General features: G+C 30.2%; 4 protein-coding genes and 1 non-coding gene across 9 annotated transcripts; 4 read left to right on the forward strand and 1 right to left on the reverse strand.

The window, feature by feature from the left end:
• Positions 1-6,743: 6,743 nt before the first annotated feature.
• On the forward strand, positions 6,744-19,491 carry LOC143193133 (polyamine-transporting ATPase 13A3). Its single transcript, XM_076399112.1, has 18 exons — positions 6,744-7,554; positions 7,756-8,176; positions 9,244-9,461; positions 9,559-9,731; positions 9,817-9,963; positions 10,543-10,747; positions 10,803-11,016; positions 11,605-11,775; positions 11,830-11,957; positions 12,013-12,213; positions 12,299-12,487; positions 12,554-12,680; positions 12,936-13,171; positions 13,225-13,366; positions 16,266-16,403; positions 16,458-16,646; positions 16,709-16,786; positions 16,906-19,491. Exons 2-18 carry the CDS (start codon positions 8,101-8,103, stop codon positions 18,246-18,248), a joined length of 3,975 nt encoding a protein of 1,324 aa, XP_076255227.1. The 5' UTR covers positions 6,744-7,554; positions 7,756-8,100; the 3' UTR covers positions 18,249-19,491.
• On the reverse strand, positions 19,392-23,664 carry Mer (ezrin/radixin/moesin family protein merlin). Its single transcript, XM_076399113.1, has 12 exons — positions 23,464-23,664; positions 23,173-23,302; positions 22,908-23,116; positions 22,620-22,847; positions 22,360-22,569; positions 22,124-22,251; positions 21,964-22,072; positions 21,751-21,897; positions 21,335-21,535; positions 21,109-21,281; positions 19,585-19,791; positions 19,392-19,532 (listed from the first exon to the last, which is right to left on the reverse strand). Exons 1-12 carry the CDS (start codon positions 23,560-23,562, stop codon positions 19,523-19,525), a joined length of 1,851 nt encoding a protein of 616 aa, XP_076255228.1. The 5' UTR covers positions 23,563-23,664; the 3' UTR covers positions 19,392-19,522.
• A 203-nt stretch (positions 23,665-23,867) lies between these two features.
• Positions 23,868-23,941, forward strand: TRNAT-AGU (transfer RNA threonine (anticodon AGU)). The gene has a single exon. It is a non-coding gene; the product is annotated as a tRNA-Thr (tRNA).
• A 765-nt stretch (positions 23,942-24,706) lies between these two features.
• On the forward strand, positions 24,707-27,779 carry ifc (delta4-sphingolipid-FADS-like protein ifc). 4 transcript variants are annotated; one of them, XM_076399114.1, is made up of 6 exons: positions 24,708-24,913; positions 25,627-25,803; positions 25,857-25,996; positions 26,146-26,359; positions 26,630-26,841; positions 27,269-27,779. In XM_076399114.1, the coding sequence occupies exons 1-6, from the start codon at positions 24,832-24,834 to the stop codon at positions 27,407-27,409; spliced, it is 966 nt and encodes a 321-aa protein (XP_076255229.1). In that variant the 5' UTR covers positions 24,708-24,831; the 3' UTR covers positions 27,410-27,779. The 4 variants fall into 4 exon arrangements, with proteins under 4 accessions (XP_076255232.1, XP_076255229.1, XP_076255231.1 ...); XM_076399116.1 differs by having other exon boundaries at positions 24,794-24,934; XM_076399115.1 differs by having other exon boundaries at positions 24,906-25,152.
• A 12,318-nt stretch (positions 27,780-40,097) lies between these two features.
• LOC143193136 (uncharacterized) lies at positions 40,098-193,113 on the forward strand. 2 transcript variants are annotated; one of them, XM_076399118.1, is made up of 15 exons: positions 40,098-40,443; positions 98,072-98,113; positions 133,454-133,749; positions 136,881-137,080; positions 141,662-141,853; positions 141,916-142,061; positions 143,035-143,208; positions 182,705-182,858; positions 182,939-183,349; positions 184,584-184,811; positions 184,871-185,024; positions 188,236-188,441; positions 190,525-190,641; positions 192,119-192,343; positions 192,401-193,113. In XM_076399118.1, exons 3-15 carry the CDS (start codon positions 133,585-133,587, stop codon positions 192,660-192,662), a joined length of 2,634 nt encoding a protein of 877 aa, XP_076255233.1. In that variant the 5' UTR covers positions 40,098-40,443; positions 98,072-98,113; positions 133,454-133,584; the 3' UTR covers positions 192,663-193,113. The 2 variants fall into 2 exon arrangements, with proteins under 2 accessions (XP_076255233.1, XP_076255235.1); XM_076399120.1 differs by having other exon boundaries at positions 40,138-40,443; positions 184,874-185,024.
• Positions 193,114-288,358: the final 95,245 nt, after the last annotated feature.

Here is a 288,358-nt window from a genome sequence, read left to right on the forward strand (position 1 = left end):
AGGGAAAAAATACAGTTGACGCAAAAGCTTGGCTTGATGCCAATTTTCCGGACACTGCCCCAGGAAAATCAACCATCAAGGATTGATATGCTAAGTTTGGACTTGGTGAAATGGGCACCGAAGACGGCGAACGCAGTGGACGCTCAAAAGAGGTTGTTACCGACAAAAACATTTAAAAAATCTACAAAATGATTTTAAATGACCGTAAATTGAAATTGAATGAAATAGCAAACACTCTAAACATATTAACTGAACGTGTACATCATATCATTCACGAATATTTGGGTATGAGAAAGCTCTGTGCAAATTGGGTGCCGCGCGAGCTCATTTTTGATCAAAAACAACAACGAGTTGATGATTCGGAGCAGTGTTAGAAGATGATCAAACGTAATGAACCCGAATTTTTGCGTCGATATGTGACAATGGATGAAACATGGCTCCATCATTTCACTCTGAAGTCAAATCGACAGTCATCCGAGTGGACTGCACACGATGAACCCGTTCCAAAGCGTGGGAAAACGCAACAGTCCGACAGTCAAACAGTAAACAGTTATTGGACCGTTTGAAGGACGAAATCGCCAAAAAATGGCCGTATTTGAAGAAAAAGAAAGTGCTGCTTCACAAAGACAATGCACCGTTAAACAAGTCAGTGAAAACGATGGCAAAAATTCATGAATTGGGCTTCGAAGTGCTTCCTCTTCCACCGTATTCTCCAGATCTAGCCCCCAGCGACTAATTCCTGTTCTCAGATCTCAAAAGAATGCTCGGTGGGAAGAAATTTTTGTCGAATGAAAAGGCGATCGCCGAAACTGAGGTCTATTTTGAAGCAAGGACACATCGTACTAGAGAAATGGTATCGAAAAGTTAGTATATCGAAATGTTAGTGTATATAGTAAATGTTAGTGTAAAGTTAGAGTGTATCGCCCTTGAAGGGAATTATGTTGAATAAAAAAAACTAATTTTGGCAAAAAAATGTGTTTTCCTATGGTAGGCCGGGGACTTTTCAATTGACCTGTTATCTAAAGGGAGTGAGGATCGCTAGATGGCCAGGAAGATGCAAGCAAACCTCTAATATATTACCACCCTTTAAAATAATTGGCAGATTATTATTTATTTCATTATTTATTCATATTATCTGTCAATACTAATTTAAGTCAATACTAATAAGACTAATTTATCTAGAAAGCTACTACAACGAAATACCTAACTTTCAAATGACGCGAAAAAGTGATTTGCTTTTATAAAATTGTATTCTATCAATTCAATAATTTTGGAATTGATTAATAAAAATTGAAAAAAAAACATTGGCGTCCAATAATTGTAAATTTTATCACTAAATACATTTTATTTGTATTTATTTTTATTTTTCATATGCTTCTAAAGACCAACATTTTTAATATTATGGAATATCATTTTTAGATACTTCTAGAACGTTACTGAAAAGTTGTTCTTTTCAAAGATGATAGCTTTGATGAAAAAATTATTTAAAAAAACTTTCTAATATGTTATATTTAAACATCATCAAAGTGTATGACGTCAACAAGTCATGATGTTACCGCATCGCAAATATTATCACAATTGTTTTAAAGAATTTTGCAGATATTTAGCGACGTGATCAACTGTACCAACTCAAGTCGAATTTTAGAGGCTGATTCGGTTACATATTCCAACACATCATCTCCTTTTAATTAAAAATAAGTAAAGTGAGAAAGAAAGAGTTTAAAACGAATTTTTTATTTTTACAAACTGCAATTGGTAATATATTTGACGTCATCCACGATGATTATTAGCAGTTTTAATGGACAGGCTATATATATGTTATATCACGCAACTGTTACGGCCTTTGTCACGGACTGTATTTGAGAAATCGTGGAAACGTGCAAAAGCCATATATTTTAAGACTGAACGGTGTAATGAGTAAGATAGGTTTGGTATATTTTTTAATACATAAAAATCCTCAATGTCGTTTTGTATCGCCGTTCAACAAGTCGCCTTTTTTTCCATAAAATAAAATCGAATAATATTTATCTGCATATTCTTCTTCCGCTTTATATGGATCATCATCGAGTAGTGCCTTCAAATTCTCGTCTAAAATTAATTTCTAATCCAGATACAATAATTTTCTCTACAAATTGTGTATATACAAATTATGTATATATATATATATATATATATATATATATATATATATATATATATATATATATATATATATATATTTAAGACTGTTTACTAAATGTACATTACATTATTTCGAATAGGCTGTGTTATGTAACTACACCCTTTGTTACGGACTGTATTTGAGGAATCGTGGCCATGTGCAAAGGCCATATAGAATGAGATGGGTTTGATTTGTTTTTTAATACATAAAAACCGTCAGTGTCATTTTGTATTGCCATTCAGCAAGCCGCCTCTTTTTTTATAAAATAAAATCGTATAATATTTAAAAGTTAATTTTAAATTATTTCTTTAAATTTTTAATAATTTTATAGGGTTTTAACAACGGCGGCTATTAATTTTTTTATAACATCTTTATTAGATACGCTTAGTACAATCTTAATTTTACACATTAATACACTTTATATAAGTTCGTATGATTTTGTTCGCTTCAATCTCCTGACATCCTGTGCGCTGTCCAGCAGTTGTATTGCTTCCACGTTAGTATGATTTAGTAATATTCTTTCGTATTTCAAGGCGAAATCTTGGATAACTTCGCAAATCCACTTGATTTCCAGGTCATCGTGCAGTTCTTTGTTAGTTATTTTACGTTACGGTTACGTAGCGATAAGCATTGGTAATCAATCGAAGAACCTTGTTTTGACAGCGTAGTATGGCTAGTTGATTTGAATTTTTAGTGCAACCCCATATTTGCTCCCCATAGGTCCAAATTGGCTTTATAATTGTATTATAGATCAACCTCTTTGATTTTAGATCGAGTTGAGAGTATCTTCCGACTAACCAGTATAGTTGTTTTATTTTGCTTTTTGTCTAACGTGATATTTCCAATTTAATCTACCGTCAAGATGGATTCCAAGGTATTTAGCTGATTCTGTTTGAGGAATCGGGCATCTATTGAGTGATATAATTAAGTCTTTATTATTTCGTCGCAATGCAAAATTAACGTGGACAGATTTGGAGCTGTTGAATTTTCCAATCTTTCGTCCATTTGTAGATTTTGTTGACTGCCACTTGTACTTTTTCTATTGCCCTAGGCAGATATATATCTTTTGCCATAATAATTGTATCGTCAGCAAAAGTTCCAAGTATCTTTCTTTTGTTGTTGGAATGTCAGCAGTGTAGAGCAGATATAGGAGAGGTCCTAAGACGCTACCTTGTGGAACTCCAGCCGAAATAGTTTTAAATGTCGAGAACACCAATTCATGCGATACTCTAAATTTTCTTCCGAAAAGATATGACTCCAAATTGACAATAGTTACGCGGTAACAATTTCTCATCTTACAGATTAATCCCAAATGCCAAACCCGATCAAAAGCTTGTGAGACATCCAGGAATATTGCAGGGCAGTATTTCTTTACCTCAAAAGCTTTTTCAATAGCCGCAGTTACTCTGTGCACTTGATCGTTTGTTTAATGGTGATTTCGAAAACCAAACTGGAAATCTGGTATTATTACAAAATTTTTAATACGTTTAAATATTAGTTTCTCAAACAGCTTTGATATTGCAGGTAGTAGCGAAATAGGCCTGTAAGATTCGACTTGTTCTGCAGGTTTGTCAGGTTTTTTGAGCATAATTATTTGTGCCACCTTAGAGCATTCCGGAACATGCTTCAGCCTTAAATAGGCATTAAATATATATGACAACATGATGATTACTTTTCGTGGCAGTTCTTTCAATAATCTATACCAGATGCCTTTTAGGATTGAGGTTATCAATTTCAGTAGCAACTTCCAATAGATAAATTAGATCTATATCTACATCGGGTTGATAAACAGGAGATGTATCCAGGGTATATTCTATACCATTAGGTTGAAATTAGCTAAGTATTGTGCGAACAATTCAGCTTTTTCATCGTTGCGAGGCCGACTATTAACGAAAGTATGCTTTATTTGAAGGGCCCATGTATACCATTATAGTATTTTTTTGTAATTGATGCAAAATATATTCACTCAGAGAGTTTGGAAACTACACAAGAAAATTAGTCAATTCAAATCAATCAAATCGTTCATACAGAGTTCATCGTTGTACATCACCTGCCATCACCTTCAAATGACCTCATCACCTCACCAACCACCGTTATCGAAAAAGTATGGAGCAATCACGCAACCAATTCGAAACGCACCGGTACCAAATAATAACATTCTGTGGATGCACTGCCCCCTGGAAAAACCTCTTGGGGATTGTCCGTTTCAGATACGGCAATTATGCTTGTAAATGTAATCGTTTACACAAAAAAGCACTTCGTCCATAAAGATATGTTTTCAATCAAATTTAGGACCCTTTTCCAAATACTCCCATTATTAACTTTGAGCTTCTCCAAGGCCCACACCAAACATTTGATAATCGGCATTGAAGACTCAATTCAATACACTAACGAACACTTATTTTGATAATAACGTTTTATCATTTGGACGTACCGCTCAATCGTGTAACTTAATATGATAATTTGACATCACTGGCTAATTAATAAACAATTAAATGAACAGCGCTAAAACATGGCCATCACAGACTGGCAACGTCGACTCATTTCAATTCAAAACCCTAAATTTATTTCCTTATTCATTTCATATTTTATGTAGATTTTAATTTTGTTAGTATTAACAAGACTTCACCTATTAAATAATAATTCACATTTATTAAATTTCATTTTTATATATTATATTATTTAAAAAATTGGACAGATCAATTTTCAGCGAAATGATTGAATCTGTGAATATAATAATTTGATAATAATTAAATGAAATGAAATAAAATAATAAAATAACATTTTTTCTTTGGTGTATTATTGTATATTATAGTATTACTGTTTATTGCTATTAAACATAAAAACATTTTTCAAAATTTGAAACACGTCGTTTATAATTATAAAAAATGTATATAAACATGAATATAATAATTAGAAACGACCAATAAACATAACCGACGCCAGCTTATATAAATCATTTGTAAGCAGAATTTGTTTTAACTTGCAATATGCAGTAACATTGTATTTTGTGTTTTAACATCATTGGCAGATTACAACGTTTAAACGTTGTTTCTCTCAGGTGTGTCGCTTTAGTATCATCCTTACACATTTTCATATTTTGCCTTGAATGGGTTTAACAATTTGCATTTCGAAAATGATACGTCCTTTATCACTATTAATAATTACTAGATACAAACAATAAGCAAATTAACAATAAAAATAATCGATGCGCGTATATCAGAGTTTATATAAATAATGTATATCAGACTAACGGAAAATAACCTTGACTAATACTAATAAGTTAGTTGAACATTTCAACTTGCAACATGCAATAAGTTGTATTTTGTTAAAATACATTATTGGTCCTTCAAATAAACACGCCACTGAGTGAAATTAGGCCATTCAAAGTGATACAGCTTATGATAAAACAAAAATTATTAGAGAATTTTATAGCATGCTAAAAAGCGAAATTCTTATATATATTACTCATTTAACACTTTGCTTCCTGTTCACATTTCAAAGGATGAAATATACTTACATTGTGAAATTATCCTCAAATTTAGGTCGATAATACAATCGATAACGTTTGACGCGAACGCACGACAAAATGAAATTCACTCCCAAATTCAGAAATAGTTATGGGGCAAAATTCATAATTTTCTTTTTCTACGCGATTGTATTTATCAGGAACGATCGTAACCTAGCGGGCTGAATACTCAGAGGCAGCGACGACAACGAAAGGTCAAGTCGCGAGAAACAACTGAGAATCGGAAACCGCTCGCCAAGGTAACTTCATCTCGTAAAAGAAACACCTGTTGGAAAGGTGCGAGTTCTGTGAAACGGCGGGAAGATTTAAAAGCGGTATATCTAAAAGACCTAAAAACGACTCGTATTTGCATTATGTATTAAATCACACCTATCTAACTTCTTTATATATATATATATATATATATATTTAATTTAGAAAAAAAATATGACAAGTTTACATAAAAAATGTTACGTTCTTAATTTTGAAAATATGAATTTAATCTTATTTAATTAAATGCATATTAAGCTATAAGCTTATAGAGGTTTTTATTAAAATGTTACAATACAAGATATAGTGATTAGTAGTTCCAGAAAACTTGTGAAAAGTAAAATATGTTTACAAAAGAAATAAATAAGAAACTGGGTTTATTTACTAAACAGTTCGAGCATCACGGTGTGACGTTAATTCTGATGACTTGACTTGTAAAATATATGTCATTCCTCTTCAAATATATACGTAATATTTTAAATGAATGTAACACACATTTCTTCGACAGAGATTATAAAAAAAGTTATAATAATAAAGCTCTACAGAATTTTTTGATGTTATATTTGCTACATTACCACTTTCTGAAACATTAATTGATTGTACTAGTTATGCAACAAGCATTACACTGTTGAAATTATATTAAATAAGATATTATTTTATTAAAAATAAGTCATAAAAATTCAATTATCATTTTAGTATTTTTAATATACTTTTTTTTAAATATTCAGTATTATAATTATTTGTTGGTATTTCTGCGCATACTCCTATTCTTAGCATTCTCTTTAAATGATGATTCTTTCGTTCAGATGTCTCTAATCCATTCAAATTTTGCATGTCGGTTTTGCACATTCTACTCGTGTAAGGCTTGTGTGTGATAAATCTTTATTTTATCGATTGTCGTTATAGTGGTTCTAATCATCGTCAAAGTATTCACTATTGTGTTATAATTTTTTATATGGTTAATACAATTTAAATCTCAAACAGTGGTGGATTACATGTACAGAGATATTCCATTTCCAGGAATTTAGTGTCCAAACATTTTTTTGTGCTTTGAGATATAAGAGAAACATAAACATGAAGATTTATAAACTGTTAATATTACATCAATTTATTAGAAGCCCTAAGACTGTATATGAATTTAATATTTCATTATAAATAGCCCCCTTTTAAAAAGTGAGGTTATAAATAAAAGACTTATAGAGAACAGGTGACGTGATTTCGTTCAGTAAGAATTAATCAGAAAGTGTTTTTAGTGATTCAAAAATTACAATAGTATACCGTATTATATAACTAATTAATAGACATTATAAGGAGATCCTAAAAATTGTCTTTAATATTATTTAATTCAATTAATGTATCTGTGTAAGGGTTTTTCTATTATGTATTCTAGCGATTTTAATAAATATATTAAGGTTGTTTGTGGAAAATATTTGGATAGAATTTGCGAGATATCCGCAAATAAGATGCACCAAATTGAATGTTCCTTTTTTTCAACTGAAGCTGCATACAGAGCGAAGAACGATCCTGGAGATTGACAGAGGCTATTCAAGCCATCCTATTATGGTTATTTGACATTTATTTGATGTCTTCTATGCATTTCATGATTCTGTTAATGGTAAGTGTTAATTTTGTAGTAGCTAAAGTTACCCAAAATTTATTTGAGCCATTTATTGAGTCCAAGCTGGTCATGGATATTATTTTTGCAGTACATACTAATCAGAACTCATAAATTAAGAGTAATTAATAACCATTTGAGTAACTTTATAAGCATGATTACTTTACAGTTTTTTAGGATATTAATTTTTCATTTTTTTAGGTTCCAGATAAGGTAATATTGTCATTCCCATCAGTGTTTTTATGTTCAAAAGGAAGATAAATTAATATAGTAGATGATGTGGATCCGAGTTCGGAGGAAAGAGTAAAACAGGTGCCAAATTTTTGACACCACCATTTCATTGGACTGAAACCCTTTTGAATGGATCACATGGGAGGGGGGACATTCAACTATCATGTGTGTATAAGTTGAATAAATGTTGTTTAATGGACAATTAATAAAACTTATCACACATTGGGACGATATAGTAGATGGGAGAGGGAAATAAATTCATCAGTAGAATTTTGTGTTAAGCAGTGTGAATTAGTGAGTGTATAGTTACTGAAAATGAGTTGGTTTGATTTAAATAAACAGGAGAAGGATAACCCAAAAACAGTGGAACAATTTGAAAATTTACTTGAAGGTAATATTTATTTACTTTAATACATCAGTTAAATTATAAATGTTGTATAAATAAACCATTAAAATTTCTGCAGAATTATTGAAAGGTTACTAATAGCAATAATGTCATCCCTACTTTTAATATTGTAGAAATAGAAAATGAATATATTTTATATATTTATTTATATTTCTTATAATAATTTCAGTTATTCAATATACTTTAAATTTTCCTTTTATTTTTTTGTTGTTTGTATTTTAGTTATTTGTCTAGTTATTCTCAATATAAATTCAATCATCAAAAACTAAACAAAATTATTTAATGATAGCAATTTTACTACATACTTTTATTTAAATTTTTTTATATTCTATCTAGATGTCTATTGTATATAAAATTTGTATTTATTAATTAACTATCTAAAAATAAGGGAACTTAATGGTAGTGCTTGTAAATTTTCTTTCATGGATACTGAAGTATGGATAAAGTAATAATCAGATTTTTATGCAGGCATTTATAAATTGTTTTGAAATAATGTGATCAATAACACAAAACATCAGTTATTGCCATAAAATTGAATAATGTTAAGCAAAGTTATTATGATTTATAGTATATATTTTCTATATATTTGAATTTAACATGTATAATTGTTTCACATAACAAACTAACTAAAAGGAAACAAAGTTATAAATTAGTTTATGTAATTAAGTTTAAAACAATCCAATTAATAAATATAATATGTAATATTAATTTGAATATATTATACAAATAAATTAATTAAAATTAATTACATTTTATGTTCCTTGCATCATTTTCTAGCATTTTATGTACTAAATTGAAATACAATAATCCTATATATTTTGTTACTTTGTGTTATCTTTTACAACCTTTAACTATTTATTTTGATAAGAGATTTTAGGAACCAAGAGGTTTGTAAAAAATACGTTAATATATGATTATTTTAGTCTCAAGTAACTTTCTTATCATTATTAGATATATGAATAATCAACTTGATTGAAGTAATAATCAATTGATTTTACTACAACTGTAATTTTTACAGTATGTTTTAAATATTTTTATTTTATTAATTTAAGGTTCACATTCTAATATGAAAAAAATGGAGAAAGAGAAACTAGAAGAGATGGAAGTATCTTACTATAAAGCTAGTCGTGCCAAGAAGGCCCTTACTTACCTCGGATTTATTCTAACTTGTGGTATCTTGCGTTTAATATACCATTTTAGACCTTGTTGGTATTTATATTCAACAAGTGTTTTATGCAATAAAAAGGAAGCTGAAACAATTCTTATAGAGGTGAGATTGATCATAGAAATATGTTTTAATTAATCTTTATATACTAAGAATATTTTTGATATAGTTTATTTAAAAATTATATAATCTAAAATTTTAGGATATGTTAGATGAAAATAATAAGAAAAATTATATTAAAGAACTGAAAACTCTTACACCTGAAATTATAAGAAACATGAAAGAAGAATACAGATCTTTAGGCAATAAAGAAGTAGATAATTTAGTTTCGTTATCTGCACATTTCGAAAAAGGAAAATTTATACATTCAAACAAGTAAGATATTAAACTTTTAATGTAATAAAATAAAATATAATTAATATAATGTAATAAAATTTAATGATAAGTTAATAATTTTTAGATTGTTAATGTTTAAAGTTAAGAAGATGACATACGTCTATGATACAGATCTAAATAAATTTATTAAATTAGCCGGTTTGGACCACAGTGTATCTTGTGCATTTTTCCACAAATGCACTCCTTTAACATTACAAGAAAATGCTGCCAGGTAAGCTTTTGTTTTTGTTAGACTAGAATTATGCCTCGCATAAAATGGTATTAATACATTTTTTAAATACCTAATTTTAAATTGTATTAGATATTGTATTTAGTTCAGGAACTAGTCGTGCATTACAGGAATGAATTAAGTAAATTTATAGTATATTTTAATTTTTATATAAGTATGGTGAAATATGGCGGATTTTAAGCAGAATAGATATTTTATGGTGAATTTAACTTCCCTATTTTTTTTTAAATATGTTTCATGAAGATTTGTGTCAAATATTACTTGAATTATTTAATTCATTTATAGCTGACTTGGGAAAAATTGTTACCCTTATGAATTGAAATGGAGGAACATAGAGTTGATGTGTGATATGGTTCACCAGCAAAAAGATATTTTTCTATTTTATCATGATAAAAAATTAATCAAAATTTGATGGACGCTTTAATCCTCATTGCAAGAAAAACAACTAATCATAAACGATTTATGTAAACATTCATGTGATGTAACCAATCGTGATAATAACTAATCATAATATTCAAGTTATATTCTTAACAACATCTAAAAAGTATCTTTTGATTTCAGAAGGGCGGTTTATGGCCGAAACGAACTAGCGTTAAGAGTAACTCCATATTTCAAGTTACTCTGCCTTGAGGTTCTTACACTGTTAAATATATTCCAGTTTTTAAGCTTTCTGTTGTGGTTTTTTGATGATTATTATGTGTATGCCAGTGTCATTTTAATAATGACTGCAATTGGAATTGTTTTATCTGTTCGCCAAACAAGAGATGTAAGAATTTAGACTATAATTTTTAAATTATTACCGACAGTTTTTTTTTCTTTAGAATGAAAGAAAATTAAAGAATATCATTGGTGCTGGTCATAAAGATAATTGCACAGTTCGCCGATTAGTTGGTAGTACAAGCAAATCTATTGAAGTTCCAGCTGATACTCTAGTTCCTGGAGATATTATAGAAATTCCAGTGAACGGTTGTACTATGCATTGTGATGCCGTTTTAATAATAGGCGACTGCGTTTTAGATGAATCAGTATTAACAGGTGTGGATTCATATATTACTATACTTATTAATACTTTGAAAATAATACGATGGGTTTTTCAATAAGGGCAGGCCAATGTTGAAATGGAATGACATGGACTATGTGTAAGGAATTAACAAAATTATTTTTTATTTCAAAGGATCATCTATGACAATATGCCTGCAGTGCAACGTTATTTAAATGTTCCCCGCGGCTTCTCATAATAACAGGGATCCACCTGGCTTAATTTTCAATGACTCATGCGATATAAATCTATATGAATTTAAGTCATGGTCTATATGTTGACTTTAAGGACATCGGCCGATTGAGGGTTAGTTGCATAGACCTTAGGTAGTCTTGGATTAACTCTGCTTAAACAAGCTTAGTGTGATCAAATCGCGATATTATTGTAGCTAAGTCATTATGTTACCTCTGTAAGTAATATATTTATAATACATAACCACTGTATGACATGTAACACCATCCTGCTGGAATAAACTATAGATTAATCAGATGCTTCCAAAACAACATCGACCTGTTTTTCTTCAAAAACCTATAATAAAATGGATTTCATAATGGATATAAATAAAAACTGTTCAATTTTTTAAGGTGAAAGCACACCAGTTGCCAAAACAGCTTTACCTAGAGATTCTGAAGAGATGTATGATCCAAAAATCCACTCTAAGTATACTATATTTAGCGGGACTAAGGTTATACAGACTCGTCATAAAGAAACTGTGTTGGCTGTGGTAACTCGTACTGGATTTTCAACAGCAAAAGGTATATAAAATATATTCTTCACATTGTTTATAAATTGACATTCTATTTTTCTAGGCAATTTAGTAAGAAGTATTCTTTATCCAATTCAGCAAGATTTTACTTTTGAAAGAGAGTCTTATAAATTTCTCATCTTCTTATCTATATTGGCAGTCATAGGATTTTCATATACAGTAGTAGATAAGGTTCGTTAATATTCAATTAAAATATGTTGAAACTAATCTCCTTAATGTATTTTAGATTATAAAGGGAGTTTCAGCTCGAAAACTTATATTCCAAGCACTTGATTTGATTACAATTGTGGTACCCCCAGCACTTCCAGCAGCTAAAACATTAGAGAGTTATAATGCTCAATCTAGACTAAAAAAGAAAGAGATTTTTTGTATTTCTCCAAGGAGTATTATTGTTGCTGGAGGTGTTGATTGTGTTTGTTTTGATAAGGTTGGTAATAAAAATATTAATGTATAATATCCATTAAATCATTTTTAAATTATGTATTTAAAATTACTATTATCTTATATTGTAGACTGGAACATTAACCGAAGATGGTCTAAATTTGTATTGTGTAATACCTGTTATAAATTCAACTTTCAGTGCACCTTGTGAGGTCAATAGTTCATTACCAATTTCATTTTTCTATGGATTAGTTTCATGTCATTCTTTAATGACATTGGAAGAAGGAGGGGAACCTGTTGGGGATGTTTTGGATCTTAAAGTATGTCCAATTATTTTTATTACCAAATGAATCATTAATGTTTATACAATTGTCAAATGATTTTAGATGTTTCAATCAACTAAATGGATTCTGGAAAACAATCACACATATGATAAAGATAAACTTACATTAACTTACCTAAAACCTCCAAACTATGATAATGGAGATGGAAAAAATGAAAATGTTCAAATAGGTATGTTTTTTAGTATTTGTGTAATTTTATAGATTTTTAAATATCTAGACTTATACATTTCATTTAATTGCATATATTTCATTCAATTCTTTCAGATTTTGAAGTAGAAGATTGCAGATAATCTAATATTATACCCAAAACCTATTTATACATATAATAGAGTCAACTGTCTCTTAATTTATGTCATGTAGTACCTTTATGTAATATAGGAGTAATTTTATAATTCACTTAATTAAAACTACGACTTTGTTTTAGCTACATTAAAAGAATTTGCATTCTCGAGTTCTTCGCAACGTATGGGTGTTATAATAAAAACATCTTCACACGATCACTTTCAATACTACTGCAAGGGATCTCCGGAAATAATTTTAGAGTTAGCTAAAAAAGAGACAGTACCATCAGACTATCATAATGTTCTTAAAAAATATGCTGATGATGGTTATAGAGTTATTGGTTTAGCTCATAAAGATTTGGATTTTGATTATAAAAAAGTTAGTTATGATTTATTCATTATGAGCTTTTTATCAGTTTGTATATATTTTAGGTTCCGACCGTAAAACAGGAAGATCTTGAAAATGATTTAACATTTTTAGGATTATTGATATTTGAAAATAAATTGAAGTTAGAAACAAGAGATTGTATTAAAGATCTCAATGAAGCGAATATTCGAACAGTAATGGTTACTGGTAAGTGGTTGAAATGTTCGATTTGAATCAATTTAGAATACATATTTATCAATTTTGTATCTATATTGGATATTTTGAAATGTGCGTTTTATAATGGGCCCAGAATACAGTTTCTATAATTAATTTTGTATTCCTTGAATCTTTTTATTATGGCAAAATATATAAGGTCTATAAGTATTTTAGCAAGAAGTTTTTATAATTGTTACATAGCTGGTGTTTGTTTTTTATAGAAATCATCATGATTTGCTTTTTCTACGTTTCACAACATATAATATATTTAAGTTGGAATCATATACGACGTTTTTTCCGCCCTGGATTATCTACCGACAAGAGTCTAGTTCTTCAAAGGCTTGACACACGACATTGCCAGTTCTTGTAAATAGTATATATATTTTAAGAATACAAATAGAATAAGTTATCATTAACTCAAAAATTAACCTAAAACATCAATTGAAATTTGGGCACACATTTTTGGTACAATGTTCTTCTATAATTTCTTTTATCTTCGTTTATCTTCTATAATATAATTGTAATATGAAGAACCTTCTATAAACATATTTAACCTATATAATTTTGAAAGGAAAAAAAGAGAAAACAAAGTAATATGTAAGACGACAAAAACAATTTACTTATCAAATATATAAACATTACAATAACAAACCAAAGTTATACTTTTATAAAAATATGTGATAAACTCTTCCACGCCACTCATGAGATCCAAGCGCACTTTTGTATGTGGTCTCTCCCTTAGATTTAATACACAAACATTCATATATCTACAATTTGAATCAATAATTTGTCTATACACTTATGCACATCCCAAACTTTACATGTAAACTGAACGCATTGTCCGATCTCTGATTATCTTCGATTACATTATGCAACAAACAAAATTCAATCCTAATTCCTGTCAAAATTTCTATTTTCTTTTTGTAGTATCGATTGTATGCCTTGTACCTATGGAATTCAACCTATTTGATTATTGAGTATCTTTACCGGTCAATAAATCAAACTTTTCCAAATAACCTCTGCCTAAGTTATCCTATTTCATCTAACGCACACACACTTCTTGATACACTTATAATTCGTGATCAAATACACTCCAATTTACGTTTTAACCAAAATAGAAACCCGCAATCTTACGAACGAGTATTTAGTTACTTTTTCGATATTAGCTCTCCACTCCTCAAACCCTTCAAATGAGCCAAATTTGTATCTGTTCTTATCCAAAATGTTGGAATTACTCTCTATGATAAATGTGCTGTGATTTTGATGAGGTATGCTCTTATAAGGGCATCGAGTGACATTTACCCAAACTTTTATTTTCGCAAGATCAATTATTCCCAAAATATAATTAATTTGGGGTGGGATTGAATCCAATTTGCAAAATTAAACTGAAACTTGAATAAATACGTACTTGGAATTTTCCCATATGTCTCTAAACATTAGGACTGATACAACATCTTTTTGGGCGATATTCACAAATCAGTGATTACTGTATATCCATTACTACTTAAAATTTATAATGATATCATACTATGATAAACAATCAAGCTACTAGAACTCTTACCAGTGCCAGGGTAAACAGAAAAATGGTTGCCGTAGTTCATTGGGTTCTATCTGTATGTCGCTTGTAAATGGCAACGTCGTAAAATCAGGCGGAAACTGCCGAAAGAAATAGCCAGTATCTATTTACCATAGAGTAATATACTATCTACTACGAAATATTCTATATACTCAGAAAACTACGGCATTGTGCTTACTTACCAGTCGAGGTGTTTCCTGTCGATGTAGTCAAGGACGCTAGCCACAGGAAATATAGCTGCCGTCGTCAGCAGAAGAAAGCGATTATTTTTCATTCAGTCAACCAAAAATACAAATACCGCCAACAATGGCACCGACTGTAAAAATCCGCGTCGGAAAAATATGTTGTGTGTCTCCAGTCTCAAATTGTTACAAAAATCTGTATATTATTGATGTAAGAAGAGATCTGGGTTACATGTAAATTATTCAACTATAAAGGCTGACTCTGAGCTGAAATCTCTAAAACTGAAATAGCATGCATTAAAATAATAAGAATATAAGGAATGAATTAATTTTCCAACTCAATTAAATTAATAGTGTTATTGTCAGCTGCATGACGTAAAGTTTTGGATAGTTCACAACATTGTAATTGACACGTCGATTTTCAATTAACGGTTTGAGTGAACTCAAACATTATGCATAATTAATCACTTCACCTGCTTTCAAGTATCTATGTATTGTACTTTTGAAGGCTTAAATGTTAGACTGAAGAATTCTTAGCCATTTGCAGTAAAAATGGTTTGTTAACTCAGTCAATCATGATTTTTATAATTAATTTGAAGATTAGAAGTTCTTAAGTCAAACCAACTGGTTATTTTCAGTTTCTGTTCCTATCATTCCCAATTTTTGATAATTGATGTGAGATATTTAGCTAATCCATCGTTTTGCAACCAAACAGGCGTATTTACAAATAATTTCAGATTAAATTGAATGTCAATCCAGAAATTATTAGTAGAGTTCTTCCATCTGAGTAATAATTATTTGTCTGCCTAGCCGTTCATTTTCTGTTATTTCTACTCACTAATTTCATTCTATATTTTTATTATGCAATTCATGTTCATGTCTTAAAACTATAGTCTTAACTTACTATGTCTTAAGTCTATAGTTAACATATCACAGACATCTATATAATAAGTATATAAAAATAAGTACATATTCGAATATGACTTTAAAGATGTCAACATTTCAAATCGACTTTCAGATATTTAATTTTCTGTGTAATCGTACATGTACATATTTTTATATGCTGAATTAAACTCAATTATATATAGATAATATTCATCAGCATAACTATTATAAAGCTGTTTTATTGTAGGAGATAATATCCATACTGCTATTTCTGTTGGTAGAAAATGTGAAATGATTCAACATGGACAACATATCATTACAGTACATCATAATGCAGCAAAACCCACAGAGATTTCATATACAGTTACAGATAAATTATTGAATGGTAATAGAGTCTAGATTCTGTAAATTTTGTTGTCTGTACTAAAAATAATTTTAGATTTTTCCATATCATCAAATTCAGTTAGCAGTCTTGAAACTCTTGAAAGTCAAATTGAAAGTGCTTCATTTAATTGTTTTAAAAGAAGTGTCAATTCCCATAGAAATTATCGATTTGCTCTCACAGGAAGAACATGGGATGTTTTAAAGGAATATCACCCTGAGTTGCTAGAAAGAATTTGTTGTCGAGGTACCTCTTTCTAATAACATTGACTTTATTAACTAATTGAACTTAAATATTATCTATTGAAGGTACTATATTTGCAAGAATGTCTCCCGAACAAAAACAAGAGTTAGTTCATGAATTACAGAAATTAGGATATTGCGTAGGTAAGTGAAGGAATTTTCTTTATATTTGAATTCCCTTGTTTACAAATTAACAATTTAATTGTAGAATATATAGAGTAAAAATATTTTTTATATAAATAATAGATTATATTTTATTTTAGCTATGTGTGGAGATGGGGCAAATGATTGCGGAGCTCTTAAAGCCGCACACACTGGTATCTCTCTGTCAGATAATGAATCAAGCATAGCCTCTCCATTTACATCCAAGACTCCGAATATTCATTGTGTCTTGGATGTTATTCGGGAGGGTAGAGCATCATTAGTAACCAATGCTGGTATTTTTAAATATATAGGGGGATACTCATTATGTCAGTTTATTTCAGTTCTTATTTTATATTCGATAAATAGCAATTTAACCGATTGGGAATTTTTATACATTGATTTAATAATTATCACACCGTTAGCATGTTTTTTTGGAAGAACTGAAGCCTATGCCGGAAAACTTAGCAAGAAAACTCCTTTAGATACTTTAATAAATGCTAGGCATATACTCTCCTTGGTTCTACAAATCCTAATTATTATGATTGTTCAGATATCAGCCTTTTACCATCTGAAAACCGAGTCCTGGTATGTACCCTTTAAAGGAAAAGATGATGACGAGATTGCATGCCTGGAAAATTACACGATATTTTCAGTATCAATTTTTCAATATATAATATTGAGTCTTGTCTTCTCAAAAGGCCATCCCTATCGTAAACGTATATATACCAATAAGTTATTTACGGCTTGTGCAATTTTGTTAATACCATTTTCAGTATATCTAGTTATTTATCCTGCGGAAATTATACAAGAGTACTTTGAATTAATTGTTCCTAACGATATGACTTTCCGGGCATATCTTTTGGTATATGCTCTAATTAATTTAATATCAAGCGTTTTGATCGAAAAGTATATTAATGTAATTATTATGTATAGTAAAAAATTGCTAAGACTAATATTGGACAAAATATATAACCATAAAAAATGTGTTAAAAGAGAAGAATTTAAGAAAAAATATATGGAAATTAATCACGAATTATTAAATGACATGCATTGGCCAGAAGTAACGCATGAAAGTGAGAGCACAGTTACTTCATCTTCACGTGTAAAACCTACAGTTGTGATAGTCGCTGAGAATAAAAAACTAGAAAATAATGCTTTGTTAAATAAATTATTTGATAATAGCGATGGAATCGGTTCTAGTACGAATTCTCCTTTTGCCACGCCGGATCATAATTTTGTTACTCCTGACCATAAAACAGCATTGGGTTCTTTTGGAAACCACGAAACAGGTTATTTTTCTGAAGAAAATTTAGATTTTTCCAGTCTTCCAAGTCCCTCCAAAAGTGAGCAAACATTCAAATCCTTTAACCACAGTACTTATGATATGGCCAGTTCCCAATCAAACATATCTGACATTCCGTTAGATGATTTACCAAATAATAATGAACATATCCCATACTAGTGGTAGTCAGATTAAATTTTATACTTAACACAACCTAACATTTAAATTATATTGAAAATATAGGGTTTAGAAATGAATGCTACTGATATTAATAGTACGAATTGTTTTAATTTATCTATTTATTTTATAAAATAGCTAGGTCTTTACTAAGGGTAGGCGTCGTTAGGTTATTTATATGTGGTACTTAATATTACTTAGATATAATGTGTTCTGTTAGTTTTAAAAATATAAGTCATAACACAAAAATCACTCATTATTCTTAGTTTTAACATTTTAATTAATTAACAATTTAGAAAATTTTATTTATTACTGTATTGTTTTTTATATTGATAGTACATTGTATTTATCATTGCCAACGTTATTAACCTAAGAAATCCTCATTTTAAAATAGTATAAAATATATTTATATTTCATTTTAATATAGCCCATAATTTGTAATTATCTGATAATGATTCAGACAATAGAATAATAAAGTATTGAATATGTAATTAATTTTAGCAAAAGTATTTTACGAATAGTAATTTAATATTAATAATCATTACTAATTATTTATTTATATATTACTTAATATCTTATGTACTTACTAAAATTTAAACTTTTTTGTAATTGATAATTACTTTATTTTCCATTATTATATAGTATGTATGTGGTATGTTTTCTAAGTAAATTCAGTGTTGTAAAGAATTAGCTGAAGTACATAATTTTATGAATTAAAATATTTTTATTGTGTAACAAAAATATGATGTTATGAACGAAGGTTTATTTTCACGGGTTTTTAACATTGTTAATAAAATGTAGGTCTTTATTGATGAACTATATATATTTACTTAAAACAATAAAAATATACATTTATTCAAATATGCAAATTTACTATAGAGTAAATAAAATATTGTTTAATAAAGTTAACTTTGAATAGTGTAATATTAAACTAGTGGTTTCATTTCAAACATTCCATATTGTTGAAATAATTATAATTTTATGGTAAAAATCAACAACTTATATTTTTAAATTGAGTAAGAATTACTCATGCAAGCACATTCTCAATATAGGCACTATTTTAAGGTCACTTTATTCTGAATAGATCTAAAGCAAAGCTTTAAATGTTACTAGAACACCCAACATTGGGAACATGTAAATTTAGTGTATAAAAATACTATGTACAAGATAACTATTTGTAATCAGGAATGCAATGATCAGATAAAATATATAGAGAGCAAACAAATAAAAATATTACTATGTACAATATTGTTTTCATATATTATAGAAATTAATTGTCATCGCAACCTGAAAAATAATTACAATAGTCGGTCAAGAATTATAAAACACTTATATTTACAATTCTTCGAAAAAGGCAACTCTACTCTTAGTACTTCCGCTTTTGCTCTTTTTCAGTGTAGAATATTTATTTTCGCCTAATTTTACTTGCTCGTCATGCAACTGGTCGTAATCAGAAGATTTATCAGTAACCTTCAAAACTGCTATTTCAGAGCGAAGCTCTTTCAATTGATTTTGAAGGTGCTTTGACTTTTCAAGGTATTCCACTCTAAAAGAAAAAAGAGGAATAAGACAACAATATATGAACAGTAAAAGCATTAAATAAACATAAACCGTAGGGTGTTCAATTGCGCAATCCGATTAACAGGCAACAATTTACTTATCAAGAAAAGACCGGTTAATGTTGGATTGACAATTGCTCCGCAGTCACTCAAATTATTCCCTGAGAATTCCCTTAACCACAGACTATTTAAGTGTTAGGAATATTATTCGTGCTTTGGAAAACATTCCTAATCAAGGGATTCCTGGCACGTGTATCCCGGTTAAAACTGTAAGGTCACTAAAGGCATATTGACGGCAGTCAAGCCTATTATAATTAGGAATATTATACCCGCTTTAAAAGGCACCTATTGGACCCATTACATAAGAGTTCAGGATATAAGGCTACCAAAAGCAGACCGAAGTTGCTGTTGTGTAAAATTTGGGCAGAAGCTTGCACTTTTGGGTATACGACCTCCAAAGGCAGACAGCAGTAATTAGTAGCTCAAATGCTGAATTAGAATTTGGTATGAACTGAATATGGCCCAAGACATTCAAAATGAGGTTATATTGTTACTTTGTAGATCTTTGAATTTTTTTCAATTTCAAATGCGTTATTTAGTGTAGAAGTGAAAATGTAATACTGTAATCTAGACTTTCACGTAAATGATTTACAAGAATGTTTGCAAAACTATATAAAATTTTCTTGAAAAATATACTATATTTTTCAGTAATATATTAATAATTTACCATGTTTGTTAAAATATATTTAAAAACTTTATACCAACTTCAACATCTCAAGCCAGTCATTGGATTTTAAATATTCTTCATAAAGTTTTGTCGCTGCTAATGATAGATCACAGTTTTAGGATAATGTCGACCGACATGACCAAACTACTCTATAATCTGCTTTATATAACCTCTTTAAACAGTTCAGTTCCTCAAGTATACATTAATTTATGCATCTTAAATCGAATAATCTGATTTGTAGTATAATATCAGAGAGAAATACGCAGTTATTACGTGTGTTGTGGAAATATTTCTATAGCAAGATCGGCTGGACAATGAGCAATATAGTTATAATTTCAGGAGATATTTAATCTGATCCAGCCTGATTGATGACTGAATTCAAATGTGTTATGTTAGAAAAGAAGCAAAAGTTCTCATCATAATAACAATATGTTACTCCTATGGACCATAAGACGCCTGTCAAATATTTATACTCAACATTTTCTGTATATATATATATATATCACACATGACAAAATTAAATTGATTATTTACTAAATAAGTAGAAGTAAATAATTATAACAACACTAATACTTACCTCTCCTTTTCTATTTCTAATGAAAGTTGTTCTGCATCTGCATTAGCTATTAAATCATATGAGTTAATATTTAGGTTAAAATCTGGAGATGCAGATGATTCAGTTTCTAATAACGGTAGTTCGGAATGCACATTATTTGAAGAATATGGTACAGAATATAGTGTTGTTACTGACTAAAAAGACAGTGATTTAAAAAGTGTTGTTTAATGTAAATACAAATAATTACTGAAATGGGTGAAGCAGCGGTAGACCCAGGCCATGTATCGCCTAAAAAATCTAACAATTTTTCTTTTGCCTGTTTCTCAGCCGCCCGCGCTTTTAGTAATTCATCTTTCAATTTGCTTGCTTCTGCGGCTCTTCTTTCAGATTCTTCCACTAATCTTGCGGTAAGCATTTCAGCTTCTCTAGTTTTTCTCTCTAAAGTCACCTAAATTATAAAAAAAATATAAACATCTCCACTATTATCACAATATTATTATGAAATTAGGGTGTGATAACTGTAAATAGTATTTTGCTCATCATATGATGTAATAATATAAAATAAATGTGACAGTATATTGCAGTATACTCTTCATTAAATTCCAGATTGTGTTAAATCTATTTGTCATTGCAGCTGAGATAAAATTTTGCTTTAATTTGTACCTTTTCTTCATCTTTTCGCATTGCAGTCAACCTCAATCTTGTTATCTCCTGTTCAGCTTCTGCTGCTTTTTGACTCAATAATCTAGCTTCCTCTTCGGCAACTCTACTTTTTTCGGCCAATAAATCAGCACTTTCTTCTGATCTTCTCTAGTAACAAAAAGAACAATCCCGTATTAATTAAGCATGAATAAAAGTGTAGTATATATGAATTACCAATGCCTCATTAGCAAGTCTTACTTCTTCTTGATATTGCAATAGCCTTTGTTCCATATTAGCTCTATCTCTTTCTGCCTCTTCCCTTAATTGTTTTTCACGTGCTAATCTAATTTTAGCAAAATTAATTTATTTTATTAATACTATTATCAATTCCTACCTATTTCTTTGAACCTGTCTTCTTTGTTTTTCTTCCTTAGCTGCTGCTTTCATTTGTTGCAATTCCATAGAATCTGGTTTTCTCCTTCTCATAAATAAATCATGATTACCCATGCATAAATCTAATATCTAAAAATGTAAATAAAAGCTTATAGTAATATACCTTATAACAGATACTTTGAGTGATAATCAAATGTATTAGAATATTAACACTTGCAATATCTTCATTTATCTTACCAGTTTATTCATTCTCAGTTTTTGGCTGATAAAGACAAAATTGGGTGAATTTTTATCTACAGCCTTAATAATAAACTTTTTATCATCAAAACTAATATGCCTAATCTCACTCCATGTAAATGTTGTTTTAGGTTGTAATTTGTTTTCTTTTTCATAGATATTAAGTCCTAAAGCTGTTACACCTAACCATAAATCAGTCTCTTTTTTGTTCTAAAATGCACATGTTAGTGTACTTTATTATTTTAATTAATATTATTTACCTGAATAGGAAAATAATTTACACCATACATATCTAAATCTTGTGCAATTTTGAGGTATTCCATCTCAGCTTCATCTCTTGACATACCTCTATGATCTGCATACCACACCCTAATTCTTTCTTCCCACATTTCCAATGTCATTTGATACTGATCAATCACACGTTGTGGTAACAAATCTTCACTAGCCAACATACCAGGTTTATATATATCTTCGTCAAAATCACCAAACTACAATTATATTGCATAATATTAATTAGACTTGCTCAAAACATTGTGTGTATAACTAACCTTGGCTTGAACAGCATAACTTGCTAATAAAACTGATGCTTCTGGTGGACAATAAATGTCCATGGATAAAATAGCTTGCTTAACTTGTAAGAAAAATAAATGTTGAGTTACTTCCTGAACTAGTTCTTCTGCAACTTCCTCTGGATAAAACTTGGCAAGGAACATAAATGAAGCTGTTTGATGATTCTTTTGTATACTTTGATCTTGGACTGAATAACCAATATAAATATGATAGTATAAATAATGAACTAACATACAATTTTACCTTTTTTATCCAATTTCAACCATGATATAAATCCTTTAGAATCTTCATACTGTAAACCAAAATACCATGTTTCTCTTAAACCAATAGTTCGACAGACAAGTTCAAATAAATCTCTTCCTGTTGCTCTCCACTAAAACATTTTAAAAGAAAACACTTCAAAAATAAGGCCCTGTAATATATAACAATATTTTACTATATTAAAGCTTAAGCCTAGTTTTCCTATTCAATTATAAGATATTTGACTAATAAATACTGCAAATCTAGAATTTAGTATAACAAATATTTTCAAACCTCCAAATTGAACTCCAATTCGGCATCTAAAGTACAAACTTTGACTGGAAACGATTTTGCGTTTTTCTTTCTACGAAAAGGCGTCATCCTGTCGATCATACTTAACTTGAACCCTAATTTTTTAATTATTGAATTACATTTTGATACAAATCATGAACTGTTACAAAATTACTCATGTTGATATGTCATCAGCAGCTTTCAATAATGTCACAAGTTGACATTACAAATAAACATATATGCATATGTATAGAAGATATATAGTATAAAATTGTAATCTTAAAATAAAATTTTAATTTACATTTGTATTGTGTTATATATAGCAAAGTATATTTTACTTTTTATTTTATTATAAAGTTTAAAGAATATGTATATTAATAAGCCATTTACTGAACAAACTCAGCGAAGGCGCCGTGGCTTAGTTGGTTAAAGCGCCTGTCTAGTAAACAGGAGATCGTGAGTTCGAATCTCGCCGGGGCCTCAAGAACCTTTTTTTTAAATATTACATTAGTTATCATTACATTAGTTTTAATATGAATAATAGGTTTTTTTAAGGTAGCTCAAAAGTAATATTAGGATTACTTATAAATTCAGGATATTAACAAGAATAAGCATGACTGGCTTGGTGCCGCAGTGCTAAAGGTGAAGGACGGTCCATCTACTGTTGCGATAGCCGCGGGTTTGAATCCTGTTGAGGCATGCTCGTAAATTGATGTCTCTGATTTTTTTATATTTGTGAATGTCCTAGGCAAGAGTGTAAATCCAACAAGGAAAATGATTCCAGTCACGCCAATAACCAGGCTGGGTAAGACCGGATGTCTTCTGGGATGATTTCTAAGTTCATCACTCGCCAGTCGGTAGGCTTATTGCTGAGAACCGTGGTTCGGAACCTACCATAAACTGTATATATATATATATATATATATATATATATATATATATATATATATATATATATATATATATATATATATATATATATATATTATTATTATATATTATTTTTAACATTGATAATATTATTGATATTGGGTTGCATATATGTATATTGTAACGTCAATAAATACCCTATAGTATGGCCTATAGTATATATAGTAATATATATATATATATATATATATATATATATATATATATATATATATATATATATATATATATATATATATATATATATATATATATATTACTATATATAGATATAGGAAAGTTTTCTATTACATATTTAAATTTTATATCGAAGTGGCAACGTTGTTAGATGTCACTAAGTGGTCACTAACTTATTAAATAATGACGTAGACTTTTAAACCGGGAGTATTTTGTCTGATAATATATTAGTATTGTGGTGAATTTAGTGCTGGAGTAGGTACCATGGGGCAACATGTCTCGAGAACTGATTTTGAGTGGTCATATACAGAAGAACCTCATGCAAGCCGAAGGAAGATAATATTAGGTTAGGTCAAAAAAGATAAAGGTGGTTGTTTCTGCTGTTATTTTTTGTACGTTTAAAAATAATCGTAATTTGGATATAAGAAAGTCTTTAACGGTACTTTCAGTTTTGCACGTAGCATTTAAAATATATAGTACTAAATTTTGTGACTCATTTTGAGGTGTCTTGTTTACATAATGACAAAATATGAATTTTATATATAATTAAGTCATATCGTAAATTAATACCCTAAAATTTGGCATGTAAGTAATTAATCCTACTAATTTAATTAATATTTTATATTAATTTAGCATTACATTATTTTAATATTGCTGTTTGATCAAAATATTAACTACTACATACTAGCAGTAAGATTATGTTGCTTTCTGATATTAACTATACACCTGTGTAAATATCATATGTTTTTACCTGTTTTATAAAATATTTTTGAGGATTTTAAGGAATTTTAAGTAACACTATACCACAACTTTACCTTTACTGCTGCCAATACTTCAGAGTTTTCAGTCAAATATCTAATCCTTAAATTCATTTAGATAAGATTATTTGTTAATTCATCATTATAATCAAATAATTTTTCAGGTTTATTGATAAAGCATATATTTATATACATATTTAATACACATAATAATTTTTAAAATTATAATTTTATATATTTTTTTGTAATTACAATTATATATAATTTTTGCAATTTTAATTATACATATTTTTGTTTTTAGAGAAATATCCTCAAATTAAAAAGCTGTTTGGATATGATCCGAATTTCAAATGGGTTGTAACAGCTATGGTACTTACCCAGTTTGTATTAATGTTTATTTTAAGAGATAAGTCATGGCCAGTTCTGCTTCTAGTTGCTTATTGTTTAGGTGGTGTTATAAATCATTCATTAATGTTAGGTAATTCTTTAAATATATTATTTTAGCAATTACTGTAATAAGATTTATTTCAGCTATTCATGAAATATCTCATAATTTAGCTTTTGGGCATGCCAGACCAATGCATAATAGGCTATTTGGGTTTTTTGCTAATTTACCAATTGGTATTCCAATATCCATAAGTTTTAAGAAGTACCACTTAGAACATCATCGGGTAAGATAGTTTAAAATCATAATAGTAGTAGTAATATCTTTAAGAAAAAATAACTAATAAGAAAATAATTTTGTAACAATTTCAATATATTCTGAATATACATATATTTGCTAGTATAACATCATATCATTTTTTGTCTGCAATTTTAGTATCAAGGAGATGAGTTAAAGGATACAGACCTACCAACATACTTAGAAGCCAAATTGTTTTGTACAACATTTGGAAAATTTATATGGGTTCTTTTGCAGCCTTTTTTCTATTCATTCAGACCACTTATAACATACCCAAAGCCACCAACATCATGGGAACTTGTGAATGCTGTAATTCAAGTCATATTTGATGTATTTGTTGTTTATTTTTTTGGTAGGTATTAAATATTATCATAAAAATATATTCTGGTTCTTTTGTTAGTTATATATATTTTAAATTATGCCCCAAGTTGACACCATATTTTTGTGAAACTAATTTTGAATATCTAATACAAATTTGTATACTTAAAAAATCTGTAATTTGATGTTATTAAAATATTAATTATTTAATTTTTAAAACCTTTTCTAATTTTGAAGTATTTCATTGCATGAGAGCATATAATTAAAAGCTGATAGACAATTAAATATATTATATTTTTATTAGGTGGAAGGATCTTGGGGTACCTATTATTTGGTAGTGTGATGGCTATGGGATTGCATCCAGTAGCGGGTCATTTTATTTCTGAACATTATATGTTCAAAAAAGGATATGAAACATACAGTTACTATGGTCCTTTAAATTTCATTACATTTAATGTAGGATACCACAATGAACATCATGATTTTCCTGCTGTCCCAGGCTCTAAATTACCAGAGGTAAATAATTATTTTATTACAAATTATAAATAAATAATATACTGGAATATAGTTCCAGAAATTTCTGTTCCATTAGTATTTTATGTAGTAAATATTATAATTATGTGGAGACCATAAAGATTATGGAACAATAAAATTTTAATGTCTTATCTACTTTTTGTTACGTTTCATCATGAAGTGTAACATGAAGTATTGTACTGTGGTTAAAGCTATTATTTTTACAATAGTCACAAAAAAGAAAACGGTGGCCTTTGTAATAATTTTTTGATATGTTAGGTATGATGTTTTTCACAGTTATTATAAACTTCAAATCTAGTTATTTATTTTTGTTTAATATGTAGTTGCACATCCTGTATAATTAATAGACATTTAAAATTAATAACTAATTACACATTGCTAAATATATTAAATTAATATATATTTTTAGGTAAAGAAAATAGCTCCTGAATTCTATGATGATTTGCCTCAACATCAAAGTTGGACTCAAGTATTATATGATTTTATAATGGATCCAGATGTTGGGCCTTATGCTAGAATTAAAAGAAAGAAACGCGGTTTGAGTTCATAATATTTCTGTAACGATTTTTATGAACAAAATTATACTGTAATGTTAAGTTGGTTTTTATCAATAAGTAGATAAAGGTGCTTGTGCAGCTGTTTAGTGAATACCAATATATGTATCGTTATCGACCGCATAAATAGCACATGGAGTGACATATTTTTATATATTTTACAAGATACGATATATTTGCATTAAACAGTATTGATGAGTTACCAAAGTGTATAGCTTGAAATAAATATATGAAAACAAATGCATTTGTCCATAAACTATTTATTTAATTTATGAAATATGATTTAAAGTATAAATTTAGTATCTCTATTATATGCTTACATGATTTTGTTGATTTCAAGAGCAGAAAAAAAATATGTTTCATGTAGTGATTTGTTTTTCTTTAAATTGATTCCTATCCCGTTACTAGATTCTTTATATTTTAATTAAGTTATATTTACCTAGTATATTTAAATCTCCTTTATTAACAACTTGAATATATTTGGATTACTTCTTGGTGCCGACTCAACTGCTGTTCTTAACGTTTAGACTATGGACTGGCGAGTGACATCGGAAAACATCTGCTCTTACCCAGTCTGGTAACTGGCTTAACCGTTATGGTTTTGCCTCGTCATCATCATCACTCCATAGCTAGCACTTGGAGGGAGTGTTTACTTCACCAATATCCGCTAACCATTGGTGCTGTGGGATTCTGAATATACATACTTCATTAATACCCGCCATAGTTGGCAACTGGCCGCAGCTCTGGCTTCAGACAATGTTAGTCTGCTATTTTTCAGATCACTGTCTATGATTTTGGCCCATGTCTTCTTCAGGACTGTTTACTGTATGTTTAGTAAAACAATTAAAAAAATGGATTTCGCCATGATTTTCACTTTTCATTCAACAGACATGTAAAAACCACTGTAATCTGCGTCTCTGATTTTGTTTTTCAATTGTTCAGGTTCCAACCATCGTAGGGTGAAGACGTATTTTCAATACGCTTGAAGCTCTAGAAAGATATCTTTGTTTAAAAAAACCAGTATTTTATTACGGTTATTTAATTGAGTGTTAAAAACGCATAACAGATGCGGCTATCCGTCACTCAGTGGATCTAAAGTGTAGTGAATACGTGACCAGAAAGAAAGTCTGCATCTCATTTTTATTAGTGCTTTAAAATTATTTTTCCTTACTTTACTACAGTTCTCTTAAAATTCATTTATAGTATTTTTGGACAAAAACTAGTGTAAAAACAATACGTGAATGAAAAATGAAGTGTGTGAAATAAACAATGTATTTTTTATTTTATTTTTTTATCTTTTGGAAGTAAATAAAATAAAATATTAACAATCTAAAAATGGCAAACCAATCACCTGCACACTATGGTACAAGATTAGAACAATCAGCAATAATGCAAACCCCACAAACATAATGTCATTAACAAAAAACGATTGAGAAGCCCAGAAGAAATCGCGATTGAGAAGTCCAGAAAAAATTGGTTACAGAAACCAATAGAGATAAAAACAGCTTTAGCGACCTATCGGAAGAAATTGAGGAGGATATACAACCAAGCCCTGAAAAAGTTGTTCCCAAACCACCACCAATAACAGTTTATAAGGTAGGAATAATAAAACACATGCATGACCTATTGAAAACCATCACTACAAACTACACAATTAAAACTGAGCTATAAAACAATAAAAATCCAATTGTTCGAAGCGAAGCTTCTTTAAAGTTCTAGTGAAATAATTAGACGAAAGAAACACCCAGTACCATTCATTCAGGCCAAAATCCGAGAGAACATTTAAATTCTTGTTAAAAGGATTACATCAGGGGACGGATTTTAACACCATCAAGGTAGCCCTAGCTGAATAATTGTTCACAATATACGACATCGTATGACAAAGAAACCTCTGCCTATGTTCTATATTGATTTAAAACCTAATTTAAACCACCAAATTAGAAAATAATATTATTAAATTCGAACAACCACATACAAAAAGAATAATACCATAATGCACGAGGTGTCAAGCGCACGGGCACACAAAAACTTACTGTCGCAAATCATTTAGATGCGTAAAATGTGCACGAGGACATAAATCGGGAGATTGTACTCGTAAAGTTTGCGATGATAAAGTGAAATGTGCTAACTGTAACGGAAATCATCCAGCGAATTACAAGGGTTGTGCAGTTCACAAACAACTACAGCAAAAACTATATTGTGCATTAAGAGAAAAAAGGCATCAACAGCAATAAAAACAACCCACACCTACCAGACCAAGTCAACCAGATATAACTTATGCGCAAATGGTTGAAAATGGTTCAACACAAAATCGAGAAACCACATAACAACCTAGTGGAACTAGCAGCAACATCTTTAGATTAGAAAACATGATGGCCAAACTAATGGATCAAATGAATACGATGCTTGGTCTACTCACAGCCGTCGTCAGCAAACTTGTCTAATGCCTGAAAACATTAACTACAAAATCGCCGTCTGGAATGCCAATGGGCTACAACAACACACCAGGGCACTAAACATGTTCGTTACTGAACAAAATATTGATGTTATGAGGGTTTCCGAAACCCATTTTACGGACAAACATTATTTGAAAATTCCCAAATATAAACTTTATCATACAAATCACCTTGATGATAAAGAACATGGTGGTACAGCCATAATCATTCGAAATGATATAAAGCATTTCGAAAAAGAAAAATTCCGCAAAGACTATCTGCAAGCAACCAGTATAGAGGAAGTCCATGGACCATTAACAATGTCTGCGATTTATTGCCCACCTAAACATAACAACAAGGCAGAACACTTTCAAGAGTTCTTCAGTACGCTAGGTAATATATTTATTGCCGGAGAAAATTACAATGCAAAACATTTAATGTGGGGTTCAAGAATAATAACCTCAAAATGTAGAGAACTGCTAAAAGCAATAAAGACGGACAATTTACAACATATATCTACTGGTGAACCAACATATTGACCTTCAGACAGAAATAAAAAACCAGATGCTATAGATTTCTGTATTACAAAGAATATTGATAGAAAAAAGTGTCATGCAGAATCATGTTTCGACCTGTCTTCTGATCATTCACCAATAATAGTAACACTTTCTGCAAAAATTAGCAGCAAAAAACATTACAAAAAATGGAGGCAGCATATTACGCGACTCCTAACACTGAAACATTTCCAAGAAAAAATGCACATAATTGGCAACAGCAAAGGACTGAAGAGAATAAAACAAAATTTAATAGAGCAATAAGAGAGCTGAAAGAACTCATCCAAAATGAACAAAACCAAGGCATTCGAGAATATCTAGAGAATTTGACACCAACTGAGGCTACAGACTATTTGTTGTGGAAAGCAACAAATAATCTTAAGAGACCCCAGCAGCATAACCCACCTATTAAAACAAACGAAAATATTTGGGCTAGAAGAAGACAAGGCCGACATTTTCTCAAAACACTTAAAAATGTTTTTAAACCTTTCCAGTCTCAGCTACATAAAGATGACGAAAATAAAATTACTAGGTTTCTAGATTTGCCATTTCAAATGTACTTACCGTACGAGAAATTAAAGGCCAAAAAAGTTAAACAAACAATAATGAGAGAGATTAATATTAAAAAAGCTCCTGCTTATGACTTAATTACTGGTAAAATTTTAAAAGAACTATCAGAAAAGGGTATAAAACTATTAACATTTATGTTTAATGCAATGCCACGAATTAATCACTTCCCTAGCATCTGGAAAGTAGCTAAAATATTAATGATTCTCAAACCAGGAAGAATACCAGAAGATGTGACCTCCTACCAGCCTATAAATTTATTACCGATAATCTCGAAAGTTTTCGAGAAACTATACATAAAGAAGTTAAACTATATAATAGAAAAAACAAAAATTATTCCAGAACATCAGTTTGGGTTTCGTAATAAGCATGGACTATAGAACAAGTGCATAGACTTGTAAAAAAAATAAACATTAACCTAAATGCCAAAAGATATTGTTCGGCTGCTTTCCTAGATGTATCAGGCTTTTGATAAGGTATGGCATACGTACTATGTCTACAATGAAGTGATATAGGGCTTTAGAAGCCATAAGGAGTGTGATTTAATGTGTTTGTGTGAAGTACTTCTAAAGAGTGTTAATGAGTCACCCCAATGTGCTTCCTAATCAGTTAAATGTGCGACATGACAGTGAAGTACGTAAACCAAAACTTTGAATGCATCCCGATTTGAGTAAAGAACAGGTATAGACTTTAGAGCAAGTTTTAGAAGATATTTCACAAAGGACATCAGTTAATAACATGTAATATTATACATGCCATATGTTTGGTAGTTAACATAATAATTATTTATTGCCCACTGGGTATATTGTTGAACTTATATAATATTATTGATACGAATATTATTAATATAATTTTAGATGGTTAAATGGATTGATGTCGTGCAAACCATACCTTTTTTACTCCCAATTTTACTAATATATGTTTTTCATGTTATCATATATTTCAATAAAGTCTTTTTATTCAGGGATATAATTTTATAAAAAATATGCTTTATAGATCAGAATCTGTATATTCTAATCTAGAAAGTGTAGACCAGTAATTAAATATATACTAAATATAATATTAAGCGTTTAATAATTGCTCTGGCGCGTGCGCCATACTGTAATTTTAATGAAGAAAATGTTAAAGGGGTTTATTAGTTACTTAATTTTGTTACAGTTTTGCATAAAATATTATATTACAAAGAGTATATATAATTTCTATTGCTGTTTTCTTAAAAATAATTTTGATATGCTTATATGACGCTTTTTTGGTCACATATTATTCGATTTAACTTTTAATGTCGAATATTTGTAATTAAACAGTTTGTAGTTAAACAGTGATAGTCAATCTGTATGTATATTTGTATATATACGGATATAGTAAAAGAATATTATGAGTGATAATATTCTGGTTCTAATATTAAACATCCGATAATATTCATTTCTAATTCTAAGCATTTTTCCAATATTAAAATAATGTGGAGTTTAATATGAATGGGTTATAAATGTTGATATCATTTTTATTTATCTAATGTATTTAAATTGTAGAAACTTACTTCAACACTTTTTCCACTAATTTTTGACACTAAATTTGTTTGTATCGGTGTAATAAATATAATTTTCTATTTGCCAGGAAATCAATAAACAGTTGTTCTTGTTATTCGACCTTGAAAGTGCACGAGCAAAATCCTCCCTTCAGGTGCATTTTAGACCGTCACTGCAACGTCAAAATTGGTATCTAAATAAATTATCCGCGGATCGAGTTAGCCTAGAAAGCGTTTGGTTGGTCTCACGGAAAAAGTGATGATCGCGTGCCGGTATATATAAGTTACAGGCTTGAACTTTTTGTCGTAGGTATATGTTAAGTAATATGCTTACTAATTATGTTGAACTTTACTAATATATCTTTCTTCTTCACTAAATTATAATTAGACTATAGTTATTTTTTCGGTGTGTCGCAGGCCAAAGTATGTCTAAAGTTATTTAGTCCAAACAATGATTAATCCAACCAAGTGAGGTGAGACGGCGACAATGGTAAACCGAGGTCGGGAAATGTCGCCTGTTCTTTTCGGCCTTGATAATTTCTGTGCCCACTTGGTCGATTTCTGCGCTCTTGCCTCACTTTAATGCTTTTATTGATCTTCACAATTCCTTCGTCCTTAGACCGTCATCAGGAAATAAACTTTCTGGAATGTTAATTGCTTGCAGAGTTGCTAAACCCTGTGGTGAATTATGATTATAGAGCTATATCAAGAACTGCTTTCATCCTCGAGGTTTTCCGAAGGCTCCATCTGCTTTTTTATTTTGTTATTAGATTTACTTCTGCCGATAAATTTCCGAAGTGTTTGTACAACGTGCGATATTCACGCTTCGATGCAGGAACCTCTAAATGGCTGGCTACACCATTCCAGTTGGCTTCTCTTTCCACTTTTAGTTTTTGCCTAACGTTTCTATTTAAGTTTCGGTATTTCTCTAGATCGATTAGTTTTGCTTGCTGTTGATTTTCTACCATGAATCAAGGCGATGTTTTTTCTAGGCCTTTTCAACTCAACCTCTTGAAAGTGAGTTCGTAGAAAATACTTATTAACACGGGGAAGTAGTTTGCGTGATATAACTAAGATTTAAGGTATGGCGGTGGTGGTAAAAATTGTCCCTAAAAGGATATTCTATGCCCTAAGTATAAATGCACAAACGTGATACACAATGGCCGTTGGCCCTTTAAAAAACTTTCTAACACATGTTTAAATGTCTTAGTGTCTCCTTCTGAATTCTGAAAATACCTGCAGTCGCGATTTATTGTTTGCGATTTTCTACATTTTGTACATTGGAGGCGCGGTTGTATGAGTAATATAGTTGTCAGATTCATAATCAGGTCATCTAATCGCCCTTTCATTGTCAAGCGTCAAGCGAAACCGGGCGTTTATCCAATCATTCAGATAATCCATCACCGCTGAATCAATGTCACTTGGATTTCGCCATGTTAACAGGTCAATTGAAAAATCCCCGGCCTACCATAGTAAAACATATTTTTTTGGCAAAATTATTTTTTTTTATTCAACATAATTCCCTTCAAGGGTGATACACTGATTATAGCGACTCTCCAACTTTTTGATACCATTCTTATAGTACGATTTGTCCTTTGCTTCCGAATAGGCCTCAGTTTCGGTGATCACCTCTTCATTCGACTAAAATTTCTTCCTAGCGAACATTCTTTTAAGACCTGAGAGCAGGAAATAGTCGCCGGGCTGGAGAATACGGTGGATGATGATGAAGACATTTTTGAAGGAAGCCGTTTTCCGGCGATTTTGTCCTTCAAACGGTCCAATAACGCTATCTAATCCCAAAATACAGATGCCACAACCTTGCCAGCCGACTGTTGCGTTTTTGCACGCTTTGGAGCGGATTTATCGTGTGCAGTCCACTCGAATGACTGTCGATTGAACTTCGGAGTGAAATGATGGAGCCATGTTTCATCCATTGTCACATGTCGACGCAAAAATTCGGGTTAATTACGTTTGATCATCTTCAAATACTGCTCCGAATCATCAACTCGTCGTTGTTTTTGGTCAAAAGTGAGCTCGCGCGACACCCACTTTGCACAGAGCTTTCTCATATTCGTGAATGATATGATGTACACGTTCAGTTGATATCTTTAGAGTGTCTGCTATTTTATTCAATAGCATACTTAGCATACCAATCCTTGATGGTTGATTTTCCTGAGGCAGTGTCCGGAAACTCGGCATCAAGCCAAGTTTTTGCTTAAACTGTATTTTTTTCCCTTCAAAAAACAATATTTTATCAACACGCGAATTTTCTTTTTATCCATTTTTTTCACAATAACAAAAGTTGCTTCACTCAAAATGCTATAATTGAGTAATGATCCGACAGCTGGCAAATTTATACCCGCATCTTTTGAGGGTTAGGGCTAACTAAAACATATGGATTTAATTCTAGTAGCGCCATCTATGTGTCAGGTCGGGGACTTTTCAATTGACCTGTTAGTTGGTGCTTCGAATGGCATTGAATTACAATGCCATTCACCACAAAGTTATTTAATGACAAGTTATTGTGCTAAGAGTGACACTAGTTTTGTTATTTTCAAAACAATGCATCGAAAGCATTTTTGCGTTTTAATTTTACACTGCTTCTTGATAGGAAAAAATGATATTCAAGCGAAACAATGGCTTGATAAGTGCCACTAAGGCTTCGCTTCATCAGAAACAACAATAAAACGTTGGTTTGCTGACTCAACCGCGGTTGTAGAGACACCGATGGTGCAGAACGCAGTGGACGCCCAAATGAAGTCGTAACATCATAAAACATAAAAAAATCTACAAAATTTTTTTGAATCATCAGAAAGTGAAGTTGCGTCAGTTAGCTAACATCGTAAAGAAATCAAAATAAGGTGTTGGTTTCATATTTCAGCATTTGACTATGCAAATGCTCTGTTCAAAGTAGGTGCCACGTTTGCTCACTGTTGATCAAAAACAAGTATGTGTTAATAATTCTAAGCAGTGTTTGTCCATATTCAGACGTTACAAACCGGAATTTTTGCGTCGATATGTGACAATTAATGAAACATCCATCACTTCACTCCGGAATTGAAACGATCGTCATCTGAGTGGACAGCAACTGGTGACAAGTCTATTTTGAGGCAAAAGATAAATACACAAGTGGTATTGATATGTTAGAACGGCGCTGGAATGATTGTGTCTCTTGATGGAAATTATGTTGAATAAAGCTAACTTTGTATAATAAAACACATTTTGTTTGTTGCGACCGGGACTTTTCAGCTCATCTGTTATGTACATTGGAAAAAAGTTATTTCTCATTCTAAAAAGCTTATTTGAGCTGGGTCCACGCTATATGGAGTCTCTGATGAAGGTAAGTGGAAGGGAGGAGTTTTACATAGATCTATTTAAGATAGATGGGCATGGTGGAGGAGACTTTGCAGTTCACTCAAAACTCTAATTGCGGTCTGAAAAGCATTAAAAGGTGTTATGAGAATTTGTAAGTTCTTTCTAAAAATAGGTGGCACAAAGATGGTTATGAATAAATGGGTGATTCCAGGTAGGACAGTATGCAAGCGATATGACGACATACTTTAGGGAAAGGTAGCCATGACGGAATGAGAGGGGTAAGGTGAAGGCTAGGTAGTCTGATAGAAAGGGCAGAGTGGAAAGCTAGGAGTATAGATAGGTAGGTAGATAGTATCAGTATTAAACAGTATTTTACAATTTGTTCCTGTCCAACATCTATTATATCGATGCGATAAGCAAACTAAATTGTTTCAATATCCAGCTTATACACCCGATTTGACTTCCTCCGAATTCAGGATTTGCCTACACTGCATCTGAAATCTTCATGATATATGATATATTTAATTTTCCAAGGTGGGTAACTGTAGAGTGAGAAGTGTACACAGTAACTTTCCCTAATATTTCATAATATTCCCGTAAATAACTGTAGCATTGTTCTTACCTTCGACAACAGATTACGAGTATGATCTATGTTTTCTTGATTTTTTATATTTATTCTATATTTATCATCCAAACGTTACATTTGTTACATTATTTCTTGAAATTATTTTACTTTCACTGAAAAGCCTTTTTATTGTAGTGTTGCATAGAGTATATATAGAGGTTACAGAAGACATCCGGTCTTACTCAGCCTCGTTATTGGCGTAACTGGGATCATTTTCCTTGTCGGATTTTACACTCTTGCCTAGGACAATCACAAATATTAAACAATCACAAACATAAATTTACGACCATGCCCTAGCATAATTCGAACCCGCAGCTATAGCAACAGTAGGAAGATCGTCCTGTTGCCTTTACCACTGCACCAGCAAGCCAGATAATATGTGTATTTATATAGAATTCTATTTGAATAAATCGTTTTGAGAAATTACATTTGGGTTTTATTTCAAATTTAATTGATCAGTAGAATGTGAGGTCAGAGGTCGGTCACGTGATGCGTATGAAATCCTCAACCAATGAAATGCTTTCCTAATAAAATATATTCTTTACAGGTCTCTTTAATGGTAATTTAAATTAACCAATGAAATGCAGCGATATGACGTTCTAAGTGCTTTCCTACTGAGACCACGCAAAACAATTTTGAAATTGAATATATTGTGTTAACACTCCATATATTACTATTATATATTACTATATATATATTACTATAAACTGTTAAATCTTTGTATGTTTAATGTATGTTGAATTTTTATCTTTAACTTCACTTGAAAAGCAACATACTCTTATTTGTATGTTAAAAGTCTTCACTTAGTAGCAAGGATAACTTATAGTTGACAATAAAGAATACTGTAAAAGCTCTGCAAAAAAAGATAAACTTTAGACTAAAAATTTTAAATTGAAAAGTTGAAATATAAAAATATTTTTCTTATTTAGCCTTATTAAGTACTTTTTTCATGTGAAGAGACGAGAAGTGAAATTTTCAAAAGAAATTATTAAAACACTACATAATTCCTTGTTACAGTATGCGATTTAATCTTATTAAAAACATTTTTCAGATTAAACATTACGGTAGTTCGAATCGCACATCGAATTTTAATATTTGAATATTTCACTCGCTGATTTAATTCATGATACGGTTTCGAAAATCATCATCATTTCGTTAACCATCATCATTATCATTAGTTGTTGAATTTAGTGTTATTTCTGTGTATCAGTCGACCTTTGCCAGGAAAGAGAAGCGGGGATGCTCTCTTTTTAAGAAATTTGTATTAATCACAATATTTTCTATAGCATTCTATGATTTTTACTATTTTTCTGCCAACATGGCAATATCTGCATCGATTTTATGGTAATCATATGTCATTATGCCTAATGAGTATGCTGGATGTGGTAGTATTTTCCATTAAAGCTGCAATAGTATACTCTTCACAACTCTTGCAAAATGTGATTGAGCGTTGTCATGCAAGACTATACTATTGCTGGATCTTTGCAACAATACACTGTTCAATTGACGTCAGTGGACATTCGCAATAAAAGTTTTATTCAGTTTTAGCAGCTTGTAATACACATCACCTTTCTGATCGTATTATATGCATAGCAAGACTAAATATTCCGCTTTGATTTGGGGGGTAAACCAAAAGCGACAATATGACGGAGCATAATAATACAACTTTCTAAGAGTTTTTAATAGGCCTCAGTATCAGAGATTATTTTAAATCAAATAACAAGGGTAATGAATGTCACTGCGCGTCTCCCAACTTAAGATCGACACCGCAACATTTCCATGGCTGGATATCGTCACGTATTTAGGTCTCCACTTCGACCGACGGTTCGGTTGGCATTCCCAAATCCTGAAAGCAATCCAGAAAGGTTCGAGGATAGAAAACCTGCTATCTTCTCTGATCAGCCCTACTAGCAGACTTCCCATCTCCATCAAATGCTTATTTTAGGATATCTTAGTTTGGTTCGTACTTCTCTACGGATCTCATGTCTACTTCAAGTTTGCTACAGCCAACCAGTTGAAATGGCCTCAAGTTTTCTAAAATGGGCTCCTCAGGAAAATTTTAAACTCTTCATGGTTTGTCAGAAATAATCATATTCAATCAAGGAGAATCAAGGACTTCATATCTCAATCCTTCCACAAATAACAACTCAGCTGAAGTTCTTCTGAAAACGCGTTTGTTTGCGAGCTGGTCTATATGCTGGGAACTTAGCACAGCGTCATTACTAAGCTCCCCTTTTCCAAGCTGAAACGAACTCATCGGTCGATGCAGTCATAACTTTTGCCCCCATACGACAGCATCCAGTCATGTGGGAACTCAAGTTCGCGAATCTATAGTTAGTTTCACAATCAGTGGTAGTAGCGACCCACAGGGGTCAACTGTGAGGCGATTTTGGTTTAGTGTATTGGTAAGCCTAGAGGCAGTCACACATAACCTGGACCAACTTGTCAGTCGAGGGCAAGTCTCCGCGGTTAGGTATGCGTCATGCGTTCCACCGCCTGATTTTAGACCAGAACAAAAAAAGGTAATGAACATCGAAAGTGCAATTTTTAGCATTTCATGATTAGCATCTGTATACACTGAAAAGCTGAATATTATTACAGTTTATCCAAACAAGTTTTGAACATACGTCACTTTTTACTGAAGCAGTAAACTAGCTAAACTGGAAAAAAGGTAAAGGGAAGGGCAAGGGAACGATAAAAGGAAAATGAAAGGATAGGAAGGCTCCGCAACCATCAGATGAAGAAAAGTTTCTTTGATTGTATTATAGAGTACACTAAAACCTGGAGAAAATGGATGTAATGCCATGGGAAATATGGACTCTGGATTCATGTAGAGTGCACACTTTTGTCATTATTACTTATGCCACAACTGTGATGAGTCCGATTAGGTATTGCGAAAGATCTTATAAATATGTTTGTTTCTAGTTTTGATCAAAGATGAATGTACTGGATCTCTTTTTGTTTTATGCTCTTTTTTAGACTTGATTCCTTTCTAAATACCTATTATTTATTTTCGAAGTAAAAGTTGATTTAAGATTTTAAAAGTACTATTGACGTATGTTACTATTGTGCCCAATTACTGTTATAATCGCTCCTGCCAGATGGGCGATTGTGACAAAAGGATACTTTTTCTATAAATTTAGTTTTTGAGTAAACTACTATACCTTTAGGTAAAAAAAATAGTATTAATACGTAGACAAACATATTCTATAATATTACAGCAATATTTGTCGCTCAAAAGGCATACTGATGATGTTAGAGACATTCAAACCTAAATTGGCCCAACCGTCCTAGTCTACCCTACCTATTGAAAATCTCAAAAAGGGAACCCTATTGTTATTGTTACTGTTTATCCATTTATCTGAAAACTTTAGTGAATACCTATTTGGATACCAATTTGAAAGTCAGCTATAAATCATTCTATAGAGAAAGTATATAAATGAGAAATAAAATCAGTTTGAAAAATATATTTTTTTACGTTAGGTTGTTTATGAGTTTTAATGCGTTATTCATCTAAAATTTATCTTATGTTTATTGTTGCTGAATGAGAACAAATACTATTTGAAAATAAATTAAACATTAACTAGTTTGTCAAGTGGTGGGATGCAAATGAGCAAGCCTATAATTCTTAGCGGGCCGTGACCGTACCTGTTCCACCACGGCATTCTTGATTTTAACAACTTACCTGTCGACGATCGAGAATCAGTTCGGGCCGCACTCGAGCAACGCCGAGTCGCGCAACGCGAAAAACAAAAGTAAACCGCTACGCCGTCCGCCTACCCGATTTTATTAGATGCTTGTATTTTTTTATTAATTGCCTTTTTCTATTTTGTTTGAATTCTATTGAGATTGTGCCGGATCTATCGCGTCGACTACGATACAGACGGATATTGTGACCGTGTGATGATTCTTACTCGAAATACTTTTAACGACACTTAATTGTGTACTGAACCTGAGTTTGATTGGATTATAATAGATCTATTATTGTTTTGGTTCAAAAGTTTAATTGGTGAGTTAACGGTTTATCTGTTCAATTTTAATTCTTAAAACGGTATCAATTAATTTGACGGCAGTACGATAACATGCTTATAAAAATGTGTTACAGGTTAATTTTTTTTCTTGGCTTTACCGAAAGAACCAATCTAGGTGTTCGCTAATTATTTGATTCGTACAAATACATTTGAACTTTATTGAAGTTCGATAAAAGGATATCTGAGATAAAGTAAAAATTGAAAAAAGGGTTAAGCCAATTTTAACTATATATAACTAAGTTACATAGGTCATGTAAAATAATGTTCATACATGTTTAAAAATATAGGTTGCTGTGTTATACGCCTGTTCGAATCACTTATAGGGCATATTACTAAATATCTTTATATAATATATAGATATTTGAGAGAAAATATATTAACTGTCTTTAGACATGTATTAACACTTCTGTTTTAATTACTTCAAGTGATTTTTTAAAGTAGATGGAGTTTTGTTGGAAATGCTAATGTTTCAAAAGAAGCTGTGTATGATCTCAATGTTGTTTTCATTCGATCAGATACTGATATTTTGCTGTCCAGTAACGACGTGATTGTCCTTGATCGTCTCTTTCACAAATTTCTTCGGCGACAAAGTACGATGATGTCACACCTGATCTTTATTGGTTCGTGGGAAGCTGAACAAGAAAATAATTTTGTATTTGCTATAAGAATGCGAGAAATACATATATTTTGATTCTCTTCTTTAAGGACCTTATTTTAAATTTCATCTTATAATTTTAGTTAGTATTACATAAAAATGTAAATAAACTGTGATTTTAGGTCATCAGATTTAAGTTATAGCAGAATTGATTATAGAATAGTTTTGAGTCAAGTTGTAATTTCTCATGCGTTTATCGAAATATTGGATTTATACTATAAGCAAATAATTATACTTAAGTGTCTATGTTAAATTTACTTTAAATACTGTGTTTTAATATAGCAGTATATTTTGGCTATTCCAAATATTAATTTTAATATTAAAGTAATAAATCAGCCAGTTCATTCCCATTTCCTAGAGTTGGTTGCTGTTGGTAATAATACCCATTGATTACCAATTTTTAAGTGTAATTTATATGTGATGAAGTATTGAATAACAGGATAAGTTTCAAGGTAAGAAATCAGAAATTCAAACTGACTGTAATATCATGGGGATCACTAAATATTTTGCTGTTAAATAGTATATACTGATGATGGGATCTATTCATTGATCATGCTTTTTTGAGCAGATATACTGTGTCGACTAATTATTAATATAGAAGTTAATTAGTATAATAAAAGATAAAACTATTGTAGGAGATTTAAACAGTCACATAGAGCATAAACACGCTGAAATAATTCCAAACATTTTGAAATATATTTACATGTCGAAATACATTTACTTTGAAAATTTCTTACTTTATTGTAAGTAATTAGATGTTTTTTAATTTACATATTTACTCTTAATGCTTAGAACTATGGTAAATATATAGATACAATACATGTGTAGATTTTATGGAATTTAACTTTGTTTGCCATTTCTTGATCCATTCAACAAATGTAGCAATTTTTATTCCTTCACATATGCTAATTGGTATAGAGCAAATACAATATTGGTCCTAAAATACCTTGGCTACCTTGTGGTGCACACGTAAAAATATGTTATAATTCTGAGTAACGATTGGAAATGTAGGATTTGATAATGAGACTCATATTCATAGATAATTTATTTATTAATTTGTTGTTATAAACTATTATAATAATTTTTTAATTATATTTACTAACAACTTCATTGAACTAGATTAAATGGCTTTCCTTTGTTTAATCTTCTGACTAAGCCATAATTATCTAGGGACTGGAGAATCTCAACATTGATGTGCTGATGGAATTTCCATCTATGTCTTTGGGTATAGTCATTGACAGTATTATCGACACTAGCTTCACGTCCTTATGCAGATTATCATCACGATTGTACCATAGAGCATCAAGAGTACTTTGCAGTACCTTATTTTCGAATCTTTGCATAATATTTATGTTGCTATGGCTGCTACAACCCCAACGTTGAACACCATAATTCCACCTTTCCAAGACCAATGTCGGTAAAGTAAAAGCTTATTATATCCTGTTGTTTTTGTACTTAAACTTGAGCTCTTTACATTTTTTCTTAACATCTAGCTTCCGCTTGAGTTTAACATCGTCATCTTCTTGTTTAACTATGAAGTATCGTTTAGTTATATATAACTCTTAAATAACATTTTAATGTTCTAAATTTTAAATATTGGTCAGAGAGAAGCATTTTAATCTTATGCTTTAAACCCTTATGCCAAACGTCTATCACTTCACGGTGTTATTTCCTGAAATCTAATCGGTGATCTGGAATAAGATGCCTTTCCTAAATTATTGGTTTTATTCTATTCAATAGAAGTTTTTCAAATAATTTGGATATTGTCTAGGGTATGATGCTGTTTCATGGAGTGACTTTCATGGTTTAAGAATCGTAATTACTTCATCCACCTTCCATAGTTGTCGTACATATTGCAGACTGAGTGAAGCATTTAGTATGATGATGATCTTAATTAGTGCTTTTCTTGAAAGTTCCTTTAATATGTTTCCGGTAATTAGGTCGAAATCAAAAGTTTTATTTGCGTTAATTTTATTTTTCGGTACCATTTCGGTACGATGAGACAGGGTAATGATTTCACGTCATTCACTGTATGGGCTCGAGCTCGAGGTGATCTGACAATCTCGCCATTTCTTTCTCGTTCTTTTGTTTACTGATATTGATTATAAAATTGCTTTAGTGTAATTATGATATCTGAGGTATTTTGCTACGCTGAGTGCTGAATATACTTGATCAACTTCTTCACCTCAAAGAAATATGGCTGAACAAATTTATTTTTTAAATGTTCGGTTACGTCTATAATGCGGTCCTTAATCCTTTTATATTATTTGGAAAATTAAATTCATTCAGATCTCAATCTTTCCTATATCTTCTACACTGATGAATTAAATAGTCATTCTCAAATACATCACAAATTTCACTGTTGAGCTGTTTACCATTTTGAAATTCCTTGAATGCCTTTTAAAAGAGTGACCTTCCACTCATTCACTTGATTTTTAAAGTTTTGTTCAGATTCATATCAAAATTACTCTTAAAAGTTGATAATATTTAAGGAATATTAAAAGGCAAAGCTTGTTTCTTTAAAATGTATAATAGCAGGATTGATAACATTACCAGAAATGTAGTTAAAACCTGAATAATCTGAAACCAACCAATTGTTATTCACTTTTTTGTCAGTCAGCAAATAAATAACAATACGTTTTATTTGAACACTTTTGATTGAAACCTGTTTTTTTCGATAAACATATCAGTATCGTGCTTATTTAATTATTTTATTTTGTTTTTCTATAAATGTATTTATTTGGCTTCAAAATGTTATTATTATGCAGCCTGAGAAAATTATTTCTCTCACTTTTTTTTTCATGATATATCCAAATATGTGTGTTAAGGCATAAAAATAATATTCTACGATAGTACAGTTTTTTATTTATTCATATCCGTTTAGTATGTGAAATGTGTGTAAATAATGGTTGAGAACCTACACATTACAAGATGTGTCATCGAATTTTTATTAGCAAAATAATTAAATTGTATATATATATATATATATATATATATATATATATATATATATATAATTTAATATATAAATATAATATAAATAAATAATATTTCGATAGCAAAACAAATGTTATAATGTCATTACAATTATAAATTTATAATAGCATGCAATTAATAAGGTGGATATAACATTTTGTTGTTATTTGTTTTTAAAATTCTATTTCTCTTTGGTTCTATATTTAAAAAATTAAATTCAAAATAAACATTCCTGGAACCTCGTTACAGCGCCACCTACTGCTACACAAATACACATGCAAAATTTCATCAAAATTAGTACATCGGTTGAGAAGGAATTTACTGACATTTAGTACTGGTACCGAAGAATACAGAGAACGATCTTAGCTGCCAGAAAATCTATACAGTTATTATTGATTTGATAGCTTTCAAACTTAAATTGAGATCTAAAGAATTGAATTTGAAGAATGGTAATATGTTGCAGGTTCTTAAAATATTTTGTTACGTTTTATGTTTATCAATTGATGGAGTAAAAACATATTAATATTAATAAAAATATATCATATTTAAAACATATGTTATTTAATTGGAATTTAATTAGTTTGTGAATGTAAAAATCTTGTCAACCTTGAAATGTATTTGTATAACGTTTTGGCGACATCATTTTCTGTTTAATATCTCTAATTAATTATTCATTCGATATATAGTAATATTACAAAACCCTTTTGAATCTACAGAGTTATGATAAATATATAGAGGAAAAATATTTGTTTACTAAAATACAATAAGTAAAATATTTTAAATGCAAATTTGAAATGTTTGCTTATTTAATATTAGTATGTTCTAGTTAGTATTTTGGAAACAAAACTATATAAGAAATTGTGCTTGTTTAATAAGTGTGTAATGAAAGAAAAATTTACGAAAACGGAAGTGAAAAGCGATTTTAGAGTTTTGTTCAACTTTAATAAATCATCCAATTAATGAATCCCATTATTGTAGTGGTTTTATTAAGGATCTTTTGAGTGGCGAGAAAAGTCAGTAGTCAGAAGGAACGAAATCTGAAACTATTCTGATGGAAAATGCTTTCCCTTATGCAAACTTGGATTTTTTCAGGAATACTTGCATTCGATTAATCACAGAGTTTACAACAATAATTTGATTTTGTTGTTTTACTATTGGTAACTAGTAAAACAACAAACTCTCGCTGTGGAACAGAAAATTTATACCATTCTTTAAGATATTTAACAACTTATTTAGATTTATAATTGATGATTATAATGGTAGACTCATTCTTTCATAACTGTGGCCACCATTTTATATCTCGATAGTCTTATCCATAGTGACGCATAAAATGATTTAATCCTTTAAATTAAAGAAACCTATTGCTTTCTGTAAAAAAAGTTTTGTTCCATTTTTAATGAATCTGACAAACTGATGTGCCTTTATATTTCCGAAATTAAACTTAATAATGACATTTTGGTTATTTTACAATGAAAAGTGGAATATCGAAATTTCAAGTATATGAATTTTTGTTGAATTTTTTGATCTAAATTCTATTATAGACTAATAAAAGGTTATTCGCGAACTTATTGAACCAAATTTTATTGACGAATTAAACGACAACAACTTTCTAGTGCCAAATGTTTTATTTCAAAAAGGTATTTGACATTATTGTGTCACCCATAGTAGATCCAGTAAACTTAATTTACATTATTCCACTTATTTTAATGTCAGAAAACAATATACTTAAAAACTTACAAGAGAATTATGATATACCCGATGGAAAATATGTGCTTAATACTTTTATAATTCATATATCAAAGAATGCTTAATAAAAGAGAATTAAAAATAAATGCGTATTCAATTAAAATGTACGTGCGAGTAAAATTGAAAATGGTTGATTTAACAATAACCTATAAACGAAATAGGTTCATAAATTGAACACAGCCCTGAGGCATATAAGCAATTTTCTCTACGGTCTTATTTTATGATTAATAGGTTTCGATAACTTATTATTTTTTAATTAAACTATTTGATTGAAATCGTGATAACCGCACGTGAAACTATTTTTCTTTTTGGAGAGTCATACATGAAGAATACGTATATAAATTATGGTTAATTATATGGTGAACAATAATTCTATGAATATATACTATTTTATAAGTGTTCAGCACAAAACACTAAATTATGCTTCATTTTTTATGATCTCTTACTTGCCTGATATCTATTAAGGCATTTATGAAAAGACAACTATACAGTATTTGGAACTTGTATGAGCGGATTTACAAATTGATGACATTTGTGCGAGCCAACAACAGGAACAATATTTGAGATTTCCCAGAACGGGCTTCTAAAGTGCTCTAAAATAGAATATATTGTATCCCGTGCTTAAGGACCCTAACTAATCGGTGAATTTAGATGTATAATATATTTCTTTCTCATTTTATTCTATATAAAGAGAGAAATAATACTGTCTGATACGCCGGAACATGTAATCGATGCAACCTAAAAAATTCTTCTGGTTGTCAAATGTTTGCAAAATTCTTCAAAATCTTACTGATAATAATTATAGGTTATAAACAGACAAACATTGTTTTGGCACTTTCCTTGTTTTGCTATATTTTAAAGCGCTGTTTAATCGTCAGATTCAGAAAGTTATTTATTTAACTTTTTAACTACTTAATTTTTTAACTATTTAATTATGATGGTTACTTTTTTTAAATAGAAGGAGATAATGGTTAAAGTTGCGATGTTGTGACATCATAACTTCTGATGACGTGAGTTCATTGTTATTTTGATGGACTGTAATTAATATCTCTAGGATAAATTTGATATATCTTTCAATAAATTCATTCGTCTGAGAATTGGTAACGCAAGACGATCCATGAATCTCCAATGGAAGGAGAACTTTCTTCTCTTTACGCAGAACGCACCGCAGTCTTCACTGTGAAATATCCATACTACCCATGCATACTATCCAATAAAATAGCCAATGCGTGTCATCAAAATTCATGACGTTAGCACTATTGCCTCATTAGCTGAGGATTTTGTTTTACATCGTTTTGTAGCCTTTAATTGTGATCACTAATATCTTTCTCTTTTTAACTAGGATAAAACAAGAAGGAAAAATCGGTTTCGATTTTTTTAAAAAATATTTTAAAGTTTCCTTTTTACCAACTAGTGTTTATCTGGACTGGACCTACAGTTTAACGTGGTCTCCCAACCACGGTTGTCGGCATTAAGTCTAGAAACTGGCCAGTGACCAATTTAGAGACCATCCCAGAAGTCATTCGGCCTTATCCAGCCATTATTCCTTGTCGGATTTTCCACTGTTGCCTATAAATACATTTACAATGACAATCACAAACGAAAACTACATCCATACCCTAGTAGGAATCGACTATCGCAATAGTAGGAGGACCGTCCTATTGCCTTGACTACTGCGCCAACGAAGCCGGCGGTTCCGAGTATAATAAAATCCCTATCATAGGTTCCAAATATTTGGAATTGGTGGTAATTAAAATATGCTTTTATAAACAAATGGACAGATTAATGTTATTCTTTCAAGAACCTGGGATTTTTATAATATTATGATTTTTTGACATGTTGAGGTGTTCATTTGCTTATTTGTTAATTACTTACTTATATTACTTGATTGCTTGAATCATTAAATATTGGAACGTGGGAAATTTTCTTTACATGGGAAACAAAAAGGAAATACAAGATGTAAAGTAAAAAATATTTATATAAGTAAGTATATTTATATAATTTTATGTATTTATCTATACTATAAAGTGAATTTATCTGGCTAATATATAGGTTGTATGGGCATAATTAAAGTATTGATTTTCGTAAAAAATTCATGAAGAAGCAAAGAACAAGTAGGCGTTATCATGACACACAAACTATTTTAAACAATATTTTTTTAAAAACAAATCTGTTTTTTTAGTTGCTTCATATAAATAACATTGAGCTTGTGGGTATTGTTCCTTGTTGGTTATTTTATCTTGTTGCAAGAACTGATAAGAAGGTAAACATGATGAATATGACCATGGTATTTTGCCAAACTTATCAAGTTGACAACCTAGATCTCCACATTATGTTTTATTTTCAACATTATTTACTATTAACATCATTCATTATTATTTATTGAATTTATTCAGCAACAAGCAATTTCTGAGGGTCGAACTTACGACTTTTATTATTTTATTATATTATTTTGCTTTAAAACATTTCATTTCCGTTATAGAGCATAGAAAAAATTGTTAATGAATGAATTTGCTCCTTCATTAAAGATCATTTATTATAAATTGTTTTATTGTTTTTACGTTTTTTCCAAATTGATTTGCTGAAATGATTCATTGAAAAATATCATTTTTATAAACAAATTAAAAAATCGCCCAAGGCATCAGAATACCTGCTACGTTTGACAGAAGTTGCCAATCATTATGCTTGAATGTTTACAGATACATTCTAGACCACACAGCAACAAAAAAACAGCTCCCTTAAATATTAAAATTCCCTTTATTTTTGATCACACTTCGTAAAGTACTTTTTTAAATTAACTAAGGTAATTAACAAGAATTATTTGAATTAAACTTCATAATGTTAATTTTCGCTATTAAGTTATATTAAGAATATCAGAAAAATCCTCTAAAACTGAATACCATGCCTTAATTTTTTAATTACAAATTCTAATTCCTCATGTTTGTGAGGCTGTCTGGCTATCCATATTATAATCGACGATACACAATTCAGATATCGCGTCCGAATAAAAGTATTGAACACCCGGTGAGTTGTTCAAATTTATTTTTTATTGTTTTAGATTCGATTTTATTTGAATTATAAAATTAACAAAGAAACATTTTTTGGTGGGTGTGAATTGGGCGCTGGTTACAAAAGGAACCATCGCATGATTTGAAAGTTAATCCTTGAAAGTATAATTCAAGAGTAGGCTTGGTACAGCGAATACTACTGTTGTAGGTGCGTCTTTGAATGTCAGTACACCCTGCGCAATAGCTACAAACCAAAATGCAAGGCATAAGAATTTATTTTCACGGATGTAACAATTGTATACTAGCCGCAACAAAATATGGAATTTCAAAAAATATTGTTAAATATGTTTTTGTTACTTTATTTTCAGATTATCTGTACCTTATTCATCCAATTCATTAATTGAACTTTTAGAAGTTAAAAAATATTTTTAGCAAACAAATTGAACTGACTTCAAAAAATAAGTAAGGAACTGAATAAAAATAATCAATAAATTTCATAATCATTAGATTAAAAAAAAAACATTTTAAACTAAAATATGTACATAATAATCGTTGTATATGTTGCTATCTCTTAAAAATTAGACAATGATGGCTGGATTTCTCCAAGGGGCAGGACAAAATACTTTTTCATTAGGATAACCTCCGTCTCAAATCGGTCAGAAACATTTAAACACTTAATGGTAGCAGAAGTGGTTGTTCGGTTCGGTAGTTACATGATGCTCCGTATGATTATTACATGATTCCATCAATAACGCGTGAGATATTAGGGCAGGAGTCTATTTCTTATTAAAACTTGCGGATTAAAAACGTGGATTTAGAAATGGGTGTATCCTTGTGTTCTTTCCACATTTATTTCTTGACCGAAAGATGGGAACAATATATCTAATTCTTAATATACATTTTTTTATAACATACCATCTTCTAAGCCAGTTTGATTAGTGCAGTGGTCAAGGCGACAGGACGGTCAAATCGTGCTGGGGCATAGTTGTAAATTTATGTTTGTGATTATTTACTACTGTGACAAAAGTATAAAATTTTACAAGGAAAATGATCTCAGTCATGCAGTAACCAGGTGGGGTACCTTCTGCTAGTTCTATGATGGTTCTAAAAGGATGATCCTTAAAGTTACTTGTAGGCTTAACACCGAGGGCCGTGTTTCGGACTCCATATTAAGCTGTAAGTTCAGTCCAGATAAACCTTAGTTGGAAAAAAGATACTCCAAAATATAAAAATTATTAATTAAAAACATTTTTAAAAATTTATCAATAATATAAAATAAAGGCGTGTTTATAATACTTAAAACCATAATTCCATTTAAATGGAACTAGCTGAATAAAAAGTTATTATAAATATAACGACTCTATAATTTTAAGTGCCAACTACCGGTAACTCTTTCATGTTCTTTGACATATAATCTAATGTTTTGTAGAGTTTCCTTTTTGTGGCAATCTATTCTTTATAAGCATTGTATTTTGAAAAACATCAAGATTTAAATTAGTAGTTAAACTTGAAACGTTGACTGCAACTTTTTATATTAGGCGCACCTCTTTATGAACTGTAATGGCTTGAATTATAAGGTGTTTTAAGGTCAGAACATTTTCTTTAACAGTTTTACTATTCCGTCTAACGTCATGTAATTAGGGCTAATTATTGGTTTAGGTTTTTCTAGATTGAGGATGAAGAGAAAACGAAGCTACGTTGTTGTTATTAATGATGATATAGTCATATATCGGTATATTTGTTAATGATTTTTTAACCTCATTAAGAATCAATTCGGATTAAAGAATGTGGCAAACAATATTTAACCTCCACCCATGAGATATGTTTCGTTATAAACAAATTAATAGCACCACTAACGAGACACATTTCGCATAAATACTTACATGTATTCTGAGAATTTTTTTTATTTCATAAAAATAATTATTAAGAAAAAATGATAAAATATACATATATTAATCAAAATATTTTCCATCGTTCTTTACATCTTTTTCCCATTTTTCTGATAGCATGGTGATGTCGGCAGGGCATGTGCCAGCAAAGCCATACAATGTTGAATTGATTTGAATAAGTGTTCGGCAGAAGTTCCTATTCGAGCTGCAACTTCGTGCTGAATTAAACATCTCGAGTAGCAATTCGTAATATATTACACCTTGTTGATCCCATCTTCATCACTTTCATGCTTGGGATTTTTGTTATCAATCACAATACAACGAAGATCCCTCTTTTTTTAGCTGCCAATCAATGAAACCGAGATGCTGAAGCGGTTTGAAGTGACAATTGATGTGATAATCATCACATAAATAACCCAATTAATGTATTTTTTTGTCTATGATTTAACATTGGTCTAACTACTCTAGATGAAAAAACCTTAAAATATTTTCATATATATTTAAGGTCAATAAGAAAACAATTGTATTAATCCTTTAATACAACGGATTGTAACAAATAGTGTATAAGTTATGCATGGCCTAGAACTATTTTTTTAAAGTAATTTTAAAACTATTTTAATTTAATGAAAAAAGTAGCGACGCAGTACACGCTAAGTATTAACACATTTTTATTTCTTTAGAACCAAAAAATATTTAAATGATTTATCTGGTGTTTCACAGAATAGCACTAGTCGTTTATATTTTCTGTTCGATCATTTATTACAAGGACAGATAAAGGCTTATACGCAATTGCAAAAACGGAAATGTGGACATTAATAGTGATTTCTCTCGACTTTCGATGCTTTAATTTGCTAAAGGTACGACGAGAATGTTAATTAATTTCAAAGAATGGACGTAGAATTAGAATACCAAGACAAAATTATAATAACTTCAAGCTATTTTAATCGCTAACAGTGATACATACTATAATAGCATTATGGGACATAAATATATGTTTTTTATAGTTCTAATCAGTTCTAGGCGGTTTCAAAAAATATTATAAACTGATTAGTTCTTATTTATCCGTGGTAGTTAGTTTATCCGGGGTAGCTAAAATTTCATTTATATGATTTACCAAATGTTTTTCTTATTTATTTTTCATCAACTTTACGTTTACGGGAGGTAACAACACAAATTTTTGCATTCTTTTTCTGCAGTATCTTTTCATGTATTGTTTTCCTAGCGGCAGGTTTAATTGTTATCTATTTTTACCGTGGTTTTACCTCAATTTTGCTTTGTTTTATACCATATTTTTGAATATCATTTTATCATTCATTTTTATTTTCTAAATTGTTTAAATAATTTAAAACTTGAACTGCGATGCTAGTACCATCGTAATTCATAGATTAGGTTTTTTCAAAGCATGAATGTTTATAACTCTAATAATTCCCGAACGTACTTAAATATATCAGAAAATCCTTGAAATACCTGCGGAACAATTGCTAATATAACGTTAACTTGTCTTTTTTTCTTATTATTAAACTGATTCTTTTCAAATTATCTAAATAATTCATATTCAAAATCTCTCCTAAATTCCTCCAATTGTGCTTTTTAGCCTATAATAAACCGAAGAGAATATTTATTAATTTTCTCAAGCTTCACAATATATATAAAACATCAAAATAATTTAAACGAGCGAAAATTGAAAATTAAAAAAGAAATGTGGATAATATTCTACTATAAACTTACAAGAAATATAATGAAGAAAAATATTTAGAAATAAAAAATTCAATTTTATAATGTACATTATTCAGTTGCATTTATTCCGATTTTAAGTGATAAGAGAATGCTTAATTTTTCATATTGGTTAATTTAAATATTTCTTTAAATAATTTAATAATATACTAATAGTGTATAATGATATATCAATAGGAAATACGTTTTCACAAATGAATTTATATATATTTTCATATTAATTTACTATATATTAATTCTCATATTTAATGTCAAAGAATAAGATTATTTTCATTTAAAATTATATTATTGGGTTAATAAAAAATGTTTCATATTTATGATTATATAATAGTTTTCAGATATCTATGATTTATGCATTTTGAAAATGTTCAGCTACGATGATTGAAGAAAGCGATTATCAAAGAATACTCCGAATACTATATGCAATAGGTAGAAAAAGAGAACAATATAGTGCGCATACACAGAACCGAAGGAATTACCGAAAATTTTATTCTATGTAAAAAGGATATTTTTGGGCCCATTTTATTTTAATGCAAACGGAACCCTTATTTCTATAAATACTCTATTTTTCATATCCCACAGTTTGCTAGCTAACTTCGCAAATTTGTGAAAATTAATTTGGAAATGTTTAATTGTGGAGTTCATTTGTCGTATTCATAAAACACAGAGGAATTAGAAGTGTATCTCCCGTGTATCACCTGTGAAAAATGTTAGCGTTCATTTTCCACCAGAGGGCGCGACTAACAATATGAGTAGCGGGAAATTTAAAATATTTTATTATTAATAATAGCAGTAATAAAAATAGTAAAAATAAAAATGCAATATTGTATAAAAAATAATAAGCAATATATTATATAAAAGTTTAAAAATATATTTTATTTAAATATATGTAAAATTTACATTGCAAATATTATTTCAAAGGAGAATTCGTAGAATTTTCTATGTTTAATGAAAATTTGTTTAACACAAAACTTTTATACTTTTTATACTTTTAAATATACAAAGTTTAATAACTATTGAATATGGAACATTTTAGATTATCTTAAATATAACTCGGCCAAATACAGAATACAGTATAATATATATGTTGAAGACTAATAAGACTATAAGCTGTGTTATATTTAGATGTTGCAATAAAAATGTTTCATTTTTGCATTTTGCTATTCTGTTCACTTTTCTCATACACAAATAACAAACAACACCTAACTAGTATACTTCAAATTACGTCTCTTTGAGAATACTCAATACAGTTGATTGTTTTGAAAAATACAGGCATTTGATGATATAAATAAAATATTGGACAGACTGCTTGTTAAGTAAGTTTTGTGTATAGTCTTGGAATTGAATAGAATAGTCGAGAAATCATTTACCAGCAAAGTAAAAAAAGTCCCTGGCTTTGTCAAATTACTTCTATACCATAGATAAAATATAGGCATGTTATATTTTTCAAATCAGTTACATATAATTAACATTATAACAGACTTACAATTTAAAAAACAACTGGAAATCGTATCCCTGTTAAGCAATACTCTTCCACATTTCGGTTTGTAGTGAGCCTGTGTAAAATATACATTACAACCCCTTTTGCTCTCATTTAAGACTCACAAGAGATTCTCACGAGTTTTTCATTATTTATTGCTAAAATCCATTTATGACATAGGGGATCCCTAAGAAAGCTGTGCATTCTGTTTGAATCGGTACTAAATTCTGCGACGCGACACCTGAGATGTCTTGAGATTTAAACAAATCATTTTAACTAAAAAAGAACTATAAAAACACAGTTTACAAAATAAGAATATTTAACACGCAAGTTTATAAGTTTTTTAAGTTTGCTTTGTGGGCCATGTTGAAAAATGCTCCGCGCCAATTCGAAACAGAAGCTTTCAACAAAAGCTTTGTCGAAAAAAATTAAACCAAAATTTTTTGTATATAAATCAAATTGTTTCTGTAGAAATTATATAATTACCAAAAAAGCCCAAAATATCCAATAACTTCTTGATTATTTCCACCAAATATAAACACACGTACTCTGTGCCTTCTTATTTTCTAGAATAGCCTTCTGAAAGCAGAAACTGTCAAATTTCAACTTTGCTACCAAATTTATACCTTGAGCCACCTAGCCGCAAATGAACAAACTAAAACACTGTTTCGCATTCGCCTATTTAAGATACCCTTCTAAATTCTCAATATTTTGTGATCGTATTCATCATATACAACCTAAGTGAAGAGCACTTCCGCTGTGTGAATTGTAAACTGAACTCAAAATTTTTAATTCTCAAATAGACTTAAATGAGATGAAATTCTTCTGATGTAGAATTGTAACTTGAAAAATATAGAAATTTTGAAAATGATATGTGTTTATTTTCATGAATAAAACCTCATTAGTTTGTTTTTAAAACTTTTAAAACTAAAACCTACGACAATTTATATGAACTAGTTACTCATTAATATCCACGTTTACATATCATATAACTTTAATATATGTTAGAGGATTATGCGCTACGGTTTTATGCACATCACGCAACAGTTCACACAATACTCACCTTTTTTCCTCAACTGGCCGCTTCGTGAATAAGCTTTCATTTTTTTTCGCCGAATTCCATCTGAATTATGGCATAGTAATTTCGCGAGCCAACAAATCCGTCCATTATTTATCTCCAAAACTTTCACTTTCGTTTGCTTCATTTTTTTACTGTTCGATCAGGTATTCCTCGTTTCTTGACGGCATTATCATTTGTTCACTGTTGTCCCTTGCCTCATCGGTTGCCGATTCAATGAGCGCGATTGTTTTGTCAAAGGTCACTGTGACATTTTCATAACGAATTACAGATGGTGGGTAGTAGTTGGTCTATTGTTGTGTTTTCTTTTGTGGTATGGTATTGTATTGATAAATAAGTAAAACTATTCAAAGTTAATGTTAAAATTTTTGGCGTTCTATGTAGATTTTTTTAAATTTTGATTCTGATATACATATATTTTTATGATTTTTTGAGTTTATTCAGTGAGTGAGATCATTTTTGGATATAATACCTAGGAATATTAAAAAAACTTTTATAGACATATATTATATGTTTAAAAACAAAGGAGATGTTGAAATAATATTTTGTTAAATTATTTTGATAAATAAAGTATATTTGTAATTAATCAACATTATTACTAGTAACTAAATAAGTTGACTCTACTGCAGTTTTCTCATTATACAGTGCTGATTAATCAGCTGAACTATGGAAGGCATGATATTATTACTCTGTCAATAAAACAGATCTTGGAATAAACGTTACTATACATGGACACCGTGGTTGTGGACATAGAATAGAACAGACATGGATAATCCCTCATATAAAGTTGTAATTAAGTTTGACGCGATAAGTGGGATTATTTATAGAAGGAATCTTTAAAAAGGCCTTTTTATCCCCATCTCTCAATGCCAATGACAAATTTAACAATGCTATTTTCATTTCTACTACAATTTAATATGAAAATATAATGTAAAATTACCCTTTGAAATTCTTGCGACTTTTCTCATCCATCAATATTGGTATCAAATAAGAAATAGACATATACACTGATGAAATATGCAAATAAAATTAAATTCTAAAAATAAAGGTCTATTCAGTGTATATGTAACAATTTTTGTCTACTGGCCTTGTACTGTCTGATTTCTACATGCCTGAAATAGAAAGCACAGATTCTCTGTATCAAAAGATTCTGTAGAAGAACATATGTTATTAGTTCCTCCCATCTCCATCAAATGCTTGTTTTATTAGATATTAATTCGGTCCGTACTCTCCTACGGATGTAATGTCTACTTCAAGTTTGTTACACCCAACCAGGTCAAACGGCTTCAAGTTTTCCAAAATAAGCTACTCGGGAGAATCTGAAACGCTCAATGGTTTGTCAGAAATAATCAAATTCACAGGGAAACTGAGACTCTAGAAACTAAGTACTTCATATCTCAATCCTTCCACAAACAATAATTCAAGTTTTTCTGAAAACGCGCTTGTTCGCGAGTTGGTCGACATGCTGGGAGCTTAGCACCGCGTCACCACTAACCTTTCTTTTTTCGAGGCTGAAACGACCTCATCCGTAGCTGCTGTCATAATTTTTGCCCCCATACGACAGCATCTAGTCGTGTGCTAACCCAAGTTCGCAAATCTATAGTTAGTTGCACTATAGATTTCACTATAGATTTTTCTATTTTTGTTTCGCCAGGTTTTCGTGCCCAATAACGGCTTCCCGGTCAGCGGGTGCCATATCCCCAAATTTAATGCAGTAGTAGTAGCGACCCACAGGGGTCAACTGTGAGGCAGTTTCGTTTTAGTGTATTGGTAAGCCCAGAGGCAGTCCCACATTCCCCGGTCCAACTTGTCACTCCAAGGCAAATCAAGTGGTTTTAGGCCAGAAAAAAAAGAAAATTGTCAGTTTCTAAACCTCCTAATTTACTGAGTTTCAAGAAAAATATTTGTACTAATTATTTTTGAGATTATAATGTGAACTGAACAATTTCCAATATTCCAGATATTTTCGGATATTTCCAGATACCTTCCAGATTTCAATATAGAATTCATAGGGCATTATTTATATTTTAATTAAGTAACCCTTATACCCCATAAAAATCAATATTTCTGATTATGGGTCAAATTGGGAGCATCTTCGAACTAACCTTTGTGGTTCTTTGATTTTTACTCTATTTTGCCGCACACATTACGGTAAATTCAAATTTTATACGTATTTTCATATTTTGACTATATGGTTATATATATCTAATATTAACTACGGTTAAAATAACATGAAAAAGTAGAAATTAACGTTGAACATTACTTTCAAATATATTTACGATTTTTTTTAGTCATAAATACAGCGAAAAGTTATTCACCTAATAATTTTTTTCTTGTTTACAACTACGCATAGCTTAAGCTTTTCGATACATTAGAAAAAAAAACTGTTTCGAGAATTAGTTGGTGAATTGATATCACGAAGCAGACGGGAAGAAGTCGAGCTAGAATAAGTAACGGCATTTCACATCTAAAGTATCTGCGTTACAATTACGAAATTACTCTTTCACGGTTAGTTAAGCTTTTTCGGAGGTATGGTTTTGTTTACAGTTTTAAGAAAACCGAGATGGCTTAAATAATTGCTCTGATTGTAACTGTAGTTGGAGGAATCATTTAGGTTTGCCTTGCATTTTAAAAGCTGACCTTGATATGATGTGATAGATTCGTGAAATAATATTGTTACTATTTTAGTTTATTCCTATTGGTTTATTATATAAGAGTAATGTTGGCCCTGAATTATCTTCAAGATGGCATGGCAATAAATTACATGTTATTATTATTGTGCTTTGTCGCAGCTGGATGGAATATTTCGTCATGAAAGACTTAACGTTATAAATTTTATTATCGATTTAAGAAATTACCAATATTCAGCTAGATTTAATTTCCTATCATCTCTGGCTATTCTTATATTTAAAGAAAATGGTAGGAAAGGCTTCTGAACTCGTATTTCAGAAATGGAACAAATAAATTACAAAATAATTCGAATCGAATGTATTAATAAACAATGATAACATTTATGGAATGGACGAAGATGTGAATAGAATGATACATGATATATTAGAACTAAAACAGAATACATGAAGGTGGTAGAGGTGGTGTTTCCGAAATTTTGTTAAGAATCAAGAATTTTAGCCAATAACCAATAAACAAAAATAGTAGCGCCGGCTTGGTGGCGCAGTGGTAAAGGTGACAGGGTAGTCCACCCACTGTTGCGATAGTCACGGGTTTGAATTCTGCTTGGGCATGGTCGTAAATTTATGTTGCTGATTAACATTTGTGATTTCAGCCAGTAACCAGGCTAGGTAAGACCTTCTCGATGATCTCCAAGTACTGTCCTGATCTTCATAACTATGGAATAGAAGATAAATGATCCAAATATAATCGAAAAGCACCAAAAAGTTTACACGTCTAAAAACTGATTGCGGCGCATTTTTATTTTTACTAAAATATTACTAATTATATGTTTTTTTTTAGTATTTTTATACCCTATATTATTATTATTTAATATTATTGTGATTCTGTATTACTTCTTTCATATTTTTTGCTTAGATTCCACGATTTAGTTGACCAGTTTCATATTGATGGAATATGTTTAGCCAGATTCTGAAAGAAAGTGAATACTTTGGAGTAGAATTCTTACGCACAAGATGTGTTTACCCTTTTATACTTTTTATACTGTTTTTATATTTTTACTTACTATAAAAACTAATAATATAATAAAGTAGAAACTACAGTTTTAGCTACTTTGAGTCTCCTTTTTACTAACGATGGTTTATCTGAACTGGAACTACTGTTTAACGTAGGCTCCGATCCACTGTCCTCGACATTAAGCCTACCGGCTGGCGAGTGACTTGGAGACCATCCCAGAAGACATCCGGTCTTATCCAGCCTGGCTACTGGCATGACTGGGATCATTTTCCTTGTTGGATTTTGTACTCTTGCCTAGGACAATCACAGACATAAATTTACGACCATGCCCAAGCAGGATTCGAATCCAAGACTATAGCAACAGCAGGAGGGCCATCCTGTCGCCTTTACTACTACATCAACCAAACCACCAAATTTGTCACTGTTTGCGTTTAATAAGTTAAACTTCTAAATATTTATAAATGAGATCAGTTATTAAGTAATGAATAATTAACCTATTTTATTCTCAGACCTAGCAACATGTCTTATGCTCTATGAATACATATTCTTTAAAATTATTAAATTACTAGACAAGCATTAACATTATTTTTATAAAAAATTGCATGTTATAAAATAGCCTAAACTCAGCACACAACTGTATGACTTAGTTGCACTGTCTGCGTTATTATAGTGTTAAAAGTTGGTCTTGCGAAACGATTATGCGTCGCACCTGTCTCACTTCAAAGACTCTAACAGGAGGACACCTTTACCGTGAAGACGACCGGCCGTGAATTTCAAAGAATTAACGACTTTCTAGTACACGTGAGAAAGTTAAAAAACCGTTGGTTAGACCATGTAGTTAAAATCAATAGCAGCAGATAAATCACAAAAATAATGATTTGAAGTTGATTAATTACATATTACATAGAAAGCGTTCTTATGATAGATTATCAATAATATCAATGAATGACGAGCTGAACGAATCAATATGAGATGATTAACGATAATTATATCGTTACTGAAAAAAAAACGTACTAATTTTTGTACATAAAATAGTAATAATGCTCAGAAGAATCATGGATATATTCTGATTTATAGGGAATAACATACTATACAGAACAGAGTTCTTATTAGTTAGGGCTTATTCTAGTCTAGAGATATGAATTTTATGTATTTCTTTCAAGTGAAATAAATAAAAACAATGTTTTTACTATCCACTGTTTGAAACAAGACATTTTTAAAGGATTTTTTGAAATTGTAAAAGTATAATTTTGTCATAGTTTTACTTTAACAGGATATAATTATATTTACACATGTTTATTGCGTAGCGTCTATATTTAATTGTTTCCTAAAATCATCACCATTGAATTAGATCAACAAACATATTTTCGTTTTTGTTTTATTTACTAAAATTTCAATAAGATGAAATGAATATTATCAACACGATAAATTTTTATAAAAAATGTTTGTATAAAATAAAAACATAATTGATTATATTTCCAATGGCTTTCAGAAAATATTCTGTACTGTCATTAATGCTTCAGTAAGTATATTGAATAAAAGTAGACTGGCCATTGTTACAAAATCAACAACTTGTGAAGCAACGAAATACTTAACCAATTGTAATGAAATGTTGGACCAAATTTTTTAAAATTATTTATATATTTAAAAAAAAAATTCATATCAGTAAATTTGCTAATGTATTATAATACCAAACTTTCACACTCTGGTCTAATTAGAGTTAGATATTTTAACAATAGGTGTAATGATCTAAATTAAAAATGTTGGATAAGGTTAATTTATTTTAATAAATCTTACACTAGTACAATCTTAATTTACAAATTAATTTATAAGTATTGTTCTGTTGTACTTGTATCAAATCACAAGCATGACCAGTATATTTCCCAAATTAAAAATAAAATTAGACTACTTAAGCTAAAATTAAGAGTAACAAATATGTAACGTGGTGCGATTTGGATCTCTTGATTTCTCGTGTGTTGTTCAGTAGAAGTATTGCTTCCTTGTTGTTGTGCTTTATTGACCTTATTTCAAGCTTTAAGATGAAATCTTGCATAACTCCATAGAGTCATTCGACAGAACAGTTCTTCTTTGGTTATGTAGCGATAAGCACTGGTAATTATACGAGGAATATTGTTTTGGCAGCACTGAATTACTAGTTCGCTTGATGTCTCAGTGCAAATGCATATTTTCGTCCTATAATTAAGAGTTATAAGTCAATATATTTGATCTTATGTAAAATTAGGAGTATATTTCGACTAACCTTTCTGTTTGTTCTTGATTCTGCGTCTGATCTGCTTCGCTTTTTGTCTACAAGAAGAATAAAATAAAATACATAAATAATTTTTATCCGGTTGCCTTGGTTGGTGCAGTAGTCGAGGTGATAGGATGGTCTTTTGTTGAGATAGCCGCGGGTTCGAATCCTGCTGATGTAGGGTCGTAAAAGTATGTATGTGATCGTTTATAATTCTGATTGTCTAAATGATAAGAATGTAATATCCAACAAGGAAAATGATCACGCCAAGTAACCAAGCTAGGTAAGACCGGATGTCTTCTAGGATGCTTTCTAGGATAAGAATGTAATATCCAACAAAGAAAATGATCACGCCAAGTAACCAAGTTAGGTAAGACCGGATGTCTTCTAGGATGATTTCTAAGTCGGTTACTCGCCAGTTTGGAGCTAACTTTAAGTTAATCAACGTAAGTTGGCCCGGTCCACATACATATTTTAGATTAGTGTTGTTAACTGAACTTTGTTGAATACATTTAATTTTCAAAGTTGATATTGGCCGTTGAAATTAATAATTAATGATGAATTTAGGTATTAATTATCTAGGTAAAATGTATTGAAACTTACTAATTTATCCAAAGTTTTTTTTTAATACTACTTATAAGTTTTTAAATTTTTTTTTAATAAACTATCAGAACTTTTGTCATAGCTAGCTAAGAAAGAAGATGGTCTTATAAAATAGTATATGAATTAACGAATATTTAACTAGTAAGAGACATAAACGATTTATTTTAGAAACAAGGACAGTGCAAAGAATGAAAGGTTAAAGATGTGATCGAGAATATACCAAGGTTATAATGTGGCTAGACGGGACACATTACGAAACAGGAAACATTGCTACTGACGAAACATTTCACAAGTTGGAGGCCAAAAAATAGCAAATGTTGTTTTTTTAAACTGCAACCAGCAACTAACATTTTGTCAGATTGTAAGTTAAAATTAAGATAATAAAACACACAGCAAAAATTAACTTTTTATCCAGTTTTTGTTAATTATTACGTCTATTAAAATTTCGAACATATTATTTATAGCTCATTGCTGTACAGTACTATCGACTTATATTAAAGTTTAAGATATACTAACTTGAGTGCTACCTACTATAAACTTGATATACAATATAAAGTTTTCGCAAGTACTATGTTCTACGCAAAACATTTGTTATTAAGCGTCCATCTGAGTATATTTTATTGAGTTAAAGAATAAATAATGGCTATTTATACTTACTAGTGATCGTCATAACGTCGAATTTCGTCGTCGGTCGAATTTATAAAGTTATCATGTTATCTTATAAGAATTACTTAAAAATCTCTCTTTTCAATATAAAATCAGAAATATGAATGATATATAACATTAGTTACAGTAACAAGTGTCTATATTTTAAAATACATGCAAACTATCTCAAGATCTAATACTCAGAGAGCATTACTCTATTTCAGAGCATTAAATATATTTATATATGATTTTTATTTACTTTTATGTTATAATTGTAAATATGGAATATTAAATGATGTAATATATATTGATATATTAATTAAAATAATAACGAACAAAATTAGGCACTTTGCTTTATAAAACCTAGAAATTATGTTAAAATAATATAATTATAATCATAAAATGAACTTAGGTCTATAAAGTAAATTAATAAAATAATTGATAAACTGTTCAAAGCTGTTTAAAATATATACCAATTTACTGTTAGTAATTCATAACTTCTTCTATTTGCCCGGTGTATTCTATCTAGATGAGTTATGTAGTTAGTTTCAATTTATCTACATATTTTCATTACTTCATTTATGTATTAATATAGTTTTTATCTTATATATATATATATATATATATATATATATATATATATATATATATATATATATATATATATATATATATATATATATATATATATATATATATTCATGTAAAATATATACAGAAAAACAATAAATTCAATAAAGAAACTAAGCTAATTTGGTAAAAAGAAATGGAAAGGGGATGGGGTAAGGAAATTTCCTTACCTACATTTTTAAATATCATAAAATTGCATCATTGTTAATTGATTTATTCCACTATTAAATATTTAAAACAGTAGCTGTCCTTTTTTCCTGTAAATAAATTTATTTATTTCGTGCTAACATTTTATATAATATTCTGGAATCTCGCCATTACAGATAGCTCATTTTTTTCAATTTGTTTCCTATCGCTAACTATGGCTAACTTCCTATGGTTAATCTAGTCTTTTCTACTTTGCCTTGTTTCCCATATAAGGAAAAACAACTCACCAACAAATGAGAAAGTAAAATATTCATTTTAACTCATGATACACAAATTAATGAATTTTTTTATGTGCAATATTTAGTTAAGATTTTGTTATGAACTGCATTTACTATGAAACCTGAAATGGATTAAAGATTAATGCCAACACAAAAATCTTAATGAATTTTACTATTACCTCTAATACAATTACATTCTATGTGGCCAAAACCTTATCAATTTCTACCAGTTCTTAAGCAAGAACAATTTGTTAGCATTTATGAGTTCACGAGATATCAAATTAATTGATATTCTTAAAATTAAAAAGTTATTAATTGATGTTTATATTATGAGTCTGAAAATGTTGTTTGCGAAAATCTAAATACCTTGTAAATAGTTCGCAGGAGGATTCTTGTTATACGATAATATATCCTGCGTTAAAACCGACACATTCATTTGTTGTTCCTATATACTTTTCTTAATCGTTGAATAATAGCTACTCTAACTTCTCAATAGTTCCAGCAATCCGGGTATAACCACAAGTAAAACAAAATGTTAAACAACACTGCTTAAAATTAAATAAAATCTTTTAATAATGGTTTAACTTTCTGTGTTAATATTGTTTCAAATACAAAGTGTAAGGATTTGTTCTCCGATTTAAAATTACTCTGCCGGCATTTTGCGGTACAGCGTTGCCAAATTTGTAAAACTACCTTATTAGAATTGGAGCTGGCAGCGGGCGGCGGGTCGGCCAGGTCCAAGGAAAATAAAGCTTAATATATTTGTTTATATTATTATTGGAATTTACTTATTTCTAGGGTATATTAAATAAAAATTTTAGGCCAATTCTTTTCTCCGTATAAACTTTAACCGTGCCAAATTTCAAGTCTCTCGGTGCTCCAGATTTCATCAAAAAGGTAGGCAATATTTTCGCTAAGCCGAGTAATAGGTATAAATAATATATTTTTTATAAAAAAATAATTTAATAAATTTTCAAACGGTTATTCATATCAATATTTTTTAACTTGAATATAAATAGTTAACCACCTATTATTTATAATATTTACAGTTGTAATGGAGTTTTGCTGATATAAAAATATGTCCACATAAGAGCTCTAATTAAACATGAGAGTTAATCTTGGTGAGGATCACTTCATAAATCTTTGCAAGAGACAGAAAAATTAACTGGTAGTACGCTAGTAATATAGTCTAGATCATAATAACATGCTAAAGCAATTTCTTTAGTGCCTTGTACATCCTTAGGCTAGACCAAAACGATGACTTTTTTCTTCTCAAACGGCAATCATTAAGCAAACTACTTCAATGTGCTGGTTGTGAGAGTATTGAACCTGGTCGAGTACAAGAACCCAAGAGGGATATAAATAGAGTTAATGTTCAATACAGGGAGGTTCAGTAAATAACTGTTACTTAAACTATTAGAAGAATAATATTGGCGTTTATGATTTTTATTTTATCTATCTAAAATACCAGTATATCCCAACAACCTAATTATTTGTATTGCGGTTTTAGGTGTAAATTCTTATTAATATACATCTAATGTTGTCATAATATAGCTTATAAAAAGTTGTTTCGTTGTTAATAACAAGATTATTTATTTTGCTGAACATTGAATAATTTATCAGCATTTAGAACTAACTATATATGTATATGATTGATGTTTGGAACTTCATGATTATTACATCATTACATTGATTATCACAACACTCCATGGGTTTTTTCATTTTTTTTAAATAGTCAAATCTTTATAACTAAATTAACTGCATGATTTTTAAAATAAAGTAATGTGTTATATTGAATTTTAAACAAAAATAATAACATAATAATATCAGGTAATATTGTGAATTTAAGAATATTTGAATTTGATTTGAAGTATTTTAATGTATCGATGAAGAAGCGAGAAAATAAATCTATTGGATTCAAAATATTTTGTTACTGCAAGGTCACTCTTTTGTTTTGTCATTGTTGATCTGCTTTTGAAAGGTTATATCTGAAAGAGTAATCTATAATATATTTCAAAATAAAGGAAAATTTCCATGGAAATAGTAATATTAGAGCAAAATATTAACATTTGAGAAAATGTGAATTCTTGAGCTAGAATGAAACAATTTGACAGTTCTTTGGCCAATTTTTTTAAATATTTTTTTTGGGTTTAACAGAGTATTAATTAGTAGGTAGTACTTAGTTCATCTATTTTTTATTCACAAGACTTCTATTTCTTTTTGGAGATTTTTTAAAACTTTCAAAAAAAAATTTCAAACAAAATAATTTGTGTATATATTTAATACATGAGGAAAAAGCTTTTTGAAATCTATATAAATTCATCAGATCATTAGATCAGATCGAAAGATCTTTGATTTTAAAAATCTTATAAATAGTTAATATAAAATATATTATACAGTAAAATTATGAGTAAAGAAGAGAAGCAGTGATGGTTACTATACAAAACTATATACAAAAACTTTATATGACAATTTTAATGAATTATAACAGGAAATTCTTGAATGCCAAAAAAAATGTTGATGGTATTTTAAAGATCAGAAGAGATATGTCTAAAATTTATATAACGTTAATATACCTTCTGTTCTTATGTACTCGTCAGTCAAGTGTAAGTCAGTTGAGGACTTCTGAAAATTAACTGTAAATCTAATATAAGATGTGAATCTCTGTAAAGATAAATTAGTTTTGGCAAAAACTTTCGACATGTCTTTAACCATATCGTTATTGATATTTATTATTATTATATATTTATTATTATTATATATTTATTATTATTAGATTATTATATACTATGTATTATTATATTTACATTTATTCTATGTTAATTTTACTAGAAGGCAGAACTTTAAAAAATAAAAAATAACATAATATAAAAGTTAATATATTTTTAGTTTGATGATACTCACAAAAGTTCGAAGTCGATCTTACAATATATATTATATCTTAAACATTTTCTTAGTTATTTTAGAAGGTTGTTTGGTTATTAATCATTTGATTATAATGTATATATTTTACATTTTTGCCTTTTAATGACAACTACTACTTTTTTAATGACATTCTACTTTCAGTGCACTATAGGAAAGTGAACAAGATATGTGATTTGTTCATTTTGCGGATGCGCATTTCGATAATTTACATGGAGTTTTGCTTAAGCTAATTCTATGGTTATGTATTTACAGAGTTGTAAATTTCTTATATCTGTTTGTGAAAGTTTTATTAAACACAATTTTATTTTAATTTGTAATAGAGGAAATTAAAAAATTAAGAAATTAAATTAAAAATAAAATTATAGCAAAGCTGACACGATAAGTTGAATAAATATATATGAATAGATGCAAATTGAATGAATATCAAAAACTAATATGTAATTAAAACTAAAAATAGAATTATTAGATTAAAGCAAAATTACCAGGACTTAAGCAAAGAAAATATTGTCTATTCAGAACAGCAGTGAACTCACGTTATCTGAATTGATGACGTGAAACGTCGCAATGTTGCCGCATCAACTCTGAGTTTTAGTTCATTTTGGCTTTGATATACAACACAATTCTAAAATAAATAAAATAATTAAAATACAAATACAAAATTATAATATTAAATTAAAAAATACTGTTATTTTCCAGGCAGCAGGAGGGGTTCCAAGCGCGTTTTTTATGTACTAGTATCCTCTGGAGGCCTAATCCACCTAATTAACAATTATATACCCAAATAATATGTTTTACTTTCATTAGAGAGAATTTTTACCTTTTACGCTTAGTTCTTATTTCCTTCGATACACTGTTTCCTTGTAAAATCATTTTGATATCACTGTATTTCTCCTTAGTTGGTTCTGTTACTACATCTGTATACATTTTTCTTGATAAAACTAGATTTAATCACTGTATTCTGCCTAATGCATTTGCCATATCTGTAAAACAGTTATTATTGTTTCACTCCTCAGATATTTTAATCAAAGGCTCATGTATGGTGTAAACAATTACACACATATTTGTGCACATAAAACTTTCATACTCTATAATAAGATTTCCCAAACTTATTGTATATTAATTATATCTCACCTTTAGTTATTTTCACACTCATCACCCAGTCTCAGAAATTTTCTGCATTGAATCACAATCACATATTTAGAAAATATTATTAAAGTGACTAACTAAGCTGTTAATTTCCAATCTATCTAACATTTGTTCACAATTCCATCATTTGTCAATATCTTCTTCAATATGCCTGAAAGATGTTCAAATCAAACCGAAAGTGTTATTAACCATTCCTGTTTGTAGCATGAAGAACAATATATCTACAATGCATTATTCACCAATGTTATGAATAATTAAACTTAATCAATTTTTGTTCCAACCTTTACCTTTTTCTATCAACTTTTGTTGTCTTAATACTATTTTTATTATTACCTTGCCATGAGTGGGTATATTGGTTTCCTTGGTCTCCTCCTCCTGAACTAAGAATGCTTACCTCTTTAAATAATTTTACTGGGCACTGTTTACTCCATTATCTCGTTCCTCTTCGAAGTAACTGATTAGAAATGCAATATGTTATATCTAGCTTCGGCATTTTGAATCAGAGTAATAATAAACAACCGCGGCGATTTAAAATTTATTAAAACTACAAAGCGTTCATATAGCGTTCGCCTGTTTATAGCCACAAAATAACTAATATTGTTTTTGTAACTTAAAAAGAAAAATTTCTGTATTTCGTGGTTCATAACCTAGTCATTATAATTAATATTTTAAAGAATTTTGTAGACGTTTGACTCTTTTGAATAGAAAAAAATGAGCAGAAAAATATTGTCTGAGTCTAAAACGAATTTACAATTTTCAACAGGAACATATTGATGACGTGTGTTCACTGTTGTTTTGAATAGACTATGCCTCAGTAATATGTGATTATACATACTTGAATATACCAATGCAGTTATTTCGATATAAATATATTCTACTTGACATACACTTTATTTTGTTTTTTTCGTTTTCAATACCTCAGTTAAAAGTTTTATTTATATTATTTTTAGTTATTTAGTAAAGAAGAAAGGTATATTAGTAAATTAGAGCAATATAATAAGTAGTTTTGATGATCAAGGTTTGATTTTATTTCGAGTTAAGTTTTTCAATTTTCTGTTCAACTAATTCTCATAATATATTGAGGTACTGTATTCGCATTGTGATTAATTGTTTTTCAAAGAGAAACCTTTAACAAAATCTATTTTTCAACGAAATACGGACGTGTAAACAGTGAAGACGTTAAATATAACCAAACTGGATTAAAATATTATTCCCAACTAGCCACTCATATATGAAATCTTGTTCACTACTGTGTAATCTGCCTTCAGCAGGATTAAGGCTTCTGATAGTTTGTCCAACATTTAATCGGTTTTTGGATTTTCACAGCGGTTTATTAGATTACTAATCGCTAACATATAGTTAATAAATTTAAATTTACAGAGTTATCACAATATTTTATTATGAAAAATTCTAGCTTTTTTTTTAATTCCAAGGTTATCACATATAGTTGTTTTTCTTGGTACAGCTTGGTATTACAATTTAGGATCGTATGTTTATACCAATTTCGGAAATTGAGTTTTTTTAAATTAATATTTATTAATATTTTTAAATTTTTAATTGGGAAACGGTGTTAAAGTCATTAATATTTATTGAATTTAATATGCTAAGTGTATTTTATTTTCTTATTATTAGAGTTTTATGCTTATATTAGCAGTATTTATATAGATGTGTTAAAAGCCACGTGCAGCAATGCGGCAATAAAATGGTTTTACTTGACAATATTTACAACTTCCCTATTTAAATATTCCCACAAGAATAAACAAAGCTGTAAATGTTGTTAGAAAGTTTATGGAGTTTGTTATTACTTTACAATTATATATTATTAACAGAGAATTATGTTTCGTGAGAGAGGTATTTAAGGGAATATTGGAAATAAACATTTTAAGACATTTTAGTATTGAAGTATAAAACAAGAAATAAGTCTTTGCTGTAAGCAATATATTTTAGGAATGTGATTTATTTCTTGAGGTGTATGTATGTAAAAGGATTTTAGTAAGATCGACGTCTGGGATTTTGTAGGGACTAGACCTACCGTCTAAAGTAGCCTCCGGATTACAATCCTAAAGGATATAAGATCTGATTAGTGATGTGGAGAATTACAAACATAAATTATGGTATAGTATATGACCGAATATATCAGGAGAGATATTCCGTTACAGAGTCCAACGTTTTTTAAAGCTATTTTCGTGATATTTCTAGAAGAAATCTGACACTCTGAACAAGTTTCTGATTAGTTATTAATAATAGTAATATTAATTATGCGCAAGTGTGAATAATTGATCAGTGTAGTACAATATTTTGTATTGCTTAAGTTTTCTTCACAACTATATTAGGATTTGGCGCAAGCGATCGATTTAATTTTAAAACAGAGAATGATCCGAGTTTGGTGCATGCGTACCAAATACAACTTTATGTAGTTACATTTTTTGTTATCGTGATTATTAGATTTAATGTCGAATAATAAATAGATTCAGGAGGTAAAATTTCGGAAATAACACATTTTATTTAAAAAAGTATTGAAAAAAAGACGAAATAATAAAAATAATATCTATATGCCTTTCTATTTTTATAAAAACACCATATTTAAATTAATTTTCATATTTGAACAATTAACAAGAACTTCAAGAACCATATAAATACACATACTATAAAAAAGATCATAATCGTTAAGATCAAGCAGAGCCAATAAAGTTAAAACCATATGAAAAAGTCACCACTATATATGAAAGCAGTGAAATTCTCCTAAAAATCTCCAAATATGATCAACTATGTTCGCTACTATTCTTGATACATAAACGCCATTAAACAATTGATTCGAGCTTTCAAATAACATTTTGTTCATTTACTCACCTAAAATGAATGGATTATCGTATTTTTAAGCTGCAAGAAATATCAGTCAATACATCATTATTTTTACAAAACAATAATTTATTTGGCTATACTCTTATATAATATTGCATTGTATTTTCCTTGTCATTAGATCATTAGGGTGTTGTTAATAGTTTTATATTTTGTTTATTTTATCCAGGTCTACTTTTGCTAATAAATTTAATTATTTCATAGTATCACTGTACACTGTTATTAAATCTTAGCAAAATGCTGTCTAATTTATTCTTCTCTGATTCTATAAAATTCTCATTTTTCGATAAAACAAAATTAAAATCATTACTAAAATATATTATGTTTAAAATAAATTAAATAATAAAAATATATGTTTAAAATAAATGTCTATTTATTACAATTTACTACAATTCTTGCTACTATTCTTGATGGACAAACCTCATTAATGACTTGACTACTACCGACACAACAAGAATTTTTTTTTCTCTGTTCTTGTTATCATTAAATTTTGATATATGTTGATACCTATTCGACGTCGTTGAAAATGATGCGCTATAAATTTGACAGATAACATTCCCACTATAAATAAAATTGATGGTGTTTAGATTTTATAAGTTTTAAAAATTTAACCTTACATTCTGAACTTATCCATGCTCTTCCATATTTTAAAACCAATGTATATTAGACCACCAAGAATAACACAACGATTTAATTATTTTTACTACACAATTATTAATATAACACAAAATTTAAATATTCTAGATTTTGTTGTTGTATTGACTTGATCGACTGTACCAATCGACTCGAAAATAATGTACCGTCATTAGAAAAGGAAGGCAATATAGTTTATTCTTTTCATTTCGCATGCTCCAAATCCGGAGATATTTGTATAGTAATGTATCCTCTAGATGTGAATTTTTTCTAATAATAGGTGTTAACAGGTGTCCCTGTTTCCATTTATTTTTTTGATTTTCTTATATTGTAGTTCGAAATATATATTTTTCGTCTCGGTATCTCGAATAATAGCAATATAAATAATAGGGATGGGCAATATTTATGACGATTCAAAACGCTTTGATATATTGTTCCAGGTCTTGATAAAAGAAACCTTTCATCATTTGTTTTGTAGTTTTTTTCATACTAGAAGTGAATCTTGCTGGGACTAATAGTTAATAAAAAGTTTAACGTAAATTAAAAAGTTATGTGCGTTGAAATAACGGTTACGATTAAATTCACCCCTAATACGGGTGGCTGATCACTGATGGTTAATTTTCCAAAGCAAATCCATTTACAGTAACATTTGATTTAATAATCATAATTAAATACACAAAGCATCTAGACCACAGCCGGAAATTGTACTCGAGTCGATTAACTCAAGACAACCGGCTTACAAAACAAAACAACGGAAGTGACTTGAGGAAGCTGACTAAAAGCAGTCCAGGTTTTAAATTCTGCGGGTTATTTTTTATCGTGATTCATATTCAATTTTCATTCTGAATAATTTTGTGTTGTCATAGATTTTATTCTTGTCGAATTATTAGCTGTGTATAATAACAAAGCTCTGAATAACAAATGCTATTTATATGTTTTTTAAAATTATTTATACATTTATAAACATTTTTAGTTTTATAGTTTTATTTACAAACATTCAGTTACATACCGCATTGTACTCATTATAAATATGAATTTTGGCACAATATGATTTTCATCTAAGTTAGGCATGTTAGAACTGGAAAGTCTCCACGAATATTTTTATAGAAAGATAATTAATAAATCGGCCATAAGAGGACCAAAAAGGTTTTTAGTTACTAGACATTATTGATTAACAGGTATATAAAATAATTTTGTTGCCACAATTGTTATAAGCATGTTATATTAGGTGCTTGGACACACTTGATCATTTTATTTACTTTAAAGAACTTTTGCTGCAAAAAATAGGTACAATAAATATTAATAAAAATATTTTCCATCGTTTTATACATATTTCTCCCATCATTTTGCAACACAGTAATTTCATTTTTTTGCACTTTTTAAGCATTTCGAAACCGTGCGCCTGCTAAACCATTTTGCCTTATTCTGAACAAATCGTAATCAGAAAGCTTTGTGTTTGCTGAATACGCTGTGTTAGGTAGAATTTCCTATTTCAGCTGCATTTGCATCTATTATTCACTATTACTGGTGTTTTTTTTGCAATAATAGGTCGTCATTTTGATCACTTCATGTCACAGACAGTTTTAGAAGTTTAACATAGTATACCTAGCATGTGATTGAGCTAAATATTCAGTGCCAGTACAAAGCACCAGGCCGTTCTTTGACATTTAAAAAATTTTAAAAGATGAACCGACTTCAAAAAATAAATAAAGAGCTCACTAAAAAGAAAAAAATTGTCAAACTTAGATTTATAACACACAAAAAACTTTTTAAAATAAAATATATACATAATAATTGTTGTAATAACTAAATAAAAATAAACAAAAACCTTATTTAATCTATCTACTATACATATTCTGTATTCTACTATATACACACAATTTAGCTTAATATCTACCTATAACCTATTTATATAGTATTTACAATATTATTTTAACTACTACCAAATGATCACTCTGAAGTCATTGCCGAGCAACACATTAGATTTGTTTTGTTCGTAATTTAATTTTGTGTATGCCACAACATTATATTATTATTTTTGTATTGTTTGGGTTCGGCACCGACAAACTGAACAAAAGGTTACTGTCCGCGCCGGGAATTGAACCCGGGCCCTCCGTTTGAGAATTTAACGCTCTAACCACTACTCTATAGAAGCAGTTGCCTACAACATTTCTACGACCTCACACATGCTGGGGTTAGAGCTTAAAAAGCAAATTGTTCTGAACGACTTCTGATTTTCCGTGCCTTTGAAATTTGAGGGTTTCCTTCTATTTCCCCCCTTCCTGATAGGGATCAGATCCTGACTTGGTTCCAATGGCACTACCTCGGAAGTGCACTTTTTGGAATAAAAAAGGAATTTTCAAAATCGATGGACATACATTAAAAAAACATACAGCCGAACATAGAACCTCCTCGTTTTTCGAAGTAAGTTAAAAAATCAAAATCATCTTTTTAAATCGTTGAAACCAAAACCGACAATTGGAATACGATCGAGCAACATCACTTTATTTTTCTAAAATTGTTTGGTAGACAATTTCAATGACATTTTTTTCATTAAACAACAAATTGAACAAAAATGCAATTTTCAGCATTCCCTGATTAGGGTTTATATACACTAATTAACTCAATAACACTAAATGGAAAAATACCATTTTGTGTAGATAAACAGTAACATAAATACCAATAAATATCGATGATCCTATGTGACCCTATATTTAAAGTAGTATTGATACAGAAAGTTGTTTTAAATTATGATGGCGTAATTTAAAATAAAGTAATATTCAGCGGCGAAGCCTATTTTATTTTAGAAGGATATATAAACAATAAAACTATAGAAAATATAGAGCCATAAGTAAATCTGAAAACATGCTACACTGTCCAAAGATAACTATTTGGTGCAGTGTTTACGCTCTCTCATAAAAGAGTGTGTGAGAAAGGATGGAATATATATTGCACCAAAATAAAATCAGCTTATTAAGATTTTGATTAATAAAGATTTTGAAATTTGAACTTTCTTATTGAAAACACTATACTATTCATGCCAAATAGTGAATTGATTAGAAACGTGAAAGACATTAGGGAAGCTTTGTTATGAATGTATTATTATAAAGTGGCGTTCTTAATTAGGCTGAAGGTTTGTTACTATAATCTGATATATAAAAGTAGATACTAATTAAAATTTAACTATAAAATGATGAGAAAACAAATAACGGCAGTTACTTTGAATCTGTACAATAAATCATACTAGTTAAATTTAAGTGTTATTAATATTTACACATAGGTTTTATTATGCCCTATACGTATATTTTAATTGTATTTAATTATAATTATTTAGTTATATTATATTTTTATAAGACACTAATTAATATATTTTATTATTATCATAATTATTGTTTTATTTTGTTTATATTTGCAATATTTTTAGGACGTATTAAGAAATAACAATATCGACATTAAATTGTTAGGTCTATCAAATATACAGTAAGTGATAATTCTATTTGAAAGTATAAAAATGTATATTAAAATTAACATTTTATTAATTTGAGTACTTTATAGGTAACGTCAATTATAACAGAAAAAATCTTCATAATATCTCTAATTAATGTTATGTTTTAACTAATTAATATTAATTAAGTCTAGTTTTAACGTATACATGAACATGTACATTGAAAAAATGAGAATAAATACAATACAGCCAATTATTTAAGCTAAACTGTTATAAAATATACAAAATTTAAATTGAAGTTAAATCTAGCGACTCATATTATTTGGTGAGGTTGCAACTGGATTCAATATTGCAAAAATTGCAGCCCTTTTTAACGCAATGTGTACTAATAATTATGTAGAATTTTATTATAATATTATTTGCACAATCACTTTTGTTTTTTTTACATAATTTTATATTCACTGATAAAGTCATCAATTGCAGAACATTTTTTTTTAAATCAAAATATCTTGTTAACATATTAATTAATATTAACGAAATTAGCATTTTAATTAATGAAACCCTCGTTAATTTATTCATATTGAAAACGTTAAATTCATTCCAATAGGTGACCTGTATTCGGAAATTGTAATTTGATTCCCAGGTATATACCGTTTGCGTGTTCTGTTCTTGTTTACTTAACCTGTTACCAATTACCGACACTGTTAATTTGCATAAAGGATTCGCTGAACAACACATTATCGCGCTTATAAAATAAATAATTAAAATACTATTGATTGGCTAATTTGTAAATAAATATTTAGATTTCACTTTGGTTTCGTTCTACGTTAAACTATGTGGATTTCGAGGAAGTAGGTCAGTTACCAGTAAACGATTCTTCGGAAGCGTTGGAAAATGTTATATAGATAAGTTTGTTATCTTAATATGTTCGACGGTTATTATAATAATAATAGTTCTTGTATTCACTTAATGATGGTTTTGTATGCAGCGTCATTTGCTTTTCGTTTGAAATTGGAACAACGATGTTGTATGTTTTTTTCAATAAGTAATTAAAGTTTTCCTCTTTTCTTTTTTCTCAATATTAGGTACTTTATTTTAACTAAATTTGTGTATTGGTTAATATTTCATTTATTTTCCAAACCACTTATATGGTTTTAATTCATAATAGAATACATTGACAGGACAACATTTATTTTAATAACAAAATATGATTTATTTGGAGTGATCTTACTGGCTATACGTCAGCCACGGTTTTCATCATTAAGTCTAATGATTGGCAAGTGATTGATTTAGTAACTATATCAGAAGATGTTCGGTCATATCCATCCTAGTTATAGGAGTGACTAGAGTGATTATCAGAATATATTTTCTGGCAAATATTAAAAACATAAAAAACAATAACAAGAAACGAAAGACTCATTGTTTTTTGGATTTTTGAAATCATATACTAATTAATAAAATATTCTTTTTACTACAATTGCTTTTTTATTTTCAGGTGAGTTGCGAAGTAGTTTTTGAAAACTTGATGAGCCTTTATTAGTAAGTACAATACAAATTATATTCTGCTAGCGAAAAAGTAATTTAATTTTTGTCATGTTGTTAAAGATAATTTATTCATATCCATTTCAAACAGTAATCAATGATAGATGTGCCGATGGTCTTTTATCAGCTTTATGATAAAATAATAATCTCGTTACCGTAAAACTTCTGAGATTTGTGGCCGAGATATTGAACTATTTGAGTTTTGTAAGTTTCTTCTGAAGATAGCTGAACAATATTAAGAGCTTTTTGCAGATAGACCAGATCAAATAGTAACCTGACAGGACAAATATCTGTCTATATGATGGATGCATCAAAACTCAGCCAATATTTCTGATTTCTTGCCGACTTACTAAAGATGTGTATGGTTTACTGTTGTCCTGGTGGAAGACAACGCTTTTTTTGTTGATCAATTTTAACAATCGCATTAGCTATTGGCAGTAGAAATTCAAATCAATGGTTTCACGAAACACTTCTCTGCCCTTTTATCAATAGTGGTGTTGCAACTGTTTGTGTGAGGCTTCTTCGGTCTTTGACTCACGATCGTTTTCCCATATTAGTGTCTTATATCATTCACTTTTTCTCGTCTGTAATTATTCGTTTCAAAAATGGCTCCATTTCGCTTGGTTTCAACCGAGTTTCACAAATAAATACTTTTACAATAAATTTTTAACTGTTAAATTATGTAAGCTCAAGTATGGATTTTTTTAATATTCATTCTTATGTACAATAAATGGTTCTAAAATTGCCGTATTACCGGTGTTTCATTTATTTTTAATATGAAAAAAATAGTAATAGTGATTAAAATTTCTCAATTTTTTGTTGGAGGTTTCAGTGAACAAATTTTGCCAATATTTATATCTGCACATTCTACTACAGCTACTATTTTATCTTATATTTTATCTATTAAGCCTATCTTTCATTTCGTCAAAGGGTGAACAAAAATATTTTCAGTGTGTTACAAAGTTCTGAATTTGTACCCAACAAATCGCATTTGCGGGATGTTTTACATTTTAACTTCAAATTCCTGAAGGATGCGGATAAGTAGCGGTTATCGATGGACATTACTTGTACAATAGAATATATTGTATAGATTTCTTAAAACAAAATTTCAAATTAAAAGAAAACCTTTAAAACTAGGCCTAATATTTAGCAAAATACACTATAAACAGGGCACTTTCATCAGTTATTCTTTCCATAATTTTATTCTACAATCGAACTATTTATTAATTACATTCCGAATTTATTATTACCATATATTGGGCAAGAGTAGTTCGTTGCTATCGTTTCGAATAAGGCTAAATAGTAGAGTGCGTCGCTCTAGTGGTACACGTCGTTATTCAATCCGCGACTTTCCTTCTTTCAATGTCAATGGAACGAGTGAAAAAAGCCGCCGCTAGAAATTCGCCTCGAAGCTGTTAATATGTCTCGTAGTTGGAAACGTGCCGGACGGAGTTATTGTATCGATACGTTGTCCTTCTCAGCTGAAAGCTTTTCAAGTGATCGTTTCACGTGAGCTGTTACAACACGAACAAATACATGTTGTTCTATAAACGTGCATTATCTTTTATTTACACGTATCCTATTTAAATCTCTACATCAATGTCAGTTAACAAATACCATAAAAGAAATTATATATGAACTAAAAAGTTTTCATTATCAACATTTTTATTTAATGTTGGTAATACAATTATCAGTAAAGATTGCTGGAAGTATAAAAACAATAATATGCATTAAAATACACTTTCAGAAAATATACGGTATAATATATAACCAAATGATATAGTTTTCTTCTTAAATAGTCTTCCTGAGTACATTTTGTTTTCGTTATGATTGAAAAATTATATTGGCTAAATAGTGACCGCGATTCGCTATGCAACTTTCGGCTCTTTCTAAGGTATTTTTCATGACATCCTGCAACATCTGAGGCTGAATTTCTTCAATTTAGTGACGAATATTGTTTTTAAGATGTTGAATCGTTTGGGGCTTATTGACATACATTTTTGATTTTAAAAAACACCCGTAAAAAATGTCTGGTGCTGTTAAATCCGGAGATCTGGCTGGCGATGCTAAATCGCCACTTCGCGGAATTAATCTTCGTGGAAAAACGTCATTCAATAATTGAATTGTTGAACGGGCTGTGTCTGCTGTGGCCCCATCTTGCTGAAACCACACGTTTTCTAGTCCTTGCTCTTTCATTTCAGGCGCAATAAAATTTGGAATCATTTCTTGGTACCGTTCAGCAGTACCAGTAACTGCAACACCTTGGTCTTTTTCAAAAAATAGTGACCAATGATGTTTCTAGCATGAATACCATGCCATACAGTTATTTTTAGTAGATGCAATGATGTTTCATGAATTAATTGAGGATTATGTGTTCCCCAAATCCGATTGTTCTGTTTAGTGGTCTGGCTACTGAGAAGAATATGAGCTTCATCGCTCATTATTAATTTAGATGAAAAATATTCAAATTCACTAAACAGCCTTAGGATTGCACTATTGTACTCAACTCGTTGATCAAGATTTCTCGGTAGCAATTTTTGGACTAATTGAATTTTGTACGGGTACATTTTCAAATCAGTTTTAAAAATTCGCTTTAAATTGTGTGCAGAAATGTGTAACTGGGAACCACGTCTCCGAATTGATGTTTCTGGGGACTCTGCAACACTATCGCGAACCAGAGCCACATTTGCAGCGTTACGAGAGGTCCGTTGCCTTCCAGAACGAGGCCCGTTTGCTGTCATACCGTACTGTCGAAAATTCGCATATAATCGATAAATTGTGGTTTTGTGAGGCACCAGACGATTAGGATTCATTTCCGCTGAATGACAATAATGGAATGATTATTTTCAATAAATATTGTCACTATTTCTGCACGTTCTTGTGGCGTATATTTATCCATAATAAAATTTGGATATCTACACAACACAAATCTAAACGTCACATAACCAATTTGACGCGCAATCAAAATGGTAGCGGGACTTTTTCCTCACCTGTTATAATATGGTTTATTTGGACTGATCTTACTATTTATAATTCATAGTGTTTATGCTATCCACCGTTCTTGCAATTGAGCCGACTGCATTATCCTTTATTTACCGTATCCTATTTAAACATCGTCATCAATGTCGGTTAATAAGTATCATGAATGAAATTGTAGATGAACTAAAAAAGAAGTCATTGTTTTCAGATGTTTTAATTTCATGCTGGTAATAAAATTATCAATAAACATTGCTGTAGGTATAAAAACGATAATTCTAAGAATGCATTAAAATATATTTTTAGAAAATATACGCTATCGACTTTTTGATTATAAATTTATTTGTTTCTTTTTACTTAATATGGTTCATTTGGACTATTTATGCGACCTACGGCCCTTCAGATTGAGTTTATTGATTGGAAAGTGATTGAGTTAGAGTCTGTCCAATAAGACATCAATGAGACATACATGAGAGTGACAATATGAACATGTCAGTTAATAAATAGCCTTGAAGAAATTATCGATGAACTAAAAAGGAAGTCATATTTCTAAAACATCTTTATTTAATGCTTGTAACATAATTTTCAGTAAATATTGCTGTACTTATAAAAACAATAAAATTACACGCATTAAAATAACTTTTAGTAAATATACGCTATAATATATATCGTTGGGAGAAATGTACGGTTCAATGATTATCCGTTTCAAGTTTATTTCATGTTCTGCTTAATAATTTTTTATATAACTTGTTACCTTCATTCATTGTTTATACATAATTGTTGTGAATAATAATTTAAATCTGCAGCTATTTATAACATATAATGTTGTAATAATATAAATGTTAGATAATTTTGGTAAACATATATTTTACTTCATAACTATATCGAGTTTATATTAATATTAGTACATTGGCCATATTAACGTGTGTTTCATTGTTGATTTTGTAAGGAGGTTCCTAAATATAGATATGTATATATATACCGTACCAAATATGCTTACTATACTAAACAGCATTGTTTATATATGGATTGTGCAATTGATTTCAAACTAAAATAGTTAAGATATCGTTTGTAAACTATGTGTCTCGTTTATGAATATTTTAGAGCACTAAAATGTGCGGATTATTCGCGAATATTGATTGCAAATGGGCAAAGTGACTACGCCGTCAAAAACATCAGAAATTGATCACAGAGCAAAGAGACTGTCGATTAGCATTCCTGCAGAATAATGTATTCTGTAGTTAAAAAATGATTAGAAACTTATTCTTCATGTATCATTATTTATTATTATTTAGGTTCAGCCAAAAAGTACTTCTTTCTTTGGAGGAGAACGTTGGCTTATCCTATATATTAGAAATATCAATTTTTTCTAACTGCCTTAGATTTTTCCTTCCAAGGCCCTAGTTTTTCTTCATTTGCAAAGGTTAGCTATCTACTTGACATATTGTCCGCTATAGCAGCGATATTTCGAATTCTTTCATAAAATAATTTCTTAAATTAATAATTAAAGTAATCATTATTTCTTGATGACAGTGTTTACCGATATAATATGATTCACCGGATATGATTTAATAACAGAAAGAATATTACAAGAACTATCAGAGAAGGGTGTAAAATTATTAAAATTTATATTTAACGCAATATTGCAAAAGATATTGTTCGATTGCATTCCTGGACCCATTTTAGAATTTTGTTAAAGTTTGGCACACAGCGTTGAAGGTGAAGTTGAAGAAACCAACCTCATCCACATTGTCAGTCAATATAATCTTATCTCACAGCTAAACATTTTTTCACTATAAAATAAGACCGATGAATTTACTGAATTACATCCAATATATTCAGAAGTTCCGCAATGCAGTGCAGTTTGAATTACTGTATCCACTATATATAGCCCATCTACCGACCACAAAAATCCTATATACAGCCATTTTAGCATCTCACAAAGATACAATAATAGCATCAAAGAACATAGATTTGGAGCTTCAAATGCACCTTGATAAAATTCAACTGTAGCTGAAGACATGGCATATTCAAGCAAATGAAACAAAATCTACTCATGTAACATTAATTTTGTGGAAAATAAGATGCCTACCAGTAAAAATTAATAATTGCTAAATTCCTCAAGCTGATGATGCTAAATATCTTGATATGAACCGACACTTAACCTGGAAGAACTACATACTTGCTAAACGAAAACAACTTGGGCTTAAGCTATATCAAATATATTGGCTTGTCGGACGCAAATCCAAGTTATACTATATAGATACTGCTCTACAAATCAATTGGTCATTAGCCTGGGGTACTGCTAGTAAGTCTAATATAGCTATCATTCAATGACTCTAGAACAAAGTATTGCATGCCTATGTCTCTAATGAAGTAATACAAGGGATAGCCTTCTAGAGCTCATAATGACTGTAATTTAAAATTGTTGGGTTTACTATTTTGAAAGAGTTTTAGTGTACCCCAATATTCTCGCTAATCATCTAAATGTGAGACGTGATAGTAAAGTGAGTAGATTAAAACGTTTAACACAATCGTATCGGAATATAGGGCATATATAGGCTATATAATAAAATTTAGAACAATATTAATTAAGTTAATATTTTACACCGGAGATCCGGAATGAAGTGATCTTCTACATGTCATGTATATATTATAAAAATAAGAAGTGCACCGGGCAGATTGCTGCATCATTAAGAGTCATACACTTAAAAAAATATATTTATTATATATAATCTATTAAATTTGTTTACATATAACTTCATAATAAATATATATAATAAACAAAATAAATATAAGCAAATAAAGAAGCAACAAATTAATTATTTTTCAATTTTTATGACTTTTTATTATTGAAACAAAACATATTTAATATTTATAAGTGATATTTAATAGAAACATGAAAAGTACGTCCACAGTCTGGGTATGAACGCCAGCTGTATGGCATTCCGCTAAAGTAGACATCGGAAAAGTGGACTTGTAGGTTATGAGAGATATTATTTTTTAACGATTCGTATTCAAACGAGCCGGACACTTCTGTTGTGTTTGTTAATGAACGAATGTTACTTGAAGGCGTCCATTCTTTTTCCGGTTAGGTTTTCTTTTCTTTCGATTTCTATTGAGACAGTGATATTTATAGATGAGTTCGTGAGTATTAAATGGGATATTCGGCTAATAACGTGGTACAATCGTAATTTTGTTTGGTTTTATATGGGCAAAGATTGAGGTCAGTCATTATAAATGAAGAGTTAATTTTATAGTAAAATAATAGCGGTGTTTGGTTTATTTTGAACAGTTACACATATTGTTGAATCAGTTGAAAATTTAAAACTTTTAATTAACTTTTTTTCGCCGCACTAACTTATAAGACTAACTTACAAATTAAATATTTTAATTAAGTGGTATCATACACTTGTATTTTTTATACATGAAATTTATAACTCATTTTATATTTTATTTATTTTAATCTTTCTTATCGTCCCTTTAGTAGCAAATTTTTCTGATAGGAATTGAGTTCCTACATCCAGTTTTCTCTAACTATGAATGTCAGAAGGTCAGAGACATCACCAGCTTTCAAACTGCTGCAATTCTTCGTGGAATAGATTCGTAAAGTGTCCAATATTAGAAATAATAGTTTCCAATATAATGTCCCATTCTTGTATCAAAACATCTGTTAATTGCTTTACCGATGTTGGGTAAGAACATTTACTTTTTACTTTATGCTCTAAAATGAGTCAGTTATGTTGAGGTCAGACGACTGTTTTGGTCAGAGAAGACTTCTCTGACTTCTTCTTCTCATGTCTTCATGATATTCTGATGTTCTTCAAATCAAGACAGATAAAGTAAATGTATTGGCGCATTATCATCTTGGAATATAGCATTATCATTGGAACATTCATTAATGAGGATGTCGATATATCCAGTTGCAGTAATTTGACCAAATTTGAACAGAATCTTCCCCATGTTTAACTGTAGGAAGAAGAGAGTTCGAATCGTAGTCTTCTTTTAAGGCTCTCTATGCATAAATACTATATGCCGTTTGCAGCAAACAATTTAAGCAATAACTATTCGGACAATACCACATTTCTCCAATCATCAAGTTACCAGATTTTATGATCGTTACAGTACTTCATTCGCAATTTAACTAACGTTGGTTTCCGTTATAAATGGTTTCACAACTTAAGCCCTTCCATGAATGTTAGTTCCGCAGTAATTTTATGTTGTCTGGCCACAATCCTTTTTGTTGTTGTGTTCAATGTTCATAGTTTTCTGCCAGTTAACTTAGGGTTTCGCCTCCATCCATCTTCTCTAATATTTTACCATGTTTAGTGTTACTGTCATTTGTGAAGTTCGAAATAATATCTGAGAGATTACTATTCATTACATATTCACTGATTCCCTGTTTTATATACTGAAATAGAAGCGACAAGATTGGGCATGTGAACTGAGCAGTACATACTCGTAGCATCATTTACACGAAAGCAAGATCTGCTATGTGGAGGTGATCATATTATTTTAGCTATCCTTTGTAGTTACAGTTATATAACTATTGTCAGTTGATAATAGTTTTATTTCAATATGCTTAAATCGTAATTTGCCATAAAAGCTATAAATATGAAATAATTTATTTATACACAGCGTCGTAATAAAATTGATTTTTGAAATCATGTATTAGATTTATTTTATATATCATATTTTCATATATCATATTTTCTTTCTGTTCTGAAAAAAATCACCTGAAGCTATACGAAAAATATTTTATACATTAAAATCGATAGAGACTGTTGTAATTGTAATTTTGAAAAAGCAAGTATTGGTTCTCTAAAGCCTTTTTTTGTTTTATTAAGTATAAAAATAACGAACGCTGTTTTTTTTGTTAGAATGCAATTGAATATATTATTTAACAAAAAAAATATCGCTTCTATTTAGCTCTTGTATATTTAGCAATTTTACTGCGATTGAAGTAGGCAAACTTCTCTTTCCTAATTCCCCTCTATTGTCCAGTGACTTTACAACTACCAATTCAAGCGTTTGATTTTTTTGTTACCGATTTTAAATTAGATTATTTTGACCAGACTTATTTTTGCAAATAATTATTCCGCCGCAGTTACGCAAAATTGCTTAATACTGTGCAGTAATTAATCAACGCTATTTAATCTATTTAAAAAATATCAGTAAAAAATTAATAAAAAAGCGTTTGCGGATTAATCAATTAGCTTAAATAGTACTAGTTGTAAAATATTTTGATTGAAATAGAAAAATGAAATTCCGTATAATAATTTCTATGCGTTTAAATATTTTGATGTAGGAAGCAATAATTATTTAATATATTAAACAAGCTGGCTTGTTTGGCGCAGTGGTAAAAGCGACAGGCCGGTTTCGGTTAGACAAAAGTGCAACATACGACAATCAAAATGATTCCAGCCATGCCAGTAATCAAAATGTGTTCTGGGATGATTGATTTCCAAGTTGGTTACTCGCTAGTTGGGAGGCTTAATGTCGAGAACCGTGGTTCGGGGCCCACGTTAAACAGTAGGTTCAGTTTAGAAACTCTAGTCGGTAAGAGGCTCTAAAATATATCAATAAAAAGTTCAAACACAAAATGCGTTTAAATATATAGGAGCCATAATCTGTTATATAAATAAACACACAAAATGATCCGTTCATATTATAATGAAATAAATATGATATATTAATACTCATATTTGTCAACATTTGGGTGGATAGAAAATATTGAAATTTTAAAAATATTTTGTCTTGAAACTTTCAGAAAGGTTTTTAATTAGCCAAATATGTAAGAGTTTTTAAACAAATACATATTTCATTTATCATTATTAAATATACTGAAACAATTTATAAAAAATTAAAATTATTTTTAATTATATATATTTTAAAAAGATTTTTTGTTACCTTTGGCATTTAATAACTTAAAACGCAGACATACGATATTATGAGACAACTATTAGAATGTCAACTAGTGGTTTTTGGTTTATAGGACTGGGCTATACATATACATACATTTGAAGAAAAAGTATGATATACACATCAATAAACAAGCATATTTCCTAAATAAAAATATAACATTTTGTTAGGCTTAAGATTTGCGCAGCCGAAAATATCTGAATTATTGGCTAGAGTTGTGCTTATGGTCTAAAACTAGAAGATGTTCCGCAATACAGATTGTACCTCCAGCGTGCGAGCTCTGATACTAATGCTTTGCTAATTAGGTCTTATTTAAACAAGTGTTTGTCATGGTATAGATAATGACCGTGGTTTTTCATGATCTGTTGAATAATTATAAAACTGAGGCTAATAACAAGTCAATTGAAAAGTCCCCGGCCTGACACATAGATGGCGCTACTAGAATTAAATCCATATATTTTTTAGTTAGCTCTTACCCTCAAAAGATGCATGTATAAATTTGACAGATGTCGGATTATTAGTTTGTGAATTATAGCATTTTGAGTGAAAGAATTCTTGCTATTGTGAAAAAATGGATGAAAAGGAATTTCGCGTGTTGATAAAATATTGCTTTTTGAAGGAAAAAATACAGTTGAAGCAAAAACTTGGTTTGATGCCGAGTTTCCGGACGCTGCCCCCGAAAAATCGACCATCAAGGATTGGTATTCTAAGTTTAGACGTGGTGAAATGAGCACCGAAGTCGGTGAACGTAGTGGATACTAGAGGTTGTTACCGACGAAAACATTTAAAAAATCCATATAATGATTTTGAATGACCGTAAATTGAAAATGAATGAAATAGCAGACACTATAAAGATATGAATTGAACGTGTATATCATTCATGAATATTTGGGTATGAGAAAGCTCTGTGCATAGTGGGTGCCGCGCGAGTCACTTTTGGCTTTTTTTGAAGATGATCAAGCATAATAAACCCAATTTTTTGCATCGATATGTGACAATGGATGATAAATGGTTCCATTATTTCACTTCGAAGTCAAATCGACAGTCATCCAAATGGACTGCACACAATGAACCCGCTCCAAAGCATGGGACAACGCATCAGTTGGCCTGCAAGGTTATGGCGTCTGTATTTTGGGATGCGCATAGAATAACTTTCATTGACTACCTTGAAAAACGAAGAACCCTCAACAGCGACTATTAAATAGCGTTATTGAACGGTTTGAAGGACGAAATCGCTGAAAAACGGCCGCATTTAAAGAAAAAGTACCTGCTGCTTCACCAAGACAATGCGCCGTGTCACAAGTCAACAAGTCAGTGAAAACGATGGCAAAAATCCATGAATTGGGCATCGAATTGCTTCCTCATCCACCGTACTCTCCAGATCTGGCTCCCAGCGACTATTTCCTCATCTCAAAATAATGCTCGCTGGGAAGATATTTTCGTCGAATGAAGAGGTGATCGCCGAAACTGAGGCCTATTTTGAAGCAAAGGACAAATCGTACTACAAAAAATCACCCTTGAAGGGAATTATGTTGAATAAAAAAAACTAATTTTGCCAAAAAAATGTGCTTTACTATGGTAGGCCGTTGACTTTTCAATTGACCTCTTATACTAGTCTTATAGTTTTTGTCTTATCATTAAATGTCTCTCTCATCATTAAATTCAGTATTGTGACCAGTCAAATATTTTATCCATGTATTTGTTATTCTCCCAGGTTTTTTTTATGTATATTTTCTTACACTAATAGGGGATTATGTACATGCCTGTTACATTTAGCTCTTTTATGTTACATTCTCCTCTTTTCTTATTATGAATATCACACATTCTCCATCATCATGAATAATAATAATATAACCTCTAGAGTTTTATATCCTTATACATTATATAGCAACCAGATATAGAAGATCGCTTCAGAATTTACTTTTATCAAGACACTTGTTTATAATATGATTATATAATATATTAATTATATATGCAAGAATACTCAATACATTATTCTGAATTTGTTGATGTGCTCTCATTTCTACTTCATATACGTTTTTTTTATTTCAACATATAAAGTGAATCCCGGATACGTCGCTTCTTTGATGTAAAGGATAGGAAAGTTTTTACTGAAATATTTTATGTTTATACTAATTAAAAATTGTTCTGTATTTAACTAGAATTACTTAGTGAGATAGACTTTGCATTTATTATCAGTGTTATTGACGGCAGTTATCTAAGTCGGGTTGTTAAGGCAAATATTGAACTTATATTTTAGAAATCTTATATTTTAGTAACTTGGTTATTATTTGTGCTAACATTTTTAGAACTAAATCACCGATTTCATAAATTTGATTATTAAAATATTTGTTATACAATTAAATAAACAGTTAATTCGGATAAATAATATTTTATTGCGTATATTTATTAATTTAATTTTAGAATTCGGCGTTAAATATACATTGTACATATTTTATCTAAAAATGTTTATTTTCTTAGCATATATTTGCTTTTTTATGTCTGTTATATTATTATATTAAAATTTCTAACACTAGTAATTTATTGTTTCAATTGCTAGTTCGAGATAGAAGGATGGAAAATACAAAAGAAAAAGAATAAAAGGAAAAAATAGTCTTCCCATGCATATATAATGTGAGATGAGAAAATTATTATATGAAATCTGATATAGTTAAAAATCGATTACAATATTCAACTGCTATATATTAATAGTTAGTCTTTGAGTTAGCCAATCGATTAGCCAAAAGCCAAATGCCAGTCATGCTACCTATAAGCAGAATATCATTAATTCATCTCATTATTAACGGTATTCGATGACACAAATACTCTGTACAATTACTGTGGTATAATCATCACCGTTTCGTTTTTTTTATATTAAACATTGTTTGTCTATAGCTTGTAGGCTTTAAATATTTTCAAGTTTAAATGTAATTATTTAGATTATTTTGTTTTCAGATTGCTATGGATATATTCAAATGAGAAATGACCTTAAGTTAAATAAATTTTTAGTAATAAAAAATAAGTAGTTATTTAGATAATTGCCGAATAATTAGACTTTTAGATGCCATTAAAATATATAAATTTTATGCTTCATTATGCGAGTTTTACCTAAAACATAATTTTATATATTATTTTAATAATTTTATTACAGCGTGTGTAGTGGGAAAGCTCAAGTATTAAATAAAACAAGTAATTCTAAAAATGTATTTGTAACTCAAAATGTTAAAGTTTTAGGTTTTATTTTTTATGTAAAATATGCTCCAAACCTGTTTCGGCCTATTACCTGCAGATTTGTTTGCGATAATGATATTTCAAATGAACATGGGTTTCGTCACTGAATATAACGTTATTTAGAACACTATTTTTAATTTTTTAAATTGTTTTCTGTATAAATAAGTATCGATTTAGTAATATTTAAAATGGCTGAATGTTTAATGTAGTTTCCTAGTTTTTTACTATTACTCTACATTAACAGTTGCCGCGCAATGCAAATTTAAAGTATAAACATTCCCAGTTCCCTGATTCATATAGTACATTCATTTTCAGACATTTTGGTTTAATAATTTATGAAAAAATAGTTTAAAGTTTTATTATGAATCGAGTTATTTTTCCTACAATGAAATATATAGAAACATAACAACAATTTGTAGCAGCTTTAAATATTATGATCCGTATGTTTCGGTACACCTTAATTTTGCTGAAAAATTGACTTCGAAATAATTTTAATATTAAATTGTGACTGGGGAAAAATAATGGGTCTATGTTTTTTTTACTCTTTGTTATTCTACAATCTGCCCTATAGGCAATATGTATTTCTTATATCTATATTATATTTACATGGCATGCAGAAATTAACTTCATTAAGCGATCTTCTGTATAAAATATTATCTTAATTAATTAGTCTTATTCTAAAGTGTCCAGTAATCAGATCAGGTGGTGTTAAACGTTTTAGTCTACGCACTTCACTATCACGTCGCATATTTAGCTGATTCGCGAGTACATTGCAATGCACTGATACTCTTTCGAAGTACTTCACACAAACGCGTTGAATTACAGTCGTTATAGGCCCTAGAGAAATATCGCGTCATATCACTTTATTTGAAATATAGTACAGTGCATCAACAATGGCACGCAACACTTTATTTTGGAACCGTTTAATGATGGATATATTAGATTTGCTAGCGGTGCCCGATAGTTGGATTCCATATGACCAAATAGGCTTGAGTATAGACTCATACAGCAACACCTTGTTATCTAATGATAACTTGGATTTGCGCCCGATGAGCCAATACATTTGATATAATTTCAGTCGAAGTTGTTTTCTTTTATAGAGTATGTGCTTCTTCCCAGGTTAGGCGTCGATCTAAGTGCATACCAAGATATTTAACTTGCTCTGCTTGGGGGAGTTGACGATGATTGATATTCACTGGTGGACATGTTCTTCTATGCAGGGTAAACATAGGTTACATCGGTGGATTTTATTTCATTGACTTTAATGCGCCATGTCTTCAACCATAATTGTATTTGATCCAGGTGGGTTTGTAGGTTTATTGATGCTGTGACTGGATCTTCATGGGATGCCAAGATTGCTGTGTCGTCTGCGTATGTTGCCACAGTAGATATTTTTGAGGTGGGAAGATTGGCCGTATACAGAAGATACAGTACTGGACCCAGTACACTACCTTGCGGAACTCCTGAATATATGGGATTTAATTCGGTATGTTCATCGCCTTGATTTACAATAAAATATCTATCAGTGAAATACGATTTTAGTAAATGATAGTCCGGATGAGGGAGAAGTTTCTTTAGTTTAACCTGGAAGCCCGTGTGCCATACTATGTCAAAAGCCTGAGATATATCTAGAAAAGCAGCCGAAGAATATCTTTTGGCATTTAAGTCAGTGTTTATTTTGTTTACAAGTATGTGCACTTGTTCTATAGTTCCATGCTTATTGCGAAACCCATGGATCTATATGATTCCTTATTTTGATGAACACAAACTTATATTAAGCGTAAAAAATGAGTCTTATGGTGAATTGCTTCATATATGAAGCTTTCCTTCAGCAGAATTTATGTATTACAAACGATTATTTATTATAAATGAAGTTTTGATATAAATGAAGCGATTTTTGAATGTACGCAGAAAAAACCTTTAAAATTAATTTTTAATATACACATTCCAAACATGTATAATATTATACATAACCATACATATCTCATACAAACAATATATTCGGATATTTGTCTATTTTCGAAAGATTTTATTTCGTTAACGGTTTTTTACTACAACTCCCACAATTTGAATGTACAGTTAACATATTTGCAACCTACACAACAGCATTAGCTCGTAAACAACACACAGCAACGTATTGTTTCTTTACGATTTAATTTCGAAATTAAATTGTTGTATGTAGATTATATGTAATGGTGCTTGTTAAGATACGTCTTATTTGTTTCAATTCCAGAAAGTTCAGTATTTTAAAAACATTAGAGAAAGTTATATCACAAGTACATTATTCTAATGGCATGATACTTAACTACCTCCTTTAAATTTAACAACATAGAAAATATTTCACTTACGGTGAAGTACTAAATATGTTATTATTTATTAGCCATTATAATGCGAATGTATTTATTCTTAATATTTTCCTTTTTCTTTTTTGTGTTTAATAAAGTATAGCCTAAAATTTAAGTAAATAGTATAGTTCCATATACTTCATACAATTTTATGTGCTCTGGTTCATTTCAATCTTTTGATTTTTTGACCGTTGTTCAATAGTTATGCTGCTACCTAGTTGCTGTGATTTAGTAACCTTCTGCCTCATTTATGCTTCATTAGTTACGTAGCGATAAGCATTGTATTAGATAGCCATTAACATATATAAATTTTATGCTTCATTATATGAGTTTTATCCAAAACATAATTTTTTATATTATTTTAATAGTTTAATTTAATACAGCGTGTGTAGTGGGAAAGTTCAAGTATTAAATAAAACAAGTAATTCTAGAAATGTATTTGTAACTCAAAATGTTAAAGTTTTAGGTTTTATTTTTTATGTAAAATGTGCTTCAAACCTGTTTCGGCCTATTACCTGCAGATTTGTTTGCGATAATGATATTTCAAATGAACATGGGTTTCGTCACTGAATATAACGTTATTTAGAACACTATTTTTAATTTTTTAAATTGTTTTCTATATAAATAAGTATCGATTTAGTAATATTTAAAATGGCTGAATGTTTAATGTAGTTTCCTAGTATTTTCCTATTACTCTACATTAACAGTTGCCGCTCAATGCAAATTTAAAGTATAAACATTCCCAGTTCCCTGATTTATATAGTACATTCATTTTCAGACATTTTGGTTTAATAATTTATGAAAAAATAGTTTAAAGTTTTATTATGAATCGAGTTATTTTTCCTACAATTAAATATATAGAAACATAACAACAATTAGCAGCTTTAAATATTATGATCCGTATGTTTCGGTACACCTTAATTTTGCTGAAATATTGATTTCGAAATAATTTTAATATGAAATTGTGACTGGGGAAAAATAATGGGTCTATGTTTTTTTTTACTCTTTGTTATTCCACAATTTGCCCTATAGGCAATAAGTATTTCTTATGTCTATATTATATTTACATGGCATGCAGAAAATAACTTCATTAAGCGATCTTCGGTATAAAATATTATCTTAATTAGTTAGTCTTATTCTAAAGCTTATTCTGAAGTAACTAATTGCATAACTCTTTTATGACTTTATTCGATTACTAATACGTTTGATGACTTAGTGCAACTCCACATTTGCACCCTGCAACTCCAGCTAGTCTTTACTATGTCCTAATAAATCAATACTTGACCATAATCTACTTCACCATCTTTAATGACAATCCCTCATAAAATTTATATATTTAAATTTAAACATTACGAATATAAATATTGTTTATCGGTGTTTCAGCGATTAAGTAGAACAGATTATTTCAATTAATTTGTTTAGGTTTTGCACGAAAGTTAAATATTTTTGATAAACATGTGTTTTGTGATCAAAATATACCAACATAATGTTATTTTTACAATTTATAACGGCATATTTATATATTCATAGAATAATTTGCTTTTTATTTTAACATTTTTTATTATTAAAACTTGTAGAACAGTACAATTTATATACAGTGTATTTGAATGACAGGATTTGTTAATTATCCGATTTAAAACCAGAACTAAATATTCTAAATAACATTAACACACATTTTATCTTACGCCTTTAATACGTGTGAATAATATTGATGTAATTTTAGTACGTAGTGGTTATTTTAATTGGGGTTTATTTTCATTTAGTTTAGATATATGGAATAAGATCATATAAATAGAAACGGTAAAACAGTAAGTTTTGATAAAGTATGAATTGCTCCTTATGTGGAGATGCAGTTAACATTCATTATAACTTGGGATATCAGCTATATACTCCAATGATTCTATAATAAATCTGTTATATACATAAAATTTATTATCCAATATAATCTTGCTGCCATATTTGGTTTTATTTAATTTAATTTAGTATTAAACCGAGGCCGAACAATACAAAAATATATTTATTTTTATTTAATTATCACAACGATTATTATGTATATATTTTATTTTAAACCATTTTTTTGTTAACATTTAAGTATGATTATCTTTTACTTTTTAGTGGGTTCCTTATATATTTTTTGAAGTGGTTTCAATTTTTTTTGTTATAAATATTTTATAAATACATAATAGTCTTTGAAAACTTGATTGAGAGAGAAAGTTTATAGATTGGGAGGAGAGAGCTAGAAGATCTAAAAATTGCATATAATTCTGCATACCCTTTGTTAAGGATATAGATACAATGAAATAATTACTATAAGGTATTATTCAGTATAAAAAATAATACAGTTTGATCGATTTTAAATAATAATTAGACCGACTAAAAAAAAATCGATTACTGTTTATAAAACGTAGCTTATTTATAAGGCTGCTGACACCCATTATGAATAGCGTGGTAAAAGTGTAAATTCATGCATACCACAAAGAATTTTTCCATCTAGTGTGTATTGTGCTCGGCATCATGCCTCTATTAATTATAGTTCATAATGTATAGGAACAAGAATTATGCATGAGAGTTTAGTCGAACCGTAGAATATTGAATTACCGTTAGCCGATATAGGTTTATGTTATTATTTGCGGTATTCGTACTAGATATTTTTTCTGCAATCGCTAATATAATGAACCTAACTATTATATGCAATTTGTATGTAACATATTCACGAGATACCTGCAGTTGATCTATTGTTTATGGAATATCGGTAAGAAAGTACCTGTAACCACTGTTATTAAAAGGCCAATAAATATAACGATTTGTAGTTTTTTTTACATATCTTAAAGTCTCCTTTTACCAACTATGCGTTTATCTGGACTGGGCCCACTCCAGGCGCCGAACCACGGTCCTCGGCATTAAGCGTACCGACTGGCGAGTGACCAACTTAGAAATCATCCCAAAAGACATCCGATCTTACCCAGCCTGGTTACTCGCGGGAGTGGGATCATTTTTTTTTGTCGGATTTTACACTCTTGCCTAGGACAATCACAAACATAAATTTACGATTGTAGCTCAGCAGAATTCGAACCCGCGGCTACCGCAACAGTAGGAGGACTGTCCTGTTGCCTTTACCACCGCGCCACCAAGCCGGCCATTTGTAGTTTTTGTTTGAACGGTTGGCCAAAAGATCACAACAATAATTTTATTATACCTATTAATTATTTATTACAAATTTTATTGTAAAAAATATTGTTTATCATCTCTCGGTTGGATGTACGTGTATATTATTGACTTTTCTTTGATTTGACTTTTATTGATATTTTATCTTTTTGTTGTGATTTTTTGTTATATTTCTTTCCCTTTTTACGAACTAGAATCTACTGTTGATCTACTGACTGGCGAGTAAACCAACTAGAAGGGATTATAACAGAAGGCATCCGGTTTAACACAGCCTGGTTACTGGACAATCTCAGTTATAAATGATCGCAAACATAAGTTTACGCCCATGCAACAGCAGGATTCGACTACCGCTATTTAATCACTGCGCCCACCAAGCCCGGCTTTGGTGTTGTTCTGTTATGTCTACATCACTATCATAACATTACTAGCTGCAATAGTACCACCTTAACGTCAATATGATTTAGTTGACATTATAATCTTGGGAGCAGTATAGTCTAAACCACAGAGCTGTATAAATATTAGGGGTTTACATGTATTCTGATCATTTTTTCCGTTTAAAAAAGGCATTTATTGAGAAAAACTTATACAATATATTTTAATCAAATTTTGTTCATCAAAAATGTTCCATCAATCTGTTCTAGCATTGATATCAAAAGCACCAGTTATATTAAACCAAAAACGATAATATTGTTATAATAGAACAGCAGCATCACAAGTTCTTGATAGGGTTTTATGGGCCTTGGCATCAGATATTTTCAAATAAAACATCAAAAGTAATGAATATCGAAAATATAATTTTGAGTGTTGCATAATTACCGTCTGTATATACCGAATAACACAATCATACTAAATGTAAAACTGTATGTGAAGAAATGTGAGAACCATTGAATTTAACAGTTTAGGGTTATTTAAAAGTTGTTTTCATTGGTACTTTATTATACTTATATTGGTACGCATTTTCAGTAATAGATATCGCTGATAAATATATATACAAGTATCTCATAATATACCAAAGTTATGGTTTTTTATCTATGTTTTGTATATGTTGTTACTATAATTTCACAAACAATTTAACATAATTATCACGGCTGGAGTTCCACAGTGACCACCTGGGGACCACTTCTGTATCTGCTCTATACTGTTGATATCCCAACAATAAAAGAAACAGTACTTGGAACGTTTGTCGACGACACAGTTATCATGGCAAAATATGTCTCTGTCTAAGAGTGTAGATAAAGTACAAGTAGTGGTTAACAAGACCTACAAATGGACTAGAGACTGGAAAATACAGATTAATAGCCCAAGATCTGCCCATGTTAATTTTGCGTTGCGGCGCAATGACAAACACCTAATTATAGCATTTGACCGATGCCAGAAATACCTCGGAATACATCTCGAAGGTAGGTTAAGTTGGAAATATCATATTGGACAAAAAGCAGAACAGATTAGATTCGAAGTTAAGCAACTGTACTGGTTAGTGAGAAGATACTCTCAACTTGACCTAAAATCAAAGAAATTGGTTTTTCTGTCACTCTTAAAGCCAATTTAGGGTGCAAATATGGGGTTGCACTAAAACATCAAACGAACTAATAATCCAACGCACCTAAAACAAGTTCTACGTTTAATTACCAATGTTTATCACTACGTAACCAACAAGAGCGGCACGTTGACTTCGATATTAAGTGTGTATACGAAGTGATCCAAAATTTCGCCTTAAAACATGAAATAAAGTTGCTAAATCACAACAACTTAGAAGCAATACAGCTACTGAACAATACGCAGGAAATCAGAAGATTGAAGCAAACCAAACCACACGAACTTGTTTAGTGTATTAAGTGTATTCTTAACTTTAGCTTAAGTAGTTTAGTTTTATTTTAATTTTGAAAATATATAGTGATGTATTTATCTTGTACTTCCCTTGCTTATGTATTAAGGCAAGTATAAAAGAACAGTAGTAATAAATTAATTTGTAAAATAAGATTGTCTAAGCATATCTATTTTAAATGTACATTTAATTGTAATTCGTAAATATGTGTGTATTTAAAGTGAAATTTTAAAATTTAAATGTAATTAATTTTAAAAAATTGCATAATTTGCTGAAAACATATATAAAAAGAAATTTTATGATTTATTGCTAAATCGGATTAAGAATTAACTTAGTAAGGAACAAAAATGCTAATTTTACATTATTCAGCATATTAGACATATGGTAGAAAGTTCTTTAGATGTGCGAGTAATCTTGAGCTAATTTACCTAGCTTTAGAAATATATGTATATCGAAAGTGAAGCAAAATGGAACCAAACAGTTTTATCGCATAGAATATATTATATAATATAGTGAAGTAAAACCAGTATATAAATTTAAAATGAGATGATGAGACCAATAGCAATTAAAATGATGTAAGATGATGTAGGCTTTGTTGCGTATTAAGACACATTTCTACTCATTAAGTCAATGAACAGGATGGTGGAAGACATCATTTCAAAGCGTATTAGTATTATTCGGCAAAAGAAATATTTAAATTTTAAATTAATATTAAAACATAATTTTGATTATAATAGGAATTAATAAAATAGTTAATAACTAAAAAAATATGACTTTGTCTCATAGTTGTATTGAGGGTTGCATTACGTAATTTAAACTCTCGTATAACTTCAAAATCGAACAATGTTAGCTTTTAACATTAGAATTATTCCTTAATTAAAAGGTTTTTTTATGCATTATACTTTATTTGTTCTTGTTATCTTTGTATGTGTTAAATTGGGTAAATCACTATGTTTCTGATTTGCAGCTAGTAGTCGACTAATATTGGTTTTGCTGGTCGGCATATTATCATATTTTTATACCATAAATGTTGGATGATAGATAATGCGTTGATAATTTTTTCATACAGCATTGTTTATTATACATTAATATAAACGATAGATTGGTTTGAATGCATGGAAAAACAAGGTAATATATTTAATTCCTATTTTTTTGACTCTATAATAATCGAATAATATGACTTTATTTTTAATCAAACCAAATCAAACTAAATCTATGTTGATAATATGAGAGAAGAGAGTTTTCATAAACTAGGTAAAATGAAAGTGTAGGGATTAAAATGAAAACTTATACTAGAAATTTACAAAAATTGTGTTACGGATACTACTGCACAAACGACACTTCCGGTGTAATCCTATCGACTCAATTTTCTTATTGCATATTACAGTTCGCCAGTTTTGTATAGTCGATATATACCTTCCTCTTAAAGAAACGACGAAAGGGATGTACGTGATTGTCATCCCTTCAGGACATCTTATACTTGTAATAAAATTATTTGTGAGTATTGATTGTACCCTCGCCCGCCAGTTTGCCTTTGATGATTTTCTCATTGCACTGTTTTTATCTAAATTTCCATAGCCAAGTATGATTTTCAAGACCAAATGGTCTACGCCGCAGTAACTGAGCTACACCAATTCGCATACAGCGCATTTAGCGGTCGTAAATCCTGAACTGCACGATTCTGTACAAAATGAATGTTATTGAAAGGTTATGTTAGTTCTCAACAGCTTTATTTCGTTCTTGGTATATGTCACACCAATACCCACGGTATGGACATGTTTTTCAGAGTAGAGATATTTCCTAATTCTAATTATTTATGGCTGAGGGACCTTGAACACATTCAATCCATCTTTGGTAACTTTGCAAATTCAACACACCCGTGCCCTAACTACACTAAACTATTTCGAGAGAGAATCTCTAGAAGTCTACCAACAAAAAATAAAAAAACCGTATAATATATGTGAAAATATTGTCATATGGCTCGTTTTTAGTTATATAAAATATTTGTATTTGAAATATATATTGTATTAGACTCAGTATTTGAGAATCTGAAAAATCTATTCGCGTTTTTAATTCATCACTTGAGAATTATGATTGAAACTTTTATTAAAACTGCATTTTAACTAATGGTCATTTGCTACATTTACCTAATATGGTACCATATGATTTATCTGAATTCATATATGAATTTATATCATATATCTGATGAGATGTCGTTTCTTTGCTCCAAATTTAAATAAAATATACTACATACGTATATTTTTGTGTTTTAATATAGTAATAATTATGTAAATTATCTTATTGGTTCAGTAATTATGGAAATTGAATTATGCAAGTAATTAGTAATGGGAGAATAACGCATGCATAAGTAATATATAATAGTAAATAAATATATACATCGTAATTAAGTAGTTTGAGAGTTTTAATTGAAAAATAAAATAATATAATCGCTGAAAGATGATTTCACCTATTAAAAGCTACCTATCATGTAATCATTATTCTTAAATCACTCACTACACTGAATCTTACATCACCATCATTATATAGACTTAAATAGGTTTTTTTTTATTATAACTTTACCGGATATATTAAAAATACATTATCGTTTTTTTTTTGCAAATCACATTTAATGTTGCTTTTCATAATAGTGATGTGATAACTATTTTAAACATTAATAGTTCATTCAATAACTAAGACTTACTAACAATTGTTCATTATAAATCTCTTAATAAATATGATTGTTTGCCATTATAAAAATAAAATTATACATAATTATTTTTTGTACTCAACACATTATTATATGTATTTATTTTTGTTTTGTTTTCAGCTGGATAAACCTGTTTCTTTCTGCCTAGGATTCCATTTAGATGTAAGTATATATGATATTTCACAGGTGTTGACAAAGTTAAATGTGCGATAATCTTGATATCCATAAGAATTTACGATAATGGAGAAGAGTTGTTTGCATGTTGGATACATTACTAAACTATAAAATTTTCACTTCATTAGTTTCTTTATTGATGGTGGATATCCGTATAGGTAGTATTACCTGCATAGCAGCATAATTTATCTAATGACAGGATATAAAAAATACATTAACATCTGGTTGCGTATCATTAAGTCAAATTAATTTCTTTTTTATTTCGATAGGGTTATATTTATTATTATATTTTTATGAGCAAATACAAAATAGAAATAAAATATCATAAAATAAAGTATAATTTTTGTAATAAAGCGCAAAGAGTTGTTATTACACATTTATTTCGCTGTTTAATATAATTCCCTTTAGATACAATTCCAATATTTTTTCTTGTCTTTGAATTAGTTGCTGTTTGATTTATTTGTCATTGAGTGCAGATTTGAGCAGCTTAGTATGCTCAATCGGAAACAATATCTGAGTTAGTTTAAGTAATCGCCAGAAGTTTAATTGGTATAAGATGATTTTTTTTGATTCAAGATATCAAGTATTCCTTTTGAGATCATACGTTTTCACTCGCTCAAATGTTTCATAATGCTCAAATCATATTTCATGTTGTCAGTTTGGTCCAATGAAAGGCGTTAATAATGAACAGTACCAAGAATTTCACGTTGTAGTGGTCGTAACAAATATGTGTATTAATATGTAATTAACATGAAATATGTAATTGAATTAATTAATTTAAACCTAAGTATTTAATTACAATAATTAATGTAACCATACCATTAATTTTACAATAAATATAAATATTTTTACCTAATAAGTCTCTAAGAGACTAAACTAATATTATATATAGAATATAAAAAATTGTAAATAAATGTATGTTTATTTTATACTATGTATATTTTTATGCCGATCACAGAAATGATCATAAATTGTTACCCAAATATCAATAATAGTTTCCTAATAATAGATTTCTTAAAGATATTCACTTACTCCTTTTTATTTTACCACGATCTAAAAAATAATAAAGCTGTAAGATTCATATTTTGGTTTTAACAGATATTTAGCATAGTATAGAGGTCTGGCCTAGTCGGTTATTGTTAGTTATTGAAAAAATCTTATTAGGATCTAATCTCATTCGGTTTTAAGATGAATATGATGAAAGCAAACTTTTCGAATGTGTTTATTGAGACATCAACACGGCGCAACTCTTGATGATTATCTGCAACAGTCCCGACCTTGAACAATGTCAGTGCTTTTTTTCAGGTCGCTTTATTTGATTCGGCCTCAAAGAGATACACGTTAGATTTTTTCTAAATATCGACTTTGAAATTGCAGACGACCAACTGTAACAATGTTTAAGTCTCAGAACTATACAGAAGAATTCGAGAAAGTGTAACAGTTCCATGTCTCAGAGCTATGCATAATTGATAAAATAAGTATCGGAATAGTCCTTGAATTTCCTTTTCTTACACATTACTAATTTCAAGCCTATTAACCTGGTGCCATTGAGATCAACAATATAGCAGCGGATCCATAAATTGTCAGTTATTAGTCTAATTTTCTTTTTTTGCCAATTCAAATTGTTCTGCATGTTCTGCATATGAGTATAGTGGATAAAGTTTAAATTGCGATGATCGACCAAGAAGTTTGTTTGTTCTCATTGGACGTCATGTCTCTTTTTAAACTCTTTTAGCATAATTGTATTCACTATTATGTTGCTGCGGGGAGACGACATTTTCTTGGTGACATATTTCAAATAACTTTGATAAATCTTTTGGCACTTGAAAATAGTTGATTATAGCTTTAAAATGTGCATTTTATTTTCACAAGTTGTTCACATGTCTTTTGGTAATGCTTGTTAGCGGTTAGATCGCCCATCTTACAGACGAGGATGTGAAAGATTCGAATTTTGCTTTCTTTTTATTTACTATTTAATAATATCGTTCTATTAGGTGTTTTAGTCACAATTTTACAGCTTCTATTTTTAGAAGATAAATCAAATGATTTACCTTTAATTATAACCTTTAATTTCCATTTTTTACATAAATTATTCAGTATGTCCCTTTCTGAGTTTATATCTGAGTTTATTTATGTTTCTTTATTTAATAATATGGCAGAATTAGTACATTAATATATTTTACAGTCAAGTGCACAAAATTTAATTTTTTTATTAAGAAATTACAGAAATAATATATTTTATTCAGAATAATACTATATTCTATATTTTCGTACTTTTATTTTCAAATATGAAATCACTCATTTAACCATGCAAATGTTAATTATAAATTATTTAAAATTATTAACCTGATGGCATAAATATACCATTAATTTTAAATATTTGATATTAGTTAAGTGAGCGGTATACCGAAAGGTTACAAACATAAGATGCTTTCTAATATATTCACTTTTGGTAACAGATGGTACATTTTCAAATTTCAAATAAGATTCATTATGACTTATGGTCTTATAGGATCATCGTTTTTTTTCTTTTCCGCCATACTACTCTTGAAATATTTATATTATGTTGCTGTTCAGTGATTTTAGTTTATTTTTTAAATATTTTAAAATAAAAAAGCTTTTAATTGGGATTAGTTATAATTTGTAGTTTTGTATAAACATTATTATTCAATTTTAAACGAACTGTCTTGAAATTGTTGAATTTATTATTTATTATTAAAAATATTTAGTCAAAATTATCAGCATATGTAGTTATATATAATCAATTAAACATTGCATTGATTATCGAAACTGTGCCTGACTTTAAAATAAAAGCTACATAGTCGTACTAAATAGAAGAAGCAAGATATGGTGAATACGACGGGCAGGGTAGGTCTTAAACGTTTTTATATATATTGTCACAAATATGCAATTTATTTTATAGCTAATTGAGGGCTTAACTTCCAAATTCGTATCAGTACGTTTTCAGTTAGTAAAGGCGTTCTTTGTTTGAGGCGACTCTAACACTGTATTATGGTTTTTCTAAGACAGTTATTTCGAATTATACAAGAAAGAAGGAAAACCTTCCGCATATTGCTTTGTTCGTTTATTGAAAAAATATGCCATCGACACACCAGTAAAAAGATACAAACAAATGTAAGTTATACTTTAGTAGAGCTTTGGCTTTAATCTATATATATATATATATATATATATATATATATATATATATATATATATATATATTTATATATATATATATATAGATATATAAATGAATTGTTGTTTGTTAGTCTCGTTAAAACTCGAGAACAGCTGGACCGAGTAAGTCCAGGCAAGGTTTGAAAGGTGAATAAATATGAAAATGCTCGAAATTAAATAAAAACAACAATTTTTTTTTCTTTGATATCGAATATCGAATCCGACAATCTACGTTAGCGAGAACTTTCTTAACTTCGTTGATCCTTTATGATAGTGACATTTAAAATTATGTGCTCTTTTTTCTGTTGATTTTTTGTGATAGTGATAATTTACTGTTAAGTACGCGAGAACTTTTCTCATTTTGATTAATTAAAATTTACTTTACTGCTAAGTGCGCGAGAACTTTTCTGACTTTGATTAATTACAATTTACTATACCGAGGAGAAGACGACCTGACTTAGGTCGTCGCAGTCAATCAAATGTGTGAAGAGCTACCTCACGTGCTAACCGCACTGATGACCAGAGAGAGACATATCAAGTAAATAGTCGTATTTCTATGTCAGAATTGGGTATTTTAGAGAGTGATAATGAATTAGATAGGCTTAGAATGCAACGAGATCTTGCACATCAAACACAATAACAGCGATCATGACATAATGAAATTGGACGATTTCGAAGACAAAGTGCTCATGTGATCCTGGAGCGAGCTGCATTCCACTATGATGCGGCAATAGATTATTGTGCCGACAAATCGGTAACAATCAGGGAAATGACAATCGTCGAAAAATCGTCATCTTTATTTATTTACGCACCACAAAACAAAACAAAAAAATATAGTTTATCAGAAAGCTTTAAATTGATTAACAAACTGTATCATAACTGTGTGTGTCTGTAAATATCTAATTTAAATCTTATAAATGCCAGTATTTCAGGAAAACTTTGTTTTTTAAATATGAAACATCATGTGTAATTAATCGAAAATGATAATAAAAATTCTGCCGGGTCAGCTAGTGTACTTATAAATATTTATGTTATATATTATTCCATTTACTTTAAAACTCTGAAAATTACTAGTCATATGTAGTTTTCATTCTCCAATAATAAATCATTTAACATTGTAATTTTTCACGATGATTTATGGCTGAAACAATTAAAATATCCCGAGACAAAATTCGCAGACATCTTTGGATCTTTACTACCGTCATGTCGTCCCATAATGCATAAAACAACGAACCTAATAGCGGAAAGATAATTGTTAATTAGATGTCTGTTTTTATTTATTTATAATTTTCAGGAAGCACGTACTGATTTGCGTAACGCAAAAATAAACTTGAGAAAGTAAGATATACAACAATGTTTATGCAATATAATCCCTCATTTATGTCCAGCCTCCAGCGAAGAAAGAATCTGCGGTGTACGTTTAAGAATACATAGGTTGAAAATGGATATTATCTATAAAACCAATTTAGTAAATACAAGACATTACGTCATATCCTGTGATTTTACAGTAACTAGAACAAAGAGGTTGATTTTATTTTAATTAACTATTGCCACTTATACTAATAATGCAATAATTCTTTGACACATATTTAATTGTTGAATGGTAATACCTATCCCTACAATGTTTGGTCAAGGTCTTTTACTCTCAATTATAAATAGTTAATAATACCGTTTCTATCTGTCCGTAACTATTTTTATGTTATATATGGTAGATTATTTAAAAAGGGACGCCTTTTATAAATCGAAATAATGTTATTTTATTTGAGACTACATATATATGCAATACTTTTAGTTTATATCTTCAGGATGGGAGTTACTTAATTTATCCTGTATAAGCGAGTGCCTATCACAACTGAACGATCACCTATAAGGGCCCTATTTTATCATGGTCCGCTTAATCATTTAAAAACCGAGAAGATGTTATGCCATACGCTTGGTCTTATGGCCAGTGTGCTTGCTGATGATAGCCTAGTTGCTAATATTAGATTGCTTTAATTGAATCCAATGTTCAGCTAAAGCTGACTGTACCTCATGTCCACATTGTATACATCATTGATCCGTATCATTTCATCATATTATTTGTGTATTTATAAAACTCTCAGTTTCTTATACATCCACTTTATATCCTTACTGGGGACACATAACACCTAACAGCTTAGCGGATCTCTGTTAAGTTTGGAGTTAGAGAGAGCTTAAGATATCTTCCTGCGTGATTTGAATAATATATTATTTTATGTTAGGAGTTCTCTCAAATAAAGAGCTTACCTTCTTCTTATTACGTCCTTGTTACTCCTTAACTAATTCATTATTTTCACCTGAATAATTTAGAATTGGTTGAATTATCTTTTCTTCAGTCTTTTCAGTGGTTTTGTACAAAATATAATCTCGTTAATATTAGTTCAGTTGCTTCAGCGAATTGAACATATCTTTGGATGGCATCATTGATTTGAGCTGCAGAATTACGTTTTAACGTTTGTCACTAACTTTTCGTTTAATAGAAATCAATCTATACCCATGTTTTTTTAGTTTTGTTTGTCTTATCTAATTAGATGTCTATGGCTTTTACTACACGTTTTTCTTAATTAAGGATAATTAATTACCTGATATATTTGATGCATATAGAATGTTAATGAAATTAATTTAATAGTTCTATTGATCAAATGACTACATTATTAGGTCGATATATTTAATAATATGAATAATAATTGTTGTTCGTATTCTATTTGAAAATTCTACAAAATTGTGATGCAGTTATTGTTTCTAATTCAATGATGTCATGTTTTTTATTAATTCAGATCGGTATTTCTAGTGACATTTCCAGTGAACTTTATATTGTTAGTTTATACACTATAATATTATTTTTCCACTTAAAAATTTTAATAATTAGCAGTATTTCCCGGTATTTTTATCACTTAATTTACTTTAATTTTCTTTATTTCATTCCTCATTCATTTTAAGCTTGAATAATAATTCATCTTTAATTCGAATTTTAATATTTCTTTCTTCTTTTGGCTTTCCCTATCAATGCATACCAAAACTCGCATTGCTAATTTGAATGCCATACATTGAAATTGCTTACTCTTAAGACTTAAACTAATAATAAATACGGACTCTGACTATTTACTATATATCTGACTGTTTTGTTTCATCGTAGTCTGGTCTCATAACCGATGTTGTTTGAATGTAGACTGGTGATGATTAGATGATTATATATGCTTTTATTCGTAATACTCCTCCCTTCTTCTCCAGCGGTTTAGCAAGTTAGATAACATTCCCGCTCTGCTTCTGTTTCGATGAATATTTTCAAGGTTAACGGAAACACACCGAAATGTTTCTCGACGGGCAATATATACTTGCTGAATCTTGGTGCTTTGACAACAGTTTTTCTTGAGGTTTAATTGCCTATTATGCCCAATTGGGGGCTTTCCATTTTAGTGAATGGATCATATAACGGGTTCGGTGCAATGACAGGAATTGAATAATATGCATTAAATATAATCGCTGGAATTTCTCTGAAAGTTTGTGCAAATCTTAAATCCTAAGATCATATAAATGTTTCGAATTTATTTTGCTATGTGTAGTATTCTGGCTCATGGAAAATTTCATGCTTGGTTGTTACCTTTCTGTAATTTTGTCAAACTTGATAAAATGAAAAACGTCAACACTACTCAAAGTAACATTGGCTATGGAGGTCTATAATAGAATGTTTTTAAAATTAAGTTTTCATAATGTGTCCGTGACTTTAGTGTTATGACGCCAGCATGTACGGAATATTCAGAGTAACATTAAATACCAGATATAATAATGTCTCTCAATATAATATAACTCTAGTTATTTTATAGTATTAATATATATTTCTAATATTTTAAAATCTCCTTTTTGCCAACGAGAGTTTATATGGACTGGACCTACTGTTTAACGTGGGCTTCGAACCATGGTCCCCGGCATTAAGCCGCCTACCGGCGAGTGATCAACTTAGAAATCACCCCAGAAGAGATCCGGTCTTACCTCGCCTGTTTACTGGCGTCAGTGGCATCATTTTCCTTATCGGATTTTGCACTCTTGCTTTGTTTACAATAAGAAATATTAAACAATCACAAACATAAATTTACGACTATGCTCCAGGGATTCGAACCCGCGACTATCGCAACAGTAGGTGGACCGTCCTGTCGCCTTTACCACTGCGCCAAACAAGCCAGCGTGTTAATATTCTATTACAAATATTATATTCCAAATTTGTTCGTTATTTTTTGTATGGCTGTAAATTTGTACGTATATCAAAAAAATTGTATTCTATAAATACAATTTTAAGTTGTTTTTTTTCGCAAGAACAGGATAGAAATATTTTTTATTAAGATGATTGTAGATCTGTGTGGTAATTGTTTTAGTCGGAGGCGATAAATAAACCCGGATAAAAAATACCGGCACCATGGATTGCTTCTTTAAAGCACGCGTGATGTATTTTGAACATTACAGGCATCATAAAATTGTTTTATCGATATGATATAATAAGAAACATGATTGATGGTTTATAATAACATAGCTGTTTTTTTTTAGTTTAAAACGTTTTATATTTTTCATTAAAATAACTTATTTATCTTACTATTACTTTAATAGAATGGTATTTTTATTGCACATCATTTAATATATTTTTTGCTAACTTGTAGTTACTTTTTAATTGTGATATATTAACTTGATTATTATTTTAATTAATTTTGCAGATATATTGATAAATATTATATTTTCAACAATTTTTCAAACTAAATATTTGAATCAACAACTCAGTCTAATCAAACAATACACTTGGTAGGGGTCATTATATTTTTGAAAAAAACGACCTTGTTTTGATTAAAAGCAGTCTAACGTTCAGTTGTACTTTCTATGCCAGTAATAGCAATATGACTGTGACATTTACAGATATTCTCTGATATAGTGCTAATTGTTATTCGACAATGACTAGCCCCATATAGCGAAGTCAAGGTCTGTTACACCCACAGTTTGGGCATCGAACCATTAAATGCACCAAAAACTATTTCTGTTTCACCTCTAGTAGCCAGGTTATATAAACGGATTATTATTGTCAATGAAACAGGAAGTACGAATCCTATTTTCGTATATTTTTCATTTGTATAAAATTTAATTTATAATAATTATATTCGTTTTTAATTGCACATGACAACTTCTTCTACGTATTTTATGTTTTATGATATCTATCAGTTAAGAAACTAATTTTTATGTTAAGTAAAAATATCTATAAAGATCTATCTATTATAGATAGTACTTTTTTTTATCGATAACTGTTTTTTGCCATTTTTCTGGTAACACTACAATTCCATCAGTAGTTTTCTGAGATATCTGGGCTAAGTCCAGTTATTTTCACAAAACTTTTTTGAACCAGCAATTTTGTAGAAAGGGGAGCAAGTGCTAGTCGGATTGGGCAAGGTCTGGTCTATGCGGTGGATATATCAAAATTTCGGCCGATCCCCGTCAATTTCTTCCTAGCCATTACGGATATTTGTGTTAGTGTTGTCGTGATTTTGCATCACTACGCCTTTCTTATTAATTCATTCTGGCTGTTTTTAAATAATAGTCAACTGCTTCAATCGCATTAGACCTACTAATTGCTTGTCAGGTTCGAGTAGCTCATTATATGTTAACAAACCCACCAAACACTGGGCATTATCTTCAGTGCGCGCTTGCAATTGTTTGTATGGTTTCACTGTTAAGAAATGCATAACTCATGGGTAGTGAGCTTCAAAACTATTTTATATTCGTTGTTTATTTCCGTAGTAATAGTTGCATGGATATTTTTTCGAATTTGATCGACTTTTTCAATGGCCGTTTTTTTCCTGAATTATTTAGTTTCTATGTTAGTTACTGCAGTTATTTTGGTGATAATTTCTTTGGAGACCATGGTTAGACTATAAATAATTGTCTCATATTCACATGGTATTGCGTTAATATATTTTATATGTTTATACATATTTTTACGTTATATCCGAACTCATTAATTTATTTATCATGTTAGGTGATAATTTACTCTTTATAATTGTTTAATGGCGATTTAATTTATTGACATAGAACATGTTTATGAGTGTATGTATATAATATAATGTAATTTTATATAATCAATTTTATATATAAGATGTAGTTCAATTACAAAATAATTCGTTAGTTTTTTTTAATTGGACGTATAAGGTATGTTTTCAAATAATTTATAATAATTTATATTGAGTGATTAGCTGACGCCGTTCTATCAAAATTAGTTGGAATGTAGCAGTCCCATAAACTGAGTTTGTGATATCCGGTTAATTAAATTTATTTTTTTAATTGATCTATATTTGGTACTCTTGTGTATTTTTGTATCGATTCGGTCGGTATCTACAATTCCAAAAACTCAATTCTTCGATTCATTTATGTCAGATCGAGATTCCTGGAACCGACAGCTTGAAGCTGCTTCAAACTAAAAGTGTCGGATTCATTCAAGTAGCTTATACAAATATTAAGTCTGCGTTTATAAAAGTCTGAATACGTAAATAAAATACGATTTTTACAATTTTTCCAAAGTTTCGCTCTTTCGCTTTTTTCCCAGGGACTTTAATTAAATATTTAAAAAATGATTTTCACTGAATGATAATAGAATATTGCAATTATGTTTCATTTAGTAATCTCGTTACTATAGCCGGTTATATATAGTAATAATAAATGATAATTTATTGTGATCTAATATACAGCTATGCGTCAAAAACCATATTTTTTGTTACAATAAATGTTCCATATTTTAACCTTCAGATAGCTTCAAATTTAATTACTTTGCTTGTTGTGTTGGAAATTTTACTAAACGTTTTTTCCCGAAGGCCTTAGTCAACACTGTCCAACCATGACGTACCAATTTTAAATAAATTCGTACAGGACACTTCGAATCAAATGTTTCTATTTAGGTACACATTTATTCATTATAATTAAAACTTGACAAATGATGAAATTATGTTTAAATGTCGAAATTTAACATACTAAATTTTGCACATATTTAATATAACCTTCGAAGGTTTTAATGGGTATATTTACCAGAACGTATACATTGGTATATTGAGTTTCTATAGTAGTAACTGTATATGTTACTTTTTAAACTTATATCACATTTTTATGTATGAATATCATTAATTTATGTTTTGTTGTCCTGTTGATTATTACAAAAGACATCTGGTTCCATGAGGTGACTGTTCCTTGTTGAGCTTTATATTCTTGCCTATAGACCATCACAATTACAAATAAATAAGGGCTTAGAAAAAGGTCAAATCTGACACATGATAAACATTTCATTTGTGCCCGTCATTTTCAGTCATTTAGTACACATTTTGGAGTAATAACTTTGTATATACCATTAGGAAATTTAATATAGTCTGATTTAAGTAAAATAATTGAACGTATTATTTCCTTTAATGAGATTAAGTAATGATGCAAATGGATTGAGTTAATGCTAGATACAATATTTACCATGTATAGATGCACTTTCGTTGTGGAACGAGGATATCAACGAATATTAGAGCAGTAATTAAACGGCTTCAGCAACTTGAGATGAGAGGATGTGATTCAATGAAGATTCGGTTGACATACGCTGCAGAAATTTCAAAATAAGCGGCTAACAATTTTTGTAAACAGGTTTAAACGAGGGTAAGGCGAGAAGTTTACGGACAGATAATGGAAAACTAGTAGTTTTAGTTAAGAAATTTATAACTTCCCTTCACTTCAACACGGTTAAGCGTTTCTTCAACAGAGAGTTTGGAAGGCTGTGAAAATATTGATCTGCAGCTCATTATACTCTAGGTAGAGTATTTTCAATTTCATTTTTTATTTTAAATATTATTTCCATTTAACTCCATTTAAACCATTTTCAATACAATATCGAGAAATACCTTTTAAATCATAAAAACCTGCTCTCTTGTCAGAACAAGTTTCTTCAAGTTGCGTTTGGGGACAGATGGAATATCAGTTTTTTGTGACTTTGTTAACGTTTTACTCTGGCTCGATTTTGATACAAATTTGAATGTTATCAAAAAACTTATTATAGTGACCTGAAAGTGGACATGAAATTGTCCTATATAATATGCGCTGCACAAAACGACGTTTAGAGTTAAAGAGCTGTTATATTATTTTGAATGCTGGCCAAAAATTAGTTACAATAATTTCCCATATCAAAAACTAGTGAGCGTAGTGTATCTGGTGATGGGACCAATTATGGAAATTTTGCTTTTTCATTGGTATGAGATAACTCAGTAGATTCGTCATTATTTTAGTGCCTTACAATACTGATAAACTTTTCATCATTCACTTCATTCGTTCATTCACTCAAGTTCCAGTCACTTTCCAATGCAATCAAACCAAAATGATTATTATTATTTTCTGTGTCTCGCTAGTCAACAGAGCAGTTAGCACGTGAGCTATCTCGTCGCACATTTGATTGACTTCGCCGACCTAAATCAGGTCAAAGTAAATTATCTTCAATGTGAAACATATTATATATTTTTAATCATTATACAATATTTGTACTCCCAAAATAAATTTTCGAAGGCACCAATAATTATTTGACAGCTAAAAATAATGTCGATTCTCTGTGACAGTGAAACTATTACTAATCTTTGTATGGGAAAACATTGTTTTATTTAATTTTCTCCAGTCCAGTCGATCTATTGTTGTAACAAGACTAACAAACAAAAATTAATTTTTATATATATGTAGAGATCTATATATTAGATATTGTATTGAAAATGTTTTAAAATAAAGATGATTTCAAATAAAAATGATGAAACTACTATATTTGGAATTGAAATATTAAAAAAGTTGAAATTTCAATGAATTATCTCTTATATAAATTATATAGTTTGAATAATGCTTATTAATGTTGTTCCTAATTTATATATATATATATATACGATTAAAGGAACATTTTCTATTTAGAGTTAAATAAAATGTTTTGAAACAAGCTTCATTTAAGATTACTAAATCAATTTACTAATATTTTAGTGATGCAAACCTACCTATTGGTATGAATGTAAACTTAACTGGTTAAGACATAAAGATATATTATCAACTAAATCAGTAGAATGAGCTTGCTCATAAAAATGTATTGGGTTCAATAACTGCAAACATATTTTGACTTTGTTACATAATTTGTGAAACAGCGTTTAACATACGTTTCATGAATTCAAAAACACTTAAACCTAGTTTTCTTTAATGCGAATAAGTTGTCGCTTTCCAAATACGCATATTGTTTCGAATAAAAAAACGTACTGCACGAAATAGTAATTTTTATGGTGGTAATTGATTTACAAACGCACTCTTATATCAATAAAAATGTTTATATATATAGCTAAAATATACATTTCTAAATAACTTCATATATTACTGTGAATAAGATTGGAGAAAAAGACATTTTGGGTTTTCCTAATAGATGGAAAGTCACATATCTCTAATAATATTTATTCAATTAACCTATACTACTAGTACGTTTGAAGATTAGCAGTCCATAGAATATTTTAGATATAAAAGTAGTGTCGTTCATGTTTTCAGTCGATTGGGCTTTTTTATTGCGCAATTATGCTTTGAAAGTTATGATTATTGAAGGTATTTTTCTCAGTATAGGCAAAAGGTTTGTGGAATGGTAATGGGAGAATTGGTAACGGTATATAATGCGAAAAATATGTTCCATTCCATCTACAATTAAAATCTTCATATACTATACAGTAATAGGTACCTTGGAATGATCTTGATACAAAACTTCATATTAGAACTAAGCTATAGCATATCAAAAAGAAAATAACAGGAATTAAATTCAAAACTATATATTGGCTATTTGGAAGAAAATCTAAATTATCCGTACATAATGAATTGTAGCTCTAGAAGAAAATACTAAAACTTATATGGACTTATGGAATTCAATTATGGAAATATTCTGCGAAAAATTATATCAACAAGATAACGAAGCAATCATATTTACATTGATGCTTTCAAATCCCACAATGGGTTTGGCAGTGCATTTGTGGTGGACAATCAGGCATCAATTCAAGTTTCCGAAACAGTGCTCTATAAAAACCGTTGAATTCTTTACGATATTCAAAGTCTTATCCAATATTTCAACCGAATGTTCTAAAGAATGACTCAACCAATTTCCAATCACCGATTGACTATCAATCCTCCGGACTCTTTTCCTAAATGGCTATAAAGAAGGTCAAGTGTGGATCACTTCTCACATTGGTATACCAGGAAACGAGCGCTAAATTGGCAGCCCCCTCTCCCCTCACGAATATCTGTATCCACATTGATCGTATCCAAATGATTTTAACGCTAGGAACAAAGTACAGCGTCGTTGGAGGTCAATCACAGTAATATTTATAGAATTAAAATTGAATTCCTTCTTTCTTCGCGTCCCTTCCCTTCATCTTACGTCGTAATTTTGAATCAACTGAGACTGAGTCATATTTCGCATGATCACCTGATGACTTCGAGCCCGCCTGCTCGCCCTTATCACGGTCTACTACATACTCACTCACTACTACGTCTACTCAGTTCAGGGCTATGTATGGATTACACAATTCAGAAACTGCTTAACATGAGAGAATACTGAACAATTTCTTGGATTTCTACGAGAGATCGACTATCTGTACAGAATCTAGCTCATATCAAAATTAGTATGACTGACAAAATCACCTTTTATCGATTAAATGTAAAAACATGTGCATATGCATGCGCAATGTAGATGGAATTTTTTACCATATAATATTAGAAACCTAGAGACTTAGAATTAAATCCATGTGTTTTTTAGTTAGCACTAACCCTTAAAAGATGTGTGTATAAATTTGACAGCTGTTGGATCATTAGTTTGTGAATTATAGCATTTTGAGTGAAGCAACTTTTGTTATTGTAAATAAATGGATAAAAAGGAATTTCGCGTGTTGACAAAATATTGCTTTTTGAAGAGAAAAATACAGTTGAAGCAAAAACTTGACTTGATACCGAGTTACCGGACACTGCATCAGTAAAATTAACCATCAAGGATTGGTATGCTAAATTTAGACGTGGTGAAATTAGCACCAAAGACGGTGAACGAAGTGGACGCCCAAAAGAGCTTGTTACCAACGAAAACATAAAAAAATCCTTAAAATGATTTTGAATGACCATAAATTGAAACTGCATGAAACTGAAATAGCAGACACTCTAAAGATATCAACTGAACGTGTACGTCATATAATTCGCGTATATTTGGAATGAGAACGCTCTGTGGAAAGTGGGTGCCGCGCGATATCACTTTTGACCAAAAACAACGACGAGTTCATGATTCGGAGCAGTGTTTGAAGATGATCAAGCGTAATGAACCCGAGTTTTTGCATCGATATGTGATAATGGATGAAACATGGTTCTATCATTTCACTCCGAAGTCCAATCGACAGTCATTAAAGTGGACTGCACGCGATGAACCCGTTCCAAAGCGGGGTAAAACGCAACAGTCGGCTGGCAAGGTTACGGTGTCTGTATTTTGGGATTCGATGGAATTATTTTCATTGACTATTTTGAACAAGGAAGGACCATCAACATCGATCTACAGCAACCTCTTACATAGTGTTATTGGACTGTTTGAAGAACGAAATCGCCGAAATCCGGCCACATTTGAAGAAATACAAAGTGCTGCTTCACCAAGACAATGCACTATATCACAAAATCTATGAATTGGACTTCGAATTGCTTCCTCATCCACCGTATTCTCCAGATCTGGCCCCCAGCGACTATTTCCTGTTTTCAGATCTCAAAAGAATGCTCGTTGGGAAGAAATTTTCGTCGAATGAAGATGTGATCACCGAAACTGAGACCTATTTTGAACTAAAGGACAAATCGTACTACAAAAATGGTATTGAAAAGTTGGACGGCCGCTATAATCAGTATCACCCTTGAAGGGAATTACGTTGAATGGAAATTTTGCTAAAAAAAGTGTTTTACTATGGTAGACCGAGAACTTTTCAATTGACCTGTTATATCATTACCGTACTAGTTTTAGCAGAAATTCATCAAAGCGGAAACATTTTTTATTAACAAAGTTATGTCGAACTTGATTGTTCTTGACGACTCAAATGTATTTTATGGTATATAGATATGTTAGTAATTTTGTGTAAATATTTATTGGTGAATCAATAATAAAAAAATATTTATTATTCCTTTGTTGAAAATGTATTATCATATTTTTTTAAATTTTATATTTGTAATATATATATTGTATAAAAATAAATTTACTGAAATTCTAGTTATTTTATGGGATTTTCAACTCATAATAAAAAAAGCTAAAGTGCTAATAATTATATACTAGATTTAATATTATTGCTGGCTCTGAATAAGCATCATTGTTTTGTGTCAACGATATTCCCACGCAACGTTAACCAGGTATTACAAAATGAGGTCTCTGAAACCATTTTTGTTTTCCTATTGTGTTGAAAAATTTATTATTTGAATAAATGCAAAGAGATTCTGGCAAAGATCAGCTATATTTTTTGCAAATTAACGGACAATACAATAGAGACTGATCGTCGTGTAAGATAGCGTATAGTTTTGTTACTCGGAATATCGTTAGTAAGTAAAACAGTGTTTACAACCACACGATATTTCTAGCTAACATTCACATATTGAATGTTTCACAAAAAATATGGAGTAATACATTTCCAATGTTTTCTTAACATACCGTACTTTGGCGATATAAATCTGAATTATTCTATCTAGAATATTAATAATATTTCTGAAAATTATGATAGCGTTCTGGTGATAGAAGTTCAATATTCTTTTGTAATTGATTTTTAATCATTTGGAATTCCGGTTAGTTAAATTGGCCTTGACAATTTTTTACACTAACCTTTTAAAATATCAAATTATACTTTTTCTTTAAAAGTTCATTTTGATTTGAATTGATATTACATAGTAGTTTTTAATTATGTTGCGTTATATGAATAAATAATTTGAAAAATCAACAGTTTAACGTATTGCATATATTTTTTAAAATATATAATATTAGGTGCTTGCATGTATTCTGATATTTGTTTTTAATTTAAAAGGATTTTATTAAGAAAAATTGGTACAATATATATTAATAAAAATAATTTACATAATTTGTTGCAATTTTATTCCAATCTTTCTGGCAAAGATTGGTGTCGAAAGAATGATCCAATCACCGCTCTATTTTCATAATTCTTCAGCATTTGGAAATCATGTACCAGTTGAGCCCTTCTCTATCGATCTGAATCGTATATTCATCACATCTCTTCTCGTCGGAAAAGTGCGACCTAGCGTTGTAATGCAAGATGATGTCTTTGTGTCTGTTACTTGCAATAACACGTCATTCAGTGTGTTCATTTGAAATTGGTATACACATCTGTAACAGTTTAATTTGGTTTTATAAGTTTTTAATACACTGTAGCTCCCATCGCATTTGGGTTTGTGATTATCGGGGTAAAGCTTCTACTATAATTATTATGCATAGCCTATAATTATGAAACAGTTTGTAATAGAATTTGAAGGTAATTCATATGGTAGACATCTTTCTTCTTTTTGAATCATTTCCATTGCATATAAATGTCTGGAAACAGTTAATTGATCAACTGATATGCTTTTTAAAGTTATTTCAGTGTTTGACCCCATTGTCTGCGAAATATTTTGGTACTGCAGGCTGTTCTTTCTCATTGACGTGAAAATCATAAATTTTAAATCTTTGAAAGTAAAACCGACAATTCGAATAAGATTGAGGAGCATCACCATAAGCTTATAGAATATTTGATGTGCTTCGGCACCACATTCCTTCAAGTTAAACAAGAGAAGTGAATACCGTCTGCATACATTGACTTACTCAATAATACTAAATAAAAAACTGTTATTTTATTTAGAGAAATGTCAAAACCATCAACATATAGGTTGGGTTGATTAATTATATTTTACTCATTGACATGTTACTTAACATAAATTAGTAACACTTCAAATAAAACACATGAGTTATTTATTTTTCGAAATCTATTTCAGCCTCATCGAAGTAGTTTTAGTTTTCTTTCAGATATCAAAACAGTTATTAAATTAAGCGCCTGAGTTGATAATTGACGCTTTCCTCCGTCTGAATATTTTGTTATGTTCATCATAACACTTTTCAAGGTCCGTGAAGAAGATTCTCCAATATTTTTAAATTTCTTCAGAATTTGAGTTAAATATATTTTTTGGCGCGTATTGAATGGATAAACATAATAGTGTTTAGTTTGTGCCATTCTGATATTAAAACCAATTTTTGTGTTTTTGTTGCAATGCTGTGTTTTAAATGCATTATTCTGGGGGATTAGAATTTTTCTTATCATATGCTTTTTTTTTCATATCTTTCGTTTGATTTTGATCTTTTGCTTCATTACATTGTTAGGTACAGCGCATCCCACGCTAAGCACCAGCATTGGCTCTCCCCTCCAATCTAGTGAATAGTCCTATTCCCTTAAATTTATTATCCTGATTAAATTTTAAAATATGTTCCCCATAGATTGTGGGTATAACAAGGAAAAGCAATAAATACAAACAGAACAATATATATACTTAGTAAGCAATTACTATGAAAAGGATAAATTATTAATTAATATCATAGCGATCGTCAATGTCACATAATTGGTAGATTATTCCTGGTTATTAATATATAGGAGGGTGTGTTTTTGAATCAAATTTACCGGATTAATATCATACTTATTGTTTATATGGTATTTAGTCTTACCTTTCCTTGATGTTATATTTTAGTTGTTGTCAATTTAATGAACCTTTATTTATATAGTAAATCGTATTAAGTGGTATACATTTATTGTTAAAGAGCGTTTTGTCAACCAGGAATTAATGTCAAGTTCTAAGAAAAATATTTTATTTTTCTTATTAAGAACTTAATACTTCCCGTTAAATGGTGAATGCATACAAAAATAGTATCTCTGCAATATAAAATCTCTACACGTATAATTTCCAATGATGATTTCAATGAGGCGATCTTTAAAATAACTTCATGGTGACGACCAATTCAAACTTTCAGTTGTAAATGTTAAGGTTCAGTGTCGAAAAAGAAAAAAAAGTTGATCGTTAATTTATACAAACGAATTTTGTATATAGTTAAAAATATCCGCAAATGCCAGCTGACTCACGTTTAAATTTGATTGGATACAAACAAGGCCAAAAAATACAGTTTCGTTATTTGTGTTGAAAAAATACGTGATTATTGACATTTGCTGTAAATGGAGTATTAATTAAAACACTCTAATAATATATATATATATATATATATATATATATATATATATATATATATATATATATATATATATATATATATATATATATATATATCCATTATATTCACACTTAATTTTGTTAATGTCTAAATAGTAAATTCAAGGATAATACCTCATATAATTAAAAACAGATAATTCTTCTTAATATATCGGCAATATTGTTATAAATATATAAAGTATTTGTTATGTTATGAATGTAAAATTAATAGTTAAATATTTTGTTATATTCAAAATTAATTTTATTACTTTACATTTATTTTATTTATATTATGGTTATCAAATTCCGGTCGCAATTTCCGTAAGAAAACCGTTATATTGTGCCGTACCTTTATATTGCGTTGTGAGAATTTATAGGCTTCTAAATCTTTATTCGCGTCTCCTGGACCCTTTTGTTTGAAGCGGGACTCGACGTTAGTTTAACAGGTCAATTGAAAATTCCCCGGCCTGACACATAGATGGCGCTACTAGAATTAAATCCATATGTTTTTTAGTTAGTCCTAATCTTCAAAAGATGCGTGTATAAATCTTACAGCTAACGGATCATTAGTTTGTGAATTAAGGCATTTTGAGTGAAGCAACTTTTGTTGTTGTGAAAAAAATTGATAAAAGGGAATTTCACGTGTTGATAAAATATTGCTTTTTGAAATGAAAAAATACAGTTGAAGCAAAAACTTGGCTTGATGCCGAGTTTAAGGACACTGTCCCAGGAAAATCAACCATCAAGGATTGGTATGTTAAGTTTAGACGTGGTGAAGTGAACGCCGAAGACGGCGAACGCACTGGACACCCAAAAGAGGTTGTTACCGACGAAAACATTAAAACATCCACAAAATTATTTTGAAGCCGTAAATTAAAATGAATGAAATAGCAGACACTCTAAAGATATCAAGTGAACCTATACATCATATCATTCACGAATATTTGGGTATAAGAAAGCCCTCTGCAAAGTGGGTGCCGCGCGAGCTCACTTTTGACCAAAAACAACGACGAGCTGATGATTCGGAGCAGTGTTTTAAGATGATCAAGCGTAATGAACCCGAGTTTTTGCATCGATATGTGACAATGGATGAACCATGGCTCCAACATTTCACTCCGAAGTCCAATCGACAGGCATCCGAGTGGATTGCACATGATGCACCCGCTCCAAAGCGTGGGAAAACGCAATAGTCGGCTGGCAATGTTATGTGTTATGGCGTCTGTATTTTGGGATGCGCATGGAATATTTTCGTTGGCTACATTGAAAAAGGAAGGACCATCAATAGCGACTATCACATAGCGTTATTGGACCCTTTGAACGACGAAATCGCGGAAAAACGGCCGCATTTGAAGAAAAAGAAAGTGCCGGTTCACCAAAATAATGCACCATGTCAAAAATCCATGAACTGGGCTTCGAGTTGCTTCCTCATTCACCGTAGTCTTCATGTCTGGTCGCAGTTACTATTTCCTATTCTTAGGTCTCAAAAGAATGCTGGCTAGGAATAAATTTTAGTCGAATGAAGGGGTGATCGCCGAAACTGAGGTCTATTTTGAAGCAAAGGACAAATCGTACTACAAAAATGGTATCGAAAAGTTGGAAGGTCGCTATAATCAGTGTATCACCCTTGAAGGGAATTATGTTGAATAAAAAAAAATTTGTTAAAAAAATATGTTTTACTATGGTAGGTCGGGGATTTTTCAATTGATCTGTTATTAAAGGCAGAACCTATTTCGCTAACTTCTTTATTTAATTTTCTATTATTTTGTTTTTTTGCTTGCAAACTAATACTGCGGAAATTACGTGGCACCAAGTCTTGTATTAAATACAAAGCTTTTGAAGGACCGTAGCGTACAAAGTACCATTATAATTAAAATATATCTAAAAATTGGTTTAATTATTAAACCTATACATTGTTTGCGTTTATTCAAATCGCAACCCGTTTCACACTTTCCCGAAAATTAATCGTTAAATCGAAATTTAATATATGAACTTTTCCAAAGAAATCCGTTTTTAATATTTCTAAATCCTCAGTTACTGTTGTAATGTCCTTTTATTAGAGTCAGATTTGTTAGAGCGATTATCTAAATTATACATCATCTCACTTTTGTCAATAATCAGATCATGTTTTCATGTTTTGTTGTTTTATAGGTTTTGAAGATATTCTATATGAGAATATTAACACATCTTTTCTATTTAGCATTCTATTTATGATGTCGAAAAAAGTCGCATCTCAATTTATAATTGATATTCTATTAGTTATATACAACGCTTTGCTATTAGTATAGTACAACAGATACTAGACGTCCTTGGGTGTTTCTTAATTATGGGGACATTCTACATCGCTAAAAGTTGTTGTTAACATTAGTCAACATCTCGAAAAAAAAGCGTTTTGAAACCGTCTGGTAGCTGGGCTATGTTGTATCGTAGCTAGAAGGCGATATATCTGTTGAGTACATTGAGTGTGGCAGAACTTCAAACTAGAGCTGCAACATTGTATCCTTTTCAATTATTAGTTCAAACGGATTATAACTATACGTCTGCTACTAGCTATTGCTGGAATTTTTTGCAACAATGCGTCATTCTATTTCTTCAATTAATATTGTTAGATATCTGCAGTAACAATTTTATTCGGTTTTAGCGGCTTCTACGAGGGTGGTTCAAATATGATCGAGGCAAATACTCTGACACGTTTATTTACTATAGAAAGAAATTACAACAATTTATAGTTTTTCTAGGTATTTCTCCTCATTAGCTACGTATTTTGTCCAACTTTCCGGAAGTTTTTTGATGTCGGTATCGAATAATTCCTTGGGCAATTCGGACAGACATGTGCGTACGAACTCCTCTACCTCGTCGTCGGTGCTGAATTTTTGACCTCCGAAGGCTTCTTTCAGTGGTCCAAACATGTGGTAGTCGCAGGGTGATAAATCCGGACTGTAGGGGGGTGTTCCAGTACTGCCCACCCTAATTCTGATATTGCATCGAGCGTGAGACGTGCAGTATGAGGGCGCGCATTATCCTGGAGAAGAATCGCATTTTGTGCTGAAATGCTCCTCCGTTTCGAGCGATAAGCGGGTTTCACGTGTGTTTTCAGAAGATTAGAGTAGTATTCAGCATTAATGGTACGTTGGGTGCGCGGGAAAGTTCTCCCTCCGCTTCGTATCGCGTCAAATTTTCAAGCGCGTAAATTTTTACTCGAAGTTCAGGAACCCATCGCGCCGTTATTTTGCGATATTGAAGGTGTTCGTGGATGCTAGACTCTACACTACCAATACTGACGCCGAGTTCAGCCGAAATGTCTCGAACATTCATCCTACGGTTCTCCAAAATGAGTTCTACGCGGCGAATGTTGTCTGGTGTGATGCTGGTTCGCGGTCGACGATCATGCGGCTCATTCTCGGCGGTTTCGCGGCCATCTTTGAATGTTTTGGTCCATTTAAACACGGCAGCACTACCGAACTGATTTAGCAAACGCAGAAAAATTAACGCCTTGTCACAGTAAAAAACGACTGACAATACGTTGGGCTACGGCGGTCGGCATTTGAGTTTCACTCATGGTCGAAGCACGCGCGTGAATCATGCGCTCCCGTCGAAAACTATGCTACACTGTTCGTAGGGACCCAGCTATCACATACTCAAGCCAGGACTTTCAAAACATACATACGCGCCATCTACAGCGTTTCTCTCCATCATATTTAAGCCACCCTCGTAGTATACTACGCTTTGCTTATCCCACAATATACACAGCCATACGTCTTCGCCATGAATATTCTGCTTAATATCGATGTGGATGCTTCTCCTGAACTAACATATGATTTTTTGTTTTTTGGAATAATCGTAGTAGACCCACTTTTAATCGCTAGTAGTGTGATAGTTATTTTCCTCCTTTGGAATCTCTTTCGTAACATGAAAACGCCTGAAAATAGATAATTCATCAACTGCTAAGCCATATGAAAGTTTTTTGAGTTTTAGTTTTAGTTCTTTTTTTAAGTCTTGTAATTGATTGTTTCATAGTTTTTTCGTCTATTTTGAATTTAACAGTTGTTTACATTGATACTTGACACTTTCACCAATAGATAGCATTGACTAAGACACATGCAGTCGCTTAATACATTCTCCCTTGTAAATATTACAATTATTAACAATTATTATGATATTTACTCTGCGAAAATATAATATTTTAGCTCTTTAATTCTATACATTAAAAAAATTGTGGAAATTTTCTTTATTGTTTTAATAATATTTGAAATTCATCAGAATGATAAAAATTCTCATAAAATCAGGATGCTTCGAGATGATGTAATTTCGTGGCGAGACCACTGACAACAATGCAGAGAATCTAGGCAGGATATCCCTGACCTATTCGACTCATCGTGTAAAAGGTGTTTCGTCATATGTAGAGGTTAAAGCTGTCTAGATTTAAGATAAATCCTGATGGGGACCGAATGGGAGAAATCTAAGAGTTATTGAATGTATAACATCATCACGTTTTTCTTCGGAATTTTATATTTATAACTCCATCTTGAATTCTATAGATTAAATTTATTTCTTTTTTATGTATGTTTTTAGAAAAGCTACAAATAGAAAATATAGTATTTTAAATAGCATTTTAACGTTTTTTTTCGGTTTCTATAATAGCAAACTATTTAGTATATGGTAACACTTTGACAGACCATTTCTCAACGAATATATCAAATAGTTTTCGCTTAATTTGGACTATATCTTAAAAGAGAAAATATGGTATACATAGATTACGAGGGTTACTATTTTAATTGTAGGGTTATTGTATATATTATAATTTTGTTGTTGAAATTAATTGATTGAAATATTTGTCGTCAAAATCTCAGGAACCAATTTTCATAAGCACTATTTACTTTAAGTAATATATACTTAAGTTTTGAATACATTAATCGCTTCTTCAGGTGATGAAAACCGTTGACTACATAATTTTAAAATGGGGAAATAATAAAGTTATTGGGTGATAATCAGTTCTGTAAGGTGGATGACTCATCAATTCGATATTTCGGCCAGACCAAAAATTTATTTTCAGGGTCGGTTGTTTGACTTTTTTCTGAATTTATCCAAAAACTTATAACAAAATCGTATACAAATATTTTTAATAGCTAAATGATAATGCAAATCAATACGAGATGATACTTGTGATACTAATATACCAGTTTTCAACAGCATTCTTGTGTTTCACTTCATTTATACAATATTGTGGTGATAATCCACGTCGAAAGACTTGAAAAATAGTGGCATGACAATGTTTACGAATTAATTTCATCTTTTGCCTGAGATTTGTAAGCTACTGTAAACAGTACAAATCGATTTCAACAATATGTTCTGAAGAAGATTTTAATGATGATAATGAAAATGACTGATGAAGCCAATAATGTCAAGTTTCTAATAAAAATATTGGACACCTTACATTACTTAGTGCTGTCAAGGCTACAATCTACAAGTCTCATGAATGAGCATCTTTCTGAGTTCGCAAATATAAATTCCATTCCGAGGGTTAAGCATTCCCCCAAAATGATGGAAATTAAATAATTAATTAATTTGTCTGAGTATAGACCAGTTAGTCACATTAATTTGCTTTTCAAAATCGGAAACTCGCAATCCCGTTGAACTGTACTCTATATAAAATGCTAGTTAGATCAGTAGGTAGGCGAAGTTTAGTACAACTTTGATTATCAAGTTAATGACTAACTATTTAACCCTAAAAAAAGAAATAAAAATTAATGAATTAAACAGGTCATGTTTGGTGAATAAGAGTAGATAAGCGTTCTTTTCTGTGAGATGCTGCTTACAATGATGACTGTAACAGTTCTACCATACTTTCACAGCTCATTAAATAATGCTACTGTATTATATTTAGATGGAGCATTTTTGTTTTTAGCATAATTTTTTAGTATTACATTTCCATATTAATGTTATTTTTCTCACATTTAAAATAAAGAAATAAATAAAATATATTTTAATGTTTCTATTAATATTAGATACAAAATATGAAAGTCTTTAAAACACAATATATATTATTTTACTTAAAAAATACTATTTTATTTTATGAAAAAGAAAGAGGTGACTTGTTGAATGGCGATATAAAACGACACTAAGGATTTAAGGCTATCTGAATAAACAGTCTTCCAGTCTAGTCTATAATATCCAGTCTACAAACCATAGCAGTCTCTTGATATAACACCCACCTTCCTTCTAACTACGTGATCGTTATTCTGTTTGGACAATTTATAACTGTAAAATCGCTTGTGACTATCGCCTGTATATTCGTCTGCCAGTTCGCCTTTGGTGATCTTCTGTATTATCTTCTGTGTGGCCTTTGATATAATGTTCGTTATATCGAATGGTTTCCTTAGTTTTCTCAATTCTAATAGTTTAAGGATAAGAAACTGAACTAATACAATTTGCCTTTGGTAGCCGTTCACCTTGAACTGCAAGCTTCTTGTTTGGATTTCCAGTAGGCTAGGTTAGTTTACAGCAACTTTAGTTTGCCTTTGGTAGCCTTATACCCTGGCGTATGACGTTTTTTGCCAGAAATCCACGGACTAGGGGTATTTGTCAAAGCTTGAATGGTTCTTATTTAGAATAGTTATTTAGAATAGTTACTGACGGCTTTATAGCATCTTCAGTTCATCTTTCGTATCCTTACAACTTTAGCTGCGATACTTTTGCCCGAACTCCATTAAACTACGCCAAGGAATACTTCGAGTTTATCTATTTATAAGAAGTTTGATTTCATTTAAACGAATAAATTCAAAATAGAATAGCTTTATGACATCCTCGGAATTCTACCGACTGCGCGGGCTATGAAATTATTTATTTATATGAAACGGTTTAAAATACAAAAACTATTATTTTACTTAAAGAAACTTTTTAGTAGTTGGACCTGTTAACAGTCACGTGATATAACATATTTATATCATATTTTTTGTTAAAATTAGCTGTTATTTAGATATTTCTTTAATTAGATTCAGATTGTCAGTATATTGTGCCAAAAATTAAAATAATATCATTAACATTATATAATAGACTTGAATAATTGTTAATCATTTCAATTTAATTAAAGATCTCTCACAAAATTTTATATAAAATATATCGACTATAACTTATTAGATTAACTATATAACTATAAAGTTAGTTATATATTATTACTACAGTATTAGTAAACACAATGTTTAATATTATAGAACTATAGAAAAGCACTTGTTCGTCATTCAACCGTATCAATCAGGTCATATTTATAATATTTCAATCGGTAATACCATCACCAGATTAACGAGCGCACAGTTTTAAGAATAACAATTCTAAATGTCTTAAAGGTACCTATGTGGAAGCTTATATTGCCAGCAAAATTACGTTTCCAAGCCGAAGGAATTTTAATCGCTGATTGCACAAGCTTTAGCATTACGCTTTAGGTATACGTTTAAAGTTATTAGATGTAAAATGTGATATATCTGTGAAATCTTGGGAAATAAAAAGTACGATATATCTGTAGCAGTTTAAACAAATTTAGGTTAATATATGTAAGTAATTAACCTTTCGATATTCTGAGAATTCTACTGAGTGGCAACTGCAAGAACTAAAAAATAATTATTAAAACCGTTATTCAGTTTAGTTATTTAGTATTTGTGATACTGAATTGGTTTATAATTATAATATAAATTTTTTCTGTTTTTTATATTTTTATGTTTTTTAATTGATAATTTATATAGAATTTTTTATATATGTTAAGTACCTCTTGAGCTATATTTGTTATATTAGTAGCTATTACATATATTTTTTATTTAACAAAGAAAATATATTATAAAAGTTTATTATAAGCAGATATAGAGACTTAAGCGTATGTTGATGTGCCATTTCTTAAAATATATGGATGATGGCATATTTTGTACTAATAAAGTGAAAATATGTAATTAGCAAAATATCCTCCAAAAGAGCTATAAGATTTAATACTGATTTTCAATAAAAAAAAAACTGGAGAAGGTAAGATTGATAATATTTCCCTTGAAATCCTCCTATTTCTTCATTGAGGGAAGTACTCTATTAACGTTATCTTCGCTCCAAAGTTAAAGCAGAATATGATTAAAAAGGTGCACTGAGAGTGTAGAAAGTGTAGACAGGAGAAATTGAGAGGATGCTTAAATAATGTTCAGGTTTTGAGATTTATAAACATCAAAATAATCTCACACAATACCAGGGCTATAAGACTAATCCTATTTGTAAAATTATCGTTTTGGTTTTTTGAATTATTCAATGGACTCAAAAAGCAAAAGGCCTGAAGCAGACCTGAAGAAGCAGGACAGGACAGTTGTTACACACTGTTGCAAAATTATATAAAATTAATTGGGGTACTTCAGTAACAAATGTTTCTGCTTTGAAGGTGCAATCTGTAACGAGTACGAAACATAGGCTGATTTTAGTCAATTAACGAGGCTCCAATCCGAAATATATGAGTGATGTTAAAATATGAGCGATTATTTAAATTTCAAACCTAAAATATAAAGCGCATTGCGAGAACACATTACTCCACAACATCTCCGGATTTGGATGTGCACTCTCCTGCATAGAATAAGCCATAGAAAAGAATAAACTATGTTTTCCTCCTTTTCTAATGGCGGTCCATTCCTTTCGAGTCGATCCGTACGGTCGATCAGATCAAATCAACAAAAAATCTAGAAAATTTATATTTTGTGTTACATTAATAATTCTATAGTAATAATAATTAATTTGTTGTGATATTCTTGGTAGCCTAACATACATTGGTTTTAAAATATGGAAGAACAAGGGTAAGTGCAGAATATGAGATTAAATTTTTAAAAGTTATAAAATCCAAAGAGCATCAATTTTATTTATATTGGGAATTTTAGCTGCAAAATTTATAACATATCATTTTCAGAGACCTGGTATAGATATTAACATATACCAAAATTTAATGATAACAAGAACACGAATCAGGTGTGTCCATCAAGAATAGTAGCAAAAACTGTACTAACTGGTAATATTTAGATATTTATTTTAAGCATAATATATTTTAGTAATAATTTAAATTAATGTTGAGAGCTAAAGTTGAAGAATGGAAATTCAGATAATCAGAGAAGACGAAATTAGACAGCATTTTACTAAGATCTAAGAACAGTGTACAATGATACTTTGAAATAATTAAATTTACTAACAAAAGTAGATCTGGATCAAATAAACAAAATATAAAACTATCAACGACACCCTAATGATGTAATGACAAGGAAAATACAATGAATTATTATGTAAGAGTATAGGTAAATAAATTATTGTTTTGTAAAAATAATGATGTATTGACTGAGATGTCTTTCAGCTTTAGGCTAGTAAATGTTCATTAATGGGGTTTGTGGATCAATAATAGTAGCGATAATACTTGGAGCTTTTTAGAAAAATTTTACTGCTTTCTATATAGTAGTAGCTTTTTCGTTTGGTTTTAGCTATATGGGCTGTGCTTGATCTCAACGATTTTGGTCTTTTTTATGGTAATGTTTATTTATATGGTTCTTAGAGTTCCTGTTAATTGCTCAAATATGTAATATTGTGTAATATTTATATAAATATTGTGTTTTTATAAATACAGAAAGGCCTAAAATAGAACTGATTTTTATTATTTCATTTTGATTCAATAACTTTTTAAATAAAACGTGTTACTTCAAAAAAAATTCAATATTTATTTCCCTCCTTATATATAGTTTCAACATTAAATCAATTATTTATCATATTTGTGTATTTTTATTTATAAAAAATAATGATGATGTTAATATAATATTTTTATAAAGATAGAATAGCTGGACATATATCAAAAAAAATGTGTTATTTACAAAATTTTACTATTTTTATTTATTTTCTGAACCTATTTACTTGCTTAATATATTCGACAATAAATGTAATAATCACGACAAAAAAAAGTAAATAAAGCTGTGTATACGCAAGCGCCAAATCCGGAGATGTTGTGGAGTAATGTGTCCTCACATTATGAGGCATTTAAAATTAAAATTAAAACTGAAAACAAATCTTGCTAGGCAATACTCTATCTAATCTTGCTTCATTATTGGTCTGTTGTGAAGAAATGCTCGTAATAAGACAAAAGTACTTATTATAAATCAAAAACATTTAACAATAATAAGTCAATAGTCATTGTTATATTTGTGTTGCCCCCAGCCGGAAATTCTACCGAGCAGAAAAGAGTGGCGGGATCGGAGGCCTTGGCGGTGATTTTTGTTAACGATTTTTATGACCATGTGAGCAAGCTGTATCAGATAAAACAGATCAGCCGATAACACTTTTGTGAAAGTACCGCGACAAAATGGGTTCATGCTGTCGAAGTTTAGTTAGTTATTGTGACTACTCCCATTTAAGGCGAATATTCTCGAAACGTTCCTCACGATCTGATATTTTAGTAGAAAAGTGTAATGTTTTGATTAGCGTTGGGAACTATCGACTGAAAACAGTCGAAACAGTCGATAGTCAAAAAAATAGCGACTGAAAATAGTAATTACTATTTTCAGTCAAATGCACGGTTCGACTGTTTTTTCCATTCGTGATGTCAGACGAAGATGTACGAATTCTTGTCTATATAAAATGTGAGATAGGGAAAGACGGAGATAAATGCTTGGAGCAGTTAATTTTAAATGTCTTTATATTCCTCAATGATAGTAAAAGCGAGACAGAGATGTATATATATATATTCATTCACGTGATAACCTTAGGAAAGAAAAGGCAAACAAAATTTCTAATTTCGTAATTTCTATTATCATGTAATAAATAAAATAAATTTAAAGGAAGTAGGATTACTTTTATACTGATTGTTCTGTGGATGTGTAAAAGGAATGGAATATTAACACCACAAATGTTTTTTTGTGTTTTAATATATTAATTGCTATTTTTAAATAACAGCATAATAAATATAAATAGTAGAATACAACTTAAATAAAATCTAAAAACTAAAGATTTTCAATAACCAGAACTACTTAATAAAATGTAAACGTATACCTAATCATTAAAAAATTTAATCCATGATGAACCTAAAAATGATCGTAAAATAACTACCACACCCTTTTTAAATAAAAGTTTTATTTACTTTTGAATGGAAATATTTTTAAATTACTGTGTATTATCATGTTCAACTTTTCTCCCGTGAGGCGATTTCTTTGATCTTTAATCATTTGCCCAGATTTTGAATAAACTCGTTCCCAGGGGACATATTTTACGTGTAACTGATATAATTCAGGTAGTTTCATTTTATGGGTTTGCGAAAAAACTAATGTGTTTTCTAAACGCCTAATAAATGGAATTTCCAAATACTGCTAAATCTGTAAAGTTGCTGCAGTACTTGGAGTAATTACTTCTTTCATTCTAGCCATTTTTTTTTATCAAAATATCTCCAGATGTCAATACATTCTTGGTCAGTAGTTTTGTCTTTCGTTTTTGTATCGCCACAGCATTATTTCCAATACCAAATCCTGCTTTTTTAAATCTAGGATCTAAAAATGTGGATTTCCCGCATATCTTATTTATTTCTAAAATTGCCAGTCTTTTATTGACGACATCTAATAGACAATTTTGTTATTTTTTCTCCATCCACTTGTTAAAATCCTGGACTTGATGGAATGTTGTAGTCCTCTTATTAACCGTATAATTGAATATATCGTTGGGATATCTTTCTCCAGATAACTCGGTGGGCATTATTTTAATGGGCTTTAAAAGTTGAAAACATTCTGTTAAGATAGTCCATTCGTTAACAAATAAAAACTGTGGTGCTCTTCTTAATAGCCAACAAAATAAATTGTTGAATATTAAAGTAGAATTTTCCTATCAGAAAATGTATCCATTAGAAATATTTAATATACTTTATTCACCTCTTTACGGTTAATATTTTTAAAATAAAATTAACAACTGCTACCGTAAACAAAATTTCAAATCTTTTAGATCTATGCAATTTCTGAAACCTTTTGAACCTAATTTTGGTTTTGAAGCTTTTAGGAAAAAAGTTTCGACAAACAAGAGGCTTGGACTAAAATCGTGAAAGTTTGTCATACCAGTCCAAAGTATTACCTACTATGCCAGTTAAAAGTATCTTACTATTTATCATTTACAATTTAATTATTTTACCCTCGAAAACTAGCGTTCCAAAATGCTGCTATATTAATTTACAATATATAGTTATTCACAAATAAACTACAAAAAAACATAAAACCACATATATTACATATAAATCTATATAAGCATAAATTCGGTGCATTACTTTCAAGGTCGCGCCTAGAACGGAAGGCCAGAACTTTAAAAATCAGTCGAATGAACTAGTAGAACCGAAAATAGTAACTAAAACGACTGAAACAGTCGATAGTAAATAGTAATAAAATCAGTCGGACCAAAAATAGCGATTAAAAACAGTCGAATGAAAACAGTTACTAGTAAAAACAGTCGAACCAAAAATGGCGACTGAAATAGTCGATAGTAAAAAGATGATGTCAGTTACTGAACAGTCGATAGTCGATTTCAGTCGATTGTTCCCAACACTAGTTTTGATGTATCCACCTAACATATATATTTGATATATTTAAAAGTTATGATTGTTTTTTTTATTATATTATTTATTATTATATTATATTTACTCTCTTCAAGATAATTTATATTTCTAACTATTTTTCAAGTATTTGCTCAAGCAAATTAGTTTAATCATAATCGATTTTTTTGGGAATGTTTGCTTTAGTGTTATGAGTTATTATCGATAGTACTTTGTATTGATTTTGTTCGGCTTCAAATGTGCTGCGTTGTCCTAGTAGCCTCGATTTTGCTGTAAAAGTTATTTCTTTCTCCGGTAAACATTTAAATGTGAAAAATCGTATTTCCTATTTCTTTCTTCATTTCTTAATTCAGTTTTTACGTCCAATAATGGTCATATAATTTTGGCCAGTTTGAACGTTATCGTTATGTTTTTTTAAAACCTTGATTATTTCACGGATTTTGAGTCATTAATCTGTATTTTCCAATCTCTAGTTCGACTGTGTACTTTGTTGACTATTAATTGTAGCTATTCTATAACTGTAGGTAAAGATGTACCTTTTACCAAAATGACCTATATATATTATTTAACCTATCTACTATGTTATACGTATTTTATATTCTACTATATAGATAAAATTTACTTTAATATCTACCTAAACGTATTTATTTATTTACAATATTATACAAGGAAAAAGTGGAGGAAGTATGAGGAAAAATAGTAATAAAGAAAATTTGATTGAAAATAAAGAGAGCTTCAGGCCCTGGGGATCCGCTAACTGGCTTAGGTGATTTACAAATGTATTAACTAAACTCTCGCTGGGAATCGAACCCGCGATATACCTTTAGGAGCTAAATGTTTTAACCATTACACCATAGAAGCAGTTTTCTACAATATTTCTACGAGGTCTTATATATTACAGTTAGTGCTTTAAAAACAAACTGAAAGGCTTTTGCACCGAACGACTCTCGATTTTCGTCACACCAGCTCAGCAATAACATTATACAGAAATATTTGATTATTATAGATAAATAATATATAAAAACTTTGTACGTGTCTTTGAAATTTGAGCGTTTCCCTCGATTTCTCCCATCCCCTTCTCCGATCAGATCCTGTCTAGGTTCCAATGGGATCACCTTGGAAGTGCGCTCTTTCAAATAAAAAAAAATAATTTTTAAAAATCGGCCAACAATCAACTGAACAAATCGGCGAATATACATTTAAAAAATATGTACAGCCGAACATAGAACCTCCTTCTTTTTCGAAGTCGGTTAATAAGAGTAGTTTGAGGTTACTACTCTGTGGAATTATAGTTGAAATAGATTTGGAATTTGAGAATGCCATTTTATATGTCGATTTAAACATTCTTTCTTCGAGAGGATAGTACTCCAGAAATTGCTTATGCATCAGTTTGAAATACTGTACCCTCAAACGCCTGCGGGACTTCTAGAATTCTTCAATAACTGCTGTTACTCTGTGTTACTCTACTTATTTACATAAATATATTATTTTACTGTATTTGATTTATATTAATAATTATTAATAGATATGCGTAATAGTATACATATTCATAGTTATACAATTAAAAATTAAAATGTCATGCTGTTGTGGTTACTGAATCGTGTGGTTGTTTCTTAAAGGCTGAATTATAAATATTCTTCTGCAAAAACGACTTTGTTTTGCAATATGCAACAAAGTTCGTGAATTCTGGTAACCTTTAAAGAAAGTCGTGTTTCTTTGGACCATAAATTCTCGGAAATTATTGCAAATATGTCAACAAAATATCAAGTGTTTTTTTATTCACCTCCTTTTATTGTTCGTTGAAGCAAAAATAATACGCTTTTAATATTTATTGATGACTTATATTTTTATATTTTTATGGAAATTTTTAAAATTGGTTTATGAATCTTTATAGTTGCATATATTATTTTAAATATTGTGCAAACCTTCTTTTGCTTGAATTAAAATTCATTTAAATTTAACTACATTTTTTTGTTGGCATTGTTTTAAGGCTTTTAAATTAATGGGAATATTGAAATAATATTAAATGTAGATTAGTTTACACAATTTTCCATTTACTTCAACCTACATTTTTAATCGTTTCTAGTTATAGCTATTATGATGATTTTGTATTTTTAATATATTTTGAGTTTCATTCATTTTATAGGAATGCGATTAACTACAATATGATTTTGAAAAATTATTTTTGGGGTTTCACAACAGTAAAATGGTTATTATTATGCTTTAATAATCGAGATATATTTTTGTTTTTACTGGTTTAATTAATTTATTTTTGTTAAAATACCTGAAAATTTTTCAAGTAATATCATATTAGGTTACATAGCTTTAAAATATTTTGAATGTTATATGTTTTAAATTTGATTGATTAGTCAATATATACCATTAGATAAAAATGTTATGGTATATTATTTATATTGTATACTATACCATTTCATTATTAATCATTATATTCATATCAATTATTTATTACATTATTATACGCATTATCATAAATATGGAGCATTTCTGTAAATGCATTTCATCGAATATCATATTAAAATACTATTAAAAGAGCATCACTGTTACGACAATATGAGAGGGATTATCAGGCATTTATTTTAATAAATTTTCCGATGTAACATTCTATGCTCATTCTTACATTTAACTGTTCAAATATCCTAAATAATTTCTTGAAAATTTTGGTTTTGATATATTTCTTTTCTAGTATTCTTTGTCGCAACTTTTCCAATTCTCTCTTTTCGAGCTGCTGAATTTTATCTATGGAAGAAACTAATAATTTAAGTTTGTGATTCATATCCATCTCGTTTACTATAGACTTAGGATAGGATTATAGAATAGATTTTTATTTCCTTGCCTTTGCACAATCCCTTTAATGATATTTTTCTAATTTTACCTTAACCTGACAGTCAATAACAATATTTAAAATGAATTTATACGTGTGTTAAAGTTAACAAAATAATATGCACTATATTTATCAGTTTTAAATTATTTATTTTCGTGTTCAAGAGTGATTTTTTAGCCTGATGTTTAAATTTATATTATTTCCATATACATTTCCTTCAGTGAAATATGTTTATTAACGTTGTATCTATCAATGGTAAAATTTACATTATTTCATTTCAACGCAAACATTTCATTGGATAGTATTTTTAAATTTCTAAGGCATTTTGAATTTCTATGTATTTATCAGCATGATTATTAGTTTATTTTTAATAAAACAAGTCACTCCTCAGCTGTTGTTTTCGTTGATGTGAAGAAGATGAAGATTTCGATGAAGTTGATGTTTTCGTTATTACGAAGATTAGCTTATATTAAGAACGGAGAAATACTGTATTTATAAACAGATTTCCATAGTTAGAGGAAGTAAAATTTAAGCTAACTAGATATAACTATTAAGCACAAGAAGAAAGTATTAGACGACAGTTTGTATCTGTAATTTAAGCACGAAAATTCTAGGTTATCAGTTCAGAGTAAATTATCGTAACTAGAATAAGAAAGTAATTATAAAAATGCAAGCGGTCGTGTGGGTTGGACAATGGTCAAGGTTGACGTTAAAAACAGTAATTACAAGAGTAAGAGAAGCGGACCGGAAATCTGTGACAGAAAAATAAATATAATGATATTTGATAATAGACCGATCTAATTGTCCATATTAATTAATGTCCCAATAATCGTATATTAATTAGTTATATTTTTATAGTTTGTTGATTTTAATTGGAGTTATTTTTCATGATTATAAACCTTATCAAATTAGAAATTCAAGACACAAGTAAAACAACTATTATCAGGCCTCTAAGTAAATATAATGTTAATAGACACTATAAATAATTTGCGAACTTGGAAATATCATATTTAAATTTATATGAAAGATCAGGACAGCCAATCATAATCAAATACATTTTATGAAGGTGTCTTTAGCTCAAAGAATAATCCGATACATTCTATTTTGTTATATATTATGGGATAAATTGATATAATCTAAATCACAAATTAAATTCAGTAATTACTAAATAATAAACAGTAATAGACAACTTTTTAAATTAGTATAGGTATTGTAAGTACTATTCTAATACTATTTTGTACTTAGATAATAATGTTATTACAAATATTATTGCTATAACAATTTTTTATAATATATGCGATGAGATTGTTGTTGATGATGATAATACTTCGAAAATATATTAGTTATTTTAGCTGTTTAATTTTAATGTTTGTGATTATAAACTTAATTGTTTTAAAATTCTTAATTAATCAATAAATTTATCCTTTAATTTCAGATCAGTGCAAATAGTGAATAAATTAGGAATGCCCTAAATTAATGCGCCGAGGGCTATGAAAACAAGAATAATAACCAGAGGGACATAAGAAAAAAATGTGAATAAGCTGATACAGTGAATATTCGAGTACAATGGCGTTGAAATTGAGGAAGGATATTAAAAAATCTTCTTACTATGTGTGGTTCTTGGGAGCAAAGGAGTCAAAAGGTCTTAGAGGTTCTGAATATATCATACCCGTGGTGAAGCATTTGGAAGAAAGAGAGAAGGACGTTGAGCCATTTAAAGTTACCCTACAAGTAAGTGTGTTTAATGTATGTTTTTCTAATAAAATTAATACATATTAGACTGTGAGAATAAATAAAAAGAAGAAATGTATTAAGATTTTGTTATTAATGTAGTAGGTTTAGTAATAATGAGCAAAATGTTTCATTAACAAAATAGACGGTGGATCTTGGCTGATATCTTCTATTTAAAAAAAAACATAAAATTTAAACAAAATACTGCTACTGCTAAATATTTTTTATCTGTAATGCAGGGAAATTGCGATGCTGAAGCACCTGGCAATAGTTGATTCGTTCGTCAGATGCTAAGCTATCATACATTTTTTTGAAAGTTTGAGCTAGGTTTTTGTTTCGTTGGTTTCTTGTATTGGTTCCTCCAGTATTTTGAATTCAATTTTGAGCGTTCCATAATTAGTGTACCCTGAATAATCAATAATAACGACGAAAAAATAAAAGGAAATCAGGAATCAAGAAGGTCAAAATCATCGAATTTAATAGTTAGCCTAGGTTTTTTCTACTCATACTTCGCATTTTCACCACCGGTTATCAATGATTCCCACCAACGGTATCTTAATATATCATTTCATTTAAAACAAGTTCTAGTTTGATCATTTCATCTCAATTGCTCAAATCAACGCAGGCGCATTTCAGTAACTCTCTAATAAAGATATGTAAAATCTCTATAGAAACTATTGCCTCTTGGTTTGACGAACATTGTTTCTCACGAAATATTCTTGCCAGAAGAGAAAAAAATTAAAAAGATCTGCTGAATAAATTGCATTGTGAAACATTGTCTATTCTAGTTAATCATTGATCAGTGCTATACCTATTTCGTATACGGTTTTTTAAAATAAAGACTTCATTTAAATATTGATCAATATGATTATAGTAAATTCTTAAACTATTGATACTTAAATATTATTTAGTAATTATTTATTACATAAAAATTTTTGCCTAAAATATCAATATATTCATATATCGAGCAAAAAAATATCGATGAAAGAATATCTATTTCTTTGAAATGTCGATAATTTTTCGGAATCCCTACTTTCATGATGATAAATATATGCTGTTCCGTGAAATCATTGGGAAATATAGTATATCACTCATTTTTAGAGTTATGAAGAAATAGCTGGTATCCAATGTTAATTATAATTTAGTTATAGGTGTTAATAACACCGCAATTTCTTTGCTTTTAATTTTAAACAAATATTTATTTATGATTTTTATCATATAAAATGACACATTTTTTGTACAGGGGACACAACTCAACAAGTGATCTTCTGAAATGTATTTTGTTAATACTTTCGTATATTCCTTCATATGTTTCGTATTTTGCCTCGACAAACTTGATTTCCACAACAGCAATAATTTTCCTATGCCCGTTATAATGTGCTATTACAGTAATTTAAATAAACGCATCCTCCAAACTAGTCAGTTAGAAAATACTTTCAACGCATTGTTTTTATTGTTTTACAACACGTTAAGAAACAACTCTACTTTCTATTTCGTTTAGTCTCTATTTTATCTAAAAATGGCCGTGTTATTATTAGCGCTCATAGTTCTATGATGAGTTTATTGGCTTTTTTGTTCCATTTAATTCAGTGCAGAAAGCTAGTAACTGATCCGTATAATCGGGCCTTTCTCATAATTTTTTTTAGTCAGTTTTTAGTGACGGTTTTTATTCTAATGGTATTTTAATTAAGTTTTAAAGCTTGTTGTGATATCTTTGTAAAATGTTAAATGTTACTGCATTTTTTAAAAACATTGGATTTTTATACATAGGTATAGCCTTTTATAAGTAATTAGAAGACTCGATAACTTGCATCTACATCTATTAGAAATTTTCTCCGACAATAACAATAGCCTCATCGCGTGCTCACTGGAAGGTAGTTTTTCAGGTTTGATGATGATATTATGATCAGATTCTGATCGAATGCTGTCTTGAATATTTTTACTAAATCGTTGTTCTGGCGAAGGAAGGTTTGTTGTTCTTGGATAACAGTTCTCTTCACTGTTGCATTGTGAGCACAACGCCTATAAATTTCCGCATAGTATCTGGTAATAGTAAAAATACTTCTAGTAAGAGATAAATTTGTTCTTGTTTCTACAATTGCCTAGGAATTTTTTAACAGGAATAGTGGGCATGCAACTGTTTTGTACAATATGCGTTGCGCCAAAGAACACCATTTGGAAACAATTATTTTATTACTACATGTTGGCCAAGGGGAATAGAAGAATTAAACGATTGATATTTCCTTAGCAATATCCGATATCTTGGCACCATAATCTATTTCTGGATGGTAGTAGGGTGCTTCTCGTTTTTGGATCATAGAAGCACTGCGTCTATAAAATCGCTCAATTACATAGTGTCGTGTTTGCTGTTGTGTTTCCTATGTACGAACTCATTGCATTCTAAGCCTATTCTCTTCATTTCTCATTCACTCTCGAATGCAATTGTGACATACCTATTCGAATATTATAATTTTTGTCTCTCCCTGATCATCAATGCGGTTAGCACATGAGGTGATCTACCTCGGTTGATTGACCTCGACGACCTAAGTCAGAATGGATAGAGAAGACGACTTCTTGTAATTGTTTATCATAAAAGTAAAGAATGTTCTAGCGCATTAAATTTGTGATTAAATAATAACAAATGTAAAATACGTTTACAAATTTTATTTTACCATAAACAGTCACAACATATTTCAACTCTATTCTTGGCAAATATTTACTAGGACACAATTGGAATACGATTCAATATTAACACATAGTTATATTGTATTTGCCATATATGCCATTGTTTTTCAATTGATTTTCACGTTATTGAATCGATGTATCTATCAAAAATACTTACATGTGTATGAAATATAAATAGTGGTAAAATATTCAACGGCCAATGCCGAGAAAACAAAATTGTTGTTTTTACTATTTTGTTTATTATTATATTACTATTTTAGCTTATCATTATATTAATATTTTCTTTATATTATTCCATTTTTTCAATATACTTACTTACCTAATCGGTCCAACCGATTTTGAGTTTTAGTATTACAAATGAATAGAAATTCATTTTTATATATACATATAAGATTACAACTAATTTATATATTGCTGATCAATTATTAATTATGTTATTGTTGCAGGTGTCCCATAAAGGTTTGAAGATTATTCAAAATGTGGTATCTCAAGGCCCTAAGAATTCAAAACCCAAAAACGAAACCATAAAACATTTCATACCACACAATACCATCACCTACGTTTATCAGCACGAGGACATTATCGCCTGCATCCTGCTATTATTCAATCCCGTGACGAAATGTCCATTACATGTCCACGCCTACAGGTAAGAAAAACATATACTGCATCTCTTTAAGCGATTGTTGTTTCAAATAAGCATGCGATATGACGAAATAAATAATTTACTACTATATGTAATAAGGCATGTTTAATAATTTACTTTGAAATAACAGTATACAGTTATAAATTTATACATTTACGACTTCGACTTGCAAAGGAACAAAATTGGACATCGTCGATAGTGAGCACGCATGAAAATAAAATGATGTATATAATTATTCGTAATAAAGCACTTTTATTAATAGAAATACAATAATTTTAACTTTAAGACTTTATCATTAATCCATAGCCTGCAGCCTGAGAGTGTCTAGTGTTTAATTCTGAACCGATACCTTGCTCTTGCTATTGTTCGCCATAATTTTGGATTCTTATAATATTTCGGTTATTCATATTGTATGAAACTTCACTCCTTCACTACATTCACTTTGTATGAAATTTTTTCATATATTTTTGGGGCTATTCACTATGATTTCCACTCAAAGGGTTTATTTTATCACAGAAGATTCTGAGCAATTTGTTCCCCTTTCATTTAACATACATATCCAAACCATTCTAATCTGCGACCTTATTATTTAACGGTTTACTGACTGTTGTGTATCAAATGAATGAATTCATTTGATACGTAGATTTTTTTACAATGTTTACTATATCATTTTTATTGTATAAAAAAATATTGCTTTCTTCCTGGCTGACAGTACTCGCTTTGATCGCAACATTTTTGTGAGCAGAGTCTGAATGTTGGTTTTTCCACCGGCTCTGAACATTTCTCGGCAACTTCAGCGGTCTTAGAACACTTTAATGATTTTATTGCCCTTCACAATTTGTCTATCGTTGGTACATCATGAAGACACGGAGTTTTTAGAATGTGAATTGTTGGCGGAGTAGTCAAAGATCTGTGGTGGGTTATTGTTGTAGAGCTGCACGATGCAACTCCCTCCGTTGTTCGAAACGCTTATCGTATGACCTTACGAAGCTTCGATCTGCTTTTTGTATATTGTCTTTGATAAATTCATTTTTACCCCTCGATCACGTCTCGATGAAGCAACTTCCAAATCGGTATCCAAACCATTCCAGTAGACTTCTTATTTTAGATTTGGTTTTTACCTAATGTCTCTTTAAACTGTGATATTTCTCGAAATTTATTAGTTTTGCTTGTTTTTATTGATCATCAGTAGACATTCGACATACTTTAGTGGTACAGTCAACAATTGTTTCAAATATTTTCTTATCTGTGCATCAATTTCAGTATCGTTTAAGTATTCTAGTGCCCCAGGTTTCTTTGTCGTTTCGATTTCAAAATCCATCTAATATTTTAGATTCCGCAAGTAGCTCCAACGATGATTGATTGTAGACTTTTAACGACAACAGTTTGTAACAGTTCAAGAAATAATAATAAATCCTTATCAAGGAAATAATACTAAATTAAATATTTAGTGTGTATCATCATTACTAAAATATCCTTTTAACAAGTCAAACTCTTAATAAGGAATATTCTTTGAGTATTATGAGCTGTTTGGCTCTAAATATTTGCTTCAAAAAAGGTTAGCATTGTAGACTAATTACTTAGTTTTTTTTGCATATTTTCACATTTTCATTTCGCAACTGTTCCATTCACCATATTTAGCCTTAGGTAGGTAGTATTTTCTTTTGAATTATAGACGACATCGCGTAAAAAGTCATACATTATAAAATATCTACCGGAGACACCTCAAAATCTTATTATATTTCAATAATTAGGTATCATTTTCATACATCATTCTTTCACCATCATTTTTGTGCAAGTTAAGGTGAAAATATCTCAGTTGACTATGGAACGATTTCCGTTAAAAAATATTAAATTTTTTACATGCACATTCTACCTTTTTCTTAGCTCCAAGATATCTCATGCAGCGCTTTTCCAACATCAGTATTCATTCTCTAAATCTGGAGACTCTAAACATATTCATTTGCGGCACTCTCAGTTTTTCACTGCTTGCTAAGGGCTTGCGAGAACCAAATTGAGGGGAACAAATGTCAATATTAATGACACGTACATCCAGGCAGATAATATAATTTACTGATTGGATCGCTATTTCTATGTCAAACCTTTCCCTCTTATTAAGTTCACTGTATATTAACTTTACTTTTTGTTTTTTTTTTACAATGGGAAAAGACGAGTTTTGAGAAAAAGGTGAAAACGGACATTTTAAAAATAATATTTTAATAATATTTTATACAAACATTTCTATAAACTGTTCTTTTTTAATTTTTCTTCGATTGGGGTTTTCTGTCGTTTATTTTGTTAATATATAATGACTATAATTCTAAATATTTTAAATGGCTGTTGTTTTGTTCAAGGGACTACAGCTTTATTTTGCGTATATTCAATTGTGGGTAAAGCTCATAAATTAGCAGATTATTGAATAGTAAAATCTATTTCAATTTATAAAATCCCTTTTCTATAGTTCAATACCATAAAGAACGAAAACAATTAATAAGTTTCTTTAAAAACAAGTCATTTTAGTCACCTTGCATATCGGTATATATATTTAACGTTCGTATATCAGATATAAATAAAATTCTGTGTTATTTTTTTAAAAATATATTTTAAAGTCTCCTTTTACCAACTATGAGTTTATCTGGACAGGGCCTAAAGTTTAACGTGTGCTCCGAACCACGGTCTGCATTAAGCCTACCGACTGGCGAGTGACCAATACTAGAAATCATCCCAGGAAACATCCTGTTTTACCCAGCCTGGTTACTGGCGTGACTGGGATCATTTTCTTTCGTCGAATTTTACACTTTTGCCTAACATTCACAAATTTTAAACAATCACAAACATAAATTTACGACCATGCCCCAGCAGGATTCGAACCCGCGGCTATCGCAACAGTAGGAGGGCCGTCCCATCGTCTTTACCACTGTGTCACCAAGCCGGTAATACTGTGTTATTGATATCATATTAGAAAACAGGAAGTAGGATATTGTTTTAATAATGTATAACATTGGGACACAATATAATTTCAACTATATAACAAATGGTTAAATTAGGCATGGCGTTAATACATGTTATAAATTATGCAATATTATTATGTTTAAATTGTGTAGATATACATAAGGTAAATTAACTGGAAATTTGAATTTATAGCTATTATATGTAATTTGAACATTGTTGTTAAATTATAGGAAACATGATGATACCCGAGGCTTTTGTGGGATTCATTAAGATTAACGAGGTGAACGCGCAAATAGTTGACCATCGAACAGTTAGATACCAAAGCCGCACACAAGAAACAACGAAGTAGATAATTTAATTTAATCTGATTTCACGGTTGAAAAGTACAGATCTTACAGAAGGAGCTGTTCACTTTAAGGGTCATTTTCAACGGTGTAACATCGTTATGTTCATTGACTAGATAAAAAATTAAAGGGAAAGATAAGTGTCTAGTAATTTATTTTATATTCACGATATTGGTAAATCATAAATTAATGCCAACATAATTTTATTTTTAAAATTGTACTTATTTTCCAAAATGGACTTCTTCACTGGTTCTGAGTAGTGACTCACTGACTCACAGACTGTTGATCGGCTTGAATATTGTAATTGTTTGAAGCGTAATTACATAAAATATTACGGCATATTTGTCTTATTCCCCGAAGAATAATTAAAGTAGAATGTGCTAATGTCAAGTAGTTGAAGTCAAATACATAAGAAATCGCTGTAAAACTTAATGGTACACTACGATTTGGTTTTGTAAATTCTTATATGTTTACATTGGAAACAATTATTTTATTAGCAATGAAACTCAACAACGTCAGATTTCGGATATTCATCCATAGATATGTTTTGAAATTTGGATACAATTTTTTGCTTGGATAAACCATTTGATAAAGTTTATATTTACCTAGATTTAAGCTATCATAAAAATTAATTGTAGGTTAGTCGGAAACGACTAGTAACAATGTAATAATTGAATATTAAAAAAAAACATAAAATAAAGTACTGACGTATAAGCAAATTTTTAAGCTTATTCGAAGATATGGAATTCAGGTATGCGATTGTGGGCAATAAAAAAACAATTTCGGCATAATATGGCGCTTTCAGAAATAAGTACTGATTGGTATTAGAAGAGTTTTCGACATGTTGTTGTTAATTTCCTAGTTAAAATACACTTTAATATTATATATGGTTCTATTTGTAATTTTACTGTTAATGTTTAATATCTAAATATTACTGTTAATAATTTTGCTCCAGAAAATGTTATAATCAAAAAAATGTTAAATAAAAGTTATTATATTACTTATAAGACCAATAATTCGATTTCTTTTATGTACCAGATTTCCAAGCTGACATGTTTTCAACATCAAAAGTTAATTTGTGATAATAATGGAGCTCTTTATCACCATGTCGATGGGTAGTACAATGGACAGTCATAATATTAATACGATATCAATCAATTAAATTCTGAATAGTAATCGTTTTATTTAACAAGGTCGATTTCTGTTCATTAAAAGATTATTACAAATTAATCAAAAACTCTCCCATCTTCATTACATCAGAAATTATAGTGTTTTTTTTTGGTTATAGATGCGATTCGTTAGAAACAGCGTCCCATTTGAAGCAGCAACTTCAGATTCTCATCGAACGACCAGAAAATCAGAAGAAAATGGCTGAAATAGAAAATAGATTGAAGCCTGTTGAAAAATCAAAAAAATTGGAAAGTAGTATTGGTAGCGATACTGGTACTTCGAGAGGGGAATCAGAAAGCAGTGAGGAGAGGTGATATTATTTCTATGCTATTTAGTTAACTTATTTAATATTGGTTTTTAATATCTAATTAGATATGCAATGGAAAATACAAGGATATCTACCCTCTATGATTCCGTGGCAGCTGAATTAAGAGAGAAGTTGGGAAAGAAGAATTCACCAATTCTGTTGCCTCCAAGAGATTACGATACTGTACATAGACAGAAAGGAAATCTCACAGGTATCTATTAGTTTTTACAATTAAATTGAGGTTAGACCATTCAGATAATTTAATTAAATATTACATTTGAATATCAGGCACATTTTAGATATCTTTGATGGTGATTTTTGTTATATAAATGACACGTTCTGTACAAACTTATAATCTATAACTCAATGTAATGACCATTTTATGTTATTCTAATGTGATATTTCTTGAAATCTATATAATAGGATTGGTCATTTTGAATAAGAGGAAAAATATTCCTATTAGATATATCTCCTGAAAACTATGTATTTTAATCCATGTAAAATTTTTTAGAGGCTTTACATATATATAAGAGTTATTGAATAATTAAAAATCAGATGGTATATTATTTGATAGAAAAGTGTATTTAATAACATGCAGCTTGAAATCTCGGCGAAAAAATAAAAAAGAAGTTATTTCTTCTCAATTCAAATTATGGATCCATGATAATACACTTTAAAATGATTTTGGATGACTACAACCTATAAATAGATCAGGAGAATATAATAATATCCGTATATATAGAATATACATTGTTAAATCCATATTGTCATACTAAATCGATAATTGAAACAGAGATGTTCTGAATATGTTAAAAGATGCGAAAATATACTTGTTTCGAAAGGAAAGTGAAAGGATTCGAAAGCATTTTAATGAGATGCTATCGCACACGTCATGTTTATCACCAATTATAACACCGATTCTTTAGAATCATAGCGTATAATTTATATACATAGCATATTTACACTTACGAAGAGGTCGAAGTATGTTTTGCTGTGGAATGCCTAAAAGTTACTCCAATATTATGAATAATAATAGATGATACTTGAGTTTAAAATAAAATTTGTTACTAAAGGACACTTTAAAATAAAAAATATATCTAACATCTATACCTAAATGTAAATGAATATTGTTGCAGTATATAATACATGCAAGTCTCCAACTGTATTTTTATTTTACCTAATAGGCATAGAGCTTCGAAGATGTTTAAATGCTAATATTGTTGGGAATAATGCAAAGAACAAGCGATTAGAGTCATCGGGAGGAAGCTCTGGAATTGGATCTGATCATCCGCCTAGCCCAGAAAGTCCAGAAACACCAGATTCCAGATTCCACACGCTGGAAACCCAAAGTACCAGTGGTAAGTTTCATATTTACAGCTGTTTTTTAATTTAAATTTTGTATATATTAGGTGATGTTTAAGGACACAGACAGGTGTATTAATAATTTGCATAAAACAGGTGTTTTAATACACATGTGTCTGAAGTTTTTTAACCTTATGCAAGCTATATATCTGCTGTTATATTTGTGAACAAAATATTTGTTAATATGAAATTCAATTACGATGTTAAATGTGTTAAAAACACAGTTGTATGTTATTCTACATTAAGTGGCGAATATAGTGGTTGTTAATAAATTACTTGTTTAGCTGTTACTATTTATGTCATACATTTTATGACACAGAAATAAAAAAATTAAACATATTATATTTCCAACTAATGAGCACTACTCTCAAAATATTTAAACTAAGCTTAGTAATAGGACAAAGTACAAAAACAAAATAAAAACTTACATAGGCAATTACAAGGGTATTTGCTAAAATTCATTTATATCTAATATCTGTCTACCATCGGCCTTTCCTCCTACTGATTTGTACGATTCCCATATTTTGCTCTTAGTGCATTGAGTTCAGTCATTCAAATTAACCATTCAATGGAGAAACCAATCTCTAGGACAGCTTCACAATAGCTTTCTCAAAATATTTTACCAGTACCAAAGCATATTGCGACTATATATTGATTTGTAACGATATCAAATGTGTGTGTGTGTATGTGTGTGAGAGAGAGAGAGAGAGAGAGAGAGAGAGAGAGAGAGAGAGAGAGAGAGAGAGAGAGAGAGAGAGAGAGAGAGAGAGAGAGAGAGAGAGAGAGAGAGAGAGTGAAAGAGATGTTGGATCTGCTTAGACAAGGTTATAGAGACAACAACTTAGTTAGTGATCCTAATTGTGTAGTCCACATCTCTTATCAATCTTGTAGGAATTTGATGGAAGATGATTTGCAGAAGACAAGCCGCAAACAATTTATGGGTTAAAATCGAAAAAACTGAATTCAATAGTAGAATTCGAGAGTATCCGAGAGCAGAACGGCTCCTGTGTCGAGACTTGGGAAATAATGTTCATACTTCTACAGAACCAACAGAACTGTATTGATTGAGATAAACATTTTTTAGAAGGCTATGCCGAGTTCATTTAGCAAACGAAATACTTGAAAAGTTTGTTTGTAACTTTGGTAAAAGGAACTCATTGATGATGTTAACAACTGTGGATTTCATCATCAATTCATTTCATTTCATCATTGATCTGAACTGATTTAAATATAGTTTAAAGATATATTGATACTTGGGACTTGTTGAATAAGATTGAAAGTGTGTGAGATTAAAGCTCTTACAATTGTGCATTATATACAATTTAGTATTAAGTCAGGACCGCAGGCTAGATCGGCAAAACCGCTGCCTAAATGATAAAATCTGTAACAACATATAACCGGCATATTGAAGTTGAAAAACGACAAACAACTCAGGTTCAGTATTCCAATAACTAAATGGACAAAAAACTGACTTATAAAACTGTTTACTTAATATTAACTTCTACCTGTCACAGACATAAAAATAAAATGGTAATAAAAATGGTACCTTTATAAAAAATGCAAAATAGTAAGAACTTATTATAACGTTGTTTGCGTAAAATTTAAAATTAAGCGGTTCATTAGCACTCGAGTGATAATTGTTGGCCGTATCTAAAAAGACCATTTGAAGAAAAACACGTTTAATGTTATAACAAACTATTGAGTTCATATAATTTAAACTTTTTCTATAGTGATACAGAGTCATCGATTCTATAGTCACCTTCATTTGATATTGGTGTTTCCGGTATATTTTTTATTTATTCTTTGAAAATTTAAATATATACTCTATTTCATTTATTTTACAGTTTATATAAATAGTCAACGTTTTAGTAGTCAATTGTTTTGTAGTTTTATTTTATTATTTCCGTCTAAAATTTTTACGTTTATATCTTGTAGTTTGTTCGATTTTGTGTAAGCACATCTTTGTCTAAATTGGAAAATAGGGTCAAATTATATTGACTATATCAATAAGTCCATAGAAAGACATATATAGCAAAGACCAAAAGAGAATTGAGATACAATATCACCAACAGCAGCGTATTGATGACAATTTTTGTGGTTACACATTGAGTAACATTTGTTGGACTATTCTTCCCAAAGCGCCGCAAACAGGTTTTCTTATTTTAACTCTTCTGGCCTGTCCAAAATAAATGTAATCTGACCAGCTAGAATGATGGATGGTATGTTCAATAATATATTGATGAATGCCAGTTTGATTTTCAGTTTTAATAAATCACTTAGCACTTGAAGAAAATCTCCATATGTACTTTTTCGTATATCTTAATGAAATTTCACAATACGATATTTAGTATTTTTTTGGATGTAACAGTTACATTTTAGAACATGTGCCTTTTTAGAACGTGTTACCTTATTGATATTTTATAACCGTTAATCTAAGTAGTAAACAATATTAAAATAAAATATGAAAATTAATTATAAAATTACATACTATTTTTATATATGTAATACATTAAATCAAAAATATTATTTTATTTGCGAATTAAGAAGTGATTTTATACTAATAACACTTTCTGATTGCATACCTTACAAGCGAAACCATAACGAAGTATTTTTCTGTTAATATTTTCAACAAATAACAGTGTGTAAAGTGATAGTCACACTTACTTGACATAAATAATATAACAGAAAAGTTTACTAAACTAGCACACCTAGTTTTTCATTGTTAATAAGTATAATCGCAGAAGCTTGAATGGAGCTTGATATCTAATTGTGAAGATTGTTAATATGTTTTTGTTGACTTAAGCAGTTAAAAAGTTATCTTTGCATTTCGCACAGGATTAATGGTTATGTTAAAGTAATATTTCTTCCTAGAATGTAAATAAATTTATTTAATGTATTTAATGTTAATTTAGTGCTTAACTCATAATATTTGTTTACTTTCTTAAATTCTAACTTAAAGTTTTATAGATTTTACATGTTATAGCTGCATTTAATCGTTTGACTAAGTTGCTAAGTTTTATATGCATATCAAATAACGAATATGCATCAATGAAATACTGTTTTAATGTCTTTATGCATGCCCATTATTTTATTAAAAATGTTTTATTTTATAGAGGTATATATATATTTTAAGGCGCTTTAAAAATTTTATAGGCGTCGATTAATTCTTTCAGATATGTATTAATAGTTATTAGGTGCTTGCATATATTCTGATTATTTTTTGTATATGTATGAATCAATATATCATCCATAATTTTTTATTTGTTACCTTATTTCGGGCAACATGCATGTTCGCATTTCTTCAGCATTTTGTGTGTCGGCTAAGCTGTGCTGCATCTATCTGCAGGTAGTCGCTGGTGACTACGCTGGGCCCAGTAGAACTTGCCATTCCAGATGCAACAGTGTAAGTGTTGCAAAGTGTGGGCGGACATTTTCATTCAACACGATTACATTGCTTCTGTTACTCGCTCGTTTGATCTTTATTTGGTTTTAGCAGCTCGTAATATATTACACCTAGATGATCCCAATACATGCACAGCAAAACTTTAAGACCATGAATGTTTCGTTTCAGCTCTTCTGGATGAACCCATGACTGTTTACGTTCTTAGTAAATACAATTTTCATATCAATAGATCCACTTTTATTCAATTAAAGTTGTTGAAACCAAAACCGATTATTGGGTTGTGATGGAGTAACATCAGTATAACGTCTGTAAGTGCTGGATAGGCTTCGGCAGCAGATTTATTCAAATTAAATAATAACATAGTAACAAATTTCGAAAATTCAATTTTAAGTGTTTAATGATTAGTCTCAGTATACGCTAAAAAATTGAATAATGATTTTTGAATAATTGTTATTTTATATAGAGATATTTCAAAACCATCGAATTTAATAATTGGGTTAGATTGTCTAACAGTTGCTTACATATATAGTTATCGCTGATCGAAATACATGAATACATCTAAGACTTATATGATAATTTTAATATAATAATATTAACAAATGCTTTTAATTTTTGTAAAAGTTAATTTTGTACTGTTTTTTCTACTTGTACTTTTGTATTATTGCAAATTCCTTTATTTGTTCTTACTTAAATATTTCTGTACCTTTTTCTCGTTATACTAGAACACTAAATTATTTTAACACTTACTTATAGAATATTGATTAATTAGGATATTCCTTTATTATTAAATATTAAGAATATTATACATACCTACTGGTTTTAGAACGTATTTTGTTTTATTTTGGTTCATAAAGGATTATTTTGTTCGATATCGACATGACAATAGAACCTCACTCATCCTCATGACAAGTGACAGTATCTGAAGGTCTTGGTGCAAGTAATCAGTCGTATAGTATCTGGTCATACCTACAATACTTCGCAGGACCTTGTTCTAGAAAATTTGTATTTTATTTATACTAGATTTCGCAGAACATTTCTATAATTGAATTCCGTATGGACATATAAGTTTCAACACTTGCTGGTATAATAGAAATTTGTTATATATAATATTGATAATTGTGTTTTTTTCCAATTAACCAATACATTTTCCTATATTTTAGTTCCAGCTCTTTCCTTTTTTACATGGTTCTTCCAGCGAAGTCTTGCATCAAGATTCATTCCGAGATAATTAGCGTTGTTGCTATATGGAATGATACTATTGTTTGTTGTTATTGGTGATTGTGCGGTCTTATTATACGTGAACTACACATGCACAGATTTATTTTTGTTTATATTTATTTTCAAGGTTTGGGTACAATTATTTATCTTGACACATTCCTGTCGTAATTTTGGTGTGGCTTCTTCGCTATTGCCTCCGACATTAAGAATCGCCATATCATCAGCTAATGTAGCTATCTTGATATTTTCCATTTGTGGTATATTACATGTGTAGAGTAAGTAAAAAATTGACCCAATTACACTTCCTTGTGGTATACATGCTTTAGCTTCTTTAATTGTAGAGTAGGCTTCTTCTTGATTCACTCTAAACATTCTGGCTGTAATGTGGGATTTTAATAGTTCAATGCGTTCTTTCGGTAATATTTTTATAGTTTATGAAGAAGATTGTATATGCCATATATTTTCGAACATTACATATCAGTATCATATTATATCTAAGAATATAGCTGAAAATAACTTTTACCATCATAGACCTTCCCGATTATATCTAATATTTTATGCACCTGGTCTATTGCTGAACGATTGTTAATAAACTCAAACGTGTATTTAAGTATTACGTATTTTCTCTGTCTCTATAACTTGGAAATGTTAACATAATATTGAGCGAAACTGAAACAACGCCTGAGAAACTTTTTAATATATTTGTCAATATAGTTGTAGTAAAATTTGTTATTCATGTGGATGCTGACATATTTTAACAATTTTTAGATTGTGTATTCATTTTAATAATTTTAATCAAGAAATACACTAGTATTTATTTGGATTACTTTACCCATTATTACAATTGTACGATTTAAGAAGAATCGACTAATTTTCTTCATTAATATGAAATTCTTCATACCGACCGTTATTTCTTTTCTTCTATAGGTATAGTTTCCTGTATTTTGGTGGAATCTATACAATTGTATTTGTCTACCGAACCGAACTAGATACTAACCAGTGTGAAAATTATCTCAAAAAAATTTGGAGTTTGAATAGTTTGTTTTCTGGTGTTATTGCTTAATAGATTTTACATTTTATTCTGTAAACCCGTACCTCATGTGATGTTTTCATAGCAAAGCCAGACTATAGAACTAAATTTACTGGAATTTTTTTGTATGAAATAAATTTTAAATCTTTGCAGTTTATTTTTAGTTCCAATTATCTGGCCATCTTTAACATAAGATAATCTTTAATGTAAACCTTGTTTGAGTTTGAATCTGATAACTAAAATATATTCATACAAGTTTTATGATGAATGTAATTTAATCAATGAAAACACATTATTTGCGAGCGCCTATTTCACGGTTACGGATTATAATAATGCCCGCAGCGTTCCACGTATATAAACCGAAACCAATTATAAGTAACTTTCTTTGATTTTATGCCAACGAGTCAGGCCGGTACGTACGTTCAAAGCGAGCGTCGCTGTAGCTCGGACAATCCTTAATGTCAACGGTCAGCTTCGTAGAAAAATTACGCGTTAACTCGCGTTTTGGCCAACGAGGTGTGCCCCGTTCAGCCTCACAAAAGCGCCTCTAGCGGTGAAACTCGGTATTAGTAGACGTATTAATCGTTCGGACGAGATGTCGGGAATCTGCGTGAACTTGAATCGAACACAAATCGTTTCAGTACGTTCTGCCCGTATTTTTATGACATATCGGGGTCGTTCAACCCGTTTTATGCATTCATTGAACGAATCGAACGTATCGTAGGCCGTTTTCGATTTATGTAGAGCAATAATAATGGTAGAGTTGAGAGAGTAACTTCAATTTTCAATAATATCATAGAATTTGTTATTTTGTATGCACTAAATGCATTATAAATTACCACTGGTTACGTAGCAAGGAATTGTAATTTAATAAATATTCTATATACTTTGTTTTGTTGATTATACTAGGCTATTCTATTGTAAGTGGGACTCTAGATTAAGTTAATTATAACGTATATTATAATGGTTAGGTCCTAATAATATTGAATACATAAATAGCGCCGCAAACTGTAAGTCGTTTAAAAAAGGAAATCTTGAAGATATTATAAATAATATTTTATAATATCTTATATATTTATACTTCCAATACCAGTTTTTATGACATTTGTCATATTTAACAGTGATCGCTTAATACTTAACAGTAATTAAATTGGTTTCACTGTTTTTTATTTAATTTTGTAATTGTAATTGTTTATGAAAATTAAAATTACTACAAAAAGGTTTTATTCTAATAATTTTCTAAATTTAATCAGATAGATTTGGTGTAGGAAAGGTAAATCTACTACAAATTATTTTGCATACTGATGATGTAGCAGTAAAAGAAGTAGATAAACCGCATTAACTGCTTGTTTTACTGCTAAGAACGCTAAAAGTTTGAATGTTTGCGATTGTGATAGACAAGAGTGTACAATCTGTCATTTTGTTTGCACTCCAAGTCCATGATGTAAATGGTGGGGCAAAAGTTCCGCCACCATATTGATTGCACACCATCTTGGTTAAGTGACGTTTAGCTCAGTTTTGCTTTAACCATTGTGTTGTGTAGACGTCCAAATTTTATTATGGATAAATATACGCCACAAGAACGAGCAGAAATAGTGACCATATTTATTGAAAACAATCAGTACGGTACGACAGCAGCCAGGCCCCGTTGTGGAAGACAACGGACGTCTAGTAACGCTGAAAATGTGGCGCAATAATATTGCAGAGTCTCCAGAAACATCAATTCGGAGACGTGGTTCCCAGTTACCCATGTCTGCACGTAGTTTAAGGCGAATTTTGAAAATTGATTTGAAAATGTTTCCGTACAAAATTCAATTGGTCCAAAAATTGCTACCAAGATATTCTGATCAACGAGCTGGGTAGAGTAATGTAATCCTAAGGCTGTCTGGTGAAATTGAGGATTTTTCGCCTGATTTGATAATGGGCGATGAAGCTCATTTTCTTCTCAGTGGCTACGTCAATAAACAGAACAGTCGGTTCTGGGGAACACAGGATCTCAATTAATTCATGAAACATCTTTGCATCCATTAAAAACTGCTGTGTGGTATGGTATTCATGTTGGAAACATCATTGGTCCTTAGTTTTTTGAAAAGGACCAAGGCAGTTACTGTTACAGCTGAGCGGTATCAAGGAATGATTCGAAATTTTCTTGTGCCTGAAATGGAAGAGCAAGGACTAGAGGACATGTAGTTTCAGCAAGATGGCGCCACAGCACACACAGCTCGTTCAATAATTCAATTATTGAATGACGGTTTTCCACGAAGACTAATTTTGCGAAGTGGCGGTTTAGCATAGCCAGCCAGATCTCTGGATTTAACAGCACCAAACTTTTTCTTATGGGATTTTTTAAATCAAAAGTGTATGTGAATAAGCCCCAGACTATTCAACATCTTAAAGACAATATTCGTCACGAAATTGAAGAAATTCAGCCTCAGATATTGCAGGATGTCATAATACCTTAAAAAGAGCCGAAAGTTGCATAGCGAATCGCGGTCACCACGTAGCTGATATAATTTCTCAGTCATAACGAAAAAAAAAATGTAAAGACCGAATATACTTCTTATGAAAACCAAACTACTTATTTTTTCTTTGAGCAAAATTATAGGCAATGAAAGTAGTAGCGGGACTTTTGACCCACATTGTATAAGAGACTCAGAGATTATTTTTATGCTTGTTACTAACTGGCAATATAAATAATTCACAACTTGGTAAAAATAGTAGTTAATACTATAGGATGGTCTTTCTATTGCAATACTGGCGGATTCAAATCCAGTAAAGACATGTATGTTATGTACTTTATATTTGTGAATGTTTGTATTACTGATGGTTCATAATAAGAGTGCAAAATTTAATAATGAAAATCACGATAGTAAGCAGGTTGGATAAGATCAAATGGCTTCTGGGTTGGTCTCTAAGTTCACTGGTCAGTCGGTTGGTTTAATGCCGAGGACTGTGGCTTTGGGGCTCAAGCCGTAGCTTCAATTAGTAAAAAATCCGATTTCTCCGTCAATTATGGACCAAATTGCAAAATTATTTTTTTAATCGAAAGGGTGCACTTCCGAGGTGGAACTAAGTCAGGATATGATGGGAGAAAGGGGGGAATCAAGAGAAACGCTTAAATTTTAAAGGCACGTACAAAGTTTTCACTTATTTTTTTTTATCTAAAATAATCAGATAATGTTATCGTTGAGCTAATGCGGCGGAAAAAACGGAAATTGTTTAGTGCAATAGCTATTGAGTTTGCTTTTTAAGCACTGACCTCGTAGAAATATTGCGGACCACTGCTTTTATGGTGTAATGGATTAAAGCGTTTAGCTTCCAAGCGGAGGTCGCGGGTTCGATTCTCGGCGCGGAAAATAATTTTTTGTTGTTCTAGTTTAGTTAGAACATTTGTAAAATCGCTTAGGTTAGGCTAGTTTTCCTAACAAACTGCAGTAAATCTTTGTATAGGTGTGGTGATTTGTAGTTTATTATTTGTACAACTATCAATAATCAAGAAAATTATTAGTTTCTTATCAATTGTTTTTTGATTTCGATAAAAAGGCATATGTGTTTAATGCCCCAAAGAATATCAAACCGTCAACTGTTGATTTCGTAAATTTGGCTCTTACTATTATTGATTTTATATTGATTATAGATCCTAATCTTTTACATGTGGTTTTCATTATTTCAATATAGTAAACTGTATTCTGAGCGAGGCTCATGTAATATTTACAAGTGTTCACAAGAGCATAAAATGAAAAACTACAAAAACCAGGTTCAACTACAATGAAAAGAAACTTTGGCTGTCCGGTGCGTTGAAAGTATGCGTAGCAGGCAAGAAAACTGAGATTAATTAGTACTCGCAAAATAATTAGATTGGAATGGGCTAATAGACATAAAACTGGGAAAATATCTAAATCGTCAATATCATTTCTGAATTTCCTAGAGCAAAACCAAAGAGGCACAATCGCCAAACCTCTCTTCTATCAAAGTGGTATGTGATGATCATGACAGAAAAGTGAACAATCGATACCCATCAAAAGGCTAATCTAAATGCTTGTGCATACGAAGACAATATTCGGAGCTTACATTAAGAAATAGGCCCATTAAAATAGGTTTTGAAAGTATAGCAGAAAGTATATATAATTATTTGAGTGGGAAGAAAATTTAACGAATGTTTAACAATTAAATCTTTTAACATTTTGATGTTTTGAGCATAAAGTATATCGCATACAGTGAATTACCTTGTGTTTTTAACAATTTCAAATATTTTCGAAAAGTAATATATAAGATAGGACAAAAGTCCCGCTACCATTTTGATTGCGCACCATCTTGATTATGCGACGTTTAGCTCAGTTTCGCATTAGCCAATGTGTTCTGTAGACGTTCAAATTTTATCATGGACAAATATACGCCACAAGAACGAATTAAAATGGTGACAATATCTAATAATAATAATAGTTCCATTATAGTCACTCAGCGGAAATTGCGTCAATGGTAGCGGGATATTTGCCACACGTTATAGTTTAAATTATTGTAGATTTGGAAGAATTAGGGAATTTAGGTATCTTCTTAGGAATTTGGAAGATATTCGACAATTTAATATTCTTTGTTATTCGGCTTCAGTCAAACCTATTTTCAAATACGCTATATTTTAATTACCACACCAATTGCATCTAATCCCTAGTATTCCTAGAAATCAATTTTGTACACTAATTTTGCGTATTAAATTATGCAATATGGAAGGTCTCAAATTTTATAAACAGGCATTTTTTCGGCACCATATGCGTAAATACGGATTATTACAGAAAATTATATATGTTTTAAAGGACATATGCAATCCATCACTGTATTTTATTGTATGTGTCTTTTGAATTAAGTATATATAAATGATATTTAATTAATGTATTACAACGTTATTCTAAAACATATTCCTTGTTTCACACTATTACATATCAATAGGAATAAGTTTATTGACCAGAAACGATATATATTTAAATACAATCTAATTTAATTAATTCGCAAAGCCTGAGAAATTTTATCAGTTAGTGAATCGACCAGTTCAATATAACTTTCATATCCGTGCATTATATTAATAGGAAAATGAAATGGCGCTAATGATGAGAAAATTAATGGTTTGATTGCGGTATATCACTATATTCAGCTTATAAGCTTGTAATGAGATTGGGCAAAAAATTCGAAGGTGTCGAAATTTATTAATGTATTAGAATGAGTCTACTTTCACAAAATGGCCTGTGATGAAACTTGATACCTTGTAGGAAATAATTGATGAAAGAAGATTAACTATATTTCAGATTTCTAGAAAAAATATATTATATAATGTTTGCATTACGTACATGTCTGAGAAGATTATGCATTTAATTAGTTTTTTTAATAACATCTTTTATTATGTACGCTTAGTACAAGCCTAATTATAAATTAATTTATTACTACTTGTCATTTGCACTTGCATCAATTATTCACAAGAAAACGAGTGCGAGGTGAATACGTCACTATATACAGGTTGTTATAGCTAAATCTTGAATAATTTCGTGTATCCATTTAAATTTGAGGTGATCGATCATCGTTGGTTACAGAGCAATAAGCATTGAGATTTAGTTAAAGAACTCTATTTTGGCAGCGCTGAACTACTGGATGCGTTAGTGGAAGTTAGTTAATATGAGGTATGTTTCTACATCCTAAATTTAAATATGCTCAATAAGTCAAGTTGGGTGTACTTTGAATCAGTACAATTTTCATTTAGGATCTCTATAGCTTATCTTCTATACCTTATAGACAGAGTTATATTCTCGTCATTCAAAGTATTGTTTCCTTTGTTGTTGGAATATCGGCATTGCAGAGCAGATATAGGTGTGGTCCGAAGATACAAGAATTCCCTTCACTTTAGGTCGACTACCTTATATCTAGGAAGGTTTTATAACTGGCAATTAAATTTTTACCGTAATAAAATACAAAATATTTTTGACGGAATTTTTAGAGGTCTGTTTTTATAATAAAAAACTCTTGGTTTTATAAAGGTTGGAATTGAACTAATTGTCAGTCATATATTGCCAATTCTCATGAGCACATAGTTACATTTATTATTTGTCAATGGGTAGGCATTACAAATTATCAAGGATTAAAATCCTATAAGATGCAAATCAGTAGTCGATATTTGTAGTTCGAAGGTTAGAGGTCGGTGATTAAAAAAATCCGGAAATTATTCTATGTGACTGAATTTCAAACAAATGGCAAAGAAAAATTATGTTATTGCCTGTCAATTATTATGAGTCAATATATTTATTTTATATATTTTTTAAATATGTATTATATTTAACATATTTATTAATTTAACTAACAATGCTGCGCTATTAGTTATAGCACCAGAGTACAGTCCCTAATTCTTAGTGTTGTCTTAGATGCACTTCAATTACCTCATATGCCACACTTGTATCCAATATTACTGACTAAAACAGTATAAACTATAATTCCTAAATGGTATCGCTATATCAGGAATATGCTAAACATTTTAGATGGCCTTTTTAAAATAAAAGTCAATAACATTCTCCAATTTTGTAATAAATTTCAGAATTGCAATATCTCGCTGATCAGCAAGCTGATGTCACTCATCATTAACATGTTAAATTATTTGAAACTAGGAAATCGCTAAGGTTGATTTATTTCTGTATATATCTGCAATCTGACACAATAATATATATCATAAATAATCAATTATTTTGTTTTTTGTTCTAAATTATGTTTTCACTGTCATATGATTAAGTGAAAATAGTTATTGTAAATAAATAAGTCGTTGAAATAATAAATAATACAAAACTGATTGTTAAACTGTTAGCACAAGAACAAAATCGCTGCTTTATATTGAGGTTAAAATCGTTAAAGATAACCCATGCGTGTATTTATTAAGTTAAAATAATACTTGAATAAGTTCATTACTACTATATTATTCTGTCGTTATTGACACATAAAGTTTTTTATGTATGTGTGAATAATGCTAAAAAGTTTCCCACATGAAATTAACATACTTGGCCTATGCCAACCTTGATGTATTTTAAAATTCAATATTGTTTTTATAATAGCATATCAAATCGACCATTGAAAGGAGTGTTCATTGACGTTTTACAAGATTAAAAATAAAGCATAATAAATTCAGAATTCAATGTTAACGAAAAGCGCTGCAGGTAATGATAGGAGAACAAAGTAAACCAACACATACAAAATCTCCATAAGAGAAAGTTTACGGATATTCCGCTAGATTATCGAAAACATCTTTGTGTTCGTCTTTCTAGCTTTTGACATCTTACCAAATAACTTGTAATTTATTTAGCACTGAAATCTTGTCGATTGTCTCCGAGGCAGAAGGAAGATATAATATTTTTTGTTGAATTGCGTAACTCGATGCCTAACAGCTTTCTTGTTTGTGGTCATTCGCAATGTGACGCTTATAAATCTGCGATGGCGTCGAATTGTTATGACATTTTATGCAAATAATAACATACCTAATTAGTAAGCTAAATTTCAACACGGTTTGTACGACCATCAATGCTTTTTATTAGTGTGAACAACTTTTGAAAGACTTTATTACAGCAAATAGAGTAATCCCTCGTAATCCTATTTCAGGTTTAACGCAGCTAAGAATCGATTAACTCTCTTGTTTTGTTATAATGCCTCAGGTGAATTTATAGTGAAGCCAATACTTACAAATGATTAAATCCACGGCCCTTCAAAAATAAAAATAAAGACTGTCTGCCTGTGTTTTGGGGAGCAGATCCTAATGCTTGGGTTACGATGATGCTATTTACAGACATATTTACTAATTGCTTTGTGTCGAGTGTTAATAAGTATTTGGACTCAACGTCACTACCATTTTAGATATATTTTTGCTTATTTACAATACGCCCGGAGATCCAGAGACCTTAAATTTAACTTCACTTCTGCAATTACTAGATCAGGGTAAAATAGCAGTATTTCAACGATTATCCAAGGCGCACTCTCAGTCGCATCTTACAATGCATGGAAGCAGATCCTTCGTTGAGTGTTATCAAAAATTGGAGACTGTTTAACAATGCTCATTGCATAACCATTATTAAGGATGCAGTGGGCGACTTAAGATCATCAACTATAAATGTATGTTGGAAAAAGTTATGGGCGTAAGTTGTTATCGATATCTTAGCATTGCCGGACAAAGGAGCGGAAGTCACTAACATTTTACAAGTTATGCATCAAATACATGTAGAAGGGTTTAAAGATCTTCAGCCAACATAATTTGAAGAACTTTTAGCCTCTAATGACAATGAACTCACTCACAGAAGAGGAACTCGTTGAAATTTTGGAAAAAATTATAAATAATTAATGAATTAATGAAGATGATACTTTTCAAAAATTGACTGGAAAATCAACTACGTCTTTAAGTTTAGACAAAGTAAATAAGATAATAAAAGATCTTGTTATCTGCTCAACAACTGCAGGAATTATATTGTATTGGGTGTTTTACTTGAATGTAGTTTAATAATGGTATAGAGGGTTTACTACATCCGTATAAAGAAGCGCAGAAAGTCGCCGATAAAATATAAAACAAATATTTTGGTTGTTAAAAAAATAAATAGCCAACACTCGTTTCATTAAAATAATGTGTATTATTACATTTGAATTTTCTAACTGAATATAACTTTGTGACTTGCGTATTATAGGTGTTTTTGGCGATTTTATATTTTTATCAGCATTTTAGTTGCTATAAGTGAATTTTATATTTACGTACATTTGTACATAAATGTTTCTTCACTAACAAATAGACAAATAAATTCTACTCTAAATCTATCAAAATTACATATTTTTCTCCTTTTAATCCGTACATGTATTTAAACCGCGGTTTTACCAACCGCTACTATATTATCGGAACGTAACCCTCGCGGATTACGAGGGATTACTGTATTTCAAAGATCACCGGACGATTACTGTGCCATATGTCATAGTAAAATACATCATCATCCTCAACTAAAATATTATTGACTTTAGTGAGATGTCTGCGTCTAAATCTCCCCGTGTTAATCGACAATTCGATATTCATTCTGAAAATAAAACGAACGAAGCGCCATCTCTTGTCAATAAAATCAACAGTATTAAAATTTATGGAGATGCTGAAGATTCACTAGTAATAATCATCATTTTTGTCCGATAACTTGAGCATGAGTAATCTTTACCCCAAAATTAATATTACCTCTATTCATAATTAATCAAAAACACCTGCATTTTAATTATTCAGGTTATAATTTGTCAACATGCAATTAAAGCAGTTTAAAACAAAGTAATATGATCTTGGCTTCTTAATGGAATATTAGTCTTCGAATACTTCAAAAATGGAAATAATTTCAAAAGTTAAGATAGCAGCAGCTGCATATAAAGAGAAAAAAAAGTTTTAAGTGAAATTTTCTATGCAACAGTAATATAAAAAGTATGTAACATAGCTTTTAATAGCTTTCCTGTGTACTGATATTGCCCAAATATTCTGTTTAAATGTCTTTAAAATCATCGTTTCGTGCAATGTCGTGCTTTGTAGTTTGAATTCAAAAAAAATATTGAAGTAGTATTGATATTTATATCGATTAAAACATTAATATAATTAAACTATTTCATTTTAACGAAAAATGAAGTAGCGACTTATTAAATGGACAATACCGACGATAGTGCTGATTTTTTTAAAAATCTATTTTAAAGTCTTCTTTTACCAACTAGTGGTTTATTTGGACTGGACCTACAGTTTAACGTGGGATCCGAACCATATATATATCCGTACTATAACAAACCGATGGCTATATATAATGTGTATATATATTTTATATAATATGATTTAATGTGACTGTAAACTTACTAGCTTAAAATTTGGTACCTAATTTGGAGTTGCTGATTTAATATAGATCGTTAAATCCCCGTTTCTGAATTTTATTAACACGCATTAATAGTTTGTTGTGCTATAAAACAACTACTGCATACTTTAATATACAGAAATAAAATTAAGTATTAATTATTTGTTAATAATTACAATATTTTATGAGCTATTCTTAAGTATTATTTTTCAAGTAAAACATATAAACCAAATACAAAAACGTTAAATTTTAAAGAAAATCTTGATGCTCATAGCAAGAGAACATCTTAGGATTATTTTAAATTTGATTTGCGGATGAGTCTGAATAATAAAATAAAGACTGAGGATTGAGGCTAACTATTCTTACATTATTCACAACATTTTTTAACCGCCTTGGTTAGTTTTGTTATACTACACTTAATATTATTATGTTCAATATAAAGAAATGACTAATGAATACAGAAATACCTTAAATAGTTAAACCTCAATTTTTTCAGTGGGGCAGATCTTATTTATTGCCATTAAATATCCTAGATTATAATATTAAAATCCATCTTATCTAAAGCTATTGTTTGTTCGACTGTTAAAAAATAATATGTTTCAAAATAGTGGGACATACTGATTTTTGATTTTTTTTATTTTACTTTCAGGATATATTATTATTTAAATCATAAACTACACTGACACAGTCCTAATATAGCTATATCTTTTAAAGCAAAGAAAATATATGGATTTTACCTTCACATTTATATACTTACCAACTGAAACGAAATAATTCTGTTTACGTATATTTTTTATAATCAGTGTTGTTAAATTTATTAAAAACTGTGAAATGTGGCGCTTGAAAGCTGCTATATGCAAATTATAGCCATCGGTTTGTTCGGTAAATTATTTATTATTCAAGTCCAATTATTAAAAGAAATCAATGTAATAAAAAAATCGTAAAAATATACATATTTTCTACCTATCTACATCATTTATAAGTTTGTCATCTGTTAGCTTATTATTGACATGCACGTTTAAATATTGGTATTATTTCCTTCTTTAGCACTGAACAAATTTGTATCATAAACTGTTTCATTCTTAAATGATTTGATGAAATAAAAATTATATAGGTACGGGAACAATAGCCATTAAGTATGTACTCTGGAATGATGGTATAACATAACATCGAATTCTTTGTGTAATAGAGTCCTAATAAAATTAACAATATTTTGTAATGCAGGATTAAGGAATTGAATTAATAACTATATCCGTAACCAATCAGAAGTTTGGTTATACCTTTATGTCATTCAATTTATTTGGCACATGTTGCTTCTAATACTTCTAAATACTACTTAATCCAGTTTATGATTTTATTCCTGGCGAAAAACCAAAAATCTTTATGGATTCTTAGATAATCTCAAAGGAAAAGGATTCCTTTAATCGCGAAATCGATATTATTATAAAATAAAATATTATTTATAAACAAATCAATGCAATATAATCTGATATTGTAATTTATTACAAGAATTAATATTAAATTTATCATTAAATACATATAAATAATTATATAATATATAGAGCTAATTATATAATGTATACACTTATTTATATTAATATATTTAGTTAATTTATTAATACAAAATTAATGTTTTAAGAATTGTATATTCATTGCTAGATCTGAGATTCAGCAAGGAAAATAAATTGTACGCAATTTTTGAAGCACTACATGAGCTGAAAACTTGAAATTACGAGTTACGTTTTGTTTCTATTTTTGTATACAAATATAAGCCAATAGGTGAATGTAGTACAATGTAATATTGTGTCTACCGTTATAACCCTATTGTGGAATATTACATTTATTCAGTATTTCCTACGTTTAACAAATAGTGAATAACAAGACAGAAACTAGAATAATACGTGATTTGTTTTAAAATTTTATATTACCGGTTTTCGTAACACATTTTGCTAAAAAACAACGAATTTCTATGTTGGATATTTTTTTTCTGTAAATCGGGTCCTTTTCTCAATTTTTGTAACCAGTTGGTTCAAAAGATAGCAAACATAATTCGAATTCGATGGTTTAACAGTTTAAGGTATTCTACGGATAACATCTCTTTTATATCCTAAAGTATTTGACTTTAAAATTAAACATTTTGGTTTACTTTTGAAGTCAGACACGCTTCGTAAACAAAGAGCCGAGTTTCAACTCTTATTTTGATTGGGAATTATAGTGATAGACCTAAATCTTATTCAAAATGATAAAATGACGCAAAAAAATAATCTTAGTGCTCTTATTTCAAATATATACAATACATGTAGCTACAATTTATAATATTGTTGTTATATTATAATGTGTTCTATATACACATATAGATACAATACCAAGATTAAAATTATATAATTAAATTTTTTGCAGTCAAAGAAATATACAAAGTCACTTCAGTAGAAACTCATGTCCAAATTATAGATCCAACTTTCTTTTTTGATATTCGGTTAAAGTATGATTTGTTGTTACTATTCTTCATTTCCGGAATTCACATATTCGGCTGTCTCGAAGTCGCCATTTCTACATTATATTTTTTCAGTGTTAAGTTCGGAGACGATTAAGCCCATTTATTTATAGACAGTTCCATTCCCATTACTGCGTGACTGGAATCAAGCACAAGACTTTTGATACCAATCCTTGAGCTAGTTATTTTCAATTTTAAACTAAGATGTTATTGCAATAGTTCTTTGGAAAACTTATTATTATGATTACGATTATTACTTTCTTGGTTCTGATCTGAGACCTGGTAGCTCTCTTAATATCTTTATTAATTTAAAGCCTAGAAGCGATGCTAGTGTAGCGACCTTGAGGCATGTCGAATTTTACAGCGTGGAATAACGGTATACAAAATACCCAGAAATATAGAAATATAATCCCAGATATTGAATACGGGCGAGATGCCAGTAGCGCCAATTAGTATACAATAACGAATATCTGGCAACCCCGAGACGTTTATCCAGCGCTCAGTTCAGACGTGCCACCATTAACTGCTCAAGCTTCGTCTATAGGTAAATCCAGCGGCGATCCTTTTTATCTATTTGTATTTTCTACATTTTATATAACTTTAATAAAATAACGGTGACATCATGTAACTATTACTGTTTAATTTCGTTTTACCTCCATATACCGAGGCATATAATAAAACCCTAAATTAAACTGTATGTTGTAGTCTTTACACTACAGCTTGTTCCAGCAAGCAACGACCCGCGAACAATGGCAGATATATCTTTTTCCAGAAATAGTAGAAACCCCCCAGTGGTCAAGAAAATAGGATGGCCCTTCTACAGCTGATATTTTAATTAATGTGGATGATATTTTTATATTTTGTACTGTATGACCATTTTTATAAGTATTTCATTTAATATTCCTAGTATTCAACCAAATATGCCCAACGGGCAATAAGTATCTGATGCCTGTTTATATATGTTACCTGTTTATATGCTTGTTAATCAGGCCGGATAAAGTAAAGGTTTTAAGAATTTTAGTGACATCGCGCATATTTAGCTATTAACGAGTGCGTTGGGGTGCTCTGATACTTTACACGGCTATTTTGGATTACAATATTTAGAATATCTGATAACCGATTCAGCCATCATGTGGAATAAGAGCTTTGCCGAAAATAACGTACTAGGATGGAATATTGTTGGAGCATATTGTTAATTAATAATACTAAAACTCAAATGTCTGAAAACTCAAAAAACAATATAATTTAAACTGAAATGCAAATCATAGGATTATATTTCTTAAAAATAAATGAACATTTAAATATATTAAATAACACTATAATTGTCCTATTGGGGTTTCTAAAAAATTTATTAGATGCTTTTCGGTACAGTATGGAATTCGGGATATTTATCTGAGATCACATGTTTTCATCAATCTTCAGCTTATGAATGAGTCCAGAAATCGCTGTAATACTGGATCGTTTTGAAGGATATTTAATTTTATCACCATCTGTTTTTAAAAAGAGGACTGAACGGAATCGTTCAATACTATGGACTCATTAAATTATATTAAACAAAAGTTAATTTAAATTAAACTTAATTTCATATCTAATAAGATACATTTCCATAATTTTATACTTTATTTTAAATTTGTCATAAAAACCAGAAAAATATTTGCATTGGGCGGATACCGTATAGCGAAAAATAACTCCTTAGCACAGATTTAGGTGATTTTCTACATTACCGTCTAATAATGGAATTTCTCATTTTATAGCAGTAGAAGTAACAAGGATCGTCTAACTTGACAAGTTATATTTTTGTAAAAAATTTATGTGTGGTATTTAAATATTTATGGTGTGGTGTTCCCATTTTGTAATGGACAATATAATAGAAACGTTTCTATTTTTAGTTTGTCGATGTAGTACGTTGTAAAATAAAACTAATCTGTGTATAAACATTTTTATTTCCATGTAGTAATCTATAACTACCTCCATCCTTTCACTTTTTACATTAATATATAGTTAACATACTGCAGCGTGTCTACAGATACATTAAAAACGCACTTTGAATATATTAATTTATTTACAAATAATTCATAAGATACAATGCAGACATGTTCATATTTTTTATGTATTGAAATACAAACTATATAATATTTATATATTTAATTATGTTTAACTTTATTTAATATAACTTATTTTTTTATATATATTTTAGAGTCTCTTTTTTGTTACCAACTAGGGTTTATCTGGACTAGATCTACTGTTTAATATAGACTCCGAACCACGGTCCTCGACATTGAGCCTACCTACTAGCGAGTGACCAACTTGGAGATGATCCTAGAAGACTAACCTATCCTATCCTGACCTACTCGCGTGATTGCGTTGGTTAATCTTTGTCGGATTTTGAACTCATCATCTTACTTATTATTTTTCCCTTTAAAGTAATTGCCCTTGAATACAGTGCGTTTCTGCCAGCATGTTTTCCGCAACCTAGTAGCCAGAGGTTTAACAGAGGATAATATTAATTTTAATATCAATTTATGTTGATTTATTTACTTATCGTTTTTATATTACAATACTTTATACTTAATAGTTTGAAATAATTTATTGTGTCCTTATTTTTTTGAAATTGAATTACGTAACGCAAGGCAAATTACTAAATGCAATCGTGCCTAATAGTTCAATAAATGCAGCGAAGAGATCTTAATTCGCCCATTCGAACTTTATAATTTGGACCAACCTTAGCAAGTATTTGATACATCATTCTGTAAAAGCGAAAAGGTTTGCATAATATGCTTGTTACTATTTATTACCAAAAAATATGTGATTCCATTTAGATGTAGTTGAAGAGAATATTGAACTTCAATGTAGTGATCTTGTTTTATTTTTTTACTAGTGTATTACATGTCTTTTTATGTCATATATATGCAGTATTACTTTGGGCTATGTATCGAAAAAATCATAAGCTGATACTTTATATGTATGATTGTTATTTAATTACCTAAATTAATTACCTAAGTATCTAATTACATTACAGATTAAATTACCTACATAAATATTTATTTAATTTAAATATCATATATCTTTTATAACTATTTCGCTTATAGTAAAACTATTAAAAGATATTTTCTGCAAAGTTAATGTACGTGGTTTTGATAGAAATATGACGTCGAACTTTCTAACGTATGAGAGGAGTAGTTTCACACCTCAGTAGTTAATTCTGGAATCTTTTGTTGCCTGTTTCACTTTTGATCTTATATACTCAAAAGTGTATATTACATACATTGTTACGAGTAGAAGCATATTTTTTTAAATATCCAGAATTATTTGTGCATATTTGTATAAACGATTTTGATATTACTCATGTTAAAAATAGATGTTACATAACTATGTTAAGATATACTTTATTTTTACATTCTTTATATTCTTTATATAATTAACTTCTGTAACTTCATATTCTTTTATTCTGATATTGAGAGTTACTGTAGCAATAGCATATTGGGCTTCTTTAATTAATTAAAGCTGTTCTCTCAAAATAAACAAACAATGGTCGGTATAAATTGCTTATATAAACTATACCAATACGGAAGGTGTGCTGTCGTGTATACCAATATTTATTATATGATAATTTGTTTCCTGGGTCACTAAACTTAATATTAACTCAGTTACTTAATTCGGTATACTTGATGACCACAAATAAAGTGTTAACGAAATGAAAACATTGTTTAAGTAAAACATTTTCGAAACAAAAAACGGTACATTGCATTTTCGTGTAAAGCTCGTCATATCGAACTGTTCTTTTTGGCTGTTCGCGTTTGTCCTATTTTTATTTTTATTGTTCTTAAAAGGATTATTAGCCATCTCGTACCATTGTTAACTGTAAACAATAATGCAGGAATTAGGATGCGTAAATAAATAATACTATTGTTGTTCCATGTTTGTAATACGGGTCTTTATTTTAATTCGAAATTATTCAGCATTATTGGCTGAGACATTTTAAATTGACAATCGTACGTGGCAGGTTTGATAACTAATTCGTGTCTAGCCGTTTGTCGGAAATAATTCTAAATATCTTTGTACTGCTACCAGATTATGAAAATATTATTCTACATTTTGCAAAATGTTATCATTCATATGATTGTATTTGTTAAATATTATCTCGAAATTAGTTACATATTTTTTTATGTTTTAACATATAGAAAACTGAGAATATTGTATATGAATATTTTTTCGATCCACGTTAGAATATCAAGAAGATCGATACACGTTTGTGTTGTTTGCCTAGAATTTTTCATATATGCGAAATAATTAATGCATTTAGTTTATCTTGAAAGATATCTTCTGAGTCTCCGCTGTATTAGGTGCTTATATGCATTCCCATAATTTTTTCATGTTGAAAAGATTTTTATTGAAAAAAATTGACATAATATATATTAATCAATTTATTTTTTAATTATTTTCAGCTTTTTCAATTTTTTTTCGGTAACATGGCGATAACCTGTAGAAAGAACGATGTTAGTTTGGCAGCGATCGAATCCATATTTGCTATTCCTTGTTATCCATATTTGCTAATCTTTTTTCAGTATATCGAAACCGTGTGCCATACAGTGCATCAGCGATACAGCTATCGATATGAACAAGTAATAATTAGAAGGCATTATGTCTGGTCAGTACATTAGGTGTTGCAGAAACTTCCCTTTTATGTAGTAACTTTGCTTATTTCCCCATGTTTACCTTTGATGTCAATCTGGATAAGTTTCCTGTACTAACCTGTATCTACTTTTCGTAGCCAGTCACAATACATCATAGGAAAAGCTTATTTGTTTTCGTCGCTGAAGAAAAAACTCTGTTCAAAGCTTCCGAAATGATATGCTCTATGAACTCGTGTGGTAGCTTTTTCTCTGCTTTTGGATCTTTTCCATCGTATTTAAATTTCTGAAAAGTTAATATATAATATTAACTGCTAAACTGAAATTTTTTGATGGTTTGTACATAATTTTTCCCCTATAAGCCTTGCAATTCATTAATAACAGTAATTAATGTCGAGAATGTTTCCTAATATATGTGTGATCTCATATATCTATGCAATCAATAATGAATGTATTCCGACTGGCCTAGGTTTCTATTGACAGTTTTAAGATCTTAATGATATATTATTAACAATTTGGGTTTGATATTGATATATTCAAGTAATGTAACATAAAAGATTAATCAAAAATAGCATTATTTTCATTTAGCGCTGAAAAAAATAATGTATACATAGGAGAAGAAATATTTAATAGAAAATAGCTATAAGTTCAAATAGGATAACCAACAGATTTAATCTATTTTTTAGAGTAAAGATTCATCTTTCCATAAAGCTTTATTTAGGGATTCATTGAACGGTTTTGTTACTAATACTTCATATTGAAGGACGTCATTCGAAAATAGAAATCCTGAAATATATTTAGCGGGTTAAATTTATGAACGCTTATAAAGACGATTGTTAATATTATTTACGATAATATTAAAAACGCTGAAGATGTCATTTAACATATGTGCAATCTGTGTATAATTTTATGGACAGTTATATAAATAATTGTAAATCAAATTGACAGCGTATAATTGAAGATATATATGTTAGATACTCAATCTGAAGAGAAATCATAAATTCATTTAAAGATGCCGTGAAATGATGTCATAAAAGCTATTAATAAAAGCCTTGAATTTTAGATTTGAATTATTATATTTGGTAAGAGGTTATAGAAAATGTATTATAAATATTAGTCAGTTAAATATTAGTTATATGATATAGTAGTTATATTAGTTATATTTTACATATTACATAGATTACTTACTTTGGTTTGTTGATATTTAGGCCTTCATTTGCGATATACTCATTAATATGAAAACGAAATAGAATATTTCAACAAATTTAAAGCTCGTAAAAGTTAATGCTAAGAGTATCTACTACATTTGTCATAAATTTATTCTACTAGAGATGACCTTACCAGCGCCTTAAAGAGCATTATTCAGGCCAGGCGAATAATAATTTTAAGTCATTTTTCCTTTGTAAAGTCTCTTGCTATGGATTATATGCTTGTATGTTGCTTCAGGAGAAGTTAATTATCTATATATATATGATATTTTTTATAGAAAATAGTTTTATATATCATTGGAAGATAAAATATTTTAATATTTTTATTAGCTTATTTATTATATCTTTGTAGGATGAATCTGTTATGTCGATATAAATCATATCCTCTGTTGTATAGTTTTCAATAAGAATTAGAAGCGTCCCGAAGAGGCGTATCTCGTGTTTTATTGGACAAGAAAAATTGACATGAACACTGTTCACACAATCTTGAGATTTTTACTGATATTTATCACATTAATGTTAATAGTGTATATATATATATATATATATATATATATATATATATATATATATATATATATATATATATATATATATATATATATATATATATATATATATATAAATATATAAGTAACATATACAATACAAAATATGCAGTAACAAATATCTAATTTTATTTTCAAAAATAACAGAAAATCCTATGTCACCTATTATGGTATAACCATCAGCGTTGGTATTGATACACTTTTTCATGATATTCGTGTAATAACTCTAACATGTACTTCATTTCTTCTTAGTATAACACTATCTTCGTCTTCAAACTGGGAATTTTTATTTAAGTCATATGATGTCTAAATGGCGACTTTGCAGCACTCAGTATGAACAGTAGTATGTGGAAACAAATGACCAATATACAGAATACATATACCTAATTTCATATGAAAAAACTGAATCAGAGCATCTTATGAACAAAATATTTAGAAAGCTGTTTTTTAATGAAAATTCACACTTAATGTATGTATTCCAAACAACATAGATGTTTTGGTACAATAATGACACAATATTTCGTTGGAAACTATTCAGAAACACTATGAATCTAGGCTTCGAAGAATTGCAGCAGTTTGAAAGGCAAATTGTAGTCAATACCTTATTAATAAATAAATATTTTGTATATGTCAGGTGTTCATATTATTTAGGCCATTTGCTGTATATCTGCTGTAAGTTTTTATTAACGAGTAATTTATTAAATAAAGAGGACAACGAGAAAACCGAAAAGTATTTTACATTGTAATTTAGAAAATGTAATAATAAAATGATCATAATAAATAATTTATATAACAATTCTGTATATTTTTCCATCAATATGTATTCAGGAGCACGAAACAACATTTGATGTATGTAAATTGTTAGGTTCTCTACAATGTCAGCAACATCAAAATTTCAATATATTTAAATATGCTGCTAATAACGAGTTGCTCCAATTTGAAGATCTTAGCCTTCGTATATCTGTTTATCTTGACGGCAATCAGTTTTGTACGTAGGATTAGCAAGTTAAACCAAGAGAGGCAACCTGTTCTGATGAAGATACCGGTCCAAATACACCTGTACCATGTCCGAAATCTTTCAGAAAGCGAACATAAAAAATCCGGATCGAAAAAATGTCGTCAGGAAGCGAAACGGTAATCGACTCGATTAACTACATCCCAGAGGCGTAGTAAAGTTTAATATTATTTCAATTGTTTACATAGTCTAATATTTTATCTTTTATTAATACCCGTTTTCAAAAATAATATAGTATATAGTAGCAAATATTTTTACTGAATGTATTTCGACAAAATCGATCTAGTATTGGTGCAGTTTTGTCTCAGGTGAGTTCCGGTAAATTCGGATGTATTCTGAAATGGTCTTTCTTGGTTACTCACGTATTAGTAGGCCGAATACTTGAATTTCTACAGGCTGGGATTTAAATAATTAAAAGTATTATTGAAAATTATCCTTTGATTTAGATTTCCGATATTTAGTAGTGACAATTTCGATAGTTAAAACGTATAGGTAAGCTGACCTGGAAGCATAAGGTTTTAGCGGATGATGAAATATTAGTAGCACTCGACGGAATATAGAAGTAAACCTCACTCACGTCAATCACATTTATGTGTTTTTGCTCAGAATGGCCTATTTTTTAAATCAACTGAATTGTTTGATTATAAACAAATATTATTTGCAAAATATATCCATCATAGTAATGATTTCTTACTATTTCCAGTGACTGTATTCTAATTTATTTTCTGTGTATTACTATTTAATATTCATATCTAAAATCATATACGTTAGGTACTTCTTTATCCAAGTATTGATAAAGGTTTTTAGTAACTTCTAAATATGAACATGAATTTTCAAATATGAAAGTCAAATTTGATTTTTTTTAATGATAGAAACTACTTGAACCTTAAGTCATGTATATTTATCATCGACTACAAATTTAGGGGCAAGTTTTTAGTGTTTTCTCACTATCTTAAGCATTATCAGATTACCTGTATTTTGACGATTCTGATAATATGGCCATATAGTGCGAAAGGAACGAGGTTCAACCATTGATACATTCACGAACTTTTTGAGCAGTACTGAGTATACTCAATACTGTGTGGCGGGTAAGCCATGCTGCATCGATCTAGTTAAGTGATAATCAGAAGGCGCTATCGAGGTCTGGTAACTACGCTGGGTGTAGTGGAACTTCCTATTCGAACTGCCTCAGTATATATTTCACAACACTGTGCTAAGCTGCATATGGCTGAGCTTTGGCATGCAATGCATGACTGTGTGTATATTATTGCCTATGCTATGCTAAAGAGTTTAAAAATTCTTTAGAGCTGGTTTTTTTGCAATTATTGCAACTTATTGCGTTCATACGTTTTGAGTCGTCCAGACGGTTCTTTGTCACTGAGATCAAAATCACCATCTTTCAAACTTTAAATTCAAAATCGCCAATTGTGTTATAATCATTATCATCATTATCATCCCAAACCTAGAGTGGCATTCGAAATGGATTGTTGATTACCTATATCGCAGGTCGCTGGCTATATAAATATGTATTATAAATTATTTTATTTGTATAATATTTTAGAAACATATATAAAATTAATTGGGAAATACATAGTGATGTATTAATTCTGTACTTCACTTGCTTGTGTACTAATGCAAGTACAACAGAACTGCAGTAATAAATGAAAAAAAAGTATATCTAATGATCTAATGTAAGATGTAATTAATAATATTTATATATATATATATATATATATATATATATATATATATATATATATATATATATATATATAAACAACTATTCATTCATATATATATATATATATATATATATATATATATATATATATATATATATATATATATACATACAATAATATAAACAACTATTCATATAATTCACTTTGATTGAAATAATGATGCTACGCCACTGCGGGGGGTCTCATGGAACTCTGAATGTGGGCCAGTGGGCCTCGAGATCTCGCTGTCTATGAGGTTTGTTCAATTTTTTCGGATTCTTTGCAATATATTGACAGTAAAATGCCGGAAAGAACCAACCCGATACTTTCCGTAGAACGCTCAGCCACAGTAATTATCGCATACGTACCGTGGTATAGTTTTAATTTTAATTCCACTATGAAACCATACCAGATTGCAGTGTCGCTTTAGAATTCACCGTTATTCTATTGTTTTCCTTCGTATCACTATAATTTAATGATGACAATAGACGATTTATCTTGGTCATGTGTTTCTTTTGTAGTCATTTTACAATTTCGTTGGACCTATAATATTGAGTTTAATACAGCGTATTTATGAAACGTGTTAAATGTACACGAATTTACTACTTTATGTAGCATAACGAAATAATTTTAGCTCTACTTCTTAAATTTAATAATTAATAAATTAATAGAAAATCGATAAGGAATATTAACGTTTTAATAAATTAATTATATTATTATGATGTTTTTGGCTATAATATACCAACATATGATATGACATCCTTTCATGATAGATATAAAGAGACGTCGGAGTATGTATATGCAGATGTCATATTATTAGGTTTTCAATTTTATTATGGATTATTACTATTACCAGACAAACTCAAAACAAAATTTTGAAAATAAATAATTACGATGCAATAAAATACCATTTGCAAGTTTTACTCAGTATTTTTAACCACCTACTACTACTGAGTTCTTTGTTGATAAAAACGTATGTATGTTGGCTTTGTGATTCATGAGAGTATTTCTAGTTAGTTTCTAGTTAATAGAAAGAGTTTAGAAAAGACGAATTGGATTATAAAATCCAGCAATATGACAAAGGAAGGTTTCTGATTACTACTAATAATGCATACGCACTAAAATTCTAAACAGAGATAGTACTTTGCAGTATTTCACTACGCGTCATCTGATGTCCAGATAATGCGCTCCGGAATAACATTTGATCGATATCATATAGTCTGAGTGGTACACAGACTTATTTATAATCTTAAGAACCGTAGCATTGAACTATAGACATTTAATAAAACATTAGGCATGTAATATGATATATCAGAGTTAGTATTTAGTATAATTTATATTATTGGTAAATTTTAACCGTTCTTTATGCATAAAGAATAATATAAACTCAGAAAATTATTGAATTGTACAAAAACCCTGAAACCATCAAAACAACTCCAATATTGAATGATTAATTGCGCTAATACTTATATTCATATTAATTAATGTAAGGCCCTAGTACCACGAAATTCTAAAATTTTTAGGGTGTATTAAGTTAATTTTACGTGTCATATAAAATAATATTGTACTACATATATGGCAATAAAAACCTAAATCGTATTGCTTATTTATATTTATTAATTAATCAAATAAATCGATTTGAAAATTAAATTGATTGTTAGATCTTGTATTTATTGCATATAGAAATTGACGTGGCTGGTCACGACATCTTAGCTAACAAGATTACGGTACACTGCAAAAAGTCAAGTTAATGTAGCCAATAAAATTAATTGACATCAAGCGTATAAAAAGCCTAGGAGAGTAACTTTCTTATATCATATATATTTCTTTCTCAACCACTATTCTCATCCCATTAAATCTAATCTTATTCACAATGAAATAACCTTTATCATGACGAAACGTCTCAGTTGGCATTTTTATTTTCCTCTTCAAGCTAATGTCCTGCAGCTATAGGACATCTTGGCGTATAAAGAATGCGGAATTGTTGATATCGGTAATCTGACTACTTGTACGTTTCGTTGTACAGGTGTTTCAATATAAGTAATGAGTTAATGTTTTAAAAATATATTACAACAAAATTTAAAACTTTTTGTAGCAGGCTTAAAATATTATTGCTTTTATTTCAATGATTCGCAAGGAAAATTCGTTTAAAATTCATTATATTGTAGACAACTTTTATCCATTGTTAGATATGTCAGCTCTTGTCCAGTAAAAATAATAATTTTATATTATTTATAATTAATTTTACTGAAATGCCTTACCCAAACAGTCTAGCTAGAGATTTATAATTTTTTACGTATAACTTACGATACATTCACAAGATAAAAGTAAAAAAGACAGGGTTAGATGAACCAGATTTGGGGTATTCGGATTATACTTTTTAAGTTTTCATGGGAGAGTTTGGTACATTCTACGATTTCTTGTACATTTGAAATATTGACGAAGAATTTTTTTTGCATTAAAAATACAGTTTTCTTCAAATGCCCTTCTATTTCTAGAAAATTTTGTTCCACTATCTTTTTCATAAACGGTAAGGTTTAAATGCAAGACAAAGAGCTGATCTGTCAAAAATTGCCGCTATACAAAATAAAGTTGTACACAAGAACTTAAAAAACCATTGAAGTGATGCCACCTGAACTGAAAGCGAGATACTTTAAAGTAGATTGCGTTGTCTGGATGTTGTTAACATTAAATATTAAGCGTAATGTTACTTCAGCAATTAAAAGTCGATATTTTATGACAATTTATTATATAATATATGGCATCAAAGAGTGTGAGCTGATAAAATCAAGTCTAATAAGTAACATTACTCATAGCAATTCATTAAATTCAAGCTAGGATTGGCCGAAAAATGTCTAAATTTTATGATCAGACATTTATATCCCATTATGAATGTATTAGATCTTATGCTATTCGGTCGAAAAATTCAAGCTTTAACAAATAAAGTTCTACCTCCTTCGCTATATACCCCAGTTAAGCTTATTTTGATTGAAGCAGAATATTATTTTTGGGATATGCTTTTATTCTGTTTATTCATATTTAAAAATATCAATATTTGGTACATTTCTAACGTTAAAAAAAGACTTTTGTGGGTTGGCATTAATAAACCTGAATGTACGACATTTTAAATAAGATATGTATTCATGTTATTGAAATAACAACATATGTGCAATAAAAATAAATCTTTATTCATATCATATTTTTATTTTCAAAAACCATTTTGAAAAAAATTGATACAGTAAATATTTAACAAATTATTTTTCGTCATTTTCTATAATTTTCGAAACCGTTTGACAGCCGAACCATGCTGCAATCGTATATTCTTCACAACTCTTCCAACGTTGTTCTTCTTGCAACAATTGTGTTGCCGAGTCGTGGATGTACATCTGAACATGGTTCATTTAGTTTTAGTAGCTCGTAATACACCAAATCTTGCTGATATGCAAAACAAGATTTTAGGGCCATGGATATTTCGCTTCTGTGTTGATGTGTACGGTTCTCCTGGACTAGTGTCCAGCTGTTCAGCACATTTTTATTGAATGTGGTTGCCTGGAATTAGTTGATTTATTAACCGTTATACTCTTTGAAATTTATTTGAGAATTACATCCAATCAGGCTTGTAATTCATTTGTCTTGGATTTTCTTGGTCTTGCAGATTTTCAGATCGATCCGTCATTAACTTCAACCTCAACTTCCAAATTGTTGACACTAACTGAAAATTTGAATATGGTGGAGCAGCATCAGCATAAATTCACAGATTTCTTCATATCAGACATCAAGTAATGATTGTCTTAAATACGATCTTATGTATTCTATGATTAGCATCTCAATAATACTAAATGAAAAACCGCTTATGTATGGAAATGTTAAAATTATCGAATTTAACAGTTAGTTTAAGATAACAGTTGGTTACATAGATACATTTTTGCCAATATATATCGCTGATCAAAACACATGCAAGCAATTAATATATCTTAGTGTTAATTAATATAGTGTTATTTATATCACTTTATGAAAGGTTGAATTTTATTTTATGTTAAATACTTCAAACAAGTGTTTTAATTTAAGCGAATTTAATATCTGGCGGTTTGCTGGCAATTGATTTTAATTATATTTCCTTTGTACGGGTTATTGACAGATTCTATCTAATTTCGTATCGGTTAAATATGGTACAATCACCTTTACATAAAATTCTTAATTAAAGTCTCAACAGGCGTACGGATACGTTATTGTGCTTCCTTCGAGCCAGCTCGATCACCGGTTCTGCACGCTAACTTCCTGTTTTGCCATCAGCGCCTCTTGCGAATTCCATCGACGGTGGCCACTCCTATTTACTTCAATTAAGATTGTTTCTCCCACATGCAGAAAAAGCCACCTGCTAATTTTCTGCAGATAATCGTAACAGAAGCTGTATCTTGTACACTTCCTTTCTCTTGGCTTTTTTGCTATTTATAAATATTACTTTATTATATTATATTAAATTAGATATCAGGTTTAAGATATGAGTTAATTAATATGACCGTGAAAGAAGCAATAATATGACTTTGCGTTGTTCTAATTTGATATAAGCTTAGTAAAAATAGTGTCCATGTTGAGAATTGTGTATTAGATTATGTAACTTTTCAACATTGCATCTGATATTCTTATTCATTCATTAACTGAGCTTTGATTCTTATTGTGTAATTCTGTTGAAATAAAAACTTATCTGCCAACGCCACTAGTGGAAAGTCGAATCAAAGCTACATATATTATCTCTTGCTGTGGAATATTGGACCTAAACTTTCATATTTTTACCTTTAGTGTCAAATTAGTACACTTAGGTCAAGAATTGAAAGCAAAAAACTGTTTTTATTTAAGTAAGAATTGCAGATGAATTGATTTTGCAACGTGACAACATTCAGTCTTGCAAATCTTTTTGAAATTTACCACTAATCCATCCGCCATATTCCCCCGACATTGTTCCTACTATTTATTGGTTTGGCTAACTTTTGGCGAAGATTTCAACTCAGAATGCCGCACTGTGTGACATGATATATGGTATAAGGACAAAATTTGTTATAATAAAAATAAAAGCAGCAATTTTAATTATGTAAATGTTTTTAATAATTTATAATAATGTGTGACCTAATAAAATTGATGATGATGAAGCGGCCATGTCTCAAAAAGTAAATTATCTAAAAAAAATTAATGTATATAAATTGGTTAAAAGAAAAACCTGCAAATTATTTGCAGTTTGTTTAATATTCGCTAGAGGGCACAGCAGCCGAAGGGTCGCGATCTATTACAAAATATTGTGTTGGTGTTTTGTTTTTTAAAGAATTTCAAAAATATCTGTATTTACAAAGAGTTAAAAAAAAACATATTTTTCCAACTATAAATTAATACAATACAACTATCCCAAACAGTTGTTTTAAGTATGTAATAAGTAAGGTTTGATGTCAAGATATTGACTGAATATTGATAATGTAATATTGAATAATATTTTATTGATTGAACCCGATTAGTTCCTCATACCACGTGTAAAGCAAATTATAGCTTCTCTAAAGTCCTGTCCGCCTGCGTGTCTTCTTTTTGTTTTAATAATAGCCTCTTCAAAAAGAATTCAGGTCTTCTTCTCCGATTTAAACTGGAATTTGGTAGGTCTCTATCCAAAGATGGTGTTTCTTGTAAATTACTAAATCACCTGCGAGAACGACATACTTTTTCATATTTAGTCACCGTTCTTAAGCCAAACGGTAATACAATTCATTATTTTATCTTAAAATCTTTGATGGTTCTTCAACATTAAGAGACTGACAATCTTTTTTCATATACCGACTGATTTCGATGAACCTATGGAGTTTCTAATCAAACGTCTATAAATCTTTATTTTTTAATGTAATATCCGCCGCTAATAAAACTCTGTTTATCGCCCACACCAATTCATTTTTTTTGTAAATACTAGATTAGTTTATGAATAGTATATTGAAAAGTCTTGGATGTGATGCAAATGGATTTTTTCGAATTCAAACAAAATTTTAAATGCTGGAAGATTTACACAAATTTGGCTAGATATTTCTAAACAGTAAAAAACTTAAAAGAATTTCGCGGTAAGTTTATAACAGTATGAAGTACTTACCAACTTGAAAATAAGTCATCTCTATATTATGTAAAGACTACCACATTTAATTTAATTTGGTGGTTCTTGGCTGATGTTGACATGTCAAAGTTTAAAAGCGTTGCTAAACAAAAACGCGGCCAACCAAAATAAAGTGATGTTTTTTTGTTATTTAGTTTAGTATTTAGACAAATATTCTGCCCAACAATTTAATAAAAATACCAAAATTTAAAATTAGAAATTTTATATATCACACTATGTGTCGAATGAAAGATGTAGAGATGATAGCTAATCATATACAATACTTTCACTAAAATAGGTTGTACCAATTGTTCTGTTAATGCTCCAAAATTACACAAACGCTTATTTGTACATTCCATATTTCTTTCATTAGCACTTATTTAAGCCTTTAACATGAAATGCTATAAATTGAGTATATAAGCTTTTTACAAATTAAGAATCTAATATGGTGTGTTGTATTGGTTTTTTACCTTATCATTACTTATTTAATACCATATTATTAAACGAATTTGGTAATAGAAAGATGATATACAATCAAAGTATATTTGTTAATTATATTTATATTCGATTTTAATGCATCATACATACTAATGCATATATACTTATTATAGGATAAATAGAGAACCTAGTCCCTGTAATTATAAAAATGATAGGCCTACATTATTTCGTAATACAAGTTATTGACAACTCGATGCAACATATAATACCATAATTATCTTTTACAGGATGTGGGTAATTTTCTTTCAAATACGATGATTAAAAATTTCAACAGCCAAATGTTCAGAAATTTTATTTTTTTATTATAAACCAAATTATGGTTCATAGAATTTTATAATTTTAACAGTTTTAAACACGTATTGTTTACTTTTTATAATGATTGATTTATTCAGTGTACAAAGACGCTAATAATGAAAACCGAAAAGTACAAAATTGTATTTTGGACATTCATTACGTTTGTTGTTTGATTTGAATAAATTTGTGATCGAAGTCGAGTCGCGTCAAGGCGTTTTATGACTGGTGATGAAAGGTGTACTCGTAAGAAAATTAACTGGCAAAGAAAAGTGTACTACTACTACAGACTCATGAGTAATAAGTCAACGGTTAGTCCGGGAGACTAACATTAACACAGAAGGGAAATATTCATGGCCATAATAAAGTCTTCCTATATATACGGTGGGATCAGCAAAGTAGTGTACTACAAGTCTACATATCGACGTCAGTTAAACAAATGTAATGATGTGTTGTTGCAAAAACTTTTTGTTCTTAGTCTACTCACTAGATATAAGCTATATGTTTGAGATTGATCTGCATGGCTTGGCGACCCACGATTTTAAAATAATAAAGAATTATCGAGAATGATTCAATTGCTGTAAATCAACATCTTTATTTCGACACGATATCGCAATGTTACTAGAAAATGTGGGAAATCTTTTCACTGATATAAATTGTATCAATTTGTCTTAATAAATTCCGTTTTAAAGCTAAAAATGGTCAGAACACATGCAAGAACTTAAAAATTCTCGTTTATAAATTATACCGATGATCCATGATTTATGATTGAGCAGCATATCTTTTTAAAAATTCAATAGTCGTAAATCATGTAATATTTTTCTTTTGAGAAATTCAACTAGCCACTAGAAAAATGGAAAATCATAGTGTCAAATGAAGGTCAATTTTCTGAAGCATAACTGTAATAAATAAATCGCAATTTACAGTAGACTAAGTTGTGTAAAACGGTATGTTGTAACTCATCTAAGTTACTGTTATGTTTATAGCTACTATATTTCGTACTATTGATATCAATAATAATGAATTAAATATCAACTAATTAAATTATAGTAACCTTTTGTTCATATTGTTTATGATGTAAAATTCTTTGAGCTTGAGACAAACACACTTTCTACTTTATGATAGATCACGGGGAGAGGCAGAAAACAAGAAAACAAAAAAAGCTTTTATTTTTTCGTATTTATTATATATTTTATGCGTAAAATGTATTAGTATTTTTTTACTGATAAACATATTTACATTTCTTAACTTCGTTTAAAATAAATTGCTGTCCAAAGAAGCTCGAAGCTCTACAAAGAATAATATACTTGATCCAATATCCTGTTTCAAAAATGTAACCGATAAAATCAAAACGAAACTATCAATGTTATTGAACTTGATTTTCGTGGTCGACCAATTCGGCCATCAAGCTTTTTTTTCGTTAATTCTGTTTTGGTAGTTATCGAATTTGCCGCTCTTTTTACTGTTATGTTTAGTTGGGTAGACCCGAATATATATTGTATAAATTACAAATAAAATAATTTCCCGCGTGTACAACGAAGATTCTCCATTTCGTTTTTGTGAGAATGTAAATTACGACAGTTGTTACGCTAACGGTTTTATTTGACTTTCTACATATTTAGCGAGAACCATTTCTTCGATTCTTCGTTATATCACGGTTGTCGAGTGGTTAAACGACTCATAAAAAAGGAGATCAAACGAGATAGAGATGAATGAGAATAGTTCTTCTAGATATATTTTGCTATATATAATGTTTCATTGATTACATGCTATTGGGTATATTGAAAGTGGAATGGACTTTGTTTTGGATTTTTAAGAACTGTAAATGCGTTTTGAGTCATCTATAATACCCTGGATAACTAGCGTTATAACACGTTGGGCACTTTTTTAACATTATTCATTTTAAATCTCTGTCGGTCAATATTCTATGTTTCTTTGTATTTTATTGTGTCATTAATATAACAGGTCAATTGAAAAGCCCCAGCCTGACGTATAAAGACTAGAATTAAATCCATACGTTTTTTAGTTAGCCCTAACCCTTAAAATATGCCTGTACAAATTTGACAGCTGTCGGGTTATTAGTTTGTGAATTATAGCATTTTGAGTGAAGTGAACTTCTGTTATTGTGAAAAAAATGGATACAAAGGAATTTCGCGTGTCGATAAAATATTGATTTTTGAAGGGAAAAAATACAGTTGAAGCAAAAACTTGGCTTGATGCCGAGTTTCCGGATACTGCCCCAGGAAAATCAACCATCAGGGATTGGTATGCTAACTTTAGACGTGGTGAAATGAGCACCGAAGACGGTGTACTCAGTGGATGCCCAATAGATGTTACCGGCGAAAACATTTAAAAATCCACAAAATGATTTTGAATGACCGTAAATTGAAATTTAATGAGACACTCTAAAGATATTAACTGAACATGTACATCATATCATTCACGAATATTTGAGTATGAGAAAGCTCTGTGCAAACTGGGTGCCGTGCGAGCTCACTTTTGATCAAAAACAACGACGAGTTGATGATTGTTGATGATTCGGAGCAGTGTTTGTATATGATCAAGTGTAAAAAATCCGAATTTTTGTATCGATATGTGACAATGGATGAAACATGGCTTTATCATTTCAGACTCAAGTTCAATCGGCAGTCATCTGAGTGGACTGCACACGATGAACCCGCTCCAAAGCGTGGGAAAACGCAAAAGTCGGCTGGCAAGGTTATGGCGTCTGTATTTTGGGATGCGCATAGAATAATTTTCACTAACTACCCTGAAAAATGACGGACCATCAACAGCGACTATTACATAACGTTATTGGACCAATTGAAGGACGAAATCGTCGAAAAACGTCTGCATTGAAAAAAAAGAAAGTACTACTTCATGTACTGTTAAATGAATTGGGCTTAGAATTGATTCCTCATTCACCATGTTCTCCAGATCTGGCCCGCAGCGACTATTTCCTGTTCTCAGATCTTAAAAGAATGCTCGCTGGGAAGAATTCTCGTCGAATGAAGAGGTGATCGTCGAAACTGAGGCCTATTTTGAAGCAAAGGACAAATCGTACTACAGAAATAGTATCGAAAAGTTGGAGGGTCGCTATAATCAGTATATCGCCCTTGAAGAGATTTATTTTGAACTAAAAAAAACTAATTTTGCCAAAAAAATATGTTTTACTATGGTAGGCCGGGGACTTTTCAATTAACCTGTTATAAATAATATATTTGCACCCTACTTCCAGGGATTTATATTACTTTCCTTATTTAATGCAGGTAAAATTATTGCTGAAAGGCATCGAGTAATGTTAGTAATTTGTAATGAACATATTTCTGCTACAAAATCATATGATATTTTAGAAATTACAGTTCAGAAAGAATCTTAAGTACGGGAAGTTTGGAAGCTTAAGCAGAACAAAACCTTCATTTGAGGTCTTTTGAGGAAATTGATAGCTATTGTTATTAAAAGCACGCATACTGAAATGAAATGAACACTACTTAAACCGAGATGGGACAATGACGTATGTATAAGGTGACTTCAAGCATTTTTATCAGCGACGTCTGTTGGCTAAAATGTGTAAACCAGCATAATCTAAGAGTTAAATCCGATAATTTTGACATTTATATAAAATAACCTATATAAAATAGTCTACATAAAATAATAATTTTAGTATTATTTTTCATTTAGTATTATAGAGTTATTGAGTGTGTACAAACACTAATGATGATACCCTAAAATTAAATTTTTATCACTCATTATTTCTGTTGTTTTAATTCAATTATTTTTACAACAGATTAAATGACGTATTGTAGCAAAAAAAGACCAGCAATATCTTGAATGCTCGTTGCAAGAGTTGTGAAGTATACTATGTTGCATCTCGAATGAGAAGTTCTAGCACTTCTTCAGATTGAAACTGCACGACTTGCACCAAACACCTAATAATATTGCAAGCTCATTTTGGATATCTTCTAAGCAGAAAGGCTTCCTTTTTATGAAGAATATTCGATACTAAACTGTTAAAATATATTTTATTTCTTGATAGGGACATTGAAAGGGCATTTATGAAAAATACTTACGCAAACTTTTATTAAATTTGAAATTCTTAAATTTACAAAAAGTATCAAAATTATTTCACAGTTCTGAATTTCATGAATAAATATCTTACTTCAAATAGCATAATCTTCATAATTATTTTAATAATTGTTACAATTTTAATTTTTAGAGTTAATCATAATTTATTTTTAAAAGCTTATTGCTGTCGGATTTGGTGACCGTAAAAATTACTTCGGATGTAATTAGTTTAAACATGTGTTTCATGAACACACCGTGCTGTATCAATTGTCTCGCTTTCATAAACACATGTCATGAAAACTATTCAATAAAAAAGATGAAGAAAAAAACATTACACCGAAATCGTTATTAAGAAGTAAAAGTCGTAAAAGTTCATAAGCTCTACGACGCTTGTGATTTCATTAATATGAGGAGATGGTATTTTCGGTGAGAAGCTAAAAATGATCGGCACATTTATCGCATATCTAGTGGTGTTCAATAATAATTCCTTACATTCACTTAATGAATAAATACGCGTATGTGTATTGTTTATAAAATTGAATTTGATTGATCTCTACGTGTTATATATTTACTTGTATACGAAGGTAGACTGAAAATTAATGCTGTATCTGCTAATATCTGCCTTTAGAGAAGGCGACTTAAAAAATAAGAAAAGGGAATAAGCCAATATTAAAGCAAATTTCTCGTACTCTAAGATCATATATTTTAATTATGTTATTTTTTAACATAGTCACTATTTTGGAACATTTTTTTTGTATACTATTTCATTCATTGTAAACATTTTTGTGGCAATTTTGAGGTAATTTTCGTTTCTAAGATTTATTTGTTATTATTGTTATCCTCATTTTGTCATTGTAGGTTTAAAGACGGTCACGTCACTAAAGCTCTACTGAGGTTAAAGGCATATAGATGCTTCTTAATCTTTTCTATGAGAGTATCTCTTTGTACATATTTTAACATATCGCAGCGATAGCTATACTAATTGATGTATATTACTAGAATATTATAAAATGGTTTGTGATATATTATTGGATTATTCTCCGGCCATTATCATAGTTTTGCGATTGTTATTGTCTTGTCTTGTATTGTAGCACTGTTTGGAAACATACTAACTATTAGGTCAACAATTACTGGGTTAACACCACGAAAATTTTATTACTTATTCATTTACCATCAGAGCTAAAGAATTTTAAAATAGCTCTAACGTGTGTGGGCTACTGAATATACACTGAGTGTGCTCAGCGCATATAAACCTTGTAACCTAGTCATTGATTCACACCATCTTGTTAAGAGTGACTGAGTACTATCGTACTGTAAATTTTATCCCTAGGACGTACTTTTCTACATGATTATATTTATTTTTCACTAAATAAATGTTTTATATTATAGAAGATGAAGATTGGAATGGAGAACCAGCAGATGCTTCTATTTATCTGATGCAAGAGAATCATGTAACTTTACCAAGACCTTTCCGAAATGCGGACCGAGAAAATTCTAGACAGGAACGAGAAAAATCACCTGAATCTGCTCAACGTTTTAGCAGGTAAATCACTTTATTATATATTATCTATACTAAATTTTAAAGCAAATATTAAATTGATATTTTTATTTGAATTTTTATAGGTATTCACACGATGATTTGAAATACACTAAGTCTTTAGACGAAGACTATCGAAAGTCGAATAACGTATCGAAGTATTCAGAAAAGTCAACCTCCAAGTTTTCCGATAACAAATACACTCAAAAACAGAAATCATCGACCAGAGATAGGGACATTAAAGATGACTACAGAGATTCTGAAAGAGACATTGCTAAAGAAAACTTCCGAAAGTCTCTAGAAAGGGAACTTTCCAATAGAAATGGGAATAAATATCTGTCAAACTCAGAGAAGTACTATGCTGAAGAACACAAGAAAGATCGATATTATTACAATGAGAGGGAGAAAGATGGACGTTATGGCGGCGAGAGGAGAAAAAATGACAAGGATAAATCTCTACAATATTTCGAGGACGATGGCTTCGATGAAAATTATAGGTAATTTGTCTATAAATTAGAAATTTGGTAGTTGATTTTTGACTTTTTTATATCCCATTATATACTTTTACTTTTTAAACAGAAACTGTGTATAATTATACCAAAATCGTATTCTTGGGTTATTTATTGAGAAAGTTTATTTAATTTTGCCGAGAGTTATGTTCTTTAATACAGTTAGCAGCATAATTACAGTCTGTCCAATAATTGTTTTTATGCCACAATTATGACATCGATTATTGCTTCAATGTTTAAAACAATTTTATACCAAATATACATAACCAAGGAAAGAAGCTAATTTAGCAACTACAGGTATACTAGCTAACCCAACAGATGTTGTCTGAGTTGTGAATATTCAATGTGAATATTACTGGAATAAATAATTTAAAAACATATTTTAAAAATATAATAATTATTGTAATGATTTGTGATGCACTACTAAATTCTAGTAGAATATGTTGTTCATAGCAACTTCAGTTAGCTTTTGGTGACCTTACATCTTGAAATGTGATGCTTGTCTAAGGAATCCACAGACTAGGTAATTTTGAAATCTTGAATGTTTCTTATTTGGAATAGTTTATGGCTAGACGTCGTTGAGCACCTTCAATCCATCTTTTGTGACCTTGAAACTCCAACTACAACTTTTGTCCGAATTCTACTTAACTACACCAAGGAATGTTTTTAAGTAACTGCGGAATGATTCTCAATCTATTACCAACCTGAATTCTTTTCTTGATAAATTGATTCTCATTAATTGAATGAATACATAAAAGAATAGCCTCATCAGATCATATCTCCCCGGAATCATACCGACGAGTTACGAAATATGAAAAGGTTTAAACCACAAAACACATAAAGCGATACTAAGAATTTTTATCTATTGTCGTATAAACGCCCCGGTATAAAAATATTATAGTATTATGAACATATTTTAAATCATTATATATAACAAATATCAATAAACATTGAATATTTTTGGAATTTCCAATATACATTTGCGGTAGAAAATAGATTTAAAATACTGTAATTCATTATCATTGCCTGTAATATGGTAAATTATAATTTAACCCTGTAAACTTAATAAATACCTGCAAACCATGAAGAATTAATTGACTTTCAAATGCCTGACAAAGACATTGTAACATTAATGGTGTGGTTAAAATTATTTAATTTATTTATTTATTGCCACAATACTCTAGGTATAATATGTTAGAAACTAATTTCAATTTTGTCTTAGATCTCGAAATAATTCGACTGATTTTGATAAAGATCGTCCTCCACGTGCATTCTCTTACGAGGAAGAAGTGTTCTTCGAGAATCCACGACAGTATCCCGTACCCAAGGCTCGACAGAAAGTTTTCGACGAAGCGGGAAGAAATTACGAACTAGATAAAGAATCTAGAGATTCACGAACCAGAACCAATCAAAATGATGCTAGGTTCTACGAATCTAAATCGCTTCAGCGGTAAGTTATTGCGTACAAGTTTATTCGATCGGAGATAATGCACGTGTATATGTTTTTAGCAATAGAGAGTTCGAGAGAAATTATGATGCGGACCCTAAGGAAGATTATCGATATGAATCGAATAAGGAATATTATGACAATACAACAAGTTCCATAAATCGTAGACATCCACAATTTAGACAAAGATCACCAACTGCTGTCGATGAGTCTAAGGTATTTAAATAAGTTATAAAATTGATAGGGATAAGAATACATACTTTTAAAACTATTTGATTTTGTCCGAAAAGTTTTAAACTTATTGACTAGATGTTGACTGACGACACTGTCATTTAGGACTGATTGTAAAGTAAATATCTTCCATACTCTAAATACTTAATCTGGACAAAATTCAATTAGATACTGGTATACAGATTTTTTTTTGGAATAACGATTATGGTAAAAGTCGCATATAGGTGTCACATATCTGCCACCCGAAGAAACGACTAAAAGGTTCTGCGAGGTTATTTTGTGTCAGCAACAGCTTTTAGTTGTGATTGGCAGCTTTCATTTTATTTTATATATTAGATTTACTTTAGTGATCGTTTGAATAGCAATATTGCTATTCCAATGTTTATTATTGTGTGTTCAAAGTTCAACAGCCCATGGTTAAGGATATTTTCAGTAAATTCAATTGGTACTTGAAAGCCTTTAACATCTGATCGTACATTAAAAAGAAACATTTTCCATTTTTTTGAATGCATCCGTATAAACCGTTCTTTTTCTAAACACTTAAAAATGGATATATGACTTTTTTGTGTTATAACAAATATAAAAATTTTAGCTCAAGAGTATAATTTCAAATTGAAAAATAGTAAAATGTTAATTCTTTAACATATCTAATATGATATAAATAACATTTCGTTCATTAACCATGAATGAAAATTTTTTGCATTTAGATAATAAGATTTATTATGAACATATGTCTAATTTTTTGTTAAAAACTAATTTGCTATTCGTTTATTGTTATGGACATAAATATGATTCAATACAATACATTTTATTCAAAGATCAACATTTCAATGTAATATTTTCAAAATACATTGAAAATCACTATAACAGGTTAATTTAAAAGTCCCCGACCTGACACATAGATGGCACTACTAGGATTAAATTCATATGATTTTTAGTTAGCCTTAACCCTCAAAAGATGCGTGTACAAATTTGACAGCTGTCGGATCATTAGTTTGTGAATTATAGCATTTTGAGGGAAGCAACGTTTGTTATTGGTAAAAAATGGATAAAAAGGAATTTCGCGTGTTGAAGTATATTGCTTTTTGAAGGGAAAAATATATTTGAAGCAAAAACTTGGCTTGATGCCGAGTGTCTGGAAACTTGACCCAGGAAAATCAATCATCAAGGATTGGTATGCTAAGTTTAGACGTGTGGTGAAATGAGCATCGAAGACGGTGAATTCAGTGGACGCCCAATAGATGTTGTTACCGGCGAAAACATTTAAAAAATCCGCAAAATGATTTTGAATGACTGTAAATTGAAATTGAATGAGACACTCTAAAGATATTAACTGAACGTGTACATGATATCATTCACGAATATTTGGGTATGAGAAAGCTCTGTGAAAAGTAGGTGCCGTGCGAGCTCACTTTTGACCAAAAACAACGACGAGTTGATAATTCGGAGCAGTGTTTGAAGACGATCAAGCGTAATAAACCCAAGTTTTAGCGTCGACATGTGACAATGGATATGGATGAAAGATGGCTCCATCATTTCACTTACTTCACTTTCACCGTCCAATCGACAGTCATCCGAGTGGACTGCACACGTTGAACCCGTTCCAAAACGCAACAGTGGGCTGGCAAGGTTATGGCGTCTGTATTTTGGGATGCGCATGGAATAATTTTTATTGGCTATCTTGAAAAAGGAAGGACTATCAACAGCGACTATTACATAGCGTTATTGGACCGCTTGAAGGATGAAATCGTCGGAAAACCGCCGCATTTGAAGAAAATAAAAGTGGTGCTTCACCAAGACAATGCACCGTATTAGTATCCATGAATTGGGCTTCGAATTACTACCTCATTCACCATATTCTCCAGATCTGGCTCCCAGCGACTATTTCCTATTCTCAGATCACAAAAGAATGCTCGATGGGAAGAAATTTTCGTGAATGAAGAGGTGATCACTGAAACTGAAGCTTATTTTGAAGCAGAGGACAAATCGTACTACAAAAATGGTACCGAAAATTTGGAGGGTCGCTATAATTAGTGTACCACCCTTGAAGCGATTTATGTTGAATAAAAAGAATTAATTTTGTTTTTACTATGGTGGACTGGGGATTTTTCAATTGACCTGTTATACTTATATTTATTGTAGAATTTGTATGTTTAGCAAATATGTATAATTCTGCATTACCTCAATTAAATCATTTGAAATAGGGATATATTCAACTGATTAATCTATATTATATATTTGAATTATTTATTTCCGAAACAAATAACTGAACATTAAAACATTATATTTAGATTTAGAGAGGCATCTTTTTAATTTCGTCTTTTTTTCTATGCTTTATATAGATAGTCGGAAGGCCTCTTAGCTTTCAAGAGTTTATGAATAATAAATAATAATAACCCAATGCACAGAACCAAAAAAATTCTTTTATTTAATGTATGTCTATTGTACAACGATTCAAATAGATCACGGTTAGAGATAATATGAGCAATTTCAGTCCGCCTTTGATGACCTTACAATCTGGAACACGACTCTGTTCTGTCTAGACTCTAGTAAATTATGTTGAGAGATGATTTGAATAACTGCAAAAGAATGGGAGATGTCTTATTTTATTGATATGTTAGTCATACTATGAAGAAGTTTTGATTTTTCCAAATGGCATTACATCTTGAACTCTAGTGTGTATGCCTAAACTTATTTAGGGAGAAAAATTTCCAATTTCTAAAGGGATTTTATTTGTTATGTTGAAAGGCATATTGTGCTATGATGAATGTAAAGTTTAAAAACGATAGCTGCGAAATGATGGTGAACAATTAATAGTCTATATGATATTGGCTGATCTTCAGCCAATATCATATATTACCTTAGAATATTGAAGTTCTAAGACAATAAATAGGGAATATGCGTAAATATAATGGGGATCGCATTTGAGGCATTTCAGTCACCCGACAACGTGCGATATGATAAAATGACTGTGAAGACCAATAGTCAAGATGGGCAGTGCATTTATTTTTAATTCACAATGAAAACTAGTAGCTAGTTAATAAATATTGTCTATTTCATATTTCAATATTATAAAATATAATTTTCTATATTGATATATTTATATTCAAAAAACATGGATGTATTTATGAATGATACTATTTCTTATATGTGTATACCGTAATTGTATATAAATTTGTTATTTTAACTTCTCCAGATACCTTTACAGGCCCCGAAAGATCGATTCATCGATGCAAAAGAAAAGTTTTTGCTAATGGAGAAAGAGAGACAAGATGAAGAGCGTAGGCGTCCAGAACCCCCCATATCTCCAACTATCCTAAAAGATAGAATCCGCTTTCTTAAAAGACATCAGAGTATGGCTTATCCATCTAAGGAACATATAAGAGATAATTATGATGACAGGTAATAATTTTTAAAATAGGACCCCTGTTTTAAGGGGTAACAATCTATATAACAGGTCTTGTGCCTTGTTCGGTTGCCAAGTTGAATGTCTTGAACTTATAATCGCCTCTATTTTTAGCGACTTAGTGGGATTAAGTATGCTCCATAGCAGGGATCAGAATCAGAACAATTAACCATCGAAATCTCTAGCTATATCTCTATATCTCAAAAAAGTTTTATTTAGATTCATTTAATATAAGGCTAGGCCATTAAATGGATTAATGTGGATTAGCTTTCGCACTTTACGCGATTTTTGTTTTAAGTGGTCGTTATAAAATTTCCGGGAAATATATTGTCAAATATCCGAAAAGAGATTATGGCAATCATAAAAATTAGATCACAAGAGGCTCCCGGAGGAAAACGTGACGAAAAGAGTTAGTTATGGAGCAACGGATATACGATATTATAAGCCATTTGTCACTTAGTACGCAGCACTAAGAAGAAGTACTTAAGATTACAAGTACCAGAAGTACTTAATTACTAGGCTTTTTTGTCAATATTTCCATACAAGCACGTCTATTCTAGCTATGAGACTTTGATAGTGCGAAAATGTGACACCAAAACTTGATACATGATATAAAAAATAAGGCTTTTGAAAATGAAGGTCGAGTATTACAAAATTCTGTTCGCAAAATTTGAATTTTGTATTTTTACTATTTAATAACTATTTAAAATCCTGCTGTATTTGACAGTAATGTCATGTAAAAAAATTAAGTAATTAATCAAATTTTCAATCTATTAAATCCATTTTGACTTTGTTATTGTGAACACGCTATTAGGTGCTTGTCTTTTTTCTGATCAATTTTTCACTTTAAACAGCCATTTATTAAGATAAATTGATAAAACTGTGATTTTGTTCAACTTTTCCCATCTTTCTGGCAACATGGCGATATCTTCTGGATAGAATGATGATTTAATAGGGATCAATCATTGATTCACTTTACAATTCTTCAGTATTTTGAAACTGTGTGCCAGTAAGTTGAAATAAAGTAAGCTGCAGAAGCAGAAGATAGCTGCATCAATCTGAATAAGTAGTAATCAAAAGGTGCTGTAACAGGTGTGTACGCTGTCTGCCGTTCAATTTATTAATTTGAGAGACAACAACTATTCATTCGGCTTTAGCAAATAGTTATACAGTACCTCTAGCTGATTGTTCTAAATAAAGAGAAATACTTTCTGGCTACAAATATTCCACTTCAGTGTCGATATGGATGGCTCTTGTGGGCTAACTCATACGCTCTAGAATATTTTTCTTTTCTCGCCTTGTTATCAATGAAAACGCAATGTTGAAACGATTCGGAATGACATTTCCAATCAATTCTTAGTGACAAAATTTTCCCTTCTTTTGTCAATTTATCAATTGCTGGGCTTTGCTTTTCAATGTTTTCGAACTATTTTGACGCTAGATTGTTCCTTGTTATTGACAAACCAATTAGAAATCGTTACATAACTTCTTCGGTTTCGGCCGGATATTTCCTCAAATCAAATAATAAAAGTTAATCTTATGTATATTATTAATTTTGTGTATACTGTGATGATTATCATTTATGTTGTGACATGTTAAAACCATCTTGTTAACATTTAGATTAAGTTGATTAACAGTTAACTAACAATTCAAAGATATCAAATGGCTTAAGGATTGAGCAATTAAATAACCATCATACAGACTTCTGCGTCTAACTCAATCTATGTGACTAAAACGGAATCTGAGATTGGTAATATTATAATGCATATTTCACCATACACCGCTTGTCAAAAAAGGTAAAATTGTATGAACCTACAGGCGGTATTTCGTCGAGAAATAAATACTTTTTTCATAGTGAACCTCACTACCATTGATCGGCAATAATGTAAATAAGAATCTAATATGGCTATTCCGATTATAATTTATGTGACAGTATTTAAGTTCTTAAATTTTAAATTTTAATACATATTTACTGCTGTTGTTAATCAATGATCTGTTATATGCGATTTGCTAGTGTTTTAAGTATTTTCCTAGCATTATTTTGAATGATCACTATGCTATCCTACATAATTTTTGTAGATACTCTAATGATAGACGAGATTTTCCCGAAGAAGCCCGTCCAAAGCCTGCACCCAGGCATATGCCTGAAGAAGTTCGCTACAGAAATCATCGAGAAAGGGATTTGTCAGGTGATCGGTACGTACCCAAACTTAGTGTCGGATATAGGGGTGTTGGCCACCGAAAAAATATAGATATTTAAGAAACGTTTAAAATTAAGTACCGATTTTAAAGTTTTTTTTTAATTATACTTAATCTATTCTGAAAAAATATCGAAAAAAATATCGATATATCGGCCAAAAAAATTCCGGATAAAATATCGATATTTTTTTCAGAAAATATCGATATATCGATATTTTTTCTGCATCCCTAGTCGGTATATGTAGGTTACATATTTCATAATTAAAAACAGTTTCAAAAATATTACGCAATAATATAATGAATTTGTTATTTCATTTATCATGGAGTGAATAAAAAAATTGTCTTAAATAATCTTCTTTACAATACTTTCTAGAGTATATTTTGATATATTATACTTTAATAGAATAATATATACTTCAAATCACGTAATTTAACATTTACTTGAATTTCCAGGAAACTGAATTTTTATATCCGAGGTATTTCTGATGTGTGGCTTGTTTAATATGCGGCCTGTGTAGTTTCCTTACAGATGAGATAAGAATAAGAATGGCAGATTTCTGTATGGTTATATGACATTATAAGACGTTAACAGTTTCAGCTTTTTAAATACCAATTAGATGTAATCGTATGGCCTACCTTTAGTATACATTTTTAAATATTTATTAGCCGTTTAGTTATAAATAGGTTTACTAGGCCCTATACTGTTTATGCGCTTTATATATAATTATAAAATATTTATTTTTAATAATTAGTAAACCTTCATCATAATTTATTTATGGATTTATATAATTTTTAGTACATTGTCTTACATAAGAAAAGTAATTATGTTAAGTGTAATACATCACTCAATAAGTCTCTGGCTTGAGACCATTAATAAAGAACTCTTAAACTCACCTGATTCGTAGATAGTACTAATCTTCAAATGATATGTACTAAAATATCATAATATTGCAAATATTTGTTTACATGTAATAGTGGTTTTAATGAAACAACTTTTCGTATCTTTAAAACAATAGGTAATAGTAATTTTGACCAAGCAATCTTGACCGAAATAGTATTGAAAAACCTAAGCCAAAGATACGTGTCATAGCTTGACATCTTGAAGACATCAGAAACTAATATTTATAATTTTACTATTCGGAGTACAAATTAGTTTGCAAATAAAGCAATAACAACTACAGGGGCATCGGAATCAATATGTTTATTCAGGGAATAAAAATAATTAATATCATAATTGAGTATGCTGATTAATCAAGCCATTTCTAACAAATGTTTAAAAGATATATTATGAGATCTATTGAGTGTTTTATAATAATATATAACATAAATTATAAATATATACATATAAAATATAATAAATTATACATAATAAATTCTATCTCTCTGATCAATTAAATTAAGAATATGTTCTACTATGTTTAGAAAATGCCTTTTTTTTAAATACTTCGTAACCATTTTTGTTTTATATTTTTAGGTATCGAAATACTGACAAATTTGATCCCAAACGAAGATCTATGTTTTCTTTAATCGAAGAAGAACATAAGAAGAATTCGAACGAAATCGCTAAGGAACTCAAAAGGCGATCTTACATGGATGTCGGTCATCAACCGTTCGATGACGAAGACACTTTCCATAGAGATGACGAGAGGGGTGACGTGAGAAGCAGTAGGCAATATCAAGATCTTCCTGAAGCTGATAGGTATAATAATATATATTTAAAACTTATATTGTACTTACTGTCATAATATTGTTATAGATATAATTCTTCGATGGTAGACAATTTTTCGAAATCCAGCCATAATTTAGACAAAATGGTGGACACTAAATACGATCCCAAATTTGTTAAGAATCCACAGAAGAATATCAAATCTGTTCCTGGATATAGACATAGTTATGTAGAACCGAAGATACGAATGGAACCGAAGAAAAAGAACATGGGAGAAGTACTACATAGAACAAACAGTAGTGTGGGATATATGCAACCACGCGTTGGGATAGCAAGCGTTCACCCTTATTAAATATTGCGTTTTTCTTGATATTATAGCTCAATGAACTAACATTTTAATAAATCAGATTACAAATGATATTATAAGTTTCACCTATATTTTATCTTATAAAATGTAGAAGTGAATCAAATCATAAGATCCAGTTCTTCTAACAATATAATTTGTGTGTCATATCGTAAATGACTGAACTATATAGTAAATTATTTTGTATTTTACATGACTAATAAGAAACGTGCATTTTTCATATATAGTAATCTGTATATAATTTTAATCTATTTACAATGGGGATATTAATTAAATTGGTAGGTGTAGGATGTAAATAACGTTTTATTTGGATCTGTAAGTTTACTTCCTATTTTTTGAAAAAAAAATCGAATTTTGAATGTATGTATCAAAATAAAATTTTAGTTTGTAAAAAACGCTTTATAACTTTTATACTTTAATAAAACATATTTTATATTAATTGCCGTTTTTATACATCATCCAGTTTACTCAAAATATACAAAGGGTATATTAATATATATGCAGGGTTTCATATTGAGGATTAGACAATATGTCGAAAAATATTATATATTAAAGCATTATTTAGTCGGTCAGTAACATTATTGTTGGATAGAATTTTTTATTTTGAATATAATTTCTTATGTTCAGTTTTATAACGAACATTATTATTTTTATATTTTCATATAAATATTTGGGATATACTTTTAATTTAGTTTTGAATTTCTTTTTTTAACGACGTGAACAGATGCAACTGAAATCTTTATTAAAGGATGATTTAACCGAATAATTGATAGTATATTTCTCTACTAAACCTATCGTATTGAGCTATATGTGAAGCCACATTGTTTTCATGTACACAAGTTCTATCTCATTCCAGTTATAATAATTGAAAAACAAATCTGTATTTCAGATATAATAGCGACGGTATGCTCTTATCGTCATCTCTAAAGTTTCAGGAATATTCTGCTTTACTACGATTGTAGCTTGATAAGTCAGTGACTTTTTGAATGGACGGTGCTTACTCGACAAAAAAGTGATTTATTTCTCTACATAATCTCATTTTAATTCAATATATTTAGTTTAGCGTTCCAATTTTTTATTCCTTCCAAATAATATGTTCTCTTAAGGCTCTCTAAATAGGCGTACCTTTGTTATAGTGATGACTTCTTCATTCAACCCAAATATTTTACCACCCAACCAAATTTATAAACACGAAATAGTCACAGAGTCTAAATGATGACTATGCACTATCTTGATATTTTAACTCAATGAACTGACATTTTAATAAATCCATGCAGTATCTTTATAGAATAACAGAAATTACAAATTCAAATTCATTTGCTTTTACTTCCATCATCAATATCAAATCTGTCTAAAAGCTCTGAATAATCGATGTCATCGCTGGTATCTTAAATAGTGTAACCGTGACTGTACAGACACAAGTTCGCTTTCTTTGAGATACATTCACCTGGAGATATCCACTGTTTTTATTGTTATTTCGCTCTGTGTTCTGTGATTTATCTATATTTTAAAGCGGCGCAAAAACTTTGCAAGCACTACCTTGAGAAGGGTTGAGTGTGGGATATAGCTGTCAAACACAAACTAATTGACGCAGCTTACACAAAATCCCAATATGAATATAAAGCAGTCTATTAAGAAATGCCGGAATCGATTTCGTATTTAGTGATTAATGATTTCTACCAAAAAGCTCTTGATTGATTAACGATTTTCGGAAATCATATTCTTTTATATATTTTTGCTATAACTGTTTCTATGCACATTTTGACTATAATTTGTGTGGATTTTTCATCTAGTATTTTTGATGCTTCATAAAAAAAGGTTATTAGTTACCAGCTAATTGGAGTTAGAGCAATAAAGTAGATGGTGTTTTTATCACAACTAATACAAATACATAAACAACTGAAACTGTCTAGAGGATTCAGCATTATATAAGTTACCATATATTTAAATATCATACAGTCTCCGTAACTAATGGAATACTTCACCAGACATATCATAAAAGATGATATAGGATGATGACCTTACATACTCTATTGCTTGTAGATATTCGAACACTCAGCAGAATGCTATAAATCTGCTATAGTTATTAAGTTACCATACAGTAGAACACGTTGTTCGATAACATCGAGAGGGCATCATACCGACTTCGTAACTAACGGAAACTATTAAAAGGCATATTGGATTAGTATATTCCATAATTTTTTTAGGAAATGTACGTTTTTAGGGTAATGTATGTGTTTTAAATAGTGATTGTGTCAATTTTGGTGTCGTGTACAATTTATGCCATTATTAAAAGGACTGTCTGTATCAACGTACTTATATTAGCATACAAGAACACACACAAGGAAGCAGTGCACCTTTTTAATGTCCAACAGATGGTCCAAACTTAATATTGAACAGTTTCTAGGGAGTTAAATTCGTGTTTGCCTGTAATTTCTCTTGGAAGGCATTAATGAACACAGTGTAATGGACTCCCATTACAAATTGGTAATTTTCTCCAAATTAAATGCCACATAGCTTTTGGCAGCTGTGAGATAAGGTGTAATGAAAATTGTTATTGGACCTTTTTGCAAAGGGACGAAAAAAGAGGTGTTGTAAATTTTAACTAACTGATAACATTTTTTGCTCTCCACCTACTAACATTAACTTGGTTTACAAGTGTTGAACAGATAAACACATGTTTACATAAAAATAAAAACAACTTTCTATCAAATATGCATTGTCTTTGCCCATTTATATATATTATACAGTAATAAATTGTTGTACAAAAATATGTTATGTCCAGGTATCTTTTTAACTTTTACCTTGTTTGCTTAAATGTTTATAGATGTTGCCACCAATACTATATGCGGATAAATAACCCGAAAATTATGAAATATATCATCCGAATAATTTATTAATATCTTATTTTATTATTATATATGAAGAAGATTTTTATTTAAATAACTACAGTTGCTATAGAATATGTAGTTTATTATCTGAAAATATACACTACCATTTAAAAGTATGGAAACAATAAGGTAATGAAAAAACGATAATAAAGTAGAAAAGATATGATTTATTACACTCAAAGCTTAATTAAATCTTAGACTAACGTTTAGTTAAAGTTGTTTCGATTTATTTAAAACAAATTTTTAAAAATGAATACATTTTTCATTAAATTATGGCCTAGTCAAAATAGCTGCCTTCATTTTGAATTAATTGTTCACAAATTTTTGGAATTTTTTCTATTAATTTATATAAGTATTCCGAATCCAGTGACCTTCTGTCGACTTTGAAACTTTGCCCACAACCGTGATGAGCTCGATGAGTATCGATTCTTCACTTTGTATGTCACTTCACTTCACTTCACTTGTATCAAGTTCATGCCATACTATAAATATAGAAGAAAGATTTGACGATTGTGAGGTCATTTAATTATTTGCAAAATCTCCTCGTTTCTGAAACCCCTGACGTAATTTTGACAAATGATAACGGCAATTGTCTTGTTGAAAACAAAACATTGGACAATTATGCTTCATCATCTAAACTATCACTCTACTACCACCATGCTTTAATTGCAAAGCGCCTATTTGATACAAAAATCTGATATTTGGTATCATTCATCCATTTTTCAGTTTTTTTACTGTCGAGTTTTTGTGTTTTAGCCTATTCCAGTTTATTCCATTTACTAGTTAGTTTCATTCTTTTTGCTTCTGTAGATCTTTTCAGGTCAGCAGACAATAAATACCATATATATTTATAGTTGTTGAAGTGGTCTTTCTTCGTTCGTCCGTTTTCTATAGAATTACAACAAACATATATTGTTGCTTTATTGTAGATTTGGAACATCTAGATCTCATTCTTTTCTACAATCTGACCAATAGAAAGTATATCCTCCCTGGACCAAAATACAGACAGTCCGCTATTGAAGATGTAGTGATATGAGGTTTATGATCCATTGTCCAAGTATTATATGAAAGTCACAAAGTACACTGAACTCTGAACCAATATTTTTAAAATTATAAACTGCCAAATTTAAGAAAGCAACAATTGAGGGTGTGGTTACCCATGTGATCATAAAATATGTTGTGGCGTGTTGATTTTTTTCTAGAATAAGAAAAGAAGCTAGTATTTTTTTGAGTATCGCTATGAATGCGGTAAACTACCCATAAACTCCAATACCATATTTAGCATGTTTGATGTGGCATTTTTATATAAACTAAAAACAGAGTGTTTCTAGACCTTTTGTCAATAGTATATATATGTGCTTCAACCCATGTAACGTTAGTTCGTAAATTAAAGTAGGTTCAGTTCATGTAACGAGAAGTAGAGCAAAAGAAAGCAAAACCTGAAGATGGCAGATGAGATTTTGTTGAAACGTCGTCAAAATATTAAAGATTATTAAATAAAAATAAGAAAGCGCGATATGACCAACGCATTTTTATGAAACACTTTAAAAAATATATTTTAAAAATATTTTAGTTCATAGCTGTGTATCTTCTAATATCTCTCACTGGTAGATAACATAACGATTATTAAATTTGCATAAAAATTCGATTGTTTTATTGTTAATGTTGAGCCATCCTGTTGGAAACAAATTTGTTTGAATCTAAAATCAGTCAGATATGTTAGTTTGTTGATTGTATAGCTGTTACCACTTTCATTTTTAATATTAATATCCAGACCAAACATTAAATTTTATACAATTCTCTATCTTTAGGTGAGTTTTGCGTTGGTAGTATAAGTATTTTTCCAGATGAAAATGCTAGAAAATTTCGCCAGAAAATATAAGTCGGCACTAAATATATGCTAATTAATATTAATATCACTTGAAACCAATTGACAAAAAATATTATATTTTCTATATATTAACAAATTCTATTTTATAATCGATAGGTATAATGAGACCACTAGCGTGACCATAGCGAACTTTCATCATCTGCGCATTAACCGCAGTATTAAACCAAGTGAATCATTACCGAGCAGACAACAATGAGTCGGGCTCCTTATTTGGCATGAGCTGCTAAGTAACCGTTCCATCTCATGTTTGCCAAATGTGACAAAATATTAAATCGAAGTGATCGTAAAACGTGGGAAATGACATGAAATGCATCTTTTATGTAGCAGGAATCGCGGTAGGCCCGCAGTGCCACAAAGTAGGTAGTCCACCAAGCCTGGGGCGGTATACCAACTTTCTCGTCTCGTAGTATTGGGTCCACTGACTTCCATTGAATTTTCTAAAGTGTATTCCTTATTACATGACTTAATGTTATATTATTGTTTTAACATAATTAATTGTCTTTAATAAAATATTTTACTGAAACGGTGTTTTAAATTCAAAGTTTTTCAATATATGTTTGAATTTAACAATTACTACTCAAGGCCTTTGAAATTGCAGGTCTATATTTTGCTAAAGCTCATACTTAAAGGTATTGTCTAACTCACTAACTATTCAATAATAACAACTTCAGAGCATTAAATATAATATAAGTGTATATGATCTTTATTTCCTTTTATGTTATAAACTTAAGTATGGAATAATAAATGAAGTAATACATGTATGTATATGAATAAATATATGAAAAATGTATGTATATGAATATGTGAATAAAAATTTTTGAAATTGATATTTGATTTTAGCATGTACATGCTAAAACAATAAAGAACACAATTATATAATTTATTATTTACAATTTAGAAATGTGTATTAATGGAATGTATTTACAAACATTAAATTAACTATTAATTTTCTAAAATTTAGGTATATAAAGGAAATAATCAAAATAATTGATACAAGATTCCAATATTAAAATATCATATAGTAACATACCTTATTGAATGAAACACCTTAATATTAATCAATGCTTTAAAATCTTTATAAATATACTGTTAATAATAATCATAATTTCTTTTATTTGTCTTTTGCGTTCCATCTATGCAAAATATATAGTTAGTTCCATTTTAAATCCTGCATATTTTCATTACTTCATATATATATTTAAATAGTCCTTATCTCTCTTTGCTTATTTATTTGATTCTTTGATATCGCGCTTGCAGATAGCTCATCTTTAGTTTGTCTTTTATGGCTTTCATTTATCTATTGCTTTATAGTTTGTCCTATATCTCGTGCCTGCCACTTAAAATTGTGTATTCTATGAAACTATTTTGTCACTGTCAATATTCATTTTAACTCTTGGTGCACAAATTAACATATTTATTACTTGAAATATTCGGTTAGTGTTTTGTTCAGAAACTAATAAAACCTGAAATTAATCATAAGTCATTACCACCAAAATTCACAAAAAATCTTCACACACTTTAGAATCACCTCTAGTAAAATGATATACTATGTTTCCAAAACCATATTAATTAATAACAGTCCTTAAGTAAGAATATTTTTTCTTTTTTTTGATATTGTGATTTCGAAATTTTAAATATTTTGTAAGCAAAAAAAAACGGACGATCCTTATTATTCTCGAATGTATATTAGGATGAAATTTTCACATATGTCAGGTTTTTCTTTCCCAACTGTTTTCTTAATCATATCTTAGCCAAACTGGCCTAACTTTTAAATAATTCCAACAATACGGGAATAACCGAAAGTAACACAAAACATGGCTTGAAATGAACTAACTTCGTTTAGTAATATTTTAATCACTAACTTTCGGTTTAATATCGTTTCAAATATTAAAAAAACAAATATTCACTTAGTTTTAACGAATCTTTTTTATTATATATTAAAAATAAAACCTTATCTCCAGCGAGTTTCGATCCAAGTATGTTATTGTTGATGAGCTAACTTCTTTGAACGCACGACTAACCCATGGGTTTGTTTATATGTTTTGTGTCACCGATCGGACGACTATTTGCGGTTGTTTGATTTAGGCGTTTTTTGATTTATTGGAATATATTTATTTGTAACGCATATTGCACAAAAATATAACGCCTAAAATTTCTTCCTCGATATAAGCTTTATCCGTGCCAAATTTTCCGCCTCCAGTTGCCCCCGTTTTCTTCAAAATGGCAGGCAACATTTTTTCTAAACCAATTCATATATAAATAATTTAATACATTTTATTAAACAATTTTTGAATGAGTGATATCCATTCTTGTATTCTTTATACTTTTTTATCTTCAATCCATAATCAAGCGTTAGTTAGCAATGCTATTCCTTCGCACATCAATCACCGATAACATTATTTACAGTCAACTCATATCAGGAATTTGTTGGACAATGAATGTGTTAATCCACGACTTTCTATCTTTAGGATTGTTTTTTCGCTTAGTATTCATCAGTTTCAATACTGGTATTAATCCAATTCCTTGTTTTATTATTTTATTTAAAAAATTCTTTTATTATTCTTACTGCTTCTATAATAATTCCTGGACTTTTTTGTGAGTCTTGTTATTGCAGTGTGCAATTTAGCGATTGGAATCGGGATTGTGGTAAGAAAGCAAACTAATTATGACAAGGTAATTCGGGACAGGCATAAAGATCTTTAACAGAAGATAGAACAACAATAACAACTACAACAAAAACAACATGACATTGTGGTAGCTGAGGTGGAATGGAAATCGATTCTAACTAATTTATGGGGGCGGAAATTGATTGAAAACGATGATTGTCTTTGTGAGCTCAGATGCTATGACATCCATGTTTCTCAATGCATTTAGTTGTTTCTGATATACCATAGAACATTCGGAATCATTATCAACATCTTATTTTATAAAGCTTGAAGTTTTAGGAATTTTGTCGATTTGCTTGAAGGAAATGAGACAATACTTGCGAATTTTATGGAAAAACGGAACTCTCCATATCCTGATATGGCGCAAATATTTTGATTGAAACTGGGAGTTTATCTATTAGAAGATTAGATGAAGAAACAGTGCCCTTAATACGCAGTAACCCTTCACAGTGGCTTGTTGTATTTGATTTGACCATCTTAGATGGCGATAGAAATGAAGCTCAAGGTATATAATATTTTAGGTAACGAATGAGAGCTTTTTGAATTAGTAAATAGGTTTACTTTTAATAGGTAGGGGAAAAATGGGAAGCTTGGATGGAGAGAAGAAGAATCGGATGGCGATCTAAGCAAACCAGAGATGCAAGCAAGGGATGTATTAGGTAAATAGTGGAAAACAACCGAACTAAAAGTATTTTATATTAGTTTCAATAAAAGTAACGTTGACGGTGGAAAATTATCTTTTCGGAATTTTTTGCCTTTGCAGCTTCTAAAATTTGACTGTTATATTTAGGTGTTCTTGGAGTTTGAAGTGGAAGTTCTTTAATAAGATATTAATAAGACATTTTAAACAATACCGGGTCGAGCGGAGAACCCTGTACTTTTCCAACCTCAATGAATCTGCTAGATGAAAAATAATCACCGATTTTTTACTTGGAATTACCGATTTTCCAAGTATGAAATATCAGGTTTACAGGATCAGTGCGTATATGAATCTTTAATAAAAATTAGTTCTAAAAAGACTCACTTGAGGTTCTTTTCATGAAGCGTACATTTTACATCACCTGTTTGATCAACAAGATTTTGGATGAATTTTTTTTTACTTTCGCAGCTTTAGTGAAAACTTCTATTAATAACAATAAGCTCAAAAGGCTGATTGGATGAACAAAGTAGTGTGCTCACTTTTCTCTCTTATTCGTAGTAACAACAATATAAGCGTAGTTCTATATGGATGGATAGTTTTGCAACCTGGTGATGAACCTGGTGATATTTCTAAAGAAGTTTCTGACTGAATATTTTGAAGCTTTGAGATGATTATACCGTTGGGACTGGGTGCTTTTCAATGAACGAGCTTCTGAATAATTGTTGCGATACATTTTGGAGCAGAGCTGTACCCTCCCTGAAATTTGTGTTTTAAAATGGTACCTTGATTGGTTATCGTTATTGTCTTAGATTTCGTGGCTACATGAATTTTTATCTACAAATAGGTCACATTCAGATAACTGGGAGATTGAAAGGACTCTAACATATCAACTTTTCCTGATCTGTAACAAAATGTAATTCCAGGGTGCGCTGACTTAAGATTAATTTTCCACAACCAATATTTACGCTTCAGTGAGAGCACTTCAAAACTACTAACCATACTACAATATTTTGACATTATTTAGGTTGCTTTTGCTCCTTTTTGGGAGTAATTCTAACGTATTTCATGTACAAACAATTATATCATAGGAAGATTTAACATAAGAAGTATATTGCCATTGGGTCTCTGAGAAAAAATTCAAGAATATATTATTACGGACATGAATGCTAACCCAAGGCCGAGTGTTGTATATGTTGATTACAACTTTATTTCATATCTGCAGGAACGATATGATACCTTCTTGTTATAAAAGTTTATTTGTATTATTTTTATTTAATAGGATATATAACAGATACAAGATTTATAGCGATATATTTAAATTATTTCTGTCGTTTATAAAGCACACGCTTTAAACTAAATTTTGTAATCGTTCTAAATTATTTTTTAAAGTTATTTTCAACAGCTGTCTTCGCTTTCAATTTATAAGTTTCACATAAAAAAAATTCATTTATATAAATATTACAGATAAACTTCGGTCCTTCTTAATAAATAGTTTTAGTCACATCGCCATAGTAATGTTTGCATTCTGGTGGCGTTTGTTTACTCAGTGAAAAGTTATTAAGTTTTGAAAGAGAACATTCCAGTAGGCTATTCTCACAACGTAGAGCAAGTTTAAGTGAATGCCAGTTTCCAGAATTGGTTTCCTGGTTTTCGTTTCAAAAATTTCATGTTAAGGATAAACCTTGCATCAGTGAGTAAAAAAATATCGACCAACGTTAGATCACACAAATATAGTGATTCGACAATATTGAAAGAAATTGGCTGAAAAGTTCTGCACCGTATAGACCAAACATTGCCTCGTCTGACGACTCTTTCTTTTGCTCTATGTAAAATTCTCTTGATAATGTTAAACTAGCCTCAAAGGAAATTTCAATCACTTGATTTAGTTTATCACCCACGAAAGTTCTGCAGCGACTAAACAATAGCTATACCAGAAAAAGGACAAAAGATCATCGTTCATGTGGTACATATATGCCATAAGTCAGCGTTTAAAATTGAATAAATGTGCATAAAAAAGCAAAGAAGGAAACGTAATTACTTTATTCTCGTATATATAATCAATTATTATGGAAAAAAATGAAGACCAATCAAAGTTATTGATCCGTATTATCATATCTATATTATATTAGTTTTCGACAAGTATTTGTTATCATATGAACATCATTATAAGTTAAATTCTTATATTCTAAAGATATTGTATCATTCTTGCTTTAATAAGTCGTGATGTTCATATTGTTTTAACACTCTAACATACTGGAGTGTATTGGAGTTGTTGGTATAACCTCCAAGCAGAACTATATAAAATAAATTCAATTAATTTTTCCAATTGATGACCTTAGTAAATAATAGATGATGCGCTGCAAAAGTCTAATATATTGACACTAAATAATTAGACTAATGTATTGATAACTGAAGAACCGTTTGCTATTATAAATCTTAACAGAATCCAGTTAAAGCTAGCGCATGAGTTTAAGTACTTGTGTTGCATATGCTATTGAAATAATAATACGAATCGGTCAAGATACTTCAAGCTTTTGCTCTCTAAGAAGTTAGGTGTGTTCCAGCTGCAGATTGATGATAATCCATATTTTTTGTATTGTTTGTATATAGAATTCTTACTATTGATGCTGCGTCTTATGTAATTATTTGTATCAACCTTTTAATGTCTATAAATTCATGATTTCAGTGTTAGCGATTAGCCGAGGTTTGGAAAGTCTGAAATGTTTGAAAATTCTGTAATTGGAAGCTGTGCCCGGTGAGTACTTAAAACAAGCGCGATGAGCGTGCAGCCCAGCTATATCCATGTTTTTCTGTTAAATTGTGACGGGTGATATGGTCAATCAGAAAAACAAACGTAAAAACTTTGTATAGATCTTAGCAACATATTGTGTTCGATAAAATAAGTGATTCACTTAAAAAGGTATTTGGTGGGCCATGAAATGAGTGTTATTTTACAAACAATTAAAAACTGATCAAATTAATCTCTGGACGTGTTGTCAATGTTATGGAAAACAATAATTTAAATGAATTAACATGTAAATGCTAATTTTGCAAAATTACTTGTCATTATTTTTGATTCTCAAAAATGTCAATATTTTTTTAACCGCAAGTTAGTCTTGCAATGTACAATGTAATGTGTGTGGTTGGAATCGGCATGGATCAAAGGCGTTTCTTTATTTTCTATCAAAATAATGAGGAAATTCTATGAATATCGTTCCTAATTCACCACCGGTCATTTCTGAGATATCATGGGGTATTCAGTATCATTTTCGTCATATTATTTTGGGGAATTTACAGTTTTTGATCTTGGTGTTGAAACCATATTTGTGAACCATACGCAATAATTGTAATTCAGGGTGGCAGTTTGCTGTCAGAAAAGAGAACAGTAGACGTGCGAATATTTTCAAGATTATATTTGTTATTGTCTAGTTTTTTACATGAAATGAATTATGTAAATTATTTTATACACCTAATGAAAAATCTACATTGGACAACACGACGGACATACAGGCGTCGTACTTTAGAACTATTATTTGCCTTGGAATATGAAATCAGTAAATTTATTTTTCGTAAATACACTGTTGTTAAAGGTCATTTTTTATTACTTTATTTTATTTATTTAAGACTATTTTTATTTGCTTTAATATACAAATAGGTGTCTAATGTAAAAGCGAATATTTTTCCTTTTTACTTATTTAATTGATGATGTATGTGTTACTGTCTAATATTCACGTAACATCAAATAATTTATGAGCGAAGGTTAGATAATGAGAGGGAATGTAAAACTAATTATTATTGATAGTATTACATCACTATACAATTACACATATCATTAGTTTAATATTATGAAAAGCGTAATCATTGCAAATTTTATAAAAGCAAATTAACATTCCTAAGATATATTTTTTATTGATTTTAATAATGTTCATTTCATAAATATTCAATTAATTTTTTGCAAATAATATACTAATTGAGAAATTTACTTTTTAATAAAAACATATTAATGAAGATATTTTGTCATTTTTATGTTTAAGCCAAAGCTTTTTCCCTGAGTTACGTACTTATAACAATGAACTCACGTCATCACGACGTCGAATGTATTGTCTATTGCGCTTTGTAAACTCGGTTTGAAGTCGGACCGTATTTTTCCTTCTTATCATATTTTAGTTAAGGAGAGATACCACTGTTTAATGAGAACATGTAAACAGATCTTCGCAGGAACTTTAGTCAAACCTCCCCGAGACACCTTTTCTGATTTAATTGTTCGAATTCCCGCTTACATTCTAGACATATTATTTTTTTAAGATCCATTACTATAACCTAAATAAATTCTGTTCTTATCAGATGTTTTCACGATACCTTAAATGCTATTCCTCATTGACAGTCTAGCTCGGCCGAAGTTATTGATAATGAAGAGTAGTTCCATTTTTACGATGTCCAAAAAGATGACAATGAAAACCTAGTTAATTATGACATTGAATTACACAAGCAGTGTATGAGGTATTAATGAAAATCTGATATAACCGTTTATTGAAAAGTCCCCGGCCTAACATAGTAAAACACATTTTTTGGCAAAATTATTTTTTTTATTCAACATAATTACCTTCAAGGGTGATACACTCATTATAGTGACTCTCCAACTTTTCGATGCCATTTTTGTAGTGTCATTTATTCTTTCCTTCGAAATAAGCTTCAGTTTCGGCTTCACCTCTTCATGCGACGAAAATATCTTCCCAGAGAGCATTCTATTGAGATCTGAGAACAGGAAGTGGTAGCTGGGGGACTGATCTGGAGAATACGGTGGACGAAGAACCAATTCGAAGCCCAATTCATGGATTTTTGCCATCGTTTTCATTGACTCGTGACAGTGTGCATTGTATTGGTGAGGGTCTAACGGTCTCATAACGCTGTGTAATAGTCGTTGTTGATGGCCCTTCCTTTTTCAAGGTAGTCAATGAAAATTATTCCATGCGCATCCCAAAATACAGACGCCGTTACCTTGCCAGCTGACTGTTGCATTTTCCCACGCTTTGGAGCGGGTTCATCGTGTGCCGTCTACTCGGATGACTGTCTTTTGAATTTCGGAGTGTAATGATGTACACGTTCAGCTGATATCTTTAGAGTGTCTGCTATTTCATTTAATTTCAATTTACGGACGTTCAAAATCATTTTGTGGATTTTTTTAATGTTTTCGTCGGTAACAACCACTTTTGGGTATCCACAGCGTTCACCGTCTTCTGTGCTTATTTCACCACGTCTAAACTTAGCATACCAATCCTTGATGGTTGATTTTCCTAGGGCAGTCCGCGAAAACTTGGCATCAAGCCAAGTTTTTGCTTCAACTGTATTATTTCTTTTCAAAAAGTAATATTTTATCAACACGCGAAATTCCTTTTTATCCATTTTTTTCACAATAATAAAAGTTGCTTCACTAAAAATGCTATAATTCACAAACTATTGATCCGACAGCTGTCAAATTTATACACATATATTTTGAGTGTTACGGCCGGGAACTTTTCAATTGACCTGTTATTCAATACGTTTTATATGAAAACTTCATATATGTACGGAATATTTTGACTTTAAGGGCGGTTTGTTGACATAAACCTATTCTCATTCTATTAAGACTATATGTTATGAATATATGAAACTTGATCACTCAAATTCAATAAAAAACATTAAAAACTATTAAATGAATAACTCGTATTCAAATATTGTCACTAAAGTTTCATTGTTTAATTGAACTGTATATCCAACTGACAAAACAAAGTAATTAACCGCAGGTTCGAATCTCAAAAAACATATGAAATTTTAAGTGTAAATGGTGTCAATTTATGTTCGTGATTAGTTATAATTATTCATTAAGAGGGTGTTCTACTTTAGAAATTTGAAAACCTCGATTTGTTTTTATCATATTTTCAGAGCTTAGTGTTTTAAAAATAGGCCCTTAAAAGGATTTTTTAAAATTTTAAATTATTTTCGGGAATAGAGATGTTTCGTTGGTGCAGAATCTAAGCCCAACGAGGAACAACGAGACCCTCCACTTCACCATCTTGCAACTTTTTGAATATTTTCATTATAGCGTTTCTATGTTTCTAGATGAAAATATTCTGTTAATTGTCCATAAACAAGAATATAAATTTCCACGACGAGCTACATGTCATCTGGGATGGCTTCTGAGTTATTTCATCAATCCATGGGCCACTGGCACTACCGACTGCTATGACTCTAATTCGAATCCCTCATCTCCAATTCAGTCCAGATAAACTCAGGTTGATAAAAAGGAGACTTCCAAATATAATAAAGAAACAACAAAAATTTTAAATTATTATTTTAATTTAAGTTTTGTAAATCATCAGCGTAATTTTTCTATTATGATCTTAAAATATGACCGATAATGTTTTTAAGAATACTTAAAAACGTGTGTTAAGTTAATAAATGTAATTATAATGAACAGTTGTAATTATATAGTTAAAAGTCTGGTTATATCCAAAAGATTGTACTGTTCTGACAACATTGCAAAATTCTTTCTTTCCTTTGCCAGATAATTATTTGAATATAATATTTAAATTATACGCAGCGCAAATTATATGTGATATTTAATAATATAATTATAAAAACCGCATAATGTCATGTTTAATTTTGGTTAAAAACAAATAACCAAATGTTTAACTACATATTACAGCAACGTTAAACAGTTACGTAATTAATCTTATACGTAATTCAATTAACAAGAAGCATATTTTTTAAACAAAAATAACGGTAAACGTTTTATAACATTTGTTGCGCTTTTTAGAGGTAACATCTTCATGTAATTTATGTTTGTCATTTGCACTTTACGCAGAAAACCTTTGTAATGAAACAGTGAAAGGCTAATGATAAAAAATCACACCATCATATTTAATTTAAAAGACGAATGAGGAACCTCAAAAATTCATTTCAGGACGGATTAATTCCTGGTTAAAGTATTTTGGGTGCTAGGATTAAATCGACAGTATTGTTCAGGCTATGGCCGCTTCATAGGATGATATAATAAATTGTAAAATTTACAACCTCAAGGCAGGCACTGAGGTACTGATATGAATAAGAATCGCTGAACGTTAAATTTTAAAAATGCTGGGCATTATTTTAGAATAATGTCGTATATCCTAGATTAATCAGGTCGTTGAGATATATAGCCTTTTGTATTTTTTAAATTATGATTAATTTTAGTTGAGAAAATCAAGAATATTTTTACTACTGTAGTGACCAAAGTGTAGAATTTAGTATGAACCCAAAATATCAGTAACTCTAAATTAAATAAGATAATTTTAAAGTTAATTGACAACATTTTCTAATTAAATTGTGGATATTGAGAGGTAAGCAAATAAAGCAAATTTAATGAGTCGGTTATCTAACAGTATTTCCATAAATATTTCATAAATCTACTAATAGTTTAGTTAGCCAATTTGAAATAAACCTTTCTGGAAAAGACTTCGAAGGAGATAAAAAAAATTAATTTAAGATTACGGAGAAGTTAATTAAAATGGGCGCCATATGGCGGGGTGCCATACAGGCCGCCCGTGTTCAACATCTGGGATTATATTTCTGTTTACGATCTCGATCGTACACAGTATACAGCCCGCTCAATAAAACAGTGAATTCACGTCATCTAAATAGATGACGTCAAAACATCGCAATGTTGCCGCATCATCTCAGTATTAATTAATTTTGAATTTGACATATAACAAATTTATGATCTATGAAATTTTCTAACCAGTGGTATCCCCCGGAAGCAATCCTTAATTAACCACTGTATATCCAAGTAATGTATTTTACTTTCATTAGAGACATATTTATCTTTTACGTTTATTTCTTCTCCCTTTCAGTGGAGCGTTTCCTTGTAAAGTCATTTTGATATTACTGTATTTCTGCTTAGTTTGTTCTGTTATTACCTATAAACTAGATTTAATCACTGCATTCTCCCTAAGGTATTTATATATTGTTCCTCCAAGTTCTTTATCAGCTGATTCTCAAACAGCAGCAAAATATGTCATAGTTCATTTCTCCATGGTAGTTACCCTTGGACTTAAAGGAAAACACTCTGCGTCAGGAATAAAACAATTCCTGAAGAACAATATATCTGCAATGAATTATCAATAATTGTTATGACTAACACAGCATAATCAATTATTATACCAACGTTTACCTTTTTCCTTCATAGTCCCATTAGGAAATCGCTATGTTTCAGCTAAATACACAAATTTAAATAATAAGCCTTCCTTTATTTTAACAACCCAACAGTGTATAAAGAGTTGTTCTACATCCTTCAAAGAGCTGCATATCTTTAAGTTTTCTATGGTTATTTTCCATACTAACAGCTCTGAAATAATTTTATTAAATTGAATATTGAAAAAAAATACTCACTGTTGTTATAAATTTTATATAATTGATCTGTGATCTTTTTTCCGGTTAATTATATTGTTTGTTATTTTTTGAGATATTTTAGTGACTATGTCCATATTAATATTTCGCTAATAAAAATCGCAGCTCTAACGCATATTACTGGCAAGAGGGGGCCTTTATTCGTGCCTGTCCCGAATAGCTGATTATAGACGCAATCTGTTCCTGAGTCTGACTACCTAATGGCTTCGATATTTTCAACCAGAATAATAAGCAGAGATTTAAAATTTACTAAAACAAGCAAAGCGCTAAAACAACGTTTGCCGGTTTATTAACCTATAATAGTAATTAATAATATTTTGAAGAATTTTGCAGACGGTTGACAACTGAACGACTTTTATAGGCTGATTCGGTTACATATTCGAACTTATCAGATAGCATTGTATCTCTTTTTAACTAGAATATAATGAGAACCCAAATATTATCTTATCTTAAAACGAATTTACAAATTGCAATAGGTAGTATCAAACATCTTGATGATCTGAGTTAACTGTTATTTAGAATTAACTTTACACCTTAATGAATCTCCATGGGGAGCTAAATATAACACACAAATGACTGAAAATTGACTGACACAATTGACAAAAGCTCTAACTAAAACGACGTAAAACAATAATTTTCTGTTGTAAACATTTCCTTACCGAAACCAACTTATTTATTGAAAAAGGTTATATTCCATCGCAATAAAAAGTACAAATCTTGGAATTCATTTCAGCCCTCGTCTACGATTAGATCCTACAAGCCATTAGAGCCAAAGTGTTATGGCGTATCGCGAGTGCTGTTCTCTCTCCTGGGTAGATGAAGCACCATAATTGTCTCAATTAAAATTCTTATATATTAGACAATAGAGTATTTCTTTTTCCTATATTATCATTGTTGTTGTCGAATATGGTCTTGTTTAATCAAACCGACTAAAATCAAGAAAGACTGGTGAATTACGAATGAACTTCATAGCATTCCCACATTATACTGCCCAAAAATAAAGAAAAACATTTGACCTACGATTTTAAGAATAACTAACAAGTTTCGATTTGCTTAAGTATTTTTAAAATTCCTTCTACACATCTATTTATTTAAATACTTTCTATAATCTTCAAAATATATTTTTAACGCGTTGAATATCAATATAGTAATGTTTAAATATCATACTCTCACCTAATTATCTGATTACTTTAAGAAATTTCAAGAATACGTTATATAAAAATGGTAAATAATAAATTCGAAAAGAAAATATCTGTAGCACGCATACCATATTTTTAATAAACGCAAAACTCAGAAATAACTGAACGTAATGTATCGCAAAAAAGCTAATGACTGTACTAAGCAGTAATAAACACCATCAAGGTCACAGCAAATAATTTGATGATCAATTTCAACTCATTACATACTTATTGGGCAATGTAATGCTACCATTTTTTATCGGCTGCGTGCTAAAGTATATTTAGACAAATATTTTAACTACCATTGTCTAAATGAAGTAAAAAAAGATACGCTCCTAATTTGGGATGTTCGTGATCGAACCGTCGAACATCCTTGTCCGCTATCACCTTGGTCTAAAGAAAAAAAGTGATGGTCAAAACAAAGATTATTTTACTATTACCATCTCTTTATATGTATTTTTATATTACTGCATTCCTACTTTTTTATTTATTACCTAATAACCCATATTTATACGTTATGAAACGTGTACGGATTAGGACAAAATTGTAAATTTACTTGAGAACTATTATATATTAATGGAGAACTATAATGTCATTTCTATTCTAATATAAACGAAACGATTACGAAATACTTTACACATCACATTAAACATAAATTCACCGATTCTTCTACAAAATAGGCCTTGTTACTTACGTACATATGATATTATTTATATAGTCTTTCCAAAATAACAGTGGACTTCGGCATTAAAATTTATGACGTCACAGTGTCGTAATGTTTATTTAACATAGCACAAAGTTCTAATGTAAATTAAATAATGTGATCAATTATAATTTATTTTAATATTATAGTATACTTAGTATATTAGTACATTATAGTATATTTGATTATCGATTTCGACTTAAAGTACAGCTAATTGTACAGCCACAATTTGTAGTTTAGGGTTGTTTTATTATATTTACAATGGACAATTTTTCACACCACCTATGAAGTTCTAGCCACTTTTTTAGGTGGATACTCTGGATGCCTAATACACCTAATTAACAATTTTTCTATTTACTTTTTTAATTAGTTCTTGTTTCGTTTGTTTCTCTGTTTTTATTCCATGTCACCTTATCAAGTTATTTTGTGTCAAGTGTATCTTTTTCTTGCAAAATGCTACTGATTTTCCTGTATTTCACTAATGCATTTGCCTTTTATCTGTGAAATAGCTAGTATCCATTCTCCTCATAATTTCCAACCAAATACTCATGTTTACTTCGATATCTGAGCACAAAAATCTAAAAGTCAATGTTATTTTCACTACCAGGGTCAAGAAGAATTTCTAATTCCTAACTACGTTAAGGTAGCATTTTGAATAGGTTATGAAGGCCGCAAAGGCTAGGCAAAAATGTTTAAATATTTAAATCCTATTCAAGATGGATTACTTTGGAGGGAACTATATAAATATAAACAGACAAATAATCCATGTGCGTTTTATTATCTTTAGGTCTTCCTATTTTTCGACCAGTTTCATATTTGCGATTTTTTATACACATATATGTTCCATTTTATATAGCACGCCATATCATTGCTTTTTATCATAAAGACAAAATTATAAGCAATGGTAATCAACGATTAAACAGCAACTTAATATAAAGTATGCTATCGAGAATCATCACGTAGAAAATTTATTTATTTGTGGATATTAAATCTATAAATTAAATTTAAAAGACTTTTTTGACTTGAAGCTTTGTGAAGCGGGTTGCGTAGCACTTCCTATTTTAATGTTCCCAAGTATGTGTGCACCAGTTTTGCAACATGTGGAACTTTGTTATGCTGAATAATGACACTGTAGCCTCTTTAATCGCATTCCGACTATTTTTCGCCTAGTGTTCGGCTCAAACACATCAATTATAGTCAATAGTGATCCATATTGATGTTTTTATCGAGTAATGCCTTCAAATCCTAGTCTTTACATTTTTTGGTTGTGCAGAACGCTCTATGTCTCCGGCGTCAAAATCGCCACTTTTAAAACATCTAAACCAGTATTCACTTTTTGAAATTAAGGGAGCATGGTTACCATAAGCTTCACACACCATTCGATGACCTTCAGTTTTCTCAAAATTGAAGTAAAAAGTAAAACTTCCCGCAAATGCGATTTACTTGGTACAAATTCAGATATTTTCAACATAGTGAACATTGTTTGTTCGCACTTCGTCGAAATAAAATATAACGAAAAGTAGAGCCTGTCAGAGGCTTCAACATGAAGTTGGCTGCAAAGGTACACGATGCAATTTAATGTGCATGCTTTAAAATTAATTTATAGGCCTGTAGTTACATTCAGAATAGACCACGTACTTTTATATTACCTTTTATTTCTAATATAACACATCATTTGCTTTTTTACGCATATATAATACGAGTTCGTCGTTCAGTATGCAAGTATGTGTAAGTTACTTACTTATAATAAGTAAGTTCGATTACAAAAAACTGCTCTCCCCACAATCTCCAGTGTGTTCTTATTGTCATCGCAGGAATGCAGTTTTTTTAAAACTCGTTATTTACTTTCTCACGGTCTCGGTTTAATCAGACTGTAGCTAGTCATCCCGTCAATAATGACCATCCTGCCATCACGTCAAACTTTAAGGGTCTATTCTCTACAGTCTGATTGGTATTATTAGGAAAAGTGCACATAAATTTTTTCTAACAGATAAAATATTTAAAACTCTTTCAATTCCGGATCAATAAAACTTAAATATCCGAGCTATAAAATTCGTTGTACATATAATTTAGTATATATGAATATTTCAATATATAGTCAGAGTTGTCTAATTCATAAAATTTCATGTTAGTTTAAAAAATAATTTTTAATAATTTTATTAAATAATTAATAATTTTCAGCTCTTCCTTTTTACTTCAGAAAAGCATGTTCTAAAATCTGAATGTTTGATATGGTCGTATGTTTCTCAATTTCCTGCATTTGTACTTGACTGGAATATATTACTGCTGGTATGCTTACTAGTATATCTACTATCATTTCACAAAATATGCGTTGATTCTATCCGAGTTTGCTTTGTATTTGGATATATTATCTTCATAATGGCATAGGCGACTGTAATAAATAAATTCGATGATAACCTGTTATTTTTTATGCATATTTTGATGAATTTTGAAAATTGTGACTGTGAGTGAACCCTATGGTGATATGCCTGATCATATGATTAGTATATATGATCAGTATCAGTGTTCCTGGTTTAAAATTATAACACAAGCTTCAATTTGTCGACTGTGCAAGCTGTTTTTTATATTCTGGCGATCAACTCTCGTGATTAGTCATGCCAAGATTTTGCTTTTTGTAGAAACCTATTTTAGAGCTTATTATAAGTCCTGTTTATTACTCTATGCGGTAGCTATGTGTCAAAAGTGGATTGAAAGGGCTTGAAACAATAGCCTTAAACTGTTCCAATTAGTAACCTTTTAAGCTTTGAACAAGCATCTAGTTATTGCCATGAACTTATATAATCTACTGGAATTTGACAGAAGCTTGTGCCTATATTCAATTTTCAAATTTTTGCGCTACTCAACGTTCTACTCTTACTCGGTTTTCGCTATATATCTTACAGCTGATAAAATTGCTACCCACTTATAACGTGCTGTAGGTAGTTCAACTACGAGAGTTCTAGTCGCACCTCAGAATTTCTGTCACTCGCGAAGTTATCACCATAACACGGATTACCCGTATTACTGGTGCGAATGAATGCTTTTCTAAGGATCTTGATTATTCATCATCCACTGAATACTTAAAGAACGACAGGACTATTTTGGTTTAGTACGTTCCAAATATATCGATATTCTCTCTCTAAATAACATTCTGTGGTGATTATTCTTATCCAAAGAATCTTGTTCAGATATGAAGAAGGCTTTAGAAATTATGGAATTCTGGACACATATTTCTTTCAGATGGGTATTTCCGTATCTTCCCTATCCGACGTATATTTCTGTGTCGCACCATAGCTTGAAGTTGTCTATCTGTACGTCTAGATTTCCTGTAATTCTGATCCTAGTTGACCATTGACCTTTCGTCAAGCTAATCAGACAAAGAAACAGAAATTATCGTTTTCCATAGTAAATTGGATTTTTGGATGTTGAGAGCTTGTGTGCGTCAGGAACTGGTTTAATTTTGTCCACTCTATGATTCAAAATACGCTTTTAGCGACTAAAATGGCAAACGTTTCGTCTGTATATCAAAACCAGGCAATATATTTTGAGGGGGTGCTGATCAGTGCCTTGTTTTCAAAATTTTATGAATATGTTGGCTATAATAGCAGCTAAGTGGGAATCCTTAGCAATGTTGGTTATTTACTTATCGGAGACAGGGATCCACGATCCAGGACGATTCAGATTATGCCATTTTGCATGTGGAGTGGATGTATTTATTAGTACCATCATATATTTAATCGAGGGTTAGTCGTACCTAATTTTTTTATCTATTTCTTAGTGAATATCCTAGCAAGCTCTTGGGAATCTACTTATCAACCACTACGTTGCTGTTGATGCCACTTCGGATATTGTTTACTAAATCTCGACATTGTTGGCGGTCGACCACAGGCTGGACGCAATGCCAATCTCTTATTGTTTAGATCGATAGATTTTCTATCCTTTTGGTTCGTGCATTTTTCGGGGGTGCTTGCTGGATATTCCATTTGGAGGTTGATTTCGCCACAGAAGACATGTCGAAACTATTGTATTCTGCGTCATTGTAGAATTTGTTAAATGTATGAACGAACATGTAGAATTTGCCTTAAGCATTTATTGGATCAATAGCATCTATGAATAGAAATTAAAAGTGAATTCCAAGGATTCAAGATTGTAAAGTAATATTTTAAATACATAAAATATGATTTTAACATTCCTTTGTAATAATTAGTTAGTTTTATCCTTTAGATACAATATAAATTTAATGCGTCTAATGAAAATTTAAAATATGTAAAAGATATTTTTAATTGTTCATTAGATGCGAACCGCCTTATTTTATTCAATGCCATTACGATATTGTTAACGAGCAGATAAAATAGCCGCGATACAACGTTCTAATTATTGCATAATTCTCGGCAAAATCCCAAACATCTTTGAAAGAAACTTCCTAGCGAGATTGTCGAGTGATTCAGGAAATACATCAGAGTATTATAATATATTCAAACGACCATGCCATATCTTATACGATGGAAATGGAATTCACAGTTGGAGGTCTTAACGTTACTTATACGATTTTAATTATTTGTAACGATATAATCGACATTGTTCGAGTAAAATTATGTTTGCATGCCTTTTTACTGCATAATATCTACTGATAAATGGAATGATGACAGAAGTTTAGTAAATTAGTGGCACTTTTGAAGCTAATGCTAAGAACAATATTTTAAAGGCTTTTTTTAAGAAACGCGTGAATGTGAATACTTCATTTGAGAAATTATTGTTTAGATTCTGTAGTAGCTAATTTTCCCAATCTTCTTGTCAGTACAAAGGCCATTGAAAAAAATTATTTTTATTTTTATAGACATATTTTATATATTATATGTATTGTCAATTTTTAGTAAACATCGTTACTAAGTAATCAACCTCCAATGTGTGGCTAATTTTATGATATCTTCGTAAAAATTATTGCAGGTTACTGTAACAACATATAATTGTGGCTGAAACACGGATATTTACAACATAGAATACGTCAATTGAAAAGTCCCCGGCCTACACACATAAATAGTGCTACAGAATTAAATGCATATGTTTTTTAGTTAGCCACAACCCACAAAAGGTGCGTATATAAATTTGACAGCTGTCGGATCATTTGTTTGTGAATTATAGCATTTTGAGTGAAGCAATTTTTATTATTGTGAAAAAATTAATAAAAAGGAATTGTGCGTGTTGATAAAATATTGCATTTTGAAGAGAAAAAATATAGTTGAAGCAAAAACTTGGCTTAATACCGAGTTTTCGGACAGTGCCCAAGGAAAATCAACTATCAAGGATTGGTATGCTTGATTGATTGTTGGTATGCACTGGTGAAATGAGCACCGAAGACGGTGAAAGCAGTGGACGCAAAAAAGTCTTTGTTACCGACGAAAACATTAAAAAAATAAACAAAATAATTTTGAATGACCGTAAATTGAAATTGAATGAAATAGCAGACACTCAAGATATCAATTGAACGTGTACATCATATCATTCACAAATATTTGGGTACACGATGAACCCGTTCCAAAACGTGGGAAAGCGCAACAGTCCGCTGGTAAGGCTATGGCGTCTGTATTTTGAGATGGGTATGGAATAATTTTCATTAACTACCTTGAAAAAGGAAGAACCTTTAACAGCGACTATTATATAGCGCTATTGGGCCGTTTGAAGGGCGAAATCGCAGAAAACGGCCGCAGTTGAAGAAATAGAAAGTGCTGCTTCACCAAGACAATGCACCGTGTCACAAGTCTGTGAAAACGATGGCAAAAATCCATTAATTGGGCTTCGAATTGTTTCTTCATCCACCGTATTCTCCAGATGTGGCCCCCAGCGACTATTTCCTGTTCCTAGATCTCAAAAGAATGCAAAGGACAAATAGTACTACAAAAATGGTATCGCTTTTCAAGGGAATTATGTTGAATAAAAAAAACTAATTTTGCCAAAAAATGTGTTTTACTACGGTAGGCCGGGGACTTTTCAATTGAGTTGTTAACATAGTGAGTTGTTAAAGGCGAATGGGCACTGAGGGATGAGAAAGAGGTGATATTGGTTGACAAACTGATGAAATTCTCGATGTAACTAATAAGAAGCTTATTCAAAAATCATTTCGCCTAAATAAACAACATATACCTGAGGAACTTGTAGAATCTTATTTTTAGATAAATTAAAAAAGTTCTTTTTCCATGAGTTACGCATTACCTGCGCATTAACATTTTGACTTGCGTAGAGTTGAAAACATAATTTTATTTTATTGAGGCAATTTTATTTCAATTTCAATAATAACAAGCGACATGTTTGATCCACCGAGGCGCTAAACTACTGCCAATCTGTTCGTAAAATGAAAGCTTAAATTGTAAATACTTGCTGTCACCTAAACAAGGGATCCAATAGGTAACCCGTGGTCATAATTCACTTATAGCAGCTTATTCTGATTATTGATAGTACCCTCGTATGCATGTTCGTCTTGAATGTCTGATGTAAGTCTGAACTGCCGTATTTCTATGGAGCGATTTTTAATCTTGGGTATTCTCAACTTCGAGTATATCATGGTTAGGGACATTTTCACTAACTTCTACCTATTCTGTTAAGTTTGCTTTTGGTTTCTTTATAATTTTTCAAATTCAATACTTCAATTGAATACCACTCAAATTCCAACAAACTGGGATGATTCAGGTGAAGTTATGATTTTCTTAATTTCGGCCTAACATTAATCGGCCCTATTTTTTTGATAATTCGGTCGATTTTATTGTATGGGGTAACCTAAGAAGATTTGGTAATTTTTGCCATTTTCTAGTGTTTAAAAGTTGTGTGTTCTAGTTGTTTCTAGTGTTTCTTGTTATAGCATAATATATTAAACGCAGGTATATCTATATTTTTATAATTCTAACAGTGTTTATAGAACACATTCTTAGTTGCACGAAATTCACTTACTTCGAAATCGTCTTCAGTTCACTATTTTGTGTTGTATCGAAGTGATAAGTTTATTGTCAATATTAATATATGTCTCCCAATTCGCAACCTTTTATAGTCATCCTCTGCTACTTAACCATGGTGTTGCCAGATGGGTGATTGTTGCCTCTTTCAGTAATAACAGGTAGTTGAAGATGTATAAAATGCAATATGCAACAAATATAATATAATTTTACCCGAGTTACTGGTACTTGTGTAGTTGTTATCATTTGAAGATCTTTAGGACATTGAACGGAACGAGTATATGTACCAACAACATTCAAAAACATGAATGTCCAGAATGATGGAGGAACTTCTTCATACAGTTTTACACTCATAACCTACCACAGGGTTTAGAAACTCCGCTAGCCATTGACATTTCAGTAACTATATTTCCTGATGAACCAACAGCGGACGAATTGCGAACGTAATAAATTCAGAAAGGAGTGTGGTAAGACTGCTGAAGACCACGAGGTCACGACAGAAATAATGGAGGCTAGTGGGGTAACGTTATTTCAACGGCTTCACGTGCTGCTCACATACATTTGGCTACAGAAAACAGTACTATTACCCTGAAAAGAGCGATAATTTTACCTTTACTAAAAAAAGGCGACAGTAAATAGTATAGAAACTATCGAGGTATAAGTTTTCTATCAATTGTCGGAAAGGAATTTATGAAGATCATACAAATCAGACTCCAAAGAGCTTGCCAGGAATTAAGTCGAGAAGCTTCTCGAGCTACGTCAGCATATTATATATGAAAAACGTGCCATTTTATTTTTATTAATTTTTGCTCTACTTTAGATTGTATACTTATACCTCTGTATGATTGATTGTATATGGCCTCATTTTGGCCATCTTTAGGAGTTGAACTTGTTCCCCTAAATTTGATTAATTTCTTCAAGAGTCTTACGATGATTCTATTAGCTGTTGTAATATGATTTGTCAAAACGAATTGTGGTGGGAGCCAAGGCAATGTCGTTTCCCCATAGTTTTTCAACATAATTGTGGATGCAATAATTCGAAAGGTTTTTAAAGGCATACAGGACTTTTAATATGATGCTGAAAACTCTTTAATTTATCGTTGATGATAGCTGATTTGATTTTCGCTGATGATTGGGCTATATTGGCTGATATAGATATTGAGTTTTCCAGCATTCTTCATAATGCAGTTCGCGCTGCAGCGCCATATGGAATTTGGTTTGAGAACAACTGTCTATCGTAATAAGGTTATGTACTTTCCTCCAGTGTAGGTATATTACTCGTATAGAGCAGATATAGGACAGGTCCTTGGACTTTACCTTGAGTCACTCGCATATATTTCATCAATGAGGAGTATTCATACTCGAAACTGATTTGAAAGGACTACATATAGCTTTGGAAATATTTTGTGTTAAAATCTATCGCATGATTGTGCTTTGCTTAGGAAAACTACAGAGCATACTTGCTTTTCTTCCAAGAAATGTTCAATGATGTCAATGTCCAATGAACCTAATCGATTATTGGGTTTTTTATCTATCCAAATTCAAACTGGCTGTCCCGAATTATGTTATTCTATTTTAGTACTGTCCTCAATCTTTTGGGTATTATTTTCCTAAATTATTTCGCTACAATTATTAATAAAGAATAGGATAGGATTTAATTTATTCTTTCTCTCGCATTAGTAAGTAATGATGGAACTCTCTGCATGCTGATAGCTTTTATAGTTAAAAGTTAACTGCTAAAGGTTTTTAAATTCTATTGGTAATAATATCTGTGCGATTCTCAATAGTGTTGTTACCTTCTCACTTTTTTTCTTTCACTAGTTCTCGTGCTTCTGTTGGATACGTTACATCTTTAGTCGGATGAGTAATTACTTTTGTATTCTGTGGCACAAATCTCGTTTTCTACTTTTAGTTCTTGTCCTTTTGATTTGTCGCATTTTTATTAACTTTTGTTCCAGTCTTCAGAAGAATTTTTGAACTTAATTTCTGGAATAACCTTTAGAGCTTTCAACGTTTAATTTTAATCCTTTTATTTGACATAAAACAATATAATTGTGGCAGATTGTTATGGAATACTTAAAAAGTTCAAGGATCATCAAAATCAAATCATTAAAATCTTTGTCTATTATTGCGCTGGTCGAAGGTGTACAAAACTCAGTATGTTAAACTAGAGGAATATGGCATTTGCAGAATAATGAATGAAATCACAAATAACTAATATGGTATGAAAAATGCAGCTGTTATATGTCAAGTTATTTAAATCTTACTATTTTATGACGGTAGTAAATATAGGTATACACAGGTATTTTAATAACAATATTTTTTTTGATAATTTAATAATTTGGATATATAATTTAATCATTTTAATTTAATAATGATTTAAGTATCTACAACAGACCACTATATTACAGTGATTAAGCTATCTTTGATAATTTCCCTCCAATAATATATAAAACACATGTATTAATATGCTTTATATGGAAAGAAATAAAAACATGTTTAATCAAACCCATCGATTAAAGAACGAATGAGTTACATAAACCTACTTTCGTATCGATTGTAGATCGTTATATTTGTATAATTTTCTAGATATGCCTTGAATTAATACTACATAAGGCAAACGTTGCATAACTATTATTGGTCATCAATTGCGTCAATGGATGCTGCATAATTTTATGTAATTTTTTCAAATGGCTTAAGGTTTTTTCTAGTATTACTCGTAAATCTTTTGATTCGACATTCCATATGACAGAAAAAAAGGCTTAGGTAATGTTAAATATAAGTCACAGTAGCTTGTTGGCTGTATAAGGATAAATAAATAAATGTAAAAAACTTAATTTTATTGTTATTTAAGTTATTATAAAAATAGTTTTACAATAATAGGTTATACTTTAAGTTGTTAGCATACTCGTCAAGGTCAAGAAGTTCCTATACTGTTATGACAGTCGCGTTCAAGTCTAAGTGGCCATTTTTGATTAATTATTTATGAATATATATATTTTAATATATTGTGTCATGTTCTGTTTTCTTGTGTACTCGTGATGATGTAGATGATTGATATTAGTCTTTTCGAATTTAAAACTAAACTTTCTTCCACATTAGATATTACCTTCGCAATATATTACATACTTAAATACGAAGATAAAGTGAAGTATCAATGTAAGCAACTGTTAAACAACCTAATCTACCTATTGTATTTGCTATTTTTTACATTTATCTACATAAACTAACATTTCTACTTATATTATTTTCTGTTTAATATTATTGAGCTATTCAATGTATACATAACGCTCAAAATTGAAGAAATGTGCTGCCGATTTCAGACAGTTTAGCAGTTGGCAAATCAACTTTTTTTCAGACGTTTATGAAAAACTGTTGCAAAAATGATGGAAAAATATTTGTATTGATATATAATAATTATACTGTACGGATTTTTTTCTATAATTGCATATTTAAAGAATGATCTTTACACATGGAATTATATAATACATACGGCGCAACATATATACGGATTATATATAAAATACCGTACAGAAATATAATGATAATAATAATAGCTGAAAAGTCTTCAGATTAATAATAAAAAAAAATTATGTATGGACGTTTTAAGATGAGTAGAATTAGTCCTGGTACTTTTCTTACCTATTCTTGTGGAGTCAAGAATTTGCTTAGTGCTAAAATTATAATGATATTCAGACCATTCTTTATTGTGCGTTTAAAACCATTGCCATGTTGTGTGATAGTATTGGTATTTTATTAAACTATAATCAAACATGGCATCCATTCTAAACAACGATTAATCTACGCACAATTGTTTTCATTTAAATAAAATAAGTCATAATGTCGTTTAGAACAGTGATTGCCGATTTGATTTGCAGAAGTGCTGAGACAAGCATTACGCATAGTCATTTAAATTTTGATATATATCCTCGGAAAGTTGGTTTCGTAATATTATGCGGATTTTTATTACAGGGTTGTCTTCCATATGTCATTTTTTTCATAAAAAATTTGGCGCGTTCGTTCATAACTGTACATTTTGTTTTACACAATCATAAATTTTAACGGTCACATGCATAAAATTCTGTTAAAGTGCTGTTAAAACACTCAATAGCTGAAATCTGCGTCTGTTTATAAACTTTATTCATACATCGTCTATAAACTTGCAATAACTATTACATTGTTTATTAGTGACTTTACTGCTGTTGTGTTGGTAATAAGGTTTGATTTAAAACAAATAAATAATAGCGATAACGCTATTGGCAGTTAGTCATTTTATTTTAGGTAATTATGTTTTATATGACACTTATGTTTATTCAAGGTGGTCTGTATGTTTACTAATCCAAGTACTTCCTTTAAACTATTTTCAATTATTTCATTATTAACTATACTCACGATTAGTTCAGAAATCTTATGTAACATATCTAAATATTTGTTGAAATATATTATGCAATGATAGACAATATAATCTATGTCGATTATAATATCTTGTATAACAAAAGCAATGAAAATCTATTACACCAAGTAATATTGGGGGAAGGAGGTGTACTTGTGGACATTCGCTGTACTGAAGTATGATAAACATTGTTACAGAGATAGTTAACCCTTTTTCAGATTCACAATTATCAGACAATAGTTTTGTAGTAATTATAGGTATTAAAAAAATCTTTTGGGAGCAATATATATATCCATGGACGGCAATGTGCTTGTACTTGTACAAGTCACTTTTCCTTACATAATAATTCTATAATAATCAATAAAAATAGACAGTATATATTTGTGAAAAAACTTTAACATTAAATAATTAATTGTTCTTTTCTTTTTCCATATGGTCCATAAATTCCAATCTAAAATGTAACACTTGCGACATATAAAGTCAGATTTATTATATGATTCAAATGGCCTATAAGTGATCTTAATAGACGTTTCTGTTGATATTCTAAATCGCATAGAAAACAATTGAACATTTTATGAACATTCATGTCTTTTTCTTCCCATACACATTGCATAGCAGAACTACTACTCTTGAAGAATTGTGACCCATTTATCTGCAGACTTGATTTTTATCTGGCTGGATATTTATCTGGTTTTGTCTTTTTTGGTAAGTTTAATTATTGTTCTTTATCTAGAAGAGGGTGCTTATAGCTTTATTGGTGGGCATTATTAAGATTACTGCAAGTCTTCTATAGGACTAAGCGTGGTAATACATCATGCTGCTGAAATGTTCCCAATAAAGGAGACTCTAAACCTTATGATCTCACTTGATAGCTATGCTAAAACTCACCTTATATGCTCTGACTAATGGATCAAATTGTGAGAAGCAATGTCAGTATTCCATATTTTAGCAAGGTCAAGAAACACGATAGTTAACGGAAATCATGGCTTTTCAAGGAAATAGGTCTATCTTTTTATTAAAACCTAGTTTTACTTTGTACATAGCTTGATTTTAAGTTGACTTTTATCTATATACAATTTTATTTATTTATTTATTTATTTATTTCCTTATATTGTTAGATTCCCTAGATTTGCTTCAATATTAATTGTGTTTGGCTTTTTGGTTATTGATTTTATTTATTTATTTTAAATTTCTAAACTTTGTAACAAATGGATTGTTGCTTTACTGCTTGGCGGTTCCTTGGAATGCGTAACTGCCGGAGGGGGGTTGTTTAGTTTCTAGCCTCTCAGATTTGGTTAACATATCCTGATGTATGTTCTTAGCCTTCAAAAAATGTTAGCAAATTGGGAAATCTCCGAACCAATGATGGGAATTAATTATTTAATCAAACCTTATCCAGACCCATCAACGGTCTGGTCAAAAGCGACCATTTCTAATTGACAAACAGATCCGCGTAAATTGAATTTTTGTATCTCGATTAGTGTTATAATTTTGCAGAGGGCCCAGCAATTAATTTCCATGAACTTCGTCTCCTGATAATAAATAAGTGCCAGACTGGTTGCTTTGGATATTCATAGGGACAAATGTGAATGACGTTGATGATATTATCTTAGTTATCCCATTCCAGACATATTGTGTTCGTGCCAGCTATTTGGGATATTTTGTTTTTGCTCCACCACCCCAAATTGGCATGCTAATATTCTGACTTGCTTAGCGTTTGGGTAAGCACTTTATCTATATTGTTCTTGTTCAGATGCGTACCCTTGCTCATACGAAATTATTTAAATATCGTAGATTTCGCTTTAGACTCGATCGAAGATACTCTTCTCCCCCCTTTAGTTTCATAAGATAATATCTCTGAACAAAATTTTCGATTTTTCATTCTTACTGTTTTTATTTATACTTGTTTAGCGAAAACTCTTAACAGTCTTCTACCGGTTGCTCAACAAAAGGCATAGAACGGCAAGAAATCAGTGTTACCACATACAAAGAATATTTTACGTATGCGTTCAATTAGTTCAATTTCTATGTTTCTGTTTTAAGATAACAGTGGTACACATAGACAAAACCATTTGTAGGTCAAAATCATCAGATTTTTTAAGTTAACTCGTTAATCAATCAGATCAATCTATTTTGCTTCAAGAGTGACACAGTTATTGCAAAACTCCTTTACCTTTTTGGCAACCATTTTTTCTTCTGCTCTCTACTAAAGTGTGGGGCTTCTTCGTTCAGGTGGGTCAGTAGTGGATCTATTATTCCAAACAATTTTTGTTTTAGTTTTAAAACCAAAAATATTTTCTACATCATTTAAACCGATATAAACAGTTCTTTAAATCGTTTGTACTTTTCACTTTGCCGCGCAATTCCCAATTTAACAGTAACTTACGTATTCATAAATGTTCGGGTAAAACAGTAATTCGGGTTCGTATAAAAGTAATATTTGATAACAGTTCAATTATCGATCAATTTTAGCACATTTTCAATTATTCGAAACAGTATGCCAGCACAACTGTGCTTTATTCACATTTTTTTATATAAAAAAACTGCTATTGATGCTACTGGATGAAAAATGTTTCTTAAACCTTGCCACATTTGGAGATCAGTCGCAGGCTGTTCTGTCCTCGGACAATGTTAGTTTCCCATTTTTCAGATGACTTTCTACAGTCTTTGTTCATGCGCTTGGAGCTGTTTGCTTTCTAGAGGGAAGACATATATCAAATGCCGATTTCGCAATATGTCACTTTTAATTCTACAGCAGTATTCACTCATATTCACGTGCACTAGTTGTCGTATATCAAACCATTGATTTAATTTTTAATGTGATCTCGGCGAGAAAAATGTTTAGTTTGCCTTAAGCAATGCTTTTAAAAGACCTTCATCTTACATATATAAGACCGTAACAATGTCTCAATGTCGCAGCAATATAGAAGGATATTCAATATAAATGTTCGAAAGATGATGAAGAAATATCATTTTCAGTCTATTCTTGGAGCAGGAGTATTTTGGATATTTTAAACATAAAACAACGCCCAATACGTCTTGCAATTTACTGTTCTGAACCTTTTTAAATATTTCAGAATGTTCTTTACCGTTGACATAAAAATTAGCACTTTTAAATTGATGAAACTAGAACCAACAGCTATGATATGACCGAGTCGTATTATCATAAGTTTCGAAATGTGATTGGCAAATTCATAGTTCGAACTTGTTTAACAGTTTTAACATCAAATTACTGAATTATTAATAGAAATGAGAAGAGGAACAAATGCCGGAAGATTGGCAAATAGTACTTATTGTTCCCATACAAATAGAGACAAAAGATTCCGTAATAATTTTAGACGGATTAATCAACAGATTAGTATAGCCGCACAACAATGTACATCCAAGATGATATACGAAAACATTATTCAAAACTATATAATATCAGTAACAAAACCATAAGTTGCTAACAAAATCTAAGACCATATAAAAAGTATAACCAATATTTTTTAACAAAGAAATTGAACGGACTTAAAAAAAATAAATAAGGAATTCACTAAAAATTAAAAAATAATCAAACTTTTATTTTTAACATAAAAAATATTTTAAAATAAAATATGCAATAAAAATCGTTGACTTTGAAGTCGGTGCCGAACCCAAACAGTTATATTAATTTAGATTTGTTTTGTTGGTAATTTAATTTATTGTATATTTCACAAAATCATATTATAATTTTTGTTTTTTTTTAAATATATTTTAATGTCTTCTTTTACCAACTATGTGATTATCTGGACTGGACCTACAGTTTAACGCGGGCTCCGAACCACGATCCTCAGCATTAAGCCTACTGACTAGCGAGTGACCAACTTTAGAAATCATCCCAGAAGACATCCGGTCTTACCCAGCCTGGTTACTGGCGTGACTGGTATCAATTTCCTTGTCGGGTTTTACGCTCTTGCCTAGGACGATCACAAATTTTAAACAATCACAAACATAAATTTACGACCATGTCCCAGCAGAATTCGAACCCGCGGATATCGCAATAGCAGGGGACCGTCCTATCGCCTTTATCACTGCGCCACCAAGCACGCTTATTATTTTTGTATTATTTGGGCTCGGCACCCACTTCAAAGTCAACGATTATTATTACCTATTTTATTGTATTTTTTTTTGTGTTAAAGATCTGTTTGATTAATTTTTAATTTTTAGTGAATTCCTTATTTATTTTATGAAGTCGGTTCAATTTTTTTGTTAAAAACTATTTCATTTTCTTCTTTTTAGAGTTAGATATTTACTCAATAAATTATGTAGTTAATATATTTATTATTACAATGGGTAGGCCAAGTAAAGTTGCATCGATGAGGAAAGATAGAAATAAAAAAAAACGATTGAAAATAGGGCACGCTTCAGGCCGTGGGGTCGGCTACCTAGCCTAGGTGATTTGACAAATGTTCTAACTAAACTAGAACAACCAAAAATTGTTCTCGGTGCCTGGAATCGAACCCACGATCTCTGTTTGGAAGTTAAACGCTTTAACCGTTACACAATACAAGCAGTAGTATAATATATACAATATTTCTACGAGGTCCTATATGCTACAGTTAGGCTCCTTCCCCCAAGAGATCCTTATTTGGTTACAACAGGACCACTACGGAAGGGCATTCTATCGAATAAAAAAAGAATTTTGAAAATCTGCTCACAATTGACGAAGAAATCAGCGTTCATACATTAAAAACAGAGGTGTAACCAATACGGTTGTGAGAATAACTCAAGAAAAATAACATAAAAACTAGTGCTGTCATTACATGCAACATGAAATAAAATCGAAACGATGCTTCAGTCAGGCTAGTCAACATAAACGAAAACGTTTGGTAGCAATATTGCTGCTCTTATTGCAAGATGCTGATATCTTGATCACCTGTGGTAATTTTGAATATATTATATTTTCAATATAATAGTAGCTCTTTAACCTTTAAAATACCTACTGAAGGGTAAAGATATATTTTGTGATTTGTGGATATTGGAATTATTCACATAATCACATAGTATTTCATATACATAGACCATTGGTATATTATTGCCATATACGAATCAATAAATATTCGATGAATATATATATATATATATATATATATATATATATATATATATATATATTTACTACTAGAAAGTAAATAAAATATAACAAATGTGTGTTAACTAATAGTTTCAAATTTGAATGCACGCATGAAATCGTTGACACACAGTGAGACTTTTTTAAAGTCATTTTCTAGTGTAAGTTCGTTCATCACTTAGTCGTTCCGTGCACTACCATACAGGCACCGTGTAAATACCATTGGAAAAGCATTTTTTCAGCCACACCCTGTAACCCATCGAAAGCAATTAATAGGAAAATGGACGGTCCCTGAAAGCAAAGTAATCTTCGTTCTCGGTAAACTGGAATGAGTCGTCTAGCCGTCCTCCTCCCTTCCTCCTCCTCACGCCGCGCGCCTCCTCCTGTGGAATGTCGTCGAATTAATCCATGAATGGTCGGCGGCCGCATGCCGCCCAGATTTTTCTCGGTTGCAGCAGCCGCTGAACCCACTTTCTATGTGATTATATCAGGTGGAAAGTGTTGTATAATGCCCCGATGAGTTGACTGTAGGGAACATGCCGTGTAGCGTCGAGATTTTCATAATGGTAGCCTTTATTTCTAATAGTGGTAGTTTCTTTACGCCGATGCTGTTAAGCGTATTCCTTAGGACAATTTTATATAAAAAGAAACGCATTAGATCTTGAATTTAAAGAGCAAATTTCGCTTTACTCTAGATTTTATTAGTCCTGATTAGTTTTACAAAAACGGTCGGTAGGTAATAAACATATTATCAGTGAAAGAACAGTTCAGTCAGTGGTAATTTATTTTTGATACACCATCTTTAGTTGTGAAGGCTGTATGATAAGGACCTAGTCTTTACCACCATATCATGTTCTGTACTGTGATTGTTGCGACGCAATTCTAATTATTTATATTTAAGTCAGTAGTTTAAATTTGAGTTAGGAAAATGGAAATATTTTTCTTTTTGTAAAATCTAGGAGTAATTTATTAAACCATTTTACTCTTTTTCGTAGTATATGTGATATGGGAAAAGAATTATGACTGGAGACGGCATAAAACTTCCGCATTGTACAGAATATCTGGCGAAACTATAAAACCAAGAAGGGCACTGAGTAAACAAAACACACGTGCCCAACAAAAGGCTTATCCCATCGGCTCGATGTCGAGTGTTTCAGATAATGGGGGTTCAAGTGTCAAGGCTAAATAAAACGTATCAGAAGTTAGATCTGGTAAGGACTCCTTATGGCTCTTATAACCATAAATATCAAGGCTCGAAATTGTGGAATATTCTAGAATTCCTTAAAAGTCCGGAACGCACCTGTTCTATCGGTGTAAAATTTTCTAGCTGGAACAGTTTTTTTCACCCCGATATTCTAAACGAATCGGGGTTCAGGAAAGGGTTTCTTGGACCAGCCTTGTAGACCACCGCCAAGAACTCGAAGGGGGGGGGGGCTTCAGCGATAAAACACGGTGCATTGACAACGAGAGGCAGTATTAAGAAAGAGATAATTTGAAGACAGCATTGTAGAAAGCATTAATAAAAAAGCATTGTAGAAAGCACTGATTGAAGAAAAAATTGATAAGAAAATGTAGTGAATGAAGAATTAAACCAAAACACCAGAAGCAGTATAATCGAGAATTAATCAAGAATCAAAAACAAGAGAATTCTTGTATATATATATAAGAAGAGAGAAACGAATCTGTATTTTATATACAATATTGTTTTCTCTCAGTGTGGATTTATTTTGTTAATTACTATTCGAATGGAATTAACCCTGCATTTACCATATTAAATATTAGACAACTGAATCTAATAGTAGACGTACACATTTTTTTGTATGGTTCAGAAAATATTGAAAACATTTGATTTTGTAGAATATATCATATGTAGTAAATACTATGAACCGTCCTGCAAAGTGACGTGTATCTGGAAAAATGCATACTTTCATTGATGAAATACTATCATCAAGATAAATTACATTGTTTTATGACTTAAATTACGCCTCGAAAAGTTGAACAGGTTCGTAAATATTAGCAAATTAGGCGCTTCAACCGTTGCCGGAAAAAATCTACAAGGCAACTATTGACTGAATACATTCGTAGATGGAGTGTCTGAATAGTTTCCGACGGTATATTGTTCCATTCTTGTACCAAAACATCCGCCAATGGCTTCAAAGTTGTTGATGAGGGACTGCTTACTCTTTGTTATAAAATTCCCCATAACGGTTCAATTATATTAGTTCTGGAGATTTTTTTGTATCTAACGTTGCGATATTCATGTGATGTTTATTGATATCTAGATGCTTCTGGAACCAGGAGTGAGCGTTCGTTTCAAGTAATCTGACCCGTGATGTGAATGAAGTCAGAGGTACCAATTGAATACTACGTCGCTAAAATAATAACCTAACCACCCTTATTCTTGATTATAGCAAGTGGTCCAGGTTATAAGTATATGAAAGTGTATGAAACATTGTAAACAATGATTCATCGGGCTATACCACATTATTCCAATCATCAAGTGTCCAGGTTTTGTGATTATTGCATCATCTCTTCCGCAGCTTAAAGTTGGCTTTTATTATGAAAGGTTTCGTAATCGCGACACTTATATGAACGTTAGCTTTGTGGAGCTCCCGCTGTACTATTTTTTTTTTATCAAAACGGTATTACTAAATGAGTGCTGGGTTCTGCTGTCATTTTTCCTTCAAAACATAGCGTTGGTTTCCTTTTTAAAGAGCTTTGCCTTTGATTAATATTTGTCAAAATAGTATTATTCAATTGTTGAGTTCTGCTGTCACTTTTAATGCGGTAGTGTTATGTTGCCTTGCTGCAATCCTTTTTATTATGCGTTAGTCTCTGTCAATTTATGTTTCACCCACTATTCCCCTTCGCTGATAATATTTTGCCATGTTTCGTGTACGCTACCGTTACCCTGAATACAAATTGGATTTATCTGTATTTGATTTTAAACTTTTTCTCGTTTATATTTTGTATGTCTTTTAAACTACTCAGACTTGATTCAGACAAATCTGTAAACTACCACTAGCAGGGGTTTTGATAATTTCACTATAAACCTGATACATATCAATTGTTTGTTTGTCTACCTCTAAAGGTAAAATCGCAAATTGTATGTAAAAACCTGCAAATTTAACGATCGGAATACAATGAATTATTCATCAGTGCGCCATCACGTATTTCACGTCTCAAAATGAAAGTTTAGTAATTAAATGCTTGTCCCATCGTAGGAACTACAAAAAATAACAATAAATCATAAAGCGATTTCGACGTTTCGAAGTGAACATACTTTTCCCTATTTTAGTTCCGAAGATATCGCATTTCACACACAAATAAAATCTGCTAATTAACCATAGAACAAGTCTCCGTTTCCTCATTTCTTCGCCTTTCCTTATCGAAACGTTCTTTTTGCATTGAGTGAGAGAGAATAGGCAGTAAAACGTCAACGTTCGCCGCACTATTAACGTCAGACAGTCGGCCAATTAAAAATTCGTCGCTTCTCGACCAAAAATTGTTTCGTTTAACACATTTTTAACATAGGCAAACGTTGACCGTGGGTCGACGATGAACATCATCCAGATCTAATGGCTCATTCATCTGCGGAGACAATGGAAATGGCGGAACAGAACCGTAATATAGTTCTTTTTTACTTCTTGATGAAAATACTTAAACAATTAATTGTAATGAGTAAATTAATTACATTACAGTAATGTTACAGTAATTACAGTAATAATATACAGATATATAGGAATTAGTTATCTTTATAAAATTATTTTTATGTTGAAATAATTTTAGATTTACCAACAACGATCTTTAAATGTAGCTAGGACCAGTATTGTTAGCTGTTTAATGTGTACTTATTTTGTTATATTATTTTGGTGGTTTCTTTTTAAGAAAATTTTAAGAGATACATTATTTAAACGATAAAAGACCGAACACTCTAGAGAAAAAATATGGTATAAAGCTATTTATTTATTATTAAAAATATTGTTTAATATAAATGAAGTAATCCAACAAAAACAATAATAGTAATAGCATTCAATAACAGGTCAATTGAAAAGTTCCCGGCCGACCATAGTAAGACACATTTTTTTAGCAAAATTATTTTTTTTATTCAACATAATTCCCTTCAAGGGTGATACACTCATTATAGCGACCCTCAAACTTTTCGATACTATTTTTGTTGTACGATTTGTCCTTTGCTTCAAAATAGGCCTTAGTTCCGGCGACCTGGTGATCGAAAATTTCTTCCCAGCGAGCATTCTTTTGAGATCTGAGAACAGGATATAGTCGTTGGGGGCCAGATCTGGAGAATACGGTGGATGAAGAAGTAATTCGTAGCCCAACTCATGGATTTTGGTCATCGTTTTCACTGACTTGTGACACGGTGAATTGTCTTGGTGAAGCAGCACATTTTTTCTTCAAATGTGGCCGTTTTCGGCGATTTCGCTCTTCAAACAGTCCAATAACGCTAGGTAATATTCGCTGTTGATGGTCCTTCCTTTTTCAAGGTAGTCAATGAAAATTATTCCATGCGCATCCCAAGATACAGACGCCATAAACTTGCCTGCCGACTGTTGCGTCTTCCCACGCTTTGGAGCCATGTTCCATCCATTATCACATATCGATGTAAAAACTCGTATTTATTACGCTTGATCGTTTTCAAAAACTGCTCCGAATCATCAACTCGTCGTTGTTTTTGGTGAAAAGTGAGCTCGCGCGGTACCCACTTTGCACAGAGCTTTCTCATATCCAAATATTTGTGAAAGATATGATGTACACATTCAGTTAATATCTTTAGAGTGTCTGCTATTTCATTCAATTTCAATTTATGGCCATTCAAAAGGATTTTGTGGATTTTTTAAATGTTTTCGGCGGTAACAACCTCTTCTTTTCGTCTTTTGGGCGTCCACTGCGTTCACCGTCTTCGGTGGTCATTTCACCACGTGTAAACTTAACATACCAATCCTTGATGGTTGATTTTCCTGGGGCAGTGTCCGGAAACTCGGCATCAAGTCAAGTTTTTCCTTCAACTGTATTTTTCCCTTCAAAAAACAATATTTTATCAACACGCGAAAATCCTTTTTATCCATTTTTTTCACAATAACAAAAGTTGCTTCACTCAAAATGTTATAATTCACCAACTAATGATCCGACAGCTGTCAAATTTATTTTGACTTTTCAATTTACATATTATATATAACATTTAAGGCATTTAAAGCACACTTATTTTCACATCCACAATAGTTGTGTGGCGTAAGTTAAAAAAAATTTCATTGCTTTTACACTCTGCTCTAATATACTGTCATGTGCAACGGAGTTAGCATTCTTCCCCTCTCTAGACATTCCATCCACAGAAACATACAAAACATAGTTTTTATTGTATATTTTGGTCAATTACGAATATACCGATGCACTGGCACGAATGGATCGAACAGAAAGATTAGTATTTCTGTCATCCTTAATTATTATTATAGTTGAATCAACATTATTTTTATTTATTCTATCGATGCCACCTGTACATATAATTTCACATTTCGAGTTTTTAAGGTTTTCTTCCATTATTGAAATCATCATACCCACAGACAAATTATTTTCACCTATCACACACAACACACAACACACACGTACACACATACACACTGGCTGATTGGCTGTTACAGTAGCGGAACGATAACAGACGTTTCACATTTTCAGCTATAACTTTTATAGCAAAAATAAAACTGCAATTTAGCGTATCTTTGAGCTGATTATAAAGGATTAAGCATAAAGGATTCCTTCAAACCTTCTAAAATACCAAAAAGTTTGTTTTGCTTGCACATAACAACCATATTTTAGCCTCTGGCAAATATATTAATTCGTGTTAGTGCAAAAGGCGCAGGCGCCAATCTCATCTTGCAAGACTTTATGCTGTTAGTGAAGTTAGTGAAGTTTTGTAATTGCCTAAATCATCGATTGAAGGATGTGCTTTGAGTTCTGTTGAGCGTTGCGTTGCGTTTAGGAATACTGCATAAGTTAATATGCGATGGTAAAGATCCATAAGTAAGAATCATATTAATTGAAAATTCTATTTCTAAGCATTGCAATATTATACAATCTGAAATGCAAAGTGTCAAAAGTGTTAGACAATCCTAAATTTATAATGTCATGGATTAGTCCAAAGCAGCCATTCACATCGATATCAAAATCGATTTTTGAAGGTGGAAGAGTGAAACAAACGAGGAAAAAGTAATTTTTATAGAGGAGCATAGGTAAGTAAGTTATTGTTGTGTATAAATAATAGTGTATTGACGTTCAGGTGAAAATTATGATGATCTCAAAGGTGAATGATATATGCAAATGCAGTTTTTTAAAAATCATATTAAATAATATCAATTATTTATGTAAATATGGTGCATGGTAAATATTTTTGAATATGATGTCTATTATTCAATATTACTTCAAATTTTTAAAACAAAATTTTCTAATAAAATTATTTATCTTAGCAATCAAAATTACAAAACTACTAAAATTTCAAGGTTAAAATATTATATTTATTCATATAGATCTTTGAACGATAGTATTTAATTCAAAATATTAAAAAAAAACATTACACTCGGGTTCCTAAGTAGTACCACTACTTTTATTATCTAATATATATATTTGATAATAGCTTTTTACTTTCATGTGGTTAAATTTATCGAACACATAGCGACATACAAAGAAAAATAAACTCAAATTTTGAACATAAGTTACAAAATAAAATGTATGCGCATATGTAGAGCTTTTCAGAAAGCCATTTATTCTCTCAGAATATACTAGTATAAATCAATGAGAATGAGCATGGGTTAAAGAATCATTCCTCCAAGAGAGACGTACTTTTTTCTTCACTATACATCTTATGATTACCACTTGTTCGATACATGCAGCATATAGTCAAAACATCGCGATGTTGCCGCATCAATTCTAAGTTTTAGTTCAGTTTATATATTTGCTGGAAATATATAGTGAAAGAGAACTTTGAAAATATTTGAAATATTCGATAACAAGTTTCCAGTCTTGCAAGCAAATAAGCAATGTTTAATATCTTTTTGTTTCCATTTTAAAGGAATTCCAGGCTTCTATGCTTTTGGCGAGTCTATAAATTCCAACACTAATGTCAAATATTAGAAAATAACAAAGAAAAAAGTGTCCTATAAAAGACAAGAATTAGGGTCTGTAAACGGCCGTCTTTAATCGACAATACAATGTATACAAAACGGATTAATGTATATGTGTTGTTAAAAAAATATATATAAATAGAATATAATATTACTAGTCCGCCTCTGATGTATGCTGTTCATTGTCTACTAAAATCGCGCAAAAGAGAAAACCTTGAGAAACAGTCAAGTTCATAGTCGTCGAAGAACAATAACTCCGACAACTTTTTCTCATCAATTAAAAAAATATATAAACGATTTTTTCCACCTGCTAAATGCTAATTCGACGAAATTGTTGTTGCACGCCAGAGACATTCACACAATCAGCAGTAATCGGAATCAGATAGCTAATCACCTAAGCTGCTACATTATCTGACTAATTAATGTTTAAATCGATTTGTTTATTACCGTATCAATCATTTATTAAATGCTAAAAGCTTTCCGCTGAGAACTTCTAATTGGCATTATATTTGGTATGAATATATTTTATACTGTTTTAATGATGCTTGCCATAATTGTTTTAAACAAGTGAACGGAGATTTTATGTGAAATAACATATAATGCAACAATACATAGGACTTTAAATATTTTTGCAATGAGCAGTAAAATTGTAACCATGGATAGAAATGGATATAACTGAATAAATCGAAACTAAAATTACAGTCTGATGAGTGGATAAAAAAAGGAGAAAGTCACTTAAAGCGACTAAAAGCAAAACTGTCGGATTTTATAGACGTATTTTGAAATGCCTATCAATTATTATTCAAGATCCATTAAGAAGAATATGTCGCTGATTCGAAAGGTGATCATGAATGGCTGGCAGAAGCAATGAAGGAAACAATCGTAAAGTATTGAATATACGAATATACGTATATGAAATTTACAGTCTTTGTAATCATTAATTATCTAGATTTTTTGCACTTGGAAGCGGGCGTGCCCCCGGGTTTTATAAAAATGGAATCGACCGGTGATTTGATTCCTGCTTTTGGAAGGAAATTCGCGCATTGAAATCAAAGAGCCCTTAGATATTATGTACGATGACCTTTTTCCTTCGATGGCGACTGTCGATTTTTGATGAGCCACGCCCAGGTGCACCGAGAACAGCTACCGCAGATGATAACATGACAAAAAAATCACGATATCGTAAAACCGCCGACTAATGATGCGCACACGGACAACAAGCGCAACCGTGAGACCACTTCAGAGCAGTGTTTAACACTGCCTAAGAGCAATCCGAAGGAGCTTCTGAGCTGTTTCGTGATCTTCGACGAAACATGGATCCAATGGTACATGCCAGAAATCAAGATATATTCGAAACAGTGGACTTCACTCGGCGAAAGTACTCTGAAATAGGAAACTGTTTTATTGGTCGGAAAGGTGATGGCCACCGTTTTCTGGGATTCACAGGGTGTGATCTACATCGACTACCTGGCGAAAGGCAAAATGGTGACAGGGTTATACAATGCCTATTTATTAGACCGATTCGACGCCGAACTGCAGAAAAAACGGCCTCACTTGGCGAAGAAAGAGTGCTCGTCACTGTCAAAAGGCACCGGCACACCTCCACACTCGCTATGACCATATTGGTCGAATTGGGCTACAAATTGCTGCCCCATCCCTCATATTCTCCAGATTTAGCCCCGTGTGACTTGTTTTAGTTTCCGAACTTGAAAGTCACTCACCGGACAGAAATTTGAGCCGAATGAGGAGATTATTGCCGCGACGGAGGCCCACTTGCACGTCTAAAAAGCGACTATGTTGAGAAACAACTTTTCCTAAATTTTCGTTTTTCTTTTGTAAACTAATTACTTATCGGACCACCCTCGTATAACTAACATTATACAGTGTTACTAGATCTACTATGGAATGAATGCATCAAATAATCTCTATTGCTGGTGTTCAAACACATTCAAACAATAAAGAAAATTATATTCTTGTAGTGTTGCGTATGATTGATAAAAATTGAAATAACAATTAGCTTGTTGCGATTCTATTAATGTATAGATTCGCAGAGATCCATAACGTGAAAGTATTCTTATTAATATAAAGTAATGTTTCCATCGATACCAATCAAAATTTCTGGATTACAACAATCAATCGACATTGATGTAGTCGCCATAGTTTAACTATTTAACTCATAATTGAACTACTTAAATTTCGTGTCTGTTATTTAATGAAAATATTGCTGAAACTTTATGTTTATAATTTCATTTTATTCATCTTAGTTGTTGCAATAACATAATTATGCTTTATTTTATGAGTTTATCTATATGTGTTAACCAAGATGTTATTGCTATTTTTAAAATATACAAAAAGACAATAAACAATCACAAAAATATTGATTTATAATATAAAAGTATGGTATATAGTCATTCTCAAAAATATCTGTTTTGAAATTTCGGGTTTGATTATTAGGATTTAAAATTAAATTAAAATATTCATATTAAGTCACACACCAATTAAAAGAGGTACGAAAGATTGACGTCACTTCATATATTCTACACATTATTTCGGAAGTTTTATACGAACCTTTTCGCATGCATTAATTTTATTTAGTTTATTTATATTATGTTTATGATAATAAATTGAGATTTTGAAAAAATTAATGGAACTCTTATATCGTTGATTATGAAGTTAAATATTTTAGACAAACTAACATATGAAACGGCGTAAAATATTTAAGAAAATAACGTATAATATACTAACGGCATAACACAAAAAAATAATAGGAGCATGATTCTAGTTTCTAACAAATATCCTATTATACTGTAATCATCAGTTGGGAATTGTGAAAATGTTATTATTAATATCAAGTCTCCTACGATTGTTAAAATGTCAAAATTGCGTTATCCATGAAAATTAATATTTTTAAGGTTTAAGAAATGAAAATGGATTTAACGAGGCTACCAAAAAGTTACTTTTACATATGTGATAATAATTACAATACAAATTAGAAAGTTTAAATTTTTGCATTTGATGATTGATGCTTGAGTTTCATAAATTTTTAGTAGCTTTTCGAAAAGAAGATGTGTATTCGATTTTCGATGCTTATAGAGAAGAATGCAATTAAATCAAATTATAAATAGTGATTTTAATGTTTCATTTTAATAATACATTTTAACAATGCAAGTTTATAAGAACACGTGGATACAATACAAGTATATTCACAAAATTTGTGATCAGCCATTTCCTAACACATTAAATTCTATTCGATGTCTAATCTCTCAACATTAATTCTAGAACTAGCTATCTCGATTTATTTTACTTGTAAGACTACGACTTAAAGTTCAGACATAGTGGGTAAGCTGTACATGATTTAAATTTATAGATATTCTGCACATGGCCCAGTGGGCAAAATTAAATTGAAGTAAATAAATCTTAGGAAAGTGAGAATTAATATGATCAAAATACAACTTATTTGACGGTTATAGCAAGTGCGATAATTAACATTTGACATATCTTATTACATAATACATAAGGGTTTGAAAAAAACCAAAAAATTAATATGACAAAAATGTGAACTAACCGAACTAATATCGCTATAAATATATCGCTGTAATAATATCCTATCGCCTTGAGCACTGTTGCTACCAAGCCGTCAGGCTTGAAATATAAAACTATTTACTTAAAAATATTTACATATTTACCTTTTTCAAGAATGTCAAAATAACAATGAGGAATTTTATGTATATGTGTTTTATTTTATATCTATGTCGTATGCGTTCATCTTCAAAACTTATGTTATAGCAACCGTTTTAAGCTACGCTAAAATAGTCATATATATTGTGTTAACAATTTAAAACATATGTACTTTAGAGAAATTAAAAACATAACATAAACATATAGTTTACTTTATAGCCAATAATATAAAGACCATGTCATATAAAAGATGCATAATAATTTATTATTTTTGAGAAATATACAGCCATATGTTTATTATTATTTCTTTCTTTTTTCTACATTGTATGAATAGTTTTACTTTTCTAATAAGTGATTTACATTTTTATATTAATGAAAGTAAGAGATTTTCTGTTTCATTAATTTTATGGCAGACTGGGATTAATTGATTAATATCCATTGGTAAATATTTATTATTGATTTTATACGGAAGTATATTATTTTAAAGTAGTAGTAAAAAAAAGCATAAATAAAATGTAGTATTTGTTTCATCACCAATAAAATCATTTATTAAAAAAATGTGATTAATTGGTTGTTACAAAATATATAGTGATTACTAAGTGCTTGAATCTATTTTAATAATTTTTTCACATTGAAAAGTAATTTATTGAGCAAATTTGTACACCGTCTATTAATAAAAATATCTTTCATCATTTTCTACAATTTATTCTTATATTTCTGGCTTATTTCTGCATATTTATGTACGAGATCATTTTAGAAATGAAATCATGTATTTAAAATGCAACAATTAGAGCAGATTTGAGGAACAAATTCAAAGACCCAGATATCATTGATTTAAATATAGCTGTCGAATGAAAGGTTAACTAATTCTTCACAGACTTCTTTGGCAAAATCGACTTTTTGGGTGGTAGACAGAGCGAACAGCTTCGAAAAAGGCATGGATCCAGATCATGGAAAACGACCTAATAATAAGAGACTGGCATTAACCGAAAAGAACATTGGAAGTCCTGCGACACCAATAGCAGCGTATTGATTGAGAAATATGCTCCCTGAGTGCCGGGTAATGGATTGATGACAATGATGACCGTACCGAAAGAAATATATTTGTTTGTTAGCGATTTAAGAAGGATTGCCCAAAAAATAGTAATCAGAAGGTGCTATGTCTGGTGATTATGCTGCTGTGATTGGAACAGAACATCCTATTCGATCTTCAATAGTACATCCTTCACAAATGTTGAAACGCATGATCGAGCATTATGCGTCTGTCCTGATAAAGGTTACGTATGTCATTCGCTATTTCTGTTTTTTTTTTCTGTAATAATAAGTTGTTCAGTTGATGTCGGTGAGCATCTGCAGCAACGTTTATTCGGTTTTTGTAATTCATTATATTTTGTTAATCCCACCATATACATATTGTTGTACTGAATTAATCCATTACTTTTTGAACCCGTCTTTATCGTTGTAGATTGGTTTTTCTTTACCAGTCACAATACGCCAAAGAAATATGTTCATATTTATCTGGCAAGCAATAAAATCGCAGTATTAATACAGCTCAAAAAGGCATTTTCAGTCACTTCATATTTTAACCATTTCCCCCCTTTCCTGTCTTCTGGAAATTGTCTGAAAAGATGCCACTATTGAAACTATCAAATTTAACATTTTGGTTATATTATATTTTATATTTTTATTTTTATTTTTTTAATATTTTTAACAGTTGTGTAACTGTAAATTATTATAGAATATGTCTTCAAGGGATATAAACTTTATATAGTCAAATCATTTGTGTTACCATTGACAAAGGTCAGTCAGAATTAAGCCCTTTCAGCATAAATACTTCTCCTCCTTATGTAATCTTTGTCCTAAAAATTGACAAAGAAAATATCTGTTTATACAATAAAACAACAAAAAAACGTATATGTCCAAAAATACAAAATTAAACTTATTACACATGCGCTATTCATCTTTCATTTCATTATTATTTAAATACAGTAAGTCAGAATAAGGGTAGTTTGTCTTTAAAATGCCTAATATTTACCATTATTAACGCTGTTGAGACAGAAGGATATATTAGTATCAAATGGCTGTTGATAGATTGTTATGAATACAAAATAATAATGAAATTGAATAGTGAATAATGAAGAACTATTGTATCATTCGATCGCAACATAATTTTTTCGACCGAGGTGCATGTAGTGTTAGAAAAACAATATAAAGTAGAAAAAGTGGGTATTATAATATTGTTTTAGATCTGAAGTTCTTCTTTCGGCGTAATGTGCTATCAGAAATGTGGAAAAATTGCTTGTTATTGCACAACATCATCACTGACCACTGTTAATCGATAGATTAAATATTTAGAGCATCGTGATTTGAAGCCCATGTTAAGCGGCATGCGGAACTACTCTAAAATCTAAAATATTTACTTAACTAAAACCGATGTAAATATATACATATTACGTATTTATATAAATCTATTATATGTTGAAACAACAATATAAATAAAACTAATTTATAGTAAGATGTATTCTTCGCTTAATAGACTGAGACAAAAATAGATGCAAATAATGGAATTCAGCAGAAAAATGATTAATGATGATGAAAAATATAAGTCGAAATGTCATTTATTTACAACAAAGTCGCTCAAATTAGTTATGGCAATGTAATAGTCGAGTCATTGTTTTTCGTTCATTCAAAACATCCTTTTAATGTCCGATATTTTTTAATGTTGCGGTTTTCAGTTTACTATTTTTCTATAATAACCCATCAAGTTGTATTTAGAATGTTGTGTTGATATAACGTATAATACTATTAATTTGTTATATTAACATTATTCATAAATTAAACTATAACTATATTGATCATAAAATAATTCCCGGAGTAGTATCATCTAAAACTATTACCTATTACCTGATAATACTAACTAAAATCCTGCTTAGTTATATAAACATTTTGCAGATTTCAAAGCTGATACATTTATATTTTCTACAATAGTCTAAATATTTTCTAATTTTGTGGTCTATTTGCTAGTAGTAATTTATTTTTGCATACTCGGAGCACAAATAAGTCTTTTCCTATTACAGTAAATAATAAATTTACGTTTACTATTTATAAAACTTTTTTATAGATCATTTAAAGAGTTTTTCTGATGTTTATTGTGTGAATGGAACTTTCATGTTTTTCAAAGCATTTTTATCGCTAGTTATTAATATTTTATTACATTCTGGTTGTTTCATTTTTTAATAGTAGGTATAAACAGTAAAAGATAAAACAAACAGTAATCACAAGGAGCAGTACCTGTTGAATATGGCTGGTGAAGTATTAGTTACATATATTTTGAAAACGTTTATCAAAGTTACACTGCCGTGTGAAAAAAAATGTTTCAACCTAATTCTGCATATAACAACGGTTTGCCTTTTAATGTTCGATTTAAATATATTATTTGCAATCCATTTGTTTGATTATATTAGGTTCGCAACCTATTACTATGGTTAATACCTCTGAAGGTACATTGTGTTAAATATTTTGTTACGTTTCGTATGATCGATTGCTAGTTTAGCATCCTTAAATCATTGAGTGTTCTAAATATAAGTGAAACTTATATTATCTATATATTATAATACTATATATTATCTATATATTAATCAGCTTAGGAAAATTCTATGGTACTGATTTCTGGATTCTATGGTATTGTTTGTTTTAATATACATTAATAGTAATTAATTAATTAAATGTAAATTTGTTAATGTTTAAAAACTGAAACTTAATAGGCGTCTAATAATGCTGACAGCCATTGGTAGTTTCTAGAGCGGAATCACTATACGGTAGAAGGTAAAGTATAAAAAACATTAAAACTATTTAAAAAAAACATTAAACATTAAACAAAAATATTAAAACTTACTCCTGGAAACGAGCAGTAAATGGTAGGTGCAGATTGGAATATTTGGTTCCAGAGGAATTGATAAAAAAAGGCAAAACCTAGTTTAATTCTCTGCGCACGCATGTGTTTTCAGGGAATGCTCCGAATAAGCTCGAGCCGAATACTCGGTCTCTACTCATCATAAGAGTCAAATAAATAACAGGTTTGAAAGGAAACTAAGGCAATTATTGTAACAGAAAATATAGATTTGATACTACTAGATTATCGCAGGCAAAGCCGTAATATAAATTAAATTTGTGAGAAGCGTGCCAGATGATGACTTGACTTGAGAATAACATAGAAAATCTTAATTGAGAAAATAAAAGAAGTAATACAGAAGTTAATATTAAGAAGTAAATAAGTAGTAAATAGAAGTAAAACAAAAACAATATGTTGAAGAACTAGAGGAAGAAGCAAGAAGAAAAAACCTGACAATATTTTGAATAGAGGTATCATAAAGGGAAAACAATGAAACATTCAGAGATATATTTATGGAAGTTTTGATAATACTTCAAAAAAAGAAAAAGACATTATATTGAAAATGAAAAGGATATTATTTTAACAAAATTACCTACGGACAAGGAACATTTAATATGAGCTCTAATAACGGTTCAGGAATAAGTAGACAAAGAATTTGAAGGGATCAGAGATGATCAGATATAAAAATTTAATGGAAGCAAGAGTACAAGTAGATTGAGCAATATTATTTATGGATAAGTAATTGATAATTAATGAATAGGGAAGGAAATCTGAGTATCTAGAGATAAACGAAATGGAAGCAAAGGATAAAAAGATTATGAAGAACAACAAACATGTAATGTTGAGGTAGGATCGAGGCATATACAAAAAAAGATTCAATAAAGAGGTTCTAGGGCAAATAGTATAACTAAAAGTAAATATCTTAATAGAAAATAAAGGAAAGTGACAAAATGAACTTAGAAATGAATAATAGGATAATTGACGAAACTTGAAACAAAGGATAAGAGAGATCTATATAAAATTAAGAAAAGGTGAAGAACCAAAGAGATAAAATAAATCTGGGACCTATAAACTGTAAAAATATGATGATGATGAGAACAAACATGAGTAAGGAAAAGACTAATACAGCAAGCGAGTAGGTTTTCTAAAGTAAGTACAGAGAATGAAGAAAGTTTGACTGCCTAATATGAAGCCCCATTACAAATATCCAGGTCTAAGACACCATTTAATAATGGAATTCTAATAAACAATGCGCAATTGTAACGGTTAAAAGCTTCTTTCAAACGGTGGCGCGACTAATGGATGAAATTGCTAGTACCATTCAATATGTTTGGATGAAAGTACCGACCAGATCGATATAAGTCAATTAATAATTGTATACGCTGCATCTCGAAAGATTTTACATTCATGGAGGAAATCCTAGATTTAGTGCCATTACAGCAGTTAAGTTGAAGCTGTTAACAAAACTGTTATGGAGTACGGAGGATTTAGTAAATGTTCTTGTATTATAAGATGCAAGTTTCTCAATTCCCGGCTGATCTTGCATTATTAACTGATATGACGCAAAGAAAAAGAACTGAAATTAAAGATGCAAGACAAAAAATATAGTATAGCCAAGTTTAGATTTAGAAGCAAACTGAAATTGTTTACAATGTTTCTAGGATAAAATGATTTTTCCTTATTTTATTTTCCATGCTGTAAAGAACAGTATCTAGAGATGGAAAATGTATGAAATTTGAGCAGCGATTCGCAGATTTTTATAAAAATTGAGGATGATATAGCACTTTGGCCTAAAAATGGGTTCATGAACCATCTTTATCAAAGTGCGTACTCAACAATAAAGTTTTGAAAATCGAAATACAGGACTTCATTGACAGACACATCACTTAAGCATGCACTGCGTCTAGCACTTCCAATATTGACGTTGATGTTCACAGAATTGTAAATGATAAATTAATGAAAAAGTAATACAATAATAAAATAATGATATTATATCTGTATTTCGTTTTGACATATATTTTGCGGCCATTCAATGAACTTAGTCATTTTTATTGGCACTAGATCCTATCTAGTTCGGACAGCCCTGATCTTGTAGATAAAAATGAATTAAAATGAATGTATCTATACTTAATATCCACATGAGCAGAAAAATGACTTTTAGTATCAATAGACGTATACCGATAAAATAATAATTGATTTTTTCACACAATATATCATTTTACCAACAAATATATGAAATTGTGACTACAATATTTCATATTTGATTCACAAATATTTCCAAAATATCACATAGTGCAAATTATCAATGACTACCGGTTATTGTGCTACTTTAGTAGATACATATGTCATTAAAATATGTCAAGGTCATTAATCACAGCATTGAAAATATGATATCAAAAGAGAGGAATAACTTAAGTTCATAAACGCTGAAAGGAGCAAAGATGCATTCGTAAATTATTCAAACGAACTTTTGTGTTAATTAAATTTGTCTGTATAAACTCTATTGCTGTGATTTTATATAAAAATTTTGGGTCAATAATTTGTTAATATCGATATATCGAAATATCGGTTCACCAGTGCTTTGTATTGCCTTCAGATTTCCGGTGAAAAAGATGGTAACAAGAGGATGTAATATTATCAGGCATGTGGACAGAGTCCGATCCGCTTCAAATAATCTAGAGAATTTCTTCAGAAACGTCGATATCCCTTAATGGGGAGTTAAACCAATCATTCATTCAATATGGAACTTTCTATATCTTTTTCTAGATTTTTAAGAAAGTGATGCATTCGCTGAAACTTATTAAAATATAGTCTAATTTATATGGATGATCCACTTTCTAGTAATAAAATATTATACGGTTATTTTAAATGGCATGAATAACATGAACAAACAAGATAAATTTAATGCTGATATTCGCACTACATCCTAATAAGTTGTTGATCCGGTACTATCTTTTTTCCAGTACAATTTATGGTCAAATTATGATGAAGGAATCAATAGCCATAAATAAACATAAATGGTGTTAGTGAAATAAATGCCCCGCCCAAGGAAATAGTATAATAAACATCTACATACTCGATTTATTGGTAAATCACATTCGTAGTTGTAGTTGTTATTTATACCGCGTCCTACTTAGTCTTAGAATTGTAACATTAGAACTAAACAAATGCTAAAGTCGGCTGTTTCAAAGTAAATACTCGTATAGGTAGGTCATTGTAAAGACAATTGCTAATGAATAATTTTAATAATATATTACAACTACGTTTATTTTTTTTATTATTATTATATATAATATAATGAAACATTATTTTAGAATTGTTTTTAATGAGTGATCAAATTTTAGTACTTCATTAGTATAACTCTTGTTATAACTCATTAAAAAGTAAAAAATAATCAAACTTAGTAATAGATATAAAGTCAATAAAAACCTGAAAAAGTCAAACTGTCTTATAGAGATGCTAAGACATTCATTAAATATATATGGGGTTTTATTTTTCATACCGCATCTCTGAAGCACAACTTAATTCTCGCACCCTTAACCCACCTTCGCCCTCTACTACTTTTATCCCACTTTCTCCTCCTCAGAACAAACCATTAGACAACCCGCACTCCACAACCTGAAATCACAACACGAGTCCAGGGTCTCGTACCACAAAGAACCTACCTCAAGTCCTCATCTATCCTCATTCTATCGAATTCGATCAAGAAAATTTGAAGACTAATTCTAAAATAGATGTAGACTTTCATTTAAAGGAGCTTCAAGCATCAAAAAGCACGATATTCCAAAATGATAAACTTCCGTTCGTAAAGAATTATGTGTACTATATTCTACAATAAACTTAGACGATTGGCAAAAATTGCAGCAAGAATGATAGAGAGATATCGGAATAGTTTTATGCTATAACAGCCTGAACTTCACCATTTGACTAAGAGGCAATATTCCTCATTAGTTCATCTTCAAGAAATGAAACTAAAATTGTCGGACCAATGAACTAATATTGTTACACCATATAATTCCTATCCTTATAAATCCCAATAAAGAAACAGCTCGTTGCACATTGATTCACTCTGACGACCTACGTCAGATCGTGTTCTTCTTGGCATTGTTAATAATAAAAGTAAAGAAAGTTGCAACGCACCTAGTTTGTGTCTTAAAATTAACAAATGTGAAGTACATTTACAAAGTATAATTTACCATAAACAGTCACTAATTTGTCATTCATTTTTTCAACTCTATTCTTCACTATATTCGTCCTTATTTTGCGCTTTATTTTCACGTTATCGACTTAATGTACCTGTAGCAGTATACAATTTGAATTTCGCATGCTCTTGAAGTTGGAAATGATGCTCAGAAATTTTAGCAAATTAAAACCTTTGGAAATATTGACTAAGTTCAAGAGGCTAGCGTAGCGCCAGAAAGCGTCTTTAATAAGAAAAAAAGTTGAAACACAGAGTTGAATTTGAGAAGCCAAAAAAGAAAGTTAAAGTCTTTTATCTTGTCCACAACCACATTGGGTTATACATTAGTGCTGTTAAATATATTAATTTCTATTGGAGTTTGAGTTTTAATAAAATAAGACCCATACCTATCAAAAAATACTTACATTTGTATGAAATATAATTTATGGTTATATACCGAACGATCAGTGTTAAGAAATTATCTTCAATGCATTGTATATTATAATCACGGTTTGATAATAGTGGTCGTTAGTTTAAACCAATATTCAACAATAAATTTCCGAATAATATATATATATATATATATATAAGAAGAGGGCGCTCAAAATAAATAAACAGCAAACGCACCAAAGAAACAAAATAAGCCAATCAGATTCTGTTGAGGCTCTTAGCATAGGGATTAAAGCACGTAATAAGTTAAACAAGTAGTGACTCTAGATGTTGGACGTCGCGAAACATTTCCCCAAAATTTCATATCCTATGTTAAATCCCTGTTTCTCTGTGGTCAGTGTCAGTGACACTTTATATGGGAAAACTAATTTGTTGTTTTTACTATTTTCCTCGCAATTATTCCCGATACTTTCACCATGCAAACCTTCCCTGGAATCTCATAAATATCCTAAAAACAAAATTAGTCAAATCGGTCCAGCAGTTCCTCAAGTTTACTGACACTAACAAACATCAATTTATTGATTAAATTATATTTAATGTTTAGTGTATTAAATAAAAATTAATATGATCTTTAATACATTTACATTAAGTTTTTGTGTTATAACTTTGATGGAAGGTTAGTTCTTCGAGGTGATATAATCTTGGAATTAACAACTTAATTAGGTTCAGCTACTTTCATACCTACCTTAATAGAATCTGTCTTGTCCATCACTACCTATCGACCACGATTGAAGACGCATAATAAATACCCTGATATTATTCTAAGAGAACTGTAGGGCTATACTCTAATATTCGATTGAAATTTTGAAAAGTATATTATAGTGCTTAAATTATATTATTAATAGTGTGGACATGGTTCATAAGGATTATAAGTTGTTTGAAGAGACGATAGAAAGTTCTAGAGTCTGTCGAGCCAAAAATATATATAAATAAATAAAACCTGGAACCCATAGCAGACGACATGTGGCCTTAACCAGCCTCGGTTCATTAGTTATCGATTTTTATATTACTTAGACTAGTCATTACACATTTAAAACATGACGTTCAACTTTATTATATTCGTTTTTCATTAAAATTTAGTATAAATTGGTAAAATTTAGACTGTCCCATAATTAGATACTATAAAAAGTAGGACGCAATATCTGGAACGTGCTTGACAAAATGAACAGAGATACGAATTTTTTATCCTCCTTCAATGATACTGTGAGTTAATAATATTGTTACAAGATATAGTCACGGTACTTTATGCTAACAAATATAGGTTAATTTTGCGCTCAGTTAGTTTAGGTAGGACTATATAACTATCATACACTTTAATGACTTAAACTAGGTTTTTGTCGTAAATACTATTCGAAACTTTTGTAAAACCAAATAACAAAAAATACATTCCCAAAATAGAAATTTCCGCCTATACAAATTTTGGTCTAAATAAAGAACTTACGTGATCTGAGACTAAATGTATTTTGAAGGTGTAAAATTAAGCGATCGTGTTTAGTTTAAAAACTTCAAATATAGTGGAATAGCGTTTTTCGTTGGATAATATATTATTTTCAATTGAATTTGTATTATATTTTTTATGTATTAAAATCTGAAGTTAGCCAATGCCGGCAGTAATGTCGTGATAATAATTATATATACGAATTTTAGTTTATTCCTTGATTTATTAAATATTACTTATTTATCTGAAAACAAAAATATTGTCATGGCTATATTTAGATTAACTGCAGTCAATAAATATAATGTTTTCTTCTCGTATCATCCTGATTACTATATGCTTTCACCTGTCTAGGTGAAAGCCTGAGCATTATATTTCCGGAGATTGCGGTGGATGTCGTTAGAGCTCTTTCCTGAGAGGAAGTTAGAATATTTAATGTAATGTTGAATAGCTTAATCTTTGTTTTGTTTGCTGATATTAATTTGATGTGGGTTATTATATTATTATGTTATTTTGATTAATGGTACATTGTATTATGAAATGTTATTTAAATATGTTATACGAACATTAAATTATGCGTTTATTTCTTTTCTTAATTAGTACTGAGTGTATTTTATTTATTTGCGAGTGTAAATATATAATAATGTGATGAAAAAGTTCCCGGGATTTGTTTCATTCCTGCTAATATTATAAAGGGTTGAGGAGAAATAAATTTGTCTCTTGGTAAGTTTTCCTTAATTTTGTTCGTTTGTATTTTTAATGTCTTAAAAGTAAATGTACTCTTTTATATTATATTTTTAAACAATAGTTAATATGAAATAATAATTGATGCTATCCAAAACGCGAAAAACTAAACTAAGCAATTTTTCAAGCTCTTGAAGCCAGTTTTACACTATTACCGGACCGGAACCATCTCTAATCCAACGGGCCAAGATCTGGGATATATGGTGGATACATCAACGCCTCGCAGACAGTCTCGCTCAAATTTTGCCGAGTTACTAAAAATGTGCGTAATCAGTGCTGTGTTGATGGAATACAAAGCCTTTGCAATAAGGCGGTTGTGGTCGTTTTTCAATTGCTGTACGAGCTTTAACTGCTGGCAGAATATAGTCGAATTAATGATATATTCATTGTTAATTCAGATGGAGCCCAAGTACTGAGCTTAGCTTAGCATCCGGTATTATACAAATGATCCGAAACTAGCATAAAATGTTTTATACATTCAGGGCAAGGTTCATCCTTAACATTGAATTTCCGGAACCAGAAGACGAATTCTAACATTGGCGTTCAATTAAGTTCTCTATCGCCATAAAGCGCACACTCTTTTATGACATTGTGTTCTTTGGATCTTCCAAACGCGTTACAGTATAACTTCATTAATTGCTGTATATATGAGACTTTGATATTACCATGACTTGATCTGACTTGACTTGTTGTTTTGTAACAAATCTTATTTTGAGTTACTGATTATAATCAAAAACTATATTTGCCACAGTAATTGCTATAAATCCTAGCTACTTTTTTCTTCTTCTATTACTACTTTTTTCTTCATATGAATTTTGCGGTGAATCTATCAAAAAATCATCCCCAGTCATCCGTACTGATCACTCTACATTGAATATATAATACATAGCATACATAACACCAGCTATTTTGTTTTACAGAAATCTATGACATAAAAGCAACGCAGGCTCGTTATTATGCATTATTCAACTAATAAGGATTTTCTTCAATTTGCAACTTTATTGTGAAAAATCGGTACAATGTATTTTATTCAAAGTATTCGATAGACACTACTTTTCCCCATATTTCAGGTATTTACGGATTGCATCTCGAATGAATCTCTCGAATAAACGCATCAATTGTTGTCGATCATTTCACCTGGATTATTGAAATAACTACCACGAAAAGCAATCATCATGTTGACATATATATTTAATGCCTATTTAAGGCTGAAGCATGTCCCGGAATGCTTTAAAGTTGCACAAATAATTATGCTCAAAAAACCTGACAAACCTGCAGAACAAGTCGAATTTTACAGGCCTATTTCGCTACTACCTGCAATATCAAAGCTATTTGAGAAACTGATGTTTAAACGTGTTAAACATTTGGTAACAATAACAGATTTCCAGATTGGTTTTCGAAATCACCATCCAACAATCGATCAAGTGCGCAGAGTAACTGCGGCTATTGAAAGAGCGTTTGAAGAAAAGAAATACTGCCCTGCAATATTCCTGGACGTCTCACAAGCTTTTGATCGGGTTTGGCATTTGGGTTTAATCTGTAAGATGAGCAAATTGTTACCGCGTAACTATTGTTAATTCTGGAGTCATATTTATTCCGAAGAAAATTTCTAGTAGTAGTTTCGAGTATCGCACGAAATGGCGTTCTCGATATTTAAAAATATCTCGGCTGGAGTTCCACAAAGTAGCGTCTTAAGACCTCTCCTGTATCTGCTCTACACTGCTGACATTCCAACAATAAAATAAACAGTTCTTGGAACCTTTGCTAACGACACAATTATTACGGCAAAAGATATATCTCTGCTTAGAGCAATAGAAAAAGTGCAAGTGGCAGTCAACAAAATCTACAAATGGACAAAATATTGGAAAATTCAACTTAATAGCTCCAAATCTGTCCACGTTAATTTTGCATTAAGGCGAAATATTAAAAACTTAATTATATCACTCAATGGATGCCCGATTCCTCAAGCAGAATCAGCAAAATAAATTGGAATCCATCTTGACGGTAGATTAAATTGGAAGCATCACGTTAGACAAAAAGCAAAACACATTAGAACCAAAATAAAACAACTATACTGGTTAGTCGGAAGATACTCTCAACTTGATCTAAAATCAAAGAGGTTGATCTATAATACAATTATAAAGCCAATTTGGACCTATGGGGTGAAAATATGGGGTTGCACTTAAAATTCAAATCAATTAGTCATACAGCGCTGTCAAAACAAGGTTTTTCGATTGATTACCAATGCCTATCGTCATATAACCAATGAAGAACTGTACGATGACCTGAAAATCAAATGGATTTGCGAAGTTTTCCAAGATTTCGCCTTGAAACACGAAAGAAGTTTACTAAATCATAAAAAGGTGGTAGCAATACAACTGCTGGACAGCGCGCAGGATGTCAGGAGATTGAAACGAACAGAATCATACGAACTTATATAAAATGTTTACATTTGGTGTAAACTATAGCTATAAGTTAATAATTAATAAATAATTATAATTTTATAATTGAGGAATACATAGTGATGTATATTCTCGCACTCGTCTTGCTTGTTAATTAAACCAAATACATAGGAAAAGTAGTAATAAATTAATTGTAAATTAAGATTGTACTAAGCGTATCTAATAAAGATGCTATAAAAAAAATGTTGTCGATGGCGATCTCGATACACATTGCGACGAAATAGTACGTATTGGAAAGTGAAGCCTGTTAGTGAAGCTTCCATATAAACCCTTTTAAATTAATTTATATCGGATCGACGAAGCTGAGGCCTATTTTGAAGCTAAGGACAAATCGTTCTTCAAAGATGGTATCGAAAAGTTGGAGCGTCGCTATAATCAATGTATCACTCTTGAAGGGAAGTATGTTGAATAAATAAAATAATTTTGCCAAAAATATATGTTTTACTATTGTCGGGACCTTTTCAATTGACCTGTTATATATAGTATTATTGTGTTATAAAAAAAATCAGGAATTAAATAATCTTTGAAAAAACGTTTTAGAAAATATTTAAATTATATACATAGATTTTTGAATGTATATATATGTGAACTATGTTTCAGTGAGAGTATTACTAAAAAACTTTTACGCACATGACATCCTAGTACACTTTTACTGCTTTCTGTTATTGTTAGTTAATGCTTCTTTTTTGTAAGACATGACATTTTCTATATTCATCTTTACTGGAAGTATTAACAGCAATTATGTCTAATTAACATATCTGGACGCTATTGAATCCAAAAAGAAATAACGTAAATAGTCGTTGGAATGCCACGGGATGGATTTAAAACGCTCGAACCATGGGAATAGTGCTACCCGTTTAACACTACTAATTGGGGTCAAGATGAATGAGCAAAGATTCTTTTCTCAGGCGAAATATCAATAAATCTCGTTGGAATAGCGTAGTCACTTGAGTAGAAAAATATTTGCTTTTTTATGGAGTGGAAAAGATAACTGGCCTTTGTACATATGTGTAGTCTATTGAAATTATTTTGAACACATTTGCTAAATAACTATGTGTGTAATAAATTGCGGTATAGAGTATCAAATACCCTCATTAGTCAATTTCAGCTTAAATAATAACACACCATTCCTTAGAAGACTTAGTAGTATTTTTGAAAAATATTAATTTATTATTTTTATTTGTTCTGTTGGGCAAATATATTGAGTTTAACATAATAATGAATACTACCGCTATTGCTAACTAAAGTCACGTCTACCATATTGTACTAATTATCCTGTAAGTGCTGCATTAATTGGTGCATATAATAGTTGGATGCAACTTTAGTGAATATATTACGTGAAAACGAATATGAAATATGAAATACTATACACTAGTACTTGATTAGTACTAGCTCAGGGTGTTCATAGCAATTATGTAAATAATATTAAATATATTCCATGAAAATCGCAGGAGAACTTTTCTTGTGAAAGTTGAAAGTGTTTTTGTTGTTTCGGCGTCCATGATATGCGCTTGAGAGTAGTTGCTTAAGTAACGTGGGTATTTATTTTTTCATTAGAGAAACATCTAGAGAATTATGTAAAATAACACTCATTTGTATTTTACTAGATCTCCTAATGCATACGTATATTCTGATAAGTTATATCTCTTGGTGAAAATATGAAGTGTCAATGTAAATAACCGTTATATTTTATGATAAATAGTTATAACATTTCTCTACTTAAAATAACAGATGTTGACGGAAGTTTGCTATTTTATATTTGGTTATTTAATGTATATAGAATCAAATTATTAAAAGCTTAAAATTGCATTTCGATATTGGTTACCTTTGTTGTTTGGTTTGAATATCAACTTCAAAACCATGAATTGAAAAGTTGGAATTTGGAGGAATGAATTTGGAGAAAAATTATAAAAGTTCCAAACTAACATTTATTGAAGCAAAATATTTTTTCGATGAAAACCAAGCTCAAATTCTCAAAGAATATTCAGATAGCTTATTAGCTGATGACTTTTTGTCTACAGATATATACATGCGATGGGAAATATACTAAAGGAGGGAAAATACCTACCGTACGAATTTAAAAAGTCATTTGGAAAAAGTTTTTTGCAGCTTATTGTAACTGGCCATGAAGAGTGCACGTTTTACGATAATTTCAATAATAATAATACGTTATTGGTTAATCAAGAAGAACCATCCACATCGACACCGATGCGGAATACTCATAGCCATAAAATTTTGCCGTGCATGCGGTGGGCCGGATCCCAAGGCGTTGTGTATTATGAGCTGCTAAAACCAAATGACGATATTATTATTGCAAATATCTACCAATATCAATTGGGTAAATGGAATAACATATGGTTGCAAAAAGAGCAGCCGTAACTAGTAACTGATACAAAGTCATCATATTGTTAGGCAACACACGTTGCAAAGCTTGCGAAGGATAAAGGGCCCGAAGGACATATTTCAACTTGAATGGCGCAGTTATGCTGCATCTAGCGTACTTACCAGACATGGCGCTTTCCGGTTACCACTTATTCAGATCGAGTCAGCGTGGATTAGCTAAAACACCTTTTGAAGCTAGATAGTGCGAAAATTAATTGCTCTCAAAGCAACAAAATTCTCTCGATGCCATGTCGCCAGAATTAAAGGAAAACGTTGCAGAACATGAACCTTTTTTATGTGAAAAGATAGTCAGAGTACATCAAAGGAGCTGCGATAATATTCCACCTGTTTCAAAATATCCAGTGCATTTTTCACATAGCAAAAAACATACAGCATCAGTGATCTGTTGGTGTTAATCGTAGTTTTCAGAATTGCTTCCGAAACTGCAACACTTAACTAATTTTTTATTTGTCCATATACAGTTATAAATAAAAGCACTCCCTTTTCAATTTTTTGGAAGCATTTTTCTTCTTTGGAAGTTTATCCAATTTTACCATGAAAGAGCCATGAAAGTATTTAATTAGGCTAAGGTGTTTCTATTTGAAATATATTTTTAACATTGGAAAAAATTAAGTTATCCTACTGATATACATTTTTAAAGTACAATAAAATAAAATTATATCGAACCTAGCGTGTAGAAAATTACAATGTACATGTAGCGACCGTCAGATGTTTCGAATTTTCCCGCAATTATCAGCAGCCCACAGATCTACTCGAGGCGTTGCACATACCTGAAGTTAGCACCCACGGTGAGGTGGCAACAAGTGGTACTGACAGAGGGTACGACGTGGCAACCTCGGGTGGTGAAGCTAGGGGATGACGCGACGCCTCGATGTTCTTTCCGTTCCCGACTCTGAGAGTGATCAGACGTGCCACTGTTCTTAACATCTGAAGGTAACTCTGCCACGTGCATTTCTTTATTTTTATATTCATATAGTTTGATCTTGTTTAGTGTATAATATCTGGTTTAGTGTTTAATATCTGGTTTATTGTTTAATATCTGCTCGTCAAAAATTAATATTTCTTCTGCATATAATTATAATCCCTTTGTACGAAAATAAATCATCGAAGATATTGTCTTTATCTAATCGCACCTGTACCCTAAATACATAATAATATGGATGTCTCAAAATCTGTAATATCTCAGAATTATACCTTAAGATTAACAATGTCCAATACTCCTTTTGAACATAAAATGATCATGCTAATCATGAAATATTGCAGTTCGTATTAACTGCAATATTTCAAACAGTTACATAATTTTATTTCATCAAATGCATATATAGTTTTTGAATAAAAACTTCATCTGCAGTGATATAAATTTTCGTAAAAGATATCATTTTAAGCTAGATTAAAATGAAGGTATTTTTGTTAAAAGCAAAATAACACTATTCTCGAATAACGGCAATTAGATACAGTTTAACAGCAATAAGAGTTGTGTCTCTATTATTATAAATGATGTAGATTTTAGCGGATTTTAATGGTTATATTAAGAAAATTAACAGTTATGTCAATAAGGGAACAAAACTAATATTCACTATAAGAATGGGAGGACATGCAAATAGAGAAAAATTGTTATTTACAATTTATTATTAAGCGGAAATAGAATAAATTTATTTTATTATTAAATTTCATTACTAAAGTGATATTTATTTCGGTATTTCCACTACTACTGTGCTTTATAGTATCAGCGGTAGTTTGATAAACTGATATGAACCTTTTTGAAGAGTTTAACTTTAACGAGGAGTAATAATATCATTCAACTTGAAAATCTATGGATTGATTTGAAATCTGCTATATATTTTGACAATTTAAGTAACTCTAAGTGACTCCATTTAATACTAACAAGTAGTTGCTTCACAAATAAACAGTTTGAGCTAAATTTGATATAGGTTGGTATATTTTTATAGTCTCGTTAAGGGATATAAGGCTATCTTACGGAGAAGTTCGTGTAGGATTATTCAAATGTTTCAGAAATAATACTGTCAATGAAATGTCAATTGAAAAGTCCCCGGCCTGACACATAGATGGCGGTACTAGAATTAAACCCATATGTTTTGTAGTCAGCCCTAACTCTCAAAGGATGCGTGTATAAAATTGACAGCTGTATGATCACTAGTTTGTGAATTATAACATTTTGAGTAACTTTTGTTGTTGTCGTGAAAAAAATGGATAAAAAAGAATATCGCGCGTTGATAAAATGTTGCTTTTTGAACGGAAACAATACAGTTGAAGCAAAGACTTTGCTTGATGCCGAACTTCCGGACACCACCCCAGGAAAATCAACCATCAAGTATTGGTATGCTAGGTTTAGAAGTGGTGAAATGAGCACCATAGACGGCATTGTATGCACAAAGGAGATTGTTGGAGGTTAAAATGGTTTTGAATGATCGTAAATTCAAATTAAATTAATTAGCAGCCACTCTAAAGATATCAAATGAACGTATACATCATATCATTCACGAATATTTGTGTATGAGAAAGCTCTGTACAAAGTGCCGTGTGAGCTCACTTCGGAACAGTGTTTGAAGATGATCAAGCGTAATAAACCCGTAAGTTCTTTTGTCGATATGCGACAATGAATGAAACATGGCTCCATCATTTCACTCCGAAGATCTATCGACAGTCATACGAGTGATGAATGAACGATGAATCCGCTCCAAAACGTCGAAAACCGCGGGAAAACGCAACAGTCGGCTGGCAGGGTTATGGCGTCTGTATTTTAGGATGAGCATGAAATAATTATCATTGACCACCTTGGAAAAGGAAGGGCCATCAACAGCAATTTTTACATAGTGTTATTGGACAAGGACGTTTGAAGTACGAAATCGCCGAAAAACGTCCGCATTTGAAGAGAAAGAAAGTGCTGCTTCACCAATACAATGCACCGTGTCACAGGTTAGTGAAAACGATGGCAAAAATTCATGAATTGGGCTTCCAATTGCTTCCTTATCGTATTCTCCGGATCTGTCCCCCAGCGACTACTTTCTGTTCTCTGATCTCAAAGAATGTTCGCTGGGAAAAAAATTTCGTCGAAACTGAGTCCTATTTTGAAGCAAAGTACATATCGTACTACAAAAATGGTATCGAAAAGTTGGAGGGTCGCTATAAAAACTAATTTTGGCAAAAAATATGTTTTTCTATAATAGGCCGGGGACTTTTCAATTAACCTTTTATTTTAATAAAATGGTTTATCTATTTTATAAAATCATTATTTCTCATATTGTAATAGCTAAAACTAATTGACTGATTTTCAAATTTTCAATTTTCTCTTATCCAAAATTTTATATAATTAAGGATTTTATTTATTTGTTCATTTTTTATATTTATGGATTTTCTATTGCACTAATTTTACGGAATATAAAATGGAGATTCCAGAATATCATTTTTATTATATTTTGGTTTTAACGTTCGAAAAGAGACAAGTTGCTCAAAGAAAGTCTAGGTTGGTTGCGTAAGTCAATGTAAATCGATGAAAAAGTCTGTATCTAAAAATCTAAATCGTCAAAATTTAGAGGTAAACTGACATATTAATATCTCGCGACATCTCTGTGGAACACAGCATCTATCATAAAATAGTTTTGACGGATTTGTTAAGACTGAACATTAAAAGAATCTCGATAATTGAGCTTCAGATGAAAACCGTGAAAAATTCAAGTTTGGAATGTTTCTTCGAGTTGACGTATATAATATTTGCTGAAATAAGAACTGCTATTTTTAAAAGAAATTATTGCACCTGTTTAAAGGTGGATCAATTACGAAAATAATGCATGAAAAGGATTCTGGTCGAAGCTTGGCGATACCAATTAACAATTTTAAAAGCCGCATGCTTGTCTTGGAAAAAGAAAGGACATGTGAGAAAACTAATATAAAATAGCTGATAGGTGACTGTTTGAAAATATTGCAAAAAATTATTCATCAGTTGAAATTGAATTGATTAGTTAACGAGTACAGTATCGCACACTGTCCTAGATAAGCATACATGGTTATTTGAGCAATACCTTAGTAGGATCGGAACTATGTGATATAATATAAGTATTAAACATTTTATATATACTGATTTGTTTAGTGATAAACGATTCGACAATTATTTGACAAATGAGACCGAGTTGACGCAGTTTAAGAAGTTGACAAGACTATGAATTATGTAAACCAAACAAAAGGATTATTGATGAGGGTGAAAGACGAAAGAAGTTCTCATTTTTATGATGACGCATATGATTGCTAGTGAGAGAATAGTTATATATAATAATAAAAACTTATTGTTTTGTATAATTTACATATAAGATGCATCCCTTAAGAATTTCAAAATAATTTTTTCTCAGTAAATAAATATATGATTTAGAAATATCAATGTGATATATATGCACAACAAACTAATGAATTACAAGAATATGATTTACCATACTTGTTAGTTGCATAATGTAACAAAAAATACAGATAGTTTATAATGAACATAAATGAAATTATTGTCTTGTAGATTTATATAATCAATTGATTATATATTGCCTATGTATAAAAGAAATATGTTAATTGTTTCTTTGTTTTCATATACCTATGTGTATCTTGCTTATATAGCTAATTAAGTTCTTAATGTATAAGGTGGTTGATTATATAAATTATATTTTGCAGTTTAAATATAGGTGTTCTCAGTTGGTAAAATTTATACTTTATTTATTTGTTATATAAATCTATGACACAAAATGGTATCGTGGAATTAAATAATTTTTCTTCCAATAGTTCCGAATTAACGGTTTATATATATTTTATTATTTTGTTGGGCAAATAATCAATTTTAAATTGTTCAATTTTTTCCTGGGAGGATCGTTTCTGTTCAGATCTTCTTTTGTCAATACCAATTTCGCTACATCTAGCACTGATATTATGTAATCATTTCAAAGTTATTTAATATTTTTTTCTGTGTATTCCTCTCTCACATATCTGTATATTCTTTATTTGTGAGCTAATATTACTGAATTAGTTAACTAGTTTAACTAAAATAGCTTTTATGTAACTTATGCTAACTCGTTAATATGATTTCCAACTATTGTTGAGTGTTTGCTTTACTCAGTCCTTCAATATCTTCTCTTGTTGCTTTACTACTACTAAGCAGTGATCATTTCCAATTTATATTCCATATCGCACTATTGTGCTCTTTACCTCCTTGTTTCCTCATTTTAACAACACATAATCCATGATGAACTTTTGTATCCCTAAGTATTGATGCTTTTTAACCTAACTAATCGTATTATTTTCTTTCGGAGTAGAGATATGAAACACCACTCTACTAGGATATTTAGACATCTAGACCAACTCAGATGGGATCTAACAGAAAACAACAAGCTTTGAGAGGTGAAAAAAGAGTATAATCTTATACCTTCACTCCACTAGCATGAGCAGATGCAACTTAAGCTTATTCTCGAGTCTCAGAATTGGTCATTGCAAACTGACCCATGAGTTTCTCATTAAGGGAAGAAGTCCACAGCTGTGCGTCGAATGTGGTTTTTCATTGTTTATTAAAAACCTACTAACAGATTATGGACAATACAACTCGCAGAGACGGTTGGTTAAGCTGGGAGAGACGATAGACCAGTGGCTTAGGCTGGAGAACCTGGAAAAGCTGACAAAACAAGACTGACAACAACAAAAGACTACTACTAGAAATATAATAGTGTGTCTCTATGTAATATCATGTATGTTCATTTACATTTTTTGTATATTATATCGTTATCACTGTTTAGCAATTATCATCTTTACATATTTTAATTGTCATCTTGCAATATGTACTCTTTATCCCACATATTTAACTCTAGACTTTATATTCCGATCATGTAATTATATTGCTCTTTGTTTTCTATACTTTTAATAACATTGTATACTTTAACGGATGTAAATATGTTATTATTGTAAACAGACCCTAAATTTTCCAGGAGGCTGATGGGTCCACAATATATAAATAAATAAATAAATAAATAAACAGATAATCGTATTATATTCACCTACTTCTAGCATCCTCTGTCCGTAGTTATCATGTGTTTTCTGTATTTTCCGATAATACCATTCACTCTTTCTACTCTACTATTAAATTCTCTCTTCCAACATTTTTTCTTTCTTAACATATTTTGCTTTTTTTGTCTTTCTCTCTCATCTTTACGATCAACAATTATTTATTACGCAACCTACACCTGTTGATGCACTCATATATTATCTTTATTCGGATGCTACTTTTACAATAATTAAACTTACGTTTATATGAATTTAGATTACAAACTTATTATTATTAAGCTAATATTATATACTTTTCTAATAATTTATACTCTGTATTTTATATTTATTATATTAAACAGCTTTATGGGCTTCCATTTCATGTTCCTGGTTCTTTATTGTGGCTTCAGTTTTATTATACCATTTTATGTTTCTCCTTCTATGTGCATTTTAATGATCAGCATTTCTAAAAACCGCAATCCGTACTGATACTTCCTTAAAGTCACGAGTTAGCTGCAACAAGCGAAACGCTATGCATGGTTTTTCTCAACCATTAACCAGGTTAAAGCAATCAAATGACATGTTATTAACTGTCAGTATGTGTTCTCCATAATGGAACTGGCATTTTAAATGATAGGGGTATTGTTATGTTTGTTTTGGAATATTTAGGTCGAATAACCGATAACCAATTGATATATTTACTATCGCTTAAAAATCAACATAGTAAATAAAAAAATTTTTTGTCATAAGCACAAAATTTACCAATTCATAATTAGACTAACATAACTTTTTTAAAAGTAAATTTCTTAAATTACAATATTATATTCTTTTATGAACCTCGTGCCATAGTAATTGTCGAAATTATTATATTTAAAGGTATATCTATCCTTATTCTGGTCTGGTGACATGTATTTTAGTTATTTTTTCAAGTGAAATAAAAAAGAACAATATATAACAATATAGCAATACGGATTAATGTTTTAGGAATAGACGAAAAAAAAAATATAAATCCAAAAATTTATAGGCTGATGAAGAGAGGGTTTAAAAAAATGGCGACGCCTCTTTGACAGGAATGCAAATTTTCTAGTAAACTGAAACCAAGAAGGAAACAAAATGTTAAATCTAGAGAAGATTTACTCTCGTATAAAAGCCAAATCAAACATTTTTCCACCAAATTACGGCTTCTCGAAAAAAATAAAAAGTAGCCTAAACTCAAATATTATATTTTGGCACGATAATAAAATATATAAACAAAGTTCACACCAAATTTCAATCGGTTCAATGGAGCTTGAAAATGTGTTTTAATGTCCAGACTAGAATGCCTCATTATGATATAATTTTTCATATATTTCAGGATCGTCTTGTCCAATTTAAAATAAAACGTTACGTTTTTTACATTACGCTATGGTGCATTCTTTAACATAAAGCTAATAAATAATTATCTAGTCAACAAAATTCTTTATTATATAGCGTCTTGTTATTAGCAACAGTTTGATTACAGATGAATCGTACAAACTCTTCAAGAAAGCAGTTCCCTCTTTCAAACCTTTTGCAACACGTGGTTGAGGATTTTTGTAATGTGATTGAAGTGTTGAAGAAGTGCTAAAACCGATCGATGTCGTTGTCAAACTAACATTGTATTCTCGACACTCGGCATGGCATCATCAACTAGCAATGGTATCATAAAAATGGTAGAATGAACTTAAACTCTTGACGAAAAATTTAAATGACCAGTTACGGTTAACCTACTCAATAGTTAAATTAGAACAGTACTACTATAACATATCATTTAAATGCGTCATTATATGATTGAATAGACAGGGTGATTTATCGTATTATTTTATTTTATTTAAGGTACCCCTATATCATAAAATTTGATAGTCGATGATATAGTCGAGAACTAGATCTTAGGCTAAGCAATAGCTAAAATATTCATACACGAAAGCAAATAAAAACGGGTTATTAAAGCTAAAAACAAACTTTATTGTTACTACAGGTAAACCTGTTTAAGCGTTGTGAATATTCTGATCAAAGCTTAATCTGTAGATAGTATAAATATTGCTCAGTTCAGTGATGATTGAAATTATTTTCAGTGCATCATTAAAAAGAGCGTTATAGCAATTGATAAAAGAGGATATTAGATTTCGTAAGAGAATGAATAATAGATAGGACGTGAAAGAAATGCCGAATAGGTTTCCAGCAGTGATCCTTTAATAAGTCATAAACAACATATGGTCAACCATTGTCCTGAACATTCTCATGAAATCGTCTAGTTCATAAATATATATGGGATACCTTAACTTTTTTATTTAGTAGAGAATAATCAGTGGATTAGATATGGTGTATTCTCATGTATAAATTATATGTTCAATGTGTGTACACTATATATGGTCTTAAAGTTAATTTATATAATCATATATTTAATTTTTGTTTAAATCAATTCCTATAACGAATTCGCTTTTAGATCAATTATGTATATTTAGCATTAATTAAATTAATTTACATAGATTATAGTTACAAGTTTATTACATTTTTAAGAATGCGCAGTGTTAAATTGTATTAATTTGTATTTTAAATTAATTTATTTAAAATTTTGAACGAACTGAAAGGCAGATCAAAACTCAAAAGGATAAAGACGTGTTATTTTTGCAAATGTTTGCCCTCAATTAGTCCAACATATTACAATAAAAATTAATTTCATATTTAATTAATCATTTAACTACTTAACGATAAGACGACTGTCTTCGAAAGTTTTAAAGGCAACATTTAGTCAAATTGCCCCATTGGAGACGCGTGCTGTTGTGGGTAATTTTCTTTCATACCTCGGTCGAAAGTACGTACTTTCGTCCCTAATAACAGGGAAGAAAGTTAAACATTTACTTTCTGTGAGAAGTATACCCGCGCCCTCTATTACGGCAGGAGGAAATAATTTCTTATGCGTATTTATACTCGTAACTAAGGACTATTTATTCTGTCGCTACAACCAATTGTTTACCGCTGTCATTAACGTTGCTACATCTAACCTATAGAAAAATTAGAAATTTCACGGTATAAGCGACCGTATAGGGAAATGTTTTGTTTAGTTCAATCAACGGTAGCGCTGCGATCGCAAATTGTGATTGGCTAGTTTAAATTCCTGGTGCCGCCACTAACATGAAACGTGTTTGGTCGATCAAATTGTGTGAAGTCAGCATTTTCTATGGGCGTCCATTTTTAAGTTTGTTGATTGTAGGTTTTGGTTTTTGTTTAGATCAAGAAATGGTCGTTTTACGTTGTGCATATTTTCTGTTTTACATTAATTATTATGGAGTAATATTATAAAAATTGATGACAATGCGTCAGTGTAGTAAAAGATGTAGTGTACCGGGGTAAAAATCTACTACAGAAATTAGACATCGTTTCCCAATGAATGATCTCGCTCCTTACCAAAGATGGGTTGATCAAGTAAATAGTAGTAAGTTACCTGGATGAACCAAAATGCAAATATATCAACGTCATTGTGTCTGTCACGGACATTTCAGTGAAAAATTAGTGAAGAATTACCCTTCCTTCACGCATATCCAACATTGTTTTATCAGGTACATATAAAATTATCTATCTACTACATGTCTGTTTATATATTGTTTGTTTACAGAAAATCAAAACCTACTTATGAAGATGTTAGTAGTAATAAAATTCAATTAATCTGCCAAGTTGTTCGTATGCTGTCAGTGTGATGTTTCTACATAAAGAAGCCTTACAAGAATGTTATAATTAATACAACTGGATAATTAGTAGTAATAAATACTACTTTTAATTGTAAAATATCCCTAAAATATTTGTAATACTTTAACTTGTTAGAACAATCAGTGTTCAATAATTGTATAGTAGAGGTATTGTATATTTAAATTTGATTGCCTTGAAGGAAATATTAGTTACGGTTCCATCAATTAAACATTTAATTGTTACTTTTAGGGAATTTATTACCTTAAAGAAATCTATTTTGTCTAAATTTACAAATAACTATATTTGTTTAACAAATCTTAACCAACAACTAGCTTAAAGAATTTTGTTGGATCTATTAGAGGTCATGGAGGTAAAAACAGCATCCTTCACCTAGTATGTTAGAGAAATCTTTAAAAGGGCACATCATAACTTTAATTTTTTCACATCATTCTCTCTGAGAAAATTGTAAAGAAGATGAACATGTTAGATAACTTATATTCTTTTTTAAGGGGAGATCTTACCACTTGAGGTTGTTAAATCACCAGTTGAATCTATATTTTCAGTTCCAGAGAACTGTGCTCTGAGAATAATAAGAGTCTAATATTGAATTTTTATCTTATTTCAGCCTATTTAACAAAACTTCTGAAAAATAGACAACATGCAATATTTGTCTACATTTTATATTAAGTAGTTCAACAGATTAAATACTCTAAAATCTAAATATCTTTAAAAAACATAAATTTTTAGTGTCTCAACTATCCAATCCATAATGATTTTCAAGACCAAATTTTAAGTTATGATGAGGTGTGATTGTATTTTTGGTTTAATGAAGTTAATGCAATATCAACAGGGAAGGATTTAAAGTTTACCTTCAATATATCAAGATAAGTTAGAACTCTAGTAGATCCCATAAAATTGATGGCAGTAAACAAATATGGGAAAACGTTATAGAAGAATTATAGATATTTTAATTTTGCCCAGAATAGAGATCATAATTGTTTTTTTTTTGATTTTTGTTTATATATATTTATATTATTTACACTTATGTATATTTGTATAAGATTTTATTTTAATAAATTAATTTTAAAAATTAAATTTGATTTTCATTTAAATACTATATATATAAATACTATATATACACTATATAAATACAATAAATGTGACGTCACAAAATAATTAGGCGAATTGGCAGACCAATCAAAGCAAAGTATTTTCCTTACAGGTTTCTACATAACTATTTTAAACTAACCAATCAAATTCACGTTGTCAGCGCCGCCAATGATTGAACTAAGCAAAACTTTGCTTCAATTCTTACCATTGGAGTTGCACACCCCTGCTCTAACCTTTAAAATAATCATGTTGTTTTGTCGTTACTTAATTCAATAATCCAGAAAAAATGGACAATACGTTATAATCTAATGAATCCGTGGACGAGGAAGATGTTAAATGAAATTTTGATGCAGAAGCGCGATTGATAATAAATATAGCTACGTCTCCGAAGAAGTCTATTGACATCGGGGGCAGGCATCAAAAGCATGGTCATCAAACTTTTAAGTTGAATTAAAAACGTAGTTTCGACCGGCTGTGATATAAGTCGTATACACCACACGGACCAAAAGTTTAAATCTCGGTACTGCTCGTCATGATTCCATGAGCAAGGCCGAAAATTCAACTTTCAACCCTTGTGATGCAATATACTATATTCAATTATTAAAATTCCGTAGAAAAATGTCGCCCTTATTACATAATTCCTTACATTTTCGTCGTATAATTTTTTTTCAGAATTTGTATCTGTTTATATATCCTGTTCCTCCTCAAATCCCAAGATATTGTACCACAACTTTAAAGTTCCTAGATGTCATATATAGAATGAACCAACGAACTGTTCGACATGATAACGACTTTTCGGCCAGTCATTTGTCCTAGAATATACAAGTTAAGATCAAAACAAGACTCACATTTAAGTTATATTGCACTGACCAACTACTGTTTTCTTGCCTTTAATGTAAGAATGTTTTCGAATAATTTTGATCCAACAATACATGAAATTATGAATTATTTTGGAATATTGACTCTGGTTTTTTATCTTCATTTGTCGTTTTTGAATATCAAATTTTGATTGAAAATTTTTACCGGTCGTTTCGTTTTAGTGTTTAATTAACATTAATAGAAAAGAGAGAAAATCTTATCTTATTTAAATATATAAGCTGTTCTTTTATATATTTTTTTGAAAACAACTTAATTGAAACTAATGCCAGCAGTGAATTTCTATGGTTTGACCAATATCCCGATACAGTTTCTAACACTATCTGGTGGAAGAACTCTCCTTGTTATTCACTATAATTTCCTGATTTCTCTCTATCCAGGCGACTGTGTAGAAAGTTTCATGTTATGTGATGTGCCGACATTTTCTGTACCATTTCTTTATAAGTTGGCGTCTAGACATATTCCTACCTCTTTAAGAAAATCACTCGAAATTTAATGTTCACATTCTTTCAGTTATATTTATAAAGATAAATCCTAATCGAGGATCAACAAATATTCCATATTTAAAATTCACCATATTCAGTATAGAAAATGACTTACAAATGTATTTAAGGTATTCTTTCCAACGTTTTATCGTACTGGTTCCTCGTACCATTTGATATGTAGTGATTATTTTCTACTTTAAATTATGCTTTTAATACCTCAATAATTAAATTGGCTTTACCAACTTTACTGTGGATGGCAATAAAAAGAAATCTGTTAATTTTAACTTTATAAATCACTACAATGGTTTATACGTATTTTATAAATTTATCCCTAATTATTTAAACGTTCTTGTACTGTAATTCTGTCAATTTGTTGTTAACCAAAGTTTGTTTACTGTAGCGAGGGATATTCTATAAGCTACAGTGGACATATAGTTGCAAAAGAATAATTTAAAAAAATTTTAACTGTTAGATTTAATAGTACGAAATTTTCCTGTAAATTATATAAAAGTAGAGAGGCTTTGAATTATAATCATTCTCTTATTCCTCTCACCCTAAACAATAGTACGAGGGAGAATTAAATATAAACGGTAATTTTGTAAAATAAATTTATTTATCAATAGTATATATAAACTAAACATTTAACATTTTCAATGTAATAATCTCTATTCTCTACTTTTGCCACACACTTTTGCGACCAATTTGGAAGCCTGAATATTCCTTCTGCGTTAAAAGCTTGAGAGAGAGTTGTCAGCCAATTGCGCACATACTCCTCTACTTCTTCATTGCTATCAAATTTCTTGCATCCAAGTGACTCTTTCAAGGGCTCAAACAAAAAATAATCGCAAGGTGAAAAGTCAGAGCTATAAGGAGGGTCATCGAGCATTTCCCAGCATATTTATTTCAAGTTATTCCTTCTCAAATCTGCGGTGTGTGGTCTAGCGTTGTCATGAAGGATGATGACGTCTCGAATAGGCAAATCCCGTCGTTTGCTTCGAAATGCGATTTTTGCTGACTGCAATAATTGAGAATAGTATGCCGCACTCAAAGAAAACAGTTGCAAGCACATATTCGGTTGAGGGACGGGTATTGGCTTTGACTGTGCAGCCCTCATTCTTTCTTCTCCACTACTTATACGCCATTTTTAGTTCGGGACTGTAATGATAAACCCTCGTCTCATCACAAGTGACAACGCGATGCCTTTAATCCTCTATATCGGAATTACGTGCTAAGCTAAATAGTAAAATTACCGTTTATATTTTTCCCTGGTATTATAAAAATAGAAATGCATCCTAAATTGACCAATAGGCATTCAACTATTAAGTTATTGTGCTAAAAGTAAAAATGAACTAGACGGTGAAGCGAAGAACGCTCTCAATAACTTTCAATAGGCTGTATAGACCAATTAAAAATCGAAGAAAACTCCTAGAGTTGGATTACACAAGAAGGTAAAACAATTGTATTATTAAATTAATTCGCATCTTATAGGCCAATATTCTTATTGTCGGCAATTTTCAAACATATTTGATAAGAGTCTACTTAAATGAGCAGCTAAAAAAAAAAATTAAAGCTGCAAATAGAAACTAGCAACATAATTCCAACGCATCAATTTGGCTTCAGAGTAAATCGCTTTGGATAGAAAGACCAATTTGGATATATTTCAGTACAAATAATTGAGGTGTCTTTAATGCCCCGTGGTATTTCTGCAATACTGATAAACAGACAGACTTGGAACTGGATACCACTGGATCTCCTTGTCGTGGAACTCTCAGCATTGGATCATTATTCTCACCTCAAAACTTTCATTCAGTCACTGTCACTTTCTGAGTTACCATTCAAGTCAATAACTCAACAATTAATTTCCAATATATCTAACTTGTTTACGATTCCACCATTTGCTACTTGCCTTGTGTGTCTGTTGTAGTAATTCCTTTCCAAACCTCATATCAAATCGATTTGATTAAATATGCTTTGATAAGGAGGTATATATATCCCCGTTTCCATATTTTCCAACTATCTGATCTACAGTGTTCATTAATATTTACCGAGTAATAATTTGAAACAGTTTAGTATTTATTTTTTCTTTTAATTGTTTTTTTATATTTTAAAGTCTCCTTTTTACCAACGAGGTTTTATCTGGACTGGACCTACTATTTAACGTCGGTCTAACCACGGTCCTCGGCATTAAGCCTATGGACTGGCGACTGACCAACTTAGAAATCGTCTCAGAATACATCCAGTCTTAACCAGCCTGGTTACTGGCATAACTGGGATTAATTACCTTGACGGATTTTGCACTCTTGCCTAAGACAATTACAAATTTTAAACAATCACAAACATACATTTACGCCCATGCCCCAGTAGAATTCGAACCAGCGACTATCGCAACAGCAGGTGGACTGTCCTTTCGCCCTTATCACTTTTAAACATTAGAAATTTTAATTTGTAATTATAAAATATATGTTAAGATATTCTTTAATTATAGCCTTTATTGATCCACTTGTTGGGATCTTTTCAAGCAGTACTATGATGCTATAGTGCATTGTCTACGTCAATAGCTAATGGTTCTTCCAAGTTTTTTAACAGCTAATTTTAAAACCAGACCAAAAACATGTTATGGTTCAAACATGGTAGTCGCCCTTGGAGTTGGTAGTTGCTCCCATTATCTTCTTCCTGTCTACTGGAAGAAGATGATTAGAGACGCATCAGTGACGAACTAACTGATTAGAGACGCAATTGGTTCCTGACATTGACTATATCCCTTCAGTCTAGGCATTTTTGAATCAGAACAATCACAAATGTCACACAGCATTTGAAAATTTATCAAAACAAGCAAAGCGCCAAAACAATATTTTCCTGTTAATAACCTCTAATTATTATTATTGTGTTGGAGCATATGACGATAGGGTCGACCAGTACCAACACAAATCAAAATATATAGACACATACGGTTATAAGTTAAAACGCACGAGACAGCATTCTACCTTTTTTAATTAGGGTGAAATATGAATTTTTGACTAGGGTGAAATGTGAAATTTACATCCTTACTAACTGCATTTGATAGTCATCTGCCCATCTGCTTAATAAGTCATTTCTGCTTAATTTGAAGATGTATATTATGGACAACTTGTATAGGTGTCTATAATATACGAGTATAAAGTACAAAGTATAAAGAAGAAGGTATAAAGTATATAGAGTATAGTAAGTATAGAGTATAAAGTTATATGACGATACGAAATATAAATAGAATTCTTGATACAGTAAGGGTAGATATAAAATTATATACTATTTATAAAAATTATTTGTAAGTAATATATTATTTATAAAACATTGAAAAATTATGTTTCTATAACTTGTGGATCCTCAATTTTACATTAAAAGAAATATTATATTGGGTGTAAAATTAATATTACGCTTTACATAGTGGCAAGTTATATATAATTATTCAACTCTAATCTTAATGAAACTAGCAAACAAAATATTATCCATGATAATGTTACGTTTTTATAGATTCTCTGGAATCAACACTGTTATAAATATTCAAGAGATGTAATTAACAAGCCACGTTACAAATATAGCGTAGCATCTTATATATTTAAACCTTTTTATTCACGACTAGGAATTGCAACGAACTGCACTAAAACGAAACTGTTGCGGCAACTGTAATTTTGCTGACAGTCTGTGGGAGTTTGTTTATTAAAGAAAACCTTTAGAATGGCTTTTTAACCGGCAGGAAGTCCCGTAATTCCTATAAAATAGAAAAACATAAACTCTGTTCGGTATCTTTTTTTGTTTTCTATCTTGGTTTATGCGAATCTTTAATTAAAAGACAACAACCGTTAGCATCAGTGTATAGTTGGTGCTATTCGTACGCTACGCGTGCATAATGATTAAAAATACATAATAGTATTTTTTATGCTTATGGATATTTGATTACTTATACATTGCTAATTATTATTACGTTGTAGTAATGCTAATAAACCAGGAAATAGAAACAATTCTCATTATAATATATTATAATATTGTGTATGATTAATTTTTCTTCCATTTTGTATTAATATATTAATTTATCAGTTATTAACAATCAACAATGTTAATATCGACAAGATTACAAATAATTTTTAGAACTAACTTAGGTAAAATTAGTATAATTTTCTCAAAATGCAATGTTTTTTTTTTAATTCGCCTTGATGTTCTTCTTTGAATGTTGTCATAATTGCATAATTTTTAGTCAGGGACATGTATGGTAGAATATCAGGAGTTTTAATGGAAAAACCTATTAAGCAGTCTTGCTGTTAAATTCTACGATTTTATCACTTGTCTACATAAAACAACATTTAGTATTATTTAGTTATTCAATATATATAGACTATAATCATAAAATGCCCTAATGTGTATTTTCGATAGTCATTACTGAAAGTAATCTGCTACTGAAAAGATCGTAAAATAAATGTATAAACTTTAGAAGTTCGAAGACAATTTTTTGCAAGACTTTTTGAACACAAAACCACAAAATAGGCTAACACGTTTGGATGTGATGGGAAAGATCCAAGAAGAAGACGTTTCTGTGGCATTTGTGACTGGCTTTACTGTATATGACAACAAAAATTCATGAGTTAGTTCAGAAGAGCCATCCATATCGATACTGAAACGGAATATGTATGGCCATAAACCGTTGATATACATGTGGTGTTGTCAGCAAGTTGTAGTGTATAATGACTTGTTACATCTGAATGAAACTATTTCGGAAGCAGATGACCGCCGATGTTAATAGAACAAATTTAATGATGTGCTGTGACAAAATATACCAGCAACAGCATATTTTACAAGAGTCGTAAAATATGTACTGTTCGATCAAGATCGCTGCCACTCAACAATATTATTTAGGCATTGGTTCCTTATATTGACAGAAAGAATGGAAAAGTTGTAAAGAATGATGATGGAGACAATTTTAATTAATACACATTGTACCAATTTTCTTAGTAATTACCTTTTAATACATACCTAATAATAATATTAATAAACTAGGAAATAAAAAATGTTAATATAGTATATTATAATATTGTATTTTGCTAAGATTTTCTTTATAAGTTTATGATATTTTAATTATTAATATTTATAATTTGAATATTTTAATTTTAATTATTAGATTTAATGATATCTTATTTTATTTATCAGCTACTAATAAACAACAATATTTGTATTGAAAAGGTAATACACATATTTTCAAAACAATTTAGGTAAAATTGTTATCATTTTCTTGAAATACCATGTATTTTCTAAAAAGACATTGACGTATAGCTGATATTTCAATTTATCATAATAACAATAATTTATTATAATAATGTAAATCGTCATAATATCATGGTTTCGATTTAAGGGATCCAAATAAACTTCTATTATGCTGGAGCACAATAATGCATTGCAAATGCATTTCTTGTCATTTTTTGGTATGTGTTTTGCTGTAGGCATTTAAAAAATCTTTGATATTGATATGTTTATGCCATTTTATTTAAAATGCGTACTAAAATTTATTTAATTGAATTTAAAAATACTAATAAAAGTATCATCAATAATAATGACTAGCGTCAAAAATTAGACTTATTTTTCATGTTATTAAATTAGAGTTTCTTGATAAAGAAACTGCCTTTATAAAATGCGACTCCAAAAGATAGTAAGCTTAAAGTAGAGTTTATAGATTCAAAAAAATAATAAGAACACAAAAATGTTAATCAAACATAGTGTACTAGAATTTGGAGACAGTCACTAAAGGTTTTACATACAGGCTATACATTGAAAACTTACCGTTCGGAAGATTATAAAAGGTCGCCAATGATACATGCGGTAATTTCACTAATAATTTTTAACTATAACTGTAGGATGTCCAGACAGGACAATGATTATTAGGCCCTTTGATAATTTCCTTCTAGAGAATATCTAGAGTGTTAATAAATAAAAAAATAAATAATGTTCAACTAAAATAAATATTCATGAAATCTTCTTTTATATAGATTTATATTAACTTTGATACTCGATGTTCTTTTAAGATTAACGTTTGTTATAATCAAGAGTTATTAATTTTTTTTAAATCATAAAAAACATATGGGCTATGTTAAATGTATTTAGTATTAAACCCAAATAATTATATAGTAACCAAATTAAAATATACTAGGGTTGCAACATATTAGTTAATCATTTTTCTCTCATAACAGAGTAAAGGGAATAATTTAAAAATGATATATTACTAAAACTTTTTCTCGCAGTATTTTAAATTACTTTAATTTAAATCACTTTAAAATATATATATATATATATATATATATATATATATATATATATATACGTATATATATGACGTATATATATATATATATATATATATATATATATATATATATATATATATATATATATATACGTATATATATGACGTATATATATATATATATATATATATATATATATATATACGTATATATATGACGTATATATATATATATATATATATATATATATATATATATATATATATATATATGTATATATATATATATATATATATATGTATATATATATATATATATATATATATATATATATATATGTATATATATATATATATATATATATATATATATATTTTAAAGTGACCAACTTTAGACATCATCCCAGAAGACGTCCGGTCTTAACCAGCCTGGTTACTGGCGTGACTGGGATCATTTTCCTTGTCGGATTTTACACTCTTGCCTAGAACATTCACAAATTTTAAACAACCACAAACATAAATTTATGACCATGCCCCAGCAGGATTCGAACCCGCGGCTATCGCAACAGTAGGAGAACCGTCCCATCGCCTTTACAACTGCGCCCCCAAGCCGGCTCGATTAATATATAGATTATGGATTATGATAAAATAAGGATAATATTCCCTAATTTTATAACACAAAGGCTTAAATGGTTTTTTAATATATTTTATGGATTTCTCTAATTCATTTGATATGATGCGAACAAGAATATAATATTATTAAACTAGTGCTCTTACAGATTATTGGAAAGGATAATTATATTTTCCTAACTTTATGGTTATTTGGAATGGTTTTTAAATGGATATCATGTTGTCGAAGGCAATCAAATTATCAAACATATTAAAATATCAGTAATTATACTTAGTCTATAACGGAACTGTTGTTTTATTTGCGAAATTAATGTTAAATGATTAGTGGGTTTTTTGATAGCGATATCCGGCCTATTGTAAACCTATTTTAGATAACTAGAACTGTTCCAATTGTCTGCGAATAACTACTTACTTTTTTAATTCATTTTCATTATTATCGTCTAAATGGAAATAAATAGTTATAAATATGTTAATATCAATAAAATTTAATTTAATTATTAAAATCTTATAATATTTTTAATGAAAATAATATAAATATTTATGGCTTATCGAAGTTAATGTTGTAATAATAAATTAATGATTTATGAGTCAAAATTTCAGTCGAAAGATGTAAAAATAGTAACTTCTTAATATGCAGTCTCTGCAGTGCTATTGACTCATTGAAATTTTGGCCAAAACATGTTTTGCTTGCTACTTTTTAACACTGTTAACGTGATACCTCAAGTATTATTTAAAATATTTTACTAGGAAATACCTAAGCTTCAAGATAAACCTTTCCATCGTTTCATTATATTATCTTTATATTATATTTTCTATTTTAGCATTTAAATAAATCTACTTTAGAACTATTATTTTCCATTTTTAATTAGATAAGTATTATCCCCTTTCTGATTTATTTCAGCTTTACCAGTTTATAACTAATTTAGCTATTCTTAGAATTTAAATCCCAACGTATACCTAAACTAACTACGATTTTTGATGTGAATACAATCACAGTATATGTCTGCGTGTTATGCACATTTAGGTACTGTTATGTACTTATTTTCTTTAAAAAGAATTTATGACCCTAAGTATTCAGGAAATCGATCATGTTTATAGAGATACTGAAGTTCGAAATATAATGGAATATTTTATACAAATATGTTTGATGTATATTAAGTCATATAAGTTATATTCATATAGTTAGATGAGCATGATCTTAGATTTTACAGGTAATTTAGTAATCTGTTGTCATCTGCCATATAATTTTTATATGGTGTTATGTAGATTATAGAACTATTTTCAACACTCAAAGAATCGAATATTAAATTTTAAGTTGCTGTTTTAGAACAGTACAATGCCTAGACGCAAACACCCGCATCCTAGATTTTTGTTTAAAATCCTTGATCGTTTGCAAGTATATACTTCTCATCTGATTTCGATAATACTAATAAACTGTATGTTTGATTGTTGTTTTATTTTTATAACGAAGTTAGCTTTATTAATTAAATATTAAACATAAATGTGTTATTATTAGTGCTATTCCTAGGTTAGTTGTTACTTTATCATATTTAAATTTTTAAATTCTATGAACATAACTGTATATTAATGTGTATAACGGATAGTACGAAATATCATTTAAAGGAACAGTACATTAATCATGTCGGTAATTTTTAGTATCGCGTTTAATGCACAATAAAAACGCGATAAAATTTAATTTTACGCAATACTTCAGTTAAGAATTTAGCAACGTAACATTATAATAAATACATATAATAAATTATTTTAATCTGGCTAATATATGACAATTTATGTGATATTTTTATGATATATTTATATTTTATTATATTTATGTATTTATGTATTTATGTATTATGTATATATATTTATGTATATATATAAACAACATTTTATAAAATTATTAACATATATATTCATAATTTATGTATTATAATATTAGTCTTAAAAATCGCGGTATCCGGAACTGAAGGTTTGCAAAACAGTTTTTAAACTATACCAACTGGAACCCATACTTGGTTATATGGAGTTCAAAAATAGCTATGACTACAGGAAAATCTGACATGTAAAGCTAAAACCATTTTAATTATTTGCAAGAATTCTATAATTTTCATCTTTATTCTTGTAACGACAAATAATCAATAATTTAACATTGAATTTTGTACATGTCATAAAAATAAAATAATTTTATTATTGATTAGTTTGAACTTTGATTATTGATTGAGTTGACTACATGAAAATTTTAGACCAGAAACTAAATTAATTATTACTTAGTTATCAGTACGTGCCTTTGTAATAGGTTGTTTAATACGTATTGTCTCTCGATAACTTGAATACAATTTTGAAATTTGAAGCTTGTTGAGATGTGACGACTGTCACAAAGAAGTTAACTAGCTGAATCTGACAAAAATCTTATATTTTCGATAATGTTTTCACGATTTTATTGTATTTTTAAACCATATACCAAAGCTACCTGTTCAAAACCTTTTTCATTTTTCTACTCTTTTTGCAAGCCTTATCCTTTCGCTTAAGCTTTACTTATTTATGGAGCTATACGATAAATAGGGAGCATATTTCTTTTAAAAGTATTTTGTTGCCATTGACCCAACTTCTCAATGTCCAATTTTTTTTATTATTATTAATCTCTTTGAACGTCAACAATCTGCCCATAGCAATAACTATTATTATATGATTTCAGTTATATAATATAACCATCCTGACATGTAGAAGATTAATTCAGTAAGTTATATGCCATACAACTTATAATCTAAATCTTATTTTGGAAAGTATCCTAACTGATTTTTAAAGTCTACTCTAACTGATTCTACAAAATATTCTAATTTATTCTGGAGATTATACAAACATTTTATAAATCTCACTCTATGTAATTAGTACGTATGGTAGCTTGCATTATGGGTTCTAAGGGAATATCGCGCTGAATCAGTTTGTTGGATACGTAATATGGGGCATCGATGATGACTCTCAACACTTTATTTTGGAACCTCTGGAGGATATCTATGTTAGATTTTCTAGTAGTACCCCATAGTTCAATACTATAGGTCCAGATGCCCATCTGGACTTATAGTGACTTATATATGACTTAGGCCCCTAAGTATTGACTTATACAGCAAAACCTTGTTATCTAATGGTAATTTAGATTTACGCCCAGTATCAGTCAGTATCATATTTGGTTTAGTTTAAATCCCAAGCTATTTGAGTTTTGTTACTATATGTTTTTTCCGTGTCAATCGTCGATCAAAATACATTCCCAATTGTTCAATTAAACTAGACTGAACAGCCTACTGGCCATTATTGTTTCTAAGGTTTAAAATATTTTAGTAAGCTTCTATATTATATTTAATTGTTATAAAATATTTTTATTACAACGACACAAGTAGTGTCATGCATAACGCAGAATAATGCAAATTTTTGAACAAACTTTTATCCTTTTTGAACAAGACGTTGTCATACTACCCACACAGTGATGTGTTGTTTATAAATAAACGTTACGAAACATCTAATATTAGTTCATATGCAATATATGCGCAATATACTTTCGAATAAGAAACCCAAATTTATAAATGATAATTTTGAGTGATGTTTCGTTATTTTTTTAACAATCAGGCCGACGACATCTGGCGAAATTTTAGACGGTTGAAAGTCTTCGTTGCTAATTTCTTAATTCAATATGATTGAAATTTTTCCTCATTATTACTGAATATTTTACGCGTTTGCTCTACATATTTGCTAGTTTTACATATTCGTAATTTTTAGGCTATGTAATTAGGTTAATGAGTTATGTCGATAGCTTATATAATTATTAATTAAAAAAAAGGTTAATGAAATTGGAATACATTCACAATTTGCAATATAATTAATTTTTCTAAAAGTATTTATAATATTTAAATCACTTGTGATTAAGTAATATAGCAATAATATAAAATTATTGAGGCTTACAAGAAAGTAGTATGCGTTTTAGAATATATTCGATAGCATGTATATAATGGGATCGACATCGTAACATACCATTACAAGTAGATTATAATAGTATTAATAATTATCGATATATTTAATAATTCTAAATACAGTTGCATGTTGCCACATCTGAAACTTTATAACGAAACAAAAATGAATCAAATAATAAACCGGATAAATTGAAACTAATTTTTCCAATAACATGATAATATTTTGAACTAGCCCTATTAAGCATGTGTTACAATTCCATGTAAAGTAAAAATATCTGTTTAATTGTATAATACTTTTATTCTTTTGGATACAGACTATTTATATCTGGTTTTTAAACAAATAAGATAATAAGAACTAGACACTTAAGGTTTTATAATTTTCCTTATTCAAGTACTGATAAATGTTATATGCTTTCCTTTAGTTTAAAATACCAATTGATCGTTGGTATTATTAGTATTTTATTAGCGTAAGGTTCTAAAGATATGGTTTCTTTCACTGCATTATTTACTTGCTCTATCATGGATACCAGCTTTGTCTTTGTTTATTTAACACTGATCAATTGCATATTAGGGCATCGATAATTGCCTGATTTCTTCAGTAATATTGTCGGGTATTGATCCATGCGTTCATTTAATTTAATTCGAAAATATTGTACAATTTATTTAAAAATGTGTATGTGGCTTATACATTTGTATAACAGATCAATTGAACAATCTCCAGCCTGACACATAGATGGCGCTACTAGAATTAAATCCATATGTTTTTTAAGTAAGCCCTAATAGCGTTTTGAGTGAAGTTTTTTGAAGAACTTTTGTTATTATGAAAAAAATGGATAAAAAGGAATTTCGCGTGTTGAAAAAATATTGCTTTTAATGGGAAAAAATACAGTTGAAGCAAAAACTTGGCTTGATGCCGAGTTTCCAGATACTTTCCCAGGAAAATCAACCATCAAGGATTGGTATGCTAAGTTTAAAGGTGGTGAAATGAGTAAAGAAGAAGGTGAACGCAGTGGACGCTCAAAAGGGGTTCTTACCGACGAAACCATTAAAAACATCCCCAAACTGATTTTGAATGAACGTGTAGATCATATCATTCACGAATATTTGAGTATGAGAAAGCTCTGTGTAAAGCGGGTTTCACGCGAGCTTACTTTTGACCAAAAACGACGACGAGTTGATGATTCGGAGTAGTGTTTGAAGATGATCAAGCCTAATAAATTGGAGTTTTTCCGTCGATATGTGACAATGGATGATCGACAGTCATTCCAGTGGACTGTACCCGATGAACCCGCTCGAAAGCGTGGGAAAACGCAATAGTCGGCTGGCAAGGTTATGGCGTCTGTATTTTGGGATGCGATGATGGAATAATTTTCATTGACTACCTTGAAAAAGGAAGGAATATCAACAGCGACTATTATATAGCATTATTGGACCGCTTGAAGGAAGAAATCGCCGAAAAACGGCTGCAATTGATGAAAAAGAAAGTGATGCTTCACCAATACAACGCACCGTGTCACAAGTCAGTGAAAACGATTGCAAAAAATTATGAATTGGGTTTAAAATTGCTTTCTCATCCATCGTATTCTCCAGATCTCAGCAACTACTTCCTGTTCTCAGAAACTGAGGCCTATTTGGAAGCAAAGGACAAATCGTACTACAATGGTAATGGTATCGAAAAGTTGGAGGTTCGCTATAATCAGTGTATCACCCTTGAAGGGAATTATGTTGAATAAAAGCACTAATTTTGCTAAAAAATGTGTTTTACAATAGTCCTGTTAGTAATGGTACGCACGTCTTAAAACCACCTGATTAATTAGTGTACGCGCCAAAAGCAAGTTCAAATTACTAGTAGGTTTTATTTAGCATTATTTAGTTATTCGTCGTATGCATACTCTAATCATAGAACGCACAAAATTTCTTTCTCGATGTTCGTTAATTTTTTAGGCCAGTAGGACCAAAAAGTTCGAAAACTGTGAACTTCAAATCTAATTGGGCCAAGAACTAGCTAAAAATCTCAAAAAAACCTTCAAAAAACTTATCAGTTAAAGAATCAACCGTTTCCAGAATTTTTGATGCGATGGAAAAGATCAAGAATTTTTAAAAAAATTTTGTGACCTATTGTTGCTGGTGATGAAAATTAATTCTACTACGACAATACTAAGAGTAAAAGTAATGGATTAATGCACCATAGCCATCCACAGCGATAATAATTATAATTACGATAATAATTCACACATTAAAACATCACGACAAGACGGAAAAATCAAAACAATTAGGAATAAAATAATTAATATATATGTTGTTCCAGATAGATTATTTTATTAATTTACATTTAATTTTTAATGTCTTAGTATTGTTATTATTTTGATATTCAATGATGAAATTTCCACATTTCAAGCAGTAACAGGCACGCTTTGAATTGCAAATTGAATTGTTTACAGATTTCGCCGATCATTGCTAATAGCTCATCTAAAATGTTGACATAACTCATGTTTTTATTGCCTTGGCTGGATGATCGTTTTGGGTCTACAACCACATTTGTCCCCTTAAAGAATTTTATGGCATCATAAACCGATTTCTTCCTTTTAGCTAGTTATCCAATCAATGTTATTCTTAGGAGTCATATTATGTAACTGAGAATAATGAATTTCAGTAAGATGTCAGTTGAAGTAAGATGCCATCTAAAAGGCACTATGAAATTATCAGTTTTCCATCAATAAGTTTACTCCATATCTTTGATGTGTGCCTATACAAAATAAAGTAAACCTCTAATGAAGTAATTTTTATAAGAAAGAGTTTACATTTTTATAGTCATATATCGGATTATAAAACCTTGTAATATATAAAAAATCTTGCGTATATTTTAATCAGTAAGTTTCAATGTACAAAACTGCTAAACGATCTAACTTAAATTCGATGGTTTTAATATTTATCTACATAAACATAAAATGCCAATTTTCCATTGAATGCTGTTGACTTGTTCAGTATATACGTTCCATACTTTTGTTGTTTGGTTTGAAGAAAGGTGCTGTTGAAACTCAACAAATACTTACTTACTTATGTTGATGCTGCTTCATCATATTCAAATTTTCGTAAATATATTAACAGTAATAATTTTTATGTCAATGACAAGGATACCATAGAGGATAAAAAAACAATTAGAAGCAACAAATTGCAAAAACTTATTGGACGAAAACTGAGGTAAACTCTTATATACATGTTAGACAGTTTAGCAGTTTTCACTGCTACTCCACTGTTTTTAAACGCTTACATGCATTGGGAAAGATTCAGAAGGAGCAAGGATGGCTACCACGTCAATTTACAGAAAATGTCCTATTAAAAGTTTTCAACAATACTTCATTTTTCGCATTCAAATACTTTACTTGTAAAAATGACAGATTCCTACAGGGTAATGTGACATACGATGAAAAGTTGACCTACTACGACAATCTCAAAGGCAGACATATAAGGGTTAGTCCAGAAAAGCCATTCACATCGACATCGAAGCGAAATATTCATGACCATAAAATTTTTACTTAGTGTTATCAGCAGTGTGACCTTATGTCAAAACGATTAGCCTTTCTTATCCTTATTCCTGTTTTTAACTTCAGTTATAGTGACAAATGGAATTTTATTCTTTCCTCTCTAAGTCTGCAGGGTAATTATTTAAAGTCATTAACTGTATGGGGTTGAAACCTGTCGAGATGGTCTCCAAATCTTTTAGCCTGGTAGCTCTCTGCTTTGAATATGCAGTACTAGCATTTTTAGCTTAGAAATTTATTCATGGTATCATGTTATAATTGTTTACATTCTAGTCTCATTTGAAATGTAAGATTATTCAATTTAGTTTTATATTTCTGATAACTGGAATAACGTTATTTCGTCCTCGTTCCCTTTTTTCTGATAGTTCTAGTATTTTCTTAGGGTTATTACTGTTTTGTTTCCTTCTGATTTATGTTTTTTTTTGAGTGCTGAATATGTTGTATATAAAAATATAAAAGTTTTGATTTCTGTAGTAATAAGAAAAAGCTTTTAATTTTGTTTGAAATATTTTATTAAAGAAATGGCATTACATTGATTTGTATATATTGTTTAGAGTATATTACTGTATATAAGCAAACTTGTTTGCGAACCTTTTTACAACTGGAAAATTCGTGAGAAATATCTCAACTTATTTTGATATATCCAACGAAACATAAAAATTATACTATAATATAAACGCACGTTTTCTGGATTTTTTATTATTGTTTGTGTTTTTAAATACGTTCGGATTTATATTTTTCCTAGACATTTAATTGACATTGTTATCGATCTATAATGATGTTTGTAGTTATAAATGTTTTATTATATCTTGGTCTTATAGTTTTCCTGATGACAGTATAATTCTTGCTGTCGGAGACAATAGTGAATAAGCCACATGAAAATTACAAAAGGCAAGTGACAATATGAATAATTGGACCGAAAGCTGAAAAATAAAAATTAATGATATTAAATCTGTCTATATACAGTTCACGAATAATCAGATCGCACAAGGACCAATGACAATATATAATACTATTGTTCCATATAGCGACAACGCTAAGATCTCAAAATGAGTGTTGATGCAAAACATCGCTGGAAGGAACATGTAAAAATAAAAGGAAAGAACTCGAGTTAAAATATAGAAAAATACATTAATTAATTGAAAGAAAATCATAATTATCAGTATATAACCAATTTCTGTCATAGAAGCGACTATTAAAACTTATATCGTCATACGAAATACAATTATGAGGATGTTCAACACAAGTTTTCCAGAAAAAGTACCGGGAAGTACTGTAGGTACACCCAGATATTATAGGACTGTTTACTTATACCAAAACATTTAATTGCAAGGAGACATGCGGAAAAACTCCATTCTCATGTTAATATGGAAGTAATGCAACTCTTGGATAACAGTTGAACAGATACATGCTCCAAATAATCAAATCATCTAATTTTGTATAGTATAGTGTAGTGTTAATACATTAACATTATTTACCAACACCAGATACTAAGATAGGGTCGATGGGTCCACCTAGATATATACCTAGATTTAAGTTATTTTAAATACAAATAGTAGGTTAATCGGCAAAGTCTAATAACAATGAAATAAATTAAATCATATATACATATATATATATATATATATATATATATATATATATATATATATATATATATATATATATATATATATAGTCTTCATAATTAGATATTTTTACCAACAAGATCTATTCTTTTAGAGACGTAGACTATATATGTATATTTCGTATATTAGTTATATAAATTTAAAATATATACATGAAAGTTAATCTAATACTATTTTAATGATATATAATTTAAAAAGCATTTACGCTTTATTAACTAGATGTATAATTAGAATTGATTGGATTGCTTGTTATTACAAAATGTTTGAACAGCTTCTGCTTCGACATTATATCTCGACAACACTCCACCGAATCTCTATCATTAAGAAATCGAGAGATTGCCATTTTACTTTCTCCTTTATTGCTAATATTAGCCATTACTTATATGTATTAAACTTGTACTCATGTGTAATTATAATTTCTAATATAAGAGCAAAACGGGCACATTTTTAGACTATTTTCTGAGATCGCTCTGCGGTTTCGTGTTCGTTTTTTTTCTATAGAAACTTCACTTTCTATGCGCGTTGAACGACGGACGGTCACAAGCCGGATTTGTCATTGATATTTGGAGCAGGTTGCTCGAATGACTGTCAACCATTGTTTTCATACGTGGTCGTAACGTAAACGTCAAGAAAATATATCGTGCTCGAAGTGAAAACATCACCACATACATTTTTTTGAATATTAACTCTATTAATGAATCTTCTTTCTTTGAATAACAATTAGTTTTTTATTTACATCTATAATGTGCAACAAGTCTCGTGATTACTAAATAACGATCAATGTGTGTATTTATTATGCGGTCGTTTAACCACGCGGGTAAATATGTAACACACTCAATCTACAACTTTTTAAATATTGTTTTATGAGTTTTTTTGATAAGTTATATTATTTTATGCTAAAATACCTATTAAGTGGAATTCTTATAGATAATTACTCTATTATTTTTAATATGCTTGTTATTTATATACAACTAATTATGACTATGAAAAATAAAACCACTATAAGTCGTATACGCAATAAAGACATTTTATGACTATAAACAATTTAAATATAACTTAAATACGAATTCGGTCAGTCCAGATACTAACTCTTATATACTACCTGAGATTAGTTTCTCGCATTAGGGTTCAGGAGTAATTGCTCATCATCCCTTTTTCACAAAATTCGATACCGTCTTTCAATTTTTGCTATATATCGGTGTAGTGGTTTGCTTTGGTCGTCGGTCGTGTCACCCGTGTTTTGTAGGACAAAATCAAGATGGGAATACAGAAAATGTATTTCTGAGAGATATTAGAGTACCAATTTTGTGGTAATTTTGGATTTGGATAAATTCTCGATCTCATACTTGTAATCCGGTGATTTGTGATTACCGAGAAAGTTATGAATAACAATTTGAAACAATACCCATTTTGCTGTTTCATCAGACGTCAAATATAATGAAAACTTCGCATCAGCTATTAGTTTTCGAATATCAGGTCCGACAAATATCCTTCCTTGATATTTCTGTCTGATAGTTTTGGAAATAACTTGGTTAAATACTAGATAATGGATCCTTCAGGATTGAGAGTTTTGACAAAGTTCTTAATAAGGCCAAGTTTAATGTGAAGAGGTGACAATAAAACCTCTTGTAGGTCCAAAAGTAGCACAGTCGATAATTTTTGTTGTCTTGGCTCATTACGAGTACCACTCGTCTACACCATTTTCACAAAACGATGATGAACTGCATGGGCGTTCCAAAGGCACAAAAATAGCAAAATTCCGTGTAAAACAATTAGTTTTCATCTGATACTCATTAAATTTGACCTTGTCCAATATTGTACGCATTGATTCATAGCACTCCTTAATTTGTCCTGCGTGTGAAATTGGAATGGATGGTTTTTTATTTCCAATGTATAATAGAGCCATCTTCAAGTTCTACTTTGAACTATCTATAAACAAAAGCTATTAATTTAGATCATATGGTGTATTCAGTACATCAAATAAATCAAATAAATGTTTGATATCATTGCAAGAACACATACCATTTTCCTTTTTGTGTAATGGACTCGTTAATTCGCAAAAGCTATGTACAAACATTTATTGTATCCTGACTGATATGGCACATTATGGTTGTAGCCATACCAGCACTGGTTTGTTTAATAATATTCAATACGTTAACACTACAACTAATAGTTACAATTCATTTTAGTTTAACTTATTGTATTTTGAAGCCTTTGCAACATTTTAATTTTTGAAATTTAACATTGCTATATATCAGTATTTTTATTTATTGTGAATATTTTTGTTATATTCGTTTTGGAAACAATGGGTCATGGGTCTTATACCATATATATATATATATATATATATATATATATATATATATATATATATATATATATATTAGGTGCTTGCATATATTACGATCATTATTTCACATTGAAGAAGCAATTTTTGATAAAAATTAGTGCAATATATATTATAAAATATATACTCCATAATTTTTTACAATTTTTTTACATTTTTCCGCTAATATGGATACACCGTGTTTGGCAGCTATCCGATAGTCCACTTTTGCACTTAGTCAGCATTCCTTAACCAGGTATTAAAAGAAGCCATAATACAACCATATGAACAACTGCTAATACGGTGCTACCACAGAACTCCCATTCGAGCTGTGACAGTATATCCTTAGCTACTCCTGCAACTTGTTGCTGAGCATTGTAATATGATGGATTTTTTGCAGCGATGCTTTATTCATTTTGTACAACTGATAAAATGTTGGTAGATATCTGAAATAACACTTCCATTCGATTTCAGCATTTCATAATACATTACACTTTGCTGATCCTACAGTAAGCCCCACTAACCCATATTACTGACATCATGAATTCCAAAAACAAACAGCATTTGGGATATGAAAGAGCAGCATCGTTACAGCTTTCCACAAATGCTTAATGAGCTTTCGACAGCACATTTCTTTATATCGGATAACAAGGGTAATATAAAAAACGCGATTGCAAAATAATGTGTAAATGCTCAAGCTTTTCCTTGATTAGCGATCTATGATTTGCTGTATAAAATAAATAACTTAATTATACTACATGGAAAACTGTTATTTTATGTAGGAAGGTGCATAGCTATTGTATTTAATAGTTGTTTACATTAATATTTCGCCTTTTTCACAAATATACTACTTACTGAATACTTGTTCCTGACAAAATACCTTTCCAAGATTCGATGGCTTCTTCAAGATTCCAATATTTGATGTTTGCAAATATTAGTAGTCATAGAGACTCATTGTATAATATATATATATATATATATATATATATATATATATATATATATATATATATATTTAAATTTAGATTCCTCAAATTGCAACATAGCTTATATTTTCAATATTCTTTAAAACAAGCAAGAAATATTTGCTAGTTAGAGGGAATATAATAATTCTATTGACATCAAGGCGTGTTATACGTTTTCGACTGTGATATGCTCTCAAATTTGTTATATATGTAAGTATTTTGTTCCATAATTTACAAGTACGTTATAAGTAACAGTAAAATAGTTTAAATTATGTAATATTACATTATAACAACGTTATATACTGGTGATAAAAATCCATTTTTGAAAATTTCGCACTTGAATAAATTTGCGCATTATTTTATTCTCTGCCACATATAGTCAAGTATTACATGCAAATATTGACATGGTGATTTTTGGCGACATGGTGACATAAAACGTACTGTTATAAAATAAAAATGCCTCTGAAACAATTTAATAAATCATTTTTATTTCAAAAACCGCACTATATATAGTGTCCGACAAACTATTCCAAGGCAAAAGCATTAGTTTGTTTAAACTTTCTATATGAATATATAATATATGGTTTATGAATATAAATGGTAAAATAGAATTAGCTTTTACTAAAACCCGCAAGAAGCGGTATATTAATATTGAGTTCACATTTTTTAATCATTCTAACAGATAATGAAACTGTTGATGTTTTCTCTTGTAAATGATAAGACGCAATTTTACTACGTGTAATAATTAATAGTTTAGTACTTTATTTAAAAATAGATATTCAATGATCATTAATCTTGAACTTGAGTTGTCGTTGTTGTATTTATCCTATTATTATTTCTATTTACTCAAATTCTCTACTTGTGTATAGGTTACAATAGTTTTAACAAAATTAAGTGATTATATCAAATAAGCTTTAACTAATCTATTCTAATTTAGTATTGATTCTGTCTTGACGCGTCAGTTTTTGTGTTTTGATTATTGGATTCTATTAATAATAATTTTAGATATAGCTTTCTAATGGTGAAAGTTAGGATTTTGCGAATGTTGAAGATTATTCTAATAATTGTCATACAAATTGATATTAAAATAATTAATGATGAGGAATAAATAGTAATATAATGTAATTAATAATTTCTAAGGCGAAATTTGACTATGTCATCGTTCATCACATGTCTATGACTAACTAACTTGACAAATAACTTATCTATGTCATTTTCATACCGAAAATGTATGTAAAAATTATTCCAAGAAGAAAAAATAACAAAATATCCTTTTATATTTTTAGCAAATACTTTTTCGTGTAATTCAAATTATGGTGTATTTTAACAGAAATAATTTGTTTTTTTAAGATGACTTCGCCAATAGGAAGGTTGAAGAGCTAAAATATTTCATTAATTCAATATCACTGGGCATCAAATATTAACTTTTCGTGATCTTTCACAAAGTTCATTCATATTATCTTATGTCTTTTTGGTACATTAGAAAATTGTATGTAAAAGATTGCTTAAGAATTTCTTCACTTTCGTTGGTAAATAAAATCTTGTATATATCGCAATCTACAAATCAGGAATAATTTGTATTATCAACGTCTTAGTCATCAGTCATAATTGTTTTTAACATCAGGTACTTTGCTGTACGAAGCAACTTAAAAAATATTTTTGTCATAATAAAAATACTTATTGGTAGTAAATAATTAAATAGTGTTTTAAAATATACTCTCTCAAAACTTACTGAATACTCTTCTCCATATTTTGATTATATAAATTCACTCATTGGTTATTCAGTAGAAGGTAGCTTTTAATGTAACATATAGGAATTATATCCGATATTTATTTGCAGATGGTATTACGGTTAAAAATTAAGGTTCCGTAATTTTTATACATTGTCTTATCCAAAACACAGACTATTAACTACAAGTAGTAGTAAAAATAGTTGAAGCAAAAACTTGACTTGATGCCGAGTTTCCGGACACTGACTCAGGAAAATCAAGCATCAAGGGTTGGTATGCTTAGAGTAAGTTTAGACGTGGTGAAATGAACACCGAAGACAGTGGACGTCCAAAAGAGGTTGTTGAATGAAATTGAATTAAATGGCAGACACTCTAATGATATCAACTGAACGTGTACATCATATCATTCACGATTATTTGGGTATGATAAAGCTCTGTGCAAAGTGGGTGCTTCGTGACCTCACTTTTGATCAAAAACAACGACGAATTGATGATTCGGAGCAATGTTTAAAGATGATCAAGCGTAATAAACCCGAGTTTTTGCGTCGATATGTGACAATGTATGAAACGTGGCTCCAGAATTTCGCTCTGAAGTCCAATCAAGAGTCATCCGAGTGGACTGCACACGATGAACCCACCCCAGAGCGTGGAAAAAAGCAACAGTCGGCTGGTAAGGTTATGGCGTCTGTGTTTTGGGATGCGCATGGAATAATTTTCATTGACTAGCTTAAAAAAGGAATATTGGACCGTTTGAAGGACGAAATCGACAAAAACCGGCCGCATCTGAAGAAAAAGAAAGTGCTGCTTCACCAAGACAATGCACCGTGTCACAAGTCAGTGGAAACGATGGCAAAAATGCATGAATAGGACTTCGAATTACTTCCTTATTCATCGTATTCTCCAGATCTGGCCCCCAGCGACTATTTGCTGTTCTCAGATCTCAAAAGAATGCTCGCTAGAAGAAATTTTCGTCGAATGAAGAGGTGATCGCGGAAACTGACTCCTATCACCCTTGAAGGGTATTATGTTGAATAAAAATAACTAATTTTTCCAAACAAATGTGTTTTACTATGGTAGGGAGAGGACTTTTCAATTGACCTGTTATATTAATTATCTAATCATAAACATTTTCAAAAGTACATTATGCATATCATACACAATATATATTGTCAATATGCATTAGCAGCAATCGCGGTATTTGTGAATTAATTTGGATTAACCCATGGTAACATGGTAT

This window comes from Rhynchophorus ferrugineus, unplaced genomic scaffold (genome assembly GCF_030347505.1).
Source record: "Rhynchophorus ferrugineus isolate W39M unplaced genomic scaffold, kcgeb_rfMv2 rfM3, whole genome shotgun sequence".
Classification (NCBI taxonomy): Eukaryota; Metazoa; Arthropoda; class Insecta; order Coleoptera; family Curculionidae; genus Rhynchophorus; species Rhynchophorus ferrugineus.

Coding starts and splice junctions, on each gene's coding strand:
- LOC143193133 (XM_076399112.1), top strand. CDS start 8,101: ATGAGTTGGTTTGATTTAAATAAACAGGAGAAGGATAACCCAAAAACA. Junction 9,732..9,816: donor AAATTTATACATTCAAACAA/GTAAGATATTAA, acceptor AATAATTTTTAG/ATTGTTAATGTTTAAAGTTA. Junction 13,172..13,224: donor TGGATTTTGATTATAAAAAA/GTTAGTTATGAT, acceptor TATATATTTTAG/GTTCCGACCGTAAAACAGGA.
- Mer (XM_076399113.1), bottom strand. CDS start 23,562: ATGATCGACAGGATGACGCCTTTTCGTAGAAAGAAAAACGCAAAATCG. Junction 22,252..22,359: donor AACTGAGAATGAATAAACTG/GTAAGATAAATG, acceptor TTACATTTTTAG/ATATTAGATTTATGCATGGG. Junction 21,898..21,963: donor GACTTGCTAATGAGGCATTG/GTAATTCATATA, acceptor TTTTGTTACTAG/AGAAGATCAGAAGAAAGTGC.
- ifc (XM_076399114.1), top strand. CDS start 24,832: ATGGGGCAACATGTCTCGAGAACTGATTTTGAGTGGTCATATACAGAA. Junction 24,914..25,626: donor CCGAAGGAAGATAATATTAG/GTTAGGTCAAAA, acceptor TTTTGTTTTTAG/AGAAATATCCTCAAATTAAA. Junction 26,842..27,268: donor CAGGCTCTAAATTACCAGAG/GTAAATAATTAT, acceptor ATATATTTTTAG/GTAAAGAAAATAGCTCCTGA.
- LOC143193136 (XM_076399118.1), top strand. CDS start 133,585: ATGGCGTTGAAATTGAGGAAGGATATTAAAAAATCTTCTTACTATGTG. Junction 143,209..182,704: donor GGAAACCCAAAGTACCAGTG/GTAAGTTTCATA, acceptor TTTATATTATAG/AAGATGAAGATTGGAATGGA. Junction 190,642..192,118: donor AGGGATTTGTCAGGTGATCG/GTACGTACCCAA, acceptor TTATATTTTTAG/GTATCGAAATACTGACAAAT.